Source organism: Trachemys scripta, chromosome 19, assembly GCF_013100865.1.
Source record: "Trachemys scripta elegans isolate TJP31775 chromosome 19, CAS_Tse_1.0, whole genome shotgun sequence".
NCBI classification, from domain to species: Eukaryota; Metazoa; Chordata; order Testudines; family Emydidae; genus Trachemys; species Trachemys scripta.
Window position 1 is genome coordinate 5,646,028 of NC_048316.1, and position 288,358 is coordinate 5,934,385.

General features: G+C 42.7%; 3 protein-coding genes and 1 long non-coding RNA gene across 13 annotated transcripts in view; 2 read left to right on the forward strand and 2 right to left on the reverse strand.

The window, feature by feature from the left end:
- Positions 1-12,314: 12,314 nt before the first annotated feature.
- Positions 12,315-152,839, reverse strand: SKI (SKI proto-oncogene). Of its 2 annotated transcripts, none has more exons than XM_034753691.1 (7): positions 151,662-152,839; positions 25,870-25,995; positions 25,184-25,299; positions 21,992-22,254; positions 20,730-21,031; positions 17,660-17,890; positions 12,315-13,490 (listed from the first exon to the last, which is right to left on the reverse strand). In XM_034753691.1, exons 1-7 carry the CDS (start codon positions 152,571-152,573, stop codon positions 13,302-13,304), a joined length of 2,139 nt encoding a protein of 712 aa, XP_034609582.1. In that variant the 5' UTR covers positions 152,574-152,839; the 3' UTR covers positions 12,315-13,301. The 2 variants fall into 2 exon arrangements, with proteins under 2 accessions (XP_034609582.1, XP_034609581.1); XM_034753690.1 differs by having other exon boundaries at positions 21,986-22,254.
- LOC117868094 lies at positions 69,397-76,348 on the forward strand. The gene is made up of 4 exons (XR_004643564.1): positions 69,397-69,693; positions 73,888-74,029; positions 75,484-75,625; positions 76,264-76,348. It is a non-coding gene; the product is annotated as an uncharacterized LOC117868094 (long non-coding RNA).
- A 43,703-nt stretch (positions 152,840-196,542) lies between the features above and the next one.
- On the forward strand, positions 196,543-206,600 carry FAAP20 (FA core complex associated protein 20). Of its 3 annotated transcripts, none has more exons than XM_034753545.1 (4): positions 196,543-196,722; positions 199,587-199,734; positions 201,066-201,718; positions 205,190-206,600. In XM_034753545.1, the coding sequence occupies exons 1-4, from the start codon at positions 196,619-196,621 to the stop codon at positions 205,260-205,262; spliced, it is 978 nt and encodes a 325-aa protein (XP_034609436.1). In that variant the 5' UTR covers positions 196,543-196,618; the 3' UTR covers positions 205,263-206,600. The 3 variants fall into 3 exon arrangements, with proteins under 3 accessions (XP_034609436.1, XP_034609438.1, XP_034609437.1); XM_034753547.1 differs by lacking the exon at positions 196,543-196,722 and adding an exon at positions 196,803-196,912; XM_034753546.1 differs by lacking the exon at positions 196,543-196,722 and adding an exon at positions 197,739-197,797.
- Positions 206,601-208,760: 2,160 nt separating this feature from the next.
- The window catches only part of PRKCZ (protein kinase C zeta), a 167,434-nt gene continuing 87,836 nt past the window's right edge, over positions 208,761-288,358 (reverse strand). For all 7 annotated transcript variants that reach the window (XM_034753538.1, XM_034753539.1, XM_034753544.1 and 4 more), the window contains 14 exons: positions 276,471-276,556; positions 261,059-261,190; positions 259,668-259,749; positions 257,342-257,394; positions 254,190-254,378; positions 250,641-250,738; positions 245,406-245,492; positions 243,955-244,090; positions 237,986-238,073; positions 237,016-237,135; positions 234,044-234,123; positions 233,322-233,411; positions 213,896-214,011; positions 208,761-209,614 (listed from right to left, as the gene is read on the reverse strand). In XM_034753538.1, coding sequence (XP_034609429.1) covers positions 209,527-209,614; positions 213,896-214,011; positions 233,322-233,411; positions 234,044-234,123; positions 237,016-237,135; positions 237,986-238,073; positions 243,955-244,090; positions 245,406-245,492; positions 250,641-250,738; positions 254,190-254,378; positions 257,342-257,394; positions 259,668-259,749; positions 261,059-261,190; positions 276,471-276,556 — 1,445 coding nt within the window. In that variant the 3' untranslated portion in view covers positions 208,761-209,526. The remainder of the gene's footprint in view (positions 209,615-213,895; positions 214,012-233,321; positions 233,412-234,043; positions 234,124-237,015; positions 237,136-237,985; positions 238,074-243,954; positions 244,091-245,405; positions 245,493-250,640; positions 250,739-254,189; positions 254,379-257,341; positions 257,395-259,667; positions 259,750-261,058; positions 261,191-276,470; positions 276,557-288,358) is intronic.

Here is a 288,358-nt window from a genome sequence, read left to right on the forward strand (position 1 = left end):
ATGCATGACAGTTCGTTATTAGGGTTACAGTTAGCCTAACTCTTGCTAACGAACTGTCATGCATTGCATCCCCTTCCTGTCCGTTCTTTCTTTGCTTCCACATGCATTTTCAGGCCTCTGAGGTGCCAATCCCACAAACACACACATGCTTAACTTGAAGTCTGTGACTGTGGGACTATTCATGTATGTAGTTGAGCCCTTGTGTGGTTACAGGCAGAGCCTTAATCCGCATTGTTGTTTGACATAGAAGTATTGAATCTGTCTGTGTTCTGGCATTCGGCAATATCTGTGGGTCAATCTATCTCGGTTCTTTGAAGTGGAAGTGTTTGCAGATTTAGCTTTATGAACTAGAAGACGGGAGTCATACAGTGACAGATGAATCCAGTTTCTCTCCATTCTCTCATTTCCAGGCACTGGGGTTCATATATAGGGCACATAAAATTAAATGAAGAGACCCCTAATATTACATTACTGTTGTGCTGCTGCTTTGGGAATATTTATTTTTAAGGTAACTCCTTGTTATCAAAACTTCTCAGACACCCAGTACTCTGCTCCACGACCTAAAGAGAACCCCACATAAACTCCTGGGCTGCTGTGGCTAGTTCACACCAACCCTTTGCTTTTAGCAAACAGTGAGATCTGTACGTTTCTCCCCATTGGGAGCTGGAGGAAGAAATGATCTGTTCAGTTCCCATTACTCCTAAACCAGAAATGTCCATTGGCGTCACAAGTAGCTTGTTCATTTAGTGTTAGAACAGGAACTGTTCCGGTTAATGAGCTTTGCTCTCACTGGCAATTGTCACCATAGTCCTAGAGCGCTGCAGAACATCTACTAAAAAGCTCAAGGGCTGTGATGAGGCTTGGGACAAGGCGTTAGTGAAAAAGAGAGACAAGCCTGGGGAGAGGCGAGAGGCCTGGATCATGAGAGAGAAATCGAAAAGCCTCATTGTTCTGATGGCACTAACTTTTGGCCTGGGGGGGATCATAAATACAATGGTTGTCAGAGACTTGATGGCTAAGGGGGACTGGGTCTTTCACTGCTTGGTCATTGGTTTGAATCCAGCCGGGGTCGGCTCCAGGCACCAGCTCAGCAAGCAGCTTGGGGCAGCCAACGGAAAGGGGCGGCACGTCCGGGTCGTTGGCAGCAATTCGGCGACGGGTCCCTCAGTCCCTCTCTGAGGGAAGGACCTGCCGCTGAATTGCTGCCGAAGAATGAAGTGGTGGGGTAGAGCTGCCGCCGATCGCGGCTTTTTATTTTATTTTATTTCTTTCCCCCCGCCGCTTGGGGCGGCAAAAACGCTGGAGCCGGCCCTGAATCCAGCTTTAGCTATGACCAAAAGTTGATGCCTGCCTGGAGGTCAAAGTGAAGTTAGTTTGCAGGCTTCAGAACAGTTCCCACTAGACACATGTCCCTGTTGCTAAAAAATCACCACCATAATTGTGTTGGGAATCTCAGCAGACCGTGCAGGATGGAATGTGCCATAGACACAAGAGATCATAGAATATCAGGGTTGGAAGGGACCTCAGGAGGTCATCTAGTCCAACCCCCTGCTCAAAGCAGGACTAATCCCCAACTAAATCATCCCAGCCAGGGCTTTGTCAAGCCTGACCTTAAAAACCTCCAAGGAAGGAGATTCCACCACCTCCCTAGGTAACCCGTTCCAGTGCTTCACCACCCTCCTAGTGAAACAGTTTTTCCTAATATCCAACCTAAATTTCCTCAGCTGCAACTTAAGACCATTACTCCTTGTTCTGTCATCAGGTACTACTGAGAACAGTCTAGATCCATCCTCTTTGGAACCCCCTTTCAGGTAGTTGAAAGCAACTATCAAATCCCCCCTCATTCTTCTCTTCTGCAGACTAAACAATCCCAGTTCCCTCAGCCTCTCCTCATAAGTTCGCTCCACCATGCTGGTGGGAGGCCGTGTGTGTGGAACGTTTGACTCTCTCTCACACACCACCACCAAAAAAACAAAAACAAAAAGTCAAGTGAATGCTCTATGCCCGGGGTCATGGTGTGATTGGTCCCCTTATGACAGCACTGCTGTCCCATACCTCGTGGGGAGTTCCACCCTCCACAGGAGTGTTCACCAGCTTACTCAGCCCGTGCCGGTTCTGCCCACTGCTACCAGCCAGGATGTGGAGGGAGGGAATGGGAACAAACAAACAAAAGGATGAGTCAGAAATATAAGGTAGAATAAAAACAAAACCAAAAGCAAAAAACCAAATCCATCCTGCTGATCCTTTTCTGGCTTTTCCAGTGTTTTGCAAGGGTATGCTAAGAAATGGCCCAGTGCTGTGGAAATTCTGCTGCCATTTCTCAGAAAAACCATAAGAAGAGTTGCCACAAATTACTTTAACATATGTTTCCATCCTCTTCTTTCTGCCTTTTTCCCTTTTTTATTTCTTTTGGGTTTTTTTATTGGACATTAATTTTTATGTATATTTACATTTCTTGCTTTTCTACAGAAAATGGACTTATTTTTTCACAGAGAAATTGCAGCTAAAGTAATTGCGTGTGTGTGTGTGTGTGTGTGTGTGTGTGTGTGTGTGTGTGTGTGTGTTTTCCACCCTACATTATATTGTCATAGGGCTGAACAATTGTCTAAGTCTGCATGGTGCCTGTAGAAGCCTGTTGCTAAGCTATCTGGGATACAACATAGAGAAGGTGCGGCAATAATGCTCAACCCTGTGTTGTCTCTTGAGTGTGTGTGTCTTAGAACACACAAGAGTGTGCATGCAGATTTCTGGTATGCCCAAAGAGACCAAACGCAGCAGGTGCTCCACTAACATGCTGTAAAAACTCCACAGCCCACCTGTGCCACAAGAACTGGGTTTCTGCATATAAAAGCCAGGGCTGGCGTTCGGGGATAGCAAGCAGAGCAGTTGCCTGGTGCCCTATGCCACAAGGGTCCTGGCGAAGCTACATTGCTCAGGCTTCGGCTTCAGCCCTGGGCCCTAGCAAGTCTAACACTGGCTCTGCTTGGCGGTTTCTCCCCCCTCGAAACCTGGGGGTCCAAGACCCCTGGTTGAGAACCACTGCGCTGCAGGACTATAGATGGCAGTGTAGGCATTCCCTCTCAGGCTGGAGCCTTTGCCGATGTTCAGAGCCCAGGCTCCAGTCTGGGCCCGAATGTCTACGCTGCTGTTTTTAGCCCCATAGCATGAGGTCTCTGAACCTGCCTCAGGTGATCCGCACTCTGAGGCTTACAGCTGCCGGCCTCGTTTTTTGCAGTGTAGCCATTAGCCAGGGCCATGGGAGACCTAGCTTTGATTCTCTGCTCTGCCACAGATTTCTTGAGTGACCCTGGGCAAATAACTGAGTCCCTGGCTGGGCCTCATTCCCTTCTGTAAAATGGGGATAGGAGTCATAGGGGTGTAGGTAGGATAACTACATTAAAGACTGTGTGGTGCTCATATAGTATGGAATTGGGGGGGGGGAGCGCTAGCACTACCTTAGCTAGCTAGAGCTTTCAAATGATCAGCACCCACAACTGGGCGCAGTTTTTCAAAAGTGCTCAGCACCCAATTTAGCCACTTATTTTGGTACCTAACTGGGCACCGCACTCATCTGAAGAGCTTGGGGGGGGGGGGAAGAGAGAGAGAGTGTGAGTGTGTGTGTGTGTGTCACTTACTTTCTGGCTCTTGCAGATGCAGGTGGCCTGGAACTGGAATGCTCTTTGATTATACTAGTAACTAATTTCACCATTTTTAATCAACCTAAACCATCTAGCCGCAGTACTTGCACGTGAAAGCAATTAATAATGGGACAGAAAGTAAGGGATCCTAGTCAAAGGCAGAGTTTAGGGTTCAGTGTGTTTAAATGCAGTTTGTGTTCCAGCCCTCTGAAAACACGATATGTAGTGCTGCTATCACTGTATACATTGCTGCTCATAGCATGGGAATGGGGGTAATATAGTGTGCCTGAGGCACACAGGCGTAGGAATAATAATTGCTAGCTCGTATATAGTATCAGGGAAATAAAAACAATCCAGGAAACTACAGACCAGTTAGTTTAACTTCTGTGCCAGGGAAGATAATGGAGCAAGTAATTAAGGAACTCATCTGTAAACACTTGGAAGGTGGTAAGGTGATAGGGAACAGCCAGCATGGATTTGTGAAGAACAAATCGTGTCAAACCAATCTGATAGCTTTCTTTGATAGGATAATGAGTCTTGTGGATAAGGGAGAAGCTGTGGATGTGGTATACCTAGACTTTAGTAAGGCATTTGATACGGTCTCGCATGATATTCTTATTGATAAACTAGGCAAATACAATTTAGATGGGGCTACTGTAAGGTGGGTGCATAACTGGCTGGATAACCGTACTCAGAGAGTTGTTATTAATGGTTCCCAATCCTGCTGGAAAGGCATAACGAGTGGGGTACCGCAGGGGTCTGTTTTGGGACTGGCTCTGTTCATTATCTTCATTAATGACTTAGATATTGGCATAGAAAGTACGCTTATTAAGTTTGCGGCTGATACCAAACTGGGAGGGATTGCAACTGCTTTGGAGGACAGGGTCATAATTCAAAATGATCTGGACAAATTGGAGAAATGGTCTGAGGTAAACAGGATGAAGTTTAACAAAGACAAATGCAAAGTGCTCCACTTAGGAAGGAACAATCAGTTTCACACATACAGAATGGGAAGAGACTGTTTAGGAAGGAGTACGGCAGAAAGGGATCTAGGGGTTATAGTGGACCACAAGCTAAATATGAGTCAACAGTGTGATGCTGTTGCAAAAAAAAACACACCATGATTCTGGGATGTATTAACAGGTGTGTTGTGAGCAAGACACGAGAAGTCATTCTTCCGCTCTACTCTGCGCTGGTTAGGCCTCAGCTGGCGTATTGTGTCCAGTTCTGGGCACTGCATTTCAAGAAAGATGTGGAGAAATTGGAGAGGGTCCAGAGAAGAGCAACAAGAATGATTAAAGGTCTTGAGAACATGACCTATGAAGGAAGGCTGAAAGAATTGGGTTTCTTTAGTTTGGAAAAGAGAAGACTGAGAGGGGACATGATAGCAGTTTTCAGGTATCTAAAAGGGTGTCATAAGGAGGAGGGAGAAAACTTGTTCATCTTTAGCCTCTAAGGAAGAACAAGAAGCAATGGGCTTAAACTGCAGCAAGGGAGGTCTAGGTTGGACATTAGGAAAAAGTTCCTAACTGTCAGGGTGGTTAAACACTGGAATAAATTGCCTAGGGAGGTTGTGGAATCTACATCTCTGGAGATATTTAAGAGTATGTTAGATAAATGTCTATCAGGGATGGTCTAGACAGTATTTGGTCCTGCCATGCGGGCAGGGGCCTGAACTCGATGACCTCTCGAGGTCCCTTCCAGTCCTAGAATTTATGAATAACGAGGTAGCCATGTTAGTCTGTATCCACAAAAACAACAAGGAGTCCGGGGGCATAAGCTTTCGTGGGTAAAAAAACCTCACTTCTTCAGATGCATGGAGTGAAAATTACAGATGCAAGCATTATATAATGACGCATGAAGAGCTTGACACTATTCTTATCCCCATTTTACAGATGAGGAAACTGAGGCACAGTATAGAAAACTCTACACTGAAAGATCCCAGGAGGCCAGTAGCTGAACTGCGAACAGAAGCCAGGTCACCTGAGTCCCAATGCTATCAGCTGACAGATGTTCAGGAGCAAGCAGGCTTGGAACCTGGTGAGAATCCATTAGGGCTTGATTTTTTTTTTAAATTTTTTTACAAGTGGTGAGAATGCACAGCACCTGATAGACCCAGGCCATAAGTCTTTCTGGCTATGATGAGTTGCCTAGTTACATGTGCTGCAGCTTAACTCTGGGCTAGCGGGACTGGGGGAGAGGGAAGAACGCCTGCATAGCAGGACAGATCGCAGGCCATTTATAAATCTGCATACACCGCAGTGAGCAAGGGCCTGCCCAACAAAGGCACTGAGTTGCCTGAAAAAATGGGAGTTGGCCACCTTTGAAAATTCCAGACATAACATCTCTGTGAGTGAGCCTCCTAGTCTTAACAATGGGGATAATACGTCTTTCCCTCCTAGTGCATTTCAACCCCCCTAACTCTCTTTCCTTCCCTCCTCTTTCTGCCCCCTCCCCCGCCAGCGAAAGGGGTGATGGAGGTTGCTGATTATGGTTATGCAGTGGGTAAGCTAGATCCTGTCAGACATTATAGTGGAGTCACATCATAGGCGTCTTTAACTTACATGATTTTAACTATATGCACTCAGCAAAACAAAACAAAGAAAAATAACAATTTAAATACTGTACCTGTAGTGCGAGCGATTCTTCCTGCCCTTCCACTCAATGAGCGTTTGACTATACGCGATTTTCGCCTTACGCGCTGACTTCAGAACCTAACCCTCACATAAGATTCAACTCCCCTGTAGTTTTATTCAGGGGAAGACGCTGAAGTCTTTGGGAACACTGGCCATTGTGGGCAGGGAGTTATAGTTCCAGAAATCCTATAGCAGCTTTGCTGTACCGCCCCAGAGCCAGTTTGCTGCTGGGACAAAATGACGAAAACTGAAGGAACCCACCCTCATGTGCGCAGGGTATCCAATGTCACACAATCTTTCTCTTAAATGCTTCTGTTTCCTAACCTAGACAGCTACAAGGCCAATATAAACAGCTGCTCGTTTTCTACCCTCTTAGAAATCTTAGCGCCAAATTCTGGGCACTCTTCTGCCCTAAAATGTCCTTCCTGTTTCTGGTGTTAAAGGTTTTCCTGGCCTTTTGAAATACAGAACTAGAGTAACATGAACAGAATAAACAGAGGATAATGTGGGGCGTGTGTGGGCAGCAATCCGCCCTCCCATAGTGCTAAAGGGGAGGGCTGTGCCACACTACAGTCCCAGTTTGGAGATAGAGGAGAATCCGCTTTCATGCAGAGGAACTCTGATTTGGTTTAACAATGATATATACACAGGCGTTACTTCATCTAACATTGTGTGGAAGGCAGTCAGCTGGCATGGGGGCACAGGGAGGTGGCCTACTCTAGTATCTTCAGCAACCATGCAGACTAGCCAGGACCCTGGTTTTTAAATCCTTCTCTGAAAGATCCATACACAGTAGACAACCTGCATTGGAATGCCGTTTACCTACCTCAGCAGAACAAGGCAGGGTGGATGGGTAAATTGGCCCTGTGGTTCTAGGAGTCTAGGTATATATTACAGTGATGTGTAGTCTCTTAATTCACTCCCTCTGCAATCTGTCAATAGAAGTCAGTCCAGCTTCTTACGAGCTGGTGGTGGGGCATTTTTGGGTGGAGATTGTGAGGACAGTGTTGACCAGTGTTTGTTCTAAGTGCAGCAAGGTTCTCATTACATTTCTCCCATCGCCTATTTTAAGCGTGGCTGGAGATTTTAACTAGAAAATTTCCATTTGCTACTCAGCAATCTGTGCAAACTCCCCTTCCTTCATTCCCTTCTACGTCTTTTACTGAGAGCACATTAACACCCAGCCTCTTATCGCCAAGAGTCAGGGCCGGCTCCAGGCACCAGCTTGGCAAGCAGGGGCTTGGGGCGGCCTCTCCAGAGAGGGGCAGCAGGTCCAGCAATTTGGTGAACGGTCCCTCACTCCCGCGCGGAGCGAAGGACCTCCCGCGGAATTGCTGCCGCAGATCACGATCGTGGCTTTTTTTTTTTTTTTTTTTTTGGGCTGCTTGGGGCGGCCAAAACCCTGAGTCATGCATTAGCCTCCCGTCCCTGTTCCTCATGCCCTCTCTCAGCCTTTCCCTCCTCTTGCCTTTAAGATGACCTTAGCTTTCGGCATGATCCTGAGTCCCTTCAATGTTAGAGGAGGGGAGTGGCTTTGTGCTAACGGAAGGATCTGCTCCTCAATGTGTATCTTGCTCCCTTTTAATTCAATGGGAATTGTTTGGTGAGCCCAAACCATGCATCACTCACAGCTAATGGTGAGGAATGGTAATCTTAGTAAATGTTCACCACGTGCCTTGTCCTGTGTTTCCAGAGCCGCTCATGTAACAGGGGCCTGTCATTGGGACCTTTGGTGCTACCACCATAGAAATTGACTCTCCTGCACAGGAGTGGGCGTACGGGACTAGGCCCCATATGAAGTTGAGGCTCTTGAGCGGTGAATAGGATCACGTTTTTGAACAGAGATGGACTGGGGTGACTATTATTTTGACAGAAGTGAGAGGGAAATGCTACCGAACATTTGCTGATGTGTGAGTGAAAGAGAGGGGGACAAACCCACAGGCCTGAATGATCAAGAACGACTCCTGGTTTTGGGTGCCCAAGTCGCAACATGTTAAAGGAGCCTGATTTTCAGTCATTGCCTGCTCAGCACTTTCTGAAATTTAGGCCCCTTTAAGCTAACGAGCTAGGTCGCTCCAATGGGAATTAGGTGCATAAATACCTTTAAGGAGCTGGGCCTTAGCCACTCTTGAGAATTTAGGCCACCATGCCGGTACTGAGATAGTCAAAGAACATAGCTTATCTAGGGTTGTTTTCTGGACAAACAATTTTATTTTAGGTAATGCGTCTATACACTGTACATTCAGTCACTGTGGTATATAAGCATAGCTATTTTCATACATAATCTCATAAAGTCCTTTATTTTACAATATTATCTGTTTCAGGGGAGGGGAGGTGGAAAAGGGGATGTAAAAGGACTATCAAGGTACACAGCGCAATAGATAAATATGCCAAGCTTTTTTCTTATTTTTTTTTTAAATCAGGCATTTATAAACAAGAAAGCATACATTAATTACATAAAAATAGTTCTAGAATAGTAGAGTAAGTCATAATATTGTCATTAGCAGCAGCATAGGAGACCAGGATAACAAAATGTGCTGAAATGCTATTGGCTATTATAAATGTATAGATTTTTTTTCCTCAATTGAAAAAAGAAAAAAAAAAAAAGTCATTTCTGTGAATTCTTTTGCTTTTAAAAAACAAAAAAACACCTCAAAAAACAAAACCTCCCTCTAAAACACACGAACTGACAGGGGGAAATCATTTTTTGTAATAATAAAATACTTTACAATGAAAATAAGGACAAATAAAATGCAAATGATGTCAAAAAGTTAACCCACATTGAAAACTTGCAAAAGTTTTTGTTTGTTTTTTTTTTGTTTTGTTTTTCCTTAACAGCAAAAGTTCTTCTTAGTTTAAAAACACAACTCATAAAACAAGACAACTACCAGGTAAGAAAGAGTTTTGAAAAAGTAAACACCATATACACTTATAATACAACAGTGTAAAATGAGAGAAAAAAAAAAGTATTTACATGTTGAATTTACTTCTTTATTTTTTTACATTGGCTAGTTCTGTTTGAAAAGCAGAGTATTATGTATACTAGTTAGCTGCTCCATAGATATGAATGTTATTGCTGTTGGTTTTTTTTTTCCCTTCGTTAAGTCTTCTTTCAGTATAGAAACAGTGAGTAATTAAACTGAATATACAATTATCTAGGTAATATATTTTTAAGTATAGGGAGAGTCAATAGCCTGTATAAAACACCTCTTCTCCCTTTTAACTTCTTAAAGGAAACTAAATGGCAAATACAAAGGGAGGGGATGCAGTCTTACAATTCCTAGGCCCCCTACTGACTTGGGTGCACATGGAATGCAGCTGTGGTCAAAGTAAGAACAATCCCATCTATGAGGGATTTACTTCAGTGCAATGTTGCATACGCAGAAATTACACACAGAACTCCCTCACTGCGAACAACCATCACAAAAGTTTCTCTCACAAGTGTTACCACCATTATCAACAGATGTTTTCTAGAATCAAGTGCCTGTGTGATGTTGAAAATACCCAGATATCCCCTTTCCCCAATACATAGATTTATTTATAATCCCTGCACAGAAGTTTTGAGTTAAAAAGAAAAGGACATGCTCTTCAGAGATGCCAAAATTCTATTTGCTCATTGCAAAATGTATTTTGGAAAGATAAAAAAAATCCCATTTTACAGAACTCTCCTATTAATGAGTTGCTGGTGTAGATAGTTTGTTCCCACAGTCTTCTTGCACTACTGGGGGTGGGGTTCTTAATTTTATTTCCCTGCATGGGTTTAAAACCTTAACTTAGAGTGATTTTCTAATACGTTGTTTCCTCCAATTTGAAATAATCCTACTTAGTGCTTGATGTTAATTTGAAACACAGTAAAGCGATTACACTCAACAGATTTATTGTAACATATCATGTGAAAAATCAAAAATTTTAAAACCTAATAGCATGCCGTTTGAATACGGAGAATTTTCTTCCTTGGTGTTTCTTGATAAAGCTATTTACGATCTTATTTTTTCCTTCCCTGAAAAATATGCAGAGTTCGTTCATTTTTGAGGAAAAAGACTTCATACAGACAGGAGAAGTTACGCCAGTGAATAAATATACATGCTGCATAATTACAAGGATGAAATATATGAGGTGCTGCAGGTAAGAAGGTTGTTTTTTCCTGGCTGAGACAGGTAGAGGCTTCAACACGCTGCAAATTTTTGTTAGGTCATAAGGAAAGAGACATTCAAAGGTTAGACAAAACAATAAAAACATTCTGCTTCAAAGAAGCCAGCATGGTGAAAAACAACAGGTTCGTTCTATGTGTAATTTCTTGACATGGCAATAGAGCACAGCATGTGAGAGACCTTCTAAAATATGCAACACTCAGCTAAAGCTAAATTATTTAGTTTCCCTTGAAGAAATAACTGAAAAATACAGATGTGGAAATCATAAGGCTGAGAACAGTTTTATGCATATTGCATAACAAACCCTTTACATAAGACAGTAATAATGCCCATTAATGAATATACATATGGCAGAGATTTTAATTCCATGCATATGATTTTTTTAATAATTGCAGAAAAAAATACAAAGAAGCAAAAAAAACGAACAAACAAAAAAAAAAAAACAAAAAAAAAAAACACACACACAAAAAAACCCACATAAAAAATACCCCTGCATAAACAATGTTCCTTTTGCATTGCACTTTAGAAGAGGAGATTTCCACCTTAATTCAATCTCCACCATCCCAAACACACAAGGGCAAAATCCCCTGTTTAAACAGACAATTTTAATTTCACGTAATTTACTTGGTATAACAATTTGTTTGCTCCCCACAGTTCTGCACTGTCCCCATAATTTGATTCCTTTCATATACCTTCTTTCTTTGTACCTAAAACATATATGAACTTTACTTCCCATTAATGCTCACAGTTACAATGGTTATTATAATGGATTCAAGCAAACAGCTCTTGTTTAAAAAAAATTAAAAAATCTTTTATTTCTCTCTAATGCACTGTAAGTAAATACTATAATTTTAGGATTGGCAGCCGCTTTTTGTCTACTGGGAAATAATTTTCAAGCTTACACAGTTTGCATAAATGTCCAAAAAGAAAATAAAGATTACTAGGAATGTGCTTCACTGAGAATAACTTCTGTTTATAATGATGCACAGGTTACTTTTTTTGTTGTTTAAAGTTGGAAAAAAAAGTCAACATTTCCTTTACAAGATGCTGAAAGGAAAAATTAGCTGGAAGGCACATAAGCAGCCCCAGGTCCAATTTTTACCTTATGCCTTTAAACTTGGGTGCACATTGAGATATGTGTTGTTTTTTATTAAGCGATTTCCCTTGTTCAGTAAAGCACTGTACGTATATGTGTGTGTGTGTGTGTGTGTGTATATATGTGTATATATATATATATATATACACACACACACACACACCAAACCCATGGGGAAAGCCCAAATCTCCACATCCTTCCACTTTGTCGATATGTACAACCATGCAAAGCGAGTATAAAATACTGCTACTAGCATAAGTATATGGAAAATCCTGATTTGGTAGCTCGATCCCTGGTCTGCATTCACTTTGCCTGGGTGAATGATGACACGAGGTGCTAAGCTGTGGAGAATCAGGCAGATGTTTTGAAGTCTTTAAAGCACGGTTCAACCTAGAATAATCAACCTGTAAACTTTACAACTGTGGAATAAAATGCAGAGGAAGATTTTGACAAAGTGCAGTTCTTTTAAAAAAATAAAAATAATAATAAAAAAAGACAAAGTGATGTAATGCTGCATTTTTATTCCAGGGCTGCGGCTTGGATCCCAAAATTAAAGTAATTTCTATTATTTAAAAAAAATAAAAGATGTAGCCTTATTCACAGCAGCAAAAGTGTCATTCTTAGTTTTCTGTAGTATCTGGTGTTGCACTGTCCTCGGGCACAGTAATCCTGACAGACGATGCCGAGTAGGTAAATCAATACTGAATTTATGAAAAGATTATGTAACAAAGATGAGTTCTCTGGAAAACTGAAGTAAAGATTTCAGAATGACTTCAAAATGCAAGTCTCTCTCTTTTTTTTTTTTTTTGCTTATCTTTCAACCAACTTAAGTTCATTCACTTTCTTTCTTCTTCCATTCTTTTCCTAAAACTGAAGTGCTCTTGGATGAAGTGAGTCTTTTGAACACATCAGTTAATGACAGATATCTTTAAAAATTATGGCGTGATTTACAAACACTGAAGTCAATAAGGCTGGATTTATCTCTCTCTAGCATACACTCTGTCCACACATGCACTCCCCTCCATCCTTCCTGGGGTTAGTAGAGGAAAACGAGGATCGTTCATACTAAGAAAAAAAAATCAACTTTGAAAAGCACTCTGAAATTCTCATAAAACCACATGACAGTGTTAAAACTGTGATGGCTTCCTAAGGGGTTGAAAATTGCTGATGAAATGGCAACATCACCAGAAGGCTTCTACAATAAGAATCCCAAAGCCTGTAACAAGTCATTTAAAAATTGTGCATCAAGGGTTTGTGGGTTTTTTTAATTATTTTGTTTTGCTTTTAAAGGTTCGTTATAAAAAAAATCTCGTTAATTGTTTTAATACCAAGTCTGTATAATGTAATAATTTTAAATAGCTTATAACAAAAAGTTTGTTGGGTTTTTTGTTTTTGTTTGACATTCCAAAGTGTTCCAGCAAGCACAAGAACGTCACAGCACTGCCATGGTTGCTTGCCTTCTACTCTGGTTTGAGTTGGACGATGCTGCTTGCTTGAAGTTTGCCAGTAGAAAATTTGCAGTGGACTCAAAAGTATTTAGTTTATAAACACTCTGTGTGGTATAGGCACAGTAAGATGTTGTGCTATATGGATTGAAAAAAGAGGCGTAAGTCAGTGCTTCTGTTGTAAAGAGTAACATTTGCCCTCCAACTAATTATAAAGTCCATATTTATAGATGTGTGCAGAGCAACACACACCCACTCACACATGCACGTGCACACACTCCCCACACATCCTCCCTTACTGTGCATATATGTCATTCTGTTTATGGATTAGATGTTTAGTTCTCAATGTCATTTGCTGTGTTCTCACTGCTGGGATGATTGCTTGATTTAGGCCACAGTTGTTCCTGAAGTTCCTTGACCACTTTTTCCAAGTGTTCCCGAGCCTCCCTCTCATGCAGCAGGTCAGCTCGGAGCTGTTCCCTGTCGGCCTCGGCATGCTGAAGCTTAACCTGTAGGTCCTCAATCTAGAGGAAAGGAAATGGGGGGAGGGGAGGGGAAAAACCACACCATAGTATTTCGGTTCCATTGTGTCTTTGTAGATTCAGAAAAGGATTCAGCTCAATAACAGGAGTAATTTATAGGGGCTATGGGACCAGTAATGTAACCTCCTGCTGCAGGGGATAAGAGGCTCAATGGCAGGACCAGAACATTTAACAGTCCTACCCCCCCACCCCTCCCCACTGTACAGTTACTATGTGCATTATGGGAACTGTTTGCCTTCTTGGAAGCTCTTCACTATTACAAGACATGATGGACCAGTGGTATGGTATGAATCTCAGAAGCGTTCGACAGGAGAAAGACCAAGTAGGTCATTCACTGAACCCAGTGAAGTTCTTATGCCCATGGACTTTTAAGGTAGCAACACGAAAGGGTGTAACTGCCTGCTAAATAGCTAACGTGACTAATTTCCATGCATTTTAGATGAGTTATTAGCATGATACTCCAAAAATGCATTCCGCTTGGCCAGCTGAACCTTCAAGCTGGTCACAGCCCCCCAAAAAGGCCAACTGTGATCTCATCTTACACACAAGCAAGAATCCTTATGCCTTTTATGGTAAATGGAAGGGAATTTGAGGAAGGGAAGACAACACTAGTAATGTACAGGGGCAGCTGGGTGTGAGGTGTGGGGTTGAAGGAGGAAAGAAGTGACCATATGAAATTTCCCCTGACCCCAGCCATAGGCTGTAGCTCTTGGTGCTACTTTGACAAATTCAGACTCGACATAAGGCCTACATTTTTAACATGGAGGGTAAACTAACCCTTGGAACAATTTATCAAAGGATGTTGTGGATTCTCCGGCCCGGGTAAATCAAGATTGGATGTTTTTTCTAAGAGATCTGCTCTAGCTCAAACAGGAATTACTCTGGAGAAGCGCCAAGGCCTGGACTACACCAGGGGTCAGACTAGATGATCACAGCAGTCCCTTCAGGCCTTGGCGTGCTGAGGTAAAAGCTAAACTGGCAGCTGATCAACTCAGTTTTTGACCAGCGCGAGCTGTAAGTGCCTGCTGGGCCATAAACTGATGTTGAAAAGGCATCTGGGCTTCTCACACACAAATCGGGCCAAAGAGCCCCTGGATCCTTACACAAGAGAGGAAGAGTTAGCACCCTGCAGGCAGGGAGGGGTTGTACTCCAAATCTGGGGCCTGCCAGTTATGCTGCAGGGGGAAGATGAACCAACACCCCTATTCCAGCATCAGGCATCAGCCTGTGACCATCCTCAGCAGCCCCAAACCCCGGGAAAAGCTCAGCTCCTCACCAACTCAGGTCCCATAGTCTGAGTGTCTGGCTCAGAGGGGCAAGTGCAAGCCCCAGCATGCAGGGGTGTAGGTGGGGATGAGGACTGTGTTGACTTGTAAACTATAACTTAGCCCAGCGGCAGAGGTAACAAAAAACAGCTGCAGCCTCATGTCATTTCCCAGAAAAAGGAATGCCTGGTCTTCCTGGGGCCGAAACCAGACCTGTCATCAGCAGATGCAGGATCTGTCCACCCACTCTGAATTTAGCCCTCTGGACTGGGCTATGGGAGATCAGGGCCCAACTTGCCATGCCTTTCACTACTAGATTGGCCCCTAACTCTTTTAAACACCTGTCAACAAGCCCAGCCCTGGGTTTATTATGTCTTCTCATGCTTGTTTGATGCTATTTCACAGACTAAACCTGGCAAAAGAACTGTGGTTTCTTTGAAATCAATAACAAATTATGAAAAAACACATGCACACATACATTCTCTCGCTCTCTCTTCCTGTGCAAGTTTGGCAGCTACAAAGTAAGGCACAAGGACAGATAGTGTAACATTTTCAAAAGCACTTGTGTGTGTAAGTCCCCCTGACTTTCTATAAAATTTTAGCCTCGTAAGTGCCTTCGTCACTTTTTTTAGCATTAGGTTCCTGTGTCATTTAGATGCTTTTGCAAATGTTAGCCCTCATGCTAGATTCATATAGCTGAAAACCCCACAACTGGGGGTATTTGGAGAGATGGAAAAAAAAAAAGTCAAATTTTCATCCAGAGCAAAATGGAAGAAAGGACACACCTGCAGCTCAGCAAAGCTCTATCCAGTAACTAAAGAGTTTATTTTATCTGCATGACCTGTCGCCTTGGGTTGTTTTTTTTTTTTTTTTGCTAAAGTGGAAGTCAATTGCAGGTAACGCCCATTGCAACAGAGCTCAGTCTGGGTATGTTTAGTCTGGACACCTCTTATCAGTGAGACATCCTGAGATGCTAGGGAGGAAGCCCACATCATTTCCTGCTTCTGGTCTCCTGGTTAGGCATGTCTCAGAATGGTACAATCGGACCACTCCCCTTCCCGTTATTGAGAACCAGGGTTAGACGAATTTAGGTTGTTGCTTTTTCTTTTTTACTTTTACCGAGACTCTTTGAAAGGCTGCAGTTGTAAGTTTTGGTATTTGGGAAGAATGTGACCTGCAATCCAGCCCCAAATGAGGGTGTGTGTGTGTGTGATGACATGCTACATGAGGTATGAACTAATGTGAACACACCTATGTTGATCCATGACCTAATCCTCTAGTAGTTCAAATGCATGCTACTTCTATGGTGTTTGCATAGATGTTACATGTATCTCTTCTCTGTGTAGGCCTATATCTAGCAAAGATCATTATTAATCCTCCCCCAAACGATGCTAAAACAACATAAAACTGGCTGCTTTCTGGGAGTTTTAGGGGAAGGATGGGTGGGAGGGTGGAGGGATATAGGAAGTTAGTGTGGAGAGAGGAACCGTGGCAGGAAGTCAGCTGCTTGGACTGGGAGCGAAACCTGCCCCATCTCCCTCCTGCCAGAAACTCCCTGTGATCTAGGCTCTCTCTGACCCATCTCCCTTATTAACCTTCTATTAGCCAGACTCTTGGACTGGGAACCAGTGGGGGAGATGGTTTGGCAGAAGGTGGTCAAGGAGGGAGCAGGTCTGAATAAGGCTAGAAGGCACTACAGGGGAGGCCGGTGAGGGGAGGGAATTGGGGAGAAGTGCTACTTGGGGTTTTTTTTGGAGAGGGTGAGGTTGTGAGAGGGTTAATGAGGGGTATGGGGCCTTGTTCTTTTAACTGGGAGGGAATTAAGGGCCAATCAGGTTGTTTCAGTGGGAGGGGAAGGGGAGGGGGGGCAGAGCACGGCAGCAGACTCCTTTTGACTGGTGTTTCTCATGGAAATCCAGGAGGCTGCCACTCGGCTCTCAGCTCAGCCTGTTATGCTGGGTCATTTCAGGGGGCTTGGAACAGTGGATGGCCTTGCATTCCACTCCACATGCCCTGCAAGACCAAGACACAACAAGGTGACTTAAGGATGTACAGCCTGAGCTCTGGGGCCCATGGCTTTTGTTGGTGTGAATAAGCTATTGACTGTTTTGTTAGAAATGAATCTGGCTGGGGGGAAGGTGAGAGGGGGTAGGGGTGCGGGTTTTAATTTAAAAGCTCGAAGTGAAACACTCCTGTTGGCTCACAGCGATAAACAAAACTTCCTCCCCCTGGTGCAGTCCAGCCTGAGCTACACCTAGCCTTCTGAATCGGCAGGTGATCGCTAGGGAAATCCTATTACGGAAGGTGACTGAAATCTATGGGACTTTGCCTAATACTCTCACTGGATGAAATCACCCCTGTGCAGAGGGACAGCACATGGCCCATGGGGCTCAACTGGGACTGCAATGGTACTAAACCCAGTGCCAGCTCCCTGCACAGGGTGAATTTCACCTGGAAGAAATATTCTTGGCACTGCCTCTAGCTAAAAGGCCTGAGCTACCAAGTTTGGTTGCATGATCTTCCTCAGACCTGGGGGCATTTGCGGAGGGCCCAACTCTGGAGAAGGAAAGATGGACTTGTGCGTAAGATGCTGGACTGGGCCTCAAGAGGGTTGGGTCCATCTCTGCTCTGTCAGAGGCTTCCTATGTGACCCTGGCAAGTCACCTCTTTGTGCCTCAGTTCCCCATCAGTAAAATGGGAGAAAATTCTTTCCTACGTCTCAGGATGGCCCAAATACTACAGAGGGGTAGATACCTAGAAGGGCAGAGAATATCCCTACTGGAGTCATGGGGCATGCAGGCTGAAAAAGGATGGCACTGACTAACCCTAGAAAGTGGAGAGCAGGGAAACTTGCATGCCGATCAGCTCTCAAAGGCCTGGCCTTACCTGGGCAGAGTACTTGGCCCGCAGCCTGCCTGCTTCACATCCTTTGTCACACACCCGGATCTGCCTGGCTTGCTCCAGTTCCCGCTTTAGTCGTATCCGCGACTCATTGGCTTCTTTCATTTTCTTCTCATTCTCAGCTCTAAGACGTTCGATCTCTTTCCTCAAGTTGCGCTTTGCCTCGGTTGCCTCTCTCAGCTTCTCCTTCTTAGCCACGCGCAGGAACTCCAGCTCCTGGAAGGCACAAACAGTTACGGAGTGCCACTGGAATAGGTGCAGAACGTACAAGATTACAGCAAGGAACTGGGTTCAGAAAAGAATGAGATAAGCTCATGGAAGCTAGGTCCATCAATGGCTATTAGCCAAAATGGTCAGGGATGCAACCCCATGCTCTGGGTTTCCCTAAACCTCTGACTGCCAGAAGCTGGAACTGGATGACGGGATGGGTCACTCGCTATTTGCCCTGGTCTGTTCATTGCCTGTAAAGCACCTGGCACTGGCCACTGTTGGAAGACAGGATACTGGGCTAGATGGACTACAGGTCTGCTCATATCTTCTCAAGTGACACTGGAAAGGAGAAATGGATTTAAACCAAACCCCGAGATTCAAACACCACTGTGGTTTGGGGGGGGGGGGGAGAGAAGGAGGCTGAAATCTGAACCTGGTTCCAAATTTTGCAAATGACCCAATCCTTCTAATGAACAGAGCCAAAATCCCCGGCCCAAGGTACCCAAACTCAGGGCTTTTAAAAAGCCAGGCTTGATCCAAATTTCTCATCTTTACTGTCAAGCAAAATGGCTGTCACTGTCTAAGGCTGAATGAAGATGAATTGGAGTTCACTCTTTTGGTGCATCCACCATTAGTGCTGAATGCTGCACTGGCTGAAAGCAACTTTCAGAGCAAAGGATCAAATGAGAGAACTCTAATGGCTGCCCTTTATCTGCAGACACGAAATTGAGTCTGCACAAAGTGAGGACAATGCAGCCCGTGAGTGCCGCTTGTGAAGAGCAAAGCTGGCCAAGAGGCTTTCTACAGCTGCTGAAATCAAGCAACAAGCAACTCCATCACAGCTGGCCAGGAAGAGACGTGTGATGAGTGTAAAAATAAGTTACTTATTTTTAATTTCTAACATTAAGCAGCTCTGTTGTATTATCTACGTTTGCGTGCAGTTCAAGGGCTACTGCCAAGTAGCCCATGGAATGGAATGCTCTGCTATGGTTAGGAAACCCCTGCAGTAAAAGCAAATGTAAATCCAACCTCCGCTTCACTCAGAAAACTTTTCCCTTCCTACAATCGAAGCTCTTAGCATGAATGACTAGCATGAAAACTATCACCCAAATAAGAGCTGTGAAATCAAATTAAACCAGAGGGAAATGAAAGGGAACAAACGGAGAGGAAAAGGCTAACTGGTAGTTTAAAAAACATTGTGTGTGTGTGTGTACGGACACATGCCCACGTTCATGTATCACATGCTTTTCAAATTACAAATATTCTAATCTCAATGCCATGCCTATACACCAATTACTTATGTTTCTCTTTGCAAAAATTGGCTGTGATCTGGCTTTTTAAAGGGTTAAATTAAATGAACTATGGCACATGACTCCTCCCATCCCCTCCCAGAAGCTGGACTTCCTCTCTGTCAGAGGCAAACCCTCACAGCAACAGTGTCTCTGGTAAGTAACACTCTGCAGTCGGGTCATGGGAAATTCACTCCTTTGACAATCTCACTTCCCAGCCAGGCCATTGTTAGCTCAACCCCGACATGGGGGGCGCGCATGCACGTACGCCCTAGCTCCGTGGAATCGGAAACCCAGAGCTGCCAAAATGGAAACCTCGGGCCAGACGCATCCTCTCTCCCGGTCTGACACACTCCTTTGCTTGATTAATCCTGTAAAGCTCAACTTGGGTTCAGCACCTGTTTTACATAAATGAGGTTTGCTTTTTTTATATTATACATAGCTGGCTTCAATGAAACACAAGGAAATCGAGTGGCTTGCCCCTAGGGCACACAGAGTGAGTGAGCAGCTCTGGCTGACTGAAAGCACTGGACCTCCCTTCCCCTGGGAGCTGACCTTGCAACCTGTGATACCGAAGACTTCCTTACAGGAGCAGTATATTGGTGTGACAGAACGGGCTGCAAAACTGAGCCTAATGGAGGAGTCAATGCCAATAGGTTGGGCAGACTTTGGTTCAAATACGAATCAGGTTCATCCAGGCACCTTTCTCCTGCTACGGGGACCGTGTTAGAGCACCTAGGTTCTAATATTGCTTTGTCTTGGTGCAAAACCTTAGTGCAAACAAATCACGTCTACATATGAGCCACTGGCCCCCCAAACCTGGCACTTGTTGGCTGACAGGAACGTGTGTGCCTGCTTTTGGCAAATAGCAAGAGGGTCTTTGCTACCAGCCCTCTATGCTAAAAATAACCCGGCGCTCATTGTTACAGACAGTATCCCTGCTCCATTGAACTGGGGTGGGGGGGGGTCACAATAACACCTAGTTATGCTCCAACTAGTTACCAGCTAGTTCTGCTTCATATACAGTATCCTAAGAGGAGGTTGGACCCTGGTTACTAGCACACAAATGTAGATAATTACTATAGACTGGCAATCTCAACTCCCTCCCTCCCGCAGCGTGCTGATGCCACGCCATGCCATGCCCTGCCGAGATGCGCCTGGGTTGGACAATGGGGAAATTTTACATGCTTCCCAACAGACAAAAGCTCTCAATAGGCCCCTTTAAGGAGAGAAACGTGTGAACTTCATCGAAGTGAAAACGATTTGAACTCGGCTGGGCCTGGCGAGCTTCTCAAAGGGAAACAGGGAAGTGGTTTGGTTTTGGTTAAAAATTTGGGATTCTCTCTTAAGCAGGGGCAGGTGGCACGTGTGACATATAGCCAAAGCTCCTGTATGCCATGCATTGGCCCTTTTCTGTTTAGAACCAGAACTCCAGGGAATGCTGCTAATGTTCTGGGAAGACAGGTGAATTATTTTCCACACGAGACTAGCCAACTGGTTCCCCTGGGAGATGAATATGCAGACAGTGACAACAGGAAGCTGTTGTCCATCATTACCTGGTGCAGGCTTCGTTTAGCCTGCAAGGCAGCATTTAGCTTCTCCTCCTGCTTCACTCTCATTTTAACCACTTCATGGAGGAATTTCTCTTTGGCTTCTTTAGTATCCAGGCCACTGTCCAGGGCCTGTCTTAGATGCTCCAGTTCAGCTTCCAACCCGCTGCTGTGAGACTCAGCATGTGTGGCAACCTCAAAGGAGTTGCTGACAGTGGCCGTGGTTTGCATGCCAGGTGAGCTCATGTCCTTCGCAGAGCTGGACGAAGTAAAGGATGGGGAGGAGAGCGAGGACAGGGACGAGGTGACTGAAACAAACAAACAAAATCCTGAAGTTAACAAACGTTCACAGCAACCTAAGTTAGAATGGGATGAGACCCTTTAAAAAGGAGGAGCCACGCAATGGATGATCTTACAAACAAGAGAAAGGAAAGAAACATTTTATGCCTTGACGTATGATGGAAATTTAGACTAAGCAATGCACAAGGCTGCAAGGCTCCCATCAAACTCAGCGGGAGTTTTGTCTGAGCACAGACTTTGGGATTCAGCCCACTGAGCTCATTGGCTGCATACAAACTCTCTGCACTCTCCATCTGGAGAACATTTCCAGTGCTTTGGGGAAGAACTGGACAGGGATATCCCGCTAGTCTCGGTAGGTGAAATTCATCTCTGTGCAGATATGCAGCACCAACCCTGTACACTGCTTAAGGGCTGATCCTACCCTCGCTGAAGTTAAACCATCACAACTGGGCTGAAGTGGGACTTAGGTTGTACATAAGTATGTGATGGTTCCCTGAATTTGAAACTGGACCGCGTAGGGACACATGTTCCCTCTGAAATAAAACTGTGTGTGTGTGCGTGTGTGTGTGCGCGCGCGCGCATGGGAAAAATAGCTGACTGCACATGCAAGTCCCAGGGCAGAATTGTTTGGTACCAGAGGGCATGAGATGTATGGTATACTCATTTGCACGGGCGTTCACCCATTTTAATGCAAGTGTGAGGTTTTGTGGCTGCATCTAACGTGTGTGCTTTTCTGTGAGTGTGCACCTGGGGTGCCCGCCAGTGAAAATTTCACTTTTGACTTGTGCTGCCGTTTCTCACTATTATTTAAGGCTGGGATTTTCAGAGGGGCCTCAGGGAGCTGGGTATCTAGATCACATTAGGTGCTCAACTCCCATTGGAGTTTAACTTCCTTGGACTCCTCCGGGAAACCAAACCCCAAAATTATTTCAGAAAAAAATAAATAAAGGCAGGTAACTCACACTTACATTCCTCCCGGGTTTCTACTTCAATCTCTGCTTCTGACTCTTTGTCCTCTTCGGTAGCAGTGACGGTGCTCACTGTGTCCGGGACTGCTGGGTTGTCTGCAGTCAGCTTCCTTTTCCGTGGCTGGACCGGGCTGCTCATTGGCTCACTGCTCCGTGACACCACTGTGGCACATGGGGAATTGCTTACAATCTTCTGCTGAGCAGGAGGCGCAAGAGCCACGTTGGGGGCCACAGCATTCTCGAAACTTTTGTAGGAGTAAAAACTGTTCAGGAAGGGAGAGACAAAGGAAAACGGCAAAATATTCAGTCCCATTCTTGCTTTCAAAATGCCTCCTAACTAGCATCTTAGACTGAAAAAAGCCAGATCCTCCACTGGTGTAACTCAGCGGAACTGCATTGATTTCAATCCTGATTTTCACTAGCTGAGAATCTGGCCCTATGATCTCCACCCATTAAGTGCTCCATGCTGTTCTAAGTGCACAGAGGATTTAGACACGAAACCTCCACTCAGTTCAACAGGAATTACAGGCTAAATACTGTGAACATGGAAGAGACCAGATCGTCAAGTCTCCCGTGTGTCAAATGCTGTTTCTATAGTTCTGTCGCTGGAGCTTTATGGATTCTTCCAAGATATGGTGCTTTTACATCTAACCACCCACAACTGCCTTCCAACTTTTGAGATTGCACAGCCTGGAGAAAAGCCAATAGAGTGCCAACAACATTCTGTAGTGCATAATTAATTTTTCCAGATCACATGTACGTGAGTGTGTATATATATATTATATTACATTCAATGAACTATGTTAAAAGAACATTAAGATTGCAATGTCAAGCACTCAAAAGGTTGGTAAGGTTGCTGATGTAGCCTTAATTCAGACCCCTTGCAATTATGCAGTGAGAAACAATCTTTAATGATATGTTAAAGTCTCTACCGAGCATGTGCAAACTAAGATTTTTCAGAGGCTTATAACTGCCAAATTTGGATGAATTTTCACAGGGACAGCAAGACACATGCTCGAAACCAGGGTGACTACCCAGCCAAATTCCAAGCGCTTTTTTCAAAGCATGGAGTGCTGGAGCGTCTTAAAAAAAATTCTTACAACCATTTTGTTAACAGGAGCAAAACACTGAATTTCCCCCAGTCTCTTCCTAACTTTTCCAAAAAATTCAGTCTGAGGCAGACAAGTGGCATGAAAGTTGTCAACCTGAGCAGTTTAAGTTTGGCAAAGTTATAAACAACTGAAAACAGGGACTTGTAATGGAATGTGTCAAGCAATTTCCAGTAAGAGCAGCGCTACCACCACTGCCTGGACAGGGACTGATTCTGATCCTGCTTGCACCTGTGTAAATCAGGAGTAACTACTACACTGGTATGAAAACGAACGTTACAGCAGAATCAGGTCCATAACAGCAACTTTCCAACGATGGCTGTCAAAGCCTCGGCTGCATAATTTGTACATGCAAAAGCAAGTTTTCATGTACAAGCAAATAGGGTATACATTTATACACACTATGCACAAGCACAGATTGCAGTCACAACTTCAACATTCTGAAAATCTGGACCTCCAGGTGTCAATGGAGATTTCCATGGGCAGCCCCTGTTGCAGTTACAGCCAAACCAACGTTCATATATAGATATGCACGCAGAATCACATGGATCTGAGCACGTTTGTACATGTACAGACCCTTATATTAAAAAAAAAAATGAGAGAACTGTACAGAAGGGAGGGAAAAAACAATTGAAATAAAAATCGAAGCAGCCAGGTTGGAATGTCCACTAAGGCCCTGGGGGATTTGCTGAAAGGAGTGGGGGTGGCAGTGCTAAGAAATGCTGTTGAAACCTCCCTAAAAATAATCAGGGGCAGAATGGGGGGCCTGGGAGACATAAATCGTGGGCTGATGCAGGGGGACAGAATGTTTAAAGCCAGAAGGAAGGGAGCAATGGGAAGGACGCTGGAGACCTGGGGTCTATTCCCAGCTCTGCCCCTGATATGCTGCATGAGTTAGCATCTTTGTTTCCCCTCCCACTTGTTTTTCTTATCTATTTAGATAGTGGGCTCTTTGGGGCAGGGATTCTTCTCTGTGGACGGTCAGCCCCAAGCACAATGGGGCTCCAATCTCTGGTGCTGCTGTAATAATAATAATAACCAATAAAGCAGCAACAGGCATGGCTTCGGAAGCCAATTCAGTTCATTCCCATAACAACCGGAAGGCCTGTTAAATTCTGAAACACTAGTACGTTCAATAAAACGGGTTTAGAACAGTGTGTGTTAGGAAGTACGAAATCGAGATGTCCGGAAGGACAAACCAAACTGACGCCATGAGCCGGAGTTTGAGTGTTACTAGGGACAGCTGTCTCACTATATTTCAACAGCGCCTGCCAAAGGGACAAGATTGTAGAGACAGTAAATTTAACAGATGGATACAGTACATGGATAGTGGCTGGAGTGCCTTAAAAAGAATGAATTTAGGGCATGTGAAATGAGCCATATAGAATGAGGAACAGCAAATGCAGCAGGAGTGGATGCTTCCATGCACCATCTTGCCCAGGGGGGTCTCAACCCTGCTCTCATGAGATCACCGGTACTGGCCAAGAGGATGGTTTGGGCTCCAAGGCCCATTCAATCCAGGGCATTTCTGCTGAGGCTGCCAACAAGGGAGTCAATGTGTCAGCTTTGGCAGTGATTTGGTGACAGGGGCACCTGTGTGCTACTGACCTGGGAGGAGACCATCCGAGAGGTTTCACAGGGGTCACCAAAGAGCTATCTGGTGATAACAACTGGTCCCTACCAACTTGGAGCAGATGCCACCCATCATCCTAGAAGTTGTTGGTCAAGCCATCTTTAAACAGCAGATGGGCAAAACTCTAGACCAACTGCACAAAATGCTTGTCTCTTTGCACCACTGAACTAGCAATGACGCATGGACAGATCCTTCATTTCGCAATCTTTTGAGACACGTTTCACTCAAGAAAACCAAATTAGTGAATGTACAAATACTGTCACTTTCTTGTTTTCCCTCCCCAGAATCACTTAAAACTGCGGCTGCAAATACTTTCACTGCACTGCCAGCAGACTGACTTGAACCAAACAACACAGCCACTCATATCAGTGCAAGGGAAACACCCACAAAGGGGCTTGCTGTAATATAAAATTGATTCTCCCTCCCACCCCATGGCTCAAGTCTTCTTACCCGTCTCGGATCAGTATGGGAAGATGTGTCGAGAGCTCTTTCTCGTTTGCTGAAACAGCAGGGGACCAAGGCCGGAAAGCAGAGAGGCGCTGACGGGGATGGACACAACCAATACTCTGCAAGGGAGGGAAGGAAAGAAAGGAAGAGAAAAATAAACAAAAATTGGTCACCACTGAGTATATCTTTCAAAAATATAAACTGCAAAGGAAAGTTATTGACGTGTGTGTGCGCGCGCGCGCGCTTCGGTTCTGTTATCTCTAACACAATTCCCCAACGGGATCGGCTTGCTGGACCTAACTGCTTAGTGCTTTTCACTGGAAGAGCCGAGTTGGATTAGATTTAAAATCCCATTCAGTTGTTGCTTGCCAACAAATAATATGTGGTTTGCAAGAGACCACCTGGGACTCCAGGGCCTTTCAGGATTCCTGTACCTCCGAGGTATCAAAAAATTGCTTATTTCATCCCACAGCCACGCCGCCAATGCTCATTGAGAGGCAGCAGGAGAAGGGGAAGGGCAGAGTAATTCACTCTTCATCAGGGAAAGGTGGAAAACGTCTTTCATTTAGAGAGCACGGGCCAAAGCCATCCTTGGTGTTGTTCCATTGGCTTCAAAGGAGGGACACCAAGCACAAATTTCCTCCCACAAATTTACTTTAAACAGGGCAAGTGTGTTACTGAAGAGTCACCTTATTGGATGAACTAGACAAGGACCGTAACCAACTGGATTGCTTTTCCTTCTCGGCAGAAGTTGGAGACTGGGAAGCAGAGTCATCAATTTTGGGCTTTTTGGAAGCAGGAGGATCCGAAGGGATCTGAAAGGAAGAGGGGGAGAGGAAGCAGAGATTTAGTAATTGTTCTTTTCACAGTCAGTTTAGTGCCAGGATAAAAGGTGATATTTAAAACAAATATTGATCTTTTCCCACCATCCCTTGAACAGAACTATCATTTCATGACTACATCGTAAAGAGCTGCAAATGGAAGAGACAAAGGGACAGAGACCAATGTATTCCACCACACAACACTGGCTTCATTCATTCATTAAAGCATAAATGGCAAGACACAAAGTTACAATACAAGGGCTAAAATGAAGCATAAATATAATTGAGCTATTCACACTGTGCCGCTAAGCAGTATCTGCCTTTTTTATTATTATTATTATTGTATGCAGAAAGGTAAATTTTAATGTGGTTTCTGAATTGGAAAGATTATTTTAAATGAGAACAGAGCAGACTTTGTTATTCTGTTTGCAATGGTTGTTATGCCGATGACTTCACTACCCCACAGCTGCAGTGGATTCTGGGGGCGCTGCCAAGAGCCGCTTTGCCTTTTCCACAAGTGCCTCAGATTGGCCTATAAATCACCCTCAAGCATAAAATAGTCCTTTGGCAGGCAGGACCCCTTTCCTTCAACACCACGAAGAAATAAAATTCCTACAGTCCCAGTGTGGCTTGCAAAAAAATTGGTAACTACTGGTTTCACTGGTGCGCTGGGGATACCAGACTGAGGTGCCGCCAGCACAAACAAGGCTAGCGGACGGGCTCTGGACCTCATTCTGCGTGAACAGTACAAATAATAAAAACAAGAACACACCAACTTTCTTTCTTTCTTTCTTTCTTTCTTTCTGTGAGTTGGAAAACTCATTGCTTTTCCATATTGCGGTCCAACAGGGCTCTTATTGAGATGGCAGCACAATATGGCAGTAACCAATAATAATCCTAATACCGTATGTTTATACAGGGGTTTTCCATCCCACCATTGCGAAGCATTATACAAAAGCGCGTAAGTATCCACCGCCTCTGTTTTATAAATGAGGAAACTGTGCGACAGAAAAGTTTTAAGGACAAGATTTTCACAAGTGTCTCCTGATTCTGGGTGTCCAACCTGAGACCCCTTAAAGAGGCCTGGTGCTCAGTACTATCTGAAAATCAGCTTCCTTTAAGGCATCTCAAGTTGAGCACCCAAAACTGAGTCACCCAAAGCCACTATCCTTGGAAATTATGCTCTGAGTGATTTACCCAATTTTCAGAAAGGGAGTTTCAGGCAGAACTGAGAGTCGGACTCCCTTCTCCAGACGCCCAGTCCACTACCCTATCCACTCTGCTCACAGCAAAGCCTGCCGCTGGATGCCAGACAAAAACACAGTCCCTCTGCCAGCCTTCATTGGGAGGGAACTCTGATATCAAGTCCATGATCACTCTGCTGCTTGTATAGGTGGCAGGGCAGCTTTGCAGCGCTGTGGCTCAAGCCAAGTTACTCTGCCAGCCTGCGCTGCTAGGACTGCTCGTGGTCTTTTACGGCCCGATTTGCGCTGTAACATAATCGAACCCAGCACGGATCTCTTACTACAGCATTCTAAGGCGAGCTAGAGGCTGGGGCGCCTTCCCGTACATAGCAGATGAAGCAGAGCGCGCGTGTGAGTAACCGCGAGTGCAAAATTAGCCCGTGCCAGCGCCAAATGCCAGTGTCAATGGATCTGCAAGAGCTTCTTCTGGCTCAGCGTCAGCCTTTTATTTCTGTGCCACAGCCCCTTCCCCTCCCTCACCAGCTAGAAAGGGGCACTTTGGAACGCCTTCTGCGGAAAGCATAGGGCAGCGGGTTGGGGAAAGGTTCGTTTCTGCTGTCAGAGATGCCGTCTGTGCAGAAGCAGTGACAGCATCAGAATGGTATTTGGCAGGCGAGGCAGCTCCCAGCCCTATCCACTGGGGATGGTGAGCAATGTGGGGAGGGGTGGGGAAGGGGCCTGGAATGAAAAAGGCAACAGGTGGCAAGACTCAGCATGGAGACCAGTCCTCCCCCCCCATCACTGCTACCCTACTCAGCTGCAGGAGAACATTCTGCTCAGGCAGGATGGAGGACAGCCATCCTGGGCCCTGTACTGTGCACACCCGGATAGCTCCGTAATGGGCTTGAACTGGGGGGCTGGTGTAAAAACAAACAGCTTTTGGGGAACAGGGAGGAAAGTGTCAAGTCTTAAAGAGGCGTGAGGAAAGATATTTAACTAGAATCACCTCATTTGCATTTTCAAGGGACTACGGGTCTCCTTTTTTCTTCTCCGCCCTCCTCCCTTTTTCCCCTCTAATCAAGGCTGACATCCAAGGCAGAGGGGGAGCCTGAGCTGCACAATACAGGAGCCGACAAGCAAAACAATCCATGCCCCTTGCTGCCAGTGGTCAGCGTTGTTCTGTTCCTGTGCACCGGAGCCATGATGGGAAAGCCTCCCCCCCCCCCACCGAAGAGAAGAGAAACAGCTGCTGACAGCCCATGTAGATTGTTCTAAATGAAGCAACATCATCTCCCACCATGTGGTGCTAGCATTCCTGAGAATCAGGGCTGGCTTGTGCGCTGGGCACTGAGCTGTGACTTGGAAGCCCTACAGTCTGTTGCACACACCAAGCTGCTGTGTGACCTCAGGCAAGTCACTTCACCTCCCTCTGCCTTGTTTCCCCTTCCGCCCTTTATCTGTCTTGTCTACTTAGATTATTAGCTCTTCAGAACAGGGTCTGCCCACCAGGTACCATCTGAGCTATGGGCGCTACTCTAACACTGCTAATAATAATTGCTTTCTTACCCTCTGTGAAGAATAATGAATCAAGAACCAGGGCTGTTCATGAAGAAGTGGGGATAATGCTTTGAAATCCAAAAAGCAGTGGGTCACTCTTGGCCTGGTCACACATGCCATTTGGTTACCCTTCTCGTTACCTTCGTATCTGTCTGGGCAGCCACGGAAAAAAAATTTTCCCTCCTCACTGAGCTGCAGCAGCTATGCCATAAATCCATCAAAGGCTCATGTTCTACAAGTGTCAAAAGTGGTCAACTGGTGACCAATAGGCCCAGCAGAGAGGTCATGCAGGCAGCCAATGAGAAAGCATTATCACATGCCTCACATCCAAGCATGACTTTTGCTTTGCAAAGCAGAGTCTGCTGATGAAATAGGCAGAATTTGATCTTCCTACCACAAGGGAGTGTGAACAACAGCTCAAAAAAAAAAAAAAAAAAAAAAAAATCAGGACTGAGGAGGTGGACGATTACAAGAAAGGAAAACACAAACACACTCTGGTAGTCTGGACACTGAAATGCAAAAAACGAGGCATGTAGTACAACTTCCCCTTCCACATGATTCACTGATTATACACCAGGCTAGGACAGACTCTCAGCTGGTAATAATAAAACGGACAAAAGTACCACTCTGTCACTTTCATCGTGGGCAAAGTAGCCAGCAGGGGGGAGACACAGTAGATCGTATGTGGATGAAAATTCTTTTATTTCCACCCACATATATAAACGTACAAACTTACAAATAAAATATTAACACAGGTGGCATTTAACGGGGAACTAAATGACCTTCTTATAAATGACCTTGCCCCCTTCCCCCCAACTGATGTGTGCAATAAACTCTTAGAAGCTTGAAACAGAAATAGATGTTTCCTTAACCTTATCCCCCTTTGCTTGTGTTGCTCAAGAACAATGGTTTGTTATTGTATAGCTCCGCATAAGCACTGGGGCTTTTCATGATGGTTTGTTGTGGTAAGGTACCTCATAAAGCCTAGAGCTATGCAAAGTGGTTTGTTATTGTAGAGTTGCTCAATAGCACTGGTATAAGACGTCTCTTGTTATAGGGGAGTTTAGGGGCACTGTGGCATTTGCTTTGGTAAGGCGAAACCACATAGAAAAGTTTATATGGATCCTAAAGAAAAACACAGAAGTGAGATTTTGGGCCTGCTAAACATGATGGCATCCCTTTAAAGTCACCCTGGTATTAATCAGGCTAGTTTGGATTTTGGCCAAATGAGATCACATTTGACATGTCATGCTAGCTCGTTTAGGTATTGTATTATCAAAGCATGAGATCAGTGGAGATGACCTTTACCCGCTGCTTCTCAGAAAGACACCCCCCTCCCTTCCGAATGCTACATAATAATACTAAAACAAGCAGGCCGGGAGTTAACTAGCAAGCCCGGCCTGGCCCCTAAAAGTTCCTTTTCAGTCCAACACAGAGTGAAAATTGGGCTCTCAGAATAAGACACTTTCAAGCCACTCAAGATGGGGTCATTCCTGGGTACTCTCTTTGGGGTCAGTCTCCTCTGTAGCATCTGGGCTGAGTGGGCGATTTTTGTTCTCCTGGCTCCTCTGTTCCCCGAGGGTTTCTCTTAAGCACAAAGCAGGGAGTGCTCTTGGGGGTCTGTGTGTTTGTGTGTCTACCTAAGCCCCCTGTAATGTGAACAGCTATCCACGATGGGATAAGCTCAGATGCTACAAACAAAGCACTGTCCTTACGTGGAAGAGGAGAACAACAGAATGGGCCAAAGTCTCTGGGAGCACCTTTTGCAATTTGACCCTATACTCAACAAGCCAACAACAAGCAAACATCCCTGTTTCCCTTGTCTCTGAAACCAAACAGCACTCCAAATCCAACCTCTGCAAACACCCAAGAGATCTGTTCAAAAGCCTGGGCTTCATTCTGCCCCCTCACTCCAGTTTTACACTACAGTAATGCTATCGATTTACACTGGTGCAAACAAGAGCAGAATTGGGCCCATTTGCCTAACAGGAGCAGGAAACTAGGTGGAGAGTGGTGGGCAGGTGGGAAGATATTTTAAGGTAGCTACCCAAAACAGGGGTTGCTTAGAGCAATGTGGGGAGATTAGGGTTCATGGCTAGGAACATAGGAACTTCTGTACCAGATCACAGCAATGGTCCACCTAATCCGGTCTCCTATCTCTGATAGCACCCACCAGCAGATGCTGTGAGGGAAGGTGCAGGAAACCTAGTAGACATTTAACAGATGGGTATTAATGGGTGATGCGACCCAAAGTGAAGGTTGGTTTCAATTTCAGGGTGGTTCAGATTGGGATTTGCAGGGCTGCACCTGCCTCAAGGGGATCCAACTGAGAAGCAGTCCCCAAAAAGGAAGGGACCCAATTCTCCAATTCCAATTCAGCTAAATCTAATCCTAACCCAGAACCCCCACCCCCCCAACGCCTACTGCAGCTAAAATGAGGGAAATTCCTGCACGCTGGATTTTTAATCCTTCCTAGGATGGGTGTGAGTGCAGCTCCCCCATAGCAGGGGGTAAAGCAAGTGAAAAAAGAAACACTCCAGGCTTCTGCTCTTTGAGTTCAGTGATGCAGGGCAAGCCCGGCCACTACGGCTATTATTGCAGCTTTGAGAATATCTGACAGGCTGGAAGCAGGTGCAGTGACCCACACTGCATGGGGTTACTGAGTCATCTTTGCATAGAAATCAGACAGCTAAAGGGACAGAGCACGTTCTGTGCGGAGACTCTGATTAGGCCATAGGGTGTCTTTCCCTCAACCCTGCCCCTTCCCTTTTAAATGGAGCTTGAAATGGATCGGGGACATGGGAACAATACTAGCAGAAATCACTTTATTCTACTTGGCTGGGAACTTCTTTAAAGGGCTGGATTGTGGCCTGGCTTCATGTGGTTGCAGATGGGCTAAGAATAGGACCCACCCTTCCCCACTGCATTGATCCACTCCTCGGATCACAGCCCTCGGTGTAGGTGATGGGGGTGCAGGCTCCATGGAGCCACTACTGCGCCCCCACAGGGAAAGCTGAGCCTGCCCTAATGGAAGAAGTAACCTGCACCAGGTTACGGGATTCTAGCAGTGGAGGGAGACAGGGAAGGAACTGTGATTCGCAATTCCGTCCTACGGCCGCTCTGCTACATGCCTCTCCTAACACGGGACTGAGCCCTGAAGGTCCAAGGTCGCCATCAAGAATGAATGATTCAGTCCACTGGGGGAGGGAATGGAGGGTGCGAAAGGGCAATTCAGGAGACCAAGCCACAGTAATGCATGATTTTTACATGTACATCTACGCACCCCAGGGAGATAGAGGGGGGAGGGGCTACGGTCAAGAACTTGGAGCAGATCCTACTGCAAACAAGAGTCTATCTTTTCATGGTAGCTTTAAATGTCCCCCAGCACACACAGAGTGATTCAAGAAATCTCTATTTTCATCTCTTTATGTGACTACTGGAAAGAACTATGAACCTGTGTGTATGTGTATGGATTTGATTCTTTATCTCCCTCATACGGGTGTACCTCAGGAATAACGCCACCGAAGTCACAGGGGTTACACCTACATAAAACCGGGGGAAGCAAAATCAGAAACAAGCCCATAAATCTATGCATAGCATTATAGCATGTTGTTCAAGCTGCTGCATTTGCAAAGAGCCAAGTTCAGTTATACCATAAGAAAGGGTGGAGCTTCCTGTCTCGGCAGATACTCAGTTTGGGCGTGAAAATTAAGTGGATTTCTCACTAAGAACAAAAACCACAAGACCAGACGCCAGTCTGATACCGGTTTGTAGAAACCTCAAAGATACACTTCTTGGGGGTTAAAAAACGTGACAGACGCCAAAAGATAAAAATACATTAAAAAATAAAGCAGCAAACAACTGAGTGGCAGGCAATAAACTATACCATCGGGGTCAGACTTCAGTCCAAATGGGTCAGCAGCACAGGGCAAGGCTGTGACCCAGTTCGGTTGTGCAGCATGAAAGCACTGCTGTTTGCGATGCTGTAGTGAAGGGTCGGTCTAAAATTGGGTCTGGTCCAAAGCCAATGGGAGTCATTCCACTGATTGCAGTGGATTCGGGATCAGAACTGGCTGCAAATATTAGCTTGGGGTGGAGGGACATGGGTGCTTCTTGACTCACGTTTGCACGTTCATCCCAAGGAAACTTGTGATCTAGGCATGTACCTAGACTGGAGACACCCTGAGAGCATGGAATGGCTGTAACGAAGACACTGCAGTTTACTGGGACCTAGCTCATACTCACCAGAGAGGTCAGGACAGTCCTGAAGAGGATGCTAGTATAAGTGACACGCGTTGTGCTATGTCCATCCTTGGTGTAACTTTCCCCCTCAGCTAGACAGATGATTCAGTAGATAGGACATGGGGCTGGAAGTCAGGAAACGAGGGTTCAGCTCTTGGCTCTGTCCCTGACTCACTGTGTGGTCTCGGGCAAATCACTTAGCCCCCCTTGCACCATCTGTACAATGGAGATAATGGCTCCCTACCTCACAGGGGTATTGTGAGGGTAAAACCAATTAATGACTGAGTGAGGCACAGATAACAGGGGCTAGGTCAGCCTGCAGTGGGGGTGACTGACAGTAATTCCCATTCAGGAGCTCCTTGCTGGGCTAACTGAACATGGCAAGTCTGACTAGGTCTTAGTGGATGGGTGCTTATCTTTTTATTATTTTTTTAAGGCATTTGGCCAATGCTTAATTTGTAATGAAAGAGGTGCCAGGGATGAACTGCCAGGCCCGGAGGTACCAGGGCTTGACCCTGGCACAAATTAAGCACTGCATTTGGCCCAATATAGCACCTGGTTTGGCCTGCTCCGAGAGGCCAAGGACCAAATGGGACAGGATGGAGCACCCATCATGTGGCTACCTGAAAAACTTCATTCTCCAGGAGCTGCCAGGCTGGAGATTTTCCCCAGCACTCATTTGAGTTTAAAAGTAAACCTTCCAACCAGCAACTCAGTAGCCGAACAACCAACAATGGTGCATCTAATCTCTCTGTCCAGGCCTCTGCACCATGCTCACTGTTGTGGTATCTGAGCATGAGGTGTAACACAGGAATAAGCAGCTGCTGCTTCTTTGACTCAGCAAACTACAAGTTCATCCTTATCAAGATCAGGCTCACCCCTGGTGATACTGTCCTCTTGCAGCAAAAGCGCAGAAAGCACTTAGAGATCGATCACCAGCTATGTCCCACAGGGGCCCATGGATGACATGCAGCTGAGTCTGGAAAGCCATGTCCACATGGGATTTTGCTAGACAAAACAGATACCAGGAGCTTCTGAGATACAGCCCATGCAGCCACAGCTAGCTCATAGAAAGCCCAGGAGTATTCGACCTCAGCCAGGCAGCAAGACGCTTCCATCACCAAGGAACCTTGCAATTAAAATAAAACCAGCCAAAGAGAAGATCTGAAAGTGTTGATCTTTCAGGAACTGCTGTGCTTTCCTTACTCAGAGATGAAAAGTGCAACTATCCCAACCCGTCTGTGTGCTGTGCCACTGCAAAGACTGGCGAAAGAGCCCCAAGAAAGCCTCTGTATGCAAGACGTGACACTCAGTGTCTAGTTAGAAGTCTGTTCTGGCCCTGGAAAGGAGTGGTGTAATGCCCAGAGATGGGGACTGGGAGACATGACTTCTAGATTCTATTCTGAGTGCTGCTGCTGATGCACTAAGTCACTTCAATTCAGTTCCTTCATACATACAATGGAAATAACCGCCTTACCCACCTGCAAGGACTTTGTCTTGGAAGAAAGTTGGCATAGACAGTATTCTTAAGCAGAATGAAATGACTGTGTCCCATATGGAGTCCCTTCTCCCAATGAATCCCCTAATACTTGTTCATTTTTAAGGGCTCTAAGGTTAGTTCAGGCCATTGCACATGCCACTACGGTCACACGTTGCACAGGCCAAACGGCAGGGTGAACAGGACACCCCCAGAGATGCCATGAGTAGCAGTTTGGAGAAAGCGTGCATTATGTTACCAACAAGCACTCTAAGCTGCTCCTTCAAGTCAGAGTGCAATCCCCGAGGAACATGGAGGCTGGCATTATAGCCTTCTCCCCAGGCATTCTTATGCGGGGTTAGTCTCCTGTGACTTGCACCAGTGCAAATCAGGAATAGCGCCGCTGAAGCCAATGGAGCTACACATGGGGTCAAACCAGAGTAAGTGAGAGGGGAATCAAACCGTGTGTTTAATTGGCAGGTGCAATGCGCTCTGCAGGCACCCAACTGTGAACAAACTCCTGCAAAATCCCAAACCAGGCACAGTTTAGATTCGAGTTCCCTTGCATCCAAATCCTTTAAAGCCGTGACACGCGCTCCAATCACTAGAACACATGCTTCCCACAGGCGTTTGGCGACATGGCCGGCTGGTGATTAATAAGATGTTAAGGGGGGTCTCTATCAAGGACTGTACTTTCACGTGGATTGCAGAAAAATATTTAGTCTGATGCAGACGGATGGGTATAAACGACCTGTCTCGGTGAAACAGAGTGAGCTCGGAGCACTGTAATCTGGAGCAGTAGGAAGATTTACTGCATCTTTACTGTATATATTTAAAAGAGAAAAACCTACCACATCTAAACACCAGTTCTAGGAAGCGCTTACTACAGTCTGCCCTTTTTATTACGTTTCTGGTTTTGGTGGCAGGAGTCCAGACCGTCACAGCACAGAGCTCTCCGTCTTCCCCCCTCTCCCTCCCCGCCCCCCTGACAGCTCTGGTGGAAACAGCAAGTATTCATTTTACCCTGTCATTCTGGGAGGCCTGATGACATGAAGTATTTGCTTTCTATTCCTGCCCTTCCCAGCACGCTCACTGGCTGCCACGGTGTCGCCCTGTGTCTGACCTGTGGGGAGGCTTCACAAACCGCAGCTGAAAGCACTTCAGAGAGTGCCTGTTACACCGTGGTTTGAAAAGGTGTTGTGAAAAGCTCCTCGCTGGAGCTGCTGTGCTCACCCTATACTGGAGACCTGACCTGGACCGTCTTTGCCTGCTCTAGGAGGGAGAGCCTCCACATGGCCTGTAAGCCTTATTCTACTCAATCGACACCACTGCAAATGGCACTTCCCCGCCCAAGAATGTTATGTAAGATGCAGTGTTTTAGTCATCTGGTACTTGAGAAAGTTCATCTCAAGGATTTGGGAACAAAGGGGCTAATTCTCCTCTCATTTCACCAGCGTAGAGTCCTTTGCCTCCAATGGACTCACTTCAGATTTACAGGACAGGAAGGCAGGAATTGGATCCATTCTGTTTCCTACAAAATGCCTCTCTCTCACACTTCCTCAGCCTAACAGAATTTCTGATACAGAGTCTCTTTTGTGAAATGTCTGGAGTGAAGCAAAATTAAAACTGTTTTCTAGAGTATTCTTTGCTTAGCCCCAACAGCCCCTCGACTTCCATTTCCAAACTCCTTGGCCAGCGTGTGGAGGAAGCCTTTTCTCCCTCCCCAGTCCTGCTGTCTGAACATTCCCCCCCCCCCTTTTTTTTTTTTACTGTAAGATTTTAGCCAGGTTCCATTTGGTGGTTGTGCTTGAACTCACAACTAGCCAACAGTGGATCCATATCAAAAATCTCCCAGCCCAATTTCCTAACAGTTCGTTCCAGTTGCTATCACCAAAAAAAACCCACTGACCCTGCAGCTTGGTTTTAAAATTTCACTGGAAGAAAACAACATACATGTATGTGCGCGATTTGCTTTTCAAAGTGCTCAATACCATTGAGAAACTCCAGAGAGGCTGTGAATTTAGTAAACTGGGCGGATCTTGGCTCCAGTTATGCACAGAAGCATATTTATTAGGACACAAAATGGCCATGATTTGTTATGAACACACCTCCTGGGATACTTTCGGGTTGCTACAGGCTGTAGCGTAGCTTGTAAATTTACTTCTGAGATTAATATTTCGTAGAGGTGTGGTGGTGGTGGAAAGAGCCAGCTATTTCTGCCTTAACATTTACATTCAGAAAAAACTGCTCTACCAGTTGAACTGGCTCAAAGTTATTAGTGAACTCCGGAATTAAACTCTCTTACTTTTCCCCCCGCCCCAAGCTGTTAAATTCTTTGCTGAAAATGATTCTTTGGGCCTGATCATGCATATTCTGACCAGAGGAAGCCGAGGAGACTTTGCCCATCAGTAATGGTTGGTAGGGCTGGGTCCATACAGCTGGATTTCAAGGCTTTAGGCCAATCACCAACAGCCAGCTAAACAGAGAATACAGAAACACTTCTGCAGCTTGTTGTTGGTTTACTGTTTCCTTCAAGGGCACGATTAAGCAACCACTTGGATCCAGACGTCGGTCCTGATAAGGGCACTTCCCTGCCTGCTTGAGCTGTAGGTGCACATTATCTCTGACGGAATGACGTCAGCAAACGAGCACCCCATTCTATATTGCATTGCATTCAAATCAAAGCCTCTCTCTGCAAGGGGTACTATTTTAAAAACTTTCAATTTTGGTCTACATTAGGGTTCAGATGCATCTTCACAAAGGAAAATCACAGTATATATATGTTAAATAAGCAACAGTTTCAGCTTGCTGTTCCGAGAAACTCTGAGCCAGACATAAACAGCTCTTATCCTTGAAATCACTCCCAGACCCCTTTCAGGTTTACCAAGCTGACTAAATCTGGGGAGGATTTTAGACATGCAGCCCCTGATGGTATCCTTGCTCACAACCACATCAAAACACACACACACACACAAAGTCCAGCGAGGTTTAACAGCTGGGATAGGGCAATCAATAAACCCAGCGTACTTTAAAAAAAAAAAGGGTGGTTGTGAGTGCAGCTGGAATGCAGCTGTGGATATTATTTTATATAGGGAGGTGTGTGTGTGTGCATGTGTGTAAATACATGTGTGCATGTGCACGTGTGCGTATGTGTATCTATAATAAATAGGAAGTATTTCACTCTGAGCAATCTGGAAAAAATGTACCAAGTGAAATAAGTCTATTTATTTTTAGCCGTAAACTAATTCCTTTTTAGATTCCAGTTGCCATCAAGACTAGGGGGAAAAAAGCAGCAGACCTCATAGAACAATGCACTAACGGCTTCACGAGAGCTGGACAGACCAGTCTCAATCCTCACAGCCTGTATTAGCCAGTTGTCTCAAACACATATACAAGGGTCAGAGGTCAGTGCCTGGATAGGCTGCAGGGGATCAGCTCAACTACCGACTGTAACATTTCTATTACCAAAATAATCCTCATCATAATTAAACACACGCACGTACGTATGTACACACTCACACTCCTATTCTGAGATGCTATTTCTGAACCAGGGGATTTCCAGGGTTTTTTTTGGGGGGGGGGGGGGGGGGGGGGGGATGACAACGACCCTTCCCTTTCTTTTCGTTTCTTACCCCTTCATTTAAAATAAACCTGTTTCTAGTGTTTATTGGTGCAGTGATATCTACCTGAATTTGCAGACAGGCTGAAACAGTAGCTCAGAGAGTCAGAGAATGGGGTTAACCTGGGGTCACCACACCCCTGTGAAAAGGTTGTGAAAAGATACCACCAGGCTTCCCTTCACATGTTGCTAAATGGGAAGGGGCCTCTAGGAGATGCCAGTATGGAAAAGATTGAGTACCAGTGTTCTGAAACAAAATGACAAGGTGACTTTAAAAGTATGTTCTCCCCTTTGAATCAGACCACTGTCTCCAGAAAGCCTTCTACTCTACCAGGATGACAGTTGCAATAAGCATATAGCTTTTTCAACCCAAGGATCTCAAAGCACTTTGCAAGTATTCATTAAATAATTAAGCCTCCCACCTATACCTGTATTATGCAAGAGGTCAAACTACATATCACAGTCGCTGCAGGCCTTCGTAATCTATGAATTTACAGGGGTTGTCATTATGAAACCAACATTTATCCGTAAGAGCCATCTGAGACTTCATGTTTTTCCAATATGCATGAAATAATCCCACATCTCAGATAGCACTAGTAATCACTGTGGATGAACGCTGACTTGATAGTGATGACCAGAGGATGACAGCAGAGATTATTATTCTCATTGCACAGATGGGGAAACTGAGACACTGAATACTCAGAGTAATCATGGACAGGGCCAAGAATGGAATACAGAGTCCTGTGCTGTAATCATTACACTCCCTCCCCAGATAGCAAAGGGAGTATGACCTGAATGCCAAGAATTAAACCTCTGGAGTACAGTGCTCCCACAAGAAAACCTTTGTAAAGAAAGTTCCAAAGAAATAAAGTTGATTTATTTGTTAAGAACTGTACTTGGTTTTTGGCCCTGGTTCGGAGACTCTTTTCCATTGGCTAAGACTCTGCCTTGCCCTTCCAGTGCAAACTAAAAATTATGGCTTGAAAAGAATTCCCTACCCTGTGGTTTGGGTTTTTTAAAAAACAAACAAAACAAAACAAAACACACACACACACACCAATGCTGGAGCAGAGCCAGTCGCTGACTGACACTAGTGCAAACCAGATCAGGGGGACTAAGCAGGAAAAATGGGCCCTTTTCCTCTGGCCGTTTTTGTTGGCAACGGTTGTGTGGGAACTCTTTCTATATGGATACCCAGTGTGTGTGCGCGCATCAGACAGCGAGAGAGAGAAACTGAGTGCGAGTGTGTGTGCAGGAGGGAGACAGAAGTTGGGAGGAACCTAGGGGCCTTGCTTTGACACCAATGAAGTCGAGGTGAGTTTTGCCACTGGCTTTCATGGAAGGCTTCAACAAGGAAGCAAGTAACCTCCTCTAAACAGCCCTATTCTGCTCGTTTTGAAACACTGGACTGATTCCCTATGGGATCATTGTTCTGGGAACCTAAAAAGCATTTACCAGATATTACCCTCCCCGCCCCCCCCTTTTTTAAAATTAAAACCAGAATCTGTTGTCCTAACTGCCTGTAAGTTCCATCTTGAAATTCTCTCCAAGGCATCGGTTCCTCTATTGAGAGGAGCCCACTCTGCCAGCTAAGATTCTCATTTTAATTTCAAACCTTACATAAAAGGGCAAGTATTCCCCTTGTGGCTTCCGCTAATGTCGGTTCTAGCAAGCGTGTTGTTCTTCCTCAAATACCATCCGACACATAAACTTCAGTGGCCAGGGGTTTACGAACTCAGAAAAGGGGGGGGAGACCCAACATTGACAGAAAACAGATGAGGTTTTGTTGTTGTTTTGTTAAACTCTCCTCTAGTATCTGGGCAGACTGTTAACAAGCTCTAAAATGGACTGATTTGGGGTTTTTCTGATTCCTCTGGTGCCTGTGGTAGTAGCCCACGGTCTCCTAAAAACACATAACCCGCCTTTGATTTAAAATGGGAATGTAGCTAAATGCTGCCAGCACCTGGAGAATGCAAACTTACAGGATTCCTCTGTTGCAAACTGTCAATGATACTGTGGATTTTTGCATTTTTAAAAAACTGGTTCCAACATGCTGCATGGCAGATTTACCCCCACCCCCCACCCCCATCTGTGCGATGAAACATCTTGGATGAGGGACAGGCAGAATGTGCCACACCATTAAACAAGCAAGCCACCCCGGGAAGCACAGCTGCAAACAAACTGGCAAAGATCTGCAAGTGTCTTTCAATGGCAACTTAACAAAGAACATCCCTTGAATGCATCTCCAAGCCCTCTGCTGACCTCCACAAACTGCACCACCCACTGGGCTATTCCCTCCATTACAGTGCACACACACAACTTCCTCTCCCCACAGCAGGCAAACACACAACTGTTTTTGCACATGGTGGCTGATTACAGCACTACAGATCTGAATGATGCTCGCATGTCACCATGAGGGCACTGAGTAGAGCTCTTGGGATGATGGGGAGGTATAGCTCAGTGGTTTGAGCATTGGCCTCCTAAACCCAGGGTTGTGAGTTCAATCCTTGAAGGGGCCATTTAGGGAACTGGGGTAAAAATCTGTCTAGGGATTAGTCCTGCTTTGAGCAGGGGGTTGAACTAGATGACCTTCTGAGGTCCCTTCCAACCCTGATATTCTATGATTCTATGCGGAAACTCTCTTGCCCCCCATATGGACTAGTATTTGTTTTCAGATGCCTCCTTGCTTTTCTCTTCCTCGCAGGCTTGTTCCTCTTGCACTAGGGTCTCTCCATCTGGTACCTTTCCAAAGCAGCACCCATGCAAACGCCCCGCCCACAATTAACCTATAAGTGCCGTAGTCTTCCTCAAAGGCAGCTGTCTGTTCCCATCCTGATAAACTAAAGTCTTCATGGTACTCTATCCCCAAGGCATAATCAGCTTCTCCCAGTGGAGACTGACAAGAGTCTGCTTCTAGAGCCAGGATCGCCCCGCTGCGAACCAAATATGCTAAGCGGCAGGCTGCTGGCTGTCAATCACAGCGATATCGCCCATCCATGCCACGTGAACTGGAATGTCAGCAGGAGTTTTACACCCCAAGCCCTGCTGCTTTTGCAGAGAGATGCCGACAGCTAAAAAGTGAATAAAATCCTTTATGAATGGCTGCCAGGATTATGATTTTTAAAAGCATGTTAAATATTTTATTGGTAGAACATTCTGCAAAAGTCAGTGCAGGGGGGTTGTGTTTTTTTTTTAAATATATAACCATGGAACAGAAAGAAAAACATAACTAACCAATGTAACACAAAGATGCAACGTCCCTTCAGGAATCTCTTCTGTCCCTGTTGCATTAGGCCTCCACATCTTCTCCCCACTCCTCCTCCAGGCACCTAACCTGATACTTGTGGCAGGCTGGTTTGCTGTCAGGAGCCTTGGCAAAACTATGGCACGTGGGCATGGCCATGTGACACTGACAGGCAGCGGTGGGGGGGGGGGAGGGAGAAGAGGAGAGAAATAGAACTGAGAGATTCATCAGACTAAGCTGGGAAGAGTAGTCTAAGCACATCACAATGAATTACTTCAAAGTTCAAAGAGCCAGCAGAGAAATGAGACACACTTCTTATATCCTGCAGGTTCACAACAGACAAATCAGATACCCTTTCCTGGAGGTGCCCAAGGGACCAGAGTCATACAATCCTTCCTTTAAATTAAAAACTGTGGTGTCAGTGTTAATAATGTGCACTATACAGCACTCCTCATCAGAAGATCTCAAAACACAATCCTCCAGGTAATTATGTCCCTTCTACAGAAAGGTAAAACAGAGGCTGTGGCAGCTTGCTCAAAGGAAGTCACTGTCAGAGCTAGAACCAGAATGCAGGAGTATTGACTACCCATTCTCTACTGTAACCAGTGGACAACACCGGTTTTATGTCTCAGGCTGCTTAAAACGTCTAAGGGACGAGGGTCAATTCAGTGATTATGAATTAATGTGTACAAATCCCATTAAGGTTAATGGAAGCTGCAAATGGAAATTCCCACTCCTAATAAATGACAATGTATGCCGTCACGCATCTCTCCAGGGTTTCTTAGGGACTGCCATATTTTTCATCCCAAGAAAACCTATGGTGCAGACTGAAGAGAACGCATTGTGCCTAGACAGGGTAGGACATTTTGGGTACAACTTAGTGGTTAAAATGAGGATTTAAAGTCAATAAAGGGACATCACTTTTTCTTCCCACCTCTCTTTTCAGTCAGGCCAGGGCCACTGGCAAATGCTGCATTCCAGGGAGGTGTCTCCTTCACAACCACACACAGAGTAGAGGGAGAAATCAAATTCTTTGCTTTCAAAATGTTTTTAAAGCTACAGAAAAGACAGGCAGATGCTTCTGTAAGTACCAGACAACTAATGCGCTCTGAAGAAAGGTTATGATTCTAGGAAACCCACAAGAAGCTCATCTACTTTAAGTAACCGTTATTACTCCTGAAACCTCCCCAGAGCTCCAAGGATAAAGCCAGACAACCAATTACAGTCTTAGACTTTCAAAGCCTCTTTTGCTGCCTTTAGAAATAAGCATCACGTGCTCTTTGCACCAGACATTGCGCTTAGGAGGGGAGTTTGTGGGGAGGGGAAAATGGAGGGGAGAGAAGCTCTTCAGTTTCCAGCAGCTCTATACAATTGCTCCCCTTTCCTTCTGGCTTTTTTTTATTTTTTTAATTTTATTTTAAGCTCCAGTGGGTAACTTGTCTAAACAGAACTAATGTGGTCTGGGACATGCATTTCACAAAGGATGCTCTTAAAAAAATACATATGTGACATACTCAAAAGAAGGTATTTTTCTGCAACATGGCCAGCGGGATTAAAGAAGGGCAAAGATTTGTAACAATTTAAAAAAATAAAAACCATCTATCTAAACCCAACCTGCTAAACAGAGAGGATAGACACATACACACTCAGCTCCTAAGGAGCAAACTTTGGCAAAGCAGCCCCATCCAAAGGAGACACTCATACTTATCTTTACAAATAGAGTATGTTATTCTCCCCTGCCCCAATTCCTTCTCTAGTCCAACATAAAAATCATCCTTTCAACCAATAACATTGTAGACAGCAAGATTTAAAAAAAATGAAACTGATATATAGGTACAGATATAAATTTATATAATGTCAAATGCGGAAGGAAAAAGGAATTTAAAAAAACAGAAAGGGGATAAGATGGACACGAGGGGAAAAAACTGGGACACCACAAGAAGGCTTTCAGCTCTTGTATAATGTGATGGATTTTAAGCCTTAAGGGGGAGAACTGGCTAAGCAATATTACAATGCAGCGTGACTGAGCAGCCACATGGATTGTGTCTGCTACAACTCTATTAATAGGATAAAAGTAAAGATAGAAGAGGTTTGGCTATATATACTGCCTGTATCAACCAATACAACTGCTTGGCAGTGGGGCTCTCTCTTTCTATATTAGGCCCCAGAACCTTCCAGAGGGTACAGTAGTATCGAATGGCCCAGTCCCACAAACACATATGCACAAGTAAACTTTATTCGGCTGAATTAGCTCAACTGATGTTACCTATGTCAGTTTTTGCAGGCCTCAATTCAGAATCCATATCAAAGCACTGAAGTGTGCATAGAAGTCCCATTTAAAGTTAAATGTGCTTTGTGGAATCTGGACCTGAGATGTAACTGCACAGATACGTTCCTTCTGTTCAAATAATTAAATATCTGAACATTTACTCCCACCTTTACTATTTTGTCCACTCCCTTCTCATTTTCTTGTTACAATGCAAGTCCTATTGCACATTCCCATCCCATGTGCATAATCTGCATGACCCCTATAAAGATGGTCAAATAAATATCTGGTGATCTCACAAGTATGGAAATAAGCTTATTTAAAACAAAAATTATATCTTCAGGGGATTTGGCAATAACTTTCAATTATTTTTAATTGCCTGGAAAATTAAAATAAGAAAATAGTGTGGTATAAATGTTAAGGAACATTATTAAGCAGTTTTCATAACTTCTCAGTCTTAGCTTAATAGACAAAAAGAGACTTTTTTTTAAGCCTCCCCTCATGGTCATCTGTTCGATATGAATGGACTGTCTGTTCCCATGCGTCCTCCAGGGGGAACTGAACTGAAACGTTCTCTGATAGAAACCAGACTCGGTTTGACCTGGTGGGCAAAAAGAACTCGACAGAACCCTCAAAACTTGGGTTTAATTATAAACCACTGCGAAGTCTGGATTGTAGCCTGAGAGCAGACATACAGGGAAAGGGCTCAGAGAAGGTGCTTTGGAGCTGTGAACATCAGCCCCCTTCACCTCCCTTTATTTTTCTAAAGCATGGGGTGGGGTTTTTTCATCTTCATCAAAACTGATTTATTCACTAACTGCAAAGTAAGCAAGATTTTCAAGGCAATAGCCTAAGTCTGTCTTCCTTTCTTCTTGGGGAAGTCTCTGACATTTCATCCAACATATCATGGGAATCAACAGGGAATTGAAATTCAGCCCCCGTGTTGTGGCTTCAAGTTTTCTAATGAAGCCTGTGATGCAGTGATTGGAAAACACAAGACTCTGAGCAGCAGCATTTCTTAAGAAACCTTTCAAGCAGTCTAGTTGGAATGCAGTGAACCAAATCTTGCCTGAAAAGTACATGCATACGTCCTATATACTTTAATACTCCAGAAAAGAATTGGGCTAACTTACGTTTTGAAGATTCTACCCTCACCCCTCTGCCACGCAAAGACATCCTTATTTTTTAATTATTTAATAACGTGGGCCTTTGGAAAGTTTACAAGAGTGTAAAATGAATACTTCTGACCTGCTAAAAAACATTAACCTGACTCTACTCTTACTTAAATTGGTGTAAATCAGCAATGAAGCCTGGTCCAAAGCCAATTGAATCAATGGTTGGCTTCAATGGTTTTTGGATCAGGTGCTCTCTCCACTGAAGTAACCAGAATTACACTGGGATAAATGAAAAGAGTCAGAACCATTAACATTCTCCATTCCACTAGTATCTCAGAAGGATATTAAACAGCAGCTACTAAAATCATTTATACATTTTTTAATCATCTGGTCCAGATAATTTGCATCCAAGAGTTTTAAAAGAGCTGGCTGAGGAGCAAACTGGACTGTTAATTTTGATTTTTAGTAAGTATTGGAACACTAGGAAAGTTCCAGAAGACTAGAAGAAAGCTAATGTTATGCCAGTATTTAAAATGGATAAACGTGATGATCTGAGTAATTATAGGCCTATTAGTCTGACATTGATCCTGGGCAAGATAACGGAGAGGCTGATCCAGGACTTCATTAATGAAGAATTAAAGGAGAGTAACATAATTAATGCAAATCAACATGGGTTTATAGAAAACAGACCCTGTCAAACTAATTTGTTATTTGTGATACAATTACAAGTTTGTCTGATAAAGGTAATAGCATTATCATAATATACTTCTATAAGGCGTTTGAGTTGGTACCACGTGACATTTTGTTTAAAAAACTAAAACGATATAAAATTAACATACCACACATTAAATGGATTAAAACTGGCTAACTGATCGGTCTCAAAATGTAATTGTAAATGGGGAATCATCATCGAGCAACTAGGCTTCCAGTTGGGTCCCAGAAGTATTGGTTCTTAGTCCTATTTTATTTAACATTTTTATCAATGACCTGGAAGCAAACAAAATCATCACTAATAAAGTGTGCAAATGACACAAAAATTGGGGGAATGGTAAATAATGAAGAGGACAGGTCACTGCTGCAGAGTAATCTGGATTGCTTGGTAAACTGGGCACAAGTTTTTAATATGGCTAAATGTAAATGTATACATTTAAGAACAAAGAATTTAGGCCATACATACAGGATGGGGACTCGATCCTAGGAAGCAGCAACTCTGAGTACAATTTGGGAATGGTGGTGGATAATCAGATGAATAGGAGTTCTGAGTGCGACATTGTGGCAAAAAGGGTTTATGCAAACCTTGGATGCATAAACGGGGAATCTTGAGTAGGCACAGAGAGGTTATTTTACTTCTGTATTTGGCACTGGTGGACTGCTGCTGGAATAGCATGTCCAGTTCTGTTAACTCTCCTCTATGGCTAGGGGAGAGGACTTTTACCTTCTTCTCTCCCCCTGTGCAATGCTATTATGAAAAGCAAAACTCAAGGGAAACAAAGCCACAAATGGTACTTGAGGGATAATATTAGTGCAGTGGTTTTCAGTCTGTGGGCCTCTGGGGGACTGCAGACTATAGCTAAGATTTCCAAAGGGGTCTACACCTCCACTTCAAATTTTTTAGGGGTCCGCAAATGAAAAAAGGTTGAAAACTACTGCATTAATGAATTTAACGAAAATGCACCATAGCACAGACATTCAGAATAACCATGAAACTCCAGGCAAACACTCTGTCCTTAAGTCACCCTCCTGTGCCTATATAATCAAGGATCTTTGACATATGTTCCATCATGCACTGTTGAGAGACTGCAGCACCAAAGGGTGAAGTAAGGACAGCATGGTCCAGTGTTTCATTTAAGCTCTGAACTTCCCTGTAAGAGTAGCACTTTACCAGAGTTTTGTTTGGTTTAAATGGTGCAAAACATTAAAAAAACAAAACAAAACAAAACCCCACATACAAAGCCGTGAGAATAAACTGTCTGGAGGACTTAGCTTATTTGCAAACCACCAGACACTGAAGTGCCTTGTTGCACCCAAACAGCAAACAAGAGGAATGTAAAACTTGAACATGTGATTAGAAAGAGGAAGCTGTACCACTCCCCTTTCACTTTTGCATCCCAACATAAAAGGGAGAGTTTCATTTAGCTTCAGTGGAGAAGGCCATGGCTAAAATGCTGCTGTATTAACAAGGTGCTGAGGCAGGGTGGAAGGAAAGCTGCATTCTCTAAGGCAGTGGTCACCAGCCGGTCGATCTCCCAGTCAGTCATGATTTCTGGCAGTGTAGCATGGCTGCGGCTAAGGCAGATTCCCTGTCTATCCCGGCCCCACGCCACTCCCGGAAGCGGCCAGCGCAGCCCCCGTGGGGCAGGGGTCTCCCTCCACGCGCTGCTCCTGCCTGCAAGCACCACCCCTGCAGCTCCCGTTGGCCAGGAGAGGTGCGGGGGCGGTGCTTGCAGGCAGGAGCAGTGCATAGAGCCACGTGCCCCCGCGTGGCGCGTTGGCTCCTTCCGGGAGCAGCGTGGGGCTGGAGTAAGCAGGGAGCCTTCCTTAGCCTCGCTGCGCCTGCCGCTGACCGGGAGCTGACGGAGCTACTCCAACCCCCCGCCCTGAGCCCCCTCCCAGAGCCAGCACCCCATACACCCTCCTGAACTTCAAGCTGCAGCCCTGACCCTCTCCCAGAGCCAGCACCTTGTACCCCCTCCTGCACCCAAGACCCCCCGCCCCAGCCCTGCCCACCCTCTCAGAGCCTGCACTCTGCACCCCAACACTCTGCCCCAGCCTGGAGCCCCCTCCTGCACACAAACTCCTTCCCAGAGCTTGAATCCCTCACCCTCTCTAGCACCCCAACCCCCTGCCCCAGGCTCAGCCCAGAGCCCCCTCCTACACTGCAACCCCCCCAAACTCTTACCCCAGCCCAGTGAAAGTGAGTGAGGGTGGGAGAGAGCAAGCGACTGAATTGCGGGGGGGAGGGAGACGGGTGAGATGGAGTGAGCAGGGGAGGAGGGGCCTTTGGGGAAGGGGCAGGTTAGATCCTGGATTGCCCTTAGATTCAAAAAGTGATCTTGGGCGTAAAAAAGTTGGAGATCACTGCTCTGAGGCCTTTTATTCTTTTTTTAGCCTTGTGTTTTAGAGATTTCAGATGGATGATCAAAATTCCTAGCAAGTCTCTAACTATCCTACTTCAAGGATGGGTCTCAAGTCTGTGGGTCACGTAGATTTCCCTACAACCAGACCCAAACAGAATCTGTGCCGTCTGATGGCTTAGTGACATAAACCTCTGTGAGCCTCCGCACAAGACAGGAGCTGGGAGTGCTGCGTGGCTGCTTCCTCAATCCATGGGGCAGGGTGACGATGGATGGAGCTACTCATCGCTCTGCAGCATACCCTCTGACTGACCTGGGGCTCTGGGGATGATGGTCATGACACATCACCTTGGGGACACAGAGCAGGGGGAGATAGGGGAGGGGCTCCAAATATGATAAGAGATTTTGCCTCCCCTTGTCTGAGGGGAAAGCAGTCGCTCTGCTAGTACCATGCGCTGCCTACTACACAAGGACTGCTTTACAAGCTACAAAGAGTAAATAAGAGGGGAGATGGCATTTCGCCCTAGAGATCCTGCTCAGGTTGTGAGAAATAGCACCGTTTAGAAGAGAATCTAGCCAGCCACTACAGAGGACAAATATTATCTAGCTCCAGGGGAGTTGGGCAAAGGGATCAGGTGGATATAAAACCAATTACTGGATCAAAGGGCCTAAGGCTTCCAAGGCCCCAATCAATCACACTGGGGCATGAACCAGGCTAATTCACAACCATCCTCAGAAGGGGTTTTCAATACGGCTCTTCCAGACAGCCCCGACGACCGGTTTCAAAGAGGGTTTGCACATCATTTCCCCCGCCCATTTTGAAGCGGAATCATAGTTTAAGGTGAAGCCGGGCTGCAGACAAATAACTCCGCCAAGCAGTCTACGGGACACTTTTATCGCCAGGTCCCATCCTGCTGCTACTGATGCCAACTGGGAGTTTTCCCACCAACTTCCAGGGCAGCCAGGTCGAGCTGCCACAGCGAAGGTCCAAATTCTGCTCTCAGGGAGAGTGGTGCAATGGGCTTATACCAGTGTACAGGACCAGAATTCATGCGCCAAGACTCCAACCAGTTTCAAGACAGGTGGAAAGGGTTTAAGAGAGATTCTCCCATAGCCCCCTTTCAAAAAAGAGAATGAATTTGGTGGGGAAGAAGTTTATCATCTCATCTGCTGCTGCAGGGGAGAGAGAGCAGTGAGGGAAAGGCAGGCAAATAATAAGTCTGGCTCAGCTGTTCGGGGTGGCAGGTGTCCTAAAATCCTCATTGCAGAGAACAAGCCAAGAGGTCACGGGAGTCATGGGTATTTGGAACGGAGTGGAGAAACAATAGGTTTGGGGCCCTCTGTCCCCTGGCCTTTCTTGTCTCCTTTGTTAGTGGTCGCCTTCCCAGAATGGCCGCTAGTTTTATTTTAGGGGGTGTTGGTTTTTTTATCATCTCCACAGCCTGGTGATTAAAAAAAACAAAGACCCCCCTCTCGCTTTATTGTCTGATTCTGGCACACACGTCACCAACCCCTGTCAACTGACAAGGGAGACTGCTGGAGACGCTTGTTCTTCACTCAGGGCCAGGCAGTGGCCAGAATAACAGGGTCGGATGCAGGGCCAGGCTCTTGAAACTTAGTTTTCTTATACTCCCTCTTTGGTATTGCTCTCTGAGGGACCAGCTCAGTGCAAGCCTCGGGGACAATGGCTAAAATGCGAGCAAGTACCAGGGTACAGCAAGGGATCGTGCTCTGGTGGAGCTGAATCGTTGGTAGAAACTGTGGGGAAAAGGATAGTCTAGACAAGACCATTCTCCTTGCACGCTTCGCGTCCACAGCTAACATGGGTTGTAAAGAAACTGTGCCTCATTGTTCCTGCTGTGAGAACAGATGGGTTCTGAGAGGCTGACCTACTGGTTAAAGCACGGGGCAGGCCTTTATAACTCTAAGATTCTATTCTGGGCTCAATGCTGCTCACTTATATGACACTGGGCAAGTCACTTAACCTCTCTCTACCTCACTCGTGAGAGCTCTGAAGCTTAATTAATTTGTCAAGGGCTTTGAGGTGGTTATTATATAAGGGTAAAAAATTGTTCTTGCCTAACCACAAGTGTGTACAGAGCCTTGGGGGCAAAACACTGACCTCACCAAAGTTCAGACAAAGAAGGCACAACAAGGGCCAGTTCTCTTCTCATGCAGTTTTACACCCCTGACTTCAAAGGTCCTGAAACTCCTGCTTTTCACCAGTTTGGAGAGCAGAGCAAGGCCTTAACTTTCACTCACGGAAGCAGTGAGATAAAAGTCAGTTCTCTCAGCTTGAGGGATGAGGTGAAACACTCAGTTTCATCAACAGTTTTAATTTGGGGATGGCAGTTGCCCAGAAATATGTTTCAGAGGCAGGAGAAGAAAAGAGGAAGAAGGATGGTCCTTGCCTCATTGATGTAGATGGACACATGGGACCGGATTCTGTTCACTTGCAGTGGTGTTTCCTGGAAGTTACACTCCTGTGAATCTACTCTAAGAGGAGAATCAAGCCCTGAATCTACACCGTTCTGGGTGACAAGTTAACCACCTTTCCTGCATTCACAGTTCCACATACAGCTTTCATTTAATGGGATACTTCTTGTGCTTTAATCTCCATAAAGAGACCCACGTGTGGACTGGAGTGACATCTTGAAAGGAGATTGAGTGTAATAAGAGGGCAGATGGATTGAAAGAAGATTAATACTTCATTTGATTCCAAACTGCCTGACCAAATACACAGGCTCATCTGCCCCTCCCCACCGATCCGAACGTGATTCCTGACACCAGGCCAAGAGAAATAAGCCACAAAAACAAACCCCAACAAAAAAAATGGCAAGTTTTATTTGATCATTTGGATTGGTCCCATTAATGTGCATGGGAGATGAGCCTGCAATATAGTGAACCCTTCCTCATTTTGCCATTTGCCATCCAAGGCCTCGATCTGTCCTAGGTTAGACGGGCACTGTATGATTTACAACACCACAGCATTTTGTGTGAGAGATAGGGCAAGCGTCTCTTCACAAAGGTATTTGGGCCTGTTGTTCTGAATCATGGTTATTCTCAGGTTCAAGGGGGGAGACATGTTTCTGTAAGCTGATTTCTCTGTGGCAGAGGATTTAATCAGGTCAAAGTAGCGATTAAAACCTGGACTATAAACACAATCCTTAAAGGACCAGCTGCAATATTAAGCTTTTTATTTTTTGACTGCAACAAAAATTATTAAATATCTGTCCCTAGTGAACATATCTTTTTTAAAGTTAATCTGAAAATCTGCTAAAATGTGGGCCTCTTTTCCTCCCTGGTGGGGAGGCCAGACTATGGAAGGGTATTGCTGTCCAAATACATTTAGCACGGTACTCAATATAACTGCATTATTCCCATCTGGACATGCTTGGTAGGTAGGTTTTTCTGATGCTTGGTTTTCTCCACTGTATGTCTTCTAAATTTTCTGCACAGTAGCCACAACCCTGTAATACTATCTACAGTCTTTTCTCCAGTTTCCAGCTCGCTACAGTGTAGATCTGTGGTTGTTTCCATTCATCCAAAGACAACAGTTGTATACCATGATACCATATTTATAGTGATGAGGAAGGGGAGAAGAAAAAACCCTACCCACTAAGCTGTATTTCTCCTCAAGCTTCATACAGACAGAAAAAGGACCACAAAGGCCAAAAATACTTCCTTTATGAATTCCATAAATAGGATGGTCACTGGGTGAATGAATCAACGAGCTTTGCCATACAATGTGCCAGCCTCCTGCCCATAATGGGGCAGAGGAATTCTCATCTTCATGTTGTCTTGCCAACACGAACTAATTAATCCTCATGCCACCCTGGGAGATGTCACCATAGCCTCATTTTTATAGCTGGAGAAACTGAGGCAGGGAAGGCAACTCCAGGGAGGAAGGAAGTGCAAGGTTCCTGGCTTCTCCTCCTGTGCTCCAGCCACCAGACCACATCCCAGAAACCATTGTCCATTTCTATTGGCACAATTCTCAGAGGGGATGAGCAACCACAGCTCCTATGGAAGTTCATGGGAGCTGTAGGTACCGAGTACCCCTGTGAATCAGGCCACAGAGGGATATTTTTAAAGGCACCTAAGAGATTTAGAAGCACAACCCACAGTGAAAGTCAACTGCATTTATTCTATTTACAGGGCTTGGTTCTTCCTCTCAGATTCACCGGTGTGACACTTTTCACTCCAGTGGAGCTATTCCTTCACGGCACAATGGGACATCATCTGCACCCAAAGCATCCAGGAGGCTGTAATCCTTTCTATTCTCCCCACAACTACTTTTCACATGCTTAACCATTTTAAAGCTAATCTGGCTCTCGTCTAATAGGATTAGATACTAAAACCCCACCCAATTGGCATCATTCATTCTAGTACTAAAAGGCCAATGTGGAACACACCAGGTATTGGATTTAGGGTGGTTGGGGAGAGAGAGTGATACTTACTCTTCCCTCTTCTTCATATTTAATTATAATTGGTACAGAGCTTGGAAAGAGTATCTTTATGCAGTCCCTGGATTTCCCCATGCGGCATCACAATTTTAAAAGCAGGCTCTCCATTAATAGAAGATAATGTGGTTTTGGAGTATTGCTGTCGGTGTCAACTAAATAAACGGAACAGTCTAATTTTAAGTTTGCCTGAACTGGACTGGACACTATAGTTCATTACTTGCATTGTGGTTGGTTGGGTTTTTTTTTTTTTTTTAAACTGTGCTCACAAACCATGGCACTGTATAAAGTCCACTTGTTTCTTGCTATTTTCCACATCTGGCTCTTGCTAATGTAAATTGTTCATCCTTTCCTGATCCACAGGAATATTTCAGCACTGAGACAGAGGTTCAAGTAATGAATGTTAAGGATGTCCTAGAGAGCTATAATTGTGCCTGCATCTTGACACCAATTTGACTGTCTCCCTCTGTTTTCATGGGGGGAGGGATAGCTCAGTGGTTTGAGCACTGGCCTGCTAAATCCAGAGTTGTGAGTTCAATCCTTGAGGGGGCCATTTAAGGATTTGGGGCAAAAATCTGTCTGAGGATTGGTCCTGCTTTGAGTAGGGGATTGGACTAGATGATTGCCTGAGGTCCCTTCCAACCCTGATATTCTATGATTTAAATGGCAGTGATTTCCCAATACATCCAGAGCATGTCCGATGCAGCTGTACGAAGCCCAGTGGAAATAAAATCATGTTTGTATGTGTGTTACACTGGAGGAAGTGTGGTTTCATGGTTAGCGCAAGGGCCTGGAACCTAGGGTTACTGGATTCTATTCCTGGTTCTACCATTGATTGTTTGTGGGGCTTTAGATAAATCACTTAACTTCTCTGTGTCTCTCTTTCTCATTAAATAAAAATACCTGTCTCTTAGGGGTCCTGTGAGTATTAATTAATGTTTATAAAGTGCTTTGAGATCCTCAGATGAAAAGCACTATCGAAATAAGACTAATTGCTCTGGACAAAGTACTAACAAAGCTCTGTGTAGGAAACATTCAAAATGCTTCTCACAGTTCCCAGTTAAAACTCTTATATTCTAAGAAATAGCTCAAGATGGGAATTGTGATTTATGTCTTCTATATACTGTGGGACCAATTTTCAAAAGTTGGTGCCTTCATATGACTTTTAAAGGCTCAGATTATCAATTAGGATGAAAATATCCACAGTTTCATTAAAGAGGAGATTTAATGGTATCAGTATATGTATATATTTTATAAACCCTCTTGCTTCACTTAAAGGAGATTAGGAAGTGTTATCTCCAAGACAGGCTAGTCCACAATCCTCCACTACAGTGTGTTTTTTTGTTGGGGGGTGGGCGAAGAAGATTGTTTGTGTTTTTTGTTCGTTTGTTTTTTGCATCTTCTTCTAAAGCATCTGGTACAGGTCACCAGACACCAGACTAAAAGAACCTCTGGTCTCATCCAAGGGCAATTCCTCTCTTCCTAGATGTACAAATGGCCATTTTCTGCATCTATGTACTAATTACACTATCTATACCTGGTATCTGGACATGCCAACAGACCCTCCTTGTTTGAAACTGGGCATTAGGTCTATGATGGAAAACACATTTCCTAGCTATACCAAGGACCACAGGCCAGATTTTCAAAGGTAAAGATGCAGAGGCACCTAGTGGGTTTTCAAAAGTGCCTAAGCACCTAACTCCTTTTGATTTCAATGTAAGTTAGGTACATAGGTGCTTCGGAAACCCCACCAGAGGCCTATCTGCACATGAGGTGCCCAAATACCTTTGAAAATCCAGCCAGCACTTTTAACAGGCTGGGCCCTGTATGAAAGGACAATATTAAAGGATCTTCAAGATTCCCAGTATATTTTTTTCCTCAAGACCACTTCTATCAGTTGACTGATCTTTTCTTAGCCCCTTGGACAGTCAATTAATCAGGTTTCACTGTATGTTACACAACCTGGTTTATGTTTCATAAGAAAGTCAAGGGTTATTCTTGTGATACAATTTCCCTCTAAGTGGAATATGTTGAATTACGCTAAAAGAACAATGAACAAAGGGCCCTTGTACAACTGCTCTTTTACAGTTCTGTTTTCCACTGGGGCAGACACAAACTATTTTCCAATTCAGAACAATAAGTAAACAATATACATTCCTCCCAGCATAAGTGAAGACCTTAGAACTCGGTGGAGAGGGAATGGAAATGAATTCTTGTTGGCTTAGGTGTTTCACCTGTAAATCTGGGAAATGTAAGCCAAAAATGAAACCTAGAATTAGTTGGAGGTAAATGGGTGCTATTGTGGGACCCCTCCACACACACACTGCAGTTTCAACTCTCCAGCTCCATGGCAGAATCACTTTACACACTATAGCTGCGATCTTATCCAGCCTGACAGGTTTATTTATAGTGTTCATAAGGGAAGGTTACAATTCTGCAGCAGGCACCAGCCTGGCTAATGTCACTTCTGTAGTTGGAACCTGTTAAGGGTGCCAGCTACAAAATCCATCACACAAAGGTATCGTTCATACCCGCTCTCTTCTCTGTTTTGCTTTTCCTGAGAAAGGATTCTTTGAATCTGTGTCCAGAAGAGAAATAGGGCACTCGTGAATTCTCTAAAGTCAAAGTGCTGAGGTGGTGACTTTTCCCTGCCCTCTACTTCCACCTTCCCTTATGTCAGATCACATTAAACTAACAATCAATTTTTCTGTCTGGTCTTTTTCGTCCTCTCTCCCTCCCCCCAAATCGCAGGGAGTCTAGGGAAACATGGCATATGGCCACAGATTCATCAATAGGCGGTGGAATAACCTGGTGACTAAGTCCTTTTTTTAATTTTCATTGGCTTGAGCTCAAGCCTCACACCTGCTCGGTGCGGTTACTACAAAGATTAAAATTTGCATAGGTGGGAAATAAAAATAGCAGACAGCAAGGACGTCACTGTCTTCAAGCACAGGAATGAACCTGAGCAAAACTAACCCTTTCCTGTGATGCTGGCATATGTATATAAAGCATTTGGAATGGTCAGGTAGGCACTGCCCTGCCAGATGGAGTGCTCTAGTTCATGATCTCAGATCTCCAAGAGTGGAGGGATGGTCATATGATCTGCTGTGTTGTATTCCTGTCCAAATACCTTGGGACTCCCTGGGTGACCTGGGGCGCTAGGTGTCTGAGAGTTGTCTAGGTATCATCTCCATGAGCTTGTTTCCTGACGTGCCTCTCAGGGCTGCTACAAGGCTTAATTCAAGCACCTGAAAAGCTCAGATTCCAAGGTGGAAGTTCTACAACATGATTTAGTGCTAACTGTGTTATAACTCGCGTGCGGATTTCAACTCCAACATTCTGCAGTTCCCCGCCGGAATGGACCCACTGATGTCAGACATGTAGGGAGAATGAATATCATAGCTCCACTTCATGTATTTGAGAGGAGCACTGTGCCTGAGCATGGCAGGGAGGAGAGGAGGTCATCAGGACATTGAGCACGCAGAAGGTCAGACTGTCATCCTGGGGAATGCGCAGTAAGAAGGGCAGTGGTGAAGGGACACTGCTGGGTATTGTGCACAAACTCCCAATCACGTTTGTGTGCGAAACCTCGGAGAGCCTTTTAAGGAGCCCACATTTTGAATGGTGGCACCGGCACCCCACAAAACGAGTGCATGCACAAACAGGCATTCAGAATCGGTAACTGAGTGTGTAAGGACCTGCTTGTGCACATACATACATAGGGGAGTTTGTGCGTGAAAACTGGAGCACATGAGAATGCTGCAGGCACAATGTAAAATGCCCCACTGAAAATTTGCCTTTTCCTGAACTCTGGACTCAGATTAAGAACCGGAACTTCTCCAATTAAAGCATCAGTGCTCTGCAACACTGCCCAGTTTACACTGAATGCAGCTAAAGTGCTGCTTCACACAGGTCAATTGTCTTTAAATACATCACAGGGACATTTGAATATGTATCAATATTAATTCACACACCCAATCAATCTTTCCAAGGTATTTTAAAACTACAGGTCATCTATTTTTGGACAAGAGCCCTGCAGTGTAAATATGCTACTTTATAGACTAGCTAAGAATCTCCAAGACAAAAGTACAAGTGAAATATAAGAAATTCAAATATCTCTTGCTGCTGCTCTGCTGACAAAAATAAATCTACAACTTCCTCAAGGAAACCGAGTCATCTAATTTTCGGTCTGGCCATTTCACCCCCAAAATAACAAATATATTTACTATGGTCAAGCACAGTCTATCCATCTAACTGCCTGCCTACCTCTAAACAGGCATTTAGAATAAATTAACCTGCTCACCCTGAAGTATAGTGTCACTGCTGATAACAATACTCATTATACAGTTATTCTTGGGCAGGGGGGAGGGAGGTATCTTTTGGTGAATGTAGGGCATGCTCCAAACAGTGAAGTCCATGGAAGACTCTCTAGTGACCTCAGTGGGGTTTGGATCAGACTCTTAATGCTGAGGAAAAGTGCCAGGTTCCTGGCCCTGTTGTCCAAAGTCCTCTCTCTAGCCACAAAACAGGTATAGCAACAGTACAAGTTTCATCCAAAGAGGCTTCAAATGTACACCTCAAAGGGCGACAGAGGAGCTCAGTGTCCATAACCCATTCAGTCCTTTCCTCTCTGCTCAGCCTGTCCAGCAAGGTGGACCCTCAGGGATCATACAAATGTACCACAATGAGAGGCGCGTGAGGAAACCCAACCTCATCAACCTTTGCTGTTTGACTAAAGCCAATTCTTTTGCTCTCTGTCCAGGGCTCAAAGGATCCTAGGAGCTGAACACAGCAGAGCAGGTGTCTGTCAAAATAAAAAGAAACCACTAAGCCTCCAGGGAGGAAGGGCAAGGAGGAGGAGGAGGAGGGGGAGTTATTGTGGTTGTGGGGCGGGGAACCCTATAAAAGCACCGTGACGACAGAGCAGGGTGATGGAGAGGTCAGCCCCTTTCAATAATGCTCTTCTTTCTCGTCCAAATGAGACACTTGGCCATGTCCGTCACTGGAGTTCAATCAGAGGTAAATAACTAGACCAGGGAGCCATAAACAGTCTACAGATGAGATGCCGGGTGGGCCCAGCCGCCTGGCCCCTTCCCCCTTTCTTCTACAAAGACTGTTTCTATAGCCCCTTCAATTGCCCCTCACAAAAGGAAGTCCTTGTGAACATCACTGGGACAGAGCCAGGTCTTCGGGCTATCTCTCCTCTATACCCCGATCCAGCATCTTCTGCTTCCTCCACCTCTTCACCACACACACACACAAAAAGTGTCATTTTCAATAATGAAATGGGTGATTAATCTTGACAGGCATACGGCCCTTAGAATTACTTTTCAGCAGCTAGTGGTAGGTGGTCAAATTATACCTTTCCATCACATTTCACACTGTTGCATATCTCTTCAGTACATTTTCTCATGAAACACTGTAAGGATTCAGAACAATTAAACCTAACTACTGAGTAATTCCCACACTTATTTTTTTTTTTTTTAAGTATGAAATCACTCCTTCTAGTGCGGTACTGAACTGCTTTAGGGAAATAAAGAAGAGAGAAGCTTGGAAGTGTCAATGCTACATTAAGTCACAGGTTTTTACAGAGAGCCACATGGGATGGGTGATTTGAATTAATCACAAAAAATGGTGCATTATAACCAAAAAAATAAAGCGATGCTTTCTTGTTCCATAGCTTTAGGTGCAAGAGATCGTTTAGGGGCCATTTAATGTTTTCATCAATTCATCACAGGTACAGAGGAAGAGAGGGCCCCAGGACAACATATATTTTTAGCATTAAAAAAAAATGCAGAAATTTCCTGTCTGCCACGAAATTAGCTGTGTTTGGGGGTGGGGCTTTTCTCCTGGCTCGTTGAGGGCTACAATCATGATAGTCTTAACTCATACAGATTACACCTTATTCCATGAGTAGTTCAATTAACTATGCATATATACCATTCAACATTGTAGGAAGATCAGAATCTAGCTTTAAATTATATATTTCTACAAGGAGGAGTTACGAAAAATAAAACAAACCCAGCATCCTTCACTGTTCGTGATATAATTATTTAAAAAATATCGTGTGTCTCCTTGATGAGCTCCTTAAGAAGAGTTAAATGGTGTGATTCCTTCCTCTCTTCTTCAGAATTTTATACATATGCAGGACCCTGAAATCTGGAAAAGAATACTCAAGAACCAAAAAACAAAAACAAACATTTCAGATTCTAAGAAAACCAAACTCCACCCCCCAACAAATTCTCTGTCCTATTTTTCCCTGGTGACCCCAAGAAAAAAATAATGATAGGCCTTTTCTCAGAGCTCCTTTCTGGCTGATCCATATCAGACATTCCAATGACATGATTTGCCTGAGTTAGAGCTGAGGGATGCATGAAGGGGAGGGTGTTTTGGTTAATGGATTTCTTGCTCTTTGCTGCTCCTCACAAAGGATCGCTAGAAGAGCGAACTTTTCCATCCAGAATTAGAGGAAATGTTGCAGAAAGGAGAAAGAAATTCAAAATGAAACACAGGATGTTGTGGTTACTGCGCTTGGAAAGTTTATTTACTAGGAATCTGAGTAAATTAAAAAGGAATGTTTTATAAGAACATTGAGGAAGTGTGGCTATGTTTATGGCTTCTTGGCTCATAACCTGTTCCTGGGCTCCTTAGAGTTTTGCCGTTAAAAGGGCCTTAACAAAATGGATGCAGTTTTACCCTTCTTTAGCTTTTATATGGTAACATATATCTAGGGATTTTGCTTTTATGGCTGTTTAACAGTTTCTTTGCTGTGAAAAATCTTATGAGTTAAAGGAGGATCCATGAAGATACAAGAGAGAACATTATATGGGGAAGATGCATGGAGATGGTGGAGAAAAGACAATGATTGTAGGGGTGCAGAGAGAACTCAGGCAGCAATTATAACAATCCCTTGCTGACTTGTAAAGTGCTTTGCAAGCATCAATCAGGCAGGGAAGTGTCATCATCATCACTGAAGAGAGGGAAACTGAGGCACAGATAAACATCAGTGGCAGAGCTGTCTCCAGAACGTGGATCCTCTAACTCCAAGCCTTGTGATTTAACCTTGCCTCCCAAGGGCGGAAATACACCTTCAAATGTTTACTGACAAATCACTAATGTTAATAGATGGGTTTGCAGTGGGATGTTTCCTCTAATAGCCCTTCACGAGCATTTGTTCTGTTGTGACTTAGCGTAAAGATCAGGAGAATCGAAAAGATTTTGAGCTGTTAGATTACATAAGCCTGTAGCCACCACCCAGCAATGGGGAAAAGTGCGCTGGGTATTTGCACTTACAGCAAAATTTTCTAACCAGATGGCCAGAAGGACTGACAAGCACTCACATTCCAATTTAGAGAGACCAAAAAGTAGCGCCAATGCTAAGTCTGCAACCAGGTTTGCACTCTGAATGATCTTTCCAAACCCCTCCTCTAATCCTGCCAAAGGTATTTTTGGTTTATGATAATTTACTTCCATTGGACAACATCTGCCCCACACTCTCCCATGACTGTTCATGTGATCCAACCCTCTTTTGCTGAAATGAAGCTCAGTACAGCAAGGTACCTAAGTGCACACTTCGCATAAGGTCTGGTCTACACTACAAAGTTAAAATGACATAAGCCACCTTGCGTCAACCTATTTATGCATGTATCTATGCTACAATTTGTCTCCTGACAACGTAAGGGCCCCGTTGTGATGACACAGCAAAATCATCTCACTGAAAAGGGCTGAGTCATGGTCCACCTACAGAGGTTGACGCAGGGCTAATGTAGATACTGCCTGACTTATGTCAACCCTAACAGTCCTCCAGCAGCTGTCCCGCAATGCCCGACAGCGACTGCTCCAGTCACAATTGTGACCCCCTCCGCAAATACCTTCTGTATATTTGAAATGCCTTTCCCCGACTACCCAGCTTGGCAAGCACACTTAGAGCTCTCCCTTGTTGCGTGCAGCTGTCCAACTGACCATGCTGGCTCCATTCACTAGATGTGCTCTTGCCTGGAATCGACAGGAGGTATTGGATCTTCTGGGCCTGTGAGGAAGAGGAGGCTGTGAAAGCACAGCTATGGACTAGTTGTAGAAATGTGGAGAGCTACGAAAAAATTGCACAGGAGATTCAGGTGAAGGAGTACAACAGGGATCAGCAGCGGTGCCACACGAAAGCGAAGGATCTGCAGCAGACATGCCACAAGGCCAGAGATGCCAACAGTTGATCTGGTGCTGCACTGCAGACCTGCCACTTTTATGATAAGCTGCATGCTGTACTTGGAGGAGACCCCACCAGCACCTGCAGACCACTGTAGATACATTGGTGGAGCCCGAGACAGAGACCTCTGCCATGAGCAGCAAGGAGGAAGAGGAATTGCATCCTTTAGCACATTAGTTGTGCTGTGCTTTTTTTGTGTGTGTGGTACAATTAAGGAAGAAAAGTCAATGAGAATCAGTGGGAGTGCTGGATTGGATTCAAAAGGTAGAAGCCCCCTTGGTCCCAGCTAAGTCAAATGTACAAACAGACTCCAAAATCTTCTTTCCCCATAAGTGAAGTGAAATACTTATGGGGACTGCAACATGTTTTTAGATCAAATCACCTCAGAACTGCGGGTGGGGGAGATGAAAGACAGAAAGAAAAGTATCAGAAACCACCATTTTAGGTTTTATTTTTGTATTCCAGCCCCTTTTACTCAGCAAAACAATTTTTTTCTAAATTTAAAAAAAAAAAAAAAAAAAGGCTCCTGAGATTTGATCTTGTTCCACTGCAGGAGAGCTGCCCAGATTTTCCCATAATGCACTGATGCAAACACTGACAGCCAGTGGACTATGGTGCAGAAGCACACATACACACTTGTGATGGCAATAATGTTGCTTTGTGGAGAAGCTAAACCATATTTCAACCACTTCGGGTGACTCTTTTTCTTTGGCTACAATACCACAGTCAAGCTTTGTAGCATGAATTGGGGTCAAATGTGAGGAGAATCAGGTCCAGAGGTGGTGCTATTGATGATGATTTGGATTGTAGTAACATTTAGAGGTCAAAGAAAAGAGAGTTCTGTCCCAAAGAGGATAGACCCTTTTATCCATCAGAAATGGAATTACATGCTACTTATGTGTTACCAGATGGATCCTGCTCCACTAAATGGGAGTTAGACACTGGCTTCAGTGACAGCAGGACATGGCCCCGAGTTATTTCACAGGATATTTTCGGTTGCTTTGCTAGGTTTGCCACCAACCCTGACACTATTTGCTTTAACAGCATGTCTGCTTCCCAGCAGGGACAAACCTTTACAAAATAGTATTCTCAGAAAATATTACAAATCCCCGTCATCCACCTCTTAAAGTAACTTAACAATGAAAGGAAAAAAAATCAGTTTAAAATGCAGTGCAACTAGTTTTATAAAGTGCTCAGCATCTAAAACCTGTGAGCAATTGACTACAAATACGCATCAGGAATGTTTATCTGCGAAAGAACAAAGAATAAAGTATTTCTGTCCCACCAAGATGGCTTTCTTCTTCTTTAAAACAAGAATGAAAATAAGCAAGTGTAATTGTTACTTAATAGGAGCTATGGACCAAATTCAAACCAGGCATCAAACTGTCTGTACTGGGCTAGCTTGATTATCACTTCAAAAGTTTTTTTTTTTTTCTCTTAATTAATTGGCCTCTCAGAGTTGGTAAGACAACTCCCACCTGTTTATGCTCTCTGTATGTGTGTATATATATCTCCTCAATATATGTTCCATTCTATATGCATCCAAAGAAGTGGGCTGTAGTCCACGAAAGCTTATGCTCTAATAAATTTGTTAGTCTCTAAGGTGCCACAAGTACTCCTGTTCTTCTTTTTGCGGATACAGACTAACACGGCTGTTACTCTGAAACCAGGCATAAAAGGTGACAGCTTACAACCAACCAAGTGGAGTTTGATCTTGGGCCCATTTAAGTCAATGGCAAAAGTTTCATTGACTTCGTAGAGCTAGCATTTCACCCCAGCATAACAAAAGGAACAATATAAATACATACACACACTCCTAAAACTTATTCTTACATCTTTAACCATGGGACTAATTCAGACAAGTGACAAAAACCTTGCTGCCCTCCATACAGATCTGGCAGGAAATTCCTGAATGGGACTTTCTTCTTTTATAACAATATTTTGCCACTCTCTATGCAAGATCACCAAGTGTTTTACAACACGAATCCTCACTCCTCTCTGTGATGGTGGCAGGTTTTAAATGTAAAGGAAGATATGAAGAGGCTTGGAAGGATTAGATTTTTTATTGGTAAATATCAATTTCACCGTACACACACAAACAAAATTATTTACATCAATCCAACTGAAATTTACAAATAGGCAAAGTAAGAAAAACGCTGCTAGAGAATTTAAGAGTTTGAGTTAGGGACACTGACTTAGCATATTTTGACACGTGATGTTGATCATTTGTGTTTGAACGGTTATCAAGCTCTACCTTTTTGAATCTCAACATCTACTGTCATTAAATAATTACCGTTGGACCTCCCTGTGTTTCCCCACAACTGTGAAAATTAAATAGATTAAAAACTGAAAAAAAAAAAAAAGAAAAAAAAAAAAAAAAAAAAAAAAAACCACCGACATTATCCATCAAAATAAAAAAAATAAAAATCAAATTCTGCCAAGTCTAGTTATGAACTGCAACACTGGATCAGACCAGCGGCTATTCCAGGTCAGTATATCTGGTCGCTGTCAGTGCTGGAGTACCAGCTGCTTCAGAGGAAGCAGTAAGTCTCCTGGGGTATAGATCTACCCTGGAATTAAAAACCCATAGCTGGCCGGTGCCAAGGGGCCGGTGCTTAATTGCAGCGTAAACATTCAGGCTTGGGCTAGAACCCAGGTTCTAGGACCCTGTGAGGTGGGAAGGTCCCAGAGCTTGGACTGCAACCCGAGCCCGACATCGCATTAAACAGCCCCTCAGTCCAAGCCCCATGAGCTGGGGCCAGCTGCAGGTATCTAATGCAATGCAGATATACCCAAATGGACAATCATGCAATAACCTACTGATAAGGTAAGTTTCTTCCTATCCCTTGACAGTTAATGACTGGTTCATGCCTTCATCACGGAGAAGAGGGTTATAAAAAAAAGGTTTAGTCCTAGACGTCATGGGAATGTTCTTCTTATTATAAACACCTAATCCATTTCTTATCATTATTTTACAGATGAGGAAACTGAGGCCTGGAGTTTAAAAGACTTGTCCAAAGTCACGCACGTCACTGGTAGAGCCAGGAATGGAATCCAGATCCTCTGACTCTCCAGTACCCTCTTCTCTTTCCTTCATGTGACTCTATGTCTTCATAAAAACAATGGCCTTGGTCCTGCCACTCTCACTGACATGAGCAGTGCCATACTGTGCAAGTTGTTCCATTGAAATCAGGGCACTCGTAGCAAAACGCCCCACAGAGCAGAATCAGGCCTAATCTGTACGATGATTTTCTAGTGGGCAAGTGGTCTTTCAACTCCCATGTCCAATTACAGCACCACATATTAAATATATTAATAATAAAGGTCAGAGCAGGAGGCAAGCAGTTCTGTTCCTGGATTTGCCACTGATGCTGAATGCAACCTTGAGCTAGTCAATAAAAACCCCTTTAAGACTCAGTTTCTCCATCTGTAAAATGGGAGCGATAATACTTACCTTCCTCATGGAGGGAGGTAGTGAGGCGCCATTAATTTAGTATTAGTAAGGTGCATTGAGATCCTCTAATGGAAGGGGCTGTAGAAATGAAAGGCATTATCTTCACCATCATTATTAGTGCACAAGGTATTAGCCAATGGGAAAAGCTATATATTTATTAAACCTCATGAGGGATGCAAGTAAAAGCAATCTTCCTGACTGCTGCAAAAATACAGCACCAGGAGGATAGTGCCAGGGGCAGGGGGAAGAGAAACAAAGTAGATGCAAAGAAATAGCTGCAGTGGCCTTTCTAGTGAGAGGTATATTTCTTTAAATCATCCTCTGCACAGAGAAGAAGCCGGTATTAGTTGTGTCTGGGAAGCTGGCACTCCAAAGCCTGCCAAGTTTCCATGCAAAATAAAACCTTTTATTTGTTCAACTTTCTCCATCTCTCTCTCTCTCCATACAAAAGCTTCATGGTTCAGCGCAGCATGATGAATTATACATTACAGCTCAATTATGATGAAATATGCCGAGGGAAAATCAGAATCTAAAGAGAGGGAGGGAGGAAAGAAAGGAGGAGGGAAGAGAATGCTAGGTAGGAAGAAGAGGGAAAGAAAGAAAAAGAACCCAGGGAGCTTTTGGAAAGTTGAAAAAAGAAGGGAAGGACGTGCGTCTGCTCACAGTTTTAGAAAGAACAGCCAAATTAAACAGAATGTGGAATGAAAGAGTTCAAAAGATGTACCGTTCTAGCCCTAAGTTATACATCAAAACATACTCAAGACAAGAAATCTCCTGCTTATCCTGGAAGTCATCTAAGCATTCTAGAAAAAAAAAAAAAATTCAGCTTATCTAGGAGTGGTGTAACCGGCACAGGATTCCAGAAGCCTGCTTTACCTGGCTTTAGGACCACATGAAGCTTTGCATGGATAAGTTACTTGCAAGGGGGAAAACATCATCCCAGATGCTTTAATCTTATTTCACTATTTCCTTTCCATAGCAACTCTTTGTTCTGAAAGGCCATAGCAAAGACATGTACCTGAATTGTAAATGCTCTCATGTAAGTTCTGATCTACAGAGCTGTGTGAATAACTGATTTTTTGGTTCACTGACAATTCTGAAAAATTTGGGGGGAAAAATAATTTCTGGTCAAACTGAAAAACAAATTTTTTCGAAACTTTCAACTAATTAAAAAGATGGGGGGAAAGTTTCAGCTGGAACAAAACATTTCATTTGAAACCAAATGTTTTGCTTGAGCTTTGTACCCCTCTTTTTAAATTGTTTTAAAAATAAAATTATAGGGGATTTCAAAACTAAAAGTCATTTCATATCAAAAAGTCGAAACATTTCATTTAGAAAATGTCAAAATGAAATGTTTTGACTTTTTTGGAATTTTTAATGGCTTTTTCCCAACCAAAACAATTAGCCAAAATCGACACTAGTTCATGAAACATTTCAGTCAACCCAAATCTGCATTTTCCCCCCACCTCCCAAAAAAGAGTTGCACTTGAAAAACTTCTACCTCCTGTTCTGATCCATTTATACATGGACAGGCTGTAAAACACAAACATTTATACCACTGAAGCCAATGGGACTACTTGTGGAGTAAGGTGCTACTCAGAATGAATAAGGGTCTCACAATATGGCCTGCTGTAGTCACAACTAACAACACTAAGATGCATTAAGGCAGCCGTTCTCCAACTTTTTCATCCCCCAGACCGCTGTGTGAAAGAGATCCCCTCAGACACCTCTCTTACCTCTTAGCAACCAAACCCCAAATTCCTTGGTTCTGAAAATATTCCATGCTGCGTAGCTCCACAGATCGTGACAGAGCAGTTTGAGAATTTCTGCATGAGAGTAACATGACTCACTACAGCATGTGTGAGTAAAGCGGTGTTCTGTCAGCCACATTTAACATGAAAGGTCCAAAGACACAGCACCAAAGAGGAAGTATCATATTTTACAGGACTTCTTCAAAATGGCCCCTTGTTTTTGTTCAAATCAAACTTCAACTAAAAAAAATGTGGTTATGCAAATAATTAGAATAGCTAATAGCAGCTGTCCTCTCACAAGATTATTGCTGGCAATATTGTGTGTGTGTGGGGGGGGGTGATTTTAAATATTAAAAAGGGCTTGTCACTCACTCTAACATTATGGGTTTATTTCTTACACACACACACACACACACACACCCCTTCATCCTTCTTTCAGATTCCCATGGTGTACAACATGGAATACCACACTAATGATCCTCCATGTCTGCCTTGTTCTAGAAACAGGCAGGAAGCGTTATCACTGAGTCATCTTTGCCACCACTGCCGACACCAGCTCAGAGAAAACCGAATCCCTAGCATCACTGCAGAACTCAGAACCCTGCCAAACAGGCTTTAGACCTAGCTGCAATCTGCACAACATGAAAATTATCAGCAGAGAAAATCCTGTCTGAGTCAATTTTTCTATTGGAAAATAAATCACCGATCAACGGAAAGCACTTCTTACACTGAAAATAAGCACAAGACTGTGCAAGCCACAAAATGGGTAGGTCCTGGTTGAGAAGAAGGGGGCAGACAGACAGACGTGGGTTTGTTCATCTTCCCAGGAGAACCCCAAGTCCCTTCGTTTATTGGGAAAGAGTGAGCCGAGTGGAAAAACAGCCCACTAACCGTACAGGTTTCAAACATTATTTGTCCAACAGCCTAAATCGGGAGATTTATGTTTCTCTCAAATTAATGTCTTTGCTAATAAATAAAACCTAACATTGTCACCACAGAAAGTAGCACCTATAAGAGTTTAAACGGCAGCCTTGGAAGAGAAAACACACTTCCCTCCTGTCCCATCTCCTTGAATCCAGCTTTACATCACACAATAGCAACTAATGTTTCCTGGCAAAAAAACAAAAACAAAAAACCCCTGCTCTTATTTATAAACACGAAGTACCACACAGCTCTCCCCCCAAGTTAGGAACTGTGCTAAAAAGCCAATCTTGACGTACTTTATATATTCAGACAATGTACTTTTGGGGGGTGAAGGATATTTAAAATTGCATGCAAAATCCCAAGGTATTTTGGACTGAGGATCTGCTAGAAGCCCAAGGACTGCCATTGAATGTGTTGGGATAATAAACTCCTCTATTCACTTACAGGCTCTCTGCTTCACCATGCAGGGGGTTTCTCTGTCCTGACCAGTGTTTCATTACACATCACTTGTCTTATATAATTGATTATCATAATCAAGGGAGGGAAAGAAGGGTCCTTTTGACTAGAGCTATTAAAGACCCATAGGATTTGTTACAAAGTGAATAATCACCTCACTGCTTCTTTGGCGTCCCATCTATTTCCCTTCCCTAACTGTCAGAAAAATCCAAATTCACCAAGTACCATGTGTCTCCCAAAATCTGCTTCAATATGTAAAAACGCCACACTGAATTCTCCAGGAAAGATAAGGAGTCCACTTTCAGGACCATGGGATCACATGCATGTTATTTATAATTAATATGCTAATTTTATTATGGGACCAAAAAGCCTGAAAATCGAAATGCAAGTAGCAGAAAATAAATAAATAAAAACAGCCCATTTGTTAGACACTACAAAATCATCATAAGGAGAAATAGCTAACGCATTAAAAGTATCTCCTTGAAATGTTAGACACCCTAAGTCAAGGTTAATACATGGGGCACATGGCTCTATATATTACTTTGGGGAGTGCTATTCCAACAAATGTCTGAGATGCACCAGAAAGACCTCCAGACAGTGAAACAATTTAATACATACACTATGCAAAGAGGACATTGAGCAACACATGCTCACACATTTAACTATGTGCTGCAAGACTATCAATTTCTCAGCATTTGTACACAGAAATCATCCTTTACAGCTCTACTATACTACCAAATAAAAAAACAAAAAAACCCACCCCTAAAATAAATTCCTGAAGAATGTGAAAATGCTTCATTTTTAAGACTTCTGTTCATTTAGAGCTAAATCCGTAATAAATGTCTTCATGCATTGCTAAGATTTTTGTCTGAAAAGCCACACCAAAAGGAGATTCTAGCTTACGTATGAGAGATCTGCTACCATATAAATTTCATACTTTGAACTCTGATCCCAGTTTTGAGTGTCAGGCTGCCCAGCGAAATGATTTAATCCCTTAAAAAAAAAATTGAGCTGTAATCATTTGTTCATAGACAAAGAGGATCATAGCTTGGCAAAGCATGTTCCTTCATTACTTTGCAGATTTTGAACTGTGCTTAGGAAAATGTAACAAGGAGATTCATTTATACACCAAGAAGCAGCTAGAACCGTTTCAGCATCCAAGATGATAGAGAGATACTTTATGGGGAGAATACCTCTTATACAGAAATTTTCATCTACAGATTCCAAGCCACTTTACAAAGCAGGTAATTCTCATTATCCCCATTTCACAGATGAAGCCTAGAGAGAGGAAGCAACTCAGCGGCTGAATGGCAGATCCAGGAACAGAACCATGCTCCTAGGCAAACTTGATAACAACGCCTTCAAACGTTCTAACAAAACACAAAGACCCGTTTCTGCTGTCTGAACTATGTGCGGTCTGTGGAGACGGGTCAAGTCCTTGAAAGAGCGAATATTTCAGACATACAGACAAAATAAACTGCGCCTTGCAACCCAAACATCCAGCACAATGAGACTAAATTGTTGATCATTCCAACAGGCTGAAAAGAATGGCTGATGAAGAAACATCTGTGTAAATTAAAAGGATACTCAAGCCAGAGGAGATTTGTTCGAGGCCTCAGGGTGCATTGTAAACACCCAAAGGAGTAGTCTATAGTTTGTGCTAACCCCGGGACAGCTGTTATGTATTTATATTTTGTCAGCATAGTGGCACCATTGGAACTGCTACATAAACAAAGTAATGTAGCAAATATTTTTACTATAAACCATCTATTTCAGGAGTTAATACTTCTGCCCAAATAAAATGTGAACACCCTGAATCACAATCTCTAAAATTGTAGCCCAGGGGTTAGAGGGTGTAATGGAAGATGGGGTAAATATTTATTCAAAAATATTTTTAATATAGCTGGATGCTGTTGAATTATTAATGTTTAAAAACATCTTAGGTTCTCTGGACACTTTTAGGCTCCCCTAAATCAGAATGATCTTACAGAAAACGAAATTTTGCATGCTATTTTTCCATAATGTAACATTTGGGACGCAACCTTCCAACAGTGCTAGTGCAAAACTCTTACCAAAGACTATGGGATTATTGTGTGTGCATAGACAACATGATATGGACTTAATAAATACTGGCCCCGATCCTCGTGCACTCAGAAATCCCAATAAATGGAACGCTCTCCTTGAATTTGTCCATGAAATGGCCACCCTCACCTCCTTTAAACCCCACCTCTGCTGGGTTGGGTGTTATTCAGAGCAAGCTAATTCTATTTATTTTTAAATACATATATTTAGTAACTTCAGGAGCCATCAGATTGTGCAATACCTACCTTTAGAACTGCATCATCTGACTGCTGTTACCTTTGTCCTCCCCTCAGTCTCTCTCTCCTTTCGTTTGTCTCACTAATTTGTTGCGTCTTGTCTCAAATTAGATTGTACCATGAGTTCTCTGGTGCCAGGGCTGTTTCTTCCTATGCACTGGCACAGCACCTCGCACCACTGGCCCTGATCCTGACGGAAGGCTTCGGCCACCAGTGCAGTACTAACAACATGAGTCTGAACTTGATAATGTTGCGCAATTGGGATCTGAGATATACAAACACATTTCACTGCAGACAACATAAGACTGGAAAGGAAGCTAATCCATTGCTCCACACTTTGCACAGGTATTGATGAACTTTGAGGGGCGGATTCCAATCCATGTTACACTGGTATAAATCTGGAGTGATTTCAGCAGAGTCATTCCAGATTGACACCATTATAATCAAGATCAGAATTGGACACGGAGGATAAAAATGTAAGCAGTTCACTTGTCTAGCTTATCTCCATTGCCTCCAAAATGCCCACGAATGGGACACAATGTCAATTTGATTCTTTCCACTTGGGATCAGATCCTTCCTTACAGGGGTGTCAATCTGAATTAACTCCAAACCAATGATGGCAAATATATATATAGTTAATTAAAAAACCCACTGGCTCTGAAAAGTTCCTGGAAATGTGCTAAACTCACTAACGTAATGGGTGGAATCACAGACCGTGTTTCTTTCCACAAGTGTTTTTCATTACAGAATCACTGTGTGGATGAGAAAACATAGAAACTAAATCCATGCATTTTTCTCTTCCCTTGCAGAGGACAGAGCTGTCTGTTTAACCAGATCTGCTTGTTAATTTTTTTTTTAATAGCTTACAAACTGAGTCAAGGGACCCATTTTTTTATGCCATTCTTGATAAGAGTTCAGCAAAGACTTTAAACACCTATTTAACACTCAATCTATGAGTCACCGCTTAACGCACTGACTCTCCGGGTTGCTATTTTCTCCCTATGGCACCAACCGAAGGCACTTAAGGTGCGCGTGTGATGAATCTTTGCTGTTGGAACTTTTTCTTTTCTGTCACCAAATGAAAAAAATAAAAATAAATCACCATTAACAATGGGTGCAACCACATCTACACAATTTTCCACTGGTCAGGGGATGTACATGACAGAGGATCCTCTTGGTTTAGAGAAGGCAAGGGAGGAGAGACTGGGAAGGGAAAAAGCAGTCTGAAAAAGGCAGATTGGGTCTGAAAATCCAACTCCATTTCTGTTCTCTCTCGGATCTCTCTCTCTCTCTTTTTTTTTTTAATACCAACTGTGGCTCAGAATGCTGATGTGTGTGTCTTTTGAAAGTTAACATTTAACAGAGATTTCAGGTCTACTGAATTCCAAGAAATAAAAATAAACTCTTGTCCTGCTTTAGTTGCCAGCTGAGGCCAATGTTTACTGAGGGGAATATTAGGAACCAAGGAGATTTTAGGGTGGAAAAGTTCCAAGCAGACTTGCTGGCCTGTGGCCCCCGACCACCACTCTCTCTCTCTCCCCCCTCTTCCAAGCAAGCAATTTGGAGCCAACACTATTTTTCTCCCACAGAAACGTGTCTGATTTTTCTCAAATATTATGCAAAGTGCTTATTATTAATAATAATAATCATAATGTTTCTTAAGAGGTGATACATACAAATGACTCCCAATCTGCTAGGCACTGTTGTCTAATGGGATTCTGATCCAGGACTGGGGCTCCCAAACTTGACAATAATACAAACAATTATTATTAATCATAATTAAATGTGAGTGGGGGTCCCCTGTCAAACAAATATCCCCACCCTCATCCCAAACATCACTCTGTAGAACTCCATTCATCACTGCAGCTTAGTCCTTGGTACTCAACAAAACAATGAAACCATAATGTTTTTCTCTGCTAGTCTACAGCCGGTTTGTTGAAACAAGAAGGATTACAACACGGAGGGCATCTCACTCTGTAGAGACCATGTTGTAATTAACATATATGAAACTGCCTTTTCCTGCTGTTATGTTTTAATTATCTAAAAGAAAAAAGTGCGGACATGGTCAAGTTTGCAAGTTTACATTGTTTAGGGCCTGATCCAAAACCCAATGAAGTCCATGGAAAGATTCCCTTGGACTTCAGTGGGTTTTGGCACAGGCCCTGCTTTCGTAGGTGTCTCCCAACGCTGAGATTTGGCCTGTAGCTAAACTGTAGATAATTAATCGATGCTGCACTGTGTCATGAGGCACTGTCTATAACCTGCTAACTCCAGTCACAGCAGGAAGCGTCAGATTCTAAATAAAATCTGTAGACACAATAAAAATACATAAAAAAAAAAATCCAGGATATGTGCCATCTTTCAAGAGAAGGTAAAAAGTTTACTTCCCCCTAGTTGCAAGGCAGAAGCGGAGTTGCTGAGCTCCTTACCCCAAGGTAAAAATACCAGCATACCAACAAGAGATGCAACAGTCTTTTGAAAAGAAAATACCCCATAGCCTAAAAAAGGAGAAAAGCGGCACTGGTGTGCCTGGAGCAAGTGAAGCATATTTGTATCATGAGTTTGTCTTTAACATGCTATATTCTGCAGTCTCTTTTGTGTGTTCTAAGTAATCTTCTGTCAGTAAAATATAGATAAGTGCCCTGTTTTGCAATCATTACTAAGGTTGACTATTACTTACTCATTGAGTCCCATGGGGCTACTCACATGCGTAAATACTATTCAGTGTGAATAAGGGTGGCTGATTCTGTGTATATGACCTTATATATATAAAACGCAGATTTGTTTCTCTGGCCTCTCAGACTTCTCTTGGTTTCTAAAGGAAGATGTTGACCCAAATACCTATTGCTCTACCTTCTGAGCCCCAAACACGAGATGCAAAAGCAGCAGCTAAGGAAGTTTTACACAAGATGGGATTTTTTCTTTTTTCAAGGCAATGACATGGTCTTTTGCGAAGAGAGATTAGTGATTCAGCATTTCAGAGATGTAAATTTAGGTCTTAAAAGAAGGGAAATCCTCCGTAAAGAGGAACAGTTGAGTAGTTGTCACATGAAACTCAGCACTTTCCATTCATTGGGGCTTCTAGTTTTGCTTTAGATGTCAACATGCCCTTCGTGTCTCACCGGGAAGGAAACAAACCCGAAACTCATACGAAACCACAAAAATTCTGCTTTCAGTCCAATATCATAAATTGTTCCCAGGTTCCCCAGGCATGCTCCAAAAGAAAAGCTTGTGAACCTTGGTGAACCTAGTCCAAGTTTGGGGTTTATAATGAAACCCAAAACCTGGTGACTTGCATCTGGTTTGAGGTTTAGGTCCAGCTTTGTTAGGAAATATCGCACAGCTCAGCAAAGACCAGGAAACTTCAGAGAGTAAACCCTGGCTTTCCACTAGGAGCGGTTTAGTTTGAGTCATATGTGATGGGGGATCAGAAGAGATAGCCCAAAGGTATAAGACTGAGAGCTCAATCCTGCAAGAGAAGAGAACTCCGAATGAACTCAAGAGAGCTCCCAGAATGCAGAATTAGAAGGACTGTGCGCTGTCTTTCAGCATGTCTGGGAAGGGATGTTCTTTACAAGCCAAGCGATGGGAATTGGTTACTAAACAAAAACCAAAAAAATCCCTCCTTTCTCTTCTCCAACAAGGAAAAAAAAAAAGCAACTCTGAACTAACATGCCTAAAAGGAGACGCCTTCCAAGGGAACAGGGGCCAACACACTAATCTGGGGATAGGATAGAGGGATTTGTTTTTGGTTACTCATCTCTCCCCTCAGAAGGCACATTGTTGGTTCTCCGTGTTAGGGGGAGCAGCAGGAGCTCCCAGGTGCGAGGACTTACGGTCAAGTCCATCTGCCTGGTTTAAATAGAAAGGGGAACGGTGGAAGAGACTCACTCATCCGGATTAACAAGAAGCCTATGGGGATTTGTACTGGAGGCCATGTGGTGGTTGCTACTGGAACATATGAAACACTGTGAATTGAAAACATTAAGTTTTGAGCCCAAGTGAAACAACTGTGGACAGGGTTAGCAGTTGTAACTAGTCCCAGAAGGCTGGAGCAAAGTGCGCTCCCTTTGCCTAACTCTTCAAAATAGGAACGAAGACCAGAGCCAGCCTGGAACTGTGTGAACAAAACACTCTCTGTTAACCTTAAACCCTGAAGACCATCCCATGTCTTCTGCTATAATACCAAGCCACAAAGTGCCACACCAATCTAGAGTGGGTGACCCACCCCACCTCCGCTCCCCACATCGCAAAACACGTTGGGCTTATTTCATACAGGGCAGCATAGCTCACACCAGAATCTCCCTCTTTTCCTCTCAAAACCATCTTTTTTCAAGATGCACATATTTCCACCTGGTTTTGCAGGCCTGGGGGAGGCAAAAATGCTACATCCAATCCAGGGAAAGAATCCACATTTCACCTATAGAGTGCACAAGGATCATATTCTTCTTCGTTTTTCTTCCCTTTTCTGCCCCCACTCCCTTTTTTTTTTTAAATACTCTTCCAGGTCTGGCAACCCTAATGTTTTTTTCTCCATAGAAACCGACATAACAGTGAGCTTGAGCCAGTCTCCAGCTCCACAAACACAGGCTGGCCTGAAGCAGACGCAAGAGAGAGACAGAGACAAGGAGAGAAGTGTCCAGGGTACCCACCGTCTGCCAAGCACATCTGATCCTTCAAGGTAGCGCTTTAAACTCTGGACAAAGGCGACAGCCCCATCTATTCAGCACTGCCCAGCCTATCCAGGAAAATAAATAATTTTGCACCCTGCTTCCATCCCGCAAATTCAGCCAATTAAAAGAAAGAAATGCTTTGCTTTTATCTGCCTCCCATCTTTGCTCAAGCTGCTGGCATGAGGAGAAACTCTTATGTAAAGGGGGTGGGAGGGAGAGAGGGGTGTCAAGTATCCACGTGCGAGTCATACCAGCTCAGCGGGTTTTCCAGGGCACTAGCCAAGCTACAAACGTGCGGCAAGGTTTTTAATTATGTGACCTTCCTGCTTTAAATAAAAATCAAAAACACCCCTCTCACCTTTCTCTGTGAAACATGCATCATTCGCATCACTGGTATCACGATTTGTAGATAAAATAAATAGAAAGTTTATTTAGATCCTTATACCCCCTCGCGGCACACTTCAAGCCAGGTCTACACTATACAAGGTTTGCCAATATAACTACACTGGTTCCCCGGGCAATATAAGCCATACCAGCGAAAGCACTTTTTGCTAGTATAACTATGTCTACACTAGGACTTTTGCCAGTATAGAAATGATGCCAAGACATCATACCCCCTAACCAAAACTCCAAAAGTTTCTACTGTAGACCTGGCCTAAGGCAGGCAAATCCCTTTAATTATGATAGCTCTGCTCTGAATATACCCTAATTCACACCAGAAGAAGGGGCTGGTGTTCTATAAGCCAGTCTCAGGGTATGTCTACACTATGATAACAGACCCGCAGCACGACTGCAGTTGGCCAATGTAGACTGATACAAGCTTGAGGGCTATAAATTGCCTAGTGGACCTCTGAGTCCAGGCTGGAGCCCAGGTTCTGAAACCTAAGCAGGGAGATGGGTCTCAGAGCCCGGGCTCCACATCCAGTTCAAACATCTCAACTGCAGTTATTAGCCACACAGCCTGAGCCCTAAAAGCCCAAGTCAGTTGACACAGGCTCTGAGACTTGGGCTGCAGGTTTTTTATTGCACTGTAGATATACCCTTGGAGACTGTGGGGGATCATCTTTCTTGGATGTAAATATATTCTGATTAACAGAGGAGCAGATCAGAGCAAAGTCCCCAGTGCCCAAAAGGAACATTTACGAAGAGTTTAATCTACAAGCCATGTCCCCAGCTCTGCTGGCTGCTGTGTTTGTCCCTCCACCAAAAAGAGCCATCTTTTCTGAAGGTGCCTACCAAAGCCAGTGGGGAGAGGCCCCATCCGAGGTGTTCCTACACATGCTCCGTTGGGCAGAGCAGGACTGGTGTGCAGTATCTGCTCTCCCCATCTTTAGGACAGGGCAGCCCAAACGTTGAAATGCTGAGGGAAACCTTGGAGACTTGCCCAGGACTTGATGGCTCCACTTAATATGCAAGAAAATTTCACACACGCACACAATTTGTGCCTATATCTTTCGAACAGGTGACTGGAAATTCCTTGCTTTTTGCATTCACCAATCACAAAAGGAACCCACTGCGGATCGGCATTGCCCTTGTGCTCCAGAGAGTAGCTGTGACCGTGTCTTTACAACTCCAGGGGCTCTATTTGACCCTCAGCAGACTGGGTATGTTGAGACATGCCATGCTACCAGCTCTCACTATAACTGCCACCCACTGGGGTAATGCAGCAGGACTGCAACCCTCCCATCCCTAGGTACAAATGATCACGGGAGCTGTGTGATCTACCTTCTGTGCACTCCACTCATCAGGGTTGCCAGAAGTAAGGAGCCCCAGGCAGAAATCACACCTCGTACAATTTAGCTGGCTTTCTTCTCACTGCAGCAGCATATAGGGCCAAGGATCTGTGGCCAAGAAAGGGAACAGCTCATTTGGAAAACGAAAGGGGGCTGGGAAGAGGTCCCTTCGGATACCCTGTGCTCAGTTCTGTATGTTAAACTTGCTGTAGCTTGGATAGTCATTCAATGACATAACCTCACCCATTGATTGGGTTTTTTACAACCACTTCATTGCTCTCTAAGCGCACCTGCACCAGCCCTGTCAAAGCAGGGACCCAGGGAGACCCAGCCTTTCACAGCTATATAAATCTCTTTATGCTAAGCATCTGAAAGGATGTATTAAATCACCAACTGACCCTAAAATGTGGTTTTATCTGGGCCTCATCCGTCTAACCCAGCTTAGGGAAAGCTTAGTGGTTGCAGCTAACACTTGGATGACATTTTTATTTTTTTTGCTTCAAACACAGAAGTCTCGTTGCTGGAAGCAAAGATGGTTGGAGCGTGGGGCACGTTGCCCTGTGGTTACAGGACAGGACTAGGAGTCTACTTCTGGTTTTTCGACTGACTTGGTATGTTGTGACTTTGGGTACGTCATTGAACCTCTCTTTGTCTTGGTTTACCCACCTATAAAATGGGTATAATACTTAAAAAGAGTACCTATTGCACAGATAATTAAAGATGAATTCTCAACTGAAAGGTGATACCATGTGCAAAGAATTAAATATCATAAAAAAGCAGCTAGTTTGTCTGTGCAATCATTGTTCTGCACTGGTTAACAACTCCTAGCTCTTATATATGACTTCACTCATAGATCTCAAAGCTCCTTATAAAGGATGTAAGATTAATTATCCTCACTTTACAGATGGGGAAACTGAGGCACAGATATGCAAACAGATTTTCCCATTGTCACACAGCAGGTCAGTGGCAGTGCTGGGAATGGTACTCAGCTCTCCTGACTCCCAGCTCAGTGCTCTCTCCACTGCACAACACTATAGGAATGATTCAGCTGTGCGACAGAGACCCTATAATGTAATAGAGAAGATCCTTTAGCTACACATCAAGGATTTATGCTTTTGGAGCAGGAGAATCTGGGTTCTATTCCCAGAGCTGCCATGAAGTTCCAAGTGGGCATGCTGCATTCGGTGAACACATCCAGGTGAGCACAGATTTGTTACACTATTACACAGCATATCGCTCAAAAGGCTTCAAGGGACCAATCGAGGAAAGAGGGTAACACTCAAGGAGAAGCAACTGGGAGAATTTCTTATCATGGCTTGGGTTTGTCTTTTATATGTCTGGCTTGTCTCCCAGCTCCAGAGGAGAACTGTCAAACCTCCCAAGCAAAAACTTTCAAAATTTCAGACTGAAAACTCCACAACCCTGCAATATTATAATTACTGCTTACCATGCTGGGAGAGAAAAAACAAACTCACTCCAGAGCAGAGGAAAAGCGCCAAGTGGAAAACAATTCCGGCAACCAAAGAGGCAGGCTCAAAGTTCCCTTGTTACAGCCTGCCTCTGAGCCAGCAGGCAAGGGTGGCCTCTCCCACGTGCAGGGAAGACAGTAAAGAACAAGAGCACATTGTGAGTGGAAAGCCAAGGGAGTGCATAAGAAGGGGCTGGGGCTGACTGGCGTTACCCTGCAGGCTCTGAAAAGCACGCATTCCGGGCAAGTTCGATGACTCCCAGTTTTGTGGGCGACTTCAGGGTAAATGGTTTAGCAGTGATTCAGTCCTCGGGAAGGAGGAAATTACAACACGCCCACTCCATGCTGGCTGTGGAGCACCACCAGGGAGGCTGAGTGTACCAGCCTCCTGTTTGCCCTTCCACCCGGTTGGAGGAGAGGTGCAGGAAGGGAGCAGAGCTATGGCTCTCAGCCAGGCGGGTGCTGGAGGAAAAGGCTATGGGACAAACGGCTGGATTCGGCACAGTGCTGGGGACTGAAGCCATCACCAAGCCAAGCATGTAAGCACCTTTAAGCATTGGGGGTGACATTTTACACTTGCTCGTCACAGGAGTGCTACTGATGACACAAGGCAGGGAAGAATTAGGACCACAGCTGTTTGCAAAATGGTAGGCAATGTGCAGACCTTGGTCCTGCCTCCCAGCTGCCCTGAGTCACCATTTACACGTGCACATGCTGATCAAGGTGAGTTTTGCACCTGCTCGGCATTCACTGACTGCACAAGGAATGAGGCAAGAGATTAGCTCCGTCCCCTGGGTCCCTTTGACTTCAGGGGAGCTATGCACCATTTAAATTGTGAGTGAGATCAGAATTGGCCCAGCTGATCTGAGCACAGACTGCAACTGGCTCCAGTTCTGCAACTGCTCCCAGGCAACAGCCCAGCACCACGTCAGGAAGAATCTGCTTTTGCCCCAGCCCCACCACATGCCCTCTTGCCCCCTACTTCTCCTTCTAAGGGGAAGGGGGATAGCTCAGTGGTTTGAGCATTGGCCTGCTAAACCCAGGGTTGTGAGTTCAATCCTTAAGGGGGCCACTTAGGGATCTGGGGCAAAATCAGTACTTGGTCCTGCTCGTGAAGACAGGGAGCTGGACTTGACCTTTCAGGGTCTCTTCCAATTCTATGAGGAAAGAGTCAAATAAAGTAAAAATCTTTAATGACTCAAACTGTACCACAGAGTCTCTATAGACAGAAATTCCATGCTTGAACAATAAGAGTCTAGCCATAAGAGCTGACCCCCAACCAGGAGGGTGAATGTGATTGTGAAATAATTACAGAGGCTACAAAGGCAGAAATCACAATAAGAACTATCCTCATATCGACTCGGTTCATGTCACCTTACAAAGGGATGCACAGATGAAATTTCTAGACATTCACCTATTAAAATTCTTTGAGGGAGTCAACAAGTATGTGGACAATGATGATCCAGTGGGATATAGTGTTCTTGGAGTTTCAGAAAGCTTTTGACAAGGTTCCTCACCAAAGGCTCTTAAGCAAACTAAATAGTCAGGGGATAAGAAAATAAGATCCTCTCATGGATCAGTAACTAGTTAAAAGATAGGAAACAAAGGGTAGGAATAAATGGTCAGTTTTCACAATGCAGAGAGGTAAATAGCATGGTCTCCCAAAAATCTGTACTGAGACCAATGCTGTCCAACTTATTCATAAATTATCTGGGAAAAGGGGTGAACAGTAAGGTGGCAAAATTTGCAGACAATATAAAATTACTCAAGATAGTTAAATCTAAAGTTGATGGTGAAGGGTTACAAATGGACCTCATGAAACATGGTGGCAGGGCGACAAAACGGCAGACGAAATTCAACATTGGTAAGTGCAAAGTAATGCACATTGGAAAACACGATCCCAATTATGCATACAAGATGATGGGATCTATATTAGCTGTTACCACTCAAAAAAGATCTTGGAGTCATCATAGATAGATCTCTGAAACCCTCCACTCAGTGTGCAGCAGCAGTCCAAGAAGCTAACAGAATGTTAGGAACCTTTATGAAAATGATAAATAATAAGACAGAAAATATCATAATGCCACTACATAAATCCATGGTACGCCCACACCTGGACTACTGCGTGCCTCATCTAAAAAAAAAAGATTAGAATAGGTCAAGGTGCAGATAAGGGCAACAAAAATGATTAGGGGTATGGAACAGCTTCCATACCAGGAGAGATTAGAAGACTGGGACTGTTCAATTTAGAAAAAAGATGACTAACGAGGGATTTGATAGAGGTCTATAAAACCATGAATGGTATAGAGAAAGTGAATAAGGAAATGTTATTTACGTCTTCATATAACACAAGAACCGGGGGTCATCCAATGAAATAAATCGGCAGAAGGTTTAACACCAACAAAAGCAAGTACTTCTTCACACAAGGCAAAGTCAACCTGTGGAACTTCGTTGCCTGGGGATGTTGTGAAGGCCAAAAGTATACCTGGGTTCAAAAAAGAATGAGATAAATTCGTGGAGGATAGGTCCATCAATGACTATTAGCCAAGATGGTCAGGGAGGCAACTCCATGCTCCAGGTGTCCCTAAACCTCCAACTACTAGAAGCTGGGACTGGATGACAGGGGATGGATCACTCAACATTGCCCTGTTCTGTTCGTTCCCTCTGAAGGATCTGGCACTGGCCTCTGTCAGAGACAGGATGCTGAACTAGATGAACCATTGGTGTGACCCACTATGGCCGTTCTTATGCTCCTTTACCTGTGATCCTCACATAGTCAGCCACACGCTGGTCTGAGTCCACAACACAACCACACCATGCAATGACCTGTCTCTGAGTTGTAAGTTCCCCTCTTCCCTTCCCTTCCCATCCTGTCTGTTTCGTCTGAAGCTGCGGTTCAAAACAACCAGACAGAATTATCCTGGCCCATCTTTTTTACACGCTGCGTTAGACTGTCTCCTCAGCATGATGCATTTTTAATAGGGTTTCTAAACACAGACAATCAGGCTGCTAATGACAAGCATTTTGTTTCTTTCCTCGCCCCCCGCCCTCCCCCTTCTTCCAGAGGTAAGTCGCTGTGAAGTTGTGATGTCTCACTGCACCTTATTACAAAGAGACATCCCTGGCCTGACACGCAATAATAAAGTTGACAACGTTTGTTCTCTAAGAGCTTTGCTGCTCCTCATCCACACCCAGAGCAAGATTGCAGTCCCATGAATCTTCCCTGCCTTTTTTTGGAGCTCACACCCAAATTTAACTCCTGCTACCCATTCCGCTTTAATGTCAAAGGAGCCTAGCACAAGATCTCAAGATACTGGGCACAGAAATAATACAAAAGGATCCCCAGGCTCAGTACATCTCAGGTCAATCCAACCTCCCCCTCCCATCCAGTCCCACAGCTGGAGAAGGAGATTTCCCCTGCTCACCCCTCCAAGTCCTCAACTTCCCAGCTAACCCCTCTGCCTCACTGGGAACATCACAAACTGCAAGGCCATCCTGCACCAAAGAACCCATTTAAAGCTACTAAAAGCAGGTGATCCAGCTTCAGGATGTGTTGTTCTAAATTTCAGCATGACAGCCAGGTTATTAATACTATCACCTGAGAGGTAGAAGATCAGGAAGCACTGCTCAGAAATCACAGTAATAAGTGTGCAGATAGATAAGATAAGATAGATAGATTTATTTTAAGGACAAGGCGTCACACTTCTTAATCTGTTTCTAAACTGATCGCACTTAAAACCTCTAAAAGTAAAGCTGCAATTTAGCTCTGAAAAGAAATCTGCATATAAATAAAAAACAGGAGTACTGATGTCACTAGCTTCTTCTCCCCCCTCCTCGCTCCCTCTCTTTCAGCAGAACATTTAAAATGGGCCAAAATAAGGGAGAAAAGGCTCTTCTGTCTCCAGAGCTAAGATGTACCAGTTTGATTTGGCAGCTGAACAACCTTCCACTGATTTGACGCCCTCCCCCATCCCCGAATTCTCCCATCCAACTGCAGCTGGAGATGTCGTTAGAGAAAAGAAGAGGCATTTCCTGTGTGGGTTCCCCCCCTCCCCACATTCTTGGCACAAAGGGGAAGGGGAGAGGGAGAGAGAGAGAGACACACACACACACACACACACACACAAAATGTGTGTGTGAATGGGAGGGAGGTGGAGAGAGAGAAGTGAGGGGGAAGCCTGGCTTCCCACCAAAAATCCTACAGACTGGGGGCTTCAGGAATCGAAAATACATAAAATTCCCTTCCCCTCCTGAGATTCTCTATAGCAAGTGACCTCAGGGCCACGAAGATGAAGGACCTATTTGCTATGCGATGGTGGCTCGACACAGGGCAATGGCATTATGTCCTGGCAGGATACTTTCCAAATACTGCAGGGGTGCTGGAGGAGATATCAAGGATATTCCATTTTGAACCCCATACTGTTTTGTTATTTACACCTTAAACCCAGCTGCATTAAAGTCCTAGAGAGTTCTGTAAATATAAAAAATATCCTGGGGAAATACAGAGGTGAGGTTTGCTCTAAAATTGCAGAGAAAGATAATATGCTGTGGATATTTAACTGGCTAATCCATCACACTAGGCCCTCAGATGTATCTGCTCTGTCTTCTGAAAAAGTGACTAAGAGGTCCACATTAGAGGAGAGAGTCAGTAGCAGGAATCATGGCTCTCATCCCCTGCCCCAACTGCAAGGCCACACTCCCTCACTGCACCAAGGACAGAGTCTGGTTATCTAACGTCCAAGCATTTTCCTTTGTATGGAAGATGCCCTTTTCTGGAAGGACAGTTCTTGAAAATATCTTGGGCTACCATGCCTGGCTTTTTTTTTTTTTTTTTTAAGTTGCATTACTAGTCACAACGTGCAAGGAGGTGGACAGGCAGCTCTACACAACACTAATAAGATGCCCTGTCCTTCCATGCCAACGTGCATTGGAGAAAGCAGCTGCCCTCGAACTGCTTCTAGCGTTCAGAGCTGCTCCTAGTGGGATGGGATGTTCTACAGCAAAAGCCATTAGTTTAGCCACTGCAACCTGATCTCCCTGGTTTCACTTAGTCACTGTTCTCCAATACGGATCAAAGCCCTTGCAAAGGCTGAGTCAATTTAAACATTCAGTTTGTGAATTAAACACATTCTTTGGTGGGTGGGCAGGGACAGGTGAGTCAGTCTGTCTAAACTTTAACCTACTCTAAAGCTGACAGACAGGAAAAATATGGAAGGAGGAAAGAGATTAATAGGTGTTTTTTGTTTAAGCTGAGCATCAAACCAGGCCAGCTTGGTGCACCAGGCGTTCTGTTGGTGTAAATGTCTCTTTTTCTCATAGGGTTTATGTCTTCTCCTGACTCTAACCCTCTCCTGAGATTACACTTTGAGTCTGAGCCTCATACCAGGGAAGGGAAGGGTACCTGGGACAGGCTCATGCATGTGACCCTTACTTAGTCAATATCCTCTTTTGCTCAGCAAGAAGGCAACAGCTTCAGGTCCATTTATTTCCCTTCTGCCCCTCCTTTCCTCCTAGCAATGCAAGGGAAAGAGTCTTCTTCCTCACTAACAGCCAGACCTTGCTCTCACTGAAATCAATAAAGGTTTTAACTCATTCTATCCTCAACCTCTTTCTCTTATTATTAGTATAACAGTTGCCCCAACCAAGGTTGAGGCCTATTGTGCTAGATGCTGTGTACACACACACACACACCATTAGAGCCAGTCAGACATTAGAGAGTTTACAATCTAAATAGACAAGACCAACATGGTGCAGATGAGATCACAGAAATATTAAGTGATTTGACCATGGTCACTTGGGAAGTCCGTGGCAGAACCAAGAATCGAAGCTGGATCCCCAAAGTCCCAGCGCAGCACCTTAACCACCAGGTCATCTTTCCTCCCTGACTTTTATGCACTTAGAACTTTCTCAGTAGGGTTGATCTAGTCCAATGTCAAGGAGGAGATAAGTGATATACACATAGGAATGATCTGCTTTTTTTGGAACAAATCCTTCAAATACCAAGGGTGTTTTGATCAGCTGCCTCTCTCCGGGTGGCAGCAGAAGTGTGTTCCATCTGGAGTTACATCACACACACACACACACACACACACGACCCCAACCCCAACCAAAATGAAAGAGAAAGAGCAAGATACAGATACTGTATTGATTTGGCTTGCTAGATCAATTGTTACTGACACCTTCACATATACCATCTCATTCCTTTGAGGGCACTAATCTTTTCTTATCTGTAAATGGCTTCAGTACTCAGAGACATGGCGGTAATACGCATTTGGCAGGCGGCGCAGAAATGGCTTAATGCAGTCTGATTTCAAGACGATTTAGTGGGTCACCTCCTACTGTTCCATTCTGCTGGCGCAGAATCTCATTATCATCCTGATGTTTCGCAAGGAGGCGAAGGGGGGGGGGGGGGGAGTTTTCAGAAGACCTGCGATGTTTGAAAGAGTCACTCATGTTTCCATCTCTAAGCCTGAAGTTGGTGACAGTGACTATGGGGCTGGTTCTCAGCTGCATGGAGGCCACTTTCCAGTGCTCTAGCAGCATAAAGGGGCCTGGAAGTGGGCAGCAAAGGGCCATCCAGCAACAACCCCAGCACAAGGGATCTCTCCAGCTGGTGCACAGCCTCGATAGCACCTTTATTAATTTATTATTAATTATTAATTATTATATTATTACCTCTGCTCTCAGTCCCTGTTATAGAGGGATGACTGGGTGTGGCATATGTCAATGGAGTGGCTGTAGTGCTTCAGCCCATATGAAACAGAGATCAAGTCGGAGCATCCCTGAGGCTGCTCTCACTAACACTAAGAATAAGGATGCAAGCCATAATATGGAGAGCCCAAGGTTAAAGCCACCTGGGCTTTTCCCTGATTCTGTCCCCAAGCTCACACATTGAGAACCGGGCCCTGTGTCTTCAGAACTGCACACATGCTTCTGAATGCAAGGAGTAATGTGAACATGCAGGTAACACTAGAGGTGTCTGGCTTGCACTTAGCGACAGCCCAAAAAGACTCTCAGTCAGTCACTCACTAAAGAGAATTCAAAGCCTCCAAGAGCACAAGAAAAGCTGGCATTACTGTTACAATAGACAGGTAATATATCTACGAAGGTAATCTAAATAGCTTTCGACACAGGAAAGGAACCTTTTCGCACAGAACCAAGGGCAATTCATTCCCATAAAATAGAGCTTGGTTACTTATCTCCCCTTCAGATTCCCCACTCCTGCCTCCCAGCTCAGGATCCAGCAGCAGGAGCATGGATATGTGCCGAGCAGTCAGCGTGAACACCATTTATCAGGAAAGGAGTTTAGGGATACAATACAGAAAGCAGCTTACATTATAAATGATACAAATCCACATGAGCTGCATCACATTAGCTGGGTGTCTCTGCTGGCCACAGCGGGCTGGACTTTCAGGTGAACTCTTTTCAGACAGCCTGGGTTAGTCATGCTGAAAATTTGCAACTTTTCTCCTCCGGAAGTCCTTCACCTCTCTTTTCCTGTATACTGAACTAGAGAAGGTAGCCATCTCCCAAAAGCATGTCAAAATGGAACCCACAGCAACACTGCATAGCAAAAAGAAATGTCACTTCATTTCTAAAGGCTCGAGAGGGCTTGGGCAAAATTCTCCCCTTTTACAGCCCTGAAAGCAATGAGGAAGGTGGCTGGTGACTAGCAGACTTTGGCCCTCCATATGTCCAATAACAGCAAGGGATGGAGATTTCAGAAACTCTATGTGGGCTACTGAAAAATTTAGGCTCTGCTCAAAATGGGGATAGTGATTTGGCATTTCTACAGGGATGTTTTCACTGCATAACTCGAGTGTGGCCCCTAACCTGTGTCCCATCCGCACAGAAAAACTCTTAACTCAGTATGAGGTTGCTTTTCACTCTAGGTGGCTGACCCATCTGGGGGGTGTAGGCTTATGCTCCAGTTAGCACAACCTGTCAGCTGCTAGCACAACCAATCTGTAGCACAGACACTGTCTAGCTTCTCTCAAATGCCACTAGTTTCCAATGCCTTCCCACAATTCTCCACCCCCACCACTATCCCCCGTGTGCCTAGAAAGGACCAACAAGTTCTCCCACAGTTCACTGGGAAGGAATTTGTAGAGCAGCTCAGTTTACTGCAGTGCAAAGAACAATGGGACCAAAAGCCTTAGTATGACGCACGAGTGCAGCACCAGTGCAGTCACATCAATGTTATTTCACACTGAGGCTGGTCTCACTGGGTCTACACTAAAAAAAGTTGACCCACCTTGCTCAGACATGTAAAAAAAAAAAAACCCACACCCCATAGCAATGTAGCTGACCTAATCCCCAGTGTAGACAGGGCTAGGCTGACAGAAGAACTCTTCTGTTGACCTAACTACTGCCTGTCCAGGAGGTGGATTAACTACAGAGTCTACACTGAAGCTGGGCTGCTGTAGTGGTTAAAGTTAACGCAAGAGGAGCATTTTAAATGTGGATGACTCGAGTTAATTCTGTGATGAAGACAGACCCTGTAAAGCCTTTCATCTTGAAGGATCCTGAAATAGTTCATAAAGTTAACACAAGTCATATGCAAACTTCCCATCTCTGTGCCTCAGTTTCCTCATTGATAAAATAGGGATAAGAATCGTGCCTGTCCTTTGTAATGTGCTCTGAGAAGGGGTAAATCAGAGCTAGGCATTATTATTAAGTGTCTTTTCAAACCTCTTTCCATGGTCCAATATTCAACCATCTATAAGTTATAGATACCAGAGTACTGGGGAAAACACAGGGCACTATATATGACTGACCTCCTCCGTAACACAAATGCTGGCTAAAGAGTTTCTAATGGTGCCTTGATAATAAAACAGCTCAGCATGGATCCATTAAATAATGCAGTTTTTCCTTCACAGGTTGCTAGTTCTTTACCACTATTGCCTGTATGATTAGGTTAGGTTAAGAAATCACGGTTCAATATTCGTGGTAATGGTAAGTCAGTGAAAGAAGGTGGTTAAACTCAGCAGAGGGGGGGGAACGCCACACAATCTTCTGGTGCATGCTTAATTTCTCAAGGCTCCTTGATGTAAGGAGCCATGCTCAGTTTGTTCTGTGAAAAATGAGGCAAATACCCTCCTTTTTATAGGCAAATCTCAGTGGTGGTAACCAGATGTGTTGGAGTTTACCAAGCAGTAATATCCACATGCAGATAAACATCCAGACAAAGCTGAAGCGTTTATCCCTGTGTGTGGGTATTACTGCCAACTACACTCTGATACTCCCAGCTGTTATCACCATTATTTTGTGTTACAAAAGGGAAAAAAAGCCACAAACTTCCGAACTGCCAGACCAGTATCAGATGACAATGGCTCTTCCTTCAAATGTTAATCACCCAAGCATTTTACACCCGATTACTGAGCCAGTAGGCAAGTATCCTTGATGTGTCTTCACACTCACTGACAGACTAGGCACTTAAGCCAATCACCACCCCTTGACGACTGACACATTCCCCCAATGAACCAAACTGGCTTCTGTTTTAGCAGCTCTTTCAGAGTCCCTCTTGTTTCAGCACAACAGCATGCATGCTGATTCAGTCTGCCTCTCCTTCCTCCCCCTTACCCTGAGGTTAGTGTGGGGAGCACAGGGAATGGGGCCAATTAAATGAGGGAGCAGGTGGCAGCCAGGTGGGATCATGGGAAGATACGAAATTTCCTCTCTTCTCAAGGCTGTGCTATCTCTGCACTGAGCCTGTACTTATAAAACAGGTGCTGCTTCACCATATGTCTCAGCATAAGCCGCACGACGCAACTCCTGTCTTGTGACAAAAGAAACCCTTTATCTCTGGGCATTGAGCTACACACGACTCTGGGTCTCTTATCCAAGAGATGCAACAAGCATAAAATACATTATGGTGCCTTATAGAGGGTGTGTGTGTGTGTGTGTGTCTGTGTGTGTGTGTGTGTGTGTGTACACACCTAATAGCATAATGATTAGCACTGTGTGACCGACAGATACAGATTCTGATTTAAACCTACCCCCTTTTGACTCCCTTAGTCAATATATAGCAATAACGCAGTGCTCAGACAGAATTACGTTAAACTTTAGTAGGAAACCATTAAAAAGTTATCGGGGTTGTTAGAAAGACGTAATAGAAACACTTAAGCTTTCTGCCTACTGTCCTCTCCTTAACCCCTATTCTTGGCCCTTCCTTTGGAGATAAGTATCTTGCACAAACAAAATTACCTTTGACTACAGCAGCTGAACTTCTGAAAGCATTGAAAAGAAGCTCGCTGACTACAAGGAGTGGGTTGCCACAGACACAAACATCAGAGAGCAGACAAGAAAAACAAGTTTTAATTAAAGCCACTTTTGCATAATCGAATTTTCCTTTTGTATCACGAACTTTTAATGTGAATCTGTCAGAAGTGTCTGACACAATTAACAACGGACATAGGCAGATCCTGTGAATGAGAGCGGGTAGCAGGTTATGAAAAGCCTGATCCTGTGACGTGCTGAGCACCACCCTCAACACACAATGGCGTCAGGATCCAGCTATGGGTGGGTAGGTTTGAGCAGGAAGACTAGTTCAGTCCCAACCCAAACCAGGGGCTCTTTGTGCTGTGTTGGGCAGGTAGTGTGAGATATAAGCATTTCACAGCAGAGACTAATTTACCTAGACAAGGCAGACATAGGATGGGAGAGGCAACAGAGAGGTGAAGTGATTTGCCCAAAGTCACACACCAAGTCAGTGGCAGAGGCCGGAAGAGAACCCAGGTCTCTTCAGTCCCAGTCTGGTGCTCTAGCCACTCTATGAATCAGAAGACCTAAAATTCTTAAATATGAACTAAGGGCCAAATTACTTATATCAGGAGGGATTCGAAACTGAACTGGTGTAAACTCAAAGCAGAATTTGTTACTGCACTTCTATCTGGTGGCTTTTATTTTTAATACATGGATTGAACAGCCAGTACCTATAGTATTTTATTACATACACACATGCACGTACAAAATCAGAGGGTAGAGTATACATATATGTATGCGCACACACCCGTATATAACATGACCCAAGCATCATGGTAAAACACTTACTTCAAAGTAGGTATCCACAAAATCTCAGAAGATTTATTATTTTCATAACATGAGAAGGGAGAAAAAATCAATAGCACAATAAAGAGACCCAGAACAATAAAGTGAAACTCCAGCTCATGGGCTGAGTTGTTTTCCTGGGTGAGGAATAGCTTGTGCGGTTTGATTTTAAATCAAGAGCACCAGTGTCGTCCCCCCCCCTTTATCCACCCTCTTTTTCCATGTGCACAGTGCCCGTAAAAATTCCTGCGCACTATTTGCAGGCAAGGTCACTGTAAAAGGGCATGGCTGTGAGCCAGGGTGTTTTTCAGTCGAGCTGCAGGGAGGGGAGGGGAAGCTCAGGAACTCAATTATAAGTTTCTACAGTCTAGCCAGGAGGCTGCAAGCCCAGACTGCCGCTGTTCTGTCCTCTGTGCGCACTCCCTCCTCCTGCTTCCTTCCCCTCCATCTCCCTCAGTCTGCCCAGCTTGTCTGCCGCCTCAGTGTAGCTGACGCATTTCACAGGCATTCTTAAAGTCACAGTAGGGTATTTATGGAGAAAATGCAGTTTTCCCTGATGGCCTGATAAATCCATATGTGGTTTTCCGGAATGACATATTGGTATGCAGAATGCACATTACATGTCCTTTCACAGTCATTCTGGCTATTAACAACGGGCATTAATATTGTTTTTATAACGCACTCCGTTATGGCAACCCTGCCTAACAATCTGCCAACCTAACAGTATATCTAATAACACAGTCCCATCCTGGTAGCATTCATTTATGCAGCTGAAATACGCAGCCACTCCTTTGCAGTCCAGAAACTGAGCCGGGTCATCCCTAACAAACAGACAATCCTCTGAAGCCCTGTTGTCTCAAGGCACATGACTTGTCAGGCTGTGCCACAGAAGCGATGCAGATTAAAATCATGTTGATTTGAATATAGATTCCCCCAAAATCCTCTACACAGTACCCAAATTTAGCTGTGACACTCTGAGTATCTTTTCCAGACTTGAAGAACAGCTCTTTGTAGCTCGAAAGCTTGTCTCTCTCACCAACCTAAGTTGATCCAATAAAAGATATTACCTCACCTACCTTGTTTCACTAATATCCTGGGACCAACACGGTTACAACAACACTCCCTATAGTTCCCAAAGACACTCTTGGGCCAGGCAAACCCTGACTGGTAGTTTAAGGACGCATTTAGATTAAAGATGCTGCTGCTTTTTTATATATATTTATTAATTTGTGGTGCTTTATGTTCCAAAAACTTTACCTGAGTCTCTTTTAGGTTCCTGACCTGAATTCACAGCTTACAAACTAGCAGCGGTGCTGCTGGTAGCAAAAAGTGCTACGCAAATGGCAACCTCCTGGCATGCAAAGATGCAAACACTGCCTGGGAAGAGAATAAAACAGGAGCCTTTTCACCCCATAAACCAGTCTCCTGCTGCCTTTCAAAAGGCCAGGAAGTCTTATGCATGTACACTGTGCACAAAAAGCACCGCTCCAAAGGATACTCGGCCTACATGCTTTGAATGTTGCAACCCCTAAAACTAATCAGCTTTCAACCTGCATGTCCCAACCTGAAACTGATGGGCTTTTGGGCCACTACCCCAGAAAATAATTTTTTTCCTGATAAGAGAGCAGTAACATTTTTAACCCTCTCAGCATCACAGACATATATAGATGTTCTGAATGTGTAACCCCTCCCCCTAGTACTCATTTGGCTAACTGGAAAATGCACAAGTTCAACCCCTTTAAACAAAGGGTGAATGAAGCTATATGGAGGCTACACAGGTAAAATGCCAGCAGCGTTTTCTATCCTGCCTGAAAACAGGACAGCAATGCAATAATTACACTCTGCTCACATATGTGAACCAGCGGTATACATTTTAGAACTCCAGAAGCCCGGATTTGCTCTACCAACAGGGTTTCTTCAAGGCCAGATTCTGATCTTATATAGGTAAGCGTAGCTCCTGTGAAGTCAACTCTCACCAGCATATTTGAGAGATCAGAATCCAATGCAATATTTTTCAGGTCATATTGCTGTAGATTTTTAGATAAAGAAGGCTGAGCACTGCTTGCCTGAGAATGAATTCAGCCAGAGAAGTCCTAAAGGCGTTGTTACATGCCAACTGGAGGAAGTGATTAAAAATTAATGCAAGCTGAGAGATACAGAAACCTGAAAGGGTGTGCCCGTAAACCACACTTTCAATCTGTCCCATCAGCAAAAAATTTTCTCCTCTTCTGCTTCTTATAATCCCAGTCTCACGGGACGCAGTTGGGGCATGAACTCAGAGTTCTCATTGTTACCCCTTGAACAGCTAAGAACAAGAAACTTCATGTTACCCAGAAGTGGAGGAGGGGGGATATTTCTTTCTTTCTGGGTGGGGATGATTAGGGAGGGAAAGGGAGGCACAGTTGTTGGTGGCAATTACAGCATCAGGATGTGTAATCTCTCCTAATTTTTCTCTAAATGTCTGGTGGTGGGCTGCCCTTGTACAAGTCACTTCTTGGGTTGTTTATTATTAATTATTATTATTATTGGAAATACATCCTTAAGCAACCTTGAAAGAATCTAGCATATCTGTTTCTCAAGGCTTCTCTGTGGCTAGGCAGTTAGGGCGTAAGAAGTAGAACATACACTCAGTGGGAAACTGAAAGGCAAATGTATGGTTTCCACTGCGCTAAATGCAAGGTGTAGCACCTTGTTATGCAGCTAGCTATATAGTAAAAGGCACATAAGAACCCATGCTCAAGGTAATAGTGGAGGAACATCTCTCTCCAGCATCTTAAAATACTGCTTTCCCTCAAGTTGAAAACACATTCACTTTCCCCAGAGCAGGCAACACTGGTTGGAAGTTTCATGGCTTTGTGGATTTTAACAATTTACTTAACGGATGTGGCTTTCTTCTTTGGGATAAGAGCAGGGTTCAATCTGATTCTCCTAATCCGTCTGACCTGTTTATGAAGAAAACTCTTAATTTTCAGTTTGGACACAAAATAAAAGGGAGCTGCAAATCACATATTAGTAATAAAATCTGTGGTTAAACTTCACTAGAGTTCACAGAAAGTCTGGACTTTTCTCCCCGCCACTTTCTCCTCCAAGCATTGAAAATCCTAGTATCCATTATGGTCATTTCACTAACAAGTCAGAGCTGCTTCTGTTCCCAGTTAAGGGTCTTGACCTGTGACCTTTGCCCTTTCCAAGCCCTCTGACTCTTCTATACATCGTCCACTGCCCCTGGGACTTCCCATTTTTATTGCTCCATGTACATTGCTGGCAATAAAATGAGAGTTGAAAGCTGAGTGTAAACAGGGATGATGCTAAATACATTGAGGCCTATACATGGTAATAGAGGCTGCATGTTATGATAAAGATACGATGCTATACGGCCGATTGGAATGGCTTGGAAGGAGGCTAGTCCTGGACGCTTGGGTCAAGAACTGATTAGCTAACAGCGGTGCACCTTAGCACTTCAATGGCAAAGAACTGAATCTGCCGCCTTGGAAAAACACTCGGAGACGCTAGGTCCCTGCTGTTCAGTGTTTACTCCAGCAAACATCTCATTGATTTCCAGGGAGTAAAGAACTCAGGAGCATGAGAGTGTGATGGCCCCCTAGCAGCATCTCCCCGCCTCTCCCTCTTCAGGTGTAGGGCAGGCTGCTCCTTTTCTTAATTATCCCTGATGTTCCTTGCAGGTTGCATGATTTTGGAACACCGACTGTATCATTTTTAAAACTCTGGTTGCCATGGCAGCACAGAATGTGGCTCTTAACTGTACACATTCTTCTGACGGGAGCCTGGCTTCTTCTTCTTCTTCTTTTTTTAAAAATGTTCCTCCTCTGAGGAAGCTCATGATAGAATGACAAAAATCCTTGGGAACAGCACACAAAGAAAATGGTTGCTGTGAAAAAGAAGAAGAAAAAAAGTTGGGCAGACTAGGCAGCGAGGGCACGTCTCTTTTGAATGTAGAAACTAAGCTGCCCATTTCAGATGGTCACAGGAAGGTTGTAAACGAGGGCAAGTCAAGCCACATTCTTTGCGGAGGAGGAGGTGGTTAACAGTACTGTACTCAGCCATTATTTCCCTTTGAAAGGTCTTACGCTGGCCTGATTGCTCAAACCCAGAACTTTAAACCTTGAGCAAGCTTTCAAAGAACGACTGGAGGAGATAAGGGACAGGTTTCCATGCAACCAGGCAGACAAAAAGTAACTACACTGCCCCCTCCCACCCACAACCACCACTACTCCCTTCCTCCTCTCTACTCCCTCCTCCCTTCCAACTGTCTGCCAGAGCTCTAAGGGCACAGCAGGAAGTGGGCAGGGCAAAATACAGTCATTACTAGAAGAGAACTGATCTATCTGGATGACTGCACTAACAATGAACCCTTTGACTCCAGCGTGACCCAGGATTCCATTCTGCAATACATAATCCCTATAGGTAGCATGTAAAGGGTACTGCATGGCTGAGAGTCCCAAGATCCTCTTTCTCAGGGCTTGTCTCTGCACGGAAGTTTCCGATTTGTTCATCTGGGATGTTCTAAGCTAAACTTCCAGCCCAGCTCCCTCAGACATTGACTGGAGCGAAGCGTACTCAGCACCTCGCAGAATCAAGCCCCTAAACATTCATGCTGGGGTTCAGAGTTTTTGGGGTCTTAAAAGCTGGCTGAACATCTCTCATGAGAATTCCCATCGTTCCCGCTTCCAGGCAGGCTACACCTTTCTTGTATTACTTTTGCTGCGGTTAGAATCCAGAAGTGCAGGAGTGTAAAAATTAAATGTCAAGTTGAATTCTTCCAAAGCTTCAAAAAAAGTTTAGTTTGAGTCTGGGGCGAAGGTGTGGGTCACAGTTTACCCCTCTCCACCAAAGAGTCAATGCAAATAAATAATAAGGGTAATGATCTAAAAAATGCTTCATAAAATTGCATAAGCATTATTGTTCCTGTTGGTATAGATGGGTTAACAGACCCAGGGATTTTAAGTCAGAGTCAGTAACAGAACCCTCAGACCTGTGCCCAATTCACTAGACTACAATCTATCCTGAACCTAAAGAAAACTAATGATGTGCTGTGTCAGAAAATCAGCCAGTCTGATGTCAAAAAGAGAGACATGCTTGACTAAATGAGGATCAGAATGACACAGCAATATACCGATTTTAACAAGGTCATGAGATGCTGCCCCAAAGTAGAATGGCAAAGGAACAGTTTCTCTTTCATGTGATACTGGCTTAAATTTTCAAGAGTAGTTTTGTGCTTGCGTATGCCTGGATCTTTCTGGGCTCAGTTAGAGTCCCTTTAAAGCCTGGCTGCTCGGCACTTTTTGATAATCAAGTCCCTTTAAGGTGTCTCATGTTGCATATGCAAAAAAAACAAAAACAAATTACAACTCACTTTTGAAAAGGTTTAAGTTAATTTGATACAGTTGCCCAGGGTATCTGCTAGTATTTCTACCCTAAAAATACCTCATACCACATGAAAAACCCGAATACATCTTGGGTTCACTCAGTGATCATCATGTTAAAGAGACAACCCTGGCCCCAAGAGAATCTCACCTGATATGTGTGCAAAATGTAGCAAAGTTAACTGTCAAGATCCCAGTTCACTGCATACAATACGAAAGACTATTAATCAGCCTTGTCCACATGTGTAGACCACCAAAGCCTTCTTTAAGAGAAAATAAAGTCTTGGACTATCCTGCTCATTTCCATGTTTTCCCTTCAAACTCGCAACTTATCCAGAACTTTCCAGAGGAAAAGCGGGTAGGGTAACATCATGAAAGGGGTGGCAAAGTTAACATGCACGATAAATTATAGGCCTTACGAATAAAAGTATTGTGCCAGGAGTCTTGACCAAGTCAAACTGTTACCATTTCAAAACGAGACGCGTATCCAGTTTGTGGTTGTGTACAGTATCTTCTCCCCCCCCTTCCTCCCCTCGGCACTTCTTGTAGCTTGGTTCGTTGTTGCCACAGATGCACAGAACCGCCAAGGCCTGAGGTCTCAATGACATTGGAAAGGGAAGAGCTTCTGGGGACAGATTCTACTGATTAGCTATTTGGCAAGCCTGTGTGAATTGCTGGCCATGGCTAACCATTTCTGGCTTGAGGGAAATTCATCTCCAGTCAAATTCTGCACAACTGTCAAGTGAAACAAAATACACCCTATTCTGCTCTTGCATCGGTTTTTACATGTGTCACTCCTTTGTTACCAGTGGAGTAACTTACACAGGCACAGAAGGTAAGAAAAATCAGGTCAACATGCTACTAAGAGACCTCTCTCGCCAAATAAATAAACTGAGGCTCAAATAATTGTACAGCTTTAGGTCACTCGCACTGACCTTCTAAGGATCTCCACTATGCACCTTTTTAAAGTTGCTCAACTACTTAAGCCAATTCAGGGCTCTACAGGACAGAATGCAATTCCTCTTCCTTGCCATATGCTCACATCTAGAAGTCTAATTACCTCGTTTAAATATTTAGAACAGGGGGAGGTGTGTCACCTCAACATGAGGCCCGGTGCTGCTTTTATTGGTGAAGATTAACACAAACTGAATTGTGCCCTCTGTTCAGAGTTCAGCCTTATCTACGTTTGCCTCTTTACACATTCCAAGAGCTTCTTACACCTTGCCAGTCACTCCAGACTGCAACTTTAACCCCTGAACAAGCTTTCAAAGAATTGCTCATGGGTTAGAAGTGGCCACGTCTTCATTAGCAAAACAGGCCCTGCTGAAAACTAGTTTTTTTAATCATTTGTACGGTCTTCTTTATCCATTCCCACCACCACCAAACAGACATTCTTTTAAATAATAACTATATCCATCACCATTTATCTTGACTTTAATTACTGAATTGGCTAGGGTTACTCTGGCAAAATGCCAGCCACCACTTTACTCTTAAAATTTACAACTAAATTCTTCAAAGAGGGGACTACATGAAAAAGATACACTGGAATGGGGGGGGGGGGAGGGAAGAAAACTTAAGCTCTTGATCTGCAAAAATTCCTTTTTCTCTCTGCTACTTACTCCCTTCTCATCCTGCTAAACAATACTGCTCCCCCATTCTTGTCCATCCCATCTAATGGACAGCACTCTGCCTGCACCTAGCCACACATTCACATCACTGAAAATACCAAGTAATCTTGCAACCAAGTATCGAGCCACTGGGGACACTAGTACGCTTTCTTGTGCCATTAGTCAGACCTGTTTTGAGTGTGTGCAACTGGGAGTCAAACTCGTTCCCAATACTGGAGCATAGTTATGATCTGATATGAATATTACTGTGTCACCCTTCCATATAACCCAATAGCGCTACATTTAAAACAGTGATTCCACTTATGAACCCCTCTTTTCAGTGGTTTATGAACTGACCACAGTAAACTTGTAATCTAATTTACAAAGTCTTGAGTCAAAGAGCCAGACTGAAAAATTAAAGTACTTCTGGCCATTTTTAAGATATACACTGTTCTTCTGTAGGGCGTCATCTTGTGCTCCCCTATCTGTCTTTTATATCCATCAATTGTCTCTAGTCTTACATGGCAAGCTCTTCAGGGCTGGAACCATCTATTATGTTTGTACAACTGGGCTGGAGCCTCTGGGTGCTACCGCAATACAAATAATAAAGATACATGAAGCAGCCACGATTTTCGAAAGTGACGAGTGATTTTGGGTGCTCAATTTGAAATGCCTAAAGCTGCCTAAGAGCAGAAATTCAGCACTTTCTGAAAATCAGGCCCCTTTAAGGTGTCTGAAGCTGAGCGCACACACCCATGCGCGCGCGCACACACACACACACACACACACACACACACAAAGGAAAGAAAGCATGAGAGAGGTGGTGTGTGAGATAATATCTTTTATTGGACCAACTTCTGTTGGTGAGAGAGATGAGCTTTCAAGCTTACACAGAAAAAAAATATTACCTCACCCACCTTGTCTCTCTAGTATCCTGGGACAACACAACTACAACAACACAGCAAACAGACAACAACAACAACAACAAAAATCACTAGCTACTTTTCAAAATCTTGACCAGCTCTGCTTTCGGTAGGTAAGACACACACAATCTTTCCTAAGGCCTTGAGTATCTGACAAGTGATTAGTCTACAAAATAGTCTAAGCACTATTGATATTTTGTGTGTGTCATAGTCATAGTATACACACACACACACACACACACTAATAGCAGGCAAGATGCTGAGATCTGACTGCCAGTGGTGGGGTAGGGATAACAACTTATTCAACTAAAATGTCATAATGTTTACAGTTTGTGTATAGCAGCCCAACCAACACTAGACAGGAGACTAACAGTTCTGGCCCACTGGTCCAATCATCTGTGACCCAGCAAAAGATTTACACAGCAGACATCGGATCTGATATCAGGCAACAGATGTTAAGTCAGCCTCATTTGCACTGGGATATTCTCTCTTTTTTTTTTAGTATGAATACATTTGTTTCTTTCAAAAATATGAAAGTCAGAGATACATGAAGCAAAAATCTGATCCGCTAGTGGTAAACCCCAGAAAAGCCCATATTACAAGACCTGCGGCCTAAAGTCAACCAGGTTCCTCAAGAAGAAGGGTTACAATGAAAAACCAAAATACCACAACACTAAGATTGCATGGGCTAATGTAGTGTGCATCTCTCCCCTCCTAACGCATGATTCTCAAACTGCACCTTTAGAACAGCCATTTATTTCAGTGCCACCTGCAAGCTCAACTCTGGCAAAAAAACAAACCAACATTTCTAGTCCGGAAGATCCTGAGATTTTCCTGTGAGCATAAAAGGAGAAAATGAAAAGTCTGTATATTCTGACTTTCTTGTCATGGCCCTAGTAGCAATTAAAGAGTTGTCGCTCCACATCCTGGTTTACAATAATTTATAAACTTAACTTTTCCACTTTTGGGAATAGTGAATACGTTTTATTTTCAAGCCAACAAAAATTAATGTTATTCACCATAATGAAAGTTGGATTCTAAAGACACTTCTACATGTATGTTACTTTTCATTATTGTTCAAGACAGGCAACTTTGGCAAAAGACCAAACACTCCTTTTACTAACTCTTTAAAGAATTTCCTGTAAATTGATTGCAATGGATGAGAAACGGGACCTATAAATTATATAGGTTAATACAGAATACATTTAGCATGTACTTCTCAAACACTATCCTTGGTAAAAAATCATTCTGAATGATCCTGGGTCTTATTTCTTTAATGGTGTGCATCTTTTTTTTTCAACATGATACACTGAGCAGCAGCTTTGCAAATTCTTTTGCCCCTGAGGAGAAATGCATTGATATGCCTTTTGGTATCAGGCTGCAACCCTTTCATTTAAGATTAAGTACCCAAAGGATCTATTTAGAAGATAGTTTGCTGAATTAGTTGGAAAGACACTCAGTGATAACTAGGGTTTGATTTCAATGCATAGGAACAATATGTCAGGTGCCTCTCGACAGGGAAAAAAATATGCAGTCATAGTGTTCAGGTGATTTACAGAACATCTGATTAGTTTTTGAGGTGGGTTTTTTTTTTTTCCCCTAACTACTGCTACTAACAAGCAGGGTCCCAGAGCCACATGGCAATCCCCTGTGAGACATCACACCATTAACATCTAAAAGCAAAGCAGATATGCTCCAGCGGATCCTTGTAAGGTCATGCTGAGGCTAAAATATGTTTTCCAGTCAGATTGCAAGACGTTTATCTAGCAAGATGCCTCCAATGCCAACGGCACAGTCTGAATAAAAGGCACAAATGCACATCACTTACCTGTTCCAAGATCCAGCGGAGAGAGAGATGAACACAAGCATGGAGTGGAAAAAAATAAGAAAGAAAAAGAATGTAAACAATACAGAGTGCATCAAAGAAAGGCATTAGAATTAGATGCCCCCTGCTCACGCAAGTAGCCCTCCCCCCACCCTACCAAACTGAATGGCAATACTTGCATGAGAAAGGTGAGCCTTACTGAGGCCAAATTAGCTACATGCTCAGACCCCACTTTGGCTAAGTGTGAAGTGTTGTATAAGTGCCAGCATATTAAAGAACAGCTTTACATCGCAAACAAGGTAGAATTTTTGAAAGCAGAGACCTATATCTAATATCCCATTAAATATTCCACTTGTGTATTGCAGAAAAAAGGTGGTTTTAACTAGCAATAAAGCTCACATTTTAGGTTAACTATTCAACAAACCTAAACACGGCCTCAGAAACCCATTAGACAAGGGTCAAGATTTTTGGTGGCATGCTTTCCTGTATCGATTTCCAAAAGGGCTCAGGACCCACCAGCACCCACTGAAATCAGTGGGAGTTTGCTTGGTACACAGTCCTTTTAAAAGTCACGTCACTGATTTAGGTCTGTAAATATGGATTTAGGAACCTAACTTGAGGCATTTATTGCCTGGGAAATATTGGCCACTGTTTTTAGTCAGAATACCTTAAAGGCATTTCATTTGCACGGCACCTCCCATGATATGAAGTCATAGCTGTGGTGACAGAACTTACTTGGCATTAATAAGCAGTGGCTATAAAGAATTTTCACTGGGAGCAGCAGGGTGTTTTGTTATGATAGAAAAATGCAAAGACGCTGCAAAGCGATCCTGACTCCCCGCCATACTTCACTCCATGCTTTTTTCCCCTGAGCCCTTGCTTCAGGCCACTGTAAAAGTCTCACAATAGACCTGTCTTTCCGGGTTTTGTGCTGTTTTAAGGTCCTGGCTCTCAAAAGTTAGGTAAATATGCAGCTATCATTAAACAATAAAAAATGTGTTAACGGTCAGATGGCTGGAGTTATTTATAGATCTTTCAAATGAGCCTCATAAGAAAGAGATTCTCCTAAAAGACACCAAGTGTCATAAACAAAGAGATAACATCCCTGACCTGTCTGATGCCCTGCCAGGGTTGGGGGTGGTCATGAAATGGGAGTCATGAGAACCAAGCTAAAGGCAGTTAAAAAAAGGGGGGGGGAGAGGAGAGGGGGCTACGACCTTTTGAACTGTGGGTCTTTACAACAGGGCAGAGCTAGAGCTGCAGTGGAGGAAGGTGCATGTGGTGGTGGAGAGTCTGTTTGGCACTTAGGTCAGTTGTAACTAGTGCAGAAGATTCCCTTGAAGGAATGGATGATGTGAAAAGGCAAACGGAGAGGAGCAGTGGGCATGGCGCGGCTATACATTACTGTTATCTTAATAAATCCCATCACACTGACAGCACCATGGCAGGGTGATCAAGGGCAGCGGCCCAAACTGAAGTGTGTGGCCAACGAGTAAGTGAATTAATTATGGGGGGGGGGGGGGATGTGAGGCTGAAGGGTATAATCCCCTCAATTGTCCGAATATGGTGAGGATAGATTATTTCAGCTACTTCAAGTGGACTATCACCTGTATTTCCCCTCTGCCTCATGCCATGTTTCCATCAGTAACAACCACATCAGCCAAGGATGTGGGCAGGCGGACAATCCCTGATGATATTACAATGATCAAGGATGCATAGTCATCCACACCTTTCACCCTCCAAGAAAAAACTCCCCATTCCCCCTTTCCCAGGCTATGGTCCCAACCTCTGAAATGCATCAGTCACCTCTGTTACATCTATCCACCTGAACAGCAGTTCTTCGTCATGGCTAAACTCGCTTTACCCTATCGCCCACAGAGCCACCATTTAGGCCCCAAATGCGGCTATTTTACAGACGCGTATGTGTTCCATGCCTCCTAACATATTTTAAAATAAACTTTCAGACGAGCACTTTCTGCTTGGCCATAGTTTGAAAGCAATTAGCCGATGTTGATGAGGATATTGCTGTGCATCATAGAGCAAGAAAACATATCCATCTGTGCCAAGAAAATGGGCTCAGAATAGTTTTGTTAATAAAGCTCTAGCAGATTCTGCAGCACCCGAATGTTATGCACGTCTTTAAAATTTTTAATATAACAATCTGGTATAATGTAAAAAAGAAAAAAGTAGAACCCTTGCCACATAACTGCACTTGGTTCCAATTAGTGGTGCACACCAGTGTTACAGTACAGAGTTAATTTTTTTATGATTGTAATAATAATAGTGGCTCCTCTTTCCCAGGATGGATGTCTGAAAGGCAACATTCAGCTTCAGGGAATCTTTATGTTACTTTTACTTTAATTTTTATCTTTGCACCTAAAAGAGGTTGGGAGAATGTCTCCTCTTCCATGTAGCCTAGGTCATTCAAACTTAAGTGATGCATTTTGTATACCAATAGAGCTGTTAAACAGCCAACAGAAATAGTCACAATTCAATTGTCATGCATGTCAGCAGTCTGAAATACACCCAGTAGGAGATTTAAACTTCCTCTTTAGAGGAGGGGAATGTGTGCTTAAAGAAAGGCGTACTAAGGCCTTGATTATACTTTTGCACTAGTTTAATTTAAACAGTTTTTTAAACCATAGAGTTAAGCTGGTTCCAGCCCTGGCATAGACACTTATTTTGGTTTAAGAGTGGCTTATTTCAGTTTAATTTAAATACATTCCTAAATTATATAAACTAAACAGAAAAAAAAAAGCCACTCTTATTAGGAACATCTACACAAAGGGACTGTACTGGGTCAACTATATTGGTTTAAATTCACACCTTAGATTAAACCTACGCAAATTTCCCATATAGACAAGATTTAAGATGGACACTGGATGCTGATTATATCAGGCAATTCTTCGAACTGCAGAGCATTTTAAATCTTCATTGTCTTCAATGGGAAGGACACACTCAGCACTTCACGGGATCAGGTCCACAGTTCCTGATATTTTGAATTTTTTTCCAACCCTTCCTGCATTTCAAGTGGGCTTCACACAAGTTCTTATTAGCATCAGCTGTCATGCTAACTAGCATGCAATTTATTTCCCTCACTCCCTTTGCTTAGCCTTCCTGCTTCCTCCTTCCCCTCCCCCCGGCATGAAAATGAAAATAAGTAAGTGGCAATATTTCAACTACCACCTTAAATAAAACTTGCTGTGTACGTTTTCACAAGGAGCGTGGAAACTCCATTTCTGTTCAGAATATGAAAGATGATTCAGATTAACAGAACAAAATATGCCAGGAAGCTGAGTTATCAACCCTGAGATGCCCATGAAACTTGTGCCAAATGAAAGTCATGCAAAGAAAATTTAAAGCTTTGCATGGTTTTGGTGGGAAAGCCTGATGCAGCCAGTGGGAATGAGTTCAGGCCCCGCAACCACGCCCCCATTTGGAATGTGGCCAGTATAATGACATCCCTACAAGAAGCACATGTCCTGGGAGACCTGTGCTCTTCCTCTATCTTTGAACACCTGGGCACACAGGCAGCCAGATTGTGTACCCAAACGTCAAAGTGATACTCAGGGCAGGGTGAGACCATGTGAACTGAAACCAAAGGAAACATTCACACACCCCAAAAAGAAAAAAACACTGAGGAGTTTCACAGTGCATCTATCAGTCACCCTACTCAGTACTATAACATGGGCAGAAGCTGCATAAGAACGGACCAGTTCTAGACAGAGAGATAGCCGCTAAGCTTCTGCGTCCATTCCAGTCCTTGCTCCTCTATATAACAGCAAACTTTAAACAAAACTGCAATTAGATTATTTCATGCCAGAGCAAGATATACTTGTACGTATTCCCCAGCGCTTCCTAGATCGCTAATTGATAACAACGGATTAGAAAAGAAAGCATGGCACTTGAGGACATAAGGATTCGCTGGACAGGAAAAAGCCACTTGGCCAACAAAGTATGTTGTGACTGGAGGTCTACATAGATTAAGGTAGGTTTTTGTGGTTTCCGGTAGACGGTTGCGACTGACACAATGCTAAGAAATCAGCCCTCCTTCTTCCTCTTCCTGTCCTGTGATCTTTAGCGTCACTTGTTAAAGTTCTGCTGCATGCAAAACTATTAGGAAACCTGCTCTGAATTGAAAGAACAAAATACTGTTTCTAGCTCAGGAGCGCCTTGGGCCTTGAATACTGCCATGAAAATGCACCAAATCTACTCACCTGTCCCTGATAAAGAAAGAAGAGTGATACTTTTGGGCCACGTCCACACTAAAAGGACTATAGCAGCATAACCCCATAGAGCAGATGCAGCCTACAGCGAAAGCAGAGGTTTTTCCATCTGTGTAGGAGCACAGCCTCCCCAAGCCATGGTAGCTACATCGACAGAAGCATTCTTTTGTCGTCCTTGCTGCGTCTACACAGGGGTTTAGGTCAGCACAGCTGCAGCGCTCCGGGGTGTGGATTTTTCACCCCTCCCCGCACCCCCCAATTACTCACACTAAGTAAGAATTTGAAAAAGTTAGGTTATGAGTGAGAAAAGCTTCACTGATCCTGCACTCCAAACTTGGTTCATCCCTGACCTCCCAACCAAAACCCTTTAGGAGGCACATAACCAGCTTAGGGCCTGATTCTGGAAAGAATTACGATTCAGGACAGTACTCTAACATCCGTATAAGACCCGCTGATTTCAAGTCCCAGGGACTTAAACACTTGCTTAAAGCTAAACAACTGCATAAAGCTTTGTCTACACTAGCACTTTTGTCAACAAAGCTACTGTCAGTCAGGGGTGTGAAAAAAACTGTGCTGCTGAAAGGTCTGTAGTGTAGACATAGCCTCAGTGATGTCCTGAATTGAGGACTTACACTGTGGACCATCAGAAAACCTTTACATCTGAAACCTACCCTATCACGCCTCTTTTGGCCACTAGACATTTTTCTTAACACTTCTCACTATTCCTCCCCTGGGTGCGCAGCTCTCACAGTCAGAGGGGTGCTAGCTCGGACAAAGTGGTTGCATTTTAACTACCGTGTCATTCAGACCTGCTCTGAGCAGAGCTCAGTGACAGGGTGGTTAAAATGCCTGTACCCAGTCTTCACCAACCCTGCCACAATTGCTAGCACAAGTAGAGCCACCAACATTGTAGCAACAGTGCGGAACATGGAACTTAAGGAAGAAAAAAAAAATTCATAGTTGGTATCCACCCATTGTCTAGTGTGTTGGTAACCCAGAGCCGCCGGGGCAATTGGGAATGAGGCTCTGTATCTGTTATACTGCTTTCTGAGCGCCTCAGCAGGACAGCGCATTGAGCATAAACGGACTGTTTTAATAAAAAGTGCTTGGCAACAGGGGTTTTGTATAATATAAACATTTCTAACATTAAAAACCCAAGGTAGCTCTCTCTATGCAATTACAGCAGAGTCCACAATAACACAGACCAGATGTGTGCTCTGCATTCCAGTGAATTGGTTAATCGGGAGATTCTGTGTTGCGAGCTAAAATAGTCTGTAGAGTGATTCGCGTTAACTGGGTCCGACTCAGTTTTAAAATGGCCTTCGTTATTCTGAAGGAAAAAAAGGCATCCATCTACCACGACTTTCTTTTAGAAAAAGCTGATTAATCACCTTAAAGACCGTTCACATTCACACTTTAACCTCAGTTCACAGCTTTTATACCCCGTTCAAGTGATCCTGCTTTCATCTTACACTTGCACATGCCTGATACATTTCTCTTTGGAGAAACAATGTGCTGGGGCCCATTGTGACTGCTCACTGATTTTACACTGGAGCAGGTCAATGCTATAAACTCACATTGGTATAACTACGTCACTTAGGGGTGTAAAAAATCCACGCCCCTGAGTAGTTATACCGACATAGCCCTGTCTACTACACAGAGGGCTATGTTGAGCTTCTCCTGTCAACAAAGCTACCGCCTCTCGCAGAGGTGGATTATCTATGCCGACAGGAGAAGCTCTCCCCTTGGTGTAGTAGTGTCTTCACTGAAGCTCTCCAGCCGTATGGCTGCACCAGGGCAGTGTTTTAAGTGTAGACCTTAAAGCAGAGGTATTCCTGCTCTACACCAGCATTTAGGAAAGAAGAATCAGGCCCAGTGTCCTTCTGATACCTGTAACACAAACATACCCCTCTAACGAAACACTCTTCTCACTTGCACTGGTGCAGTACATTGGGAGTCATGCCACTGAAGTGAATGGATTTACACCATTGTGAAACAGATCGTTACACTGTATAGTGTGTGCACAGCTCCATAGAGGAGGGAATCTTGTAGAGTTGTCCAAATCCATAAGGGGTGAGGTTATGAGAAAGGATTAAATCGGACACATCTTGTTCTTTTCTACCCAGATGCCTCCTTAAAATGATTTGCTTCTGGGGACAATGCTCCCCAAAAATGCCCTGCTGCCAGCACCCCTCTCTATCCAATGCAGCTGTATCAAAACTCTCCACTGCAGCCTCTGGAATCCCCATCTCACCCTTTCCCTCCAAGGTCTGGTACGGCAGCACAACTATCTTACTGGTTGCGCACAAAGAAAAAAGTAACCGAGAAGCCTGAACTTGCCAGTTCATTGTTCGGGAGCCGGCCTCGCTGCTTCGTCTAACGAGAGCATTTTACAAAGTTCAAGCTGTGTCTAATTTGTCTGTTCTCCAAGTCTTCCAGCAATCAGAGCCTGGCTTGCTCAGCCTCCACTCATAACACAGGCAGCAATGTAGTGAGAAGGAAGGAAAGGGGTAGGAGTGGCCGGTCAGGACAAGCCATTTCACAGTGCTTGCATTCCAGCCCCCCTGCCTAACTCCTATCTTTGGGGAGGAAAAAACTGGACAGCCTGAACTTTTGACCCTCGGTACAGACGCCCAACCAGAGTAGAAAAGAACCATAAAGGTGTCTGGTGAGGGGCATGATCTCATGACAACCGTCTGCAGCTCGTTTCCTCACCATCCTCCCCAAAAAAATGTGTATTGCCCATTTTACGACTGCCAGATGGCAGACCCTACCGACTGCAAATCTTCTATCATCCACGGTGACTGTCCAACCTCACATAAAACTGGGAGGCTGAATCTCACCCTCACCATCCCAGCACAAGGGTGTGGAGAGCTGCAAACCTCAAAGAGGCCGACTGTGTTGGTTCCAGTCCAACAGTGCATCAATCTGTTTGCCGTCTCATCCAAGGGATTCACACCGAACTGGAAACAGTGTATTAATAATTATTGTTATTTATTTATACAGCACCAAAGGTGTGTGTCGTGCTTAAGAGGCAAATAAGAGACAGGTCCTTGCCCTGAGGAACTGATCTCCAAACGGAGGCTGAAATGTAAACACCAGGACTCTATGCACAGAGCACAGGAGTGTTTATTTAAAAGAAAATAAAAAGAATGAGGAGCAAATTGCGGGTTCTTTCCTTGGGTTTTATTCAATGAGTGACCAGACACAGCACGAACACAACACTGCAACTTGGAAATGAAGGGCTTGTCCACATGGGGAAGTTGACCGGAATAGTATCCCTATGTGGACACTCTATTCCTGGAACAAAAGTCATTTATTCCGGAATAACTAGCGCACTTCCAAAGCAGAGTAATTATTCTGAAACAAAAAAACATAGTGCCCACACCCAGAGCTATTCTAGAATTGCTCCTGTGGAATGGCAATAGCTATTCCATGTGCACAAGCCCCACGTTCCCACCTGTGGCCCTGCGACTAAGCTAGGCAATTGTACAGACCTGACCTGGGGCAGACATGATGGCCTCTGGCACATTTCCTGCATGCAACTCTTTAATTTTTTAAAATAGATCATTCTAGATTTCCCCCTCCCCCGCCCTTGACCTATCACCTATCTATGCAGCATCTAGATTAGCCTTTCACCTCCATCTTCAGCCTCAAGACATACTCCCAAGGCCTTTCCCATCTCTCTCAGACGCACACACAAGGGCAGGGCTCCATGCATGGAGCCCCTGTACGGTTGAAGCCTTCACTCATGACTTATATGTAATACTACCAGTTTTTGCTGGCCTAAAATCCCGTATTTCCCGCCAACCCCAGGCACCTAAAGAAAGAGCAACTTGAAACACTCCCACTGATAAACAGAAAATCCTACAGACTCATTGTCTTATGGAGCAGAAATCACCACTATAGGGGCAACGGGGCCATACATAATTCTATTAGAAGCTCCTCTAATTTTGGTTACTGGCCTGAAACAATCTAACCACCCCTCTTGAGACACTGTCCTCTCTAAATAGGAATAACAGCACATCTCATTTTTTCAAGGCAATGTATGGATCCAGAGCTGATGTACATGGGCATAGCTCGCTGACGTCAATAGAAACTACCCCCATTAATTGTAATAAACATAGGGCTAAAGCGTGCAGACCTCACTGAGTGTTTTCTTACTCCTCAGTCAGCACAAAACTCCTACTGAAGTCAAGGATTTGCTAAAAATAAGAGTAAGAACCATAGTTAATAGATTGTCTCTTCCTTTTCTCTCGCCCCATCTCCCAACACCCGTTATGATGGTCAGATTTAGAAGCGAGTCACTTGGGCTTATTTTGTTACTTTCATTCCTTCTTCCTTGCTGCCACTTGAACTGATAAAGCCCCAAAGTTCACAACCCCGCTGTCCTCAAATTCTCCCCAAATGTAGTGCCCGTCCCTTCCATCAGCAATGAAAGAGATTTATAGCCAGGCCGATTGAAGGCCCCTCTTCTCTCTTACCTCCTCCCCCTTACAAACATACCATCATGTTATAAAGTTCAGTCTGACCCTTTTTGTTGTTGTTGTTTACGATGCAGTCCTGCTTTAGCTTCTGTCCTGAACAGTGATCAAGAAGGATAGTTAGACCTAATTGCTCTGAGCGCCTCCTAATGAGCATATTCACCACCTTTTTAATGGCCAAGAGAGAGAAAGAAAAGGAAAAAGGAAAAAAAAAAAAAAAAGAAAGAAAGAAAGAAATAACCCAGACTTGACTCGGCCTTTCAGAAAAGAAAAAGAAACAAAGCGAGCAAGCTTAAACTCTGGGGTTCTTGTCTCCCAGAGATCTGCACGCATAACTCCAATGAAGGTTAGTGGAGATCCACACCCAGAATACAGCATATAGCTCTGTGATTTGCAGATATGGATTTAATTTGGGGTTGGGGTCTAGAAACCCCTTCAGATCGGTGGTATTCCATTGACTTCAGTGGCACTGCTAGCGGTTCACACTGGTCTGCGTGGAAGACTGTAAGCCTAAACTGAAATGCTCTCCACTAGGTGGATCCTTTGTCCACGCGGAAATGTTACCGTATTGTACTTGATTACAGCACGAAGGACCAAATGAGGTCACCCATGGCTACCAGCAAACCACACAATTGTGCATGCAAAATAAGTAATTGCTTACAGAAGCCTTGTATCTGCCCAGGTACAATTTCCCATTTAAATGCAGATTTGGGCAGACTCAATGGCCATGTAAATACTCTTTTGCATGTACACCCTTGCCCACATCCCTACATCGTCTAGGTCGCCAGGCAGGTACCTTGGGGACTTGAGGGGATTTCACTACTTCTCTCACTCTTGCTTGTGGCCCTGCAAATGGTAAGAGTAGCCCTAATCTCTAAAAATCAGTGGCAAATTCTAGCTGAAATCCAGAAGAGAGCAGAGCAGATTCTCCTGCAACTTACACCAGTATAAAATCAGGAGTGGCTTCAATGTAGTTACTACTGATTTTATACACCGGAGTTAAGTTGGCAATTGACATCAGAAGAAGGCCCAAGTGAACAATGAACCTCAGGCCTACCTAGTCCAGTATCCCATCTCCAACAGATGGAATACTGGACTAAAGCCCTGGCTGGCATGATTTAGTTGGGGATTGGTCCTGCTTTGAGGAGCGGGTTGGACTAGATACCTACTGAGGTCTTTTCCAACCCTGATATTCTATGATTCTATGAACAGTGGACAGACCCAGATACCTTCAGAGAAAGCTAAGGGTTTCCTATGCACCAGATTCTGGAATGAATAAACTTTAGCTCCCCTTTCAAAGAAACAAATTCAAGGTCAATATTTCTCCTGGAAAGGAAAAGGCTCCTGAATTTTTAACCAGCCCTGGTTTTCTCTAGAAGACTCAGTTTCGTCTTTGTCAGCTTTTTTGCCTTTCCCTTTTTCCAGGGGTCTGGCTATATTTTTGGTCCTGTTCCCGTATTGGCACTATTCACTCCCCTAACACCAGACTTCAGTGCTGTCACCATAATGAGCTATTGCTCATTGCTGTCTGTTGTAAAATCCACTTGGGGTTCAACAATAAATTCTTAGCACAAATGGGTTTTTCTGGGTTTTTTTTTTTTCCTTTCCCCTCCAACATCTGGTCAGCAGAAGTGCTGATGTATCCCTCTTATTTACTGTGCTTCTGTAATTTACATCCCAATGCTAAACAAAAACCACATGAATGCATCCAATAGTGCCAAAGAGTCTAATACTTAAAAATACGTATAAAAACACAGGAAGTTATTTACTGAATTTAACATGCACATTGCCTATAAATAAGTTAACACTGGGAGAAAAACACGGTGTCTTTTGTTAATTAACACTGGACAGGAAAATATTTTTTAGAGAGGGATATGTGGAATCTTGATATGTTTTATAGTGGCGCCTGCTACAGCTACTCTAATTTCTATTAGCATTTTTGTTATACATCTCTATACCCTACATTTCTCTAAATGCCTTCAATATCCACTCCGACTAGGGCGCTACAAGGAATTAGCTAGGTTGGGAGACAGGTTTTTTAATTTGTTTTATTTCAAAACTTTCAGGTCATCTGGAACCACCAAGTTACATAATCACTAACATATATAACTGCACCATCCTCTCATCGTGACTAGCCTCTTCCCCTCACATTCATGCTGCATCTTGTCTCACAAGCTCTATGGAGTACATGCTGTGTTTTCCTATGGGTTTATGCAGCACCAAGCATAAACAGAGGCTCTGGCCCTGATTGGGGATTTTCCATGCTACTGCACTACAAATTATAAACAAAAACAATAACAGCAATGCCAAAATTAAGAAAATGAGCATAAGCTCTTTTTTTGCACTGGCCAGAATGCAGCCTTCAATGGAGTTACTCCAGATCTACACTAGTGAAACTAAAAGTTAAATGTGGCCTATTGTCCTTAAATCATGCAGCTTTGCCTTGCAATTGAAAGGTTACTTCCAGACAAGGATCAAATTCTAGCCTCAGTTTCATCCATGCAACCTTCTTGAAGTGGAATGGGAATGACAGCAGCTTTCGGCTGCATTGGCTGACTTCACCTGCACTGTGTGTTGCAACAACTAAGAACAAAGGGGGGTGAGTTAAAGACCCCAGATTTGATCTTCATTACACCACTGTGTAAAACCAGAACACTTGATTTCAGTGGAGTTTCTCTGAATTTACATCAACGTAACTGATATCAGAATGTGACCCCCATGCCCTGACTTACGTGCATTTGTCAGACTGTGGCCCTTATTTGAAACCAGGGGGTTGTATGTGTGGTTTAGTAAGAGCAGACCCAAGCCCTGAATCTTGGCTCCATCGAGGCAATTTTTACACAGCCCTGCATATAAATCTTGGTGGTTTTCCAGCCCATCTATGACTCATTTTGAAATAATATAAAATAGCCACAATCCAGTTGGTTGCCTGTGCTCCATTTTAAAGGGAAAACACTATGAAAAACATAAAAGACTCTGCTATTTAAATCCTACACCGGCAGAGCAATGACAGCCTTTATAACAGAAAACCCATGCACACAAAATGCATTTTCAAACTGACTGTCAAAAATGAGATGCATTTAACCTGCTAACTAACATCTCAAGCTAATGCTCCCCTGCAGCATAGGGGTGGGTACACTTGATGAGAACATCTTGTAATTTTGCTTTCGAAAAATAACCCCATTTTATATTCCACTGTGACTTTAAACAAAGGTATACAGGGCCAGACTTCAATCTCAGTTACGCCACTGTCATTCCGGAGTAACTCCAATGCAATCAGTGGAATTTCCTTAGCTTTGTATGAGTGTAAATGAGATGAAGATCAACATTTTCAAAATAGGTATCTAGGAGTTCCAGTATATGCCATGTAGTAGTAGCTATGCCGGTCCCAGGATATTAGAGACACAAGGTGGGTGAGGTAGTATCTTGTATTGGACCTCTCCCAGACCTGAAGAAGAGCCTTCTGCTCCACATCTTCTCACCCAGATCCTCCTTTATAAAAGGGATAAACTGTAAGCATCTTTCACTAGATATACTGCAGGCTCCTTTGGCCTGCTGAATGTGTTCCACTAGGAAGACACGCCTTCACTGAAGTGTAATGACATACACATTAGTATATGTTCCCCCACAAACTTTAAAAACTAAAAAAAGAAAGAATACTAGAGGCCATTTTACGAATAAGCATTGTGGACTTCTGATAACCATCCAAGCTTTTCTCTTTCTCCTCCTACCTCTGGATTAAAAAAGAAATGCACCATGCAACTAATATCCATACCTACCAGGAACTTGTCTATTCTGTCTGCAGAGGGAAGAATCAGTATTTCAGGTAACTCTGCAGAGATAAAGGTAGCATCATGGGTTTTCTTTAAGCTACATTTTCTTCTGCTGCTGAGTGAGAAGTCCACTCAATCCTTTAAACTGGAGTGCCTATCCATCCTTCCACCAGTTTGCAGGAGTGTGGGGAATGAAAGGGAAATCTGAACATTTCATTTGTTCCCTAATCTGTCAAGGAGGCACAAGTATCTATTCAACATGGGTAACAAAAAACAAAAAAAAATCAACCACCTAACAAGATCAATGGACAAGTCAGTTGTTTATTGGGCACTAACAAGACTCAGATGCAAGAACCAATCTGTACGGAGAAGAGACACACACACACACACACACAAAGTTGCACAATTGGCTGAATGCGTGGTTCTGCATGTCTGTCAAACATTCATAATTCTTTACCAACACACAATCTCCTCGGATATCTAGAGACTTTTACAATTTGGTAATATAGTTTATTAGTTGTTATTCCACCTTAGTTGAGACAAAGAGGCAGGCATGGAAATAAAGGAAAAGTTTAGAGGCTAAATTCTACTGGCTGTGGCTTTGGTGTAAATCCGTAGCAATTCCAATGACACCAATGGAGTGACACCAGTGAAAACATGAGCAGAATTTGGCCTGCAACACCCACTGGCAACAACAGGAACGCCATGTGCCAATTATACAGCAGGGAACCACAGTGTGGTTTGGAGACCACAAGTCTATGCAGCACATATACATCCAAACAGATGCGTTCACTAGTCCATGCTAATTTTTCAACCTGTTCCAATGGCCCGTTAACTGAGGGCCCCTATTCAACCCTTAAATAATTCTTCTCAACAGGCCACAATGTACAAGCATACAGTTTCAAGGAGACATACTTACATACAAGTGACCTCAGCTAGAAATCCTCAATACACCTGTTAATTGGGATCTCTAAAGTGACATGCATAACATCTATTTTTATACCTATGTGTTAATTCTGTGTGTTGGAGAGGGGGAAAGAGGAGGGGAGACAAGACAACCCATGCCTAGTTTTGCAATACAATGAATGCATATTTATCAAAAACTGTAATTAACTATATGAGTCTGCCTTTCCTGACTCTTAAATAAATATCCCTTTCATTGCAAAAATTAATCAAAGTCAATATAAAAGCTGCACAAACATAATCTCAGCTTTCGTTAGTTTAGTGTAATTCTAAACAAGGTTCATTTATTTCATTTCTCTATCAAGGTGGCAATTTTAAAACGATTTGAACACCACTGGCCCATAGAAATTAGGATGCCATTTTGATGCAGCACCATGAGTCTGCAGCCATTGCAATGTTAGCAGAATCCGTTTACAGACTGCTAGTATATACTTTGCTTCTGGTGGTGACTGTTCTTTAGCTGGCTAAAGCAGCTTTAACTTTAATGATTCCTCCACCTTCCCGTTTGCTTTCTGAAGTCAGCTATCACATTCACTACGCCTAATCTAAGGAGGCACTCCAGGTGACAATGCTAGGCAACTTCTGCAATGTGCCAGTTTCACTCCATTTGATAATTTGCCATCAGACACAAGAGAAAGTAGCAGGTAGAAGGATTTCAGACCAACCTTTTCTAGAGTGACTAGTGATTTTGGAGGCCTTCATGTTCAGTTTCCCAACCTGAGAGACCTTACATGGGCCTGGTTTTTCAGACAGTGCTGAGCACTAACCCTCTGAAAAACAGGCTCTAGTTGGGCACCCAAAAACAGAGGGATGCAAAGCCACTTGTCACTACTTAGACTTTAAGTCTTGTCCCCTATATGCCTATTCACTGGAGTTTGCAGGGAGATAAAGATCAGAGCATATCAGCAGTGTTTAGGAAATGGGATAAAACCAGAATCAGCTGCCCACTCTACGTTGAGTTCACCTGAAGCTGTATCACTTCACTCCAAGCGGTCAGATTAACCCCCTCCTGAGCTGCATCTGACCCTCTGGGGTACTGGGACTACCAGCTACTGCTTAAACCTGGGGACTGGGAGCCAGGACAACTACTAGCTTCCATTCCCAGCTTCAGGAGCAGGTGGGATCTGGTGGTTACAGCATGAGATTGGGAGTGAAGACTCCTGGGTTCTATTCTGAGCCCTGGGAGGAACAGTCTAGCTGGAGCCAGATCGCCAGGACTCCAGGATTTTATTCAGGGCTCTGTGGATCAGGTATAATAAAGCTCTCCTACCTCACAAAGCTGTGCTAGAATTACTTAATGTCTGTGAAGTACTCCAAGAGTCTTGAACAAGCAGGGTTGGAAGTGCAGAGAATTGCTGTTGGTATGATCGCAATGGGAGCATTGGCTGTGTGCAGCGTATCAATGGGACGGCGAAGCTGAACAGTGAGGACATAAAAGCTTTCTACAGGCAAAAGCCCAGCTGGCTGCTCCGCGAAAAGGTTGCGTGGCTAGCCATGCCTCCTGGCGCAGCTTGGGCTTCCCGCAGCCCTGTCAATCCCCAGAGCTGCATCAGCCGGGCTCTGTGTGTGTGCGTGCGTGCCTGGTCTCTCCTTCTGAAAAGGGAATCTAACAAATCCTTCCAGACAGCATTAGAGAAGAGAGGAGACATTACCAGATCAAAACGGCCGCCTCAAGTGACCCCTTTTTTGCTTCAGAGACAGTTACATAAGCTTTCTGCGGAAGCGGGAGCTGACAGGAATGCAGGGCGACAGAACAAGAAACCTCTCTCTCGTCAACGGCTTCCCTTCTGCTGATTACCTCTCCTGTAAACTCTCTGCCACGCGGGGCCGTACTTTTAAAAGCAGCAGCAATTACCCATGAGCCGCTCCTCACCACAGAGGCAGGCTGCACCCAAACATCTTGGAAGTGACGCGTTTGACGGGGGGGCGAGGGGGCGAGGGGAAAGCCTCTTCATTCAGTATCACAGGCCTGGGGAAGTGCCGGTGCAACAAAACACAGCCCATTAAAGGTTACAGTGTTCGCCTTCCACAGCTCAGGCCCCAATTCGGCACTTAGCACATGCACCCATGTCCATGCTTACCTAGCACGGCACTTCAGCAAAGTGCTTGAGTTCCATTTGACTTGTATCAGATTTAGGCACATGTTTACGTACTATACTGAATAAGGGAGGGCTACTGGCTCAGAACCCAAAGGAGCAGTCTAGAAAAACTACTACATCAGGCTCAAGATCAAGACTAACAAGATTCAGTAACGTCTCTGGACCTCGCCTAAGCAGACAAGAGTGAGCATGTCAGTGCATGATCTCCCAGCACAGTGTTTTTTCTTGGATACCAACAAGGACCTGATGGAGGAAGAGAAGGAGGAGGGATGTTCTGAAGATCGTAAACCACTTATTCCATAATTGTTTATAATATGCTCTGGGACTTGCCTGTGAAATTCCTAGGGAAGCCCCACAAAGGTCTGGAAGCCGCAGACTGGGGTAAATAGTGTGTAGTGTAGTCATGCAACCTATGATCATGCAAATCAAGAGAAACTTGCACAGAGGGGGGAAAGGGAAGAAATGCATTTACATGGCTGGGGCAGTTAGTGCATGTTGACAGCCTGGGATCTGTGTGCTTGGGACAATTTTAAAAGAGAGTTTAGAGGAGAAGTTGGGGACTTTCTGGAGCTGACTCACTGCCAACAAATCACGTACGTTTGCTAGCTGGCTGTTGCTACCGATATAAAAATCTCTGTTTGTTTTCATCATGATCCAACCTTAATTGCAAGCTACTCCCAGAAGATACCGGGCCACAGATGCAAGAGTGTTGACGAACGCCTTTTAAGGGCTTTGGCCAGGGGAACTGTGCTGTGGGTAATTTAATTAACGGTTCAGCGTCCGACACACGACTGCAGCCAACTTTGATGCTATAAGCCTCCAATCCCCTTGGGGAATGACCTCTGAGTATCCCATCAGAGAGAAAAATCTCCCTTGTTTACTGACCTTTCCAAGGCAAGGTCATTAAGTAGAAAACCAGTGTGTTTCTTCCCTGCATTCCTACTCTTATTTTAGAGGGGCTTTTGCTGTTATTAAAACCCAGGGCTGGCAGTTTTGCATGTCTGACGACATTCGGCACAAGACCCAAGGAGACACCACAGCACTATTCATTGGGCCGCAGCAGTCTAGGCTCTGCCATATTGATTACACCCTTGATTTTAATCAGCAGGGCACAGAAATTCTAAGTGCAGGATATTATGGTGTTTCCAGAAAGGATCTAAAATTAATCATTAGACAGAATCCGGCTGCAGGGTTCTGATACTGCGCGGGTACAGTATGGGTACAGTATTGCTCAGAATTGCTGACCTCTTCTCTTAAAGGGAAAAGCATGGGCAGGATGCATTCTTGCTAAATCCTTTTTCTGCAAAAGCAGAACTGGCACTTCAAGCCTGAAATGAGTGAATCTGCATTTAGGCAGTTCTGCTTTTGCTCTGTCCAAATGGGAAACTAACCAGCAAGACAGAAAGAGACAAAATGAACAGGCTGCTGCCTCTCTTGGTGTTTAAAATAGCCCCCCTCCAAATTCATTAAAATACCTCTACGTGAGTGACGCTCCTCTCAGTCGAACCACATCCAGGGGGAATGCCGGATATTGTCCTGTAATTCAGGGGAAGAGTGACAGGCCAAGTCTACTCTGAGAAGCAGTTATTTCAAACTTGGCTTCTTTCTCTTTTAACATGTCTGGATCAGGCTGCCGCAGGAACTTTCTTCTGAGTATGGCACATGGCCATAGATTTGCCACAGGCTTTTGTCCCCTGACCATGCTTGCCCCCATGCTGATGATGTAGTGTAAGGACCTAAACAGGAGGTTCTGCAGATATCCCAGCAACATTCTTTCCGTGTATCAAACTCTGGCAACTCCCATGAACTGATGATCAAATGCTCTTTCCTCGGCCCCCACGTACAAATGGCAGTCAGACGTGCCGTTTTGCTGTCAGTCTAGTCCATTAACACATGATAAATTACCCTGTCATAGGTACCCTGCAGAACGAAGCAATGCAATAAAAAGCAGATTGAAAAGGCTGATGGACCTACTCTACTTTGGTTACACCTGAGCAATGCCACCCCCGGGAGCAGTGCTGCACAGGGGTAGAGGGCAGGATTTGGGCCATTTTACATATAAAAACAAGAACAGAGACTTGCAAAAGTGACCAGTGATCTGGGGTGCCTGAAGCACCTTGATCTTCAGAAAGCTGGTTTAAGGCATCTCTAGTTGGGCACCCAAAAATCACCGCTCACTTTTGCAAATCTCTGCCAGCGTGCCAACTTCTGCTCTCTGTTATGCCGGTATCCATCCAAACCTGATCGAGGCTACTCTAGATGTGTGCAAGTGATTACTGAAAGTAGAATCTGGCCCATTTACTTTCACACCCACTACTGAAGCGTGCTCAACACCTATGTCTGGCACCACGCTGAATGCAAACATGCATTTGGCAATAGCATTAAATGCTGTATGCAGATATTTCAGAGTTGCTATTGTTTTCTTTTCCCTTTAAAGGGAAGGAATTCCCCATCCCCCACCCCCTGAAACCACTCCACTTCATTTCCATCTGGCTGACGCTGCATTAATGCTAAACCTCCAGCTGGATCCCACAGTATTGGCTTGAACATTTTGTTCCAGCAGAGCTGAACTCTAGGAGACTCTCAGCTCTGAAGACAAATCACAGGCTTTATGTACATACAAGAGTAGCCTCTAAATAACAGACTGTGCCCTTGGTACCATGGCGGGGAGGCTGGAAATGGGGGCTAGTTCATGGAAGGAGGCCAGTTGTTGTGCTGTGTGGTTTTTTTGTTTTGGTTTTTAAACACTACCTCTTTTCATTCAGGGCAGACAGACACAGAAGACTCTCTCTCCCCCTAACATGGCAGGATTTTTTAACTCTGCTCTTAACACTTTCCTGGGCTGTGGTTTGACTCTGGGAGCTGCTTCTCACACAAAACAACAACAACAATTTACATGCCAGGATTTACTGAAATGAATCCATGGATTTAAAAATAACCCCAACTGAATTTATAGCTCTATTGATTTGGGAATTTTTGCCCCCCTCTAGGAAAACTTCCGACAGCCCCGGGGCCACAATATCAGCCAAAAAAAAGAGTAACTATCTTGGAGAGGAGGGTTTTGAAAGTAGGCTGACCTCTGCAAACGTTTTGGCTCACGTTTCGATTTGCAGTTTGTGAAGGCGATTGGATTAGGTTACCAGTTAAATGCCCAATCCTGAAAACATTTGCTACGAGGAGCAGTGCTGACTAGCAGGTGTAGTGCCATTGACATCAATGGGACTATTCAGGGGAGGAATTACTATACTCCACAGTAAATCTATGCAGGAGAGATGAAATTCTCTGTATCAAAATCTAGAAAAAACCTCCAACACTGGAAACTCAAATGACCCAGTTAAAATCACAATGACCCACTTTTGTTATGACGGGAAGGCAGCCTTTACAATTTTCCCCCAAAAGAGCTAACCTAACTGTTTCCAGCATCTTAATCAAGCTACAAGTAGCCCCCTTATGCAGCCAGAATCCTTGTATTCATAATAAGTAAAAATGTCTTACATTTTTATAGCACATTTCACTCCAATGTATCCCAAAGAGCTTTACAATCAAAGGAAGCACATTACAAAGATACATATAAAGAGTCACTTCACCGTATTAAATGTTTCCCACTTGCTCTTAGCAAAACTAAGAATATCAGCATCAAACCTGAGAAGAATAAGAACACTTTCTCCAGAAAACTCAGGGTGTGTCTACACTACAGCGGCACAGCTAGGGCACTGCAGCTATCCCTCTGCAGCGCCATAGTGTAGACGCTGCCTACATCAATGGCAGGGGTTTTGCCATCGATGTAATTAATCCACTTCTGTCAGAAGTGGTAGCTAAGTTGACGGAAGGATTCCATCGAGTTAGCCTTGTCTACCATAGGGGTTAGGTTGACATAACCTCAGGGCTAAAGACGTGAAATTTTTCATAGCTCTAAGCAATGGAGCTATGTCAATCTAAGGCAGGGGTAGGCAACCTATGGCACGCGTACCGAAGGCGGCACACAAGCTGATTTTCAATGGCACTCATACTGCCCGGGTCCTGGCCACCGGTCTGGGGGGCTCTGCATTTTAATTTAATTTTAAATTAAGCTTCTTAAACATTTTTAAAACCTTATTTACTTTACATATAACAATAGTTTAGTTATATATTATGGACTTATAGAAAGAGACCTTCTAAAAACGTTAAAATGTATTACTGGCACGCGAAACCTTAAATCAGAATGAATAAATGAAGATTCGGCACACCACTTCTGAAAGGTTGCCGACCCCTGATCTAAGGGCTTGTCTACGTTACCTGTTGGATCAATGGGCAGCGATCGATCCAGTGGGGGTGAATTTATCACGTCTAGTCTAGACACGATAATCGACTGCCGAGCGCTCTCCTGCAGTACTCCACCAGGGCGAGACGCGTAGGTGGAGTCGATGGGAGAGCATCAGCCGTTGACTTACCGCACTGAAGACGCCATGGTAAGTAGATCCAAGTACGTTATTCATGTAGCTGAAGTTGCGTAACTTAAATCGATCCCCACACACACACACACACACACTAGTGTAGACAAGGCCTAAGTTTTAGGTGTAGACCAGGCTTAAGACTGAACTTCAGTGTAGTGTGAAGTGATAACAAGTCCTACTCTGGATGTTAAGAAATTAAGAGCCTGATTCTCATTTATACTAAAGCCCCTTTCCACCATCCTGGCAGTGGGAAGCTGTCATAAAGTGACAGAAAATGTGCTGCACACCCATTTCAAGACATCTTTAACTAAGAGCCCTTTACGCTGCTGGAGCAGGGTAAAAGGGCCTTCATGTAAATGAGATTCAAGCTCTAAGTGTCAACACACTGCATTTTAAGTACACATGATATGATGGTAATGTGAAAACTTGTCCAAGAGCATCAAACGAGAATGCTAATCAAGGCGTTGGTGTTTAGCAGGGGAATGGGGTATTTATTTCCCTTGCCATTAAAATAAATAAATAAATCAGAATTTTTGGAACCAATTCATGCAATAGAAGGCAAGAGGGGGAGGGGAACAAAAAAAATCTGTTATCCCTTTAAATAGCCACCTCCTGCTATATTACTTATGTCTCAGTACAGATCACCCCACTGTGATCACGTGACTCTCAGACATCAGGGTCGTGTCAGGGTAAAACAGATACAAAGAGCTGTGACGAATAACAAAAACCTCCTGAACTTTGAATGAAGAGAGAATTCAGTCAGCAACTCCTGCCCTAGAGAAAACCAACCAGACTTTTCCCTTTTGTGCACAGCACGTTGCTTGCAGTATGGGGAAGAATTTACTCCGCACCCAAGGAAGGGAGACTTGCTCAACAAAAAAACGGTAATTGATAAAAAGACTACAGTTCATATTGCATTCTTTCTCCTCCCCCATCACAGCTAACTTCTCTTTCCGCAAAGTATAATTCAAATCTCAAGCCAATAAGTAATAAGATACAAGAAGAATATTGTTTATAGGTAATAAACTGCTGATACAAGTGTGCTTACGTCTTAAAGGTCAAAACATATTCATTTAAAAAATCCCAAAGTAGAATAAATTCATAAGAATAAACACACTCACCTAGGCCCCAATCCTGCAGACACTTAACCACATGGACAATTTTACTCAGGTGAGCAATCCCATTGAAGTCGTCAAGAGTAAAGTTATGCACATGCTTAGGTGACTGCAGGATCAGAGTAAAAAAATTCTATTGCAATTTCATTGAAGGATTTGTTCAGAAAGAGACAACATGGAATAAGGGAAGGGAAGTCCCCTAAAGAGCCAAAGAGATAATGACCAACCCTGCATTGCTAATGCAGATGAGCCCAAGGATCCGTCCAGGACAAACCGTGCAGGGACACCACGTGCTCAGGAGTCGGCATGAGCAGATGCAGGACTAAATGACCTTACGCATCTTTTCCAATCTCCAGCTTCTATGATTCCATGACCGAGAAAGCGCGGCAACTCCAAAGAAGGCTTGCAGGCAATGCATTTGCCATTGCTCAAGATGTCGCATGACTAATAATATGGAGCCAGACCCAGTGGTCCCTGCAGATCCAAAACTCCCCTGGAAGGACAATGGGAGCTTGGGGTAAAAACAGTTGCAAGAATGAATACCGGGGAGGGATTCAGTAGTACGTTACAAACCATCATATTGATTTTCAGTATAGTTTGCACCAAAGCCATGGTCCGTGGGAACTTTTAGTTAATTTGGGGGATAAAACTGTTTGACGCGTCTTTTTTAAAAACCGTGCACCAAACGCTCTGCTAATTTAAATACACCTGTGTCACAGTCCTCCCATATAACACACTCACAACGTCACTTTCAACTGGACTTGCACAGAGATCATGACTGGAAGTGATACAAGGACATAGGACTCCTGTACATCTCAGGGGTGGGGGGATGAGGGTGTGAGTGAGAGAAAGAGAGTCGCTCTTAAGCCACTTGTGTTAGCATACGCTTCTTCACGTCATTGGATCACTTTTAATTAAATACACCGTGTACCCAAAGAACATGAAGATGAGTCTTGAGAAAATGGGTGAACACCCTGGCCAAAGGCACAAACGCACAGAGGTCAGAGAGAGACAGAGAGAGAGAGAGAGAGAGGTGTGGGCAAAAAGTCGCTCAGCCCTGGTCTACACCTAAAATTTAGGTTTGACCTAGCTACATCACTCAAGGCTGTAAAAAATGTCACACCCTGTGCAAGTTAGATCAACCTAATCTCGGCTGCGGAGGCGGGTAGGTCGATAGAAGAATTCTTCCCTCGACCTAGCTACCACCTCTTGAAGAGATGGATTAATGACACAGGTGGAAAAACCCCTTCAGTCCATGTCGGAAGAATCTACGCTCTGGTGCTACAACAGTGCTGTGGTACAGACATATCCCAACTCAAATCGAGACTTTTTATAGGTTTGTACCTGGCCAATGCCTACCTAATCAATAAACCAGGCTAAGATCCTCTTCAACTGCGAGTTCCCTGAGGCAGGAACCTTACCTTTGTGTGTGTGAAGACAACACTGTGAGCAGCTGCCAGTACACATACATAGGGAACAACTACAAACTTAAGGAGAATGCAGAAAAGTTTACTAAAGAAAATGACTTTGCACCTTCGTAGCATCCATTCTCCTAAAAGGATCTCAAAATTCTTAACACATGTGGAGCCAGGCAATAGCCCAGTGGAGGAAGTTGTTGTTATTGTTCCCATTTTATAGATGCAGTAATGGAGGCACAGAAAAGTGACTTGTTCAAGGGCACAGAGTGAGACAGTGGCAGAGAGATAGGAGCAGAAGGCAGGAGTCCTAAAAACCTTTGCCTAATTCCCTGCCTGGTATCAGGGGCACCTGTTTAAGTGACAAGAGCCTGTTTCTGGCTGCCTGTGGGCTACAGCTCTGCCCAGAATCTCTGCAGCGCTATGTGCTGTGGCCACACCCCTGACCTGCCCCTTCCAATGCCCATTCTCGCCCTCACCACGCCACGGGCTCAGGAGGGGGTCTGGGGTTTCAGGGCTTGCACAAGGGAAATTCTCCCCCTATTGAACACAGGGCTTTTAGGGACCCTTTACAACCAATTAGCCTTTTTACCCAGAGTCAAGCAGCTGGAGCAGGGGAAAGAACCTCACTCTCGACTTCTTTTGTTGTCATTACAAATCTGTCTCCCCCACCCTGGTAACCTTGACCATCCTCTTGAAGCGACACAGCTGCAGAGGGGTGTTGATTAAAAGAGGAAGTTTGCCCTGGCACCACAAGACTGACGCCCTAGAGACAGCCCTTGTGCAACCTCCTCCCGCGTCTGTGTCTTGCTGGTTCCCCTGCCAAATCTCAGTTGTCAGGATACAAAAATAAAAATAACAAGCAACTTCTTATTAGTATATTTTTTTTCTTCCTCTCTTAATGTCCCTCACCAAGACGAGCTGGATTTTAAGGCCACGCATGGGGCTCTGCAGGAAACGAGTTACCTCTCTACAGAGGCATCAAGACAAGCTCTCTGGTGTCCAGCACCAAAGGCTGCCACAGTGACCGCGACAATCGAAAAGGGGCCAGATATTTTAACGCATGGCCAGTGATAGCTGCTGAGAGCAGCGGCACTGACCTGTTCCATCTTACACCACTCAGAGCAGCTCGTAAGCACCCCATGAGTGCAAGAACATGTGAGGGGTAAAGCGTCAGCACCACTGTTATAATCTCAAGCCTATTAATAAACAAACACCACCACTTAGCACACAGCTAGCCCTTTATGTATTCCAAGTGCTTCACAAAGATCCTCCTAACATTCCTGTCAGGCAGGGAGCTAAATATTATTATTCTCATTTCACACAGAGGAACAGTGACTTGCCCAATAAACAAAATGATGGCAAGATGGGACAAGAACCCAGATCTCTGGACTCCCAATCCTGTGCCCTGCCCATAGTCAACACTGCCTCTCTAAAAACCTTTACTATGAGAAAGGGAAACCAGCACCCCACCCCCAAGGACAAATGATTCCTAACATGAGCAATTTCAGATGAGGGATGAATGAACTTCTGTGTAGTCTCAAGAACTGATCCAGTCCAGATCTGCCCCTCTCTCTCTCTCTCTCTCTCACACACACACACACACACTAAAATAAATTAAGTGTTAAAACTGGGGTCAGATTAACAGAAATCAGGTATTAAAACTGGTGCAAAGTTCAATGGTTTTTGGGTAGAAAAAAACATATCCACCATCTCCCATCTCCAACAACTGCAAAGAGACGTGAACATTCCTGAGTTGAGCACAGCTTGCTAACCCAATTTTTCCTGCAAAACCCTCTAAGGTGTGCTCGTTGCCTGTAGAGATTTTCTTGTTACTGCACTGAAGGCAAGAACAGGCTTGATCTTCAAAGAATCCACTGATACCTCATTGGGGGAAGGGGAACGCCGCAGCTGATGACTGCCAGGTTTTGTTTCCCACCCTGAACGTCATTTCTTGATGCTTGAGTTTCACTCGGGAATGAGATGCATGCTGGTGCTGACCCCTCTGCTGCCATTCTAGAGACTTCTTTGTCTCTCCAGCCCCAGAGCAACACATTCCCACTCCTCTGCATACATATTCCCATACGGTCCATCTTTCCACAATGGCTTGCAACGTTTGGAACCCACCATTCTCCTGGAGTTTTGTCACAGTGTTTAGATGCGCATCCTTACGGCTTAGACTGAAATGTGTCTTTTTCTTTTTAAAAGTTGAAAACAAAACAACAACCAATTAACCATAAACAGAAATATGCTGTCAGCACAACAGCCTCCTGGAGAGTACTGCACACTTCAAATAAAAACAGAAGCAGCTGATTCTGCCCTCCAGTTACACTGCTGTAAGTCAGGAGTAACGCTCCTGAAGTCAATGTGGCTACAACCAGTATAAAACCATTGTAAGCAAAAGCAAAAATCGGGCCCTAAGTGTTTACGTGCATACATAAAACAGATTTGTATTTACCCCGAGAGGGCAAAGAATAGAAACTCTATTATAAGGAACTAATTTCAAGGTTTAGTTCAGCTTTGTTCAATTTAAATTGTATTTCTTTGAGGGGAAGAGTTAAATCCAGTTGTTGTTGTTCTGCCCAGCCCCCCTGCTCCCCAATCACCTGGCAGGGGAAGGTTTTTGTGCATCTGTGAGGCTGGATATCTGGGAGTCATGGTGCAATCGGCAAGTGCATATTACTAGCCCCATTCCAAGGAAAGTGGAGTCAGGGCTGTTATCCAGAATTTCCACAATCATTTTGTCATATGCATGTGGCTTGGATGCATCACACATCTATCACTGATCACCAAGGGATACTGTATCCATGGTTCTTCACTTTCTTCATAATCAGACCTCACAGCTCTGGATAACACTGTTAAACTACAGCTGATTTGGGTTCTTTGTTGTAATACTGGGGGAAAGGGTCCAACCATGGTAGGTTTCATTTTAATACCTCACCTGGTATTTTGACTCCCAATGGCTCAGAAGGAACAACTGGGATAAAATAAGGATGGATCTCCCAAAATACTTTGTTTTCATGCTTTAAAATTCTTTAAAATTCTTCAACAGTCTGGGGACAATGGAAAGCGTTAATGCAAATGTAGCCTATGTATTTTCATAGAACATTGACCCAAACCAACATTCACATCTAGACTTTATTGGATTTGTTGGTATAATCAGCAAGTACCAGTGACTCAATTAGCCTCTTAGCAGTGCCTAAATGCCACTAATTCAGCGTGCTAGCTGCTGTAACATGTGCATACAAGCTTGTCCCTTTAGATATATCGGTAACAGCACTACTATTCTTCTCATGACAGCACTAGGGGTCCAGACAGTCAGTCTCTCTCTCTCTCTCTTCTGCCAGCCACACAAAAAGAAAGGACCCCAGGGCTAGTTGCCTACCAGGGTTGAGTCTGAAGAGAAAGGAAAGGGGAAGACACTATTTCTATTCATGTTAGCGCTTCGAAAAAAGCTCTTGATGGATTAAATTAACATTAAAAACGTATTCCGAGAAGCGTCATGGTTTAGAGTAACAGCATAATAAAATGTTAAAAAAAGAAAAGAAACTGACCTAAACCTTTAATGATCAAATTTTCTGTAAGTAGGAGGACATTTTACTACAGCAAAGCTTTAGTGCAACAGAGAAACTGGGGGTGAAGAAGTTCTATTGGACTCTATCTAGTTCATGCTTCTCCGAGTGCCAGACTCCGAGAAACCCCACTTTTGACTGAAATTTCTGCCTCTATTACAGTTACAAGTAATGTTATTTTCAATTTGCCTATTTTGTGCATTTGACAGCACTTAGGTATAGTCAATCTCACCATCCTCTGGTGTCTAATTAATTTGTCAGTTTCTCCCCTTCCTGGAAAGGCCCTTATAAATATCAGCAGGGAGCAGAAAACCCTGTATAACAAAACAGTGAAAGCACTTTATTCAAATATTGACATCATACTATTTATAAAGAGGCTGGATTTAACCAAAAAAAAAAAAAAATCCAAAACATTCAAGCTGACCATGTCACTATAAAATGATTCTGTGGTTTTTATGGGCATATTCCAATTGTGCATGAGATCTGACTTTGCTCTTACATATCCTGGCTTACATTGGGAGAAAATCCATCAAAGCAAATGAGATTGCACCAGTAGAAAACTGGTGTAACTGAGAGGAAAAATCAGGGCCCATGGTATGTAAGATTAGGTTCTGCCTCCTTTCTCACACTGAGTAGTCCTTACTTAATATAAGCAAGGGGCACAGAATCGGGGCTTGACCCTGCAAGGTGCTGAGCACGCTTATGAGGTGCTCAGGACCCTCAACTCCCACTGAGTCCAGGGCATTCAGCATATTGCAGGATTGAACCCATTAGACCTGGTTTGCTTGACGGTTACTATATTAACTACATAAAGAAACTGCAGGCTTGGAGAAAAACATTGGGAATCTCAGCGGAGGTGAAAGCTTTAGCTAACCAGTGCACATGAAGAGCAGAACATTCTTATCCCATGGGAGAGTGCACAAAGCGCCCCCAACCCCAGGCACTCCCCCTCCTCTCCCCCCAGTTAAAGAGGGATGCTCATTAATAAATGGTCAAAGGCGAAATCATTCTAGGTTTTGGAGCCATGACACTTGCAAAAAGGCATTATCCCTTTAAAGCCCTCCCATCAGCTTCCCAGCTGATGTTCGCATGGCATCTAAAAGGCTAGGTAAGAGCCTGGCAACCAATGCAGGATTCCTACAACAATATTTGCAAAACAAAACAAGGGGGGGGGGAACAAGACCCCCTTTTCACCCACTAGACATGCAACCAGAACTCACACCTCCCTCCCTCCCTCCTCCCATTAATATTCAGCAGCTTAAAACAAAGATAGACAAAAGAATGGTAACCTCTGTGCCCGGGGAATTCATTAAACCTTCAGTATTTCAGTTCACCAGCCTCTCAGCTGCAATCGACTGAAACTGGAAAGAAAGTCATTACTCTACATTTAGCTGCAGCCTGGGTTATAGTGAAGCGCGGCTGATTTCACACTAAGTCACAATAAGGTGCCAGACCTCAGGCTGGCGGATGAATACTTTAATGTCTGATTTTGGCAAAGGGATGTGGAGGAGAGAGGTGGTTTTTTTTTTAATAGTTAATTTGGTAGGGGGGAATTAGGGCCAGATACATAGTTGGTGTAACCCAGTGTAGCTTCATGGATGTCACCAGATTCACGTTGGCTGACAAGCCGGGCCCCACGCAGCAAATGTCGTGCAAAGTTCTCTGAAAGCAAAAAAAAGATGCTCTCAGTTTCAGACGGTTGTAGCAATCCTTCAGTTTGATGCCCGGTTTTAAGAAGAAAACAATGTTAGCAATAAAAACCTTATGCTTACATAGTATCTCTCCTCCCAAAGGATCCCAAAGCACTTTCCCGACTGCTCTATAAACCACATGCAGGGATCTTCTGCCACTGAAATGCAGCTGCCTCTCTAGCGGGTAGGAATCAGCCTCCTGGTTTAATTTTGCTGCGCTTGTTGATACAGTAAGAAACCACTTAACGTGAAATTGGTCCACTTACAAAGCAACGGAATGGAAGTGCCAAGTTGTATCAAAGCACTGCTGAGTGCAATTCCCGTTACAAGCCGCCCTCCCCCTAAGAGACTGAAATCCTCTCCCTTGTGCAAAGGCAGAGAAAACAGGCAGTGCTCAGGGGTGCCCTGTAGATTCAAAGGGTGGGCACAGCCTCTGCAGTTGACAACTGGGCTGTCAGGCTGCTGGGTCTGTGTCATCCCATGGCCACAGCCACGGTTCTGCCCTTTTCACAATCTTCCTCTGTTGGTTCACAGCACAGGCTCCCATTGCCCTCCCCCAGCAGAACCACCCTGGTTCCACGGCACTCCGGGCTTTCAGCAGCTCTCACAGGGACCACTGGCCACGTGAGCTCCTGCGTTGTAAGAGCCCAACCCTGCAGGGCAGCCCTGAACCACGACACTGGCAAAGCACTCTAGACCCCTTTCCTTTTTGGCAGTACCACATAAACGATCCAAGTGCCGCCTGAATTCAGTGAGCGCTTTGGCTGCATGACGGGGCCTCGGGAAGGTTCTGTCCAAACAAAGATCGATCCCGGCCACATAGGAAACGTAAGCGAAGATTGTTTTAAACACCTATCTTGAGTGGATGATGTTATCGTGGCTCATGGACATTCTGTCTTTCCTCGTCAGGCTGACTAATTCATGGGCAGAATGGGAAAGGCAGAGGGCAACCGACAGACGCAGAATACTTAAAGCAGGCATGAGAATGGAGACAAAGCTCCTCTTTCACCTCCTGCTGTTATTTACCATCTGGGCTCCTGAAAAGGGGGTGATGGGTGGGAGCGTGACAGGTCTGGGAAGGGGCAGTATATTTAGTACTTTGTGTGTGCGAGAGGTCATGTGTCAGCGCCTTCACAGCACATGGGAACACAACCCCAAAGAAGCCTCAACAAAAGGGCTGCCTCTTCTGAGGCGGCCAGAAATTCTGTGAATGGAGATCCTGGCACCACAACAGCAGCCTGCTCAGAATAAGGGACTGCTTTTTAGAAATTGCACAAGGCTTAGAGAACATCCTCTAGGACCTAGCGCGCACACAATCCCACCCTGAGAGCACAGTGACATGCTGACGGGACACTACCAGGTTAAAAAAAAATCTTATAATAAAAAAGGCAAAAGCTTTATCTCGTTAATAATCCCTTTGATGGTTAGAACTGAAATGGCTTTCAAAAGCAAAATTCAATTTCCCTTCTGCAGTGATACAGCTCATTCACTTTGGAAAACAAAATAGTAAGTTTTCACATTAGTTTGTAGTCACTTCCACTTTCTGCTTTCCCAACATTGTTTTTAGGTTGCAAACTCTTCAGGGAGATATTTAAAATCCACTGGGTATGTGTGTAGCAAGCACCAGCTTGTGTTGGAGCCTTTTCGTTCACATTTTTATTGATATTAATATAGAAAGAAGACTGAAATTTCACTTCGAGGAAGCACACAAGATTTTTGTTTGTAACGTTCGTTTTTGTGATGAGGTTTTTGTTTTAAAAAAATAGCAATTTTCCAAAAGAAAAGAAGAGACATGAAATCAAGAGTTTAGGTTTGAGGATGTTTCTCTCCCATTTTTTCCTTTTTCACTCCTAAGCAGGATTCTGAATAGTGTGCGCTCTACACATTCAGTGCTACTGTAAATCTTTTATCAGGATCCCTTAGTCAAATGACATGATGGACTATTTGAATGTGAGCATCCTAGCCTCTTGCCCAGACTGGCTGTCTGCTGACTAGAGTGTTTCTAACAATGCCGCTACTGTAGACATTACTCTGTGCATTTGTTAAATTATTTAAAATCTATACCCTGCGAGATGCACAGATGTGAGAATCAGTCACCAGAACTAATGCAGCAGTTTTGTTTTCTTTTTTTTTTAAATCCATGTGGCTTTCAGATTCTGTTAGTGGGAACCACTTCTTCCAGGCTAAAAGCTTTAAACTCAGGATAGCTGTACTGTACCATCAACTGTACAGTAAAGATAATGGAAGTTTGTATGTTGTGGAAGAGAAAGGAGCATAATTTTTAACTGTGATAATGGAAAGTTAGGACTAAACAGGAATTTAAAAGGGCTACACAGGATCCTAACGGAATTCTTTAAATGTCGCTAGAGTACACACTGTAAATCTGTGAGATCCTAACTTGTAAATGAAAATGTTATTCTTGTTGTTCCATCACCTTTCTTTTGTGTGTGTGTGCGCACGCGTGCACACACACGCAATCACAAAACAACTTCACTACCACCAATAAGCACTATAAGGAATTGCAATTAGCATGTTGCTGCAATGCACTGAAACAGACTGGGACTTCAAGGCCATTTCAACATACATAGACTTTCACTCCATCCAAGTTCACAGAGAGGGGAGGAACTGGGGAACACTTCCTCCCTTAATGTGGCCCGACCTACCATCCACAGAAGCTGGTGAAGCAACAGTAGCACCATTTCTGCTCCGGAGTGCCCATTTGCCTGCACAATGCCTGCTCAGCATCCCACTACACCTTGGGTCGCTCAGCACCATTGCATCGGGGATATTCCATGCCAGACACTCACCCCTTCCTGAATGCCCCATGTGGGGTTCTGTAAGCCCATGCGCTACACAGACAGGTGTTGGTGTGGTAGCCTATGCACTGCAGTTACCATGATGAAGAATAAATTACCTGTCTGCCTAATAATGAGCAATTCTCCTCAATGGGAGATAAGGTGAGTAGAACAGCCCAACCCCTAACCCCTGCACTTACTACCTGATTGATGCCTGGAGAGATTTTTATAAAATGAGAAGCCAGCTGTTTTTCTGAACTTTACCTTATAGTTGGGGGTGGGGGTCATATGCTTAGCATTAGAACAGTATCTCCCATATCACAAGCTGTATTTGAGGACAGGAGCATGGTGCTGGGTGCAGAATTTCCTACCGTAGCCTATTAGGAGTTAGCATCCTTATTAATCAATGCGTGTGTACACTGGCCTCTCCATTAAAGGGCTCAATACTGCATCAAGCAGATGGGGGAGGGAGGGAGAAGAGCAGCACTGGCTGAGTTGCATAATATTCAACAATGCTCTGATCTGAGGTCAATATGCCTGAGTGACGCCAACAGCTAAACTTTGCTTTGCAACAGTCCTGGCTTTGCTACGTTTTTGCAGTTATAGGGACAAAATATTCTCTGCTGGTGTAATTGGGCATAGCTCCACTAAAACCGAGAGAGCTGCAGCCATACACACAAGCACAGCCTGCTCGGTTCGTTCTGTTTTTGGGGGGTTTTTTTAAATGTATTTTTATTTTGTTGTATGTCAGGAACCTTAGTTGACAGGGAAAAGAGAGAGAGGGAGAGAGGTGGGATTATCTGCTGCCCTGAACCAGGGTAAAGGTGGGTCAGATAATTAAATCTGTCCCGGGACATTAAGTAACAGATTCTATTTACATACATTTTCTTTTTACATGGAGAACACGTACATGTGACTCTTTTCTCTACTCAATCCCCACTCCTTTTTTTCCTGACCCATCCCCCACCTGCACACATTTACAGGGGTAGGACCAACAAATCCAGCTACATTTTGTATAAACAGGAACGCAGTCAAAGACTAGCGAGTATTTCTGAGGGCACAGGGATCTCACTGCATTTGCCACTTTCCCACTGGAGATTTCCACATCTAAAAACCTCCTAGTCCTGTTGAACTAGTTTTTCTAAAGGGCAGTTCTGTGCATAGGTTTTTAGCTACATGAGATCCAAGACAAGAGACCATTTTAAAATAACAATAACGGTACCCAGAGCTTTACAATTCTAAGGTTTGCTCTGACAGTCCTGACCTAGGCAGAACTTTTATCAGGAAGAGAGACCTAGGTCAGGTCAACACCAGGAACTTTTGCCAGCATAGCAATGTCAGTTAAAGGTGTGACTTTGGGGGGGAGGAGGGCCAGCATTTCTATACCAGCAAAAGCCCTAGCATAGCTGCAGTTATAATAGCAAAAAGTACTTTTGCTGGTATAGCTTCTTTCACTTGGAGAACCAGTATCAGCGATACTGGCAAAAGCACTTTTCGCCTGCATAAAACACCCCTACACTAGAAATCAGTGTGCCTAGCACTCTGACCACTGCACCACCCTTCCTTCTCTTTAGGGCTTCCCCATAGCTAACATCTGTGAGTCCTTTATCATCCTTCCCCTGCCTCTCAACACACACACACACCCCAGAGAGAGCAGGCTGCCTGCCTAGCTTCACGTTCATCCCTCCATAGCATGAAGCACAGCTCCACCCCAAGTTTTCCCTATCAGTTTTAGTCCCTCACATTGCACGTCATTGTTCTTCAACATAAGCTTGCAGGGCCTTTGCGCGCACTTACTGCATCTACGCTGTGTAGCTCAGCCACACCCCAGATTCTGGCCCAGTGACTCCACAGTAGGTTCACCGTATACTTGTGCAGGAAAAGCACAAGGGATGGGAGCCCTAGGTTCTCTAAATGGCTCTATCACTCACTCACTGTGTGGCTCTCAATATCATTTCAGTACCAATGCGCTAATTCAACATCCGTGTCTCTAGGAGATGGACAAGTAGGTGTCTATGTGTCAACTGTACGTATACGAGGGTTTCAGTGGTATTTCTAGTTCTATTGGTTTATGTATCACAAGGACGTGTGACTCAGCACATGGGGAATCCTCTGTCAATACAGTATCACTTTTGTACGTAGATTTGAAAGTTGCGTATTGGGCTGGATTCTGCTCTCACGAGAGTTTTACACTGGGCTCGTGCGATCAACTTCAATGGGAGTTACTTCGGATTGATACCAGCCTAAATGAAAAGAGACTCAGGAACACAGAGCATAGCCTATCAGTACTAGGAGTTTTATGGTAGGTATGAGTTTTTGATGTGATGATGGTAGCCAGGAGGAGAGGAAACTTTAACTCTCTTTAAATTTATTATTTATAAAGCAGAAAAGTGTATGCACTCCCTAAAACCCAGCCAAGGGAAAGTGTCAGCGATGAATGGTACCACTCATTCTCCATGGGGCACACACAACCCTGAGTTCAGATGCTGGCAGGCAAAAAGTTTTCAAAAGGCTCCTTCCAAATGAAAAGCTACTCCAAGTTGCCAGCTAACTATGACCAAAACTCTTTCAGAATTCCCTGCTTTGAAAGTGGTGACTGACAAACATTATAAACGGAGGAGGAATCATTTTTACACACACACAATGAAGAAATGCAAGTAAAATTGTGAAGGGGAGGGAAGAAAATTCCTTCCCTCCTAGATGGAGGATTTTTCAGACTGAAGTAAATTAAAACAGATGGGTTATAAACCCTTCCAAAAAAGGAGATAAGTGGGGGGGAGGAGGGGGCTCCTCTAATGGAAAAGGCAACTCAGCCTGGGCTGCTGGGCACTGCTTTAACGAAGGCTTGAACTTCAAATGATCCGAGAAGGAGTCCTTTAATCCAGATACCAGAGGCCTGGGAGGATGGTTGCGAGTTCCGAATCCCCAGGAGAGAAGGAGCTGACAGCATGATATATTTGAAAGGGTGAGGAATCCGTTAACCAACCCCAGCATCTCCACAAACCAACACCAAAACTCGCAGGCAAAAAGGGAAAGTGGAAATGAAGGAAGCCAGAAAAAGCAACTGACCAGAGCTGGGTTTACAACACTCCTGGGGTTCTGCACGACTGTGGAGCCCTCGGCTGGCACACACTGGAAAGAACAGGCCCCTGTGGGGAGTCACAAAACTACAAGCCAGTATGAAACATTGACATTGCACCACGTGCAAGGGTAGATGAAGGTTTTCCTGCGGCTTCAGCTATTCTGGACATCACATAATGTGCTATGGGAAGCGAGAGTGATGAAATGGACTGCACTTCTGGAGGGCAAATTCTCCTTTCCCGTGTGCATGTACTGTTCCCACGGAATCAGGAGCTGAAGCCAGCATTCGGCCCAGAAATGTTATAGTAGCTCAAGGATGGGTCTTGTGGTTGATCCACAGGACATGTCAGGACACCTGGATTCCTTCCTCAGCAATACCACTGACTCAACGGCTGCCGTTGGGCAAGTCACGTCTCGTCTCGATGCTTCACTGAATCTACTCCACAAGCTAAATGCATTCATGTCTGCCAGACTCTTTGAGATCCTCAGCTTGATGGTGCAGGAGAAAGTGTTGGCTGATCTAAAAGGGTGGGAGGCAGGGGATTTCCCACATGGGGCATGGAACTGGAGTGCTCTCCCAATTGCTGTTTGCCAGCGAACATCTCAAGCATTAAACAGGACAAGAATCTGACCTTTCTTGTTCCCCTTTCAAGTTGACTTTTATTGTAGGTTTGTTTGTTGTTTTGATACCCTGTGTAGATTGCAGATAACAGGCAAGGCTAGGGATGTTCCTCCCTCCCACTTCTGTATTTGTTTGGGCAGGCTGCCTATTTAGGTTAATTTTGTTTTAATTCTGCATTTTGGTTAAGGTGCCTAGAGGCTTTTGGGCAGAGGCGCCCGAGAAATTAAAATCTATTTATTTACTTATTGGTGTCGATAGGAGGTCAGCGCTCAGAGGGGAGGCAGGACAAGCCACAGCCGTAGATCTGCACACAGTTCTGCTCTCAGGTCAAACCTCACCTCCACCAATACCAGGTGCACCTCCCCCCTATTTAAAGGGAGTAGAGCACTGCAGCAGTGCTCAGAACCAGCACACAGATCTGACAATAGTGTTTGATGACCTGTCTACAGTATTAAAATATTCAGTAGCCTTTCAATTCCACCTGCCTTGGATGGTAGACAGGTGCACGCTAGCTCTGCTCAAGTTAGCACGCTAAAAGTAGCAGTGTAGCCGGAGGAGAAGAGGGCGGCAGAGACAGCTCAGGCTTGCTGCCTGAATACAAACCTGCTAAGACCCCATATACACATCTTCGGATGGCTAGCCCAAGCCGTTGTGCGTGCTAACCCCGCCTATACTGGACACTAGCTACCTGCACTGGAAAGCACACTCCTAGCTGCTGCGTGGAAATATCCTGAATTACACTGAGTTCCTGCAAGATACACTGCCTACAAATCACACAGCCTGCTTAGCCCTACGCTCAGTCTATGGCCCCAGAAAGACGAGAACAAAGCCCTGACCCTTCTGCACTCAGAAATCTCATGGGAGTCAGATTTCAGAATAGCCTCCATTTTTAAATGAAACACTCAGCAAAACCCAGGGCACGATTCTGACCTCACACGGGTGGGAATCACCCCTGACGCCCAGGCCTAGATCTGTAAAAGCACAGAGGATGGAGAAGGGGCTATTTTAAAAGCTAAGACACAATGACACTCAAGGCCAGCCAGGGCTCTAAGTACTGACCTCTTTGTTTGGCAGGATTGTTTTAGGGCTATTGTTCAACCAGAAGGCCAATTCAGGTGATGTCATAGGCACTGTTCACCTCTTCTTTTCAGGGCAGTGACCCTTCCCTTCCCCACCTTACTCTTCTAAACCATCAAGGGGACAAGGACACCTTCCTCCTCCCCAAGCTAAAGATGGGTGCCCTCCTAATGTCAGTGTTACCCAGTCAAAAGCTGTCCTCAGAGAACCACAGAGCAGAATGGCACCTCTCTCAAAGGCTATGCCACACCAGAATGGAGTTTTAGAGCCAAGGAACCTAGTCCAGTGCTGGACTTCCAGAAAATTTCACATCAGTGTAACACAAAAGGCTTGCCCACAATGGGGTTTTATTGTTTGCATCACTGCAGTTGCACTATTGTTGCTCCATTGCAAACGTCAAGCACACACATAATGCACTGGTGTGAAAAGCAACTTGGACACCGCAAATCACCTTTTCCAGGGTGGCATAACTACACCACAAAATTGCAGCAAGTGTAGCTATACCAATGTAGCTACAGCAGCTGAAACCACACACAGCTCAGTATGGACAAGCCATACATTAATTCTTTTAAAAAAAATAAAAAGCTAAAGAAATGTAATAAATGCTTTAATCTGAGGCAATTAACAGGGTTTTACTGCATCGCCACAGCTTCCAAAAGAGCTTTATAAATGGAGACAAAAAAGCATGAAGGTCAGACGCACTGGGGGAAAGCTCACAGTATTTAAGAATGTTACCCAAAAAAAAAAAAAAAAAATCACAGTTTTGATAGTTCTGCGGGAAAAAACTTAGCAAATTTACAACAAAACTGTCAAGTAATTAAGGCAAGGCACTTCACACATGAACTTAAACTGCTAATTAAAAACCCCTTGCTTAATTGACTGCATTTGCATTTCATTCAACTCCGAGTGTAAACAGTTTGGGTAACACATATGCCCCTCCCTGGGTAGAGAAAGGCTACAGGTAAAATGAACAGGGGGCACCAAGAAGCAGCATCAGCGGCTTCCAAAGGAACTGGAAGGTGCCATCTGAAATCTTGGATACTCATTTTGCTCTGCACCTTTGCAGTACTATGCCTGGGGACTCTGTGCTTCAAATACACTCTGAGAGCCAAATACCATACTGAGGACCAAACCCAGCAATAACCACAAATGAGAGCACAGGGCACAATAAACAGTGGCCCCTGTTGCTCATCACACTCGCCAATGCCTGCATCTGGTATACAGCTCCAGTTACTCTCTGGCAGGAGGGTTATTTTTCAACAGACCCAGCTGCTGCATGCTCAACTTTGAGCTCCAAGAAGAGGGGCAAGGAACCACCAAATCGCTGCTCTGCTTTTCTACGAAGCACATGGGGAAGGTAGAGGACAAGGCATACGAAAGAAGTTCTGCAGCAAAAAATTTCAGCTACACGTAAGAAAAAAATATCCTAACTAGGAGATCTATTAGATTGTGGAAGGAAAATGGTGGGAGACCCATTGGTTGCACTGTCTATAACTGAACTGGAGAATACAGCCCTACCAGAGGGATGTCAAACTCATTCGGTCGGGGGGGATGGCAATATCTAGGTTTAATTATGATCATGGTTTGGGGTTTCAAGTCTGTAAACTCCCCACAACGTATAGGGGAAAGGGAAGTTCACCCCTGCATCCTTGTCACAGGGTGTCTGCAGACTCAGGAAGACATCGGTGCGCCGATTACACTCTGCTCACATTTGGAAGGCTATCGCTGCAGCCACGATGGCTAGAAACTTACTTTTGGTTTAGAATGAAAGTTAAGATCATCTGAATGCGTCAGACAGGCCACAAACCCATCATTTCAGACAGGTGCAAGACAGCTCTGCAGCACAGCAGGTTTTTTCCAATCTCTGTGCACTGGAATTTGTGACCGATACGTTGGAAGTGTAACATTATCATTATTTCCTAAACTGTGTCAGTTCTAGTCTTTTGCAATGGTGGCATGGAATGGTAAAAGACACACACACACACACGCACACACGCACACACGCACACACAAAAGACATCTGGCTTATTTATCTCAAGGCCAAAGAGATTAAATCTATTGCACTGATTCAGATCTCACACTAAATCAGCAGTGACCCTCTTTAACTTGATGGTATTACACCAGCGTAAAACCAATGCAAACTGAGATCAGAATCAGACTCCGCAACTCTACATTTTCCTGAAAAATGAGTTAGCTAATTATTTAATGACTTGTGCCCTTTAATCATTTCCCTTCTTACACCACTAATCCAAGAAAACACACATTAATTCAGAAGGAACATCAATAAATTCCTGTTGTGCTAAGGACCCAATCCTGGAACGTGCATAACTCCAGTTGAAGCCAACGAAGTTGGACCCTAATACCCTAAAATTCCTAGAACCAAATTACACTATGTATAATGCTGATTTCACCATACAAACCAATGTAACTACCTTAATTTCAATGGAGTTACTAAAAATTTACATCAGTGTGACTGGGACTAGCAGCCAGCCCCTGGTATTTACATTTTTATAGACTATAGAGGTTGAGTGTTAGAATGATAAAAGTTATTTCTAATATACAAAGACTTCCCAGGCAAAAAACAACCACAAAACACCACAACAACCGAATTTAAATAGTGACTCGCCAGTAGTCATTATTACTGTCTGGTTAACCAGACAAATATAAACAGACAGGTATGCACATTTTATTTAAATTGTCCTTTCTGAATTTAAACCTGCCTCCTGCTGATCTGATGTGGGGGAGTGATGACTGCAGAAGGCAGCAGTGTCAGGAGTAAAATTTAACTCTCCCTCCTCCCCCGAGAAACTTATGGAAACTTTCTCTATAGATCACAGAATTCCAATCACTGGCACAAGGAGAAGCCTTGTATGTACTGCTCTCTCCTCTGACTTGCACTGTTTTACACTAGCAGCTCCGCTTATTTCAGTGGTGTCATTCCTGAGTTACACCAGTGTAAACTAAAATCAGAGTCAGGCCATCTTGTCCTTTTATACATACATACATAATGAACCAGCTCATTGGGCCTGATTCTCCTCTGATCAGGAGAACTCCACTCAAGTCAGACTTACACAGAGGTAAGAGTGATGTAAGAGAAAGGAGAATCAAACCCCATTCATTTTATGCAGTGTCTAGGAAACAGTCTATGTACCACGAGAACACTTCTCCTTGAGCTCTGGGCTTGGATCGTGGAGCCTTGCAATAAAATCTAAGTACATTCATGGTTAACCAAAATTATAAAGGTTCCCCCCATTCCTATTAAATAAAGGGATGTTGCCTCCTTTAGCTCATTTTTTAAAAGCTCCTGTAAAGTCTGAAATATTAATATTCTCCCCCAAAAAGCCAGCAGCTGCTCTGCTAGCCTGTGACACGGATGGTTTTGTTGAACGCTTTTTTTTTTTTTGGTTCAGTGTGCTTTGCATATGAAACAGGACATTCCCCATCCATCCCCTCCTAATCTAACAGGGACCTCACTTCCTCCCCATGAAACAAGCAGCCCATTCAGCAAAAGGGAAATCCCAGGATGCACTGGGGCAGAGCAGCTAAACAAGGAGGGGGGGGGGGGGGACGAAAAAAGAAGTTTGAGTGTGTCCAAACGAGCAGAACCGAGCTGGTAATTGTGACGTTGCAAACTAGTAATTTAGGATGCGGATCTGCCGTGCCAATCTTTCAAAAAGTTTTCCAAGGAGGCAATTCTGGTCTGTCCCTACAGCAATAGCCCACAAAAGAGATAGTACACAACAGCAGCAATCCGCTGTCAAAACAGAACCACTGATAAATAGCCAGACTGGAGTGTCCTCTATAATTACAGAACCAGATTCGACAGGGTAAATCTGGCGTAACTCCATTGTTACTCCACGATGTCCCCAAGAGCAGAATCTGACCTATGGAGCCTCATGGAAAACTTTGAAGAGCAGCTGCTTTGGGCTTTTCTTTTTCCCCCAAACCCTTTTTATTTCTTACATTTGCATGAAAACAGGCTCTTCTCCACTCTACATTTCTTCTCTAATGCTTGCTTTGTGACATCACAATTGTCTCCACAACAGCTAATTCTGATGTCACAGAGGATTCTGATTTCAGATGGGGGAAAATAAGCAAAGAGGGAAGGAGAGGGAGCTTCTAAGCAACAAAGGAGCTGTTTTCATGCAAATGTCATAAGAAAGAATACAGCAGCATAAACAGAAGGGCTTTCAAGTCTGCCATGAGGAGGATCAGCTGCTCCTTAAGCTTAGCATGAAGGAACAACATAAAGGTTAGACCAAATGTATGAATTCTGGGTCTGATTGATTGGTATAAATCCATTGAAAACAAAGTCAAATCAACATAAAACTGGAGAAATGGAATGGTGAATAATGCCCTTTAACTACTGTGATCTTGTTAATTTTTTGAAACTTAAAATTACAATACAATACTTTCATACACAAATTCTGCTCTCAGACTGATGTAAATCCCGGTAACCCTAGTAAATCAAGTGACTCTTGATTTCCAGCAGTAACTTAAGAGCAGAATTTGACACTCAAACTACAAACCACTGCTGAAAGAGGCCCAACTTCTGAAGCTGTTCAGCAAATTCTGCTCTTGGTTAGGATGGTTTAAATCTGGATTAATTCCATTGATGTTCCTGGAGTTACTCTAGTAATACAGAACAGAATTTTACCCAACATCAGTTTGCCTGAATTAAAGCAAGACGCTTGACCTGGTTCTGATATGACAGAGGGGTCTGATTCAAAGCCAACTGAAGTCAATGACGGTGTTTCCATTGAATTCAACTGAACTTGGATCAGACTCTAACACAGTTTTTAAACGAGCACAACTTGACTGATGTCAGTAGGGTTTACTCTTTATTTAACTAAGTAAAAAGTGAATTAAGGATCCCCAGAATTTAGCCCAGTGGGAACTGTGCTATTTAAAGTACCACGCCCTTTTATTCCTGAGGCCCGAACGGCAAAGGTAAATCTTTTCCATAACTATCATATATCTCCATAGACTGAAACAGTTCACCACTGTGATTCAGAGCCCAGATCTTTCCTATCCTTCCAACACAGCCTGTGTCATGTTTTAAATCTTTTCCATAACATTATCTTTCATCTTGAGCAGTGAACTGCTAAACTCATAAGAAAATAAAAAGAAGCATGAAAATCTGTACTATCACAAATGCTCCAAATGCCAAGACTAACTTATTTCTAAAAATTAATTCAACTCTTTCATTTCTTAGCTGCAGGCCATTTGCTGCCACTCCTTTTTTCCACCCAAACAAAAGACGAAAGGGATGACTCAAAGGAACTTGAATTTCAAGCTAAAGCCACAAAGCACTGAATGCTTGATCTTAATATTAAACAGGTGTGCAGATGCCATTCATTCAAGACTCATCACGGCTGGCTTTTTTTTTTTTTTTTTTTTTTTAAACTTGAAACAGCACTGACTTCCTAAAAGACACATGGACAAATTCAATGATGACATAAGTGGTGGTATAAGTCACATCTTGGGCGTAAGCTGCTCTGAAAATGGGTGAAATTTTACAGTATTGCCAATTCCAAGCATTCAAAAATCATGACTCAGGCCCCTAAAACTCATGAGACTGATTTAAAAGTCATTAGATTTGGGATTCTTTTTCATAGCCTTTTGGTTTTTGAACCATTACTGGGGTCACATTTTACAGCTTTTCTCCACAACCACGAGGTCTAGAAACTTAAATAAAAAAAAAGTGGAGATTTTAAAATAATCATATGCCTCCAAGAGCTGAGGCTTTAAGAAAACACCAAATATCGTGAGTCTTACACCCTTTGCACCGTTTTGCACACCCACTGAATGCTAAGTTAGTAAAAGTTTCAGAGTAGCAGCCGTGTTAGTCTGTATCCGCAAAAAAGAAGAACAGGAGTACTTGTGGCACCTTAGAGACTAACAAATTTATTAGAGCATAAGCTTTCGTGGACTACAGCCCACTTCTTCGGATGCTGTAGTCNAGTGAGATGAAAATCAGGATGAATGAGTACGGACTGCAGCATGAGGTCCATTACTGATATTCCATTATTCCCATTTTGTCACTAATAAGAAACATACTGTACAATAAGCCCGTGAATTCCTGTAGCAAAAGTTTAGCTGTGCTTGGCTTTTTGCCTTCCTCTTTTGTCACAGGAGTTTAGTTTTTGCAAAATCAGTGAAGGGTATTAAACTGAAGACTAGATAGGCACATCTTCCATGGAGATCTCTGGGCCAGGTTGAGCAGTAAAGAGTATTATAAAATGGGTGTAAGTGATAAAGTGGTGTAACTTGTACTAACTAAAAAAGAAGAACAGGAGTACTTGTGGCACCTTAGAGACTAACAAATTTATTAGAGCATAAGCTTTCGTGGACTACAGCATCCGAAGAAGTGGGCTGTAGTCCACGAAAGCTTATGCTCTAATAAATTTGTTAGTCTCTAAGGTGCCACAAGTACTCCTGTTCTTCTTTTTTAGTTAGTACAAGTTACACCACTTTATCACTTACACCCATTTTATAATACTCTTTACTGCTCAACCTGGCCCAGAGATCTCCATGGAAGATGTGCCTATCTAGTCTTCAGTTTAATACCCTTCACTGATTTTGCAAAAACTAAACTCCTGTGACAAAAGAGGAAGGCAAAAAGCCAAGCACAGCTAAACTTTTGCTACAGGAATTCACGGGCTTATTGTACAGTATGTTTCTTATTAGTGACAAAATGGGAATAATGGAATATCAGTAATGGACCTCATGCTGCAGTCCGTACTCATTCATCCTGATTTTCATCTCACTTATGTCAGATTTGCACCATCGTAAATTAATTCATGCCAGCGTAAGAAGAGGACAACCATGCCCATTGATTTCACTGGGAGTGCTGCTGGGTAAGGGATGGAGAATCAGGTCCATAAAGCTGCTGAGTATTTTTAAAACAAATGCCTACTATCTTCGAACTCAAATACATTTATCAAGAAGAAAGACACAGGCATAAAAGGAAACCCAATCTCATGAATGCTAAAGGGACAAATTCTGATCTTAGTAACAGCAGAATAAATCTGGAGTATTTCACTGAAATCAATGAAGGCTGAAAAATCACAGCAAAATACTATAAATTTTGCTTTTCGGGTCCATTAATTAAGGTGTTGATTTCAAGGATTTTCTTTTAATTTTAGGTTACAAACTAGATGCAGTGAAAGCTAAAACGCTTATTTTCCTGTTTAAATACCCAAAGCTGATCAACCTTTTTTTTTTTAAATAAAGGATACTTGTCAAATAAAACACCAAAACAGTCTTAGAGAACTGTATCTTCCATAGTGTTGTCTTGTTTTTTTCCTTAAGAGTAATTGATGGTTTCCAGCGTATCCTGTAACTATAATTGTTCTAGTGAGCAAAAGCATCGCTATGAAATACATACATTTTAATGCTCCACAGAATTGATTTAGTTAACTAGAAAGACGTTGCAAAAGCATCTGCAAGTTTTATGCATGCAATTCAAGACGCCCAGAGCGCCAATAACATACAGTAAGTCACTGCTAGAAAATAGTCAGAGAAAACAGCGAATAAGGTCCCAATCCTGCAATGTAATCCCAGAATGGGCAGATCCTTTTGCCTGCCCAGAGTTCCACTGAAGTCAATAAAAACAATGAGGCACCTTAGAGACTAACAATGGGACTCTGCATTGGTCCTGGGAACCACCGGCGCAGATCAGGCTGAAATACTGGATCCAGCCAAATAAACACCCTAGGGCTTGGGTCAGAGTTAACCAAAAATATATTTTAGTTTCTTAGGGTATGTCTACACTACAATAAAACACCTATGGCTGCCCCATGGCTGCAGACTCAGGGTCTTGGGCTGCAGGGCAATAAAACTGCCATGTAGGTATTAGAGCTCCAGAACCCCATGGGGCTGGGGCGGAAGGGGGGGGGCACAAAGACCAGGCTCCAGCCTAAGCCCAAATGTCTAATCTGCGATTTTATAGCCCTGCATCCCAAACCTGAGTCAGCTGTCACAGACCAGCTGTGGGTGTTTTACTGCAGTGTAGACATATCCTCAAAAGTTCTAGCAATAGAACTTTATCTCTCAACAGAACTCTGTCTGACAGAACAAGGAACAATGGTCTCAAGTTGCAGTGGGGGAGATCTAGGTTGGATATGAGGAACCATTGTTTCACTAGGAGGGTGATGAAGCATGGAATGGGTTACTTAGGGAAGTGGTGGAATCTCCATCTTTAGAAGTTTCTGGCCGGGATGATTTAGTTGGTGTTGGTCCTGCTTTGAGCAGGGGATTGGACAAGATGACCTCCTGAGGTCTCTTCCACCCTAATATTCTATGAAGCCAAGTGCTGGTTGGAGGTTTTCTTCCCCAACCTGCATCTCTGCACCAAGTGGCATGAAAGGTTTGCAGCCCAATGAAAACGAACAAGACAGTTTTCCACTAATCAAAGGAGTATTGCAGAAGTCACTCCAAGACCTTTCATTATTTACAGGATGAGAAGCCTCATTCACTGGTCTCTTCTGGCTAACACCAGTAATAAAGGCAACAACTTCCGCATCACAGCAGAAAAATCCAAAGACTGAGAAAAACCACGTGGTGGTGTTATTTATGATTTTAACAGCACCGTTGACATGTACTGCAGCTATACAGACACGCTGTGAAAAAGAAGAGGTCCCTGCCCAGAGAAGCCTCCAATCTATTAGCCCACTTGACTTTGCCTGGGTATTAGGGTCTGTTCTACACATACTCAGGGTCTATGGTAGACATAATGCAGTGAACGATGGAATTCAATTGGGGGTGGGGAAAGCGTTCATGGGAGAATGAGGGTTATAGCAGTGAAAAGACATGGAACAGTTTTCCCTCCCAACGCCAGCAGATGTTGTCCAATTAAAGATGCAAATAAATCATCCTCTGCATTACAAGTCAGAAAACAAACACACAAAGCTTTCTAAATACATTTCAGTTTAAACTTGCATAATTCTCCCAGTGGAGAAATCATCCTAAACTTATGCAATCCTTAGAAAGAGAGACATTATTACAGCTTGTGTAACAATTTCAGTGCCACCCAGAGAACAGTAATCTGCATAAGGAAATGCAGACACAACCCTAGCAGAGAACAACAAACACACACACACACAATTATATGTGGGGAGGGTGGCCACCATGGGGGCTAAAACCAGAGACTCCAGCTTCCAGAGCGACTGCTCTGTAATTGAGCTGGAGGGACTGCTCCCTCTGCGCCAGCCAAAAAAGTCTCTGTTATACTTAACCCAGACTTCCTAACACTCGATATCCTGTCTGCTATTTCAATGCCCTTACTCAACGTTTCAGACAGACATTACACAAACTGGCTGGTGAAAAGGGCTTGAGAAATCAAGAACCAATCCAAGTGAATGACCTTATTCTTTAAACTGATACCACTGACTGAGGCTGAGAGGAGGCTAAAGAACAAAGGTACAGAGGTGCAAGTCTTCCTAGCATACCACCTAAATCCTCCACAGGGCAAAATGGAGGGCATACCAGGCCACACTATTAAAAATGAATAAATAAAAATGTTAACAACCCAGCAATCTTGCTTGCAAGAAAAGGGGTGAGCATACCACACATTCTGAAGCAAAAGAAACATTACTGAAAAGAAAAGAAAACTAAGAAGAAATCCTATTCTCCACAAAGCATGTGAAAAGGTACCGGCACATAAATTAGTACACAACAAGGACAGGTCATTGTTTACTCTGAGCCTAAGGTATAATGCTGCAACAATTACTTATGCACGTAGTATGGGATTGCTGGGACTACTCAGTGTAAAAAAGAGCTACGGGATCAGGTCCTTATTTAGCAGAAAAGGGGATTATACAGCTTGTCGCTTTAATACTACATCCTCGGCCTGGAAAAGCCCGATTAGACGAGATAGCAGCCAACCATTGACTGAGCCAATGACAAGAGCTTCACTCATGGGAATTCCCATTGGTTTCAAGGGGAGTTCCATTACAGAACAGTGGCAGGAATGGGGCCCAACTTCGTATCAATCTGTGTTTTTGTTCTCTCATCCAAGAACAAGTAAAACCAACACACTTAGCTCAGTGCGGAAAGGCCAGTGTCCATCAGCCAGCAGGCTTCCCCATAATTAAAAACAAGCCCATTCCAACGAATTATAAAACTATATTTGATGCCATTTGCATGCAAGTTTATGGTATCTACATTAGTACTGGAAAAAGTATGGCCCTTACTCCAGCTTTTGAGGGGAGATTTGCTAGGCTCCAAAAATCACTATTTAACCACTAAAATCTAGACACCTAACAGCAATCTTAAATCCCAATTCCTGCATGTGACATTGTCCTTTCTGTATGAGGACAGAGGGACAATTTACAGCAGTAAGCACTAATCCATCCCTTTACCTTTAGTAAGTGTTTTCAGGAGCAGACCCATAGCGCACTTCTGAAAATGAAACCAATTTTGATCTGCATTTCCCAAAGCAGATATACTAAAGTAATAACACAGCTCCAGATTCTGCTCTCAGATGTAGCTATTGAATACCAGTGTAAATCCAGAATAACTCTATTGACTTCAGCGGAGCTACTCTGGATTCAAATGGGTGTAATTAGATCAAAATCTGCCCCCATGACTCTAGGACCACACTCTAGGATGGCTCAACAGCCAGTCAAAGTACAGGAAGGAGTTTGATACAACTACAGTATTTCTGTGGTTTGTGGGCAAATAGGCTTCAGTTACTTTGTCTGCTGACTGCTTGAGTGAGAACTGCAGAACTAGCCCCAAACTATCCTTATGTTACAGAGACTTGGGATTTTTTTAAAGCTATAATCTTTAAAATCTTTAATAATCTTTTAAATCTTTGCAAAAAAAAATTTAAGGAGCTAAGCAGTGGAGGGAGAACACAGTATATCTTCATTGAGCAATCACCATTGCCCATACTGAATTCTATGCACTTCAATAATAATTTCCCAAGGTAAAATAACGCAGTATCAACTCAATCCCGTTATTTTCCAATCTCTTTGTAGACTGAAGACTACTGTTTACCTTTTAGCCTAGAACAGCAGAATGAAATGCAAAGATTTTGTGCCCCAAAATGTCAATGTTTACTGCCCAAATTCAGAAAATATTTTTAAAAATGCATTAAAAAACAACAACAGATGTTATGTTTGTTAATAGTCAAATACATTTCATTTAATAATGACGTCCACAAGTTCAAACACAAACATGCTAAACTATTACTTTTTTAGATAATGCTTCTTTATCTGGAGGTCAATTTGATTTATGTGCCTTGTGCAGCCACTCAACCAAAATAGAGTGGTCCTATTGACTGCTAGTATTCTATAACTACACTAACTAGAAAGCAGTGTTATATAAGTCACCAGTGTTCAGTCCTTAACAATTTTTCTTTTCCAAGAGCTCAGGGATAGGGCCTCTAAGGCTAAATCCTCCCATCGGAGAAAATGATACAATTCCCACTGACTTCAACTGGAGTTGCATCTGGGCAAAGTACTATACTGTTAAGCCCAAAGCTTGCTACTGTCTTTGAAAAGAAGAATTAAACCTGGCTTAGACAGAACTGGGTCTGAATGATGCACTCTGAGATGGATTTTTGTGTGTGATATCTAGCCAGAGCATGTGCCAAGCCACCAGTGCAAATTCCCACCATCAGACACATCACACTGTTAGTGCTGCAGACATGCAAAATTTTTGACTGTGCGGAGTTGTGACAGAGGTCCTCTTCAAACTGGAATCAGGACCATGCTAACTACAACTGTGTCAAAACAACATTGCCACTTGAAATGTCCTATAGCATGGTTTCCCCAGTCAGAGCGGACACGGATTTTTTATTCCTAAGAACCATGCTAGCCAAAACATGATCTCGTCAATACTAGGGTTAGCTTAAAACTTCTCACCGTTCTAGCAATGGTGAAAGATGTAGCACAGATAAAGTGCAAGCAACTGCCAGCATTTTAACCACTGTGTTGTCTAGACATGCTCTGAAACCTACTATAGACACCTCCAGATAGAGTACAGCATGCTTTTGTAACACCAATCTAAACACAGACCCCAAGAAACAAAAATATGCCCTTACGATCAAGTTAGACCCCTGCTAGCAACAACCATGTTCAAATCCTAAGGAGCAGTTCAGATATTAGGTCCCTGCAATGTAGTCAAGACCAAACTGTGTTTAACTTTGTCCCAAAAGTGTACTGAAGCCTTGGACAGGTCCAAGTCCTGAGTCCATGAGCCACAAAAATGGTGACTCAGAATAGGCCACAGAGAGAACAAATGTTTGCCGTTCTAACGTTGGGATTTTTCAAAGAGCAGAAGGAAGGGAGTTAGGCACCCAAAATCCCTGCCTAAAAAAATACCAGAGGTCTAACTTCAGTGACTTCTATCAGGGTGAACTAATTCACAGCAACTGAGAGCAGAAGTCGGCTCAGAATCCTCATTTCATTATTTGCAAGATATTCACACGCACACACACTCCTTACTTCTCAATCCACAACATCTGTAAATCAGATTCCACTCCTGGGGGGGGGAAATAGCTGATGCCTGCTTAAAACATGGACATCTCCGCAAACACACAGGATTTTGCTTTAAGCTTGGTATCATTCTTGGAGCTTAGCTTCTGAGCCGTAAAATGATACCAAGCTTAAGCTGTTGCTCCAAGCCATTGCTGGTTTCTGCTTTGGTGGCCATCTTGGTTTTTATTGAAGATTTTCAAATAAAAAATTTAATAGTCAGATAATGTAATGAGTCATTTCAGTGCTATATATAATAATAATGGGCCTGATCCTGCAGTCTTTAGGCAGGCAGAATTCCCCATTGACTTTTATCTAATCCATTTAGTGATGGACTAGATCAGGGGTCGGCAACGTTTGGCACGCGGCTCGCCAGGGTAAGCACCCTAGCAGGCCGGGCCAGTTTATTTACCTTCTGATGTGGCAGGTTCGGCCGATCACGGCCCCCACTGGCCGCGGTTCGCCGTCCCGGGCCAATGGGGGCGGCGAGAAGCGGCGCGGGCGAGGGATGAGCTGGCCGCGGCTTCCTGCCGCTCCCATTGGCCCAGGACGGTGAACCGCAGCCAGTGGGGGCCACGATCAGCCAAACCTGCCGCGTCAGCAGGTAAATAAACTGGCCCAGCCCGCTAGGGTGCTTACCCTGGCGAGCCGCGTGCCAAACGTTGCCGACCCCTGGACTAGATAGTAGTTTGGATGCCACTGCCTGGGCAGAACCACAAGTTCTCTACAGTGGATGTCACAGGCCATATATTCCTAGCAACTGAAAGAGATTCTTCTTTAGGTAGCAGGAACCTGCACCAGTGGAGCAGAAGGATCTGGATTTTATCCCTGCTGCCACTGTGAAGTTCTGGGTGGCCGTAGTGTGCAGTACAATGACAGCTGTGAAGTACTTAAGTGGCCACAGCTATCTTACAATGTCACTCAGAGCTGCATTATTTCACCGTGAATAATTTCTGTCCTTTGATTTGGCTGCACACTTGACCTGGCTAAACCTTACTCCAGCTGAGAAAGCTCCGTGATGTGGCAGCAGCACTGGATTTGGAGGATCTGCTAAATAAAGTGGAAGGCCTACTGTGCTCATTTACATGTCAATACCCAGAATGCTACTTCTAGCTCACAGCGACTTCATAGAAATGCTGGGACCTGAGCCATGGGAACACTGCAGCGCTGGTGTGGGTGGGAGTGTGCACGGAATTCTCTTATCCCCCGGTCTCTAATTCTATGTCGTTTTGCTAAAAAAGAAAAAGTCTAGCTCTGAAATGGAAGGGGAGGGGGATATTAAAGCATGATCAGGCTTTGCTCAGTTCAATGACCCGCAGAAAATGTTATGGGGCAGGGGGACAGGATCCCACATTGTTCTACTGGAGACGGCCCACCAATCAAAAAAGCTTAAAAGCCCTCTTTTGAGGCTTTAGTAGCTCAGACACTTTGGAGACATGTTGGCATGCAGAAAGCAGACAGATAGCACACCAGGATGGAGCAAGGGCATCAGCCATGGAGCCGGAGAGATGGGAATGGCGATCCAGGCCTGGTCTATACTGGCCAGAGGAGACCATGGAGGTCTCAACTGAAGTACTGTGTCCAGTTCTCGGCATCCCCCTTCAGGAAAGATGTGGACAAACTGGAGGGGGAAAAAATCAGAGGAGAGCAACAAATATAATTAAAGGTCTAGAAAACGTGACCTATGTGGAAAGATGAAAAAAATGGGTTTTATTTAGTCTGGAGAAGAGAAGACTGAGGGGGGACATGATAACAGACTCCAACATAAAAGGCTGATATAAAAAGGAGGGTGATAAATTGTTCTCCTTAGCCACTAAAGATAGAACAAGAAGCAATGGGCTTAAATTGCAGCAAGGGAGATTAAGGTTGGACATTAGGAAAAACTTCCTAAAGTATTGGGACAAATTACCTAGGGAAGTTGCGAAATCTCTGTCCTTGGACATTTGCAAGAACAGGTAAGACAAACACCTGCCAGGGATGGTCTAGATAATACTTAGTGCTGCCTCTGTGGAGGGCACTGGACAAGACAGCCTATCAAGGTCCCTTCCAGTCCTATGTTTCTATCATTCTATTCAACTATACCAAAAGAAACCATAAAAAGAAGAACAGGAGTACTTGTGGCACCTTAGAGACTAACAAATTTATTAGAGCATAAGCATAAGCTTTCGTGGACTACAGCCCACTTCTTCGGATGCATAAACCATGGCTCTCAATTTATGGGACCCATTTTTGCAGTTCTGGAAGTTTTTAAATCTTAGGACACACAACCCAGAACTTGGTGGCCATGCTTTGAATAGCTCCACTCCAGACACAGTGGGAGAGAAGGGAGAGGGAACAAACTAATGGAGAATAGTAGAAGAGAATAGGATACACTCACACATAAAACCGGAGGAAGCAGCAGGAGACCAGGAAAGCAGCAGGGAGAACAGAAAACAATGCCAGGGGGAAGTGGGAGAGCAGGGGCAGAGGAGGAGAATCCAGGTGACAAGGAGAGGCAGAAGGGGAGGGACTAGGACAAGGGCAAAGGCTGAGGGGAAACAGGAAAGCGCTCAAGAGAAGAGGAAGCTCTGGGAAGTGGTGGGAAGGTGAAGGTTAAGGGTGGAGTGGAAGTGAAGAAGCTCACAGGTCAATGCAGAGGGAAAACAGACCTGAGATTAAGGAAATAAAAAGGAATAAAACTAAAAAGAAAAGGGAAGGAAGAAAAGTGACAGACTCGGAGGGACTTGCTCTGCTGTGCTGCAGAGTTCAGAGCTTCCTCAAATCTGTGGCTTTAACCCACTGTCCCCTGCATGAGGCTTTCACCTGCACTGCAGCTCTAGACCAAGCCACTCCTGGGAGGAGCAAAACCACAGACACCACACCTTGCACAATCACACACAGACAGACACATGGCGCACTTCATACAGTCATGTTGACAGAGCGGCAGAGATACCTCCACCCGCAGACACCCCACAGACACGCAGTACTCAGACCAACACATATATCCACAGACCCATCATGAAACTGAGACAAAGTAATTCAAACAAATCACAAAAGAAGGTACACATGACACACGCATATGTACACAAATGGATATGACAAAACAAAGTGACAAGCACACACACACACACATGCTTCACACTTTTATCCACAAACAAGCACCACACACACAGCCAGAGAGACACACAAACATGCAGGTAGACAGTGATAAACACAACCACACAGAGCCAGAGGCAGGATCTTCCTTTCATTTCCTTGCTAGGTGACCTAAAATTTACTGCACCGTTATTTGCCTCTGGCCGCAGTCTAGCAGCCCTTGAGCCAGACTGAATCTCTCCATAATTATCTGCAAACGCTGCTACAACACAAACGACCTTAACATATGATATCCCCTTGGCTACATCTGATGGAAAAAGGCTGGAGAAAAAGGAAACATAAGTGAGCTAAGGCAATTCCAAAACTCTGTCTGGTCTGCCAGGTAAGTTGTTGACAGGGTCTCTTCAAGACTGCGCTGTATTTATACAGGAGCCCTGAAGCCAACTCAAAAGCCTTGAAACTTAGCCCAGTTCTGCACAGGAACTGAGATAAAACATTCCCCCTTCCCCACCCTATCCCCAGAACACACGGACACCACCCACCCCTTACAATATTGCATTTTGAAAGCCAACACCCTGGGAATTTCATCGCATAAATGCATTTTGGCAAAATGTTCCAAAATAGCCACTGATTATTTAATGTTTTTGATGCCACAATTTTTAGGTGCCCAACTTGAGCCTCCTTGATCCTGATTTGTGAGAGGTGCTGTGCACCTTTCCCACGGCCTCATCTGAAGCCAGGAGTGCTCAGCGCTTTCTGAGAAAGTGTAGTCCCTTTTGGGGTGGGATCTCAAGTTGGGCTCCACCCCTAAAAAGAAAAGAAAAAATCAATAAATCAAAGCACCCCAAGCTCAGTAACCTCTTTTGAAAAATGTTGCTCCTTGAGTCTAAACTTGCCCTGACTCCTCCACCTAGCTCCAGTCAAGCGTTCTGAATATTGCTAAAAACAGGGTAAAACTCCATAAAAAACATTGTGAGAAACAAAAAAATGACACCACTTAAGGTTTGAAATTCATCAAGTGAAAGGGGTCAGCTATGGAAATAGGGAGGGAATCAACCAATATGTGACCCAGGTAATATTCAAAACACACCTTTCTGGGAGTAGGAAAGGGAAGTGGGGAGAGGTGGTCTGGGCAGGCTGCCACAATCACAGCAAGGTTTTCGCTTCACCCCAAAAATCCTGCTTCCCCAGCCTCACAACCTCACCCCCTCCTGTCCCCACACATCCGTAGACAGTCAATCCCACCATGCCATCTTAGCGCATGATTAGCAGCGGACAGACAAGCCATTAAAAACACATCCACCTCCAACTATGGCGATAATGTGGCTCATTACAGCACAACACTGCCACAATGGCTCTGACCCTCCAACTCTGGGGAGGGGAATTTGAGGAACTAGAGGGAGGAGGAGTCTAGTTACTGATTTGAAAAAAGAAAGAAAAGCTAGAGGCAAGAAGCTGAATTAACTGGGCCTCCCAAAGATAGCTGGGCTAGGTGCAGCTTTGTGTGCACAGCGCTTCATAAGTCTGGATATTTAAAAAAGAAAGTTAAAGAGAGAGAGTGTTTAAAACAAGCATTTCGGAAGTGATGAGAATCTCCCTGCCCATTCACAACAGGCTTTAAATGCTTCTCTTTGGGTTTGTCCCTAGCATTGTGCACCCTGCAACTCCAGCAACTAAAAATCCCCAACAAAATGAGACAAAATCCATCCAACAAGCCAGTGCAGTAGAAGGAGTTTCCTGTTTGCTTTTTTTTGGGGAGGTGGGGGGGATAAGGGGGGCGGACAGTGTGCTGCTCATCCCACAGCCAATTACACCACCGCCAGTTAGCCAGACATCCTGGTGTCTGCGAGGAAGTTCTCAGGGCCCTGTGGCATTGCTGCCCATTGATCAGGCCTGGTGCCAGGGGCCACCACGGCCTGCCACCCACCCACACGCTGGGAATTCAGGCTGCTCAGACTGAAAAAAAAAAAAAAGGCCACCTAAAATAAATGTGGTTTAGCAGTCTGGATGGGCAGAGTCAACACCGCATGGCGTATCTTAGAGGCTGCTGCAGTTGGCTCTAGACAGATTCATTTACTGGATGTATACAAAATCCAATACACAAAACCCAGTCTGGTCGTAGGATTCAGACAATGTGCCCAGTCTTCTCGGGTCATACACCAGTCGCTAATGCATGCTACTAGTATACTGACCTATTGTCAGAAATTTTCCTATGGACCCCTGTAACCAGTCACATTTCATTCCCATCTAGGCTTGGAGATCATTTCATCTCTGTTCCCAGACCTGTTCAATTTATTAAGACATACATCAGGAGGGGAGTTGTATGCATTTCTGTAAAGAGTAGTTTGTTCTTGTTATTTGTCCTTGCCCCAGCTTTCATGCTTCACCATTCAGGCTCCGATCCCAAAGTCCTGGCCTGTCTCCCAGTGAAAGTATGGGGGTGAGCAAGGGCAACAGGATCAGGCCCCTAATGTACAATTCAAAGAAGACATAGAAAAGTAGAAGTATTTTAAGTAAAACCTAAAAGCCACCAAGAAAAAGAACAATTTAAGCCTTCAAGAAAGCAAAGTGTAGTTTCTAAGAATTCTCTTCCACACCAACCCACTGGGTTTGATTTCACAGCATGGTTAGACCGCTGCGTGCCTTTCAAGGGAAAGGGGCCACCAAAGCTGGTTTATCGGGAGATCCCTGAAACTATAGGCGAATGTCCCCACCCCTCATCCCCAAAAATCAGGTGCTACTTACCCTGGGTGCTTTTCTCTTGTATTTGTTGCTGTAGTCAAATTTCTCTTTCATTTCATCCAAGAACTGGCCCAGCCTTGCTTTCTCCTCTTTCCCGGTGTAATCCTGGCTGAGGAGGATATAGGACCTCCAGTTAGCCGAGTCAAAGCCCCAGTGGCAAGTCCTGTTCTCCAGGGATTTATGCGAGTGGACCACAAATTTGTGAGGCGGGTACATGAGCCTGCAGTCCAAGCACTGGATGCAGGCAGCGCTGGGGTTGTTGTACAGCTCTGGCACCAGGAGTCCCTTGCACTTCCCAAAGCACTCGTGGTACACCTTGAAGCTCTTCTCGGTGAGCTCCAGCTCGATGGTGCTGGAGAACTCCTTCTTGCAGTGGGGCGGGTAGGTGCCCCCGTAGAGCAAGGCATTGCAGAGCCTCTCGGCGTCAGTCTTGGTGATGAGCCCGCAGGAAGGGGCCGAGAAGGGCAGGATGCCCATGACTTTCAGGATCTCCAGCTGGTCGGCCGTGCACCTGGAGCAGTAGATGTGCAGCTCGTCGCACACCGAGTTGATCTGCTGCAGGGAGAAGTCCCTGAGCACGGAGTTCAGGATCTGGGGCAGGCAGAGCCGCTTTTCGCCACCCACCACGAAGCAGGAGATGGTCTCCCCTTCCAGGATGGTCTCGCAGCGCTCCGTGGACCTGTCCGAGGGCATGAAGAAGGGGCCCGGCATCACCGGCGGGGGCTGGATGGGGGGCAGGTGGAGGACGGGCTCCGCCGGGTCTTTGCCATTGTCCTTCTTGTACATCTCCTGCGCCCAGCGGGCGGAGAAGGCGGCCGGGCCACCCAGGGAGCTCATGGAGCTCAGATGAAACTGTTCCAAGGTCTTCTGCAGCCCGGGATGCGGCTGGAAGCTGCTTCGACTGACAGTCTCCATCTTTCAGTCCCTCAGCCCCTCGCCGCCCCGACCAAAAACCAGAACTACAAACAGAAAAGCCCCGGGTGTGACTCCACTAAACCAGGGGCCAACACATGAAAACCGCCCCGCCCGCCCTGCTTCGCCGCCGGGGTCCGCCGGCCGCAAACCCCGCTGTCGCTGAGTGTGCCCGCGGGGCGCGTGTGCCCGGCTCGGGGGCACTTGCACAAGCCCCGGCGGAGCAGAGAGTCGAGCCGCCCACCCCGGCCACCCTCCCCCCTAGCACGCCGGGCCCACCCCCACCCCCCACGCCTCCAGCACGCGCTCTCCCGGCCGCCCCCACCCCCCAGCACAAAGCAACCCCCCCCTTCTCCCCCAAACAAAACCCCAGGAAAGTCTGTGCCGCGCTCCAGCCCCGGGGGCTCAAACGCGCGCGGGCTGCGGCTCTGCGGCGGCGGCCTCCCGGCTGTCCATCTCCACCGAAGCCAAGCGGCAGGAGGGGAAGAAAATTATCAGAACAAATAAAGCTTGGTCCGTGCAACACAAAAATCAAATGTTGCAATATTTTTTTTTTCTTAAAAGCTGCCCCCGTCCGCAATCTTGTGCACTTCCAGAAAAAAAGAAAACGTGGCGGAGGGGGGCTGCAGACAGAGGCGGGCTCCTCCCTCCCCCCCTTTTCCGTGTGGTCCCCTGGCTGGGCCGGGAAGGTTTCCTTTGCGTTCAGTTCTTGCTTTGCTTTGCTTTGCTCTCTCTGCTAGTGGGCTGCGGGGAGCTGCAGGCAGCGAGCGCTCATCCTCCCCGCTCCTCTCCCCAGCAGCGACTGAGAGCGCCTCGGAGCGGAGCTCGTGCAGCCTCGCGCTCACTCCTCCCTCCCTCCCTCCCCGCGCGCCCGCCCGCACCCCTCCCCTGTTTGTTGGTGTCTGCCTCAGTCATTGAATCCCAGCCAAGAATGTGACCAACTCCCCAGGCTGGGCTCTTCCAGGAACGGGGGCCGCCTCCCCCCGCGGAGCCTCTCTGCAAAGGCAAGCGCACAGACAAGCCCTCAGCAGCCGGGCTGGGGAAGAGTAAAGTGCTGGGTTCACAGACCTGCCAGCGAGGAAGGAAGAGGGCGGGAGGGCGAGGGCTTTTCTCTGTGGGTTTTGTTTCTGCTTTGTCCTGATTATTTACTGTGGTGGAGGGTTGTTTTTTGTTTTTTTTTTAAAAGTGTGTGCCTGACATAAGCACATACACACAAGGCACATGCAACAAACACAGGGTACATGCAATTAGCACAAAAGTTGCAAAACATACATACACCGTGTGTGTAATTCAAGACAAGTATACCCGTTGACACAAAATATACGCACACGCATGCACGCAACACAAGGATATACATCTAACGTATACAAGTAACACAAATACAAATTTTATGTGTAACACACGTCTTCAACCATAAAACATGTACATCTAATACAAGCACAAAATACACACACTCATACATGGAATGTGCACAAAACACACGTAATGTGTACAACAAAACACACACACACACTTATGCATAGTGCAAAACATATGCCCAATGTAAATGCATAACACAAATACACCGTGTATAGATGGAACACACACACACACACTACAGGACAGAGTCTGCTATAATACAAACACAGTGGAGAACAAAGAGAGAAAATACATTTTCAGCTGAAACTGCAGGGGTATTTTAGGTCAGAAAAATTAAATTTGTCCAGTCATAAAGGTAGCCTGGGATCTTTAAGGGCCATGACTAATGGAGGACCTCCCTTTCACATCTCATGCGAAAGACCGCAGAGCCACCCGGAGGATTGCTGTGCACTGACTCACAGGAAAGAGCACCCTCTACTGAGTCGCTAACACCACTTCCTTCAGCACCAAGATTTTCCTAACAAGTCTCCCAGGCAATCACTGACCCCATTCAGCCCTGCTTAGTTTGGGAGAACCTACCGGAAGATACGACTCTTTGGGTTTCTTGCTGTTATGAAAACAAACAAGAACTGGAAGACATTCTCCAGAGTTCAAGGCTTTTCCTACAGAAATCTGTTTTCAATAAGCAAACAATTTTGGTTGAAATGTGTCTGGTTTTTAAATGAGTTACACAGCCCAAATTTCAAATTTTTCAACAACCAAAACTCTTTTTTTACTGGCTTTTCAACCAACTCAAAATACAAACATAAGAAACAAGTTTCAAAACCAAAAAAAGAGAGAAACAAGGATCAGAAATCAACATTTTCCTCTAACTCTAATGTGCAGACAAGAAGAGGCTGCATGACAAGCTTTATACAGCCTCGGAACCCCAGTTAGGGACCAGAATCTTGGGTGTGCCAAGTGCTGTGAAAACACAAAGCAAAAACATCGTTCCTGCCCCAAAGATCTTACAATCTAAGTATAAAACAGAACACAACACATGAAGGCAGATTTGGGGGGAAGGAGGGAAGAGATGAATGTCCAAATGGATATGTTAAATTTGAAGGATCAATGCAGACACAAAAATAGGAGGAAATCTGGCCAAAAACCAATCAATGCGCTGGGGAAACACAATGCCCTTTGGAATTCTATGTAGATACTAAGATTTTGAATTCACTCCCTCCTCCCCCGGGTTCAACTACAGTCTGATTTGACAATTTCCAGAGCTCAATCCCAGAGGTTTCAGTCACTTGTCAATCTTTTTTTTTTTTTTTGGTTACTTTGGTCCAACCATTTTATTAATTATTATTTTAACATTTATAATTGTGGGAATGCCTACAAGTTAATCAGCTCAGAGCCCCATTGCTGGAGCCAATATACAAACAAATTTGAAAATTACAGCCCCTACCTTATATTGTTGTCACTGTTATTCTGGTGGTAGCGAAGTGCAGTATGTGCACAAAAGAGGGCTCTGATCCCGCAATTTGAATTAGCAGGGATGGGGCCAGGGGGTCCATTCACATGTAACCAGTTGAAGCATCTGGGTTTAAAGTATGAAAAGGGAGTGCAAAGAAGGAAAGAACTTCATGTGACTAGCATCTGTCATATCACTTCATGCACTACAGAAGGCAGTCCTGGTCTTTGACCGGTGCTCTTAAGTGCTACTGCAATACAAATATTAATATTAAATAATAATAGGACCTAAAAGTACTAATCAGCACCCAGGGCCCTAATGTGCTAGGTACTGTACATTTATGCAATTAAAAAAAATCAGTCCGTCATGCAAAAAAGCTTACAGTTTACTGGCAGAATTCTGGGCTGTATTGCTAGTGATCTATAAAGGCACTGGTTAAGAATATATTCTTTTAAATACAACATTAAATGTGACATGGTTGAAACTGACTGTGTCTGTTACCTCCTGATAATAGGAAGCATGCATGAAATCTATCCACTCACATGTTCTTTTGCTTCCAAATCGTAATGTGTTCTGTATTTGAAGAATAAAGAAAGACCCTTATCCAAGCAGAGTTTTGACCCCAAAAAGGGAGAAGTGCTAGGAACATTGCTAGTGAATTGATTTTATATGGAAGGTGCTCAGATGCTACATTGGTGGGACACAGAGTAATACCCTACAACAGATTTAATTGTAATTCCAGCTGGTTTTAGATACATTAAGATCTAAGAGAAAAATCCAGATGTATTCAAAAACCAACTATAGAGTCCCTGATCCTTTTAAAGAGAAAAAAATATATGCTTAGAAGGAAACTTACTCATTAATGGACAAGCCACTTTGCTCTGGAAGCTGGTTTGTTAATGTATGTTTTAAAAACAAAACAAAAACCCAACAACTATAAGGTTCATTTTAAGAGAGGTGGCTCCTCCCAATCAAGATGGTATCTGCTACTCAGCTATCCATTGGATCCTGTAAGGAGCTGTTTGTGGTCAGGCTGACACTAACTGGAATTCCTAGAAGAGAGAGGACCATACAAAGGAAATGGAGGATGGCCTAGTGGCTAAGGCACAGGACATCTGGGTTCTATTTCTAGATCTCCCAGGGACTTCCTGTTGCCTTGGGCAAGTCATTTAATCTCTTTGTGCCTCATTTCCTCATCTGTAAAATGGGGGTAATGCCAACTCCCTGAGGGCAGGCAGGCCTGGCTTAACCAGGGTGCAGTTGCTGCATGTGCACAGGGCCCCTGACTACCAGGAAAAACAAACAAACAAAAAACACTGTGGCACTGCAACCCCATGTGCCAGGTCACACCACCACTCGCTCCAGTTTGGCCCGGCCGCCTCCCTGTCTTAAAGGAGGAGTGATTGGGCAGCGCAGGACTGCGAGTGCAAGGCAGGGAGAGAGTGAAGGTGCTGGACAGTGGGGGATCAGGAAGAGACGCCCTAGCCTGGAACAGGAGCAGAGTGCTGAGCCAGGGGGCACCAATGAGTGGCTGGGAAGATCCTGGGGTTAGGGTGAAGGGCTGGGATGAGTTGTTGAGGGGCTCTGGGGTGAATGGGCAGTGTTGGGGGGGTGAGTTTGAAGTGAGTGGGATGTACGTCAGGGCTGCTGGGATAAGTGGAAGCTGATGGAGGGTTGTTGGGGTGTATGTGAGGTGGGAGGAGCTCTCTGAGCTTTCTGTGGGGAATGGTGCGGATTGCTATCTAGTTTAGGAAAGGTGAGGAGGCTTCCCAATTTCCATAATGCACAAGCCCCAACATTCTTTAGTCTGGGCTTGGCCAGGGAGGCTGAGAAGATAAAATCAATTCATGTTTGTGAGCTGCTGAGATCCTAGACTACTGATGGTCACAGAAAGGCTGATAAATAAATGAAGCTGGAGCCTGTGTGGGAGTTAGTTAGGCATTGATCTCCCAAAGACTTATAATGGGGTCTGGGCACTAATGCCTTTAGACTCTTTTGACAATCCCACTTACAAGTCTCAGGCGGTTAATATGAGAGGCCGTTAACAAATATATATGTCCTGCTCCTGATCTCACTCTCACAGAGCCTGCTCCCATTAAGGTCCCCAAAAACTGAGATTGACTTTAACAGCAGCAAAATCAGGCCCTACATCAGAATCAATTCCACTGAGGCCAATGGAGATACAGTGGTGTAAAAACAGCATCAGGGCCTGATCCAGACCCCAGCGAAGTAATGGAAAGGCTCCTTCTGACCTCAGCCAGCTATAAACCTGGGTCAAGGTGAGATCCGAATCATTCAGCTGAGGAGAGGGGAAATATTGACTGCAAGGGAGCAGTTTTGTTGTGGGAGGAGCAGTTCCCTGGTTCCTCCCAAAAGATAAGTCATGGGGTGAACACTGTCCTCCTATAAGTTGTAGGTGTAGGTGACCCTGGGCAAGTCCCTTCCTCATTCTTTGCTTCAGTTTCTCTATCTGCAAGTGTGGATAGTGACCCTGCCCTGTCTCAGAAGGAGGATTAGTTCATGAATGGGTGTAACACACTTTGAGATCCTCAGACAAGCAGCTTTGGAGAAGGGGAAAGGATTAGTATCAAATTGCTCAGTGCTGTGGTTTTTCCTAACAGGTTTAGGCATTAAAAGGCTGGCATTCGCACTGCTCACAATACAGTAAAACTTCAGTTTGTCTGTCTCCCAGAGGCTTTGCAGAGTTAAATAGAAGTGGGGAGGTAGTGAGGGGGAGATTGGCCTGGGGAGTAGAGAGAGCTCTCACTTTGGAGTAAGGTGACAGCAGGTTTTGAAGCCTCTTGTCTCCCTGATGGAGGACTGTGAACAGGACGTGTGTTAAAAAAAAATATAAAAAAAAACCCACATCATCTCACACACACATCCCCCTGACACACACTCCCACCACCCCTCCAACCAATTCAGGTCTCTCATGCTCGACAGCCCTCTAGCTGGAGAAAGCAGAATCAGAGGGGGGGAAAATCTCAGAGGAAGGGCCCTAACACCACAGTGTTTTTTTCTTCTCTCTCTCTCTCTTTTTTTCCTATTGGCTTCAAGGCCAGCAGCTCCTGGAACACAAATGCTCTTGTAAACTTCTGAACCACACAACCCTATGGTGGGTGGGTGTTTGCTCCCTGCCTGCCAGTTCCAATCCACCCACAGATTCCAAAGGCCCAGAAGGAAAAGCAGACTCCATTTTCCATATTTAACAGGCAATTCATTCCATCCAGCCCTCCACTTTTGGTTCACTTGCAAATCTGTGACTGGGGAGCATCTTCCTTCATCACTGTCCCAACCCCTTCCATCTCCCCAAGCGGGGAGAGGGATGTATTTGTGCCTGAAACATTCCACACACAAACATAACAATAAGCTCCAGTCCTCTCTGCTACCGGATGTGCAGCTCATCAGGAAGACAGAGGTTATCAGGGAGAGGACTGCATCTTGCAACTATTTTATAAAACAGAGGGTCAGCCTCTGGAGAGGGGGTGGAAGACAGGTGACATCTGAAAGCACAAAGGCAAAAGGGATGTGTAGAGATGCCACTCAGAGCAGCTAAAGATCATAACATATCTCGGTTTAGACTGTAAATTCTTGGGGGGCAGGGACTGGCCTGTACAATACATAGCCCAGTGAGGCCCCAATCCTGACTGGAGCTTTGGGGCACTACAAATAATAAACAAGTAAAAATAAAGTGAAATGCAAAGATATGCAGTTTCCTACCCCGCCTGCCCTTTGGGAACCTCTGCTGGAGCAGATCTTCTTATCAGTGTTTATTCATTATTTGCATTATGTGGTAGTAGCTAGAAGCCCCAACCGAGACTGTACAGAACCTAGCACAAACTAACTGCTCTTTCAAAAGAGCTTACCTCCCCACAGGCACCTAAAAGAAGGGGCCAGAACTTCAGGCGTGCTCAGAGCCCAACAGCTCCTGAGGTGCTCAAGGAAAGCTCGTGGATGCTAAATGGGTTTGAAAAATCTGGCTAGTTAAATGACACTTTATGACAATTATGTAGTTCTCTAATTTGCATATTTGCAAATAATTAGTATGTGGCCATAATTTGAGCTTAGGGTAAACACATCCTGCCCCAAGCCGTGGTAGGGCTGGACTGGATGTGGAGCAGCACAAAAGTTGCCAGCTATGAGGTTGGGGCAGGTGGGGAGGTATCTGGGGATGTGCTGGCAGGGGTCTGGGCTAGCAGGGGCTCAGTGCTCTGGTGTCTGAGGTAGTTGGAGGGCTGGATGCTGTCAGAGTAGGTGGGTGGGTGCTGGTAACTGGGGTTCTAGGCTCCATCTGGGAGGCAGGGGATTGAGTTCTCTCTGTGGGACAAGATGTCAGGCAGGGGCTGGAGTCTCTGAAGGGCAGGGGGTTTAGGGGAGTGTGGAGCTCATATTGAGTCCCCCTTCCCTTCTATCTCTGCCTGCTTGTCAGCCACTCACTGCTGCCTCCTGGATTCAGCACAGGCAATAACCGGAAGAAGGCATACCGGCAGGGGGCTGCCAGCTTCAGCGGGGCTCCACAGCACATCCATAGGTGGCGGGAGGAACTACGGCTCCTGCCAGCAGCTCGGCCATGTGTGCAACATGGAGTCTGAGCAGTGGGCTCAGGGCTGCCCAGCACAGGAGCATCTCGCAAAACGCCCAGCCTGTGGCAGCCCTGTCCGTAAGTGCTGATGGAAAGTCCAGCCTGTCGGGCCTGATCCAAAGCCCATTGAACTCAACGGAAAGACTCTGATTGACTTCCCCAGGCTTTGGATTAGGCCCATAGCAAGGGACTGTCTTTGCCCCAAAGAGTTTACACCTCGATGGGCAAAAAGCAGCAGCCCCAGTCCAATGCTTTAACTCAGGACCATCCCGCCTCTCTGTTTTGCTTCCTTCCTTCCTGTTGCTCGCTGACTCTGCCTGATGGATCTAGCAGGCCAAGGCCCTGATTAGGCAAAGAAATGAGATCAAAAGGGACTTGAGCCGATTCCATAGAGACATCGATTCCAAGGCCAGAAGGGACCACTGTGATCCTCTTGTCTGATCTCCTGTATAACAGGCCATAGAGCTTCCCTCAAATAATTCCTAGAGCTGATCTTTAGAAAAGCACCCAATCTTTATTTTAAAATTCCCAGTGACGCCACAACCCTGGGTGCTTCAGTGCCTTGCCTAATTGGGGCCTTAGTTGTCACTGGGTATAATCAAAACAGGAAACCAACCTCCACCTAAGAGAAGAGTAATTCAGCTATGTGCATTAACTTCAATATTAAGTCTGACTAATAGAAAAAAACGGACCCTAAGAAATGCTTCATTGAGACACTTTGGCCCAGTTTTCAGAGATATTTAACTAGGCTTTTGGTTTTTAATACACTGATTGTTACCAGGCTAAAAATGTAACTTTAGCAAAAATACACTCATCCTATTTTTTTCTTTAACTGCAGCCACCTGCTGTTCTCATTTTGTCAGTAAGAACACGAGACAGTTTTTACAATCACCAGCCAATTACTCAAAGAGCACACCTTATCCCGGACATGTACTCTCAGTCCCTGGTGTACTCTGGTGACCTGCTCTGAGCGCTTGCAGTTTCATTACTGCTGCACAATGAAAAGAGTTTGTGGGAAGTGCAGCAGGAACTGCATCTGGGTTCCCCTTCTGCCATTCCTGGTGCGTCTTCTAACACACATGCTGCATCAGGCAGGCTGCAGGGGAAGTCAACTGGTATTGCAGTAGGGATCAATAACCTACTGAGCTCAGAGATTAGTGAAGATTTTTGTGTATATAGCCCTCCAGCATTTAGGAAGTTAGAAAAGCAACCACACTCACATCCAAAGCTAAGAGTCCCCTACATTTTAGTTACTTTCACGTCACTTCACTCAAACAGCGGCAGAGGCAAATCAGCATCTTTAATTTTAGTGCAATCCAGCAAACAAGTAGTGTGTACAAAGCAAAAACTCATTGAGGACAGAGTCCACCCATCCCCAACATAGATTTAGTCCCCACTTAGTTTGTGCGATTAGAACATTGAGGGGGAAGAAGATAAGTCACTTTTCCCCACTGAGGCTTACTTTTTTTGCACCTTCACTGGTCTCCACTGGTGAAACTAAGTTAATCAACGACACTAAGTGCCTCCTTCTGGTGCCCGAATGCTGGGACAATCCTGTAGTGCTGTGCTTCAGAACAATGCAAAGGAGAGTTTAATTTTATTTTTTAAAGGCGGCTTTAATTTAAATTTAAAACAAAAACACATGCAAGTATTTCTAGCCATATTCAGTTTTTGAATGATAATGTATTTATTTAAAGAACATAACCTAAATCTAAGGTCCTTCCTGCAAAAGCGTCAACCCTGGGTTCTAACGTTACACCCCGAAATTTATATCAGACACTTGAATAATGGGCTTGACTTTCAGATAGGGCAAGGGACCACAATTCCTGCTGATTTTAAAAGGAGTGACTCCGGATTTATATCGGAGATCAGATGCTGGCCCAGAAACATGACAGTAAATAGAGGAATACAGTGAAGCTCTAAGAACTCAGTGTTTCTCTCATCTTTGAGCCAACCTCGAGCAGCAGTGGTTGAAAGGGATTTACAATGAGATAATAAAGGATATCATCTCCCAGCTGGCCCAGTGGCTTGCATGCTTGGCAGGGCTCAAACTGAGGGAAGATGCAGTTCCCACTTGCTAAAATACAAAATAAAGACAGTGACTGAATAAATGCGGAGAGAGGCCCGGAAGGCAGGGGAGTTCCCTCTGGTAGGCTAGTCCCGCTGGAGCCCTGCTGTGTGGTTTCAGTGAAGAAGCCCAAGTTGGACGGAGACCTTTGAGGCTGTGCACTCTGAACCGCAGAGGCTGGGGAGCTGCAGAGCTGAGCTGGTGAGTCCCAGGAAGGCAGAGCCAGAGACGCAGCTCTGTAGAGTGGGAGGGAAGGTCAAGGCCAGGGAACCAGACAGAGAGGATCGCCAAGCCAGAATGAAGGCATAGCAAAAACACCACACCCTGGGGCACCAGCCCAAGGCAGACATGTGGTAAGCAGGGGAGACCACACACAGTTCTAGGGTCACCCTCTCCTTGCCTGATTATTATTATGCACAGCCAGGATGGAAATGACTAAGTAGTTTTCCTCCAGCAGACTGCTCCTTCATGTGGCCTTGTCTTTCACTTCTCCTTTCTAGTTTAGTATCTGCTCAGCACTGTGACAGCAGCATGCTGGGTTGCATCTTTTGGACTCAGCTCTGCTAGCTGTTTTGTTTGACAGGGCTGGACTTGGCTTCTGCTGCTCCCAAGCAGTGTCCCATGGCATCAGAGATGGAGGACTTGACCCCTTATGAGCATCTCATCTCCACAGTTGCCCCATCCCTCTACAGCCAATCCTGCTTCCCACCCTATCTATCTATCTATCTATCTATCTATCTATCTATCTATCTATCTATCTATCTATCTATCTATCTCCATGCCTNTCTATCTATCTATCTATCTATCTATCTATCTATCTATCTATCTATCTCCATGCCTGTTACCTTGTTGTGGATGCACACAAGCTAATGTAGCACAATGGTCGGTGTGCATCATGCATCCCTCTCTGTGCTAAATACACCGAGGATACAAGTCGATTACAGCCCCCACTGCAGAGTCCCACGCTTTAGTTCAGCCGCTCATGCTTTTAGTCTGGAGATCCCCAGTGCAATCGCCGGTGTGTCAGCCGAGATGTGGCCATCACTTAAGCGAAGGCTTGCAGTGATTCCTACTTCTGTTGGACCTGGATGCTGGGGAGGAGCTTCCTCTACCCAGGGGGAGTAGGTAACCCACTAGCCAGTGTGTGTTATATATCCCTGCTCTGCACATGATCCACAGGACCTAGCTCTGAAGCTCAGGCTGTAGAGATTCATGCTTTCTGCTCTAGAGGGCCCCAGCGCCAGCCCCAATGCTAATCAGCAGCCTGTTCAAAAGCGAAGGCTGAGATTTGTAAACTGCTTGTGGGAACTGGATGCCCAATTGTAATAGAAACTGGGTGTCCAAATCCCTTAAGCATCTTTTAAAGCCTCGGGTCTAAATCTTTACAGACCCTGCCACCGTTTTCCCTTTTGCTAACAGGCATGTGTGGGTGCCTAGCAGGGCTATGCTATCCCTTCCCTCTCGCTCCTGATTTTAGCATTTACAGGGCAAGAGCCCATCAGAGGTTGTGGGGGAGCCTCCCTGTAGTGGGTGGTGCTTCAGAGCTCCCCACCCTTGCAGGAGTCTTTTCCAGGTGGCTGGTATGCTGCCCAGGGGCCTCCCCCACCCCACCATACTCTGTCCATACACGCCCCAGCAGATGCCGCCACACACCTCATTAAAAAGCCAGGCGTGCCTGCCATTGCCAATTAAAAAAAAAAAAAAAGTTAATTTACTGGGAGAATTCCGAGGAAGGCATACAAGCTGGAACCCCCAGGATTCCTAAGGGAGCCAGCAGAACAGCCCTGCTAGGTTGTCAGGACAGCAAAGACCTTAGGATTTTTACTTGTATACAGCAACTTTCATCTCCAAGCACGCACGTAAACCACCCCCGGGGAGCAGCTAGTGGCCAAGGCACAGCATTGGGGAGGAGGCTAAGGACTGCCAGCCAAAGTCCTGCTCTTATAAAAGGTATTGGGACTGTTCCTCCTATCCACATATAATGCAGCAGAGCAGCTCCCAGGCTGCCACTCACTGTCAACACCCCAGCGGGGAGAAACTGAATTGTATGATGCACCAGAGACTCAAACCGAGGCTTCCATGCAAGTTGGGCATTTGAAACCTGAAGATTCAGGCTACTAAGGTCTCCTCTTTGGGTCAAAGTCTGCAGCCAGCTGTTCCACACGAAAGTGACTGCTAAAGAGGGGTGTCTCAATCCTGCACCCTGAGGAGTTAGTGGAGATCTCTTGTTGGCTTCGATGGGAACAAGACAGGACCCTTTGCCTCCCCAGCTCACTCAGTTTTGGGCTTCACCAGAACACGGGCTTCCCATTGTTCAAAGTCCCCACACCATAAGGACCAAGCGAGCAGTCCTTCCACATGCTGCTGGTTTCAGCAGCACCACCCCAGAAAAAAGGATCTGCAGGGCTGGGCCCCAAAGCTGGCATGTTTTGACCTGCAGAAATGTATGCTTAGTGGAAATATTTTCTCCCATTCATTTCATATACAGGCCATGCACAAACTGGGGACCAAACCCTGCCTTCCACACGAACACATTAGAGATCCCTCCCTCCTCCTCCCAGCAGACCGTCCCTTTTATGCTAATTTCTTACTTACCTGCGTCTGCCTCTCTGACACATGGGCCAGAAAAAAAAGAAAAGAAATTAAAGCCTGGATCCACCAGATGATCACTCTGGGGATACACAAGTGCTTATGTCATCTCTTGAGTCATTCAGAACATGCTGTCCTCAAATCTTCTCCCCTTCTCCTCACAAGCTCCAGGGGGCTGATCTAATTTTTTGTCTAGGCTTTTCTGTGGTTCCCATCAGCATTGCATCTGGGCACCTTGGTAGCATTAATGACTTTATTGTTATAACCACCTCATGAGATAGGGAAGACTAAGTATCCCCATCTTATAGATGGGAAACTGAGGCACCGAGAGCGGAAGCAATGTGCTTGAGCAGCAAAGAGTCCTGTGGCACCTTATAGATTAACAGACGTATTGGAGCATGAGCTTTCGTGGGTGAATACCCACTTCATCGGATTCATGTGCTTGAGGTCAATAAAGGGAGTCTGTGGCGGAGTGCAGTTCTTCTGCCAAGTCCCAATCCAAGACCACCCTTCCAGTTCCCTACTGAAATTCCAGCAAAGATCCCTGGAATTCCTCCCGATTTACACCAAAGCAAGAGAAGAATCTGGTGCTAAATGGCAGGTGGTTCGGGGGTTCCACTGCCCTCTTCCCATGCCCTGCCAATCAAGCCAAGCCATCCCTGGAATCAGCCCCACCATTTGTTATTGTAGCACCAGACTGTGAAAACATTTTTCAAGACTGCAGCGTTCACCAGAACGTCTGCAGTCCTTCCCCTTCCACCACGCCCTTCTCTTCCTCAGGAAAAGAAGCCATCGTTTGGCATCGAGACAGAAAGCTGCCTGCTTTGAAGAAGTTATCAGGCTAAGTTTTTATGTGAAACTTTTTTTTAAATAGCCACAGGGGGACAGAATGGCTCAGGGGTTGTGACTGGGCAGAAGGCTGAAATCTGCCCCTGAGCAGAACAGCCGCCTCCCAGTGTTTCTGTGGAGGTTAGTCCCAGCCGGCACCAGTCTCAGGAGCCAAGGAGTATTCACTCTGTAATGGCCTGAGACTCTAGCAGACCCAGCCAGGTCCCTCCTGCACCACAGCACCAGGCTGCTCAGAGCTGCCCAAGACTTTTCTTCTCTAGATCTGGGTGTGAGCTCAGAGTTGAAGAAAGGTGCCAGATCCCCACCAGCTCTGGGAGTAGCTCCCAGTGGTGCCTCATGAGTTTGAAGTTACAGGCAAAGCTCCCCAGCTCTAAAATGCCTTTCTCCACCTATCACCCAGCCCGTACTGCTTCAGGTCACCTTAGAGACCCAACAGCCATCGGACGGCAGCAGCTTTCAATCACAGTTTCGCTAAGCTGAATTTGAACCTGAAAGCTAAAGTCAAATGTTACTAATCCCCTGAGTCAGCCAGTGCAAAGATTGCACAGTTAAAGAGATACTCCCTATAAAATATCTGCATGCTCCTATTCAGGGCAGTGTTTGCTCTGCCACACAGTCAGCCCATGTACCCTTATTTCTATGCGCCTGTTCCATATGGGATCATCCACTGATCTTAATGGGACGCTGCACATGATCATGAGTAATCATCACGCCGCATCGTTCATATCTGGGTTTCTCAGGCTTATCGTAAGGTGCTGGAGACACTGAGATTTTGTAAGATCTAGAATGAGCTGTCCTCGCACTGTTTTTGTTTCTGTTTCACAAGATGGAAGCAAAAAGCGCGGATTTGTTTAAGGTTTCAGAGTAGCAGCCGTGTTAGTCTGTATCCGCAAAAAGAACAGAAGTACTTGTGTTGTTCCAGTAACGTCATTATTTTTGGATGGGGTTAGGAGAGATTTCATGTTCACTGCACACTATCGGCACACCAGGTCTGGACGATATAACCATGATTTTGAAGGGGATGCAGATAGAGACCCCTTGTCCCCCTATCATACCATATTTCAGAGGGTTTTTTTTTTGTTTTAAATAAACATTCAAGCAGGTTAGGTGCACAGTTGCATCAGCCATATGCACACAACTGCAAGACTAATTTACATGGACATTTACCGTGACAGCACATGTAAATCAGGAAACTGCAGACATATGTATGTGCAGCTGACTGGTATATGGAAAGACACAGAAATGACACAAACAACTGTGCCTTTAACTGGTTTGCAGATCTGGCCTACTAATCTTGATAAGTCTGATGACCAGAGGTGAAAGTAAGCCGGTATGGTCAGGTACAGCGCACCGGCAAGAGCCAGTACGCCGTGCCGGACCACACCGGCTTCTGCGGCGGGGATTTAAAGGGCTCTGGGATCCCCGCTGCTGCCCTCGGCGCCCGGGCTGGGGCCGGGATTTAAAGGGCCCGGAGCTCCTGCCGCAGCGGGGAGCCCCAAGCCCTTTAAATCCCGCTTGTAGCTACGGCAACTGGGCTGGGGCCAGGATTTAAAGGCCTCGGGGCTGAGCTCCGGGCCCTTTAAATCCCGGCCCCAGCCCGGCAAGGCTCGGGGCTCCCCACAGCCGCGGGAACTCCGGGCCCTTTAAATTCACACCCAAGCCCGGCAGCCGGGGACGGGATTTAAAGGGCTTGGAGCTCCCTGCCACTTTGGGGAGCCCAGAGCCCTTTGAATCCCGCCCGCAGCTCCGGCAGCCAGAGCTGTGGTGGGGATTTAAAGGGCCCGGAGCTCCGCGGCGGCCGGAGCCCCGGGCCCTTTAATTTGGCCCTGAGCTCCGCGGGCGCCCAGCCACCTCTGCAGCTGGGAGCCCCGGGTTGATTTAAAGGCCCTGGGGCTCCCAGCCACAGCCGGTGCCTCAGAGCCTTTAAATCTTGAGAGGCCCCGCCTCTTCCGGTTGAGGCCACACCCCCATCAGGACTCCGGCAGCATCGGTAGGTCCTGTAAGTTACTTTCACCCCTGCTGATGACCAAATGTCCAAACCTCTGAACAGCTCGTCATGGCCACTGTTGTTGATTATTATTTGTATTCCGGTAGTGCTTTAGGGACCCAACTGAGATCAGGGCCGCACTGTGCTGGGGAGCGTATAATCACATACACTGCCACTAATATCTTACAGTCTAAACAGACATGAGGTGGGAGGGGAAAGAGAAGCACAGAGAAGTAAAGTGACTTGCCCAAGGTCCCACAGTATGTCAGTCCCAGAGCCAGAAATAGAATTCAGGTCTCCAGAGACCCAATAAACCTGTTTGTTAAATCATTTCCCTCCCCTAACCAGTATTAAAAGGTTTCCCCTCCTGAACTCTTCAAATAAGGCAGTGGTTTCACAATATTCTACTGATTTGCTTCTCATCCAGGCCACTTGTTCAAATATAGCCCAGGTCAGTAATGACTGAGAGTTTCTGGTTTAATGGCTGTTCTTAGCCCATGTAGCATATGTTCAGTGGGTTTCAGTTCAGTATCCAATGGACAATTCTCCATATGATCCCAAAATACTATCCTGGTGGTCATTAGCTGTGCCCCACATGGGCAGTCACTGTAGAGGCCAAGGCTAACAGCCCATGAAGACTGATACCCCTCCACACACACTTCTGTCTTCACATTGCCCTCCTAGACTGAAGAAGTGGTACACGTCCCTGTGCTGCAGTGCTCTCTGAACGGTCACTCCATCCCCATCCACGAGCCCTACACTCACATCCAAGGAGGCACAGGGCATCTAGATGGAGAGCATTATCAACAAGTTGCAATTGTCCAGCCCTCAGAGCAGGCTGGCTAGCTGGCACTGGTCTCGCTTTGCCTCTTCTTTTTCGCAAGTTTCTGCCCAATTTCTTTGGTGCATGTGGCAGGCCTGGGAATGGGACTCCCTCCCTCCTGCCCCGTTTCTCGTGCGTAATCCAAAACCCATCCTGATGCAATGACCACAATCTGTACTGTGCATATTCCAGGCATTACTGCTAAGACCCAAGATGCATTGGGTACTAAGCCAGCTGGCACCTTTCCCTCCCCTCTGCTTTCTCTCCACAACCATTCTGGGGCTCCCGCTGGACTCACCGCTTTCTGGGGCTCACACTGGACCCATGCTGTTCCTGGTAATGAATGCAACCTGTTCTAACCAACGTGAGGCATATTTGTGAGTTCGGAGCAATGGTCGACTGCCTGATATTTCACATTTCTCACTATAAATCTGGGTAACACTTTATTTTAATTACCGGGACATTTTTTAACTTTTATTGTTTCTGGCAAAGGCATGTGAAATGAGCTCATTCATTATATAAGGCATGTGAGCTATTTCTTCAGGGGAAATGGTGTTCTATACTGTACAATTCCTACCGTCCGACGTGATGCCATTCACCCCACTGCTTAGTGTCATGAAGCATCATGTAGGCTGGGAACAGTGATCTAACCTGCTCCTGAATGACAGTGACCTTGGCAATAATAGATCTATCTATCCACCTTGCTACATTTCTAATGCACCCAACACCTAGTGTCTAGGAGGCAACACATCACGTGTTTCTTTCATGTCTCTTCCTGCAGCTCTGGGAATGCTGCCTTGAGACATTACTCGGATAGCACAGATGGGTCCAACTGCAAAGTTTGGATCTGAATTTTCCCAGAGTTCAGGGGTATTTAGGTCTTGACATTTTGATAAAGGCCCATCCTGGTAAGTGAGTTTGCAGGAAGGGATGAGGACTGAAACAATCCAAAAGATGAGTGCCACATCCGGACCAGGATTTAGGAATACAGTGTTTAGAGACAGTAGGCAGGGCACGCTGCAGTCAGTCAGTCTGGGAGCTAGAGAAAACCACAGGGTTTGTTCGTGTCCTGTAGCCTTAATGAAGAATCCCCTAAGTATCATTACAGCCAAGTCCTGTCGCTTCTCTACTGTGAAGGATACTCCAGGCTGGAGAGACTGGGACTGACTCTCCAGTTCCAACCAAGGGAATTACACTGCAGCAAATCAGGCCCTGCATCCCCAGGCCTGCTGCTGCTCCCACAGCAGTCACTGGCCACAGACTTCAGAGAGAGATTAAGTCGGACCCTCTGTGTTCAAAAGGAGACAGAAAAAGCGCATTGAGGGCCCAGATCCAGCAGGTGCTGAGACACTCAGGGGAGTTAAGAGCATTCAGTATCTTGTAGGATCAGGCCCTAGCTTCTCAGTCAACAATTTGAAGATACAGAAGGTGTCATAACTTAAGCTACCTCTTTTGACAATCGTTTGGCTTTAGGAATTGACTCCTGCCCTTTATGCTGTGGAACAGTGCATCTCCCCTTGTCTGTGCATTCTAGCTCCTCCTCGCTCAGAGGATACCTTCCTTGTTCATATTGCTGAGTTTAAGATGATGGAATTGGCCACTTGCCCAAGCTGGGGAGGGAGGAAAAAGCAGTTAGCGTAATGGAATGGCTTTCTACTTTCTGAATAAAGTAAGTGAAAATCCCATGCAGATAGCACATGGCGTGTATAATGACTCACGCTCCACATTTTCAGGGGAAAATTTAAGGCCCGCGTTCAAAGTTAAAAGATGGAAATTTTTATAAAGACTTCCATGGTGATATGTTACCATCTGTTCTGACATAAAACAACCTAATGGAGTAAATTGGCTGATTTTTCCCCCCTCTTTCTGGCGTAAGAGTTTTCTGTTTTATAGATGAGGTGTGAATCTCTGGACTGGAGAGATACAAGCACATACAGTCCAGCCCAAAGAGACTGGATGTTTGGTCTAACTGCCTGCTAGCTAGCATATGAATTTAAGCTCTTAAAAATAGAGGAAAAAAAGCCTTAACTTATAGAATGGAAGATTAAATTGTGATCAACATTGGGGCTCTTCTGTGTGCGCCTCGGCCTGAAAAAGCACTTTCACTTGAACAGCCTCCATATCTTCTGATGGGAAGATTTTACTAAAGTATTTTCCATCCCTTGCGAACCAAGCCACTGAGCAGTCAGATAAAACGTATGTAATAATAATAAAAATGTCCATGTTTTGGTTGGAGAAACCAGAAATCCTTTTCAGCAGCCTTCCTGTTTCTCCCCCCACCTCCTTCATTCTTTCTAATAGATTCATAACAACACATAACTTTTTCCTTCTGCTTTTAAGCAAGAACATACATTTCTTTATTTTCAGAGAGCTGAATTCTTGGAACTCATATTATATGCATTTTGCTATTTTTACCCACCCTGCTCCTTCCTGTATCCATGGAGTTTCAGCAAAACATTGGATTCCAGTCTCTAATGACATAACCTTCCCCTTTCCTTCCTGCTCTCGAGTCGCCTCTCATTTTCTCACTGGGTCCGCTGGCTTCTCTGATTTTGATTTTTTTTTTCCTTTCAAGTTTCTTGTTTTCTTTTCTTTCTCTACAGTCCGACTGAGCACCACCACTTTCCCTCTTCTTTACAGAGGGAAAAGGAATGTTACGTACACATCATCAACTAGCTTTAGAATTAAACTAAGAGGGACAGATTCTCTTCTTACACCAGGGTAAGTAACTCCTCTGACTTTAAAGGAACAATGGGCCAGATTCTGCTCTTACGCCAGCACAAAACTGGAGTAATTCCACAGCAGTCAGTGGGCCCCATTCTCATCTCACATTGCTCTGGTGTAATTCAAGAGAACACAAGCAGGAAGTCAATGGAGCTGCTGTGGTGTAAAATTGGCATAAGAGAGCTCAGAATCAGGCCTAACCACTTCACTGGTTCCATTTGAGTTTGCATATTAATAGTGGGATATGGGCTAGATACTGTTTGTAAATCTGTAGTGACTTCATGAGCTTTACTGGAATTACTCCAGATTTACAGGGATGTAACAGATCAGAATCTGGCCTTTCCATATGCAAAATATACTTTGTTAGGGCCGTACCTCCCTGCAGGAGATGGAGGCATTTATGATGCTAGAAAGTTACAAGGGCTCTAGGGCAGGTTTCAGCAGATTTTACTTGTACATGAGGTTTCTAATTAATTAAAAATAAAACATAGCTGATTTAGCTGTTGTCACAACGTACAGGATTTAAGGCACCTCTGACAAGATGCATGCACTTTGTCCACTTCACAGCTCCAGCACAACCCATACTTGTTATTAACAAGATGTTAATTCAAGTGAGTGGGAACACAGACAAACCTATGCCACAGGGAACATCTTTCCCAGGCATACCTAGCATTGTATGTGCCCCAGCATGTCACTGCAAGTTCTGCTCCCATCCTCGGCTGGCAACCTCGAGGAGGGTGCTTGATGTTGCGGGTCAAGGCTGTCCCCTGTGACTTTGTCTTCAAGCTGGAAGCTGTCAGGGGCTGTCATTCCTGATGGCATCACTCAGAGGCTCCTTGTCAGATTTGCTCTCAGTAACGCATTCTCAAGAAGACAGCATCTCCAGTTTCAGGGGCACTAAAGTTTGGCCATCTGAGCTCTGCAGTGACAACCTGCCAGGAGCCCCAAGCCCACACATAGAACCTGATCCCACCAGGCGCTGAGTACTCTCAATTCCAATGAAGTCAGTGGCTCAGCACCTCACACGATCAGACCCTTTCATCTGCACAGCCGTATGTGCAGCACAAACATGCAGTCCTCGGAGGTTACACGTCCCAGCCAGCAATTCTCTGCCTAGGCTACATGGCTGCAAGGCAGAGCACTGTGTGCTCCTGGCATGCGTAGCTGCCCCAGGGAGCACCTCCGTGTTAAGGGTGAGGGTGGCCATACCGTAAAACTCCTGGGGCCGCTTCTGACTCTTGGTCATGCTTTGAGCAGCCTTGTGAACACGTAATGCTTTTCACAAGAGCTCGTTCAGCACAAAGTTCATATCTGGGTCTGGAGTTTCCCCAGAGTTTGGGATTGTTCAGATCTGGGGGTTGGATCTGGGCTCATCCAAACCTTCCACAAATTTGTGTTTTCATGCTGTTATCCCTCCCTTTCCTCTTGTAGCCACGTTATTGAATTTCTAACCCCCCCACAAGCAGACAATTCATATATCAGGTGGCTTAGTGGAAAAGGCCACTGGACTGAAACTAGGGGACCTGAGTTCCACTCCTAACTCTGCCACTGGTTTGCTGAGTGATCTGAGGGGAGTCATATTCCCTACCTGTGCCTCAGTTTCCCAATCGATACCATGGAGATAATGAAACTGATTTCCTTGGTAAAGCACCTTGAGATGCATGGATGAAAAGTGGTATGGAAGAACAAGGTATTGTTACGAGAGGCAGCATGGTCTGGGACCGGGAGTCAGGAGACCTGGATTCGATTCCCAGCTCTATCACACACCTGCTGTGTGACATTGGGCAAGTCTCTTCCTTTGTCTGTGCCTATTTCCCCCCCTTCATCTCCCTTGTCAATTTACAGTGTAAGCTCTTTGGGGCAGAGACTTTGCTCAAGCCTGGTCTACACTTAAATCATAGGGTGATGTAGTTATGGCATTCAGCAGTATGGAAAAAAAATATGCACCCCCCCCTCCCCATTGACCTACCCCTGCTGTAGATGCAGCTAGGTTGAAAGAAGAATTGCTCAGACAGATGGAATTCCTATAGCAATGGGAAAACACCTTCCATCGCTGTAGGCTGTGTCTACTGTGACAGGGTCAGGCCAGATGGCTACAAGAGAGTGGTTGAAGGTAGATACATTAGTTCCAGGTTAAGCAGGTCCCTTGTCCCTGAGTAAGATAACAGGGACTATTCGAGAACACTCAGGAACTTTCTAGAACTAATTAAGGCAGGCAGGCTAATTAGGATACCTGTAGCCAATTGTGAAGCTGCTAGAATTAATTAAGGCTAATCAGGACACCCCGTTTAAAAAGGCTCTCACTCCAGTTAGTGAGGTGTGTGTAAGGAGCTGGGAGGGAGAGATGTGCTGCTGGAGGACTGAGGAGTACAAGTGTTAACAGTTATCAGGAGGAAGGTCCTGCGGTCAGGGCCAGCGCAACCCATTAGGCGACCTAGTTGGTCGCCTAGGGTGCTAACATTTGGGGGGCGGCAACCGCGGCGGCCGGATCTTTGGCATTTCAGGCTGTCGGGGGCAGCATTTCGGGGGCGGGACCTTCCGCTGCCTCTGTCGGGGGCGGCATTTCGGAAAAAAAGCTGGCAGCGCTCCTGCCTGCGGTGGGGACAAAGAAGGTGTTGGGAGGAGGCCATGGGGAAGTAGCCCAGGGAATTGTAGCTGTCGTGCAGCTGTTCCAGAAGGCACTCTAAACAGCTGCAGTCCACAGGGCCCTGGGCTGGAACTCGGGGTAGAGGGCGGGCCCGGGTTCCCCCCAAACCTCCCAACTCCTGATCCAACACAGGAGGTTCCACCGGAGGGGAAGGTTTCTGGGCTGTTCCCTGACCCACATGGTGGATCAGCAGAAACTGCGGGGACTGTTCTTACTCTTTTTTCCCCCATACGGGCCAGTGATGAGGTTATCTGAGTGAACAGCAGATTTGAGCCACGAAAGAGGCCAAACTGAGGGCTACTGTGACTCTCTGAGGCTAGCAAAAACTGCCAATAAGCGCGGGACCCACCAGGTAGAGGAGGAACTTTATCACACTACACTACAGCATAACTATGCTGCTAATGTCCCCACAGTGTAGGCATGGCCTCAGTGTGTCTGTAGAGTGGCCCTGATTTTGGTCAAAGTGTCTAGACACTGCTGTAACCCAACCACCACAAGCAGCTGTAGGGATTGGAGTGCAAAGGCACAGGCTGCTGAGAAGGGTTAGTTCTCTCTGCTACCTCACTATGCTGCTGGTCAGAATGTCCTGGAACTCTCATTCCAGTGCCCACGTTCCCGAGGGTCCGAACTCATCCAATTCTGACTGAGCACACACGCACATGCCTGGGCAAGATGGACCTTTTGTGCGGAGCCTGACACAGGCACAGTACACAAGCGAGCCCTAGAAGGAATGCAACCTGAGAAATATGGCCTCAGGAGGGGACTTTTTATGAATCAGTTTTTAGTATGCAGCACCTCACTGTGTTTTGGGGTGGGGGTTGTACAGAGTTTAGAGGCTGTATTAACTGTTTCTCTAGCAGTGATCTGTATTATTTCATCCCCCCGCTTCCCCCGACTGCTTTGCTGCTCCATGGCACTGTTTCCTCAGCCAGATGGGTGCATGAGGCTGGGGCCTGGTGGTGGATGTTGCTTTTGCAGAATCGTGTGAGTGTTGCTAATCCAGTGTGAGTGTTGCTTTCCAGGCTAGAGTCTGTGCTCAGATACACCAGTGTAAATTGGGATGACTCACATCCAAGTAGCTCAGTGGAGTCATTCTGATTTATAGCAGCATACTGAGCACCGGATCCACAGCAGAGCAAGCATAGAAATTATATAAAAAGGGGTGTACATGTCACATTGGAAGCCTGGTTTGGAACTCCTGATCTACACTGATGTAAGTAATTTCACTGTAGCCAAGAGGTTCATTAATGTAAATCTAGCTTAACTGCAATCAGTGTACATTGGTTAAAAATGGGTGTAAGTGGCAAAGTAGTGTAACTTGTATCAATTTGGTGGCTGTGCAATGGCCATTTTGTATTCAGTGGGGATTATATTTAACCCCGATATCAAGAGACAACTCTGTTAACATCAATCCAAGTTGTGTCTGCCTATACCAGAGGCTGAATTTGGCCCTGGTAGCATAAGGTGTGATGTAAGTGAAGTAGCTGGGACTGATTCTACTCTCATAGTGTAAATCAGGAGTAACTCACTGACATCCCTCGAGCGACACTGGTGTAGCAGAGATCAGATTCGGGACCACTTTCTTACCTTCAATGCTGTCCCTACTGCCCCTTTCAGCTACCTTGACATGTAATTCATGTTAATTGTCCTTGCCCACTGAAAAAATTGGTGCAAGTTACACCACTTTGCTGTTTACATCTGCTTACCAAGGTCACTGCTGAATGTGGCCCATAGAGCACCTTGCAGGGCTGAACTTGGCCCTGATACATCAAGTCACAGACATAGATTTTGTTTTCATTCAAGGAAGAGCAAGCCCCAGAGAAGAGAAATTGATTCTGGTCCGCATAGCTACAATTCCGGACACTTTGTTCCCAGCAACCTCCACCAATAACTGAGTAACCAAGAGGTTCCACCTGACTCATTTCCAGAGGCAGATGATGAACTGAGATTGTTTGCATTGTTCTCCACCACCTGAGTGAACAGCCATTTAGATTTTTTTTTAAAGGGATTTGGCTGCTATAGGGTTTAATCAAATAGAAACATCCACTGTTTGTGCAACTTCAAAGTGTTATTTGAAAGCACTTCATGTGCATCACGTTTCCTCATACTTCCATATCCGTCTTGTTTGCCAATACTATTGCAGCACTGGCTTCCAAAGGAATCTGTCTAAACAAATACACAGGCAGAATGGAGCATTCCCATCTGCTGGACCTCTCCAGAGCTGACATTTGGTTGTGACCATCACCTCCTAATGTGTGGATTTCACCTCCAACAGAAGATGGTGCCAAGCATGTTCTAATTTCCATGTGTAATATTTAACTTGGAAAGGCTCAGTGACAACTGCAGAGTAGAAGTTAACAACCAGTTTGAATTGCTATTAGCATGCCAGAAGGAGGAGGTGCAGGGGGCGGGGGGAGAATACAAGACCCAATGAGCTGTGGACTGTCAGTGAGAGAGGTCATCTCTGAAAAAAAAAGAACACGATCCCAATGAGATAAATGGTACAAGAATAACCAGGAGACGGGCTAGTTGTGAAGCGCAGAAGTTACAAATATTCCACGTCAGCGCCTAACTTGGAAAGACTAAATCCGCTATAGGAATTCCAATTAAAGAAAGAACTCGGGTGGCTGGCGTGATGCAATATACTCAAAGAGAGAGAATGATTTATAGTAGCACAACATAGTTGCAGCATTCTGGTGGTAAACTGGCTCTGAGGGATTATTAGCTGAAGTGCCAGTCAGCCAATGGGAGATAGTTCTGATGAAATGCTCATGATTTGTGTTTTCATTGGCTGAGTGCATTGACTCTCAGCCACCTGTTGAAGGGGAGTTGTGTAGATGGAGCTCTGGAATGAGTCAGAACTTCCTTGCGCCATCTTAATCCTGAGGGTGACTTTAGAGCTCAAGGAGGAAAAACAACTGCTTTTTTATTCGCCTCTGGACTTTAAAATATTGTGTCTCTTGGCTGTTGGATTAGCTCTATTAGCAAGATACAAGGACCTGCTCTGGACACTATCAGAAGTGGACCACATCACTTAGCACTTCCATGCTCTGCTAGTAAGGCAACCAGAGGATAGATGGGGGCCATGCCAATAAATTTACATTTACAATGTGCTCCCCAGAAGAGAGAGAACCTTGGGGGAAAACAAACAGACAAACGCTTAAAGGATTTATTTTGGCATTATTGTAGACTGTGTTAAAGGTGCAACGGTCTTTCAGCAAAGTGAACGGGCTGAGGAAGAAGAAAAACATGGTAGTGCTTCTGACTTTAAAGACAAAATTGCTCTCTGGTTTACATTCCGGCAGCTCCACTGAAGTCAATCGGGGTCTAGATGAGGGGAGAATTTAGTCCTAGAATCTTGGAAGAAACTCTATACATTAAGAAGGTGGTCACTCAGTTTAGTGCAAATAAAAGTGTGGGCAAGATGATCTAGAAATTTGTAGAACAGCAAGGCCTTTAATTAGGGGATTGATGTCAATGGAACTACTGGTTCCTATATTCCCACCATGGCAACTTCCTTCTGCTCTGCCTGTGGAGGGAGTCATGGTCTTGGAGTGGGGGTGTGGATGGGTTGGAGCCAATGATGCAAATATACAGATTAATTGGCCACTTCCTACCCACATGACATCTGTAGACACTACTGTAATACGCAGGCTACCATTACTCAGCCTGGGAAGAGTGTTCTGTCTCCCACTGCACCCCCAGGAAACTTCCCAGTGCCACTGCCAATTTGCTGGGGCTCAGATCAAAGGGAAGAATTGGGCCTAAAGTGTCTGAGACATTTTAGGACTTTCCAGCAGCTCTGGAAAGGAATGTAGAAAAGAGGAAGAGAGCCAGTTTGCATGAAGAACAATGAAGCAGATTCTGAGACTGAAAGGAATGGGAGAACATTCCCCTTTCCAACTAACTGAGGTTGTCAGCCCAGCAAAGAAGCATCTGGTGGAAAATAAATTGGTAGTGTCCTACATCTAAGGGCTGCAAAGCACTTTTCAGAATTTAGCCAGGCAAAGCAAAGCAGAGAGAGGTATAAAGCAACTAACCCTACCCAAGGACACAGAGCAAGTCTGGAAGAGAGCACAGATTTCCTGGAAGAGAGCACAGATTTTAACCAGTCGCCAGTGCACCTCCGTCAAGCCCACACATGAAATGGAAACTCACCACTAAATGAGAATCAAGGATCATAATGCAAGAAAGAGGATATAGGAAAGACAAGTTAGATTCATCCAGCAACTCACTTAAGCCACAACTTAGAACAGGAAATTTCAGTCAAACTTTCTATTCCCACACCAGGTTAAATGAATCTCAAACAAATACATTTAAAAGCAAGAGCCTTGAATGGAAAAACAGTCTCTCTGTGCCACCCACTACCACAGAGATTATTGTTTGTTCTTGAAGACTATTTCCCTTTGAAATGTGATTTCTATTTACTGTCCTAGGCACTGGCTTCTGCAAATCCCAGCATACCCCCGCAAACCTAGCAGCTCATGTGGCTAGCAGAAGCCAAAGAATGGGGAGCCAAACATTCTTTGCTCTAAATAAATTTATGGTGGCATCTCAAGATTGCTGTTGACCCTAGGGGATTAGATAGGGTTCTAAGTCATTCCCAAAACCAATCACATACTCCAAATTTTTTACTACTTCTTAGAAATCCACTTCTCCAGTCTCCATCAAGCAAGAACATCAGGGCCCCAAATATTGCCATTGATTTTTCAGATTCTAGCTGCATCTTTAAAGGGACATGGTCAACATCAGAATTACCAGACTGGTCCAATGGTCCATCTAGTACAGTATCTCATTTCTGACAGTGGCCAGTGTCAGCTGGTTCAGAGGAAGGTGTAAAAAATACGGTAGGAGGCAGTTATGGAATAACCTGCCCACTGGGAAAGTCTCTTCCCAACGCCCAGAAAGTAGAGATTGGCTTATTCCTTGAAGCACAAGGGTTTATTGCCCTTCCAAAACTCTTGCTTTAATAATTGTTAATATCTAACTCTGGATATTCTTATTACCATATGAATGTCCAATTCTTTTCTGAATCCTGCTAAACTCCTGGCCTCAATAATAGCCTGTGGAACTCCTTGCCACAAGGTAATAGTGACTTCTGCTATCTAGTTTTAGGCCCAATTTTTGACTTTTCCCAAAAAGGGGGGTGGGAATGAGACGGATACAAGTTTTAGTTTCTTTCAATTTTTCCTGTGACTTCATTGCCAGTGAAGGGTGTCAGATTGAAAGCCCTAGAGATCGGAGTCCTTTGTTTATCTACAGGACAGGTTCAACACAGGTTGTGGCAGGGTAAACTTCACCCAGGGCCTGTTCCATCGATGTGCTTCAATCCACGATGATTTAGGGTACGTCTACACAGAGATAAAAGACCAGCGGCATAGCCATGGCTGGCCTGGATCAGCTGATTCAGGCTACGGGGCTAACAATTGCTGTGTAGACATTCGGGCTCAGGCTGGAACCCAGAGCTTGGGCTCCAGGCCAAGGCCAAATGTCTACGCAGCGATTTTTCAGCCCGAGCCCTGCAAGCCTGAATCAGCTGATCCGGGCCAGCCGCATTTTTTTTTAAACCCCTGCGTAGACATGTGCTTAGACTGAGAGACCAGCTCTAAAGGCAAAAGTATCATTGCCTCCAAGACCATATAATCCACAGCCCTGTGCTGAGATAGCTACCAAAGGTGCCAATTAGGGGCCAATTGTGTTTGTGGTTTCATTGAGGTGGATGCTTGAGAACTGAACTGAGACCATCAAATTCATTTCACATGGGTCACTAAAGAGCTAGCAGAATGTAGCACCTTTTGATTGCCACTAACACAGACTGGATTTGAAACTGCAACCTACCAATTAAAGTCTCTCATTCAATTATCAATGCACTGAGCAGTTTTACAAAAACCCAGTAAGAACAGAAATGCTTACATACATTTAAAAAATGTCAATGAAAACGTGTTTTAATCCCTGTCCCCCTGGGAGTTTTGTATTATTCCCCTGCACACCCCAGCAGCAACATCCAGAAAGTGCATGGGAATCAGAAAAAAAAAGCAGAATAAAAGACACAAGATGGTCATTTTTACATCATCCAGATACAGCAAAATGCTAAAGAGAAACAAGCAATACGCCTTGGGAAAACTAATATTTTTTAATATGTAAGTTTTATGCAGCCACTGTTCCTTTAAAGCTGGATTGACCCTTCCTTTCTTGCCTCAAGGAAAAGTGCAGTTTCCCAGGTTCTTACAGTCAAGTTTTCTTGGGAAAAGCCTCATTTAGAAAGCGTTGTTTTTATGCTTTTGGTTCACTGGTCATGTGATTCTGCTGATGTTTTAATAATAATCCAGCCATCCTATTTCCTACAGTATCTTCTTCTAAGGATAATTATATCAATATGCCTCTGACATTTTATAATCTGAGTGGTTCCTTTTTTCTAGGCCTTGTTCTCACTTGGGAGATTCAAAACAAGATTTAATTGTACATTCATGGCCCTCGCTATCTTGTGCAAAGGCTGCTGCATAACACAATAAATAACCTAATAAATGTTGGTAGCCTGGGATTATTTTGCAGAGCACTATTTTTAAAGCTTCCAGCTTTTGTTTTTTAAAAAAGCTAGAATAAAAAAAGATCAGTAGACATCGGTCACATTTTGCAAGGGAAAAAAAGATCATGTATGTATTTTGTCTAGTGTCACTTTCACACTAAGAAGTGATGCAAAGGAAGCTGTAATTGGATGTTGTATGAAGAGCTGCTGATACATATCCAGGAATATTTGATATATTGCATTTAATAAAGACCCTGACAAGTGCCTGAAATATTTAGGTGCAAAGAGAAACGGCCTGAATGTGGCTTCTTATTAAATTTTGTTTATTGACACTACTGAAATCTTATTCTATTGGTAAGAGTGACCAGGCAAATTACAGGGTCTTTCTTCTACAACAAAGAAATATTATATAAAACAAGGCCTCATTCTCTCTCCTAGCTGATGTTCTATTTATAATATCATCTGCCTACCTACTTGGCTGTTTCTAATGTGCCTGTCATCACTTGGTCCATATTTAGCTCATTCAGGCTGTAATTTCTATCCTTTTCTATTATTACCTAGCACCTAGAGGCCCCTGATGAGATCAGGAACTCATTGTGGTAGGCATGATACTACCAATGGATAATTCCTGCCCTGATGATTTACAAATAAACAGTGGGAGGGGAAACTGAGGCACTGAGTGGTATCCTGACTTGTCCAAGGTCACCTGGCAGGTCATTGGCGGAGCCTGGAATAGAACCCAGACTTTCTGAAGTTCAGCCCAGTGATCTAACTATTAGACTGCCCTGCATCTTGCCCTCATTTTTCATCTTAAAAGAGATGTGGTGGCTCAGAATAACAGAGTCTTGCATGTAATACAGTGTTAATTTCTGCTGATGTTTAAGGAATCTGCATGCCCCATGCCTGACTGTCCCCCACATAGAGACTGTCTGTTGGAGCGTCGGCTAGTCTCCTCAGAGAGGCTTGTTGCTTAAAAATCAAGTTAGGGGAAGTGTAGAGTTGTTTATAAAGGAAACCAGAAGAGTCTTTGATGAGATACAGTCTCCCTCCCTTCCTTTCTCACAGTGCTCATTCTAACTTAGTCTGCAGCAAAGGATTTTTGGTCCTATCCCCCAGTGCTATATGGTGCTCATAGGCTTTCCCAGGGGCTCCACCCATTGCATAACATGCAACTAGCAACTCCATCATAGATACATTTAGCAAGCATACAAGGTACACATGGCTTGAGTGTTTGCAAGAGTGCTCTAGTCTGTCTGTAAATAATTAACAGATAACACACCAGTAGGTGGCACTCAGGTGTATGTAGGACAGTGCCTGCGTTTTCCAGGGCAATAAAGCTGCTGCTTGTACATGGTGAATGGCTTTTGTGCAGCTCATCACAAGGAGCCTTTCACTGAGGGACAACAAGCCCCTTCTACAATGACACTGTGAGAGCGCGCATGGGGTAGTGATAATCAGAGGGACTCTGAATTACCAGCCATCCTGCCCAGCTCACTGGTAAAACTGAGTGGAGCTGGAGATGGTTTCCCCATCCACTTCAATCAACTGCAGAGGTTAATCCTCAGGGAGGCTGGTCTCCGCTAACCAGTTCTCCTCTAAGTGCAAGGGCTAAAACAACTCACTGAGCAATTGTAGGAGTCCTGTGGAAGTGGAGTGTCCACAGGCTCCTGCCTTATTCAAGAAGGAAACAGGAAGTGTAATGGTGTGTCTCTTCAAGACCACCCTACTGTTGAATCCTGAGACACTGAGTATCATTGGTCAGTCTGGTGCAATACAAAACAGGCTGCCGGAGCTCTGCTAGTATTAAACCTACAGCTTTGTGTAAGACTGGATTTACCTCCCACCAGACAACAGAAGGGTCTGTTAACAGGCTGGTAACAATATTTAGAAGCCTGATGTCAGACACCAAATACCTAAAATGGATTAGACGAGCTGCCCTTTCATTCCATTATGACACCAGGAGAAACAGACAATCTGAGGCGTGAGCGTGTGGAAGGGATGTCTACTGCTGTCTCATCCTCGTACCAAATGGGTTTATTGTTTCTGAGGGGATGGCTGGTAGGCTGAAGCCAGAAGTTCTGATAACCTATTAATAGACAATCTAACCACACTTTGATACTATATTCTGCAGAAATTAATATACTGAGTTGAAAAATAATACACACCCACATTGTCTAAAAATAAGCACCAAAATTTCCCCTCCTAGTTTCCTTTCTTAGTCTCGTTTCCTCTGAGCTGATGGCACGATTCTTCTTTTTCCTTCGGCTTCTTTTTTTTTCTTAATCTTCTCTCCTATAAGACTTCATCTGTTCTGGGTCATTGACTGTGCTGGAAGCCTGGCTTAAGCATGACTCTAGCTTTGGGAAGTTGATGCCTTCTGCTAGACCAGCTTGAAAGTTGAGAAGACATTGGCTGAAGTAAGGAACTGACTCTTGTGAGCCAACAAGATATACAGAGTGCTACAGTTACTGTGGATGTAGAAGTCATTGTGTTGCACCAGGCAAAAATGAGTGAATCCCGGAGTATTTTCTGCACTACACATGCTGTGTTTAGCTTAGAACATTTTAACTCCCCTCAATCCAGTCCATTTAAAATGCCTACAAAAAACAAGAAGCCAATTTAAATACTAGAAGCGTATTGACTATGGATTGCTTTAAACACTCAGATTTAATGTAGTCCAGTTTTCTGCGAACACATGTTAAAAGCACATAGTGCTTAGAAGCTATAAAGATGGGGCCATAATTTAGCAAGAGCGCTGAAGAAACTATTTGCAGCCTTTGCCAACCAGACAAACCTTAAAAAAAAAAAAGGGGAGGATGAATGGGGGGGAGGATGAATGAGGAGGAATCCAGATGGAGCAGTCTGGCACAGCAAGGTAGCAACCCCACAAGACTTCGGGGCGAGTTCTGTACATTCCTCTGTTGTACTGAAACAGTCATACCTGACACATAGCAGCTTGATTGTGGTGACCAAGGGACTCAGTTCCAGAGCCTGGATTAGAACTCTGGAGTTCCAGGTTCCTATTCTCCAGCAGCACCAATTCAGATATTTCTTAGCAGGCAGGGAGGGATGAACAAATTCTGGTTTCTCTCCTCGCCCCCAGCAGGGACCTCATTCCTCCGTATGGGGAGTCTCCCTTCTCTCTACCACACAGTGCATGAGCCGGTACTGCCAGGAGTCAAATTCTTAGTGGACTCCCCCGCATCTCACCCCACTGCACAGGAACAAACAATTCGACCCAGCTACCCTCAGATGGAGGAGCAGCCAGGCCAAATTTGAATGGCATTCAAATGGCATTGTGGCCCAATGCATCAGATCCCTGTACAGAGGGGCTTCGGGGTCAAATTTCAATGGTGGTGTGACCATGCAGCTGGAGCAATGTTCCTGGCCACTCCAGCAGCATCCATACTAATTTAGTACCATTGCTTAAAAATGGTCAGGCCATGCATGGCCCCACTGGCTCCATGGCCTATGGAACTTTTAGTAAGTGCAAAACCCCTGGGGAGGCATATTTTCCCCAGCCCCTCTCTCTCCAGCTGGCGCCATTGCTATGCTCACACTACTACATGATATGTAATTTAGAGACGTTTGTCGGGGCAGGGAACATCTTTTCACTGTGTGTGTTAATGGCACCTAGCACAATGGGGCCCCAATGCTGACCTAGGCGCTGCCACAAAACAAGCAAGAAAATACCTCATGTTAGGAGGTCTTAAGCAGGACTCCCCTGGTGCATGGGCCTTGTGCTGACCCTCGGCACAAGGAGTGAATTTCACACTCAGGGAGGAATGTCACGCTGAACAGATGTACCCCTTCACCCCCAAAAGCAAAACAAATCCTATAGAAACACACTTTAGCAGGACTATTATATAGACTGTATTTAAAGTGGGTCAGGTGACTGGCAACACGCCAGCTGCTAGCACGGCCAAGAGAGGGGAAAAAGCAGGAGGAGGAGAAATATGAAATAAGGTGGTCATGGTCTCCCAATCTGAAGCAGACAAGCCTATTGTAAGCTGTCCCCATCCTGAGGATAGGACAGCCCAGGCTGATTTACGAGCACAGTATTTATCACTATCACACATGAAATACATTACAGTCAGAAATAACTCTCCCAACACACACAGTCTCCGTTAAGATAAAAGGAAGCCTATGGTAAGCTAGGTGGATGCTTGCAGTTAGAAGCACCATAGCAAAGCCAGAACGTGTCTTTTGCACTACAGAGACCGTTTATTCGCACAACTGTCCAGCACCCAACAATACCCTGGAAGCAAAGAGATCCAGGATACCACGTTCCAGAAGGAGATTCCTCCCATTCCTTTTAAGTGAATTTAGTGCTGCTGAACGGTTCTGGATTGAGAGCCCTTGGGAGTGAGATACTAACGGAGATGAAGGCGGCCCTTATCGTTAAGCCAGAGACCTGAGTTCAGTTCATGGGCCTGCCACAGGCTCCCAGAATGATCTCTGGTGATTTACTTAATCTCTCTATGTTACAGTTTCCTATCTGTTTAATAGGCTAATACGGTGGTTCTCAACCTTTCCAGTCTACTGTACCCCTTTCAGGAGTCTGATTTGTCTTGCATACCCGAAGTTTCACCTCACTTAAAAACTACTCGCTTACAAAATCAGACATAAAAATACAAAAGTGTCACAGCCACACTATTATTGAAAAATTGCTTACTTTCTCATTTTGTCTGTATGAAATTTTAGTTTGTACTGACTTTGCTCGTGGTTTTTATGTAGCCTTTTGTAAAACTAGGCAAATATCTAGATGAGTTGATGTAACCCCTGGAAGACCTCTGCATACCCCTGGTTGAGAACCACTGGGCTTCCTGTACCTAGTTCCTAGGTTATAAAGCCAGAAGGAACCATTGTGATCACCCAGTCTGACCTCCTGGTCAGAACACAGGCCAGAGAACTTCCCTGAATTAATTCCTAAATATGAACATTATTTAGAATGCAAACTCTTAAGAGCAGGTACTGTCCCTTTCGCAGTCTCTGTGCAAGGACTAGCACAATGTGGCCCTGATTTTGGGTGTAGATTCTAGTTATTACTGCAGTATAAATGAATAACAGTCATCCATAGATCTTGTACACCATGAGCAAGCTTCTCCAACTGCTCCACTAATATCCTCTCAAACCAGGTGAGGCTTGAAGGGTATCTCAGCTTCCACTGCTGATTCCATCCTTAGCTTCAATGTGCCAATTTTTATAATTCTCAATGATGTGGACTCCTGCCCACTAGAATCCAGACTGAGATTCATCAGCTTATTTTATACAGGTCATAAGTGAGCCATCCTCTAAGCCAGGGGTCGGCAACCTTTCAGAAGTGGTGTGCCGAGTCTTCATTTATTCACTCTAATTGAAGGTTTCGCGTGCCAGTAATACATTTTAACGTTTTTAGAAGGTCTCTTTCTATAAGTCTATAATATATAACTAAACTATTGTTTAGCTATAGTAAAGTAAATAAGGTTTTTAAAATGTTTAAGAAGCTTCATTTAAAATTTAATTAAAATGCAGAGCCTCCCGGACCAGTGGCCAAGACCCGGGCAGTGTGAGTGCCACTGAAAATCAGCTCGCATGCCGCCTTTGGCTCACGTGCCATAGGTTGCCTATCCCTGCCTAAGCCATCCAGTCCTACAGGGCATGTTACTAAATAGGCAAATGTATCAATGATTGGTTTTGAACTCTGGAAAGTTACTTTCTGCCTAAGTTTTCCATTTGAGTTGGACAGTCTTCTTCACTTCCTGTCCTAAACTGCTGTATGACATCATGGCACAGTGTTCTTGCTGCTACATTCCACCTTGCAGGTGACCATGACTCAGTGATGCACTGATGACTGTTCCATCGACTGCAATGGAACTATGCCACTTTCCACCAGCTGAGGCTCCAGCTAGGGTCGTTGAAGGGGCAGGCAATGGGTTCAGCGAGAGAATCTCTCAGAGGCCAGTTGGAGCAAATCTATGAAAGGCTTTAGAAAGAAGAAGGGCAATTTTTAAATAGATAGGGAGCCAGAGGAGATATTTCAGTGGTCACACTGCTTCATATGTGAGACATGTGAGGCATACAAGCTGGAATATGAAAAGTTTAGGTTCAGGAAAGTCCCAGAGATGGGAATTGCAAGGTGGGAGGAGATGAAGGCAACATGTTCTGTAACCTCTAGTCAGGTGCCACTACTTATAGGTGCTGGTATTAAGGGTGGTGGGGGTGCTGAAGTCATTTCCATTATATACAGAGTTTACAGTTTGATTCAATGACTCTCAGCACCCCCCACTATTCACGTTGTTCCAGCACCCCTGCCATTACTGCAGTAGTGAGCTGTATGCTAAGTGCAGGAACCGCTTGATCTCAGTTCAGTGGACTTAAGCCAATGTAAATAAGAGAGACTCAGGGCAATATGTGTACGGTGACCAGACAACAAGTGTGAAAAATCGGGATGGGGGCGGGGGGGTAATAGGAGCCTATATAAGAAAAAGATCCAAAAATCGGGACTGTCCCAATAAAATCGGGACATCTGGTCACTCTAAATATGTGTCTGATACAGTGGAGTATCCATTTATTTTTTCAAATCACATTTGATTAATCACATGTAAATATCAGTCACAGTTTAGGCTCTCTCTTCCCAAGGGCGAAGCCAATGATGGGAGATGGAGAGGTTGAATGTAGAAGGAAAAGTATTTAGAAAGGGAGGAACACGTTTTGCATATATGTTATTGAGATTTGCATGAGTGCAATATAAACATTACAATATTAGGGTCCACTCAACCCCCACTGAATTCAGTGAAGAGACTCCCATGTACTTCAATGGGCTTTGGATCAAACCCTGATAATGGAGCTTGCTGTAATTTAGCACTCCAGCAGGTACTCCATGCAAAGCACAAAACCCTAACTGAGGCTCTTAACCACACTCAGCCATGCACTAAACAGACATTCTTCCTGTGAATAACCTTCTATTTTCAGCTAATTTTATTACATACTGCCCCGGATAACTAATTATTTGTGTTATGGATGGGATAATAGCACACAAATAGGGAGGTGGGTATTTGTTTGTCGGCATTTTTGTCCATCAGTTTAGAGTTTTCATGCCTGTGGAACAAGTCAAGTGGCCTTTCAGCAAAGACTGAAGCCATTGCTTAACATTGTACTAAGGCAGTTTTAAACTGAAGAGCAGCACAAAGGAAAGGAGGAAGAGCCCAAGCCCCTATGGCCCATAATACTCCACAACGCAGTATTTAAAAAAAAACACAAACACACATATCCACAAACACAATACCACAGCAAATCAAGACTCACAGGCAAGCTCAGTAAGCATAGGGAGAGTAATAAGTGCATATCCCCCTCAGGAGAATCATGGGTTGGTCCACAGAATCCAGGGTTTCACAGCCTGCCAGCCCCTGAACCTAATCTTTGTTTAGGATCTAGACCGATCTCTCCAGGAGAGTTTCGATCCTAGCCCTCAGCAGCACCCCAAGATTATAGTGGAAGTTGAGAGTTCGATTTTCCCTGCCTCACTCACACATACTCATCCCACACCCACACGTGTATCAGGACCTGACATAACTAAACACGTACTTGTGGTGAGGGTACTGGACTGGGACTCAGGAGACTTGTATTCAATTCATAGTTCTGGGTGACCTTGAGCAGCTGGTGCTCAAAGTAAGTAGCCAGTCAAAAGGTCTCCGCCTCCCGCAACTGCCCAAAGTCTCCCATTCCCCCAAAGACAGCAGTTACTCAGATCCTCTCCTCAGCCAAAATGTCGCTTCAGTAGGCAGAGCCCTCACAGTTAGCCTTTTCCTCACAAAGGCAACTCCACCAGGTAGCATGGCCCCCACCAAGGGAAGACACCCCTGCTGGGCAGCACAGCCCTCTGGGACCCCTCCCTACAGATTCCTCCCCTCCTCCCGTCAGCCATCAAACTCCTGACCAGGCTGCATAGCCCCAGAACTTCCCCTCCCCTGAGCTCCATTCCCTCTTCCTACCGGGCTAACTTGCTGCCTCTGCTCTTCAGAGTCAAAGGCTGGAGCTGGGTAGTTTGGCTCTCTCCAAAGCAGGCCCCTGCTGCAGGACCAGAGCCAGCGGTGGGTATCTGCACTCAAGCTACCTAGACTTAAAAAAAAAAATCCAAAAAGACCTGAGAAAGTAGCTTGTGAGCATGCCCAGTCTCAGCCCTGCCTCATTGTTCCAGTGAAGGGAGGAGCTCTTTTGGAGTTTGGAAATTAGTTGATGAATTTTTCTCCTCTCAGGCACTGCTGGAGTGGTGAGAGTTGTCTGCTTCTCCCTCCCTGGACTTCACTAGCAGAGAAAGGGGGTTTTGTTTGTTTGTTTTTAGAGAAACGGAGAAGGGGATTTGAGGATTTAATTGGTGTGGTTTAGCCCCAATTAGCTTCTAGTTACCAGCTGCCATGACTTGGGCCAGATTTTCACAAGAATTTAGTACTGTTCTGAGGTCTTTTGAAAGTATGGTCCTGGATCTCTGTGTGTCTTGGTTGCCCATCTATAAAATGCTCCCTTTCTCCCACCCTTTGTCTTTCGGATCTATTTTGATTGAAATTTCTTTGTGGGAGGGATTGTCCCTGTACCCTTGGCACAATGGGGCCACCACCTCAGTCAGAGCTGAAATAAAATATTAATGTACTGAGAGAACCAATATATCCAACAACCCCACTGTGGAGATTATCTCTAAGGGGAAACAGACAGTGCCAATCTAAACTGACAACAAACCTATGTATGTAAACTGTGAAGCCAGGGTACTCTTAATAGCCATCTCCAGCCATGGGAAGTTGATGATGACTGAATGCACCATGCTCTCTCCACTCCATCGGCGAAAGGCAAAGTGATCTCTTCTGTGCACGTCCTGCCAGCATGGCGTAGGCAGGGGTGCTCATAAACTAACAACACGTGCAGAATCTTTTCACGTAATAGTAACAGTCCCCTGGTGCCATCATCTGCCATGGCATTTCATTCACACAGAACACTTGTGGGCACATCACATATGCTTTGCCACTCAATGTATTTTTAAATGTTTCCCAGGCAACTGTTTCAATACAATATGTCTACTTGGCAACCTTGGAGTGCCCGCAAATGCCATGCCAGTCTCCCTGATCCTCTTTTTAGGTTTTTCCATCTTGGCATATAAATGTCAGCAGGTGTGATTGTGTGTAAAGAGCCACGTGGCACTGAACTTTCATTATACTCTGAAAAGGTAGACTTCCTGAACGGGAGATGGCACATGTATCATAGACTAACCATCTATGACCATCTACTCTGAAACTGGCATTCCACCTTCAAAGGGGATGGAATACCATAGTAACACATGGCCATGGGAGCAAGCAGGCAAGCACCTATGCCTGAGCAACAGCTGCAGGTTTTATGTTGGGTTCATAAGGCTTTCTCCGATTCAGATTTTGGCCTCCCATCTCTCAGCATTAGACAGCACCCCCTACCTATCATATTGGTATGATAAGATTCCCTCCAGATGCTCAATGGACACCACTCTCTCCATGGCACCATTACTAGTGGATGGATGGATGTGTCATATGGCGCGAGCAGAACAAGCACAGAAGGGGAGTGAGGAACAGAATAGCCAGATATGGCATCCCTGAGGCATCTGGATACCTCAGACACAGACAATCAATCAGAAGAGCATAGAAGAACGGCACTAGGCAGTCTTTAGCACCAACAAAGTGCTGACTGCTCAGTGCTGGAGTTCACCTACCAGTTGCATGTCAGGTGTGCCACAATTTGGAGGCAAGCACTGTTGGTGCTTCAGCAGCTAGGCCTTGTAGACGCTCGTCCCTGTGGGTCCCCCTAACCACTCAGAGACATGGTTAAGTGAAAGGGTATTTTACTAGAGCTGGCAGGAAAGGGAAAAAACACCAGATACCCTAGATACAGAGGCGTAAACAGTTGTAGTTCAAAGTGAGCAACAGGGGTCCTTGTTTGGGACCTTGAGGGCAGGCCACTTGAGAGACAGGAGCTTTCCAGGCCAGGATCACTTGTCACGGTGTCTCTCTCACTGGGGCCCTGCTGCTGCTCCCTCAGACCTGCACTGAGCTGTAACCTCCAACATTCATAGCATGTCCCACACACGGCTCTGTCCACAGTTCCTAGGGGTTCCTTTCTGCAGCTCCTGGGTCACCATGTGGCTGCTGCTTCCCACAGAGCCTGGCCATTTCGTGTTCAGGATCCTTCTCCTTAACTGGCCAGGGACAAGGGAAGGGCAGTGGGAAGGGGGATGAGGGGAGTTGTAATCTCCTGCTTAGTAGCTCCATCACAAAAGAAAAAACTGGGCTGAAAAAAATGAGCCTCACACTAGGCTCTGAAGACCAACTTTGGTTCTGGTCAGTCACCAGCGAAAGCAGGGTCCAAACTAACTGATGCTTCACTGAAGACATACGCCTCTACCCCTAACACTAGGGTAGGTCCGCAAAAATGCCTCCACTGATCTTATAATAATTCTTAATCAGGAAATGGCAATGGGCTTGCGTTTCTCAAAAACGAGATTCCACATCAACTTCCTTCACCTGACTTTGCTAGAGGCAGATTTGTCCAGCTTTGATAATTTAATGGCTTTGAATTGTGCTGCGCCCTTACTGATGCAAAATGACATTCTCTCCCATTCCACTGGAGCTGGGAAACCAGCTCCATGGACCATTGTGACTCTCCAGCACTAGATGTAGGCCCTCCAGATCATGCTTCAGGCACTTTGGCAGGGGAGGCTTACCCTGATGCTGCCTGTTCTGTAACATCAAAGACAGAACTTCAGTCTCAAGGGGTGTTTTTGTGGCACTTGTCAGTACAACACCTAGCACAATGGGACCTGGATCCTTGACTGGAGTTGAATAACTTTTCATACACACTAAAACTCACCAATATATTTTTTCTAAACAAACTGCAAATCAGTTTCTTTATAGCTCAGTCTCAAAGACTTTAGTTCTCTATCTCATATAACAACCATCATTATAGATTTTACAGTATCTAAGCTTCTAGCGTCAACTATTAGCATATGTCCTCACCTAAAGAAGTTTTGCAATAAACCTACATTTCCTGTCACCCTCACAGTATCAACAATGGGTTATGCAAAAGCATACCATGTACATGTGATTATATCGGCATCAGTGGGAATCCTAGCACAAATGACAGTGTCTTTTCTTCATTGATAATTCTAGAACAGCTGAAACATGACAATTTTTCCAGGCTGTAAAATGCCTAATGCTCCAGGTTCTACATTGGAAGCACAACCCCCCTCCTGTCTGTGAGACGTTGTGTCTCCAACAGAGACCCCGTCCGTTACTTCAAGCTTTCTAATTCTTCCCAAATGCAGGAGCTCTCATTTAATGCTGCAGCTGTTGGGGAGGAAATCAGAAATAGCAGAAGGCGGATTAGTTGATAATGTACCAGTTCTTCCCCAGCAAATGCTGGCACCTGCGTTTCACATCCTCCTCTCTCCCCCACCCTATGAAAAGATCACTTGGTTTGTTTGGCTGGCGATTTATAGGCTTTAATATTTGTGGAAATTTGTTGGAGCATTAGAATTTGTTATAGTAGTCCCTTCCTCTGCCCCCATGCCCACTTCATGGGAGCAAAAGTTAAAACTGAGGCCTAATTTATGTCAGGAATCAGGAACTATGGAAATCAAGATTAAGCATGCGCAACCTGATGAGTATCTCCAGGGAGTAGATAAATGGCAGTCCACTGACAAGCATTCCCTCAGCTATATGGAAAGATACTCTAGCTTTCAAACTCTCGGTCACTAGCTCAAATCCAATTGGGGATGGTGCTAATGATAATTCTTTGCATTTCTAGAGCACCTTTCATGTGAGGATCTCCAAGCATCACCATTATCACAGTTAAGTATGCCTTACCACCCAGGCAAGTTCCATGAGGATTATTATCCCTCTTGTACAGCTGGAAGAACTAAGGCACAGAAGTAACCTTGTCTAAGGTGGCAGCACCAAATCTAGAACCTGTCCTGTTGGTCAGTTCTTTGCGCTAACCAGTAGACCACACTTCCTCTTCACAGAACGAAAATCATGACGACAGTTCATCTAGGGCCTGTGTGAAATAATGTGAGATTTCTCTGTGCAGGTCCTGGTGGATAGATGCCTGTATCACAAAAACAATTTGGAGTAGAGCCCTTGTATCTGGCTCCTGCAAGTGAGAGAAGTTAAGTTTAGACTGAACTAATTCCAGAGAAAGGCAGATTCAAACATGTTGAATGCATGTAGGAGACAAATGGGGATGAAGTTCTCAAAAGGGTAGAATCAAATCTGTGAGTACTCATGGAAACAGACAGGCCAAGAGTGTAAAACTTCACTACAGGTGTAAAGGGGGGTTGAAGTGTTACCCTAGGAACAGTACATTTGATACACATTAAATGCAAGAAAATTGAAGCACCGAGTTTATATAGTTTAATTCCCCCAAAAGTCAGAAAATGCTAGGGTTAGGACTGCAGCAGCAATTAATGCTTTTTACTTTGATTTTACAGTTAGCACTGAAACAACTTCTCCTGATTCTTTGGGTTTCCTTTAATGAATGCTTCATTTTTGAACCCTTGACATGCCTTAAGTTTGATTTTCCCCTTCACGTATCCCCAGCTACATTACACCTACTGCAAATGTTATGGTATACAATTTATGACAAAAATAGTATCATATTAAGATACACATTTAACAAGAAAATTAAGAATGGCTGCTGATTGTTTCTGCCAATTCATATCTAGCAAGGGGGACATTTTACAACATTACAAAAATATCAACTTTTTGAGATGAGGATTGTCCAGAGCAACACAAAGAGAAACACAGAGACATTAACACAAGCAGACATGGTCATACAGAGACACTACCATACACACTCAGACATTAACACAAATATGCCCATGCATGCATACACATGCATGGATATTAGCACAGTTGCACATAAAGCTACCAGGGCTGGCGCTGCCACTCACTCACATTGAAAAGGAGAGCTTTTGGTTTTCTAAAGCAGGCGATGTTTCTTTGCTGCCGCCACGTGGAGAATACTGGTAGTACTAATTCGAATGCTCACTTAGCACAGTTGCCAAGGCTAAAAAATAAATGGATAAAAGAAACATTTTTGCATTGATTTTACAGTTGGCATGTGTTGCAGTGAAACATTTCCCCTGATTCTTTTTTATGCTCCCTTCTTTATTGAGCCACTGCATTGCAGTAATTCCCCCCCCTCCCCCTCTTCCTCCCCTTCCCCTTCTCCTTGCTGTCCCAGGTCTATTTCACCTCATCCGCCTCTTCTATCCCCATCGCTATCTTCCTCCCTACATCGATTATAAAATGATTTAACTTTATCATCAGCCCACCTGGTTCTGGCTCTGCTGAGTTAGAATGCACCTAAGGCCAGAAGGAATCACTGTGATCATCCAGCCTGACCTGTTGTATAACAAGCCATAGAATCCCCCCAAAATAACTCCTAGAGCAGATCTTTTACAAAAACATCAAATCTTGATTTCAAAATCGTCAGGGACGGAGAATCAGTCACAATCCTTGGTAAATTGTTCAAATGGTTACTCTCACTGTTAAAAATGTAAACCTGATTTCCAATCTGCATTGGCCTAGCTTCAATTTCCAGCCATTGGATTGTGTTATACCTTTCTCCACTAGATTGAAGAGCCCATTATTAAATATTTTGTTTCCCATGTAAGTATTTATAGACTGTAATCAAGTCAACCCTTAACCTTCTCTTTGTTAAACTAAATTGAGCTCCTTGACTCTATCACTATAAGACATGTTTTCTAATCCTTTATCATTGACAGGACAGGCGGCTTCCAGGAATGCCATATCAGCTGACTGGGGAGCAGCTTTCAAATGCCAGCAGCACAGACTACAGGTGAATTCTAAGACAACAGGCTTTTTTAGGATTTCATGAGTGATCTGGTGCCGGGAAGCAAACACAAGGGTCCATGGAAACTGTCAGCCTACTAGGTGCCCAATAGTATTTCTAGAACAAACTCAGGCTGTTTCTGTCTGGCGGCAAGGTTCATTTTCATTTAGCCTGACCACTAAGCACAAGAAATGCCAGAATTCAGGCATGGAGAATCCTAGTATTTTTCCATGTATGGCTTATTTAATAGCCACCCATTGCCGTAGTATCTGAGCACTTCATAATCTTTAATGTATATTTATCCTCACAACACCACTGTGAGGTAGGGAACCACTTCTTATCACCAGTTTACAGATGGGGAATTGAAATAGACACACCAAGTGAAGTGATTTTCCCATGATCACACAATGAAGCTGTAGAATCAAACCCCAATCTTTCAAGTCTCAGGCAAGTGCCCTCACCACTCAACCATTCTTCCTCTGTTTTTAATTATAGCTCAGTAGGACTGGTTGGCTGGCAATATGATATGGTGCTATCACCTGTAGGTTATACTTATCTAGGTGTTTCTGATGTGCACCAATCACTGTGGGATCTGAACACCATTTTACTGGTTCAAATCTGGCCCAGGGATGCAGTTACTGAAGGTGGCTGTTCTGAAATTGCTATTTGGTGGCCTATGTGAAAAGTTGTGGTGGGGAGGGAGAGCTCAGCCCAGTAACTTGTGGACATACCTAAAAAACCAACAACACTGCAGTTAGTACTAATTGACATCTGATTAGCAACCTCAGCACAGACACTAAGGACTAATTGGGTCACAGAAACAAATATCCCCTCAGCCCTATAGGGCAGTGTGGAAGTAAAGTGTGGAGATGAAGTGAGATAGCTGGCATCAGTGCTGTTCATAGTGCAGGAAGAAAAAGGTTTCCAGTACCCAGGGCAGTCAGGCACCATTGACTAATAGTAAATTCACTCTATAAAATAAAGATACCTGATTCCCTTCTGCAATTCACAGGCACCTAATGTCAGGTGGGTATAGGTAGGCATTTGGAAAAGTGGACAACTTTTATTTTCTATTACAATTCTTCTTGTGGTGACTGGGAGGCATTTGGTTCCCCCTCAGTCTCTCTGTATGATCCTCCTCTGTTATGGCATTTCTAATAGCGGATCTGTTTTTGAAAGGACTGCAGCCTAGTCAGTATATTTGTACATATCAATCTGCCAACTATGCCCCTGCTCTAGGAACCACTTCATTTTAAGTCATACACAAAGGTTCTTCCCAGAAAAAATAAATGGCCTCGCTTCACTGCTATTCTCTTTTAAAAGAGGAAGAGATGCACTCATGATTACCTTTGTTATTTGAATTAGCGACTGAGTTGCTGGCTGCCAAGGTACACAGATCCCCGGCATGGGCACAAAATCAATAATGATGAATGCAGCTGAGGTTCTAGTCCCCTTGTCCATTTGCAGCAAACTCTGGTTACATGTTCCATCCTCCTGTAGTCTGGATGCCCTAATGTTATGAAGCAATGTGTTAGCTAACTAAGTGTCTGAGTCTGACCAAATAGAGCCCAACAAAACCCCCAAGGGGCCACCTAACTGGCAAATATTGCATTTTCACAATTCAGGTGCATAGCACCTAGTATTACATCCAGGCATGTTAAAAAGTATCAGACACAGGCTGTTTAAGCAACAAAATGAACTTATGAAACTTCTGTAGTCTACTGCAGAGGTGCCAATTCTCAGACACCAAGTATGTTACCTCTCGTTACTAAAGCTGCTGCACTGACCCCTGGAGAAAGTACTTTACAGCAGAGATTTTTTTAAAGGGCATATTTTTGTTTTTAAATTTTATTTTGTAGTTTTCTACCCTCCTGATGTTTTTTTTTTCAAATCAGGGCCTGACTCTGTGAGGTGTTGAGTGTTTCCTGGAAGCTCTGGGCTACCAGTCCCTCAAAGAGCACTGAGAGTATTCAGAGCCTGTCCTTCAATTTTGTGAGTTTCTTGGAACCACCCCTATGGCCAATGAGATTAGCTATTAGGGCAGCCATTGGCACCCAGAAGCAGAGCAGGCTCCCTTGGCCTGAGGAGAGAGCCAACAAACTGCACCTCATCCATAGTCTGATGATCGCCCAACTGGCCTGTTCCCTATGCCCCTTACCAGAGGGGTTGGGGGAAACCTGTGTGAAAATAAGATGGGCAACAACTAGGGTCCTGGTGGGCTCAGAACAGCCACGTTGCCTACAACTGCGTACTTAGTCTAAGCTCCCCACCCCAACCTCAATGAGGGGCCTCTGTACTGAGCCTCCCTGAGCACCACCACCGTCCCCTCCTAGCCACACCGAGTTTGGGCTACTGCAACCCCCTCCCCATACTAGAGCCCCAGCCCCACTGCCCCCAGAGGAGCACAGGGCCTGCCCCATTACACAGCCACCACCCAACCCGGGCAGCCCCGAGCTCTGCCCCACCCCCGCACACCGGGCAGCCCCGAGCTCTCCCCGCCAGAGCCGAGCCCCGCCCCGCGCGGGCGGAGCCGGGCGGGTCCCGCAGGGGAGGTCGGGGCTGCGCGGCGCGGAGCAGGCCCCTCGGCCAGGCCATGTCTGAGGAGGGAGGCGGCAAACTGCGCCTCAAGCCCAGGAAGGCGCCACCGGGCCGCAGCCGGGAGCCCAGCCCGGGTCGGGAGCCCCCCGCGCGGCGCCAGTGAGTCCCGGCCGAGCAGGGCGGCGCCAAGGCCCCGGGATGGAGGGGGCGGGCTCTGGGACTGCCCCCCCGCCGCCCCAGGCCGAAGGGGGAAGGACGGTCTCGGTCCGCCCCGCGCCAGTGCAGGGGACCCGGCGGACCCGCCCCGGGCCGCACACGGGCAATCCCTTCCCCTCCCGCCGGATGCGTGGTACAAAGCCGGGGCCCGGGCGTCTCCGTTGGCCGCTAAGCTCTGGGGCTGCCGGGGAACGGGAGCGCCCAGGGCCTGGCTGCTGGCCAGGGACTGCGAAGGGCCGAGACCCGCTCAGGCCGCTGCACTAGAAGCGGCGGGCGCGTGGGTAACTTCCCTGGTTTGCTGCACCTCCGCTGGTGCTGGAGAACAGGGATCAGCTGGAAACAGAGCGTGTTTCCCGCCTTCCCGCCAGGGCGGTGCGGAGGAGTGGGGTTGTCAGAGACGGTTCGGTTTGTTCGTCTCTCAGCCAGTTAGAGAGATTGGGTTAAACAAGACCTAAGATCCCGAGATCTAAGGAGACTGGCTTCTTCCCCCAGTGAGGGCTTGCGAAAGCTGCATCTCCGGTTTCTGTCTGGTGCCATGTCTCTGCCCCACGGACGGGTGCCCTAGAAGATGCTTCAGAAAGGAGGAAGTCAGGGCCTAATCTTATGATATTTTTTTTAAGGCAAAGTTTTTGGAGACTGGCTATATACGCCATATTTAGATTGGTGCTTTTTTATTTGCTTTTGTGCTTTTAAACAGCTTCCTAGCAAAAATATTTAAATACTATTCTCTAAAAGGATACCAGTAGTTTCAAATACCATTTCTAAATAGATACCAAATGAGGTATCTTATATTTGACCAACTTGGGTTAGTGAAAGAGACAAGCTTGTGAACTACACAGAGCTCTTCAGTTTCATATACACTTCTACCCTGATACACCGCGACCTGATATAACACAAATTCGGCTATAATGCGGTAAAACAGCGCTCTGGGAGAGGGGGGGGGCGGGCGCGGCAGCAGGGCTGCGCACTCCAGCGGATCAAAGCAAATTTGATATAACGCGGTTTCACCTATAACGCGGTAAGTTTTTTTGGCTCCTGAGCACAGCGTTATATTGGGGTAGAGGTGTTTCACTTGGAGACGGCCTCACACAATATTATGGAAACTGATGCAACTGTTAGTATTTTCCATGCAATCATGCATCACTTCCCCAACTCACACTTTTTACCAGGTCTGTTGTTTGTGGTGAAATCCCATATTGAGTGGTGATCTGTTACTTGCCACTGCATTTCTTTTGCCTATAGGACATTAAATCCTGCCTCAGAACTTGTGTGAATTTGCAACTTACAAGTTCACCCACTGTAGAGGTTTCAGTGGATACGGAAATGATTCAAGTTTAGTTCCTGAAAAGTATTTTAGTTATATGCAGTTTTTCCAGCTGGCAGTGTGGGCTGGACCAGCAAATATAAAGGTGGTGAGATTCCTACTTCTGGTTGTTAATAGTGAGAAGGGCAGACCTCTGAACACATTTTCACACAGTCCAATATACAAGCCCTTTGCTAAGAAAAACAAATATTTTTCCAGACCCAGCAGAAAATGTTCACCTATTGAGCATTACGCTTACAGTAAATGCTAAAGAATTAAAGGTATTCTCATCATATGTGGCCTTTATTAGATTGTCATGAAGATAGCCTGTATGCAGTGTTGTAGGTGTGTTGGTCCCAGGATATTAGAAAGACAAAGTGAATGAGGTACTATCTTTTATTGGACCAACTTTTGTTGGAGAGAGAAAGAAGCTTTCAAGCCTACACACAGCTTTTCTTCAGGTCTGTGAAATGAACTCAGTATTTCTTGGTTAACGTAAGTAGTTAACACATATTTCAAGGGACCATTCAAATTGAAGTGACCTGTTAACAGCCTCCAGGCATGGGGAGGAAAGTAGCTGTGTGTGAGAGAGTGGGTTACAGATTGCTGTAATAAACCATAAATGTAGTCTCTCTCGTTTCCAAAAAAAACCCAGACCAAATGCAAGAGTTCAGAGTGACTGTGATGTTAATGCTTCATTGCTGGGGGTTTTAGAAAGAGCTTGCTATAGATGATATGGAGGTTACCTTGGTAACTGAGTACTGTGGTACACAGTACAGTGAAATCCCTTTTTCCTCCATCTCCATGCAGTTGGCACTCTCCCATTTATAGGAGGTAAAATCTGCATTTACAGATTTTCCTCATTTGACAAGACATGTCTCATATGTAGCATGTGTGTTTTAAGATGGTTTGCCAGATGCTTTATGGAAGACATTTGTAAATTAGAAGTTGAAAAAGCGGTAGTGTAAAGGATGGAGTTTTTGTTTGTTTGTTTTCTTTAAGAACCAAAACAGTTGTCTTTGTGGTTTCCCATAAGTTTGCTATCTCCCAGCAACATGAAAATGAGATTTAGTAAAGCAATTTTTGAGACATTTTAGGAAGTACGTTAACCTGAACTGTGTGTAGTCTTGAACACCTCTCCTGGGAGTCTATTTGCTGTAAAAAATCCAACTCAGCTGGAGGAAAGGGGGGTTCAGTACAGTATGCTTGGTTTAGTTTTTGGGGTCTCATCCTGAGGGTCAAGTGTTATAGATAAGAGGAGTAGTCTCAAAACTATACTGTAACATAGGGTTACAATGGAAAAGATTAAGAACTATTGCTCTGGGACATTGTCCAATACTTTGTTACAGCAGATACTTAATTTATTCAACAGAGGTTGGGGGTCTAGACTTGTTAGGAAGCATGTATGTTACTAGGGGTAATTTGCCTAAGTGGTTTTTAATAGCACGGTAGAGTGTATTTTTTTCTACAATATTTATGTATATATGCATTTATTTTTTTACAGAACATTGGCCAACAGATACTCCTGGTTTGAACAACAAGGATTAAGTGAGTCTGAAAATATGTGGATGCTGATACTGAAGGCTGTCAATCCAGATCTAAAACCCACAAGCTGGGAAACAGTGCCCAGTTTACCAGAATTTTTTGGACAGGTAAGGTGTTTGAATTTCAATAGGTTTAACTGTTACTTTTTTTTTTTACCCATTGTTTACATTCCTAGTAGGAACATCTTAAATTGGTTAACAGTTTAACAGGGAACGAGGTGTGTGGGGGCACTGCAGCCCGCACACCCGAGGTCCCGGCTGCCCCCCTTTCCCCATGCACCCAAGATCCCGGCTGCCCCTCTTCCCCCATGCACCCAGGGTCCCGACTGTCTGCCCCGCGCCCGGCATCTGCAGCCAGGACCCCCGGGCATGCGGGGGCTGGCAGGGGAGTTTAATTGTTAACCGGAACCGATAAGGATCAAGCTTATCGGTTACCTGGTTAAACTTCTATGTCCCTAGTTCCTACATTCTGTTAGAAGTTCTCTCTCAGGACAAATAGAGCTTTGTTCTTCACATAAACTTTGGCAGAATCTGAATTAGATGTCAGCAGTTACCACAGACAATCTAAAGTTGAGGCATGATAAATTCCACTTTAAAACCCACCATGTATCTGTATCTTTTACCTAATTAGACCTTCCACAGAAAGCCATTTGTTTAAAATTCTGGATTACTAACCAGTTCCAAAGAAAAGCTTACTTATGTTGGCTAAAAACCAAAAAAGACCAAGGTTTTAGTTTTTCTTCTAGATTTTTGTTTTCCGTAGGACCTTCCAGGATAGAATTGACACAACATGATAGGAGAGCAGAAGAAATCTTGCTTCTTGGACTATTGCTTCCTGTGCTACACCAAGCAGTTCTGTGGAAGTTTCAGAATTCCAAGGTTGCCAAGTCCACTACCTGTTATGAGCACTAGGTTCACACAAAGGGAGGATTTACAGGGAAAGGCAAACTAAATATGCAGCAACAAGAGGATGTGTTCTTAGAGAGCACAATAGGGCTATGATCTCTGATGGGGGCTCTAGGAACAACCACAATACAAAATAATAATGTGCAGACCTCCTGAAGTATGAATTTCCTCTGAATGAACATACGCGGGAAGAGCAAACAAACAAGGCAGCCTTCAGTATTTAAATTTTATCATCATCCTCCTTTGACTACTTTCAAGTTCTTTGCAAATTACTAAAGGAAGACTTACCCTCATTGTGTTCAGTCATCTTAACGTGTACATAGTAAGCAGGGCTTCCCTTTCCATTTATAAATGGAAGTAGACACTTAACAGAGATTAGATATGGAAGAGACCTATTCATTCCAATTTAGACAATTCTCCTAGTGCAGCATTGGCTTCTATAATATACTTGTAAGTGCTGTGTCTACACTTGTTTTTACATATGGAAGAAATTGCAATTGTTTTGAAGGAGATAAATTTTTGCTGTTTTATAGAATTCTGAAAATGAGAAGAACCCACCAAAACCAGAAGTCTTTAAGGTAGGAATGAAAGATTTTCAATGGATACCTCTCCCATCTTTCTACAAAGAAAAAGCTCCTAATAGAAATAATCCAAGCTGCTGTCACATATCAAAAAGTCAAACTGAGCATCTAATGGAAAGAGAGGACCAAGCAGACCAAAACCAGCTAAATATTGCTCCTGTAGTTGAGAAAATATCCCTTGCAGTTAATGACAATCCAGATGAGATCATAAGAATGAAACACAGCAGAAAAAGTTCTTCAAAACTGAAAGAAAAAGAAAGGACTGAAAAGTATGAACATAATCAATTTACAGATTCAACACTGCATTCTGAACCAGCATCTACCCAAAGTCTTGCAAAAGATTTTTGTCTTCAACAGCTCTGTAAAGGGACTGTGCTGAGTGAAGAGAAAAACAGACAAGAAAATGAAAGCAAAGGACAACAGTCATATGCACAAATGCACCAACATAATGTTTTATTAGGTGAGACCAGATCTACATCTGCAGAAATAAAATCTCCTGTTGACATCCCCAAAATGGAAGGTCTTGAGGAAAAGGCTGAGGATCAGAGAGCAGGAACTTTAACTCTTGACAGTTGTCCGATGTGTCTAATCCAGTTTACTGGAATGTAAGTCTTTCATTTTATTACTTGAATATATATATATTTTTTACAGTATACAAACACAAACATGGCACTTTGGTTGGGACCTCCCTATAAACAAAGTTGTGCAAATTGGGACAAAGATTCTACTGTTAAAGTACTACTTTAAGTGTTATTCAGTGCTTGGACAATCTATTTTAAATCCAAAACAAAGGTGGAATAAGGTCCACATATTTTCTCTATTATACTGCTCTAAAAAGAAAGCTAAATTTGAGCCCTACTTTGACTTTGTATATTCCAAATTGGCATACTGTTTTTTGGTGAAGTAGACGTATTTTTAGATCAGTATATTTCAGTCATCCAAAACTGGTGTCCTTGCTTGCTAAAGCCTAGTCTCCATACCCATTCAGATTCCTCTGATACCTATCAGTGTTCCCTCTGAGGTTTGTACACACTTGTGACAGAGAGAAACTTGCACTGGTGTTTTCCCATCATGCCCCTGTTCTGCTGATTGTCTCATGAGTTGAGTACCCAGCACCTCTAAGGCCTAGTCTGCACTTAAAACTTAGGTCAGTATAACTACAGCACTCTGAGGGTGTGAAAAATCTATGCGAACCTAGCCTCCGTTGTAGACACAGTCAGGTTCATGTGAGAATGCTTCCATTTACCTTTCTACAGTTGCTCAGGGAAGTGGTGTTCCTATGGGTGATAGAAAAACATTTTCCACTGCTGCAGGCTGTGTCTACACAAGGGGTTATGCCAGCCTACTTACATCACTGTACCCATGCTGTTAGAGTCCCCATAGTGTAGGCATAGCCTAAGATGATTAGACTCCAAGAAAGCACATCAGTCTTCAAGGTTATTAATCCAGGACCGCAAAAAAAAAAAAAAAAAAAAAAAAAAATGGAAAAAACGCCACAGAACTCCGAGAAAAAAAATCTTAATGAAGCATTGCTTGACTTTGTTTGAAATACAAAAGTATGGTGCAGAACAGCTCCAGGTGACAACCTTGTTTTAACAGATCTTTCACAGCTAATACACACTCATTCAGTTTGAGTAAAGGATCATGCAGTGATAATAGAGTTTGTCTGTACTGGGAAATTTATCAGTATAATTATACCACTAACTCCCTAGGTGGACACATTTAGAACAACAGTGGCCTTTTTTCAGTTTCCACTGTTGTGCATAAGAACGTTCACAGGGGAGTTATACTGGTATAACTATATAGGTATAGTAATGCTGGAAAATATCCCTGAGTGGACAAAACCATAGAAGAATCATTACACTTTCAGAATGAGAAACCTGCCAGTTATTTGAATGCTGGCTGTTGGTAGAAGTGGAAGAGATTTTTCTTCTCAGATCAATTGAAGCTGCTGTTTTGGCGAGTGGGTTGGGGCTTAAATTTGTGGAAATCCTTCTTTTGGAATATCCTTTTATATAGAAAAAGCAAAATGTCGAAGTTACTGGTATGTTTAGAAATAATTTTGCTGATCTCAGTTAAATATTATGTGGCTCCTGGACATTTACACTTTGCCTTTCGTTCTTAAGGTTCAGGATGCTGGCAGCTATTTAGCAGCAAAGAGTAACGCTAACCCATGGACTTGGGATAGGGAATTACAGTAATCTCATCCTGATGCATTCCCCGAGTTCCACTCAACTCTCAATGGTGGTTAAATGATTGTTTGACTGAGTATGGAAATCCCTGTATATCAAAGATAAGAAAAATCTCTCAATAGTTGATACTGCACTCTTATTGCAGCTCATGGGGCAGCTTTACCCCGAATAAAAACTCCCAGGGGTGACCTTTGTGACCCAAACGAAAATAGTATAGGACATAATTAGTAATCAGTTTGGCCTGAACATTGAGTTACAGCATAGCATATGTTATGTACTTTGAGACTGTACTTGTCTGTTACAGATTGTGGGCCTCATGTTTCAATTTTATTTTTCTGGTAGGCTGGCTAACTTTTAATCTGTAAAAGATGAGTCTCCACTTCTAAGGTCACTGATCTAAATAGAGTGAGTCATTAATGACGATGTAATTATTTGTCAGCTGTTTGGTGGGCCATAGTTCATGTCCTTGTGAGCAGGTGGGGTTCAAATCACAAAAAACAGGCCCAAAGACTGAATATGCATGGATGACAAACTACCCTTTCACGTTTAGAAATGGCCTTTCCAGGTCAGGGCTGTGTGGGGGAAGCGGTGGGGGGAGAAAGCTGCCACTGCCTTTGCTGTTCCTATGTTTGGTGGTTAAACATGACTTCACCTCCGTTATTGTTGAGTTGGCTTTTCACAGGAACTCAATTAATAAAAAAAATATTTTCCTAAATCAGACACTTCTATAAGAAATGAACTAAAGAGCCTATTCATACCATACCACTTACCAGCATTCATGCTGTCTCCTCACCAGCTGCTGAAAAGTAACATTTATTAGTAATATGCTTGTAGGTGTTCGGAACAGCCTCTTATGGCCATAGGCCATGCAGCATAATATTCCTGCAGCTTTGTTCTCCCTCCTGGAGACTGTACAAGGAGACAAAAGGATTACTTCAATGCAACCAATAAAAATGTCTCAGTTTTGCTAAGTGACCTGACTGAGACTAAAGACTCTTCTATGGCGTCACACCTACCTTTCCACTGGTGATTTGGGTTGTATTGCTTTGGAGTGGATTTCTTTTTTAACAGAGGGCTATAAAGGGTGCTGTACAGAGAATTCATTTTACCTTTTTCTCTCCAAGTGAAAGAATGAGCATACCCAGAAACCTTTCTCAAAGGCTTCAGAATATTCCCCACATTACTCATTTTGTTATTGATCTAGTTCAGGGGTTTTCAGACTTCATGGTACCATGACTCCTCCTGATAACAACAATTACCACACAACCCCAGGAGGGGAGACTGAAGCCTGATCTGGCCCAAGCCCCATCGCTCCAGGCAGGGGGGCCAAAGCCTGAGCCCCACCAACCTGGGCAAGGGGGCAAAGCTGAAGCCCAAGGGCTTCAGCCCCAGGCTAGGGGCCTGTAATCTGAGCCCTGCTGCCCAGGGCTGAAGCCCGAGGGCTTCAAAGCCCTGGGCAGTGGGGCTTGGGCATCTGCTTTGGCCTCGGGCCCCAACAAGTCTAAGCCAGCCCTGGTGACCCCATTAAAACAGGGTTGTGATCCAGAATTTGAGAACTGCTGGTCTAGTTAACTGGAAATTCTGTAAGTCTCTGTGCAGTTCCCATATTAAATGTACTTCTAAATTTAAGTTACTATTTTGGAAACAGGTTCAGAGTGAAATTTGTTTTTATTCAAAATACAATATTACAACCATATTTTAATTTCCTCTCCGACTCTGTTTTCCATTCTGTAGAACATAATGACCTGACTCTTGCAAATTAAATAGCATTTTTCCAGATTTCTAGAAAACGAAAAACCAAGTTGGGGGGAGTGTGAGTAAATGAAGGGAGCAGATTTGATCAGTAGTTCTGATAAAATGAAAGACTTCTCTCTTAATTTGCAGATTGTCACAGTTGGACATTGACAGCCATCTTGCTAAATGTTTGTCTGAAAGTGCAGATGATGTGATTTGGTAAAAGAACAAGAATGAAGAGCCAAGGAGTCAGATGCTAAGATATGAATCTAAGAAAAAAGGAAAGTATATAAAGAAAATGTGTCCTGATAGAATGTGTATTAAACTTGTATAATTGAAAAACAAAAACAAAGAAAGGTCAGAAATACCATCAGCCTCTATTAATTTCCTCTGAACCGCTCTGTGTATCCATTGTATCCCTGATCCTGCAAAGAGAACTGTGTGGGCATACTTCTAGATGATGTGGAGCCCCACCGAATGCATATCAAAAAAGTACTATTATGGCTCCTTGAAGTACAGTATCTGTTCTCTTTTGCCAGGTATTTAAATTGTTATGCTTTTCAAAGTTATAGCAGGAAGAGGTTGATGCAAGAAATTTTCTTGTAGACTGTTAATTCTGTAGACTGTTAATTTGCCTAATCCAAATGTCATTGAATCCAGTGATTTCAACGGGCTTTGTATCAGGTTCTAAATGGTTAACTCTTTGGAAAGTAAATTGCCTGATACTTTGGGTACTACAGCATTTTTTAATGTCTGTTTAGGCTTTTAAATTTCAGTTCATGCCTTTATTTGAAAAAAAGTTTAAATAAATATCTAGCTGGAATTTTGCACTGTTCTGTATTGGCCGCTATATGAAAGTATATATATGATGGTACTGTATATCCCAGATTAGGGAAGGAAAACTGCACCCTTCATACAGATGACATTCTTGGATTCGTATCACTGCTCCCTGATTCTCTCTCCCACAAGTCAAGGTCTGCTTCATTATAACCTCTCATTTAAAATAACGAAGATAGCAAGCCTCATATAAATTATGCCCGATAAACGCATAGCTAGATGTTCTCATAGCATTGAAATGCAGAAAGGTTTAATGTAATGATGCTAATAGAACAAGGCTCAAATATACTTGTTGCTGCCCCCAGACAAGTGGAAAATTGCTTATACTTATGTGAAAATGTAAAGAAGCACAGCTTCTTTGTTCAGCAAATCACACTGATACTTTTATGCTCTTTCATTTTTAAAATCAGATTTTGTGCTTTAAAATTATACACGACTTGTCATGAATTTCCAGTAGGTTACCAAGACAGTTGCAGTTAAATATGTTGTAAATTTTTAAATTTCATTACCGATTGCAGATCATTACATTCAGTAATAGCTTATTAATTTGTGGGAAGGGAGGGAAAGACACGGATATACAATAGGTGCTTCATTTACCCATGGGACAGATGCCTGTTTTCACCAAACAGGGTAGTTAATTCATGCATTACATGATATTTGGATTCACAATCCCTGAACTCATTTCTTCTCACAAGGTTATGAATAAAAAACAAAAATGACTAGTCTGCATTTTCTTTCAGTTATTTTGACCGTACTGTGCCATGAAAGACTGCGCCTCAGATTAACACTGAAGTAAAAGTTCAATATTTGAACAAACAAATTTTCTGCCATAGGAAAACTGTTGGACCAGACTCAATGAATTTAGGCATTGATTATGGTCCAAAAATACAGAATAAAACACAATACAGTATCAAAATACAAACCTTGGTGAATATTTTAATTTACAATGACCATAAGGCTCTCAGTTAAAAAAAAAATCTAACTATATTGGTCATTTCTCAATGTGGTGATAAATAATAAGTCTATTGGCTTTTTCATTAAAGTCTTTAATAGATGTGCAAGAATATAAATGATCTTAGCTGTTATGGATTAGTATACCATCTTCTGCACAATTAAAACTGGCCAGCAAAGATCTCAACTAATTAATTATACAAAACTACAAGAACATATTTACTGTTTTACAATCATTAAATTAGCTAGAGTTTTCATTTACTATTTCAAATAAGACAACTATATATCATAACCAGATCCATTTGTAATATATTAGGATTTTTTTTCAAACCACACATTTAATTACATCCTTCATTTTCTTTAATTTATAAAACAAGTACTTTATATAAAAAATTTCCCCCTTCATCATGAACAGAACATTATTCATACACTTGCACGTGAGCAACCAAACTTATAACCAGCAAACTATTTGGCAACACAGAAACATTGTAAATGCCTTGAATTGTAAATAAATCAAGGATTTTTTAACGTTTTTTGAGCAAATGTGTCTTTCTGTCCCTTTCTTTCTCCCTCCCCCCCAAACAAAATGTTCCAATGTCTCATAGAAATTTGAGGTAAAAAACCTCCAGGTTTCCATTTCTAAGCCCCTTGCCCAGATCCATTTAAGGGCAGCTTTGTCATATCTCCATGCAAGAACTGCCATAGTCACTGTTTTAAGTAATGATCAGTTGTAAAACCCAGGGCATTGATTAAAATACTGAAACACAGAAAATGTTCAGGGTACACTAAGTTGCCAAGGAGGGAAAAAAGGGGGAATTAAAACAAAAAAGTTCATATTACATTTAAAAAGTAAGTAACTTCTTTACTAGATACCAAATTATCTAAACTCCAGGCATTTGAGGCAAGTACTTTTTTCTGATTAAATAATTTAGTGCTGGTTAGAACACATCTTGCTTAATATAAAAAGCTACAATCCAACAAAAAGAAACCCAAAACTCAAATCTGGATGGGATTAATAAAACTGAATTACCACAGGTTTGCATAATTGTGGCCAATGAGGGGATACAAAATGTAGTTTAACCAATGGTTAATTGAAAAATTTAAACACAATGTTTTGGCAGTCTCATCCTAGCACCTCATGACTTGGATGTGAATCCGAAAGATGTCATGTTCAGCACCTAATGCAATGCTGTACCCTGAGAAACCTATATGTTAATGTAAAGAAAATGTTGCAATTTATCCTGCATTTTACACCAAATTAGGTGAGATGTCATGGCACAGGGTTTCTTGGTTTTTTTAAATTCCCACATCAATTTCCCCCCAGAACCACAAGCCACACAATGTAGTTAAACAAAAACCTAGCACAAAGTACTGCCTTTGTTGTTGTCATCTGCAATGAGACAGGTAAATCTTTACAAGCATCTGAAAGCTTTTAGATTGCAGTGCACACTTAGTCATTAAATATAGTGACATGAGTTTTTCCACAGCTGACAACAAATTCTTAACCTTTGTGATATAACATCCCCTTTTTTCCAGTTTTCAAGAGAAGGGACTGGACATCTATCACCTTACCCAAATTATCACATATTCATTTTTCCTTCCATTGAAAATGTTACTGCTTTGAAGCAAGCCATTTTTATCAAAGCATCCCGTTCTCCTATGTAGAACAATGAATTAGTAATATACACTGAGTATTTCTAAGCAGACAGTTGATTAGTAGGAGGTGTGCTTTATCAGGAAAATGTAGCATGTTTATGGATAATCTAGATTTGCTATTTAAACTTTAAGGCTACGATCCATTACACTTTTGTTGTTCTATTTCTGAATATTGTATTATTGATAAAAATACTTTTCAAAAATTTAATACACAACACAAGACATCATTGTAGGCACTGCTTACGTATTTTCAGAAATCCACTCTGTGCAAATTTAGTTTTTTTTTTTTTTAAACTAAAATTTTGAGGTTTAAACAATCCAGATTTTTGATTTGATACAGGGAGTTCTAATTTGGAATTGGTATTGCTCACTCTACTCTATAAAGATGTACCTCAGTATTAGGTTGCAGCTTTTATTTATATGTTCCTTGTTGAATGTTAACAAGCCTAACTTACCAGGGTTAAGAATGTTGAAAATATGTAATAAGTCTTCAATGCAGTTCATCCATTTAGGCACTTAAAACCTGTACCCAAATTTATGTTTTGATTGCTAATAAAACACAACTCCTTTTACATATCGTATCTGAGACGTTTAGACAGGTACCACTTGTGAAAAAGGCATAAAAAATAAGCTTCAACACCACTAACGTTTTATTCTTCAGGATGTTACACTCTAATATTCTTCAATTAATAGCTCAGTGCATCAAGTGTTTGTGGAAAGTATGTAGCTTTCAAAGTTGTTCGGAATCTCTCTTTTCCCGAGGATGCAATGAACACTTTGATCCTTCACGAGACAGGCACAAATGCAAATTCCTTCATTAACGAAGCCAGTTGTGTCAGTGCCCAAAACTTTTAAAAACCAATATTTAGAGGAAGACACCCACCAAAATCATATTCTCATCTTTGATTTTCAGCAGCAATATTTTTTTTCATTGGTCTCCATCCAAAACCTTACAGTTCCCCAGCCTTGCATGCATATACTGTAGTTAAGGATAAATTTAAAGTTCATTCACATTATTTGTCCACAATGGAGATGTCATTCCTTCATACTGTTTCCTCTGTTGACAGCAACAATGGGTTAATGTATTCAAATCCTTCAAATTCCGACTGATCTATTCTTTTTATTACATCTCTGAAAAATAAGGAGAAATATTTCTTTAGATTACTACTTGGAACTCGATTGTGTTGCTAATCATTTTGTTCAAGAGATTCCTCGTTGTACAGTATTATAACATGAACAAGTTCTATAAAAATGCTAAGTATTAGTGATACAACCAATAATAAGAATTAGAATAAACAAACAACAAGCTTTGAATACACAAATACTTTTCATAAATTTTTCATTCCAAAATCTCAAGCAGTATTGCTTTTATTAATGAGAGGTTGGTAGTTTGGAAAACTGGGATGAACAGCAATTTATACAGAGAAAGAAACGCACAAGGCATAGAGGCTGATATCACTGGCAGTGGTGATGGCTAGGGGAAAGTAACACGATAAGCTCTGAGATGTAGGTGAGGATGCTATGGAGTTGAGACACAAATCTGAGGAAAACAAATGTAAACTGAACATTGTGCACAAAGGAGAGCCAATGGAAGGTTTTAGAAATTGATGAACAGAGAAAACTGACTTTCCAAGGACACACTGAATGTTAGGTCTTCAACTGTGACTCTATAGCCAGTTGGTGACAGAGTCAGTTTAACTGTTCACAAGGAACATGAATCATAGAATATCAGGGTTGGAAGGGACCTCAGGAGGTCATCTAGTCCAATCCCCTGCTCAAAACAGGACCAATCCCCAACATGGTTCAGTTTTCATTCGCACTGCAGCTTTATTGCCATACAATTGTTTGACTCTGCATGTACCCTGATGCCTAACTGGTTTTATCTATGCATTCTGAGAAAAACTTAGCAACTGTCCTGTAGTGCTTCAGCAGAAGCATAGTGTGACTGAAGGTCATGCGCATAGAGCACCAGTAACAAAGGCAAAGAACTCAAATATCCTTCTGCACTGACAGCTAGAACTACTAGTCAGGAGTACTTTCTTCACCAAACAAACCCCAATGCACTTAATCTATTACAGAAGAAGAGAGCCAGGTGCCAGCCTAGTCTGCTGTTAGCTGTCATAGCTACTAATTTCTATCCATGTCCTGCACAGACACAAACCATCCTTTACAGTCATCCCCACCACCACTAACTATATACACACACCCCGCTAAAAGTTGTTGTGTGGACAAGGCCTTCGTAGCAGAGCACAAACCGTTACTGCCTTTCTCTCAATCTTTAATCTGCTAAAACCCATTTTAAAAAAAGGGTCTCGTTCCTGTAGCACTCTGCACCTGAGCACCATTATCTTTATTGGGAATTTCTTGTGTAAACTGTCACAAACTGATAGAAAGGTGGATTGTGTCCTACAGCTTGTCAAATGTCAACTGGAATTATATTTCTCCAGAGCCTAACAGAATTTTTTGAAATTGCCACTTTCTTTAATTCTGTAAAACCCTTTCTGGCTATTAAAAAAAATTAGGATGCACACAATTCATTTTGCAAGTTTCTTTCCTACCCCCCCTAAAAACAAAAACAAACAAACAAAAAAAACCTTTTTGCAAGCTAAATTTGTAATCCTCTAATGCAGAGAGTCTGTATTTCCCATTAAAGTAACCTAATAAACTGTTGTCATGCCTTATGCATCTGGAGCCAAAGAATTAGTATAGGAGTAGACAGACAGGGAAGAAAAACAGATTGGAAAGAAAAAAGAGCTGAACTGTTGTTTGGAGGCAGTTTGCAAATTTCAGCACAAAGATGTCTGGCTGTCAGTTTAGGGCAGTAGTTCTGAACCCGTGGGCCACATGCAGCTCAATTGGCACACACCTGCAGCCCAGCTGTGTGCTAAAGGCCACCCAGCTTGGCAGGGTCTGGGGCCCAAGGGTCCAGGCTGCCCTGCCCTCGTGCATAGAGGTCTGTAAGGGTATTGGGGGAGGGGGGGACCAGGGGGAGGCTTGATTCTCAAACTGCAGCCCAGGTAACCCATTATGGGCCACATATGCAGCCCACAATGATAAATAGCTTGAGAACCACCGGTTTAGAGATTTTAAATTAATCTAAAGAAATACAAACTTTAAAAAAGTGTTTAGAAACAGGCATGTTTTTCGGTTCATGAAACAAAGAAGAAGCCTCAGTCCATTATTTATAATGACATTGTTTGAAATTAAGAGACTGATAAAAACGGAGAAAAAATTAAAATATTTCAATCCAACATCCATTTGTAATTTGCTGTCTTGTTTGTGATCAAGCTGGACCCGAACACAGTCTACACATTCCTCTTCTGAATGTAGTTATAGTACAGTCTTTACCCCGCAGGAAATTAGCTAATCTCCCTATGGATGTCACTTAGGGACTGGATAATATCAAGGTTGTTCCCTAGGTCACTAGTGAGCACTCTGCTACAGAAGTAATGCAATGAGTCCTGATTGTCTCCTGCTTTCCATGCTGGGAACTCAGTTTAGGCTAGGAAGCAGCAAGAGAGGGAGGCAGCCCACTTAAGTTTAGGTTACTACTGAGTCCAGCATGGCTCTAGGCTGAGAGACCATTTGAGTGAGTAGGGAGTGAGATAGTCTTTGCTTGCTTGGGGTGAAGGCATCTTGCCTCGCTGTTTGTTTGTTAAGATACTTCATCACTGGCTTAACTTTATGCACATGAGTAGTCCCAATGACTTCAGTAGCTTTTGCTTAAGTACCTTCCTGAATTAGAATCTGTAAAGGTTCAGATGAAACTGCAACTTAAAGACTTCAAAACTCTGCACTTCTACCTAAACTAGACTTTCTTAAAGGAACAGGCCCAGTTAGGAAGATCACAGGCAGGAACCATTCAGAAGAAATCACTTCACAGCATAGTATTTCCACTTTAACAAGGGAAAGGAAAAGGAACCCAGCTACTGAAAAGTTGCATGTGTAAGCAAGCTCATCTGAAAGCAAACTTTGGGGATGGAAAGCCACAACTTACTTGCCTGCTCTCTCACAGTAGACCTGGCCCAGAAATTCCTGGTCTGAGCCTAATTTCACCAACTCCAAGGTAACTGAGCCTTGTTTAATTTCAAATAAACCTCAAGTTTCCATTGACATGGAGACTTGTTTTATTTTCCATTTTAAAATTCTGGATTTGAATAAGGAAAGTCTTGCTTCTTTTGTATTTCTGAATAGACTCTCTCTCACCCCAACGGTACGCGAATGCCAAAGCAGTACTTAAAAAAATGTCAGTGTATAAATAGTCCTGCTGAGCATGTAACATTGCGCTATTGTGCCATTTCCTCAAGCAGCAGAGCCAATAAACTGAGTCATTAAAAGGTAAAATTCTAACAAACATTTAACAATAGTGCCATATGTAACAGCCTCGAAAGAGAAACTGTGCATCTGGAAAAAAGGATGAATAAATTCACTTTGCATTGCTTCCCAATTGGACATCATGCAGAAGGATGGGAGTAGCTACCTGCAGCAAAATACTAGGAGGTCTCCCATCCTTATCAAAAACACTCTGTACTGGGCTGGCCAGCAAAATCAACCAACCAACCAATAAAAAATAAATAAAAGAGGCTGGGGAGGCTATCCACCCTTGTCACAAGCAATGTGGTAGTGACATCCTCCCCTCCCTTATTATTCATTCAATGTGAGACATATGTTAGGCACTTTATAGACAAGATGACAAAATTCATGCGTCTCACTGACGTTTTCCTCATGTTGCATATACAGCGTCCCCTTGTTTTTCTAAAGTGAGTTCAAGCTTCTGAGGCTGACCTTCAAGGCCCACCATACCCTGAACCTGTTCACATGATCTTGGCTCTCATCGTGTCACTACTTCCTCCTAACCACCACATTTGTATCTTGTCTTCATCTTTGCCTTATATTCAGAACAGTTTCCTCCTTGCACCAAGCAATGGGCCTCTTGACCTTTAAATCCCTTCTCGTTCCACGCTTTCTTTTCCAGCAAAGACTTTCAATCATGCCCTCTGCAAGAGTCCTCCATCATGTCAAACTCAGACTGGTCCTTGATGCATTGTCTCTCTAAATTGTTTTGTCTCCATACAAAAGAGTAAGCCTCTTGGGGCAGATATCATATGTTCTTAGCTGTTTGTACAGCACCAAGTACGGTGCTGATGGTCAACAACAGCAATACATATATTTTTGATTATTCATTAGGCTGTTAGATGTATTCTGAAATATACAGTATGTATTATGTGGCTGTCTAAATGTCACTTGAGAACTTTAACTTATGCATTTCTTGAATTTACATTAGTATCTTTAACGTCAACATTTTTGTTCCATTTTTAGATATTAACTCTCTCTCAGTAATGTTACAACAACTTCATATTCATATATACATTTCTGGATGCATATTTGTTTAATTGTATTAAAAAAACATACTCATCATCTGGGGTTAGCTGCACAGGTTCGCTGGTGAACTGTGTATCAAAGTTATCCAAACCATAATCGTCTGTGATCTGAGGCTGAAATGGAGGGGTCGCCTGCTTCTTTTCCAGCTGAGGATAATAAGGTGGGGAAAGGGAAAAAAAATCAAATATTGAATATTTACTAAATCTTCTCAGAAAACTTACACCTGCTCTATGTATATACACTATGAAATACTACACCCATACTTTACACATCCAATATTGATGAAAGAGACAAACACTAACTAATATTATGCATTTAAAGGATTTTCACATTAAATGATATGTTCATTCTGTTTATTCCTCTTTTGTGATTTCATAAACAAATATTTGAGAAAAATCACCAAAACACACTGAACTAAGTTTAAAAGGAGAGAGAAAGCAATTTCAACACATATATTTCTCAGCATGCCTGATCTAAGAACAAACATCGCCTCTAAGTAAAGCCAGAATGCAACACAAACTAATGTAACATTTAATTACATATCCTTGGTATCAAAACTGTTTATAAACTGGACATGCGTCTCAGAGACCTTCAGTCTGTTTTAAGTTCAAGCCAAGACACTTCTCCAAACACTCACTTTTTCCTCTTAAATGCGCCTGTAAAGTACCTTTGTCATGTTTCAAAGATGACCCTTTAGAAGATGTGAGCTGCATCTCGACCATACACACCAACAGTCAAGTCAATTTAGCCAGACCTGTTTGTCTGCCAACCTAATTCCAGAACAGAGCAAAACCATAAGCTGTCTCCGCTAATGCCTGCATCAATAGCCAGCTGTGATGGAGGAGACGCTGCTACTGTAATAGTTATTATTCACTGAAAGCAATTGCATCTAAGCACTAAAATGTCAAAAGCACCCAACATCTTTACTATGTAAAGAAAATATCACTCTACGTTAATTAAGCAACGCACATGTATCTTCTGCACCAGCATTCACTAAACCATGGACAAACCAGCAGTTTTACTTCACAAGAGTGGTTCACGCTAACGTTTTATTCAGTTTTGGTTATTGTGGGATCAAGGCCCCATCACACAAGTTTCACTTTGGATTTCAAGTTTAAACTCAAAAGTTCAAAATGAAATTCTGCTGAAATTGCCAAGGTTCACCTATGTTTCAAGCAGATAACATTTGAATCTGGGCCCACGCTTATGACCTGTAGCAACCTTTAAACGAACATTACCAAGGTTTTGAGTCTTATGAAATCCAGTGCCAAGCAACCTTTTGCATGGTTTTCGGTAGCATTCTGCATGACTCAAGTGCTCATCTTGTCTAAACACACTTCATAGGTGCACAAGAATAGAAGCAGAAACGTGTATTTTTTTCCAGGACACATTAAAAATAGTTAAAGTCTTCCTTTTAAAAAAAATGATAGTTCCTCTGATGTTTCCAAGCGTACGTTTTTCTTTTATTATTTAGGGGTGAAACTGATTATTGTGTAAATCAAGATAACATTTACATTGACAGACAGAAGCTATGTTAGCTGACAATGCTCAGTTCTGTAAGTCGGTCTCTCTCACCAACAGAAGTTGGTCCAATCAAAGATATTATCTCATCCGCCTTCTCTCTCCAATTCTGCCAGGGAATTTCGATCCTTACGCGTAAACAATGCCCTTTAAAGTGATTAAGCGCCTCTTCTGACTTGGAACTACTAGTTATGCTAAAACCAAAAAATTATGACAGAGTTTAAGACACATCTTTGCTAGGCTCCAGAGTTGCCAGACTCTCTAGTTTATCACATACTTGAGTGAGAAAGGAGCTACCGACAGGTATAATGAGGCAATCCATTTAAATCCCTACCAGTGGCAGTTCAAAAGGATTTATAATAGAGTCAGATTTTCAGCTTGGGAGCAATCAATGGGAAACCACAGGGATGAGTTCAAAGCTCTGGAAGCTAATGAAAGGATTCAACTGATCCAAGCACTCATTGGTTGCTGGAGTAATATATTTAGATCAAGCAGCCAACCAGTGCCTACTTATTTTGAGCTGTTTGTTCTTGTCAGTTAAGTCACATTTTAACATTGGTCACAAATAGTATTATTGTTATTGCCTTTATTCCTCCACCATGTTACACAGCTCCATGGTTAACAAGATTATGAAGTACACTATGCTATAGTAAAGTGACAGAACTTTGTTAGGCCTGACAAGACATCACTGTCATTTGATTGGTTAGTATTATATTGGACTTGTACTTTCATGGCTTTTCAAGATAATTATTATACACTGCTTACATTTTTGATCTGAACTCTCCTGATCATGACTTGGAATTTCATATTGCATCCTAATGCAGAAAGTGTCCAGACAGTACCAGGAAAGCTTTCCTCTGCTTCGTGAGAGAAAAGAAACAAAGAAACCCGAGTGCAATATGTTATTTTGGTGGATGCTTACATGCACTAGACTAGAGGCAAAGCGGCATTGGCTGCCTCTTTCCAACCTTTGTTTATATTACTGTGGATATTTAATCTAGTTCTTGTACCAATCATTGTGGAACAACCAAATCATCATCTCTCTCCTCTACCCTTTGTTCCCTCCCACAAAGCAATTGCACCATCCAGCATCATCTACCAGAAAACACTATATTTTGAAAGAATGAGCAGGAGAAAACAACATTGCTTATCAACCTCACAGGCAGGAATTTAAATACAGAAAAACTCAGCGTGTAGTAAAATTGTACCAAACACAAACAAGTGGAACAGCTAATGTATAAAACATCTTCAGGAAAGTACAAAAATTCAGAGCACTTTCTTCCAACAAGGTTATAACATTCAAGTACTCAGCATGTTGTTAGTTAGGTCTCTTCTGTGGGCTTGTTCATGATCTATAGAAAGATGCTTGACCTTGTATTAATGAGCACAGTTCTCAACATGCTATGGGCCTAATGTGTAATAAGAATCCACAAACAAGGCTCAACATGAAATAGCAAAGGAAGACACTTGAAATTATGTAAGACTCCCTTTTCTTGAATGTGGATAAAATTGCCTTTATAGAAAATGTTATCTTCTGTATTTTTGATGCTAGGAGTCTGATGCTATGGTAAGTATCCGACGAAAACAGAAGGATAACCAACAGGTTTGTGTGTGATAGGAAGTAAATTGGGGGCCTAAGACAAGTGGTGTAGCTAACAATAAGGCACCTTTTTTCTAGTGTCTCAGTTGTGACTATGGTATCTGGGTGCAAATGAGAAGTATGCTCATGACCACAACAAAAGAAATTAGAAAAGTAACAGCGTTTATGGGCAGCTGGGAGACAATATAGGGAACAAAATACCTTTCAAACATATATAAAGGCAAAAAATCTTACTGGTTCACTGAATAGGGAGTATATGAATCTTTCTTTACTCACTAAGACATAACAAGAAAGTGCTATACACCTCTACCCTGATATAACACAAATTCGGATATAACGCAGTAAAGCAGTGCTCGGGGGGGGGGGGGGGGGGCAGGGCTGCGCACTCTGGCGGATCAAAGCAAGTTCGATATATGTGGTTTCACCTAGAATGCGGTAAGATTTTTTGGCTCCCGAGGACAGCGTTATATCGAGGTAGAGGTGTACATTTAAATATAAAAGGAATTAGCTTGAGAATGTGATATTATGATAAAAAGTTGCAAGCTATTAGATTTTTGCGATCAGATTTAGGTTTAAAAGAGACAGCACAGATGTGCCAGACACTACCATCGCAATGCAGAAACTCTCATTTAGCTCAATATAAGAATTTTTAAAATACCTACAGAAAATGGCTAATGTGATATTCCCAACAGGAAAGATAATTTGACTTCTCTGTACTGTTTTTTCCCCAGTGGGTTATTTTCTAATGTTTACAGCTAGTATTCATTAGATAACAAGTAGGATTGAGCAGACAAAAATCTAATTTAAACCAAGATATCATTTCCCTCTGTCCTGAACTCACAAAATAGCTTTTTCATATTGGTAAATAAATCAGCTGAGAAACATCTTGATGAACTCCGCTGGAAATACAATCCTTTTCCCTATGATGATGGATGTAACATGGAAATGGTAAATTTATTTGTAGTGTTCATGGATGGTGTCAGATTCGCAGCACTGGTAACTCAAGTCCTCTCTCCACTTAACAAGTACAGCACAGGAAGTGTTAGCACAATCTTCTTCCCACACCACACTGCCTATATATATGCCCCAGTCCTGATGTGGAGGGACAATTCGAAGCAAAGGAAGAGTTAAGTTTCGTCTACAAATTAACTTGCCAGGTGTCAAAGATGCTGTGGACTCCTGTCCATTAGCGAATGGTCTGAATCTACCCATTCTATTTCAGATCCCAAATACGTAATGACTTCTGATCCCGGGGCTGGATTCAAAGCACTGAGCAACTCTGAATTCCAACAACAATGCCTATGCTATTGACTTCAATTCCAGATGTATTTTTAAAATGATTTTTTAATCTGTAGGCTGCTCTGATAGAAGATTCAAAATAAAAGCACACCTTCAAATGCAGTCTTCACCTGATGCAACAGAATCAAAACTAAGTGCAGCCAAGAGTTTATTTGGTTGCCTTCCCAACTTCAAATAAGTCTTTGTTTTATATCCCAATAGATAAAACTCAGAAAATACAATAGCAAAAATTAATTTAAGTACAACTTGGCAGGCACAGTCTCAAAACAAATATCCACAAACCAAACGCTAGGTATATTTATTATAAAGGTGTTTTTTCAGAAAAATAAGCCCAATACACCCTGGGTGAATGATGAGTCAATGTTCAGTTTAGTAATTAATAGCTCTGGATATCAGCTCTTTAAATTAGTAAGGCTTCAAATTATACAGGAGTTTCCATTAAATTAATTTTAACCCACATTTTTTTCAAGAAAAAGACTATTCTATTCACTAGTAACAAACATATTCATATTTGTAAACTCAATTAAATACATCACAAGCCACCATAAAAGAATGCCAGCTTGTTACATTCCTTCATATAGCCTTGAATTTTTTTTCTGAAGCATAGTTCTAGAGTTCACAAGGACTATCAGTACAAGTGAGAGAATCACAAAAAAGATAACTGGAAACAGCTTTGCAAGAAAAAAACAAATCAATACAGTAAAAGACAAAGTACGTTTGGCCCAGTTTAAATGGCAGGTCTTTTCTAACCATGAATAAAAGTAATTCAAACAAACATTTTCCCACTGGCCAAGGTTCAGTTAAAAGAATTATAAAAGGCCCAATCCTACAAAACTAACTGCTAGGAGTAGTCCCATTTACATCAGTGGAACTAACTCCCAATTGCCAGCACCCTGCCCAACAAGGTTTGAAGGACTGGGTCTAAATGCTAGTGATGCACGTTACAGCTGTTGGGGGATGGGGATTCAGGTAGAAAATTTTAACTTGGTGGAAAACAGAAAATATTTTACCAAACCTCCAACATTTTCTATTCCAGAGGTTCTCAAACTGTGGTCCACGAGCTCCATTCAGATGCTCTGCGGATAGTTCCCTCTAAGGTGCGTGCCTGGGCGGCTGCACACGAGACAATGAAGGGCCACCCACCTAATTAGTGGAGTCGCACAGGCATGGCTCCACTAATTAGGTGCCTGAACCCTGGAGAAGACGCACATGTAAGGTGAGATGGGGGCCTTTGGGTGAATGGGGGTAGGTGGGAGGGGGCGGTGGGGTGAGAAGAGGGGGTGGGGAGAATTTGGGATATGCAGGGCTGCAGCAGCCAGAGAAAGAGGCGACTTTCCCCAACTCCAGAGCTGCGGCTGCCAGGGAGAGATGGCCTCCTTCCCAGTCTCAGCTCTGTGGCTGCTGTGGCGGGGGCGAGAGGGCACATCCATCGCATCAGAAAGGAAGACTACTGATAATAAAATACAAGTTGTGTGCTTTTATTTGTAGAACAAAAAATTTAATTAAGGTTTTTTTATGTGGCACTTTTATCCAAAGTGCTTTACAATAATTAGCTAACAGTACAAAAATTTGGAAAGATCATTAAGTGGTCTGCCGAGACCCTCAGCAATTTTCAAGTGGTCCACGAAAAAAAAAGTTTGAGAGCCACTGTTCTATTCAGATATACTGCTGCGGTGCCTCATGAAAATTGTAGTTCAGATCCCTTAAGCCCCTATTCTACTCTATGGGCAGGGCTCCCCAGACAGACTAATTCCCATGTTGCGCTATGGTCTTCCCTTTTGCTGAGTCGCCATGATGCATGAGTCTGACTAGAGTCCATTATGGAGACGTAGTTCAGCTGGGAAAACCCAACCCAGAGAGGAGAATGGCAGAGACAGACACTAAACTTCAACCACAAGGAGGCAACACTTTAAATCAAAAATTTTCAAATAAAAAATTTTCTGGTTTTGCACAGTTGTATTTTTGACAAATTTTCTGTGGAATGTGGATACTTCTTTCAAAAACAAAATTAAAAATAATCACTGTCAAAAACCCCACTTTTCATCAAAAACAGTGTTGACAGTAAAGCAGCTTAATGAACATCTTAGCAATGTATATAACATACATTTTTGCTACTGGAACCCTTGTGACCTATATGACATAATAAAGCAAGTCTACAACTCTAGACTTTGTGAAGGTTGGTATTATATACAGAAGGATCTTGCTAATTTACACTAGGGTCACAGACACAACAAATGACTCAATTAGTAAGTTAAGTGCACTATCACAATGGAAATGCTAATATATACTGCTTCACCAAAAGTACTCATTTATTTTATCAATTGTACCTCAATGTTTATTTTAGAAAGCAATTATTTATAACATGCTAGTAAGTTTACAGTAGTATATTTTGTAAAATAACAAAATCCTAGCAACCCAAGACTTATTAAAGCATCTGCTATTCAATCTTTCCTGAGGGCCAGGGGAGACATGGACTCCCAATTTTTGTGCAGATTATAAACTGCAGATCTGACGTGTTGGTTGCATGTTTTTAGAGCTCTTCTACTTATGACAAATTACAAGCTAGCATCTCACCTCCACAATATATGTTTGCACAGGGGTCCCTGGTATTCACATGAAGCTCCACTGATCTACCAGGACTTTGCCTGTGTAGACTTAACTGGTGTCTAAACGTGCATCCAAAATCATTACCTGGCCAATTGTGGAAAAGGGCAGGAAAGCTACTGAGATATGGTAAGGCAACACATACACAAGAACATGAGAACTCTACTTATGGGAGCTGGTCCCCCAATGCACTCCCCAATGTCCTTTTTTCAGAAAAGTTTAGTCAACATCTCTATTTTCAGCATGTTGCTTAGAAGCTGCTCTCTTTGCTTGTTTGAAATGGTCTTTCATCTCAAAACAAATCCATAGTGTTTTGCATGCTAAGGTTTAAAAAGAAGTTTTTCCTATTGAACATGTCTGAATTAAAATCCTACCCTCCTCTTGGAAGCACAGAAGAAAACAGGGTGGACAAAGCAAGGGTTCTGACACTCAGACACCATGATGAGGAGATAAGAATATTTACAAAAATATTATTTAAAAATCAATGTATACATACCATGGTAACACCCATCACCTTAAACAAGATCAGCCCCACTGTGCTAGGCTCTGTAAAGATATACAGGAAGACAGAGGGTGAGATTCTCTCAGCCCCTATACACTGGGTTAAGGGGTTGGGAAGACAAAGCCCTGGATCTGGCCTAGGGAGAATCCCTATGGTATGCCCACTCCTTCAATACTGCGTGCAGGTCTGGGTTGCCCCATCTCAAAAAAGACGTATTAGAATTGGAAAAGGTACAGAAAGGGGCAACAAATGTTTAGGGGTATGGAACAGCTTCCATCTGAAGGGCCAATTACAAAAAATGGGACTGTTCAGCTTAGAAAAGAGATGGCTGAAGGGGGGATATCAGAGGTCTGTAAAATCAAGAATGGTGTGGCCATTTCTGTACCTCTTCACATAACACACGAATCAAACCCAATGAAATTAAATCAGCAGCATGTTTAAAACAAACATAAGAAAGTACTTCTTCACACAACACACAGTCAACCTGTGGAACTCACTGTCACGGGATTTTGGCCAAAAGTAAAACTGGGTTAAAAAAAACAATCAAATAAGCTCATGGAGGTTAGGTCCATCAATGGCTATTAGCCAAGATGGTCATGGATGCAAATACATGCTCTGACTGCCAGAAGCTGGGACTGGACAACAAGAGATGGATCACTTGATAACTACCCTGTTCTATTCATTCTCTCTGAAGTATCCAGCACCAGCCTCTGTCAGAAGATAGGATACTGGCTATATGGACCATTGGTCTGACCCAGTATGGCCATTCTTATGTTCTTAACTGAGTAATACAACTACTGTCTGTTTTCCAAGACTCCCCTTGCAAATTTCAGTATTGGGAACATACTAGGGGTAGGGCTGGGGCTGGAAGGGTGTCAATTTCAAGGGAGTCTAGCTGCAGTTTCTGGGCAGCACTGCTGCTCATTGGCAGCAGAGGAAAAGTTGCCTAACATGCCAGGGACTGCTCCAGTCCTGGAGGAGCCCAGAATTGTCCCTGGGGTTAAAGTTCTGTGAGGTATCTCAGAGGACCCAGAGTTCTTGCCCTGAAGAGCTTACAATCTTAATATTGCTGATGTTCAGAACTTCTATGTAAGCCATTTACCATTTCACAAAATAGATCTCTTCTGCGTGTCAGGAGTCCAGTTTCACTGGATAGTTCATGAGAAATTAGGATTACTATAATTATTAGAAATGTAATAAATCTAACAATTGCCTATACGAAATTCTTTGCCAATTCTATCTAATAGTGACATTTCTTTTAATGTAAAATCAAGTCTTTGTGAGTGGACAAGAAAGCCTAGCTGCAAAACATTTTGGGGAACAGGAGTTCCTTTATTCAAAATGCCTGAGAAGCCACTTGAGGATAATAATTTACAAAAGATTTCAGAAATTATTCAACAATACATTTTTCCTGCTGCCAATGAACCTAACAAGGCATGTAGTTCACAAATGAATTGCTTAAATTATTTCTGAATGAGTTTTTGTTAATGTATTCTGACTAAATGAATTCTTCTTGCTTTCTCTGAATAGTAGAGATATTTTTGATACATAGGAGATACACACTACTTACATATCCCTATAAGATATGCTCCTGGTAAAGAGGTCAGAGAGATAACTGTTTGTGGCTGGATTATGAAATGGTCTGGATAACTTTGTGACTATAATGTTTTAGCTACAAGTGTGAAGATCAACACATCAAATGTCATGCTTCGGGGCATAAAGCTGATCATCACAGGGGTCTGGAAGGAATTCCTCAATCCCTATGAGCAACACTGCATAGCATTTGGAAATTTATCTCCCCCTTAAGGTTCTGATAGTGGCTTTACCAGAAACAGACTACCAGGTATGATCATTGTTCTGTGCTGTTATTGCCTATGTGGGGCACATACTCTGGAGTAGCCTGGCTGGCCACTGGAGGTCACCGTTTCTCTAGAGAAATATCAGATAGAAAATCAACACTCAAAACTCCCTTTGGAAGAGACCTGATGACACTACCTGAAAAACTCTGGAAAAATCACATCATTTTGTTTTCATGAAAAACATCCACAGAGAAGATAAATAATAATAATTAAATGACAGATTGGCAGAATTATTTCTAAACTTGTAGTTTTCCGAGGAAGATTCAGAGCAACTTTCTAAAAAGTTGCATTTTTATACTGATGACATTTCACTTGATATAAACCTATAAGTTATATAGATGTCCATGCTTCAGGTGTTTAGCCAACAAGCAGATGCCTGTGCTTAGGAAGACACGAGCAGGCTCTCTCATATAGTCCATTTCACACTAATCCAAACTGGGCACTATTGAATACAGGCTACTAGATCAGATGGACCACTAGTCTGATGCAGCACAACAATTCCCGTGTTTCTAAAAGGGGCTTGAGACCTGGCATATGGAAAATCCAGCAACCTCTATTAACTTGCAAGCATTTCAGTTCAGTTCTAGAAGAATCACAGAATATCAGGGTTGGAAGGGACCTCAGGAGGTCATCTAGTCAAACCCCCTGCTCAATGCAGGACCAATCCCCAGACAGATTTTTACCCCAGATCCCTAAATGGCCCCCTCAAGGATTGAACTCACAATCCTGGGTTTAGCAGGCCAATGCTCAAACCACTGAGCTATCCCTCCCCCAAGTTCTTTGCAGTGTAGATCTGTTGGTTGTTGCCTACCCCTTTCTCTTTTAAGGCTCTACTGTCTTGCATGTTTGTTTGCCTGTCCTTCATGAATGGCTCATTTCTACAGAGTTAGCTGGATTATCATGTGATAGCCTGTAGTATATTAATGGGTTGATTCTGAGATCTGGAGAGGCAGGTACACATAGGCCTACTTCTAACTCTGACCTGTACACTGTCATGATCACTATCACACACGTAATTACTGCTCAAAAGAAAAAAAAAAAACCCACCACATACAGTGATTAATCTGTCTTGGCCCCTTATACTTGTTTGGCATGCATTTCATTCTTCAATATCCTTAGGAAAACACACTAACCCCCACTTCGAACTAAGATACGCAACTTCAGCTACGTGAATAACGTAGCTGAAGTCGAAGTACCTTAGTTCGAACTTACCACGGGTCCAGACGCGGCAGGCAGGCTCCCCCGGCCATGCCGCGTACTCCTCTCACCGAGCAGGAGTACCGGCGTAGCCGGCGAGCACTTCCGGGATCAATTTATCGCGTCTAGACAAGACATGATAAATTGATCCCAGAAGATCGATTGCTTACCGCTGGACCCAGAGGTAAGTATAGACCTACCCTAAGATGGATACAACTAGTTTTTAGCATGCAAAGAGAGAAGGTAGAGAGTTTGCAGGATAAACTTCAGAAAAAGGCTAAACTATTTCCTTGTCATTGGTTTTGGAAGATTATACTTTGGATTGGCAGAATCTGATTTTTATCATCAATTTTTAACTATTTGTAGTTTTACAGGTGTGGTGAGTAGGGTTGGGATTAGGGCAATGCTGAGAGCAGGGTGCAGCCGAGGGGCCCAATGGACCATCGTGCAAGGGAGGCTGTGGTTGTCATTGCCTTGCAGAGCAGAGACCCCTCAGCCAGGACTGAAAGGAGGAGAACGTGCTCCTGGGGACAGGGGAGGCCACCCTGCTGCTGAACAGTTCCTGCCTCAGGACAGATCTCACACTCCTGGCACATCAGTAGCGTGAGTGGGTCCATGACATTGGAGGTGCAGAGGACTCTCTGCACAGCCGTGGGGCCAATGACACCTGATCCCTGAAGGCACAAGGTGCAGGGAAGGCTGGGGTAGAGGTGGGGCACAGCAGAAACTCCTGGGGAGGGCTGTGGGGGAGGCCACCCTGCTGCTGAAGGGCTCCTGCTCGGGAACAGAGCTATTCAGCAGCAGGGACCACTCCCTCCTCACAGTCCTGGCCAAGGGCCTCTGCTTTGCAGAGCCAGGACTACAGTCTTCCCAGCACCTTATGCCTGCAGGACTTGGGCGTCACCAGCCCCACTCATTCCCCAGCCAGTAATGGGGGAGCCATCCTGGGCAGGAACTCCCATGACAACAGATTTGCAGGGGGTTCCCGGCATGGCTGTAGGGCCAGTGACATCCAACCCCTGCCTGAGCAAGGGGTGGGAAAGGCTGTGGTTCTGGCGAGGCAGAGCACAGACCCCCAGTACTCCCAGCGGGGGAAAGAGAGACAATGGCTCCGTGACAGTGGGACTGCAGACTGCTCCCTGCACTGCTGCAGGACTATTCAGTAGTAGCATGGCCCCCCACACAGCTTGTCCTCTTCCTCCTTGCAGTCCTGGCCAAGGGTCTCTGCTCAGCCCCATTAGGACCTGCAGGGATCAAGTGTCACCACTGTCATGGGCCTTCTCCCTCACTCCTCTGACAGCAGGGCTGCTGAGGGCTCCCTACACAGGGGCAGGGCTAGTGACACGCAATCCCTGCAAGCATGCCCACTGTTAGTGATGGCTGAAATAAGTGTGTTCCCCCCGCCCCATCAGCTGAAATTGATATTTATTGATAGTTATTGATCGAATTTGAATCCTGCCAAGCATAGTTACACTTGCTACAGCTCCAAGCCCACAAAAGCCTGCCTGCCTCCTCTCAGTGGTGTCAGTCTTCATTGTGGCTAAAGACATTTTGCACCTTGGGTTAACAAGTAGTTTAAGATGTATGAGAGCCATGGAACGAATTGGAGCAGATATAAGGGAGTAGGAGAGAAAATGATGGCGTGTGTCCATACACCGTGAGCAATCATGTTTTCCAAATACTTTGGGGATCTATGTAAGAGTCTATTAACTAAAAAAATATTACTGTAGGTGTCTAGTTTACTTGACTCCCATGTTTTACAAGTCACCAGAAAATAAATTCAGTAAAAACGGATAGCACAAATAAAGACATGAATTGCATACTCTAACAATAATTAAATGAAAAATAACTCCAGTACCTTTTGACAAACCACCTCAATTAGGGACCTACCTTTCTGTTATACCTTACACCTAGTGTAAAATTCCTTCTTTAGGGTGTTCACATGTGGATCCAATTAATCATCTACTACTTGCAATTATAAAATTTTTTATAAAATATATTTTTACAAGGATTGATGTTAGTTAAAATTTAGCCATCTGTTTAGCTGCAATTTAACATTTTATTGTCTATTAAACCAAGACATATGAGGATTAAAATGATGGATGTTACTTAACGTCAGTAAGACGATGAGCTGGTGTGATGACTCAATTCGCTAACACAATATTATATGGCAACAATTCCAGTGCCTGAAACCCTCAAAAGTGACACCTAAATCTAAAGATTCTGAATCTTGTTTAATGTTATGACACAAGGTTACATATGTCGTTAGGCTTCTTTCAAACAGTGAGGAAGAAAGATTTTCCTTCCTGGTGCCATGAGAGTCCATCACTCAGGGCAGCTTTATTACAGTAAATAGCCAACTTCAGAAGTTCTGTGTTTTCCTGATAATGGTTCTCCAGCAGGGCTGAATATTGTTTGCTGCATTTCCTTGAGTTAACAGGGATAGAGGCAGAAAGTAAATCCAAGGAAAAACGGAAACAACAAATGATTTTAAGATGAGAAGCCTGGCTCAGACATGCTAAGGATCCCCCTGAACTTTTACCCAGTTTTAGAAGCTGATCTGAACCTACATCTTGTGTGGTTATGAAATACTCAGGAGAGGGTTTTCCCACACTTCAGGTTTCTGACACTAGACATAGAAGTCTTCAGCTAAAAGACCCTAGTCAAACCATTCCCCACCAATCTTCCATCCCCCAAGACACCTGTTATATATGCATAACATATAAAATGTTGGTTTAACTACTTAAAACAGAAGTTTATTCAAACTGAAAGGTTCAAGACTTAATTTTGAGATTCTTTTAAAATCAGTTTTAGGACAACAATTGTGGGGATTTGTGTGTGTTTATTTTATGATGAAAAATAGAGCAACTCAATTTTCTAACCTTTCAGAGTTAAATTTATTTCTGTTGTAAAACAAAAGTCAGCTAGTGACTTGTAATGGACAGTGTAAAATAACTCTATAAATTCAAGTTGAAAACATTCTTTGGAGATTAATGTCAAAATACCCAAATAAAACATCTTGTTTTGTCAAGCAATGGAAACCATTACAATGAATATGCAGCATTTAACTATAGAGATCAACAAGGAATAAACACATTTTATGTTGTATTTTTCCTAATTTAGTTCAGGGATCTTTCAAGGCTGAAAGGTTCTCTCATAGCACTTGAATGCTCCTCCCCTCCGCCTCCCAAAAAGTTAATGGGGCATCCTTTCTTCTCTTTCTGATTTTAATAGCACTTCTCTGCTCTTTGAGAGGAGACTATATCCTAACATATCAATGTACTTAATTGTATTATACACCATAAACTCTGTTGCAGTAATAACTATGATTTTCATACCCAATTAAATTTTTCAGGGCTTTGCCTATATATTGTAGTGCTTTGAAAGAGCTGCAAAAGTCTTGATAGAGTTATTACAGTAAGGACTACACCTGTAATAAAAAGACATGATTCTGAAATCAATATACAGACTAAGACTGCTTACACAACAATACTTGGGAATTGTGGGAGGGTAGTATTATTTAGCAGTAAGGGATGTGTTACATGAAAGTCTGTAATTATGCCAACTGGAATGCAACAACATTTCTACAGTACTTGAGATTTAGGGTGCACTGGTCTGTAACTTAAAAGAATCGCTGTCACATAGTTCGGGCCAAAATTTGACCTATTAAAATGGTTATAACCCAGTTCCTGACCTTTAGATTCCAAATACCTTTTATTTTCTTCTAAATTTACCAAAGAAGGACCCATACTCTGTGTGTGCATGCACACGTCCATCCACCCATCACCGGTTTGATAGTAACAGTTGAATATACTGCTAGAGCTAAGCAGATTATCACTGAGCATGATTATTTATTATTTGTATTACCATATCCTAAGAGCCCTGGGCTTGGACCAGGACCCCATTGTCCGAGGTGCTGTACAAACAAGAACAAAAAGATGGTCCCTGCCCCAGTGAGCTTACAATTTAAGTATAAAACAAGAGACAACAGATGGAGTGCAAGGAAACAGTACGACAATATTGGTCAGCATGATAGGGCGTGGTCTCAGCACACCAGCAGCCTAGCTATTAAACTTTTTGTAGACATCACAGAAAAAGAAAGTTTTAAGAAGGGAAGTTTGGAAGAAAGAAAGTCTGTTAGGTTTGTGGATGGTTATGGGGTGCCCCACCCAAGAGTGAGGGGCAGGAGAGAATACAAAGGTGCTTGTTTGGAAATTTAACATGTGGTTGACAGAGATAGGAATCAACAGGCCACGAACATGAGGGCAGGTAGTTTAGGTTTATGCAGTGGAGGGATGCAAAGAGAGGGGAGACATGGTCAAAGTGATGGGCTAGGAAAATTATTTTTGCAGCAGCATTCTGAATGGATATTAGATGATGCTGAAAGAGTAAAAATTGAACTCTATCTTTAGGATGATATTACATCCATTGGAGTATGAAAGAGTAAAAGTCTACTTTGAAAAGTAGGTGGCAGTGTTGCAGCCTTTAATTTGAGGAACTGAGGAATCAGTTGCCACAAAATGCATTTGAATCAGTTTTATCAGCTCCCTTAGGAATCTCAGGGAGGAATATATATAATTCACTGAGCTAACTTAAGGCTGAAATCAGCTTGCTTTCTGAAAGTTACAATCTTTTCTGACATGTGTCCCCCATGTGTGTCTTTTCTGATCTATCTTTTTATGCCTCTCTATTTGCAGTCACAGAGGCAAAGACTTAATTTATTAAAGACAACATTTCAGTAGGTTTGTTGCCCTACAACTCCATGAAATCCCTCTAGGAATTTTCCTGACTCCAGTTTTGTTTCACTACCTACTTTCACATATGTATTCTCCTGACTGCTGAGGTAATTTTTCTTTTTAGTTTTGTTTCTTTGTAAATTCTGGGAAGTAAGCTCATAATACATAGCAAGAGAAAGCTTTGAAGTACAATCTTCCCAGCAATGACTTTCACAGATAGTTATGCTCTGCATTAGGCAGATCACAGCTCTATGCTCCCTCTCTGCTGTCTGAGTCTTTTTTTAAAAGACACAAACATTCGATATATTGTTTTGTCAACATCTTCTTTTAAGTGAAAGGTTAGTTACTTCTTCATTAACTCAACACTCTTCAAACTGCTCTATTTAAAAAATGTTTAACCAGAGCACCTTTGTATGTACATCACACATAAATATGATGTTCCTTCTCACTGCAGATCAGTGTCATTTGCACCTTGCTACCAAAGATCTTGCTGTAATTTTTTCTCCTTCTTATCCAATTGCATTGTTTACTTTGGGCCAGATTTTCAAAGGTATTTCGTTTCAGACAGGTGCACAGTGGGATGCTAAAATGCACTTAAGCAGCGTAAGGGCCTAACTCCTATTGAAGTCAATGGCCTTTTGTTCAAAATGCAAGTCCTTTTTTTTCCTTTGAAGTGGACATTCCTAAGAATTCTTAACCTGTCTGGAAGCAATCTTTCCATGTTACCTGGAACTGCTCTTGATGTACTCTATTTTCCAAGACTATATTTTTCACTTCCTTCCAGTTTCATTCCCACAATAACTTTGCTTCTCACTGAATCACTGATCATTGCTTAGGTTGAACTTATTGACAGTCTCCATATCTTTGATTATATAGGGTTAGTATGTTTACTTCTCAGACCACACATTAAACTATCAGCCAACTTGGTCTGATCATCTGGAAGTCAACACAACCATAAATGGGCCAAGTTCAGACCTAGCTGTGAATGGACAAAACTCTACTCAGTGTATTAATAAAATATTCATATGCTCGTCTCCATTATAGCCCCCCCCCACCCCCAAAATGCATTTTGCATGCAATTAATTTTGTCAGACATATTGCTCTTTATCTGAATCTTCACTCTAGGTTCACCTCCATTGTATCTCTGCACAGCTAAGCAGTGACATCAACCACAATTTTGTAGTATTGCTTTTATCATGCAAGACATAATGCAAGAAACACGGAGATTTTGAATATCAATGGATTTTCCCTTATATAGCTGAAAACATTTGGTAAGTGTTCTAAAAGAATTAGGAAAGCTGTCTTACTAGGTTCCAGAATGTTACTGCCTCATTTCATGCACAGCAACATCCCAATACTGAAATTATCCATAGGTTAGATCCCTATTGTATAACACATCCCTCATGCAAAAAAACATCAAAATTAAAAGGTACTGAGCACCCTTGCTTCCAATGAAGTGATTGGGGGAGGCTCAATACCTTTCAAAATCAGGCCATTAAGTTTAAAAGTCACTGAAAAGTGTCTTTACCTTTATTACTTACACCTTAGATTGCGAACACTGAAAAGATATTTAGAATCTGTCTCCTTTCACTATCTATATATTATGTTTATTTTTCACACTTCACTCAGGCTGGACCCTGGCAATAAATAGTTTGTCAATTTTACCCTCTGGTTGTGTTGTGTAAGGCTTTGTGTTTCAGGGTAAATTATACTTAGAAATGTTTAAAGTAAATCTCCACTTTTAATCCAGAAGAAGATTCACTAAATTAAAAAAATAATAAAAATATTTATATTAGGCTTTTATTTATTCACTTTGCAAAACTGAAATATTTTGGCCTACATCGAAATGACCAACACCTAAAACAACTACAAGCAGAAGCCCCTTCTAAATACAACCCAGAATACAACAGGGACCCAAAGTAAACATGATTTTCCTGTAAACTTATAAAATGTTAAACTATGCATAATTTACATCTCAAGATCGTAATTTACATGACACGGCTTTGCTGAAAAGATGCCAGGATTACATAATCACCCTGTTTCAGTTTGGGGTGGTCTTCCCAAGTGATCACCATGAAATATAAAGTAAGTAAACCAGTAAATGTCTCTTTTACAAATATAAAATGAATCCAACAAAATCTTCTCTCATAAAGCTACAGTATGTGAGGTTTGATGTTGATGTTCTATTAAGAAACATCTTACTAATTAGCATTATAGTGCCTGAAGGTGCATGCTGTAAAACAACACACACCAGATTAAGGGAGCTATTTAAAACAACCTATATCTTCACAAATTATTAATAGCCTAATCAGATCCTCTGTGTTATATGAACAGCTATAAAAATGCCAGACATTCTGCCTCTATAGAAAGCTTCTTCTATGAAGAACTTCAATAAGGATGGTCTGAACAACAAGCCACAAAGTAAGAATTTAATCATTCTGTTTTCTCCCTTTCTCAGAAAACTTCTCTCATGATGCTAGAGTCATTACTTCCTGTTTCTACAATATTTCCTATGGAGTTCACAGTACTGAAAAAAAAAATGCATACTTGCATCTCCATCATTAAACTAGCTATTAAAAATTTACAAAGCTAATTAAAATAATGTTCCTGACACAGTTGGCACCTTAGCCATAAAGTAGTTAGTGTAGCAGATAATAGTTTTTAATGATGATTTCATGATGATAGTGGTGGACATAATCAAGAAGTGACTGGTATTCTTCTAGATCAACTGACAGTTTAAAAGTTATGATCAGTTTAACACTGCATGCACCTTCTTGCAAATCCCACTGAAACGAAAGTACATCTTATCCCACACTATGGACCAAAAACAACCCTAAGAGCAAGGAGTAACAAAACAAAATGTAAAGCTTGAAAGTAACCAGCAAGCAAGCAAAACACAACTACTCAGTCATACTGCATTCAAGCCACATCTCTTCCTCAGGTAATTTTGTCTTTTAAGGGCTTGATTCTACAAACATTAACAGCACAATTTAAATCAATGGGACTATTCAGGTAAGTAAGGGTCACATATGTAAGGTTTTGTATGACTGGGGCCTTATATTGTAAACTGTAAGGAAACTGCCTTCTTGTATGTCTGTCAGATGCCATGTATATAAATGGATCACTAGATTACTTGTTCTGTTCATTCCCTCTAAAGCACCTGGCATTGGCTACTGTTGGACAGGATACTGGGCTAGATGGACCTTTGGTCTGACCCAGTATGGCCATTCTTATGCTAAATACTGCATACATTAATAACAGCTTCACTCTAGTGTTTCTCCCCCACCCCCAGAACAGAATACCAGGGTGCTACTTCTTCCAAAGTCCCCATTACATTTAGCACTACTCGAGACTTGCTTATGATATTTGCCTCCCAGGAATTAGACCTGCCTAATACATAATTAAATATAGGAGTTAGACAAAAGTTAGAGAGCTTGTTTCAGACCATCAAGAACAATAGGTTGCAATCTGTACATGTTGGCAGCAGTTGCCAGGTAGCAGCAACTTTAAATTGAAAGCAGGGCTCCACAAGCAGAAGATCTCTGCTAAATCAGCATATGTTCTCGATGTTCTGACCCAACCCCATCTTGACATACCTTACCCATTTTGTGGCTCTCCCAGACAAATTCTAACCCCAGTACTTCTTGGAGAGAGAGGTCCTTGTAATGCACCAGGTGGACTTTTCAATGATAGGAGCTGCAGCACAAGTACCAATAGAACTCAGGGAATTAATTGGCCCCCAAGGCTTTATTATGGTTTAAATCATGTGTTTTTGTTGTTATTTTCTACCTAATATCACAATTGTCCTTTTACTAAAAATTTAACCTCACATTTTTAAAGTAAAGACCATGAGTGAAGCTACACTTAATATTTGGTAACAAGTCACATTTTTGACCATGAAATAAATCTAGTTTCCAACATTTTTACATTAATAAAAACCTAAACTGATGACGCCGAAGAATACTTTATATGAATACTTTTAGAGGTTTGATGTATTCTTTCAGTTATGAGCAACTGTATTTTTGAAGAGAGTATTCATTAGCAGTGTTTACCATGATAGGTTCATGCACACAGTAATTAAAACATTGAAGGAACATGCTTCTATTTAACATACTTAAGTAGAATAAATTATTTTTACCAGATCCCAGTCTATGCTGCGAAAAAATGTATGAGACTTGATATCAGAAAATCCTGTCTCTAGCTGGCAGCCAAGCCTTTCTTTGGGATCCTGTGGAAGACAAAAGAAAACACAATCAAGACTGTGTTTGTCTTTACACTTCTTTTTTATTGTTTATCATGACAAATTCTCCAGTTTTTCACTGACCCATGTAGATTATACAAGGATAGGCAGCAGTATATAAACTATTGGTAAAATAAATTAAGGCAATCTAGTTTTCTGAATTTCATGGGTTTGAAAATTCATTTTAGACTTTTTATTTTACAACATTTCTCGTGATATAAAAATTCTGATTTTACTTAGTAAATGTGCTGTTTTCCCTATTGGCACAGATAATAGTTCCATTGACTTCACTTTGTCTGCTTGTATTAGTAAGGACTATTCATTTAATAATTGTTTGCAAGCATAGACCAATAATTAATTATCTTAGGTTTTGTACTCAGTTTCATAATAAAATTCCATTTCACTAAGTAACCAAACACGCTTAGTTTTTAAATGAAGTTCCATGCTATGAAATTTTCACACAAAAAATTAGCAATTTGAAAGATTGCTTTTGGAAGCTATATGTCCTGATTTTCTAAAATTTCTTTACAGTTCTTTAAGTTTTTAATTAATTTATGTTTTATAACATGAAGCTCTGAGCTATTGAATGTATATAAATAACACAATGTTGTAAAACTTACCTTGTTTAAAAATCCTTTTAAGACATGAGAGGCCTTGACAGAGAGAAATCTTGGAATCCGGATTGGCTTTTCAAGGATAACTGTTACAAGTTTAAAAAAAAAAGCAAACTGTTTTGCGCTCTATTATATGACATCCACTATGATTTTAATAAAAACTTTTTTATTTGTATTACTGCCTGGACAATGTGCTCCTATGACAACTATTTAAGTTATTTCTGCAAAATTTGCCAGGCTTTACATTTTTTGTAAAAAGTCATACCATTCTCTCTGGTTAATATCTTTTCTAAAAGTATTATAAAATGGACTTTTAACGACAACTCAGAAGAGAAAAGCAGAGTATTCATTTTTGTTTTCAAAAAGCTGGAGGCAATGTGTCCAGTGGTAAGAGCAGGGGATTACGAGTCATTTGCCACGGTGGCAAGTCACTTCAACATTTAGTTCCTGCTTCCACAACCGTCAAATGAGCATTTGCTTTTCTCTAACTTTGCAAGGCTTACCTAGTTAATGTCTGTATCTTGGAATCTTCACGTGAAAAGTGCTATGGTAGCAGTGACATTTAAAGACTTTCTGAAAATTCTTAATCTCATGCATCATTTCTTTCATCCCATCTGTCATATTGATAAACACATTGTATAAAGGGTTTTCATCTCCTTAAAGTCCTGATCAAGGGGTTTTATAAATGTGATCTCACATTTTTGAACACTTGAGGAAATATTACACTGGACCTGAGGTTGTGGGGATTCCCCATTGTGTCATTACAAGCCACCCTCTTCCTTCATTATAGAGTATTCCCCCTCAAGGAGTAGTTTGGAGACTAGTTATGCACTTTAAAGAGTACACAACAGTGTTTGAGACTGCTCACGCTGGCACTCAGATTGGTCACTAGAAGGTATTTCAGAATGAGTCAGAATTTAAGGCCAGAACTGCATATCACAGGCCACAAGCACTAACTAGCATCTGCACACTAAATCCAACACCCAAAGTATTACAGCCCACAGGAGACTAAACTATTATAAGCCTCAGGCATAGAACAGGAGGGATCTTTGTGCACCAATGCCTGAGGTCCCTGCAATGGCAGGGAATTTTATTAAGTGAGATATACCCAGAGAATTCTGGTGAGTGACCCATACCCCATGTTGCAGAAGACGACAAAAACCCTAAGGTCACCGCCAGTCTGACCTGGGGGAAAATTCCTTCCAACCCTCTTCCGTCTCTCAGACTATGCACATACACCTTTGAAATTCACTCTTTACTAATCAAGCACTTTCAGCGTTACTCCTGTACTTGATACGGTTGTGCGTACTGCTACATGTGATTAGAATAATGGGCACACTGCTACCCATGCAAACCAGTTGCTATTGAAGTAACTTATGACACTGCTACCATGAAATCACCATAAGGAAACAGAAAAAGTTATCTGGAGCAAAATTATAGGTAGATATGGTTGGTGCCCAGAAAGTTCCTTCAATGCCTTCGTATAATATAGTTTTCAAAAACCTTTCCGTACTCTGGACACAACCTAGCAGAGATACTGTCTCATGCACTGACTCCCCTTTCTTTCATGACCACCTTCTGTCCCTACTGATAACAACTTAACATCCTTGTGGCAATTACAGCAGTTGGTTTAGTGGAAAAGAAACAGCACTGAAGTATTATTAATAGCCTTTGGTACAATGAGTGTTTTGCCCTTTCTGAAGAAAGTCAGTCAGGCTGTCTACTGTGTCTTCATTTCATCTCTCCCTCCCACCTGTTCTGTTTCTCTTGACTGGCACCAAGGCAAGCCAGCTGCACATGACCAGTCAGCTCTCTAGAGACCACCATCAAGTCTAATACTATTAACAAGGCTTATATTGTATTTATTGGATTAACTGTTCTAAGTGGGATAAATGTATAGGTCAGTACTCTTGGGGTATAACACACTGTAGGAAGCAACTAGCAAGTTCTAGAAGCACATCTGCCATAATGCTCAATACATTCAAAGTAAGTTATAAAATAATGTAACAAAATGAAAGACATACAAAGAATATAAACATATGTACCAAAGAACTAGGGTGAAAGAGAAAAATATCCCAGAGTATAAGAGTAATGTGAATGATAATGTCTTTCTTGAATAGAATGATGGATTTATGTTCTTAAACTGCAATTCAAAGAGGGCATGTACACACATCCAACCCAAAATGTCTGAACCTTATTTTCAACAGCTACTTCTGAACTGTGGATCTCATTGAGTAAGTCTACACTGTAGCTGGGAGCTAGGGTGACCAGATGTCCCAATTTTATAGGGACAGTCCTGATTTTTGGGTCTTTTTCTTATATAGACTCCTATTACCCCCCACCCCTGTCCGATTTTTCACATTTGCTGTCTGGTCACCCTACTGGGAGCATGCCTCCCAGCCCAGGAAGACCAATACATAGTAAGTAGCTCCTCTCAAATTAGCCTGCTAATAATAGCTGTGTGGTTGTTGTGGCAGGGGTGATGGCTCAGGATAGGCACCTGAACCTGGACCCGCCTGCCTACCTGGGTCTGAGCTCAGGTGGCTAGTCTCAGTTGCCACCCATGCCGCAACATGCACACTGCTATTTTTAGCAGAGCTAGCCTGTGTCTGCCTTCCCAGGCTTGAAGCATGCGGCCAGCTGCAGTCTAGACATATCTTTAGACAAAGTCCAATCTGAAAGAGACTAACTCGGAGTCCTAGTTTTTTGTCCCAGAAAATTAAGTTCCTTGAATGTTGAATTAGAAATACCACAGTCCTGTTTACCTACGCTAATATCACTGGTAGTCATGAGATGATGGGAACTACTGAGCCCTCTATCAAAACTTTGCTGTGTAGGAAATTAAAAGGAAGAGAAGGCACCCACAGTATGTAAAAGGTGGCTGCTAATTTTCATTATTTAGTGTTTTGTTCTTCCTTCAAAGGGATTAAAAAAAAAAATTGAAACCCAAAACCAACAAAGAAAAATCTTAAATATACCTTGGAAGAGGTAATCTTCAGTGTTCATGTCTGGATTGTCAGTTATTATATCAAATGGAGATCTTCCTGCCATCATTTCAAACATCAGGACACCAAGAGCCCACCAGTCCACACTGAACCCTATAAGCATTTAAAGAGCACATTTTCAGGTAATAAATCCTGGGTTCTAGGATAATGTTACAACAACATTTATTGCATCATCGATGGAGATTAAGGACCTGATTCTGCAGAGAGCTGAGAATCCTCAACTCCCACCAAAACCCCTAGCAGCAGGCTCAGTGCCTCACAGGAATAGCCCTTAATAGAGCACTTGGGAGAAAAATTAGTAAAGGTAATTTGTTCAGGAACTTGTAGCTGGGCCATAACGGTCCATAAGAGAGTGAGACTTCAATTAACAGTGCCAAGATAAAGGTCAATATACTACTTAAAGCTGGAAGGTACTTTAGGATTTTTAAAAGTTGTGAATGCTATGTTACCATATAGGAAAATGACAGTACTCAGGTATTTTACCATCTTAGATAGGCCACTTCTCAATTCACAATAGTAGTTAGAGTGCTCCTATAAACTACTGCTGTTTTGAATTCTATGTTTTCTGTTGTCAGATACCCTGATCCAAACAGTTGTTGTATCTGAAAGCTCAAACCAACATAAAAGGGTTGGGTTGTGGTATTTGCTCTGTAGCACAAAGCAGGAATTCTCTTTCAGGAAAAAGCCCACCCTTTCTGGAAATATCTTTTAATAGAAGCTGCACATCCATGACTGTGAAGGTCAAAAAACACTAAAATGGTCTGAAGTACATCTGAGAAAATAAAAAAATCAAACAAACAAACAAAAAAATCATCTTACCGGTACATAACAGAGTAAAACCATGTAAGCTTAATTAAAAATGTACTCTTAATGCCCTGCAAATCGGAACTTTAATTAGTGATTCACTGTAATTAAACTGTTACAAGTTTATGCCCCAACTCACCATATTCTTCTCCTCTTAGGATCTCTGGTGCAATGTAATTTGGCGTTCCACAGAAAGTGCTTGTAGTGTCACCAGGGCCCAATCCTTCCTATTGGAATAAACCAATTCATCTTTTGAAAGTTAAATTCTACCTGCAGCAAGTTCCCTTCAACCAAGCTTTTGTAAGTATTTCAAACCAGGAGTCTAAGATGCCTCCATATACCAACAGGATTCCAGGGGTCAAAGTAGTGATCAGACTCCTCCCCAAAACTCCTACCATTCAAGGTAAACTTATAATTTTTTTTACAGCCCTTCATCATGGTAAGTGTGTGTGACTTTACCAGGGTGGATTTGATTTAAATCACTAGTCAGGAAGACTATTTAATCATGGATTTCAACATAAAAGTGCATTCTTGTTGGTTGTTATAACCTTAATACATATTCTTCACAACTCCGATAGATGTAGGTTTCATTTTTAGAAGGTACACACTATACATTTTTAAACAGTGATTTATTTTGAAAAAAAATTTCATATTAGTTTTACAGCCATATCAGAAAATGAATGATTGTTTGGTTATTTCATTTAGCAAAGGTATTTGAAGCAGATATTTATGAAGTCACTGGGAGGTGAACTATCTTCAATTCAACAGGTTAATCATTAATATTTGGAGGATTTTCTTGCCAGGCTGTATTAGGAGGAGATCCCCACCAGACAGACATTTAAACGGTTTTATTTAACTAAAACAACAACGTGACGTATTCGGGATTTTTTTCTTCAACAGCAAACATAATATTTTAACAAAACAAGCATATGAATTTTTGAATTTAGTTAAAGATTCAAGTTCTTTAAAATTAGGTTTGTTTTTGTTTAAATTGTTTTTAACTAAAATAGTTAAATGAAATATTTAAGAAAAAAACAAAAAATTAAATCGACTATGTCAGCCAGGTCAACTTGAGAAACTTGAAATATTGGCTTCTGCAGCTAACTCAGTCGTCTTCACCTTCATTTTTCTGTTTGTTCATAATCGGGAAAAGAAAAATAAGCTTTCCTGCTTTTTCAGGTCCCAAACCATTGCTCAATTTGGAATGAATTAGTCCAAAGGAAGAAAATATTCTTTCTACACCAGCAGAAGAAGCTACTGATGTTAAAAGCGAGATTATCTCTTCAACAGTGCTTGAGTGACTTCCTCCAGTTCATTGGTGTGACTTTCTTTAAAATATCATCATCAAACATATTTCTTGAATGGGTCTCTTTTACGGCCTGCTGCCATTATAAGTTTTTCCTTCTAGTGAGAGAATGGTATGGTAGATCTTGAATCAATGAAGGCTACACTCAGAAAGACCTCAAGACTTCGGAATATGCTGCTCAAACAGTTTCACTTTTGTTTCTAGTGCCTGTCCATCCCTTCTCACATTTATCTCCAGACTTCTCCTTGTCCAGATCTATTCTGTCCCCAACAATCTTCTATTCATTGAACTTTTTGAAACTTTGCACTTTTAGAGAGAGGTAAGGGATTGACTGTATGTGCACAAATTTGCAGAGGGACAATAGGGTTGAGGTCTGTTATTTCTCAACTCTATATATTATTTATTTGTTTAAAAACATTTTTGCTGTTAACAAGCATGTTCTCTCTGGAGTCAAGTCCACAGTTTGAGAACTCAAAACTAAGCATCTCTGATGGTATCTTCTAGACTGAGCACTGAGCCCCATTGGGTAGATAAAAAGATTAACCTAAATAATCTATAAAGAAGCCCCTGGAACCCTATAAGATTGGGTCCCTAATCCATGAACTATTGAACTCATTTACAAAATTTTTCTTAAAAACAACATTACATGAATATATTGTCTCCTACTATAGACTTAGAATTTATAATCCCTATTCCATGATGAGATATCTTTGAGCTATAGTGTACCTTAATTAAAACTATCTTTAGATAATTTTTTTAAATTAAAAAATCCGATTTTTTTTTTAATCATTGATTTTTATCCACCCTGGACATTATTAATCCTGACACATTCATAATGTTTAATTTGTTTCTTTTAGACAAAGAATAAAGTGTTTCTCATTTCTGGGAGTTTGGGGAGGTGTTTGTTATTTTTAAAGATTAAAACAATTCATAATTTTTTGCAATTGCTGCCTTTTTACTCCAGGTTATGAATTTTAGTGCTGGTGCTACACATAAGATAAGAGTCCTTGAAAACGGAAGTCCTATTGATCCCTTGAAGAGGTATATCACAAGCAGTGACAAGGCAAGCCCCTCCACAGTGCCCCACTGCTAATGTGCATAATGACCTGGAGGAACCCCTGGTAAGACTAGAAGGCAGCTCAGTTAACTTGTTCCATTCAATCGCTTGACCCTCTGAAATTGACAAAAAGGATGCTAGTTGTGTTGCTGGTTTTGGGAACTTGGCAGTCCATCACAAACTAGACTGAGACCCTCATCCAATTTCACATGGGCCAATAACTTGGAGACAACAACTGTCAGCAAGTATTAGTGTGTGTCAAAGCAGCAACCCAAAGAGGTAATATCCCATTACAAGTCCCCTGAGAGGTATGTCCTCCATAGTTCATTAATTTACTTGAGCTTCTTAATATCTGCTTTGACGTTTATTTAAAATACAATTCATTTTAAAATCAGGCTCCAAATAACCTTCTGTAGGGCTGTATTTGCCTGCCTCAGTCTCTCTTCAGGTACAGGTTGCATTTGATCAAAATTTATGAAATAGTGCTTTCTAAAGTGCTATTCAGTGCTAAAAAGTTCCAGTGCCCAGGGCCGGCTCTGGCTTTCTGGCTGCCACTTGGGGCGGCCAGAACAGCAAAGAAAAAAAAAAAAAAAAAAAAAAAAAAGAACAACCTGCGGCACAGCCGGAGCCAGGGAGCGGGGGGAGGGAGCGGGGGGAGAGAGAGAAGGGGGGCGGCCAGGGCTTCAGCGGGGCGCTGCCACGCGGCCCCTCCCGCCATGCCCCCTGCTGGGAGGGCTCCACAACGCTCCGGTCGGCTGGGAGGGAAGGACGCGGGCTGCCCTGCCAGGCTTGCTGCAGGGCGCTCCCGTCCTCCACGCCACTGTCCCCTACAGGGCAGCCGAAGCGGAACAAAACAACAACAACAAAAGCGGCCGTGCCGCCCTAGGACTAGGCAGAATGCCACCTCCTACAAGCTGCCACCCCAAGCACCAGTTTGCTCGGCTGGTGCCTGGAGCCAGCCCTGCCAGTGCCAACTCTAATGTATTAGATTTCCAATCCTCCAAGAGAGACAGTCATTGAAAAGGGCTAATACAATTCAAATATACAGGATCATAAAAATTAGAGATGGAAAAGACCTATTGTATTAATTCATCAAGGCCATCCCCCTAGAAGTGCAGGGTTAGTCTCCTAATAGAGATCGTATCAGATATGAAACAAATTAAAACTTTTATTGGAGAATATTTAAAGTTACAGAACACAAATTGTTGAATACACATTATAAATACCCATGCCATATCAGTTCATTCTTGTCAAAAACAACATTATACCCATGGATTGCAAATGAAGAAAGAGAAAAGCGATATGAGCTGACAATTGCCTGCAGCAGAAAATACAGATGAGGATTAGAGGTTAAGCATGTAACATAGAAAAAGAAAGTACACTAGTTAGTTAAATCAGTTCAAAGAAGCCTTCAGACTTGTCGCTTCTCAGTTAGTGGTCTAGATCTTATCCTCAGATTGGCCGTGTCCAGTAACGTGTTCAATATAGTGGTATCTGAAACTATCAACTACTCTATCAGCCTGGAGTAGTGTCTGGGTACCTTACAGTCCTGAAACAGTCTCATTCTTGCGGTCCCAGGCACCCAGTGCTCTGACGATCAGTGTGTGAATGGCAGTGGAGTATCCCCATTCTCTCAAGGTATCAACCAGGGTGTGTGGGTCTATTTCTCCATTTTCCATTCCTGTGTCTCAATGAAGGGAGCGACCAGATTCTCGAAGGGGATTGTGACACCCTGGCACCCCAATATTCACCACTGTCATGTAATTAGGATATGTTTTGTACAAAGTATGCCTTGTGAGGTTTCATTCTAAAAATCTTAATATACTAGACATTAATATCTCATTGGAATGTATGTGCTATCATTGTATGTGGCTATCATTGTATGTGAAGGTAGGCTATGTAGGTGTTACTGAAACATGTTGTGAGTTTGAAATCACCCACAAGCAGCCTTTCAGGTACAACAGTAAAAAGGCCAACCAATGTAAATGGCTTATTGAGGAGATGCACACAAGCACAAGGATTACCCCAGGAACTGTGTACAGTAGAAACCTCTCAGAGATAGCACTACACAATGGGAACTGTTTGACCCAGGTCACAACAAAAGAGCTTTCCAGCAAGTGGGAAGAATATATAAAAGGGGGACAATGACATCATGATGGTACCTCACTCTCCCTACAACAATACACCCGGAAACACTTGAGGGACAAGGACTGAACTGTGATGGTCCCAGGCTAGAGGGATTTTTAGCCTGTGTGTGAAAACCCGAGAAAGCCAAGTCAACTTGTGCCTTAAGAATCTGCCAGCCTGTTTATCACTCAGGGTGAGAATTTGCTAATTCATATCCTACCTATCTACTATGTTAAACTGTTTGTGGTTTTGTTTATTTACTAAGGTAATCTGCTTTCATCTGTTTGCTCTCATGTATAACCACTTAAAATCTATCTTTTGAGGTTAATAAACTTGTTTTGTTTTGTCTAACAGCAGTGTTTGTGAAAATTATAACTTGGGGCAGAAAGCTGTTGCAGCTCTCTCTCTCTCCCCCCTCACATTGAGGGAGGGGGCGAATTTTATGAGCTTACGCTGTACATTTCCCTGTACAGTGCAAGACAGTATAATTTTGGGTTTACACTCTGGAGGGGAGTGCGTGCCTTAGCAACTGGGAGGTGCCTTAGCTGAGCCTTCCCATGCAGAGCTGATCTCAGCATCTGTTTGTGAAGCTACAGCTGGGTGTGTCCCTATCTATGTGTGTGTGTGTGTGTGTGTGTGTGTGATGAAAGAGCAAGTGTGGAGAGCTTGGCAACTTATCACAGCACCACAGTGTGAAAGGGAGCCCAGGCTGGTGGGTCAGGTGAGCTCAGTGGTACCCCAGTTCCAAGGGGCGGGGGGGGGGGGGGGGGGGGGGGGAGGAACCGTCACAGCGATAATTCACTTCTGGTTCCTCATCATTGATCACAACATCCAGTCTTAGCTGGCAGTTGAAGTCCGGAATAGAAGAGTTAACGAAAACCGTTCTCACAGATGCTGAAATTGCCTTAACAAACCTATTCTGCACAGCGTTGTGGTGAAGTGGCTATGCTCTGGAATGGGGCTTACAGCTGCACAGGACAAGAGGCACGGTTTCATTCTCATAGCTACATCTCTGGTATAACATGTCCCTACACTTCATCTTAGTCAAAAGGTCAAGAATCAATTACTATCTAACTATGGAACCCCTTGTGACTTTGGCTCCCAAAGTATTGTAATAGAATGTGATTATTCTAAAATAAAGGCAAGTTACAATTCATTTTCTTCAATGAAATTATGTGGGTGTAAAAGCAGTCTGGCCATATCTGGTCCTGAGATTGAATTTAGTTAACAGTTCTGTTGGTAATACATGTGAAGGAACAGAATTCAGCACTCATAGCTGTGTTGAATCTGCAGGTCTAACAGGACAAAAATAGCAATAACTTTATTTTTGTCCACAAATTCAGCAGTGTGACTTGGAATACAGCCAAGAAATAGATTTGTTGAGCAAGGTGGTGCCATTTTTCAGAAGTAATTTTTCAGAGCAGAACTTCAGTTTAAGACTAAATTCTAGGCTCAGTTACACTTACATTAATCTAGGCAAACTTCAGGTCTCAGATTTACTTTGGTGTTGCTGGCTGTAGAATTTGATTCAACAAGACTATCTGACACAACTAGATTAACATATACAGATTCACAGTAGAATTATAAGGAAAGACAGAAAATCATAGGAGAACCTTACCTTGCACATGCCGTAATCTGTTAACTTGATATGACCCTCTGCGTCTAGCAGAACATTGTCTAGTTTTAAATCTCTGTAGATTATTCCTCTCTCGTGTAGGAAGTTCAGAGCAATACAAATTTCAGCAGCATAAAATCTTAAACAGGAAAAAAGAAGAGCCATATTCATTACTAGAAGAATTACACAAAAGTTGGCATAACTTGAAAAACCCAATGACAATTTTTGAAACCAAAGGAACAAAGTAAAAAGGAAAAGCTAACAGAGTCCCAGAGCTTCTCACCATGGAGAGGATAAAAACAACAAAACCCCTAAATTCATCCCAAAGTAGCTGTTACAATCAAAATATGAATAATTAAAAAATATAGCCACTGTCTACGAAGCTAAAGACTTATAGCAAGTAATTTTTTTTCAATCTGATAATGAAGAAATTTTTTCCCCCATCATACTATTGAACTTTTCTCTGAAGCTGTAAAACTCAAATACTGGGTATCAGAACTGGATTTCTGAGCTGGTAAAATCTACACCAACTATTCTAATGCAGAGGCAAGACCTGTGTCTATAATACCAACACTTGCAAGACAGTACTTTTTAATAGGTTCTGTTTAAAACTCCCTTAACTATGTTCACCAAAACACTTAAACCCTACATCAGCAATGCACTTCAGAGAACTGTTAATCAAATATAAAAGCAATGACAGTTAGTTGTTCCTATTATCAAATGTTTTATTTAAAAACAAACAAAAAAAAACCCTCATGTCCTTGTAGAATACAAAGGTTATTTATCTTTCAAATGAACTGCTTTCCAAATTTAAGGTTGAGCTTTTTAATTGGAGAAATTGGAAAGGGTCCAGAGAAGAGCAACAAGAATGATTAAAGGTCTTGAGAACATGACCTATGAAGGAAGGCTGAAAGAATTGGGTTTGTTTAGTTTGGAAAAGAGAAGACTGAGAGGGGACATGATAGCAGTTTTCAGGTATTTAAAAGGGTGTCATAAGGAGGAGGGAGAAAACTTGTTCACCTTAGCCTCTAAGGATAGAACAAGAAGCAATGGGTTTAAACTGCAGCAAGGGAGGTCTAGGTTGGACAATAGGAAAAAGTTCTTAACTGTCAGGGTGGTTAAACACTGGAATAAATTGCCTAGGGAGGTTGTGGAATCTCCATCTCTGGAGATATTTAAGAGTAGGTTAGATAAATGTCTATCAGGGATGGTCTAGACAGTATTTGGTCCTGCCATGCGGGCAGGGGACTGGACTCGATGACCTCTCGAGGTCCCTTCCAGTCCTAGAATCTATGAATCTATGAATTTTTTTAAAACTTTCCAAATCACCTACAGCAATTTCCCTTGAAATTTTTATATTCTCTTGCTGTCATTTAAGATAAACTATTTTATGTTGTGCTTTGTAATGATACTATAAGAAAATTATCACATTTATCAATGCATTAGTAAAATACCTTGCATGTTCTTCAGGAAGTTTTCTTTGCCGTTGCATATGAAACATGAGATCTCCCCCATTTACATACTCTATGACAAGAAACAATCTGAAAATATACAATGCAATAAATGGATTTCAACTCAAGGAAAACTGTACTTTTTTAATTCCATAAGACTCACATTTTTACTAAGGTCACAGTTAATATTTCACTCCAACGACAACAAAATCTAAAGTTAAAAATGTTCCTCTGAGTTGCCCTCTCAAGTTAGGCATTTAAAATTGTAATTACAATAAAAATTAATAACCATTTAGAAACAAAACAAGAGCATCTATTTAATTTATAATACACCCATGTCTGTGGTATGTACATGACATCCATAATTTAAAAGCATGTATAAGAATACTTCAATAGAAAAACACAAATGAAGAAATTGATTTGAACTTAATGAAGGTGTACCTGTTTAACACTAGGTCTGAGTTTGGCATGAAGCCAACATAACTACCCAAACATATGAAAAGGATAACAGAGGTTGCTGAAAGTAACCAAGTACCATTGTGGGCTGTCAGTGTAATACAGTATCAGATGTATATTTTAAAAGTTTAAAACAGTCAGAGATTGCGACAAAGGAATAAAATATTGTCACTGGAGTATGGCAAGTAGATGATAAATTGAAAACCAAAGGCTTTATCAAAAACAAATGCAGGAGCAAAATAGTCATTAATTTTCAAATAACGAGACATTTATACTATGAAAACATCTTATTTTAATGGCTATGTCTATCATATCAAATGACTGATGCAGATTGCAATGTCTGTCTCGTGAAATAGGGAATAGTATCAAATTTCTCCGTGTACTGCTACTGAATAGCTGTATTCTGAATGGCTTAGAAAACAGACTGTTAGATTATAAGTACGTTTTAACATAACAGTGTACACAAACAAACAAACGAACAAAAACAGTTTCTCATTAGATGAAATTTTATTATTTGCCACTAAATAAGGATCAGTCATCTAGGAGTCTGGCACAGATTTACTTTGATATAATAAGTATTAGACAAAATACTGAATACTGTTTTAGACTGAAGGTGTTTTGTTTTTTTTTTTTAAATCAAGCATGAAATCTGAAGTTTCATATTTGAAAAACAAAGTTTACACACATAGGCTTGTTACATTTGAAACCAACCAAAACACAAGTCAAAAGTAAACCTATTTTAAGATGACTAGTTTTATTATTAATTTACCAGCATTAAAAAGGTCAGGAAGCACTGTAGAGTTTTGAGCATTAATGAATATACAACTATTATGCTGTTATTTGCACTAGCTTATGAAAAGCCAAAACTGACACACTGAAGAAAGATGTCTGGAGACACACTACAGAGAAATGTAGAAAAACAAATTTATGTTTGAGCAAAATAAAAGAGTTCTAATGATTTCAATCACATATGATTCACAACAATCCTCCTCTTCCAAATAAAGTTCTAAATTGTATCAGGATCTTTATACGCACCCATAAAAATAAAGATAATTCTATTTATATGCTGAATACAACAATCCGAGCTCCCAATGCCATTCTGTGAGAAACATTCTAAATTCGAAGGATACAGAAATGCCTGGCTCTGTATGGCCACCTGTAATAAAACTAGGAGTCTGATGAGTTCAGGTGTGGCCATTTTTCACTAGAAATGGAAATTAAATTTGGTGCGGCCAACAGGACCAGCTAGGATTATAATAGCTCTGTTCTTTGACTTTGACTAGAAACTTTGACACTAAAAGAATCTGAATGTGAATGCAACTGAATAATCCCCCGCCGCCCACAGTAGCAGAAGCTAAACTAATACACTTATTTTTTCAACCCCTTGCCTAGTATAGGATACAGGTCCACCTTAATATAAAAAGAGTATGATCTCGTAACCTTGGGAAAATCCAATTTACCACATCATAATTCAACAACAACTCATAAAAGTCTCATCCATTGGCATCTTAACCTGCATGCAATGATTCTCTACTTCATAGCACAACACAGTGTAATCAGAGAGGACATTGACTAATTTCATATGTAAATTTTGTCCAAAGCAAGACAACTGGCCTTAGCCTTCTTTGCTTTTTGTTGATAAATCAGCATTGCTTATTACTTTGCATTACAGAAAGGCAGTATGTCAAGCAGGGGTGGTTACAAAGATTTTGCAGGAAACACCAGAACTTTATGAACATTTTGGAGACAGATGAATAAGCAGCCTGGGTTTTTTTAAGTCTGAAACATATCTTCAGAGACATTGTAATAACCATTATGGGTCCAATTCTGTAATATTCTACATAGTATACCCCCTGAAGTTAATGGCTGCATTATCAGGGCCTATTACTGGCTTTTCAAAACGAATTTTGCAATGCACTCCTCAAAACACACAAGAGAAAATGCAGTAGGGGTAGGGAAAATACAAGTGGAATGATCAGCCGTATGAAAAGACTTATTACACACTGGAGGGAAGATACCATATGTGGGAAAATATGATCCATGCAAACTGACAAGGTTAAATAGTCCTACAGAATAGCAATATGCTGAGTGAGTGTTTCTCATGAAAACGGAAGCTGCCTCAGAAGCAGCTTTTCTTTATGCACCCAATTATTCCAGAATTAAAAATTCTTCTCTCTACTCCTTCCTTTCCCCACACATATTTGGCAAATTCTCCCCACTGCTCATCCAATTCTAAAATACATACTTTGTAAAGATTAACCAATATAGAAGAACTGATGAATTCCATCCAGAGAAAGCCCTCTGAAAACACAACTCCAAATTAAGTCAAAATCCAAAGCAAAGGACTGACCACCTTCTTTTTGGAGATACTTAAAAAAATACACTCAGTTAAGTACCATGTGTACCTCTCTTACTTTAACAATAATAAATGACACCGATTCCTAAAAATGTAGGGAACTGCATTTTTTGTACTGTAAGGATTAGTGACATCATCCAGGTAAGTAAAAAAGGTAGTGAGAAATTCTCTTTTATACTATTTCTCTAAGTATATACATTTATTGTAACTTTGTTATTGTTAACAAATACAATCTAAAATATATTTAAGTTTAAAAGTAAAAATCGCACACCAAGCATTGATCTAATATTTAAAGGTGTTGCTTAGGGAAAGAAAATTTCTAATACAGGACTTAAACATAGAGCTTACCCATGTTACTGTTTGTTTCCTGTGTGCCGATTATCAACACTACTTGCACTTGAATAAGTTTGCTTCCTCACAGTCAGTTTCCTGCTTCCATTTGATCCTGCAGTGAAGTCATAATGCTGAATTTGTGACATTACAATACCCAGGACAACAGACTTAAGTCAAACACAGATATTGGTTTCACTGCAGGATTAAAAAGGAGAAGCAAGGCTGGGAGAAAGGACTAAAAACAATCCCAACAACAAAAGCAACACAGAAAAACACTGGACAAGTACTTTATATTCATTTCCATATGTTCTCTTTTTTCAAACCTGCTCCAGTATGAAAATCTCCCAAAGAAGTGACATGCAAAGGACTTATCTAAACTCTGATGTCAGCCCTCCTCTTGTTTCTTATGATGTTTATAAGGAAGCCTGATTTAAAAAAAAAAAAAAAAATCTCTGTTTTTTACATTAGTCATTCAGGTCTCATCTGTCCTGGAAGACACCATGATGAAATTGAAGTATTAGTGACATGACAACATCACAAGAGCCAAGAGAGTGAAAACTTAGCCGCAGAAAGGAAAGGATTTTAAAAGGTAATATTTAAAACTATTTTTGTTTGTTTTTCTGATCTATTACACTTCAGCAACCTTTTCCTTCAATTACTCGGTGAGTGGTAATATATATTCTCATAAATCCCACAGGCTCTTATGCAAAAATCAAGAAAAGACCAGAGCTGACCTTGCTAGTATTTCTAAGCTAAAAAACAAGCAGAAATTAAAAAACAAAAATAAAAACCTTTAGACCACTTTTTTCATATATCATAAAGCAACAAACAAAAAAGGCAAACACCCCTTTTTAAATAACATCCTTTACAGGTCACCTTTGGAACTCCTTCTCTCTTTCTGGTCCACAATAACCCTACCTTATTGATCTTCAGGGCAAACTGAAAAGCCCATTTATTTCCACTAGCAGTGAGAAAAAGAGGAGGTGCTGATCGGAAGGTGTTTTTTGCTGCTGGGTCGTTATGGTTACTGTGAATATGATGATTAAATGTTGAAGGGAGAGTTACAGAGGTGATCCATTTCATGGCTCTGTATTTAAGAATAGTCAGGATGCATGGGGAACAAAGAACAGGTGCTCCTTTTTAAATGGCTATGTGCATAAGCCTAAATAAAAATAAATCCACTGAATACTGCATAAAATCTGCCTGCTTAGGTTATGCAGGCAGTCTACTGCATGCTACTCACATGAATAGAATCCAAGGAAGTAAATCTTCCAAATATCAACATGTAACATTTTGTATGACTAGTATGTGTGTCAGTATAGCACTGAAGGGGCTATGGTACCTAAATTCAGCCATGAATAAGAATACCCTTATACAAGAAAAAGTTAACAGTTGGAAACATCCATTATTCCAGCATGCCTATGCACTCTGGCATAAGACAATTTCTCTTGATTTCCCCCCCGCGCGCCCCCCCCCCCCACATTAAATACCTGCATGCAATAAAATACTGAAAAAATATAAACCATTTCAGTTTAGGCAGATGAGAAAAAAAAATTCACTGATATTTGAAAGTAGATAAGAATTTATTAAATATTTTCTCAAATGAACCAAAGAACTTTCTGAATCTGTGCCACCTATTTAAATGCCACAGTGACAAAAGCATAAAAATAATAAACAGCTATATACAAAAAAATTACTTCTAGATAAATATGTAGGAACGGCCTTTAAATTGTCCAAATTATGTAGAAAAGCTGTCTTAATTGCCCCAATAAATATTGTTAGAAGAGACAATTCCTAGTATGTGCTTTTTAAGACTGATTTTGTGTGACCAGAAATATACAATAGAGACACAGCTAACTTACTACCCTAAAAGTCTGTCCATTTACATCTCTATATCTGAATGTTACTATACTATTAAATAGGCCACACAGTCATCTTGTGTTATTTCTACAAAGGGTTGCTATAGTAATACTTGCATCCAAAGGTCTCAAAACACTAAGACGACACTTTCTAACTGCCATGGTTGCTTTATGAAAAGCAGTTAGTACAAAGATCAAGATTTTCAAAACAAAGTAACTTCAAAACTTTCTTACCGACTTGTTGTTTGAAAGCACGAATGTAAACCAACTAGGAATGGATTACTGGATGCCTGTTCAAACACATGTTTCTCTGTCTGTACCCAATCAATATCCTGAAATAGAGTATTTGGAGAATCAGAACTACTGTTGGATACCCTGCTGTGGGTAAAGCCAGAAAAGAAACTGTCAACATGTATATATAGTGCATCACTATTACAAACATTCTTTAAAAAAAAGATGGAAAAAAACTTGGCCCAGAGAAAGTCTAAATATTTTTGTGCTTCAACAGCTTGTCAGAGGTTTTCTGAATATCCAGAAGAATCTGAACAAAATTTACTAGTCATGAAGTTTAAAAAATAAGAAAACATATGTGAAGTATTAATGATATATTGGTTCAAAGTGTCCTGAAGCAAGCGGATATCACATTTTAACCATTTGTGTCAGCTGGAGCTGCCACGATTTGCTTTGTTTGGGTACAAGTCACTGAGTTTCACATGGTTTCTATGATCAGCTAAACTATGAAGGTGAAATACTGAGAAAGGAGACCACAGGCTACTGGTATTTCCAAAATTTAATAGATGCTAGAACAGCATTGCAAAACCAAGACCCATGGTAACAAAATATCCCAAACCTGTTAATAAATGCAAAACCTAAAGGCCGTGTACTATAACTGTTCTCAGCATAGGTAGGCATTCCCCATGTCTTTTTTACAGCATATATTCCACAATAACCCACCCACTCCACGAATACTTATCAAGGAGTGACTGGCAGGAAATATTAGGCATTGGTGGGCTTGAATTCCCCAGTTCCTAGCTGACCAACACCATGTCAACTCTCCAGTCAATCCGAAGACAACTAGGATAGATACTCAGGTGCTCTTATGTGAGGGCCAACAGGTAAAAGCTAGATTGCAACCTCCAGAGAGCAATCTTTAGTGCTATCCTGCCAGGCCAGGCCTAACAACTGAGATCTCCATGGGAGCTGAGAATCCCTATCAAGTGTTAACATGCATTTGGTTCTGTACATAAAGACATAGCCTTTGAAGGGGCACAGACAGGTCAATTACAGGCAAAAAATTATGTATATACAAAAATTAGTATAAACAAGCAACAGAAGTGTTTTCATGTCTTTTTTTTTTAAAAAAACACCAAGTAAACTTTTCTTACAATGACTATAAACTAAGCTTTGTAGCATTGTGCTAATTTCCATTGGAACAGGAGAGTGACACTGGCTAGTAACTACCGAAAAAAGGGGGAAAAAAGGGACATTATTTTCACTTCCTAGGCTAAGGAAAAAAAATCAAAAGAAACAGCATGAACAGTATAAAGCAAATTAGATTTTAAAAATTCTTTCAGCTTTAATAACCGGTGCTTTCTGATAGGTATTTCTAAGTTGTCTTTCACATAATAAGGTAACTTGGTAAAAAGACAGTTAATGAATTTTGTGTTTTGAAAACGTATTACTTTTAGCCTGACAACATACTCTGAATGAGCATTCAACAGGATATTTCCTTTCAGTTCCTTTAACTTCAGTTCTAATTAAATCAGGGGGGATCTGCTTCAGTTCCACATGGGTGAAGATAGCCTTTGAATATACTTCTGCTACTACAACACTAACTAACAAAGCACTAGCAGGTTCGATGCATTCTAAATTTACTGATATTCGAAAGAGGAAAACATTAGTAAGTAATGCATTTTATTTACCATTGAAACACTATCAAATGAAATTTCCATAACTTTAGATATGTATTCATAAAATTCCATTTCTTATAGATGCTAGCTTGTGGCAAACAGCAATTAGATCAAGTTTCTATGTTATGATGTGCGAGGTCACAATCCAAAATAACTGATAGACTATTCTCAACTATTTCTAGTTCTCAAAGGCAACTACAAGGCTGACTAAATATTTCTCCTCACCTTTCACTGTCACTGAAAGAAACAATTGAAGAAACAATGTAACTGTGAAGCAACTTTTTCTTATCCCTTTTTCTTGGTCATGAAAAAAAGAGAGATTGCAACACTTAGGCAAGCAAGTCTAAAGATAAAGAATCTATGTAGCCTTACTCTTCTAATATCAGTCTCTGGAATGTAACAAGTACAGCAACTAGTGAAACTGGTTACCACCACCACTTTTTTTTTTTTTTTTTTTTTTTTTTTTTATTCTTTGCAACAAAATATTGGCTTTTGTAAACTAGTTTTCCAGAGGCCAGGGAATTAAGACTGCCAACTTGAAAATCACATTTGTGTCTGAAAAATATGTATCTGTTCTAGCCAGAAGTTAGACTACTAATATGGAAAGAAGCTAGTGAAAAATATTTTCGTCATTTTTCCAGTTCATTCACTCAATGCATTTGGTATCAGTCAAATTCATGGTTTCCTCTCAATCTGTCACTCCCTACCTCACCGAAGAAACTATTACAGCATATTTTTAAAGCAATTTAAAAAAACAACAGGACTTGCCCTTGGTCCACCGGTGACTGGATTTTTTTTTAAAATTGACTCTTGAAAAAAAAAAAAATCATGTTGATGTAGCCCCTTTTAAAAGCCAGTGATTTACTAAATGTGAAAAACGATCTCTAGTTTTATATTACATGTAGTTCTCTTCTACGTTAGGGTGACCAGATGCTAAGTGGAAAATATCGGGACCGCCGCGCGGAGTGGGGGGTGGGGGGAGAGGGGAGGAGAGGAGAGGGGCGCCTTTTTAATTATTACACTCACCCGTCCGGTCTTTGGCGGCATTTCGGCAGCAGATGCTTCCTTTGGCGGCAAGGTTTATTACCTGCTGCCGAAATGCCACCGAAGACCTTCAGCGACTGAAGGACTCGCCGCCGAAGACCCGGATGGGTGAGTGTAAAAAAAAAAAAAAAAAGCGCCCGAAACAAAATATCTGGACAAATGGCGTCCTGACCGTACTTCGGTCGGGATGCAGGACAAACTCCTCAAAATTGGGACAATCCCGATTTTATCGGGACATCTGGTCACCCTATTGTGTGTGTGTGTGTGTGTGTGTGTGCGCGCGCGCGTGTGTATATACACACACCCAAAATGCACTCAGAGGATTTATTTCTATAAAAATAAAAAACATTATAAAAATGTAAGTTCAGCTCCTGTTGTGAAGTTCAGCATTTGTTGATTAGTTTCTTCTGACACCCTACAAGCTGAAATTGGGAGGGAGGCAACATCTTGCTATCCTTTCAGTCGCAGACTATTTAATACCCAATGCTCTATTTAACCAACAAATAAAAGGCTAGACTTTGATAATATCCAGGTTTATTAGAAAAAATTCATTTGTGTTTTTCTAAGACTGCTAGCCAATTAGTCTGTATTAGTTACTTCGGAGGTAGTGGACATTTCTCCCAGAACCAATCTGTGCCATACTTCATGTAGGCAATTGATGCCACCAACTAACTTACTAGTCAGTGAAGCTTCCACTACATGACAAAATATTTGTTCAAAATTTCAGTCACATTTTTAATACATTTTCCTTCATTCACCAGGTAGAACCAATGACAATACCTAACCATGAATCAATTCAGTATTTTAAATTTTAAACACAGACTTTTACCTCATCATCATGGACCAATTCTTTTTTCACTACTTTCATGGCATAAATTTGATCATTCTTTTTTAACCGTACTAAAAGAACTTTGGCATAACTTCCACGTCCAATAACTCTGATTAAGTCAAAGTCCTGTAGTCCAAGCCCCTGAGAAATCTTAATTCCATCCATTCCATCAATAACCGGCTTGATATCCTGTATAAAGACAAACAGATACATATTCAGAAACAGTTGAATTCTTCTTAATTAAGAACTGTTAGCGCAAACAAGTTTAACCTCTGAACAGTCTCAGGATTTGCTCAATGTGCACGCTAGTCAAACACCCATTTGTCAAATAGTACAAGAACGACACAGCCCTAAAACAAGTCCTTTTTTTTTTTTTTTTTTTAAACCCTTCCTTGGTATAATTTTTCTACTTGCTATTATGGGCGCCAGTTTTTTTTTTTCAAGGGAATAGCTTGCTGAACATTTCACCTTAATTAAAAATATGTTACTAAGAATAAATTCTGAATGTTCCCATATTCTGCAGGTGAACTGCTGCAGGACCATACATATCTATGCAATTATTCTCAGCAGCTCACCACACCATGTAAAGTGCCATTATACTAAAGTGCTATTTTGGCCAATGGTGGCTGATTTGCCAGTGCCTGACATGCTGGTTGTTCAAAACAACCAGCCAGGAAGTCTACCATGCGACAGAGCCAACAGTTCCAGGCAGACCTATCATCCAAGATTATTACATATCTGTTTTTTACTGCTTTTTAACATGCAAACCAGTTTCTACGTTTGTACAGTGTGCCTGTAGAACCCACTGCCTTGGAATCAGCTTTTATTTTATACAGCTCAGAGCAGAAATTTACATTAATGGCCTAGAGGTGACAGGGTCTGTATTACATTACCAAGTATTGATCCAGTCAGGTTCCCCACATGGAGCTTTTGTCTTGAAAAAGTGGTCAAGTTTATGTCATGCTTACTTTATACATTATAGCTAAACACAACCACTTTTCCTAGTCAAGACAGACCCTCAGAGACTTAAATCCCAAGGTGATAAAATCCCAAAGTCAGACAGAGACAAATTTAAAATAAGAGTCCTATAACCAGGTTCCTTTTCTGATGATAAAAATCAGGACAAGGGAAATGGTATGCAACTCTTTTATTATTCACACAGTGGAAAAAAGTTTTGTGTCACTGAGCACTCATTTCTAAGCATTAAGCATTTCCACTTTAGGTTTTCTGTATAACTGTAAGCCCTGGAAATTCCAATTATTTTTTTTTTTTAAATACTCATTCACAGGATTTTGGTTACAGCTATATAGTATCCATCCACATGAAAATTCTTGTATTTCCTACTCCGGAAAATGAAAGACTCTGACCAAGCAAAGAGGGTCTGAATTCAATTCTTGGATTGTTAGCCCTTCTGGGCAAGAGCTCTGTATGTGAGAGAACAGTGTCTTGCACATTCTGAAAGATACGGAGATACAAATTAATAAAGAAGATCTAAGCAGAAAGAAAGATACAGAAACTATACTCTGCTAATTGAGTACATCTGCCTTGGCATGAGGTTAAGCAGTTTCAGGGTATGTCAAACACACTACAGCTGTAGCGAAATTCAAGTTGCTGGTCAGGACCATGCTGATTTCCCAAGAGTGAATATTTGTGGAAGAGATTTCAAAATGGAGAATATATTATTTTGATTGAAGCTTTATTAAAGAAGATAGAAATAACTATTTTGTCCTCTGGAGAGATGTCTTGGCATTAAATAAAACCACACAATTTTGCTGATTGGAAATGACAGATTGAGACATTCAAAATCAAGCAGTCGGAAAGAGTTAAGCAAAAGTACAGTATGTGCCCCAGTTATACCCCGTTACCAATGTTTATAATGCTTCAACACTTTTGATGGTCTATTTTTATTTGACCTCATACTACTGTACTAGTAGCCAGATCAAGGTTCTGCCGATCTATGGGAAGTGTTTATATAAGGAGTCTTGATCTAGGATTGACTGTTATTAAAAGAGATTGCACTGAGCTTAAAGGTTCTAGTCAGCAAGGTTCCAGCATGCCACATCCTCTCTGTGCGGGATATGCTATTTCAATTTAGTAGCACTCATCTACAAGGTAGAAAAAATGGGAACAGCTGATTAGGGCAGGGGCCAGGTGTCTTCCTATGCATTTGTACAGCACCTAGCACAAGAGGACCTCAATTTTGATTGGGCCTTTTGGTCCTACTGCAACATAAACAAACAAACAATTTCAGATAATGTAACTAAATTTTTACACATTTTAGGCTCTCTCTGTTTACTTAAGATGATTCTTAAAAACATATATGATCGAAAGCAAGGCAATCTATGCAATAACCAGAGCCATTCATGTGTGAATTACTGGCAGTGGCAGTGATTGTAGTGGAGAAAAGACGGAGCAGTTTTGTTGAAAGGGGGAATCCAAACTGTAAAGTGCCCTTTATTTATTTTAAATATGCCAGCAGCATTTTTAAAGCTATTGTTTTGAAGCCTGTTAGGTTTATTTAAAGTGCACTGGGATTTGTCAAAGTGCTCCATGGGAATAACATTCTTTGTCTGCAGAGAGGCTGCTAGACCCTCTACAAAAGAACTAAAAAATAAAACGTACGCGTACATTATTCTACTTTTATTTCTTTGGGGCCCTTTATAATTGAGTGCGTATTATTTATCTGCAAAATTTCAGAGCAAACCGGATAGATAATGACTTACATTGTCAGTGACACTGGACCAAGATTCATAATTTTAGTCTGTGGAGGGGTGGCCTGAGGGTGATAAGCAGTGTACATGCATTAGAGAGGAGAACAGCAAAGAACTGAAATAATGTTAAGCCACTGTAAGCTGCTAATTCCGAGGCAAGGACCAATAAATTGCAACCCTCAGATAAATCATAGTTGTTCCAATATGAATGGGGAAATAGAGTCTTTCACACTTTGTGATCGAGACAACAAACAGAAAACAAAAGAAACTCTGAGAAACCCATTAAAATCACCAAATACATTATTTTGGGGTGGGAGACCCAGATTTCCTCTACTAAAAAAAAAAGGAGATATACAGTAAGAAGAAAACACGGTCTATAAACTATAGCTACATTAGGTACAGAAAATTTAAATATTAATTTAAAAATAATTTTAAAAATACCTCAGAGTCATCTTTAATGTTGTCATGTTTCCGGGTTGAAGGAATGTAAGGGACTGCAAGACAAAGTGGATAAACAGAACAAGTAGATTGCCAAGACTATCCTGCACATAGCAGAAAAATCATAAAATCAGTTTACTTTGCCCCATGGGACATTAGGTAGGATTCTTTCACTTAGTTAGAACAGGAGTACTTGTGGCACCTTAGAGACTTAGTTGTCATAATCCTAATAGCACATACTAAGGGTGCTGAAGAGGGTTCAACATTGGAATAGGGGAAGAGGAACCTTTTGGCACCTAACAGTGAACCCTTTAACTTGCTGAACCATGTTTGACAGGCCCAGAGTGTCCTATCCAGTCCTCTTCAGTAAGAAAGACTGTGGATGAAAGATGAAGCCTTGAGGTAGGAGAGGTTACAGACATCTTAATGTACAAATAGTCAGACATCCTAACCTGAAGGCTAAAGATCTCCCTTTCCGTAACATACTCAGCTGCCTCTGTACTCCTTGCAAATATTACCAAGTTAACTAGAAATGTATATTTATAACAAATTTACAAGCTGTAGGCTCTAAAATTTGTGAAAAACTACCATCCCACCCACCCCCAAACTTACACACCTTTAGACATTTCTATAGCACCTTCCTTAAAATGCTCTACAAACTAACTGATTCAGCCTTACAACCCCCATTTTACATATAGGACAACTGAGGCAGAGTGCATGGCAAGAATGTAGGATTTTAGGGACAAGGATTCTATTACATGTGTATATAATACCTAGCACGATGGAGTCCTGATCCACGAGGTACTACTGTAATACTAATTATTAGAGAGACAAGGTAGATGAGGTTGTATCTTTTATTGGACCAATTTACACTTAGGGTGACCAGACAGCAAGTGTGAAAAATCGGGACGGGGGTGGGGGAGTAATAGGACCCTATATAAGAAAAAGACCCAAAAATCGAGACTGTCCCTATAAAATCAGGACATCTGGTTACCTAATTTACACTCCATCAGAGAAGTAGATTGCATCATGGAAAGGGCCACCCAAATACCAGAGGAGAATCTGCTTCAATACAGAAAAAACCCACTGACTACACACACCTAGCGGTCACCTATCAAACCGCACTGGAACCCATACAGAGTATCATCAAATAATTACAACTCACATTTGATGGGGACCAGTTCAGGAAACATTTCTTTCAGGAACCCCCTCTTTTGACCTTCAAACAAATCCCTAATCTCGCCTTCAAACTCCTCCCTAATCACGCCAATCTCACCATCAGAAGGAAGTTCCCCACAGACCAGGACACACCAACTCAAAGGGGCATCAGACCTTGCCATAAAAACAGATGCAAAACCTGCAGACATACTTCACTGCTACAATGATCAATGCCCCTCACAACACACTTTGCAAGAATCATATGTCCTACACTTACCTATCACAACATGGTGTATTTAATCAGTGCATCAAATGCCTCAACAACAAAACAACAACAACAACAACAACTAAGTGGGTGAAACCAAACAACCAGAATGCTCTCAAAAGAACTCACAGAAAAAGGATAAAAGACGAAAACACTATCACCTGTTGGCAAGCACTTTTCACAAAGCTATGACTCCATAATTGATCTTCCAATACATGTCCGCAAAGGAAGCCTGCACAGAAACTTCAAAAAGCGAGGCTAGAAACGAGGGGTTCCAGAATAGAGGGGGATCAGGGGTCATGGTCCCATCAATTTTTACCGGTCGTAAGGACAAGGGGGAGGGAAGGAGGAGCGAGCAGAGGATGGGGCATCGAGGCAGCGTGGCCATTGTTCGGGCACCGGTGGCTCCCCCTACGCAGTTTTAAGGAGCTTCCATTGCTCCTGCTAAAAACTTAAATTCAGAACACTGCTAGACACTGGTTTCATGGCTCATTACAACAATTTATAATACACACCTGCTTGCTAACCTCTAATGGGCCACTTCAAACTGCTTTTGCATAACAGTCTAATCTTTACTGCCCACTCCATTTCCAACGACCTCCTACAATCTATCCCAAACTTGTATTTAGTTCAGACATTCCGATTTCCTTCCCCAGTCCTGAAGAAGAGCTCTGTGTAGTTTGAAAGCCTGTGTACCTTTCACAAACAGAATTTGATCCGATAAAAGATATTACCTCACGTACCTTGTGTCTCACATATCCTGGAACCAACACGGCAAACATACTAAAAATTACTATTACTAATAATGGTAGCACTGAGAGTTAGTATCATGGTTCCTATTATGACTATAGTTACATCCAGAAGTGCAAGTATATCAATTCTACACTAGTGGAGAAAAATACCTACTTCCATCAGTTTCTTCTGAGGGGAGGTCAACTTCATCATTTTTATCATCTAATTGAGGTTCCTGGGAAGGCATGACCGAATCCTGGCAAATACAGAATTTACAGAAAAAATATCCATCAATTAATGTAATCTGTTTTATGCCATCTGAATATGGCTTCCTAAAGGTTTTAAACAAGTTTGTCTTGTTATATAGATAATTTACAGCTAGAAATTTACACTTGAAGCTTCCAGGACAGGTAATGGGTTATTACAGATACTTATCAGAACATGAATGGTTTGTAATGAATTATAAAAAGCCTCTACAAAAAGTCCATCTGCCCCCTGCACAATGCAGTGTAAACAAATCTCATGTTTAATAATTCTCTTTTAAAACTAAATCCAGCATATTTTACTGTAAAATACACACAAACAGAATTTAAGATTTCTGAGACTGTATCATGTGAAACTGCAGCCATTCCATATATCCATGTTTAGTGTGAATTTATATAGACAGTCTAAAGCATCAGCATATTCCCTGCCCCAGCTAAAAATAAGAAATACTGCCATTGTTCCAAAAGGTCTTGCATTCATTAATAAAGGACATAAAAGTTTTAGTTTTCTTCTTGTAACGGGTTCTCAACCATTAATATAAGATATGTAGAACTGTTAGAGCAGATATAGTAGCAAGTATGTTTGACTCAAATATAATCTCCACATAAGCAGGAATGAATAGGATGGCAAAGAATCAAGTAATCAAGGCAATGTATGGAAAAAGTGTTTCAGTAGTTGGAATGGTGAGGAAAAGATGGATTTGGTTGATATTAAAGAGGAAGAAACCAAAGTAACTAGTAAGATACCGAATACAGGACAGGTTTGGAGGAGGCTGAGGATTGGAAGGAGAGGACACCAAAGTTTTGAGTCTACGATTGAAAGTATACTGGAGTTGTCAATACAAATAGATAAAGGAGATGGGTAAGCAGATCAGGAGAAGGTGAGTATTTAATGGATTGAGTTTAAAATGGCAGCAGGACCCAGGGGAGATGTCTAAATGACAAATGGAGATGTAAAAACAAAAAAGAGCTTCTTAATTCTGCAGAAATTCCCATGAGACAAAGGATACAACTGAAAACATTTTTTCGAACTGTGTTCTTCATATATCTGTGAAATAAATACTTTCTTGTGAACTAATAAGAACTTTAAATCCAAGTCTGTCTGTATTTATTCACAGCACAAAGGTCTGCTTTCCTCACTCTGTCTTCATTGATCACAAAACACACACCCTCCCCTTCTCCATTTACAAACCTGGTGACCTGCATACAAGAACATCATTTTGTCAGTTAGGAAATACTCTTTGGAAATAAAGAACTTGGAGGTGGTAAAACATATTAGCTTTATACAGAACACAAACTTACCATATGCCTTTTGCAGGTCAGTGGAACAAGTATGTGACAGCGTTTATGGACCAGCAATTTGCAGTTGATACACTTGTAGCCTTGCCTTCCGAGACCCCATATCCTTTCACTGCACTGGCCACAATATGCTCTCTAAAAAGCAAGAAGTATAATTATATTTAAGTTTTAGACCTCTAACAATTCTTCTCTATATATTCATAACTACCGGCCAAAAGAAACTATTTCACAATCCTTCAAGAATTTATACTCATCAGAAACATGTCTTTTATTGATATGACTCACCTGAGAGTGCATCTTCAAAACTTTATTCAAACATTGCTTCTGATTTTAGGTACTGTACCCAATACTCCAAAAACAAAGTTGACTGTGTCAATAAAAGCAGAAGTACACCTATTGTGCATTGCTACACCAGCAATTTCCATGCAAAAGTTGGGTAGTTAGTATTTTTCTTTTATCGCCATTAGTGTGTGCGCAACATTTTAAAGGCATGTATTAAGACAAGGTTTCTGGGAAGAAGAGCTTAATACCTAAATTAGAAAAATTAAAAATGTATTTTCTCTTTGTCAATTACAGTGTGAAATAACAAAACAAGAGCTAAATTAAGTGATTATGAGGTGAGGCATAAGAGCAAAGACAGATGCTATTTGGTGAAAGATACTGAAAAATATATTTCTAGGAGATTTTAAGGTTGTAGAGCAAGATTGCTTGTCACTCTGCAGGAAAAGAGTATCTTAAGTGTATGGAGCATCATAACAGAAGGCACAATAGTCCATAGTTAGTTTTAGTTTGAGGAGAGAATACTGCAAGTCAGTAGAACAAAATAAGTAAGGTTTAATTGACATTGACCAAGTTTCTTGGAGCATGGACTGTATTTCTTATTTGTCCATAAAACATTATGCTCAGCTATGGCCCTCTATGAATAAGACTGTTTATGGACAGCAGGTGCACAAAGCTGAGACAGCATTAACCTTTCCAGCAGGCAAAATTAATTTTCACTTCCCCACAAATTGTTAAAAATTCACTCCTTGGACTGATGTGTGAAAAATTTCAGCTTATGGACAATTTTATGGTTAAGAAATAAGCCTGTGAAAACAGAGGTTAATGCATTCCTTGGATAGCATTGTACTAATATTCTTCCATATTTAATTCAGAGATTTTTTTGTTTTATCCAGATGCTGAGTATAACTGTTCAACAGCAAGCATTGAGGCTCAACAAGTTACAGCTAGCATTTTGATCCTTATTGCACTTCAGATAAAAGAAAAATTCCCAGAACTGCTTCATTAAAAAAATCAAAGGGGATGATCAGAGAACTTCTATACATCAACTTGTTATGCAAGAGTCCTCAAAGTAGTTTCTTAAGACCAAGGGAGGGGGGCTTTTTTGCACTGCTGAGCTGACATTATTTGATAAATCTCTATAGCATGTATAGAGAAATTATAAAGAAATGAAGAAGATTCTAACTGGAGTACTGGACACAGGCTGTTCCCCTTATAAGTTTAATATGTCTCCTCCTTCCACATAAACCAACATTAGAGAGTTCTCAGTATTTTTCCTAATGCCTGGAAATGAACACAGTGATTTAATGGATACTGGAACACATCAGCATGGTTAAATTTGGCCATTTTACCCAGTAGAAAAGGCATGTTTGGAATCAATATATTCACTTTAAATAGCATTCAATTACAAAATAAGCTGTTTTATATATTTTCAAAGGGGCAGAGTGCCTAATGGAGGCAGGCTTTAAAATGTATGGTTTACGAGTACTGGGATTATATTTTCTCAGACTTCTGATACTCCTAGCCAGGCCAATCAATGGAAAGAACTGGGGAGGGTATATGGGCTATGACCGTACTCATAGACTGGGAGTCAGGACTCCTAGGGTCTGATTGCAGCTTTTACCATTGCATGACCTTAGAGCAAGGGTTCTCAAACTCGGGGTTGTGACCCCTCAGGGAGTCACGAGGTTATTACATGAGTGGTCGCAAGCGGTCATCCTCCACTCCAAATCCCACTTCACCTCCAGCATTTATAATACTGTTAAATATTTTTAAAGTATTTTTAATTTATAAGTGGGGAGGTCACACTCAGAGGCTTGCTGTGTGAAAGGGGTCACCAGTACAAAAGTTTGAGAACCACTGCCTTAGAACCTGTGTGTCAGTGGAGCAATGGTATGAGAGATATAGTGAGAAATAGTTTTACGGTGCAATGGGACCTTTGATAGTGGAATGTGTGTTAAAATATAGGCTTTGAACAAGTGTCTTGTGATGAAATATTTTCTAATTCAAGCAGTTTAAACAATTTATGGTATCCAAGGTGCATAACTAATATCAGAAATCTCCAAAAAAAAATAAAAAAATTAAAGATTCCCTTTTCAGGAATTTACATCCATGCCAGTTTAATCTAGGTTGGGCTGTCTGCTGTCTTTGCAAAAAGAGACCCTTTGTTGAGGGTTGACAAGTTCTGTAACTTGCAGAAAACAAAAGACTTGGGTCAAACAGAGCTACTAGAATAAGCATCTTGTCTATGTCGTACTTACAAATTACTTTTGAAAGAAACAAAATGAGTGGGAAGGCATATACAGAACTCAGTACAGTCCTAAAAAACATTTCTAGTGAACTAGAATGGTGAACTAGAAGTGAACTAATTTAAGGCCTGGTCTACACTATGACTTTAATTCGGATTTAGCAGCGTTAAATCGAATTAACCCTGCACACGTCCACACAACGAAGCCATTTATTTCTAAATAAAGGGCTCTTAAAATCGATTTCTGTACTCCATCCCGACGAGCGGAATAGTGCCAAAATCGATATTGTCATTTCGAATTAGGGTTAGTGTGGCCACAATTCGATGGTATTGGCCTCCGGGAGCTATCCCACAGTGCGCCATTGTGACCGCTCTGGACAGCAATCTGAACTCGGATGCACTGGCCAGGTAGACAGGAAAAGCCCCGCGAACATTTGAATTTTATTTCCTGTTTGCCCAGCGTGGAGAGCACAAGTGACCACAGAGAGCTCATCAGCACAGGTAACCATGCAGGCCGATAATTGAAAAAGAGCACCAGCACGGACTGTACGGGAGGTACTGGATCTGATCGCTATATGGGGAGAGGATTCAGTGCTAGCAGAACTTCATTCGAAAAGACGAAATGCCAAAACTTTTGAAAAAATCTCCAAGGGCATGATGGAGAGAGGCCACAATAGGGATTCAGATCAGTGCCGCGTGAAAGTCAAGGAGCTCAGACAAGCCTATCAAAAAACAAAGGAGGCAAACGGTCGCTCCAGGTCAGAGCTGCGGACATGCCACTTCTACGCCGAGCTGCATGCAATTCTAGGGGTGGCCGCCACCACTACCCCACCTCTTACCATGGATTCTGAGGCGGGGATAATCTCATCAGCTACACCTGAGGATTCTGCAGACGGGGAAGAGGAGGAGGACGACGAGCTTGCGGAGAGCACCCAGCACTCCGTTCCCCCCAACAGCCAGGATCTTTTTCTCAGCCTGACTGAAGTACCCTCCCAACCCAGTATCCAAGACCATGACCCCATGGAAAGGACCTCAGGTGAGTTTACCTTTTAAAATATAAAACTTGTTTTAAAAGCAAGCGTTTTTTAATGATTACTTTGCCCTGAGGACTTGGGATGCATTCGCGGCCAGTACAGCTACTGGAAAAGTCTGTTAATGTGTCTGGGGATGGAGCGGAAATCCTCCAGGGACATCTCTATGAAGCTCTCCAAGACATACTCCAAAAGCCTTGCCACAAGGTTTCTGGGCAGTGCAGCCTTATTCCATCCTCCATGGTAGGACACTTGACCACGCCATGCTTGCAGCAAGTAATCTGGTATCATTGCATGACAAAGCCTGGCAGCGTATGGTCCCAGTTTGCTGGCATTTAAGCAATATCCGTTCTTTATCTCGCTGTGTAATCCTCAGGAGAGTGATATCGCTCATGGTAACTTGGTTGAAATACGGGAATTTAATTAAGGGGACAGAGGTGGCCATTCTTACTGGGCTGTTTGCCTGTGGCTGAAAAGAAATCCTTCCCTGCAGTTAGCCAAGCGAGGGAGAAGGGGGAGATTGGCCCAGAGCTTTTCGCGTTTGGCTAGCAGGGATCTTCCCTGATACCAGCCACGTGGTGGGGGGAGGGGTAAAGCGATCATCCAAATAATTGGATGGGGGGTGGGGTTAGTTTGTTTTCTGCTGCTGAAGGTTAACAGGAAAAACGCAGCACTCAACAGGCTTTGCTTGGTATGTGGGAAAGGAGGGCGCAGAAGCTGAAAGACAATGGCTTACCATGGCCGCATGCAAGCTGAATTCTGTTGCCCGCACCTGCGTCTGTGATCTCCAGCAGCAAAGCCACAGGCACTCAATCTTAAGAGGCAAAATGCGACCTTGCTCAGAAATCACATGTGCTATGTAATGTGAATAGTGTTGGTCACCGTGAAAGAGTATAAGCATTGTTCTGCAAAATGTATCTTTTTAAAAAATTCTCTCCTTTTTTCCCTCCCTCCAGCAGCTGCAAATTTTTCAAGCCTCCCTCCTCCGTCCCGAAGGCTATCTCAGATAAGGCGTCAGAAAAAGAAGATGCGAGACGAGATGTTCGCAGAAATCATGGAATCCATCTGCAGTGAAAGAGCTCATCTGAATGAGTGGAAGGACACGGAAAGAAGCCAGTGAAAGTGAAGACAGGAGGGACCAACGTGAGGACAGGAGGGACGCTCGAGATGAGAGGTGGCGGCAGGAAGATCAGAGGAGGTAGGATGCAACGCTGGGGCTGCTGCGTGAGCAAATAGACATGCTCTGGCGTCTGGTGGAGCTTCAGGAACGGCAGCAGGATAACAGAGTGCCGCTACAGCCCCTGTATAACTCCCCTCCCCCCTCACCATATTCCATAGCCTCCTCACCCAGACGTGTAAGAACACGGGGGGGGGTGGGGTGGGAGAGGCTCCGTACACCCTCTCATTCCACCCCAGTGGACAGCCCAAGCAAAAGGCTGTCATTTTTTTAACCTTTTTTTAGTGGCCTTTTCCTTCCCGCCGATCCTCCTCCCAAACCCCACCCAGATTCTCTCCCTCTTTTTATAATCAATTAATAAAGAATAAATGATTTTTAAACGATAGTGACTTTATTTCCTTTGAAAGCAAGCTGGGGGAAGGGGGAGGGTCGGTTCCTTACAGAGAATGAGTCAATAAAGGGGGCGGGTTTTCATGAAGCAGAAACAAACAGATATTTCACACTGTAGCCTGGCCAGTCATGAAACTGGTTTTCAAAGCTTCTCTGATGCACAGTGCTTCCTGGTGTGCTCTTCTAATCGCCCTGGTGTCTGGCTGTGCGTAATCAGCAGCCAGGTGATTTGCCTCAGCCTCCCACCCCGCCATAAAGGTCTCCCCCTTACTTTCACAGAGATTGTGGAGCACACAGCAAGCAGAAATAACAATGGGGATATTGGTTGGCTGAGGTCTGAGCGAGTCAGTAACGATCACCAGCGACCTTTTAAATGGCCAAATGCACATTCTACTACCATTCTGCACTTGCTCAGCCTGTAGTTGAACAGCTCCTGACTCCTGTCCAGGCTGCCTGTGTATGACTTCATCAGCCATGGCATTAAGGGATAGGCTGGGTCCTCAAGAATAACTACTGGCATTTCAACATCCCCAACGATTATTTTCTGGTCCGGGAAGTAAGTCCTTTGCTGCAGCCGTTTAAACAGATTAGTGTTCCTGAAGACGCGAGCGTCATGAACTCTTCCCAGCCAGCCCACGTTGATGTGGGTGAAACGTCCCTTGTGATCCACAAGTGCTTGCAGCACCATTGAAAAGTACCCCTTGCGGTTTATGTACTGGGTACCCTGGTGCTCTGGTGCCACGATAGGGATATGGGTTCCATTTATCGCCCCACCACAGTTAGGGAATCCCATTGCAGCAAAGCCATCCACTATGACCTGCACATTTCCCAGAATCACTACCTTTCGTAGCAGCACCTGAGTGATTGCTTTGGCTACTTGCATCACAGCAGCCCCCACAGTAGATTTGCCCACTCCCAAATTGATTCCCAACCGACCGGTAGCTGTCTGGCGTTGCAAACTTCCACAGGGCTATGGCCACTCGCTTCTCAATTATGAGGGCTGCTCTCATCTTGCTATTCTGGCGCTTCAGGGCAGGGGACAGCAAGTCACAAAGTTCCATGAAAGTGCCCTTACGCATGCGAAAGTTTCGCAGCCACTGGGAATCGTCCCACACCTGCAACACTATGCGGTCCCACCAGTCTGTGCTTGTTTCCCAAGCCCAGAATCGGCATTCCATGGATAGAACCTGCCCCATTAACAACATGATCTCCAAAGCACCGGGGCCCGTGGTTTGAGAGAATTCTGTGTCCATGTCCTCATCACGCTTGTCGCCGCGCTGCCGTCGCCGCCTCCTCCTCGCCTCATTTTTCTGGTCCTGCTCAGCATAAACTGCACGAGAACATGCGAGGTGTTTACAATGTTCATGACTGCTGTCTTGAGCTGAGCGGGCTCCATGCTTGTCGTGGTATGGAGTCTGCATTGTTCACCCAGGAAAAAAGGCGCGAAATGGTTGTCTGCCGTTGCTTTCATGGAGGTAGGGGTGAGGCTGTACCCAGAACCACCTGCAACAATGTTTTTTGCCCCATCAGGCACTGGGATCTCAATCCAGAATTCCAATGGGCGGGGGAGACTGCGGGAACTATGGGATAGCTATGGGATAGCTACCCACAGTGCAACGCTCCGGAAATCGACGCTAGCCCCGGTACATGGATGCACACCGCCGAATTAATGTGCTTAGTGTGGCCGCATACATTCGACTTTATACAATCTGTTTCCAAAATTCTAATTATATAAATTCAGATTAATCCCGTAGTGTAGACATACCCTAATACTTGAAAAAAAACTAGAACCAAATTGTACACATCCCATAACTGTACATCCACAAATTGTTATTGCTCCAACACTTGTCCTTTATTACCCAATACCCTCTACTGTTTAATAGTCACTCATGTCACATCTGAATGATATCATAAACAAGAACCACCTTGTGTTTTCATTTGTTACATCCCCAGCACACTTTTTGATGTTGTATGATTAACTCCTCTTTCTCCATGGATCATCCCAGCAGCAAACAAGCACCATGTTAGATACCTGATGTAACACTGACCAACTGTGGGCAGTGAAAGGAAAGAAAATCTCCAAGCTGATGCATTCTTAGGCTCCAAAACATTTCCTAATTTAAAAGCCAGTTTCAGCTGTTACCGCTTACTTGCTTTTTTCAAAAACTTATTTCATTTTTTATGTCTTCTTCCAAAAGCTCTGTTGGAAAGTTTCCCCCCTTAGGGTGAGCTGACTATTTATTAATGCGACTTTTGATGTGGTCCGTCAGCTCTGCATCCTGCAAGGTGTGATGCTGGCTGTGCTAATCCCTTATGAACCTTCAATTTCCATCTCTTTTGCCATTTATTTTTTGTGAGCCTGTTTCACTAGTGTAGGTGATGGCTTCAATACTACAGTAAAATTAGATGTAATGTTTGTCCTTTTGGATTGTACTCCTTCCAATTATTTAAAAAGAAATGTGTTTCCTTCTACAGACATCCCCATTTTTAATGTCAATAACTTTCTGGATTCCGTGATTCTTCTCCTCTACTTTTAATCATTCCTTAGTTAATAACTGATTTCTATTTTCAAAAAATTACCCTGGGTCCTTTGATTTTTAAGACTTTTTCTAACTTCCTTGCTCTCACTTGTTTCTGAATTATTTGAGCACGTGCCTCTTGGCTTAGTTTTGAATTTCTCTCTTACTCTGATCTACCTGACCCCCATCAACCGGGTTTCACATCGGTCATTCAGTGGAGACGGCTTTAGTAAAGTCTTTAATGACTTTACTATCACTAAATCCCAGAGCTTGTTGCTATTTTAAATTCTTCATTTATCAGTTACTTTTGAAATTATTCGTCAGTGTTGTTGTTCATAGACCCTCCTTGATCTTTGGCTTTTAGGAGATGTGCACTAAGAACTTATTTAACCAAGTACATGTCCCGCAGAGTTCCCAATAATGATGATAATCAGCCCTTCAACAGATATTGCTAGGATCCTTATTTTTATGCCATTGGTGAATGAGTTAATACGAAAATAAGAATTGAAGGTCAGCTCCAGACTGAAAATGTGCAGATTAAGTTTTCCAACTTTACTGCTAATATATGTCTTCAGATTAAACAGATAAGTGGTTTGGATGCAACTGAATTTAATGCTACAAGTGAGATTTTATTACTGATTTCTGCTATGTTTATAGCAAATACCTAGCTCTCACAACCAGTATACTTTGTCAGTGGGAAGGAATCTGAAAGTCCTTTTTCACTTATTTTGCCTTTATTTCTCATTAATTAAGTTAAGTTATCTATATTTGGCATAACTTCTTCAATATTAAAAAAATCAGTTCCTTTACTCTGCTACTGAAATCCTGTGTCATGTTAATAATTTACTTTTTTTAATTAATTCCACACTTCATGAAAAACTTCTGTTGCTAATTGTCCACCTCCCATTACTGTGTAGAAGTACACAAAGCAGTACTGAGGATACAAAGGCTTGGCATTAGATATGAGAGGAGAGCATTTACTTAAGTGTGACATATCATACATAGGATAGTGTCTTTGTCTCTTGTCAATCCCACCAAATTTAGTAGCACTAAACAGAGATACTTCCAAGTGGAAAATCCATCAATACAATATGCATCTTTAAAAATCTGTCCTTTCAAAAAATCACTGCTATCCATAAATAAATAAATAAATAAATAAATTCCAGCTAAACCAGTTCCTAGAAGGAAACCAAGAAGTTTTGCCAAGGCTGATAAATATATTTTGCTCTGTGTGCAGGTAATTGGGTTCAAGAACTTCAAGTGAATGGTTGTCTAATACTTAGAAGATTGGATAGGATGCTACTAGGAGAGCAGTAAGCAAGACAAGTAGTAATTCTTCTGCTCTACTCCATGCTGATTAGGCCTCAACTGGAGTAGTGTGTCCAGTTCTGAGTGCCACATTTCAGAAGGGATGTGGACATACTGGAGAAAGTCCAGGGAAGAGCAACAAAAATGGTTAAAGGTCTAGAAAACATGATCTATGAGGGAAGATGGAAAAAATTGGGTTTGTTTAGTCTGGAAAAGAGAAAACTCGATATGACAACAGTTTTCAAGTACATAAAAGGTTGTTACAAGGAAGAGGAAGAAAAATTGTTCTCTTTAACCTGAGGACAGGACAAGAAATCATGGGCTTAAATTGCAGGAAGGGCTGTTTAGGTTGGATGTTAGGAAAAACTTCCTGTCACAGTAGTTAAGCACTGGAATAAATTGCCTAGGGAGGTTGTGGAATCGGTCATTGTCTAACCTGCTCTTAATCTCCAAACACCTATCAGGGATGGTCTAGCTAATACTCTGTCCTGCCTTGAGTGCAGGGGACTGGACTAGTAGACCTCTTCAGGTCCCCCTTCCAGTCCTATGGTTCTGTGATTTTTGTCCTCCAAGCCGCTGAGGAGAAGACATAGGATATAGTTTTGATTAAATGTGAAAAAAACCTAACCCCCAACCAAACCAAAAATTCTCCTCAAAACCCTTGAATGTTGATCATTCCCAATTTGCAGCAATGTACCACATCTCTGTGACATAACATATGAACTATTAATGTGAAGCAGTTCATTAATGGCAATGTATGTTTCATTTAGACATCTTCCTAACCTGATTTCAAGCCTAAGATTTTATGTCAAGGGGACTATTTGCACCAAGGGTTAGCAGGACTGGGTCATTACACTGCAAGAGAAACATCTCCTATTCTTTGTCAATAAATAGACAATTCAGAGTTTATGCCTGTTTTCCTTCAATGATTAGAACTCCCATCAGAAAAGGATACTCTAAACGTACCACCCGTATATTTACAAATAGAAGCTAAACCAAGAAGGTTTCAATTTTCATTTTGTTATGTTGCTTTTTATTTTGCCTCTTGGCCCAATACCAATTGCCATTTGCTTCTGCAGTTTTTAACAAGAGTCGCTATTTCCTGTCACAACTGGATGTATGTGTCACATCAAGTTATTTTATATCCATATTGTTCCACTATTTAATATGACTCATTAAAATAAGATACCTGTATTGTGTTCCAATACCTGACTCTCCAGATACTTAGAAACAGTCTCTTCAATGGTAGCCTATATTCATATTACGATGAGATGCAGCGGTGTGATATGAACTATTGCCAGGATTACTACCTCGGTCTCCATACAAATTAACTAAGGTGCAGATCATTCTTTCCAATTTTGATCTCTCACCACCTTTATTTTCTTCTTTTAAAATTCATTTTTCTTAATTTTCATAAGTTAGAGTCTTCCACTACTGATTTTTTTTCTTGAAATGTTTCAGATTTATAGGCCAAGGTGTCTGAGAGATGTGAAAAAGTAGTAGATTTTCGCTTATGAAAAAGGTCCTGTTCAGAGATATCATCAAAACTGCTTTTTTATGGTCATTCTCTGTCCAAAGGATTTTGAATAAAATCATTTAAACTGTCTGAGCTATGCAAGCATGACAAGTAATGACTACTTTAAAAAAAATTATGATTTAAACAGGTTTTTTTTTCCCCATCTTTATAATTGCCTCTTACAATTTTTTTCAACATTACAATTAGCTCTATTAGGTCAGATAGCTTTGCCATATTTGAAAATACCTGATTAAGACGTTGTAATTAATGCATGCATTTCATTTTCATAATTTCTAATTGATCATTTAATTATATAATCCAATTAAGTTGTATACTAAATATGCTATTTTAAAACTGGAGGTGTACATTTAGTCTGTGCCTACACTGGGGGAAAGACAGATGATAGAGACAGAGGTAGAAATATATACAAGGTTTTTTGGGCCAAAATTTTGTACCATCGTTAGCCTCTGTGGAAGCACTAGTGTACACAGGTTTCATGGCTGCCAGCGGATGTGTTTTAAGTCCTGGGCCATATATGGCCCAGATCCTGTAAATACTTACACACAGCTTATTATGCACATGATCGGTCCCATCAGCCACAACTGCATTACACATGCATGTAAAGTTCAGCACATGCCTAAGTGTTACAGGATCTGAGTCTAATCCAGGTCAGAATATGTAAGTGACAGTAGTAGCTGATATCCGGACTACACTGGTAGCCATGATAAGAATTTTTAGGAAAAATAAAGGCCTAATACACTTTCACACTGAACACAAAGTCATTGTATATGTAGTAATTCGTTTTATTGCAATATTTTCAGCTTTTTTCTTTCATAAATTTCCTCACCGATGTTGCTCATTTTCTGTATATATCTATCTACCGGTATATGTGTTTTAATAAACATCTTCATAGCTCATTCTCTCAATGATCTAAACTCACAATACTGAATTTGTGACAACTAACTATTCCTCTTGCAAAAAAACCAACAAAAACAAAAACAAACAAAAAACCCCTACAACAAATACAGGACTATGACGACTTCAGATTCAAACAGAAGGAGAAACTGGTTTGTGAGAGAAAGCTTTTATTCAAAAACAATCAATAATAAAGAATAGAATTCAAAAGAGACTGCTTTTAGCAGTTTCTTTTCTCAGGTTTGAATGTGTTAAGATCTTGTTTAAAACATAGATAAAGTTGACTGCCCATATTAAACTGACTGCCCATATTAACCAAGTGTAGCAAGGGCAAAGGATTTGAGACGGCTAGATTGTAATACAGATTTACTGTAACATTTGCACATTTTTCCTACCTTTCCTACGTCAAGAGTTGCTAGGTGGCACACAGACAAAAAACAACTGACAGGAATTTGAACCACATTGTTATTTGAAAAAGAAAAAACTCTGAAATGACTATTTAACTCTGAGAACATCACAGTAATGGATTACAAGTATTTGTAATAAAGGGGAATTTTAACATCCTTACAGTACACCTCACCATACCTACACACTAACATTGGTAATGGTGCATGTCAGCAGGATTGTTAGGGTAATCAAAATACATAATAAAATAGCTCATATTAAAAATGTCATCCACTGGTTGGGGGGAACCCATTAAATAATGACATAAATGTAAGGTGTCACTTAACACATGCACCAAAATATGATGAAATTACCCTTTTTAACCCCCAAGTGGGCATCCATTACCACTTTAGCTAGGTTCCTTGTTATTTCTTATATGCAAAAGTAACTGTCACATTAAGAAGATGAATACTTCCCACCTGTGATTAACAGTACTGTTTCTTTAATCAGCGCAGCAATGTATGCAAACGGCATGCATTTTAGCCATTTTGCCAAACAAGCTTCCAGACAGCAACCTAACTTAGATTCTCAAATGCCAATCATTTAATCATTCCAGTCCCAATTCTCTCACATATCCACAGCACCATTTGAGAGCTCAAGAATGTTCTCTACTCCCAACCTACAGGCTGGCTCCGGCAGCCACTGTGACAGTCCCAGATCCCTCCCATTACTCTTGGTCTTCCCATGATTCACTGTATTCTTGAAAGCTGCACATGCTGTCTTGCACTCCTCCTCCTCCACTTCAGGCTTATACCAAACTCTGATGGCTCTGATGTAATTGTTCCAAGACCCAGAACAGTGAAAGTCTGTTAGCCTAGCAAACCTGTAAGCTACAGTATGGCTTTCAGATCCTCTTCTGTGGAATCAATCAATCACTTACAGCAACACAGTGCTCTTCAGAAAATGGTTAAGTCACTTTGAATCCTTACTAGTAGTAGTCACAGAGTGAATGATCTTTCTGAAGCCCGTCTGTACTATTTATAAGGATTTGTAGTTCTGCACAAGGAGGAACCCTGCACCAGTGAAGAACCAGTTGTAAGAATGGGGCCTAAGATCACAAGCAACAAATAAAGAGTGTAGGAAAGGAATAGTCAACTTTTTCCTTTTTAAAAAATATTGACTATACTCGCTGCACCTTTCTATCTTTAACTGGCTAGTTTCTTGCAGGCATAATGGAGAAGAAATCCAAAGGTCCCAGCCTAGGGGACTACCTAGGAAGGAAAGCCTCACAGTTCTCTCATCCAAAGTCCTGGGTTTCAGAAGGGGCCAGAGGAGTCTACATGCTTAGACTCCAAGAACAAATGGCAAAAAGAGAGCAGATCTATTGGACATTTTATGTAAATGTTGAGAAACAATTTGAATTCAGACCTTCTGGGCTTCTTTTGACACATTCATGTCAAATTATGTGAGTTTTCTATATATTTTGTCACAAATTAAAAATAATGAAGAGAGTCATTCTGGGATCAGGCTAAATAGCTTACAAAATGACCAACTGTAAAAAGCCTCCAATAATAAGATGTTTTAAAGAAAATGTCAGACTGAAAAAAATGACAGCTTAGTGACTGACATCCTTGAGTGAGGCACTGCAGATCAAGAAACAGGAACTGAGGGTTAGTTTTCAATTACATATACTTATAATTTTAGGGGTAGTCACCGTTGTGTGTGGGCACAAAGGCTTGTGATCATCTAAATTACTCTAATAACTCTTTTACTGGGTTCCTATTCAAGTGCACTCGAGGTTCACAGCGAAAGAGAAAAGGTTATATAATTGAGGGCACTTTAAGACTGCAACTGAGCTGTGTACAGTGTTATAAGCCCACTTAAAATATATATAGTACAGAATTTTTTTTTTTTTTTATTATTACATTATGCTGACAATCAAGGAGGTTTAAATTCAGGATCTTACAAGTGCCCATTTCAAACTGCTATTTTTGAGAAGTATTTGTCAAAGTTATGAGTGTTCATAAGTAAATCAATAAGCACAATCTAGTTGTACACTCAAGCCCTCCCACCTCCTTTCACATGATATACCCTTCATTTGTGCAGTATTTTTAAAAATAAGAAATAAATAGAAAGAATTAAAATAGGAGTAAGACAAGACACTAAGCGGACTACAGTGTTCAGTGTTTGCCTTGCGATAGGTGTATTATAAAGTGATTTCTATTGCACAATTCATCTGATATTTTTTGAATGAATTCAGAAATTTATAGAATTGACTATAGAAACTCATTCATGGCTGAAGTTAGATATCTAATCTCGGACACACACATGCATATGTATATACATGCACACAATATTTTGTTATCTATGGTACACTGTTTGCTGTCTATTACTAGCTTCAGTTGTATTCTTATGGTGCTGTAGCTCTGAAATGCATTTATTCTCTATACTGAAGTTTAGTATAAACCAGGCCTATTAGGGACTGTCAACAAAAATAAAATGACCATGTTAGTGAGGTTTCAAAACCACAGATATATATTAACTACAGGCCTAATTTTCACAAACATTTTACTAATTACTAATATAATAGTATAGATTTCTAATTAAAATGTATGTTGTCCAAAGACATACATTTTGACCATGTAGTAAGTATAATACACAAAAAGGCAATGTGCATCAAAAACGGTATCTTAGTCACTATACTTGTTTAGTATGTGGTGAAAAGGTGCGTTATGTATATACATCTCATTTAAATTTTAGCGGTCCCCAGACGCAATACTTAACCTTAACAAGCCTTAGATCTCTGTAATACAACATGTCAAATGGCATTTTCGTCCCTAGAGCATTGGAAACAAAAAACTCTATCCAAACAACAACAAAGATTTGATTCCTTTTACTGTCATGGGATATCATTGTTGGATCTAAAAATTAACCCACCTCTTTGCACTTAGGCTTTTATGGAATTCCAAGAGGTGTATCTTATATACAGTATATGTGCTGCAAAATAATGGCACAATGGGCTAGGTTAAGGAAGGAGGAGTCTCAGCCTTAAAGCTATGTTCTCTTGCTTGTATGGATTAAGTCAGATCCTTAATGTTGTTGTATCTTGGCATATATACTGATTTGCAGCTCAACTACATATACCAGAATTCCACCTCCCCCTCCCTCTCCCCAATTACATTAGATACTAGTTCCGGCTCCAAGCATGTTAAGACAGGATATTAAGAGATTTAATAAAAATCATTTATATAGACAATGAATGGAAAGGAATATTGAGGACAATAACTGTGCTTATAGAAAACCAGAACCATATGAGAGAGAGAGAGAGAGAGAGAGAGAGAGAATCTGATCTAAAAATATCTTTAAAAAATAATAATAAATAATAAAAGCTTGTAAGAGCATTTAAAAGAAAACATTTCCATTAATTATGTACTACTGACCTCATCCCAGATTCTAAATAATTCAAAAACTTCAGACTTTTTCTGGTCGTTGTGCAGTGAATAATATTGCATACTGAATTCACATAAACAAGCATCTCCCTTTTCCTTTTCTTTCCCCATGTTTCAAATACAGGAAAAGCACACACTGAAAAAACAATGACTGCAGAGCATTACCCAAAAAAATGGCATTTTTAGCAACAGTACTCACTCTGTTAAAGCGTTTGGCTTGAAACAGATGCCCATTCACTCGGTAGAGCTTCCTCCATCTTCTTGCTCCACGTCGGTAGATTGATTCTAAGAAGGAAATTAAAAAGGTGTAAAGCAGCAGCATAGTAACATAGCAATACCAGATACACCATGTCAAGCAAGTTGTGACTTAAAACATTCTTGCTTTTCTAAACACTAACACGAAGCTAAAATCCCTGCTGACAGAATCAGGATTTATTTATTTTTTTTTTTTTTAAAGAAGTCTTAAATGACAGCTTCTGGAGGATGTGCTTTCGCCACTGCCTCTCCCTTTTCTCTATCCCTCTCTCTTTTTCTCACATGATTATAATCTTGTTACAGTTCCTTGGCTGCTTGCTGTTTCAAGCTCAGGTGAGATGGATAGATATAGTTAAAGAAACAGTGTTCCTCTATAAACCTCACGCTATTGGTCACCTTAATGGGTAAACATGTAAAGAATATGTGTTAGCTGATAATGGAATATGTTACACAGTATTAAAACATTACAAAACCTTGTGTCCTGTTTTTCAATCTGATTTCCTCTCTCCTGCTTCACAGAATCCTCATGCAAAAGGGCTAACATTTTCCACTAGAAATCTAATATGCTGGTTGTAAGGGCAATCTCCTAACCAAATCAGCCTGACAATTGGTAATGACTAGGGTTCAGCAATTGATATTTTCCAATTTGGTGACAAAACAAAAAATAAATAAATCCAGAAACAGTTTAGGTTCATTTCAAACTAAAACTAACCCTCCACGAAACAAAAAAAAATTAAAAAAAAAATGTGTTTGGGTTAATTTGAAACGAAAAGTCAATTTGAAAGAAATGTTGAAATCGTTTATTTAGAAAAATCTGAAACAAACCACTTTGACTTTTTCAAGAAAAATCTATTTTTATTTGGCTGAAACTATTTGCTGAATTCCTCCTGAATTCGTGGACAGTTTTGGTCACTGCCAAACTGTATTCTATTAAGTGAAACAATTTTGCTTAGCCCTAGCAGTGAACAGCACCAGATTCTGATTCCCTAACCTGTTATCCAGCCATCCTCAGAAGATTTCCGTGTGGCTAGATTCCCTAACCCAAGTATCTTGAAACTCTGTAAACTTGAGTTACTTACCAACTGATCTACTAAGTTGTTCTTTGGCACATTATCCAGGGATATTTTTTTTAAAGTAACGAGTAAAGGTAGTTTAGCAAATTTTTAAAAATAAAAGTGATAAGACGGTGAAACTCAAGCAAATTATTAAAATTAACAAAGGAAAACAGACATAATATTTTATTGCTGGTAAAAATGAGGTCAGAATAAAAATCCAGATTACATTTAAATAAATGGATTTATAAAATGTATTGGTTTGTTTTCTTATGATACAGTACTGAACTCTGAAGAGGGAAGACAGTCAATATTTAATCCTTGGTAAATTAATTCAAAATGATCTTCAGTTCATCATCTTTAAACTTTTTGGCTTTCAATAAGTCAGAAATAAATCCTAAATTTAAACACATTTCTGAAGCCTATATTATTATAAGCTTGACTCACTTGTAACAATGGCAAATATACAACTGTGAGTATTTAGACTAAAAATAGATATGAAATAAAATGATCTTCCAACAAAAGAAAAATGTATTTAAGTCTGTATTAGCTAAAACTACTTCTGATCTTTTTTCCTGTGTGTGTAACGAGTGCACATTGGTAATGCATCCAATGCATTAGATTTCTTACTGTTTGTCCTACAAAACCAAGGCAAGTCATTTCTAGAAAAGGGACAAAGGACTATTTTGAAGGATTCTGGCCACACTGGAAATTTCAGCCCCAAATCTGAAAACACGTGCACACATGTATAAATTTACTCATGCAAGTAGTCCCACTGTAAATTTAAGGATCAAGACCTTAAAAGACCACAGTACCTTTATTTTTTTTTATTTTTTTTTTTTTTAATAAAGTGTTAATTGTTCGAAAGAAAAAAAACTCTCAGAGAAGCTACAAGTCTCTGTATACAAGAGAGGCATCAAATACAGAGTTGCTAGTCCAGATAGAGCCTACATGATGGGATTATGTACCCACATGGCTATTCATGATATACAAAAATCTAAGCTTTCATTAAAAAGTAGTTTCTATTTTCATTGTTGCAAAGGAAATATTCCATATATGAATTTAATGTAATCAGTGCAAGCTGTCTGCCTGAAACTATGGCTCTGAGAGGTATGAACTTCACTGCCTACTATTAATTCCAATTGTAACTCTAAAGGCCTAATTGCACTTTAAAAGACAATCTCTAACTATTTCACTGTTTATTTAACATTCAAATAGGGGAAAGGATTGGACATGAAGTCCAGTAGTGGAAACAGGGGTTGGTGCAGAGAAGGGGGGCGGGGGGAACACAGATACCCAAGCAAGAGATAGAGGAGATGGAGAAGGAAAAAAGAAACAAAGGCAAAAATAGCACTGGTCCTCAAGATGAGCATGTTTTCCTGTTGTGCTATGCTGAATGAAACAAAACAAAAAATAAATGATAACTGGAAATTTAAAGGTTATATTCTATTCTTTATCTTTGGGCAAACTTCCCTGTGACAGTGGGAGACAATTGTGGATTGCTAGGTGGGATGGTCTGCATCCTAAAGAGTTTCAATCTTTTAGCTAACAACAGAAAGTGCTCTTGGAAACTGCCCTATCCCAGAAGCAGCTGTGAATTTGGGTAATAAATAGCAATATTTACTTTCACCAGTTCCTCAGCTTGATTGCTTTATCGCACCATAATAACCATAGTTTTATCTTGGTTGAGTCTGAGCCAGCTCATTCTAATCCAAGTATTGGTCCCAGCAAGACACTGGACAAGACAGTCAACTGCACTGGCTAGGTGTGACAAAGACGAAAAAATGGAGCACCATGTGTATATGGAAAACTCCACAACCCAAGCAACCTTATGATCTCTGACATCGGCCTCACATACAAATTCATCAGCACAAAATATTGCAGTAACCTCACGTGAGATTGTCCCCGGGGTAGCAGGTCCATTTCACTGTAAGACCTCTCAGTAAGAAAAAAAAACAGTGACTCCAAAAATGAACTCCACCCCGAACACAGAGGGCAGCCATGTCAGCAATACTTTGTGGTCAATGGTATCAAAGGCAGCTGGCAGAGCTAATAAAATCAGTTTGGACATAGGATTCTTGGTCATCACCAGAAGCTGGAGATAGTTAAGCAACGAAAACAGGGCAGTCTCCATACCACATGTAGGACAAAAATTGGATTGACCAGGGGCAACAAAATCTGAAGAATTTAGCATTGCCAGAGTGGCTTCACCTATTTACTTCCAATCTTTGCCAAAAGGGGGAGATTACACTCTAAAAATAATTAGCTAAACTATCGATGTCAAAAACGTTTCTTTGAGCAAGTGCCTAAGTAATTCTTCCTTATGCATGGATTGCACCATGGGATGCACTGACCATCAGCTAGAATGTTTTTTTAGAATCAGTCACCAAAAATGGTGTCTGTATAGAGTCAGAAAATGGGGACTAGTATAACACAGAACTGACTGACACTGCAGATTCTGTCTATCAGAAACAATGTCTGTAGCATGTTAGAGAATACTTAGTAAATATTAACTTAAAATGAAAATGGCTGGCTCACATTTTTAGTATTCTTTTATCCACTTTTTTCAATGGTCCCATTTCAGAACTACCTATCATAGCTTTCAAGGACTGCAGAGTGGGAAGATAAGGACTGGAATGGATGCTCGCCTCATTTCCTTGAAAGGAGGGACAGCTTGCCCTCCTGACACCATGTAGTTGAAGACAGAGATGGGAAGCCAAAGTCTCTGATAACACAATGGGGTGGTAGAAATTTGTACAAGAGCAGCACTCCCAGACCATCTTACAAATAGGTGGTAAAGAGTGTTCTGTAATTTTTATCTCTAGAGAAACAATTGTAATGCAAAGATCCAATTATCTAAATCCTCCTTTTGATTTACAATTTAAAAAAAGGGAGAGACAGTGTAGCATCCTAGCACAGTCACATTACATTTTCTTTATTGTTTGGCTACTACTCCAGATGGATCAAAAATGTAACAAAACCATGGAATGAAGAGATAGGAGTAAGCTAAGTAGTATGAAGAGTAGGGAGGAAATTGCTGACTTTGAAAACAAATAATGTAATTAGCCCTCAGCTACACTAGCCCTAACAGTTTTTTTTTCCTTAGTCCATGAATGAGTTCAATGGTTGACAAACCCTTTAATATACTTTTTTTCATTTTATCATATTTCACAAAAAAATCTTATGTTTAAAGAAACCAGTACCTACGTTGCTAGTCAACCCAATATGAAGTTCACCTGATGAAATACACTCCCTACCTTCCTCTATCTCCTTCTCAAGACAAACTAATTTTCACTTGAAAAAGAAACTTACTGCTGTTGGTATGTCTGGACACTTTTTGTGTACCAATACCACTGCATGCCTCAGTACCAACTGGAATGAGACACTTGTACTTGGGACTCAAGATAGAGTTACTAACTAGTCCTGGCACAAAGTTTCCAATAAGCAGCCACAAGGTCTGAACGCCTCCATCAAAGGAGAATTAGGAAATCTACTTGCTGCATTCTATGATAATGATGTGAAAATAAGGAATGCCAGTAAGTGACTGGTCTTTATTTTCTGGCTCCATTCAGGGTCACAAAAGCTTACATTCTCATCATAGGGGAGAGGTTAGCAATTACTGACTCTGATGGCTGTTGGATGTAATAAAAAAACCTCCATAGTATATATCAAAATAACCCTCACAAAACTAATACAGCTAATTAATCTTTCACTCACACACACGATGTCTAGCAGGGAAGTCAGTAGACCTGAATCCCTTAGAGGGACGAGAGGATTATTCTGCCTCTTAAAGGATATCTGTCAATAACTACTATTCTTGAACTTCAAAGGTCTCTCCTCAAAACAATTTCTTCCTGGTTCCTCCCATTCAGCTGCTAAAATAGATCAGCCTCCCTCTCCCCCAAAGATCTCATTAACAAAGAGTGTGAGATCTGAGTCAATCTCAAAATGTCATTTAGCCCTATCTGACACTTGTTCCTGTTCATTGTCAAGCTCTTGAGCACACTATAATACAGTATGCATTCTCATTTTGCGGTTCCATTTTTGCCCCAAATTAACAATTACTTTCCCCACATTCAGATCCTCAAAGATTCAGGACATCATATTGGATGCTTGAGTCAGATGGAATCCTGAATGAAAATCAAACATATCTACCAGGTGTAGGCTTTTGAATTTTCCGTCCCATGTAAGACTTGCCAAAATCATTGGTTTGCATCCAAAACTGAAAATTATTTTGCATTTTAAAATCAATACATGATCTCCTCAACTGTTGTTTTCGTAGAGTAGCATTTAATAGCCTTATCTAAATCTTTTGGATGTACACAAATCCTTTACTTGTTTGTTTTTATTACAGTGGCCATCCTGTAAACTCAGTCAGTTGGTGTCTGAATTTCCTCTAACTTCTAAATATTCCATCAAGTCGAATTCAACTTTAATCTCATTGACAGTGGGACTTTACTTGGTGCATGTGTTTTGGCAACACACTGCAATGTATCAATGAAATGTATTATAGCCTAATGAACCCGAGACCATAAAAAGCCTGATCAAGTTCTTTAAGAAGGTCTTTCGTATTCTGTTTAGTAGGCAAGTTGATCGATGTTTGCAAACGGTTTGTCAATCCAAGGCTACATAGGACTTTCTGTTGTACTATTTCAAAATGAGTGATATCTCAGTCAAACATGCCACTGTGGCTTTCCTACACGGCTCATTTTGTGCCCACTACATGAAACAAAAGCTTTTTTAACATTGGACACTTAATCATTTTGTTTATGCTTCCTGTGATCACACAGCATTCAGCTCCATTATCAATTTTGATTGCTTTTTGTTCATTTATTTCCAATAGCACAAACCAATCTGTTTGTTAAACCTCGCTTCACAAATTTATTAAGGAGATCCAACAAAGAACTCTGCTTCTGTAACATAAAAGCTTTGCCCTCTGGCTGCCGGTTCGCCAAAGTCTTTCCTATTTTTTTTTTTTAATAAAATATATATAAAAAAATTCACTCTGCTTAGCGCAACACGTTTGCGAAATGGTTGCTTTTACTAAACACATGACACCAGAACCCTTGTATTGGGTACCTTTATGTCATGTTGTAATTAATTCCACATTTATGATAAACAAATTAAATATGGTCTCTGCTATTTGTTTATCTATGCATTCTGTTCTTTATATTCTGGTATGATTTTTAATGAGATGCACTTCAGTTCTTTCACGGCTTCCTCACACTTATATTTTGGAAACAATTTTGCACTAGTCCTGCAAATATCCACTGTTCTTTGCACAGTTGAGAACATGGTTGTTTTAACCTGAATATCAGTTACACCACAAATAATTATGTCAGTGTGTAGGTTAACTTTTCAAATTCATATGCTTTATTACATAGGTCTATAATCTAATTATAGTTCTCCATGGCAGCTGATATCTTTTACATAAAGTGTACTTTTCCCCAAGTGACATTATCGATGGGATAAAAAAAGTTTGAAGTTTTAATTATTTTAATCTAGCAGTTCTCGTTCCGCTTTATGCTCCTCCTGGATGATATTACAAATCTCCAGTGCTGTTGGGCCTTCTGCATGTACCAGTATGGAGGATTTTACCCTCTCCAATTCCTCTTTGGAAAGAAAAAATCCTGTTTGAGCAATGTACAGACAGGCAGTCACTAGGTATATGCTCGGGCATAGACTCTTGCAACAGTAAACCAGACTTATTTATATAGTACTCAAAAGCATGCAAGACAACAGGTCCCTGCCAGAAAGAACTTACAATCTCAGACAAAATCTGTATAAAGGATGCGGGAATCAAACATAATGGCAAAATAACCAAGGTGATATGTGGTATGTGACATTTTGGGTCTCTATTTTATGGCACCATGTTTTCTAGGCACCAACAGCAAAAAAAATAAAATACTAACCATGAGCTTTTAGGTAAAATGCCAAGGTAATACCACTTAACCCACTTCTGGCAATCAATTGTTTATTTTTGAGCACTGCATGTAGACTGACCTATGTAGTCAGGACACCTATCCAATTCCCTAAAAGAAAAAAGTAAGTAAATAATTTACATTCAACAAATCAAGTCATTCTGAATGTTGAAAAACATGTGAAGTATGTCTTCTCAAAACATGGAAAGCAAGGAAAAATGCTTGGGCCTATGAATATACCAATCTATTAAAAGAGCAGGAAATTTAAGTGGAATGTGACTAATGACATTTTCTGAAAAAGCTGAACTGAATATAACCACCCTACTGATTATCCAGATAATCTTTGATGGAGAACTTGCATCCTTTTTGTACCACCCTAATAGAAACCAACCCTTAAAGCCATTAATGTGATTACAGAGTCTGCAAATACAATAGTTTAATCTGTAGCTCTTAAAAAGACTATGTCCTTGGGCACTGATTTGAGGTGGTGGGGGGGGTGTGTATCTGATGCTGCTTTTGTTTTTGAAAGATGTACAGTCTGATTGCTGGCAATTAAATGTTTTAGACAAGTATTCTCATTCTCAGTTTCAGGTGGAAACTACAGTATCTGTGAATGTATTAATTCTGATAGCATTCATCTTTATTTTCAAAGAGAAATAATCTACTGAATAAACATGTAATAAATAAAAGCTACACATTTAAACTCAGAGTTCCCACTCAGTTCAGAAATCGGTATCAGCTCCAATGATTCATAACCTCAACAAAAATGATGAAAATAAACCACTGGGCAAGTTGAATTTTAAACACTGCAATATATTCTAACCAGCTGACTGTAGTGTTCATCTGTGTGTTTTTGAGCCATAGCTTAGCATCAGTACAATATTGTTGTATATATCTTGAATAGGTGATATTAATGAATGAAAAGAACATGTCCTGGGTGTCAGATTTTATTACTGCAAGTAATATTCTTTCATTATAAATGTTTACACTTCTATACAATTTTTCAGTCTAGAAAAGATAATCACTTGCAGCAGTACTTGTAATAAATATCAAACAGAAAACCAGAGAAAAGGTTAGCAGCTACAGCAAACATATTTAGGATCAAGTTGGGCTCAATAGTGGAGATAATAAATGCCTTTGAACTTGATGGTGGTCATTAAGTATTTGAAACTTGTGGCCAGATGCTCAGCTACAGTAACTAGTTATGGTTCCATTGATTTTAATTGATTTAGACAAGTTGTCTTGTCTTTAAGGGAAAGGAGCTGTTGACAGAAAAAAATCAGGTAAGTTTCCTTTTGTTTTTCTTAATAACCAAGTCCATATGATGGTGACGATTCTGAGTGAGAGCCCAAGCATATAGCCTTAACAAGAAATTTAGCATATTTGGGTGTGGGGGACAGACACGCAGAAAGTAAACCAGAGTCTAAACAGCTGTTTTCTGGGTTTCTGAAAATGATGCTGCCTCTGTGAATTATATTAATAAATTCAGATAAGCTGCACTTTGTTTCTGTCATAATATCCTTTAGATTCTCCATGTCTGTCTATAAATTAGACTAAGAACATAGTATCCAATGTCTATGCCAGACCTAGATCTTTCAAGTTTTATTAGTTTATCTAGCAGTTCTCGTTCCTCTTTATGCTCCTCCTGGAACATATTACACAACTCCAGTGCTGTTGGGCCTTCTGCGTGTACCAGTATGGAGCATTTTACACTCTCCAATTCGTCTTTGGAAAGAAGAAATCCTGTCTGAGCAAAGTACAGAGAGGGCCTCCTGTCTCTCTTCAAACAAAGAAATAATGTAATTCTGTAGCCCAGTGTTTTTTGACCATTCAAAAATTGACACATACTATATTTAACGTTGAGGGCCTTGAAATAAGAAGTGAGCTTTCATATGAATGTCTATTAGGATACTCTCAAGGAATTTTAACTAACAGTTTCTATGGTAACCTGGAGTTCTAAAAGAATACAGTGTCTGAGAAAACGCATTTAAAAACTATGTTTAAATAAATGAAGTTGTGACACAAACTGTCAATATCTGCAATACTCAAGTTAACACTTACCCTCCATCTTTAATACAAACTACAGGCAACTAACAAAAGTGGGTTGCATTAAGCAGGGAACGAAGCCCCAAGCCCCTTTCTGGGGTTCTATGTTTTTGCATTTAATAGTTTTTTATTCTGTATCTGTACAGCAACTGGCACAATAGACTCCCCATATTCACCGAGGCCTCTATGTGCTACTGTAAATACAAATAGTAAAAAATCTCAGTGCTGTTCATTTTTCTAACATGCAGGAAATATGAACAGGTTTTCTTCATACTGTAAAGCTAAAAACCCTAAACTTCACGGTATGTTCAAAACAGCTCAGATTTTACTATATCTGTGTTGGCAAAAAACAAACCCTACATGTTCCTAGAATCTATAGTAATCAGAATCTAAAAGAATAAGTTTATTAGCTTTTTAGTGCTTAGTTTAGAAAGTCTACAATGAATAAAAAAATGTTTTGTCAAAACTAAATTTAAAACCTCTGACATTAACCTTTGAAAACAAAAAAGAAATACACAAGCAATTTTGTTCTAACTGATATTATCATCACAGTTGAGTTCTCTGAAGGTATAAACTGAAAGACTGCAACATGATTGAGGACTACTGAATAACTCCTGCGTGATGATTGAGGACTACTGAATAACTCCTGCTACTGATTTCTTTAAACACCAATAGTATGTACATGAAATACGAAAGAAATCTGAGGAGTCATGTTTGATGGAGACTTATTTTGACTAATAACATACCAAAGATCAATTATATTTTTCTAGAGATTTAGGAAAGAAAATTAAAATTACTGTTTGAATTAAGAGCAAGAGGTATAAGAAGCCTTGTTACAATAATTTTTTACAAGATTTTTTTATCTGGTTATAGCACTAATTAATATTCCAGTTCTTCACCGTGGTCCAGCATGACAGGTCACACGTGATCCAAAACCACTCGTGTGATGGAATAGAAGAAATAATGACACGTGAGAATTAGCACATGCTACAACTGTGCTAACCTGGAGAAAACAGTGACAGAAAACATCAGAATACAAAAAAAAAGATTTCAACAGGGACTAGATAGGATATGCCTTACCTACAACCTATGCTTCTATGCAATGACACAATATCTTCTACAAATATCAAAATGAAATAGTTTACATACCAACTTGGACAAAAATTTTCCAGAAAATTAGCTTCTAATTTCTAGGAGAGTTAGGATTAGAGTCAACTGCCAGTATAATGGGATGTTCCATGGGGATAATGGTAAGGAACACTCCTCCAAGTTTGTAGAACCCAGCTGGGCAGCTTATCTACTACTACAGTACTAGAGCCTCAGGGCTGCAGCAGCCTCGACTGCAGATGCGCTGCCTTATCTAATGAGGGATGCAAATGCAGGGGTGTTAAGCCTTCAGATCCTCATATTTGAGCTCATGGCCTCCATGTAAAGATGGATTAAGCCCCACAGAGAATACAGCTCTATAGACCACAAGAATATAGAAACCCTTGTTCCCGGCATCCTGCTCTTTACAGCAAGACTGCACTGTTGCCAATGCCTAAGTAGTTTTACATACTAGCAGAGGATTGGTTTGGCCAGGACTTGTCACCCAAGTAATTTAAAATGATTGCTCTGTAAGAACAAATCCAAAAAGAGCACTGCTTCGGAGAGCCTGAGCTAATAAAAAAAAGTGGAACACTAATCAAAGCATCTGTAACTGTAAGGCTTCTGATAGCCAGTTCAAAAGTCCTATGAGAGGTCACCTTCTGTTTTATTGGGTATAAGAAAATGTACAGATTACAGTGAAGAAACTATTAGCTGGTCCTGTGGGAAGCCATAGTAGTGAACAATGCAATGAGTGATTTGCTGTAACAGGCAGTTTGCCAATCTTTCTCACTTTAAAAATGTTGATGAAAACCCTCACATTTACAAACAATGGTGTAAAAAGTCTAAAAGTTATTAGATAAGAGGAACTCATGTCCTACTATTCTAATCTCTTTCAGAAACTGCTGATGCCCACTACTCTCTAGGGAGTCTGTGTTTACAATATGTATGTATTTACTGTAACCCTTAGAAGGATGCATATCCTTTTCTTTTTATATGGCATATTCTTAAATATGCTTCCAATGGCATTAATCTCGTTTCCATTTACCTCAGATTTCATAGTACAATGGTATATGCCTGGGGGAACTCTGCACCAAAAAATTAAAAACACTGCACATAATATTTTAAAATTCTGCAAAATTCTGCATATTTTGTCAAAAAAACAATCACACTTGTTTCAATTATTTTGATAATATATTTCAAAAAACTTGTCAGCAAGTATGTCTAACAATACAGACAACAAAAAAGATTCAGAAAATATTTTCTGAAAAATAGATTCCTTCGTGGGCATATTAATACAGAACTTTGAGTAATTAAGGCTACAATTTAGTCAAGGGTATTTTTAGTAAAAGTCATGGGCAGTCAGAGGCAATAAACAAAAATTAATGGCCCGTGACCTGCCCATGACTTTTACTAAAAATACCTGTGACCAAATCTTGGGGGGCCGCTGCTGTCAGGGGGTGTCCCAGGGGAGTGCTGCTGGGGGGAGGATGCCCCAAGGGAGAGGGGGTGCTGCTGGGGAGGGGGCAGAGGAGAGAAGCAAGGGCAGCCGAGCAGCGGCTGCTTCGGCCGTCCCCAGGGCCAGCCGCACTGGCCGCTGCTTAGGCAGTCCCTGGGCAGCTGGCCCGGGGCCATCCCAGCGACTGGCTGTAGAGCCGCTCCAGCAGCAGCCGGTGTGGCTATCCCCGGGGCCACCTGAGCAGCTGATGCCAGAGCCAGCTGCTTGA

Bases quoted from the DNA above. Each gene is read 5' to 3' on its own strand.
- SKI (XM_034753690.1), bottom strand. From the start codon at position 152,573: ATGGAGACTGTCAGTCGAAGCAGCTTCCAGCCGCATCCCGGGCTGCAG. The intron at 25,996-151,661 runs GTAAGTAGCACC...TCTTCCTTTCAG, and splicing joins ACAAGAGAAAAGCACCCAGG to ATCCCTTCGGATCCTCCTGC. The intron at 17,891-20,729 runs GTAATGATGGAC...TGTGCCTTCCAG, and splicing joins CTAAACGAAGCCTGCACCAG to GAGCTGGAGTTCCTGCGCGT.
- FAAP20 (XM_034753545.1), top strand. From the start codon at position 196,619: ATGTCTGAGGAGGGAGGCGGCAAACTGCGCCTCAAGCCCAGGAAGGCG. The intron at 196,723-199,586 runs GTGAGTCCCGGC...ATTTTTTTACAG, and splicing joins GAGCCCCCCGCGCGGCGCCA to AACATTGGCCAACAGATACT. The intron at 199,735-201,065 runs GTAAGGTGTTTG...GCTGTTTTATAG, and splicing joins TACCAGAATTTTTTGGACAG to AATTCTGAAAATGAGAAGAA.